This window comes from Anastrepha ludens, chromosome 3 (genome assembly GCF_028408465.1).
Source record: "Anastrepha ludens isolate Willacy chromosome 3, idAnaLude1.1, whole genome shotgun sequence".
In the NCBI taxonomy this organism is placed as follows: domain Eukaryota; kingdom Metazoa; phylum Arthropoda; class Insecta; order Diptera; family Tephritidae; genus Anastrepha; species Anastrepha ludens.
Window position 1 is genome coordinate 103320584 of NC_071499.1, and position 288358 is coordinate 103608941.

The window sequence follows — 288358 nt, forward strand, 5'->3', positions numbered from 1 at the left end:
CACAACGTAGTTGTGCCAAGATTACGCGGGACTCTCTAGGAAGCTGGAGCTCTTCGTCTGCGATAGGTGGTGGTTGGACTCCGATAACGGCATTCGGGGGTCGGGAGCTTAGGAAGGTGGTAAGGGTCTCCCGATGAATGTCGTTAATTGCCTGTCTATATACTGTCTGATCCTGGAGTGGTCTGTCCGTTTTGTCCTGGATCTCGTCCACGTAATTGAGGAAGTGTCTCCTGATGTGCCTGGGAGGTGGCTCAGGCTCGAGCAGGTGTCTGCATGGGTGAGGCCTACGGTGACACCCAAGCAGAAACTGCTTGCCGAGCATTTTGTTATGCTCCTTAACCGGGAGCATGTGCGCCTCGTCGTGCAAATGGTGGATTGGGGACATCAGGAGACATCCTGTCGCGGTCCTGATGGCAGTATTCTGGCAGGTCTGAAGCTTCGTCCACTGCGTATCACTGGTTCCAGGCGACCAGACAGGCGCGGCATAGTTCAGAACCGGTCGGCCTATTGCTTTGAAAGTCGACAGCAACATTTCTTTATCTTTGCCCCAAGTGCTGCCGGCAAGCGACTTGAGGACCTTGTTGCGATTCTGTACTCTCGTTGCAATAGCGGTTGTGTGCGCCGAGAAGGAGAGCAAGCTGTCAAAGGTGACTCCCAAAATTCTGGGGTTGTTTATCGTCGGAATTGGGGTATCGTCGACGTGTACCTGAAGTGGCAGCTTGACCTCCTTTGTCCAGGTGGTAAAAAGGGTCGCCGTGGATTTGGTGGGAGAAAGTTTTAAGTTTCTCGCAGTGAAGAAGCGAGAAAGGCGGGCAAGGTAGTCGTTTACTTTTGGGCATAGGCCATCAATGTCATTGCCCGACGCCATTATCGTGCAGTCGTCGGCATATGAGACCAGTGAGACTCCCTCTGGTGGCTGGGGGAGTTTCGAAATATAGAAATTGAAAAGCAAGGGTGAAAGGACACCACCCTGCGGTACTCCTTGCTTTATTTTTCTCTGTTTTGAGGTTTGGTCTCGAAATACTACCGACGAGTGACGACCACTCAGGTAGTTCGCGGTCCACCTCTTCAGCCCTGGCGGGAGTGTCGACTGTAAAATGACATCTAGTAGCGTGGCGTGGCTGACTGTGTCGAAAGCCTTTTGTAGGTCCAACGCTACTAGGACAGTCCTCTCGCAGGGGCGGTTTTGGTTAAGTCCGCGGTTTACCTGGGTGTTTATGACGGTGAGTGCCGTGGTGGTACTGTGCACTCTACGGAAACCATGCTGGTGTGGGGCTGGAGTCAGGTGTTCAGTGAGGAGTGGGAGTAGAAGGGCTTCAAGTGTCTTCACTACTGGGGAAAGGAGAGTTATCGGACGATAAGACTCCCCTTGGTTGGCGGGTTTCCCAGGCTTCAGCAGTGGGACCACTCTCCCTAATTTCCACTTATCAGGAATGATGAGAGTGGCCATGGACAGGTTGAAGACCTTTGTGAGATATTCTACTCCCAATGGACCCAGCTTTTTCAGCATCAGCATGTTTAGTCCGTCGGGGCCAATGGCTTTTGATGGTTTCATGTTTTTGATGTCCCCCTGAACCTCGTCGCAGGTGAAAGTAAGCGGTGCACTGTTGTAGGGCAGTTTGTGCAGCCGTCTGGTGGCACAACGTTTAGATCTGTCGACCGGAGGATGCAATATAAATTGCCGGCTAAAATAGCTCGCGCATCTCTTCGGGTCCGACGAAGTACGACCGTTGAAGGTGATATCCACCTTGTCGTTGTGCTTCGTCGGGTTCGACATGGACCTTACGGTGGACCAGAGCTTGCTCACACCAGAGGTGAAGTTACAGGACTTCAGATGCTCTACCCATTTGGTCCGCTTATGTTGGGTGACCAGTTGCCGGATCTCCAAATTGAGATCCTTTATACGAGGATCCCCGGGATCGGCCTGGCGTAGGCGGTCACGCTCGTTTGCCATAACGGCTGCTTCGGCTGGGAAATTGGGGCGTGATTCCCGGATCCGTCCAGCAGGTATGAAGCGAGCCGCGGCGGCTGTAATCGCCTTGCGGAATGCGCGTTCGCCTGCGCGCACATCGGTGGGAGTGGGTAGGGCAGCGAAGATGTTCTCAGTAAATTCCGCGAATCTGGTCCAATCAGCTTTGTTGAAGTTGATGTATGACCGGTGATCCGCGGAAACAAAATCGGCAGGTCTCTCGATCGAGATGATAATGGGCAAGTGGTCTGATGCAAGCGATAGCATAGGTCGCCAGGTTATGCTATTTATCAGACCAGCGCTGGCAATTGTTATATCAGGCGAGCTGCTACAATTGCCCACTACCCTAGTGGGGGCGTCGTCGTTTACAGTGCTGAACGTCGAATCGTCTATCTGCTCTGCCAATAGCTGTCCCCTACGATCATTTGGCAGGCTTGAATGCCAAAGATCGTGATGCGCGTTAAAGTCACCTACTACCAATCGGTTTTCTCCCCTGATGAGCGCACCAATATCGGGGAGATATCCTGCCGGGCAGCAGGTGACAGGGGGTATGTAAATATTGTAAATTTCGAGCTCGGCATCGCCTGACCGGACAGCTATACCTTGACGTTCTAAGGTGCTGTCCCTGCGGTCGATGCCTTCATCAATAAGACGATTTCGCACTGAATGGTGTACTATGAACGCTAGGCCACCACCGTTGTCTCGCGGTCCTTTCGGTGCACATTGTAGCCGTCCCTGGTAATCAGGGGGGAGCTAGTGTGCAGTTTTGTCTCCTGGACCGCAGCTATCTTGATTCCGAACCGACTCATGAAGTCGACTATCTCGTCAATCTTGCTCGTGAGTCCGTTGCAGTTCAGTTGCAGAAGCTTAAAGCTTCGCGGGAGTGTCGTCGTAATTCGGGGGGTGAGGGATGCGTGATGTTGTCTGCGTTGGTCCTGCTGTGCGTTCCGCAAAATGGGGAGTGGCCTGATGTTGTCAGATGGCCGCGCCACGGGGGGCGGTTGCGGGTGCAGAGCTCTGCAGCAGGGGGCAACGTAGTCGCGTGTCCACTCACGGGTGGTGTGCAGGCCGGAGCACCTCCGAAAGTGACACCAGCCACTGCAAGAATTGCATTGGACAGTTGTCAGGTTCCGAGGTACTACGGTCTGGCACACGGAGCAGACTGTGCGGGGGACCAAGAGCTGCTGGTTTGTCCCCGCACTGGGGTAGGAGCAGGAGGGTTGTGGGTTGGAGAGGGAGTCGTGTTGCTCTTGGGGGCTCCTGACCGTTGAGGTGTTGTTAGTGGCGGCAGTGTGATGTGCCGGCACTGAGGGCAGTGTAGCCGTAGAGGCGGTGACCGCCTGTGAGCGGGAGCAACACGTGGCCACATACCTTGTGGACCACTCCCTGTGAGTCTTAAGGCCTGAGCAGGTCTTAAGATGGCACCACCCGTTGCACTGGTTACACCTAACCGAGGTGGAGTTCGGGTGGAGCCGTTTGTGGCAAATGCAGCAGTAGAATACTTCAGGTCCGGGGTTGGGTTCGACGCTAGCCCGGAAGAGAAGTATTTGGAGCAAACTGGCTGCAATGAGTTGCTCGAAAGATTTAGGGTGAAATACGGTACACTAGACAGGGCTAGTATACTGAGGCGGCAGCCCTTGGTCGGGAATGAAAACCCGAGTCATTCCGGTAGCGTAGAACCGGCTGCCATGAGAACGGCTGCCGTCCTAACGTATGGCGTAGAAGCTTGGTCGATGACAACATCCGATGAGGCGACGCTTGGAGTGTTTGAGAGAAAGATTCTGCGTAAGATTTTTGGACCTTTGCACGTTGGCAACGACGAATATCGCAGGCGATGGAACGATGAGCTGTATTAGCTTTACGACGACATAGACATAGCCCAGCGAATAAAGATCCAGCGGCTACGTTGGCTGGGTCATGTCGTCCGAATGGAAACAAACGCTCCGGCTTTGAAAGTGTTCGATGTGGTACCAGCTGGTAATAGCAGAGGAAGAGGAAGGGCTCCTCTGCGTTGGAAAGATCAGGTGGAGAAGGACTTGGCTTCACTTGGTGTGTCCAACTGGCGCCGGTTAGCACGAGAAAGAAACGACTGGCGCGCTTTGTTAAACTCGGCCAGAATCGCGTGCCAATTAAGGAGAAGAAACCTTTCCCAATACTCACAGTTCCTGCTTTATCCGTCAGTGTAGAAAGTAATAACTTCCTTATCGGCAACCTGACCTCCTTCCATTCTGACTAGGAAATGTAAGGTACAGTGATATAAAGTACTGTTCACTATCGACCGATGTGCGGAGAACTTGTGCTTTACAATCCACTCTTTGCAACTTTTTTCAAATTATATACCAGCGGCCGCCGTAGCCGAATGAGTTGGTATGTGACTGTCATTCGGAATTAGGGGAACATGGGTCGAATCTCTAAACCTCTATTCAATTACCTTTTAGTTATTCCTGAAGATTATTTTTGTGGAATTTAATTTCAATTTCAATATACATATTTCATATTACAGGGCAATTCCAATACCCTTTGAGTAAAAAACCAAGTGGCAACGCCATTACAAAATATTTGTTTAGTTAAAAGGTTGTCAGTCATAATTTGCGTGATCCTAATACATATTTTTTCTTTCTATTATTTATCACTTGCTAATTAAGAATTAGGTGGCAACATCATACACACATTTGTTTAAAATCGTTGGTAATTTTCTAAACACATTTTGTTTAATTTCCATATTCTTACTTCTAATTAAATTTTGTTACTAATTTAAACTTTTCTTGAAAGTTAGATGGCAACACCTTTTAAAAGTTGTATTGGATTAAAGCTATATTTAACTTTTTTAAATTTAAAATTTTACAATTAATATAAATCTTTTTGTAATCAATTTATCAGTTTCCAAAAAAAGCAGGTGGTAACATTAGCCAAAACAAATTTTTTAGGAAACTCATTTAAGATTCTCATCCAACTCTTAATATTCAAGAGGGATTTGAGACAAGATGCTATTTTAGTAATACTCGTAAAATTCAGGTCGCAACGCTATTAAAAAATTGTTTTTTATTAATTTAAAAAATTTGTTTTTTAACATATTTTTCTTAAAAATATTTGCCTTAATATACCTATGCTGCAAAAGTTATGCATTTCCTTTAACAACGAACAGGTGGCAAAACCCTTTGAAAATGAGAGATGCACACAATCCATCCATCTACGAGGCAAGGGCTTTGTAACAGCGTAAAAAATGTTAAGCTCGGGGGAGTAGATTTTGAATGATGCTCTTTCTAAGAAATTGTCTACGTTTTCATACAATAAATATACATAAGAGATAACTATCGATACAGCTATATACATATATATATATATATATATGTATATATATATATATATATATATATATATATAAGAATGTGAGTAATAAAATTAATAAAAAACCTAATTTTCTAGCCAGTTAAAATATTTAAACATCAACATACTACTCTCTAAAAAAGCATTTGCACACTCCTTGTATAGATATGTATACTTGTTGGTAAATATTCCTGATAGCCTAGATCTACGTTTATGCTATCAGTGCTTGACTAATAAACAAAATATTTTCGCATTTTCTAGTATTATTCTTACTTTACATAAAACGAGCATCTCACCCACATTTTTATCCCCATCCACTAACGGAATTCAGTAAACTTACCTGCAAATAAGAGAAAAAGAAAAAAGTTAATGATATATGTATTATTGAAAAATAGCGTTCAACATAAAGTAAACAAGGTATAGCACGCTAAATTAAACTTAATTTCATTATTTCCGCCACTTGCGAAACTTTCACAAATGAAGCGCAGTGAGCGCGTGCCAAGCATCGCGGTGACCATCGTTGCCAACATCTTCAGCGTAAAATTGTTTATTCTGCGGATTAAGCGAAGTCTTCCAAACTCGCGAATGAGTTTGATAATTTTATTATACGGAGTCAAGTATTTTTGATAGCAAGCAGAAAAATAAGAGGATTTCCAAATTACTCATTTCGTAATCACAAAGCATACATACGTACATACACATACATACATACTTGCAGAGAGAGTGCGATGAATGGTAAAGGATTTTACAATTTTGCCAAGTTGTGGCAAACATTTCTCATTTGTTTTGTTTATTAAGGTGGAAATTATGACTATCATACGGAATAAAAAGGCAAAAGTAACAGGTATTGTGGATGATTTTAAACTTATGAAGACTTTAGGGGGAAAACTAATTTATGTGAATCCGTGTTTTTTGAATTTTCAGCTTATTTCTTTTTATATAAGATGGGGAGAAAAATATACCATAATAGAGCTATTCACCTCGCCCTTTTTAATTCGTTAGTCGGTAGTTTTTATAAGTATTTTTCTTTTATAAAATTAACAAGCTACCATACTAATGAGCAACAAAGTACCATTCTGGCTGGCTTGACAATTTTCTGATACTTTGATAACTCAGCGATCTGGAGTTCGAAATTTTTTTTGATTTGTAAGCTGCTCAAAGTGTTGAAGTAAGTTTGCCTAAATGAGACGCCTTCAGTGTTGCTTTGGCCTTTTTTTTTTTTAAAGAACTTATTTTCAGTGAAATCTTTAAAGAAAATGCGCCCACGCGACAGAAAACATGTAGTGAGGAAGAGCATTTTCTCTTGTTTTTTCTGGCGGCGCTTTCACTTTTCCATAAAACTCAATCAGTTGTGAAACGATTTACCAGACTACTGAGATTTAATTAAGAGTTATTTTGCAGTTAAAAGTTGTACCGAAACACCAACTAACGAATTAGCAAAGTAACAGGCCCGGTGTGAATACCACTAATGTTTTTAATGTAGAAAACAAACTTGACTTTAACAGCACAGCAACTCAAGCTGGGTTTCGTTATTAGATAATAATATCTACTATACATATATCCATTTGTTGAATTTTTATTTTGCAAACAGAAGTAATTACAGAGAAAGGAAATTTGCAGGTTCAATAGTGAAAGCAGAAGTAATGCATCAGAAGCATCAACAAGTTGTATTGTGAAGATATAAAACTAAACTGTCTACATATCCCAGTCAGCTTGCAAAATCCATTTTAAACGTATTAAATAGCACTCGACTATGAAATTAAACAAACAAAAAAACAATAAGGAAATGCTGAATAAAGAATGATTAAGATTTTAAAATTTATTATTAGCCTCCAAGTAAGAAGTTAATAGCGAAAATTCAATAAGATGATAAAGAGACTTATAAAAAGAAAAGAAAAATAAATATATAAATAATTCTTACAAGTTTAGTTGTTTTTTCATATATCTAATGCTTAAAGAAGCATAATAAAAGAGAAAAAGAAAAGATTTGGTAAGTTTATTAAATATTTTTTCATATCGCTTAAAAAAAATTAAAATTAAGAGAAGCGGCTTCAAAGTTTTCAATTTATTATGCATACCTCAGTAAAAATAAATTCTAGTAAAATCGATTTTTACTCATATCGCAATGAAAATTTGACACATCATAAAAGAAGAGTTCCTGCGCACATTTCTTTTAAATACTTTATCATATTTTTTTCAATTATTGCACACTTGCAGCAAATGAACGATATGTCTAATATTTCATCACCTCGTTATAATATTTATTCTTATTTTTCATTGCATTCTCTACGAGATCTGAGTTATTCAAAACAATTTTTAATCGAACTGACTAGTGCCCGAAAAGCTCTTTTTAAAGTACGAAATGCATATTAGCTAAAGTAAAAAGTACTGATTTTATTCCGTATTCATGACATGAAGTCCTAGTAACATATTTGATGATATAAAGTTGACATTACACTTCAAAACTGTTCTTTGCCAGGTTCGTATTACAGCAATCCATAATAAAGGTACGAAAAATCGATACATTCTTCAGTGCTACAACGTCCTAGGCGAAAAGTCAGTGTAGGTGGCTAAAAATTTGTGTTACTAATAGATCTAATACAATATTGAATGTAAAAGCAAAATGGTGATTCCAATAATTTCGAAATATTAATAAAATCAACATCAAGTAGGGCCGGCATGCGAACACTTATTCCATTGCATAGATATTGAAGATTGTTCAGAAAACTGTTCTGTTTATATATAGTAATTATATTAGCTCCATAGATAAAAATAAGATTAAAAAGAGAGTGAAGAAATGTGGAGAACTTTCTACTTCACCTAATATAATACCTGCATATTAGGTCGGGTCGATTTGTGGGGAGGCAAAAAAATTACTCATTGCTCTGTGAAAATCATATTCTGGGATCAAAATAAGAAACTTTGCCGAAGGAACCATACCTCTAAAACGAATTCTGATGGCCCCCAATTTGGGTCGAACTTTTAGAGCCTTTTGTGGGGAGGCAAAAAAATCGCCCATTGCTGTGTGAAAATCATATTCTAGGGATCAAAATAAGAAACTTTGCCGAAGGAACCATACATCTAAAACTAATTCTGATGTCCCCCGATTTGGGTCGAACTTTTTAGATTCTTTTCTCATGTAAAGGCCAAAAATGGTGATATTTTGAAATGATTGTATGGGGAACCTCCCAGGGGAGTTCCAGGGGGTGTGCCACTGGCATGGGTGGATCGGCCGTCCAAAGTTAGTGGGGGTCGGTCATACATTTGGACTCGATTGGAGCACTCTAAATGGGTCAAAGTGGGATTTTCGTTCGAAATGAATTAACAACTGATGATTTCGATTATTAAATTCAGATAATCGTGTTATTTTACCAAAAAGTTCACAAATTCGAATTTTAGTAGCAACCGTAATTCTTCCGTTTCAATCAGTGATTTGCAGTATGTATACCTAAGTAAAAATAAAATAAATAATTGGCGCGTACACTTCTGTTAGGTGTTTGGCCTAACTCCTCCTCCTATTTGTGGTGTGCGTCTTGATGTTGTTCCACAAATGGAGGGACCTACAGTTTCAAGCCGATTCCGAACGGCAATATTTTTATGAGAAGCTTTTTCTTGGCAGAAATACTCTCGGAGGTTTGCCATTGCCTGCCGAGGGGCGGCCGCTATTAGAAAAATGTTTTTATTAATTTTGCTTTCACCGAGATTCGAACCGACGACCTCTCTGTGAATTCCGAATGGTAATCACGCACCAACCCATTCGGCCACGGCGGCCGCCTAATTTTTAATTTCGACACAACTTTATTGCACGTCCAACCCCTTGCATAAATTTTAATTACTCTGCACAACTCTCTGTTGACGACGGTTCAAATAGTTTAAGACTATTTACCGTGACTATAAACATAGATTTCTGTTCGAAAATTTAGCTGAAATATTCGTTATATACTGCAACAACAATGTGAATTAATATTTTTTAAAGAGTAATTTACTTATTATTTTTCTGTTTCGAAACTTTTGTTAACGTTTAACGTTAATTTTGTTTCTACGTTGTGAGAATATGAAGTAAAATAAAATGGAAAGAAATATTATTTTGCAAAAAATATTTTTTAAAGCTAATTTTAGTGCTATTAAGTAAATGATCAATATTTTTCGGCGCTAACAATGCAAATTTATAGCACAGACCGGCAACCACCATAACCTAATCTAACTTAGATTGAAATTAAAGTATCCGCAACCGAAGTACTCGATTCTCATAGTACTCAATACTTCCCATCACTAATTTTAATATTTAAATGCGTTTTTCTCGGAACAACATTTTGTAAAACGGCGAAAACTATTCAACTATACTTATATGCATACATTCCCTCAAGGGATGAGTGGGCGGCGGCAAGGCATGGCAAACATGTTCACGGATGGCTCGAAGTTGAACGGAAGGGTTGGTGGGGGAGTATTCTGTAAGGATCCTCCCATCAAACTTAAATTTAGGCTCCCGGACCACTGTAGTGTTTTCCAAGCGGAGGTATCCGCAATTAAGGAAGCGGTGGACTGGTTGCTTAATTCGGTAATTACCGTTAAGGAAGTAAATATTTACTCCGATAGCCAATCGGCAATTAGGGCCTTGGGCTCGCTGTTTGTGCGTTCGAGATTGGTCGGGGAATGTCTGGCTTCTCTCTCGATTGCATCCGAATACTTCGTCATCAGGCTCATTTGGGTTCCCGAGCATAGCGGCATAGAGGGAAACTGCTGGGCTGATGAGCTGGCTAGACAGGGAACTTTGGAGACGGTTTCGTCGCGAAATGAGAGAATTGGGGTTCCCCTGAGAACCTGTGGTCTGCTCCTGGAAAGATGGGCCTCGAGTCAACTCCGCGAGCGCTGGGCTAGTGCGCAAACGTGCAAGGTCGCGAGATCTTTCTGGCCACGGGTAGATCGGGGACGCTCAAGGGAACTCCTAAGGCTAACAAAGTCCCAGCTCTCGAATTTGGTGGGCATCCTTACCGGGCATTGTCCGTTAGGTGTTCATGCCGTGAGACTTGGGATTGCCTCAAGTCCGTTCTGCAGAAACTGTCTGGAGGACGAGGTGGAATCATCTCAACACCTTCTTCTCAGCTGCCCTGCTCTCGTCTGGCAAAGACCTAGACATCTGTGCTCTCACTTTTTCGCTACGCCTGCGGATATAGCCGGGGTAAATATCATAAATTTGGTCAAGTTCATCAGTAGCTTGTTACGGCTAACTACGAACGCAAATCAGCCCCGTCGGCGTCGTCGTAAAATGTATGGTCATCATCGTCTCTAATCCCTAGGCTCCTTCTTCCTTCCCATCTCCTTTCTCCTCTCCCATGTATGGCACCACAACGGACGAATTTCTTAATATTTGTCCAAGTGAGCCCTTAGCTAGGGCAGCCATTTAACCTAATCTATATGCATATACAGCGGATGAACAAGGATACTACACAAAGAGTAATTAGTTGATTTTTTACACGTAAATAATTCAGAAAATATTGCAAAAAACAAAAAAAAAAAAATTAAATAAAAATTTAAAAAGCATACCAAAAATTCAATTTTAATATTTGTATATCACAAACTTAAATGTAGTTTAGTTTTTTGATTTCAGATTATATGAAGTCTTTAGTGTTTTCTGTAAGCGCAAAATCGCGTACATACATCTAAGGGCTCAATTAATTTTTATTGGTAAGAATTTTTTTTGTTGGAAAAATATAGATAAATATGATAAAATGTTTGGAGCTGAGGATCCACGTACTTTCCCAGAGGAAGTTTCAGAAAAAGCAATAAAAGCTAAACTTTCACAGTTTGACTCCCTCAAACCTACAGGCCGCGGCAATTGATAGCATATCAGCATTTTCTTCGGTTTTGTTTTTTAATGTTTATTATTTTTTATAAAATTATTACAGCTGATTGTTTAACTAAAACCATATAAATCAAAGTTTCAAACTTAATACAAAAATTAAAAAACTCCACTTCAACCATCAACGAAAAAAATTATGAAAAATCAACGAGATTTTTCAACAACTTCAAACTTGCACTTTATTTCCCTAAAATTTAATAGGCTCTAAAACTGCGTACCAAAAATTTTTATACAAATTCTAATTAAAAACCGTGGAATTGAGATGAGAGGTTTGTGCAATTTCTGATAATTTTAGTATAAAATATGAAAATGGGATTTATGGTTGTTTTTTTTAACCTATTAGCTATGATGCTTTCCATTTCAATTCAACCGGGCTATTCGGGTCATGTTCTTCGATTTCGATGTAACTGAAATATGTTGCTCTCTGGTCAAAATAATGAGACACGTATTTTTTTGTTCGCCCGAAAAAAAATTTTTTCAAGAGTTATCGCCAATTTTGTTTTTCGGCTCAAACTCGATTTTTTTTAATTATATAAGAAAAAAAGTTTTTTAAATGCCCATAACTTAGTCAAAAATGAACCGATTGTAATAATTCTGGGTTCAAAATGATCGTAATTACTTACACGATCGACTTCATGTAGAAACAATTGCAAAAAGGTAGTTGACAATTTTTTATTTAGCAAAAAAGAAAAAAAATTGAAATTTTTTCGAAATTCAATATTTCAAAAAGAGTATTTTTTTTGTTTTTTATAACTTTTTCCAAATCAAGAGGACACCTCAAACTTCAATTAAGCTGAATGCCCAGTAGCTAAAATGAGTTCTTTTTGATTAATGCATTTTTGAGTAAAAAACCTGTTTCGCACTTTTTGTTTTTTGCAAAATAAAAAATTTGCAACAACTTAATCAAAAAAAAGCTGATTTGAATGATTTTGGGTTCAAAATAATCGTAATTACTTACAAGAGCAACTTCGTGCAGAAACAATTGCAAAAAAGTAGTTGAAAATGTTTTATTTTGCAAAAAACAAAAAGTACAAAACAGGGTTTTTACTCAAAAATTCATTACTCAAAAACAACTCATTTTAGCTACTAGGCATTCAGCTCAATTAAAGTTTGAGATGTCCTTTTGATTTGGAAAAAGTTATAAAATAAAAAATACACTTTTTGAAATATTGAATTTCGAAAAAATTTCAATTTTTTTTCTTTTTTGCTAAATAAAAAATTTTCAACTACTTTTTTGCAATTGTTTCTACATGAAGTCGCTCGTGTAAGTAATTACGATCATTTTGAACCCAGAATTATTACAATCGGTTCATTTTTGACTAGGTTATGAGCATTTAAAAATTTTTTTTCTTATATAATTAAAAAAAATCGAGTTTGAGCCGAAAAACAAAATTGCCGATAACTCTTGAAAAAAATTTTTTTCGGGCGAACAAAAAAATACGTGTCTCATTATTTTGACCAGAGAGCAACATATTTCAGTTACATCGAAATCGAAGAACATGCCCCGAATAGCCCGGTTGAATTGAAATAATGGAAAGCATCCTATACTATATAATACAAAAATAGTAAATATTAAAAAAGGAAAATAGTTAAAAATTATTACTATTTTAATGTGATATCGGTTTGTCGCGAGGTGTGCGTATGTATGTATATCCGATTCAAAATGCCAATCACATCGTCTGTCATTATTATTTTATTAATTAAATTGGCAAGATATCCAAAATCCTCTTAAGTTCAACTACCACAATTCGGACCAGTCATGTGCACGCATTTGATGCTGTGCTGTAATGCTTCCTTTCCTCGAACTGTTATTTTGCACATGCGCATCTCTTCGTCTTACCCGAAATATTTTTAATATGCTAAAATGATGATATCATCTTTGCCAACTAAGTAAGTCATAGCCATTTGAATATTTTATAAATGACTCAGTTTATCGAAATGAGTTTCTTCATTGCTATTGTCATTATAATTGGTTAGATTGAATTTTCTAGTTTCCTTTTGCTTGAATGGTAGTCGTTTTAAAATAGTGGCTTTTGAATTTAAATATATATTTTTATCATTAAATAAAGCGAAAGTGTTTTTTGTTCATTGTTTATAAATTCTTATGCTATTCATCAGATCACAAGTTACTGGCGAATTGTTGTGCGCATGCCCAGCAAGCATTCTGGGGCTATTCGTACTCATTAGGTGATGCTAACAAATACTAAGGTACTCTAAAGAAATATTTTTCATAAAAAATGGGTCCGAAAGTCCTATTTATGATCCGAATTTTTTTATATTCATTATTACATAAAAAAAATTATACCAAAAAACTTACTCGCTAGATGTCGCTGGAGCTGAGATATTTATAGTTGATATTTGGAATAATCTAATTCAGCTATTTTCAGTTTTCATTTGATATTTGGAATAATCAAATTCAGATATTTTCAGTTTCAGTTTGGCAGAGTCATAAAGAGTGTTTTTTTTTGTTGTCTGAAGTTACAGTGCGTGAAAGATGTGACCTAGCACTCGGTGCTTTTTTAGAACTATAAAGGAATTTTTTCCGTATTTTCTTTCAAATCTACTTACTTTGCTCAACTCAAAATCTAATCTTGTAAAACTTAAAGAGTGAAGCCTACAAATTAAAATGCAACATTGTATATTAATGCTAATAAATAAATAATAATAACGCAATCAAGTAAAAAAAATCGCTGCGGTATTCTGGTAAAAGTATCAAATTCTAAATATTCCATTGGTCCAACTCCATTTCCGACCATAGCGCATGTGGACATCAGAGACAGTTTTAGCAAAATTTTAACATTTTGAGCTACATTTGTTCAAGCCAAAAATGGCCAAATACAAAATAAATGACAAATTATACAATTTTCATTGATAATGGAAAAATAAAAAATTCAGAAAAAATATACCTTAATATCGTTGCTGATTTGCTAATTAATCGGTCATGACAACACGGCGGTTAGCATACCAAATGTATTAACAACTGATAGATTTCGATAGCTGTCATTTTGCCAATAAGTTCACAAATTCGAATTTTAGTAGCAACCGCTGATGTAATTTTTCCTGTTCAATCACACCTTAATTTCGACACAACTTTATTGCACGTCCAGCCCCTTACCACCAATAAATAATTTATTTGTTTCTTATTTCATTTTAATAATTTTTGTATGAACATTTAGTTCATTCTCACACAAGTTTCAAACATTGTGAAAATTAAAAAAAAAAATGTTCATCAAAATGAAAATTTATTTTATCAGACTTTTTAGAATATTCTCGAGGATGCAGTTTTATAGCCCATTAAAGTTTCAAGTCACTCAAAAATCGCGTTGACTTTTACAATTTTTGTGCTGGCGGTGTTATGCATTTTTTTCTTATAACGAATGCTCGAAATTTTGTTTATGTGGCAAAAAATACCCTATGACAGAAAAAATCAATGGGCTATAAAACTGTGTTTTGTAATGGTGGTCGCCCCTCAGCAGGGAATATCAAACCTATGAGTGTATTTCTGCTACGAAAAAAAGCTCCTCATAAAACACCATTTGTTGTTCGGAGTCGGCTTAAAATCGTAAGTCCCTCCATTTGTGGAACAACATTAAGACGCACACCACAAATAGGAGGAAGAGTTCGGTCAAACACCTAGGCGTCAATTTTTTTTTTGTTTTATAAAACTGCATACCCAAAAAAATTCGAGCTAAAAAGTTGAAATTTTTAATGGAAGTTTAAAACATTTTTTACAAAGTTTGAAACTTTGCGTTATATGGTTTTGGTTGAATTATATAATATTTTTATACAAAAAAAAAATGTATTGTGTTTATAATACGAATTAATAGTAGTTAGGACAAGTCTCTCGAACCGGATAAGGCGCTGTAACCCATGCCCATAGCCACTTGTAAATTACTTATAGACAGGAAAACCATCAAAAAGGTAAATACAAGCTGACAAAACCTCATAACATGCGAACTAAGCAGACAGACATGGCCGAACTGGAACAGCGGTCGATCGAAGATCTTGCTAAGATTCAACAGAGAATCTATAAGAAAAATGATAGGTGTATTAACTGGTCATTGTTTAATAGGCAGCCACGCTAGAAGGTTAGGACTCCCGTACTTCGATTTCTGTAGAAGCAGAATACAGAAGAAGAGGAAACAGTCAGACACCTTTTATGTGAGTGTGAAAGCCTAGCTATGAGAAGGCTGCGCACTCTTGATACAGCATTTCTATCCGATGTAGCGGATATAGCCCATCTAAAACTAACGAAGCTCTGCTCGTTTATTAAAGCAACCGGATGGTTTGAAAAGGAACACGTAGAGTAAGGATAAGCTCCAGTGGTATCACAATGGACCTGCGGAAGGTCTAAGTGTGTCTTATGACAACCACCCTACCTACCTACCTACCTAGGACAAGTCTACTCTTTTTATAATCGCATAGAATTTGTATACATTTTTTTGGAGCACTCTGTACGGGTACGTATATAAGTACGTATGTATTGAACGCGTTGTTTAGTGTACACAACTGAGGCACGATTTTCAATCATTAATCAATGTTCAGTATTTAGCCATTTTCGATGTCCATTAAAACCAAGCGGATGATGATGTAGGTATTCATTCAGTTTCAACACATCCACCAAAACTAGTATTGTATGAAGCAATTTTTTAAATAATTGTATTTTCTTAAATGCTTACGATTATGTGAAAAAAGCATTTGAATGTTCACATAATTTTTAAAATGATTTACTCTGCGCATTTGGTTGAAGTAACGGTAACGGTCAGAGCCACGAATTTGGCAACATTTTATTTTTTAATTTCAAAATACCAACACAAATATTTCGGCTTAAAATAAAATCAAATGCAAAAACCAATTGAATGCCTCCAGAAAATAAAAGTACTTTCCAAAAATCGATACCAAATTTCAATTTCAATTTGAATCAAAGCTGCAATAAACAAATTTAATCTACCACAGGCGAAAGTTGTATAAAAAACTAGTGTAATGATTTCACAAACAAATGCGAATTTATGAGAAAATTAATCCAAATAGTCAAATTTCTGCAGGTGTGATGTAGGCATGCCTGCATTTGCGTGTTGTGTGTGAGTATAAATAGTCACTTGAGCATTTAAGATGAATTCGATTTATTTTAAGAGGCGTTTACATATAAACAATTATATTTATATGTATACATACAGATACGTAATAACGTTTGGGTGAACGAGATTTCTCGGAACGGTGGAGTATTTCAGCAATCTTTATGTGACAGAATTGTGTGAGTACTCGTAAATGGAGCAAAAAACGTGACCTGAAAATTCGCCTATCGAAAGTGAAACGCAATACACAGTGGAACTGACGGTTTTGAAGTAAATGGAAGTGAATTTTATGTTAAGAGCTGTATTGAATTATTCACAAATTGCAAAAAAAAAAAAAACTAAAAAAAAAAAGATTAAGCGCCAATTTATGTATATGAAACGGAGTGTAAGGCGAAGCTGGTAGATATGTGTGTACGTACAAGTACACACATAAATACTCTATAGACACTTCATATATTTATAGGATAACATAATAAGACCGTCACTGTGACTGAGTGTGATTATCGTTTCTTAATCCAAAAGTCCAGTGTTCGATCCCTATTGTGGCCATTAAATACGAATACCGAAAACTTGACCTCTAAATATGACCTTAAATGTATTCCGAAAATATAGGGTGTTGCTCGACTTGACAACACCACTTCTAATGACAATTAATTTGGCAGTTGGCAGCTGGTTTGAGTTCTGTTCGTTTTGCATTCTCTTATAAATGGACTTAGACTAGAAAACGTTTTCCAACTATGTTGTAAATTTTAGTGCGAAAATTTTATATTTTACGATTGACATAATCGCCCATCCGAGCAACTTATACGAATAACCACGGGAAAGCAGACTTAGGTAAAGGTAAGTGAAGTGCAGTATAAAGGTAGGTCAAGTTTGCTGGAAATACCTATAAAACATACAATAAACGAATAGAAAATATAGAATTTTAAGTTAGTGCAAAAAATTGTAAAGCTCAGATATTCAAATTGCCAAACTCAGTGCGTTTGTGCAAGAGATCGAAAATAAAGTCGTTAACTTTTCCCACTGGATTCTTGCTATTCACAAAGGTTCGGCTTTTATGTCCCCTAAGTTTTAAATCTGCATACGAGTACATGAAATTAAATTTCATTATCTATACAAGAACTCGAGGTAAAATTTTGACCAGGTACCTTTTTTTTTAATTTTCTAAAATAGCTTGCAAAAAAAATTGGAGCCAAAGACTTCATTAGCCCACTCAAAGATGTAGAGTTTAACGGACTGGAAATTTTTATATCTAAAATGGCACTTACTGAGTTTGGATTTAAAACTAATGAGAAGAAAGATCAGAACTATATGCATGTCAACTGCTTGTCTAAGGGTGGTTTTTATCAACGTTACTTAAACTTTTACACTTTTTTTTTTTTTTAATATTAGAGACGCGAACAATAGGTTCTTACTGACTGCAGAACAAGTGTATCTAAACTTTATTTAAAGTAGTTTAATAAGAGGAAGCTAATTTTGGTTTGGGTAGTGCCGCCGTAGCCGAATGGGTTGGTGCGTGATTACCATTCGGAACTCACAGAGAGATCGTTGGTTCGAATCTCGGTGAAAGCAAAATTAATAAAAACATTTTTCTAATAGCGGTCGCCCCTCGGCAGGCAATGGCAAACCTCCGAGTGTATTTCTGCCATGAAAAAGCTCCTCATAAAAAATATCTGCCGTTCAGAGTCGGCTTGAAACTGTAGGTCCCTCCATTTGTGGAACAACATCAAGACGCACACCACAAATAGGAGGAGAAGCTCGGCCAAACACCTAACAGAAGTGTACGCGCCAATTATTTATTTATTAAGTGTCGAATCCAAATTAGCAATAACATTTAGCTCCAAGAGGACTCTTGGCGCGCGACCAGGCGTAATTAACTTTGGAAAACTCAACGAAGAACAATGAAACACGACGTAGGTTACGAGAAGGGACATTGAAAGCTACTTTTACTATGAGGGTAGGGCAATCAACAGAGGTATTGATAAGATTAAAAAAGCAAGATATGGTACAGGAAGCAACTGAAAAAACGCACAAAAGTAGGGATTTTTAATTCAAATATAAAAACAGTTCGTCTTGGTTGTGAAACTTGGCTTGTATCAGCATCTACCACACAAAGCTTACACTCATTTATTAAGGGGGTAGTATGGTTAATTCGGTGTAAAACAAGCATATTTTTCGAAATTTTTTTTGTCGACACAGTTGATTTATTCAAAATTTTAAAATTACTTCATTATAAAGTCAAATTTAAAGAATATTGTGTGAAATGTTCATTGATTTTTATGAAGAAATGAGTTGGTGGCAGCGAATCTTCGCGGACGTCTCATAAAAAAGTTTTATTGCGGTGTCCCTCAGAACTCATTACTGGATCAACTAAAATCAAAAAACCAAATTGATTTCATCAGCTAATAAAGTTTCGCAGGTAACAACGTCGAATTTTTTTTTTTTTTTTTTTTTTTTTTTAATTTTTTAAAGCGCTTTGAAGTCAAAACACCGATTTTTCATAAAAAAACTTGAAAACTTTGTTGTTTTAAAATATGCCAAAATTTAAAAAAAAAAAAAACTCGACGTCATTACCTCGTGAATAAAGTAAAGAAACAAAAAAACCAAATTTGAAAAGAATCGGTGCAGTAGATATGAATCTACAGTGGACACCGACCGTAAAAAAGGCAAGTGTGAGAAAAACGCTTTTAAAGATTTTCGGCAGCGTGAAATCCGGTTGGAGAGGTAGATACTTAATCCTTTGTGTCTTTGTCAATTTTACTCTAATGCACTTCAAACTTTCACACAATAATCTTAAGATGTTATAGAATAATTAAAAAAAAAAAAAAAAAAATTAAAAAAAAAAAAAATACCATACTACCCCCTTAACCGTTGTCTCTGAACAATCCTGCGCATATAGCAGCGTGACAACTGGATTCGAATTCGAACGCACAACTCCTCGAAAAACCCCACTGCTATAGAAATACGGGAACGTAAATGGAGATGTATTGGGCACACCATTCGCAAACCAGCTAACGAAATAAGCAGACGGCGCTTGACTGTCACCCACAAGGACACCGCCGCAGAAGAAGTCCTAAAGGTTCATAGCGACATAGACATTTTGACGAGTTTTTAGGAGTCGACGAAAACCTAACGTGGCCCCAGATCAAGGTAAAAACGAGTATTCGACAACATTGACAATATTTTGTTGCGCCTCCAATCGGTGCAACCCGAACAAATAATAACAATAATTCATAAGATTAACAAAGAAGGAGCAAGAAGGTCATATACGTTCAGTAAAGCTCAGTGAGCGAAGAGTAAATTCGCTATAAACTTTTTGAATTCGCTCAATAAAGCTTATACGAGTACGCTAATCTATTTGGTCTCGAAATAAAGCATACTCAAGCCTAGACCTTACGAACGTAGTGTATAGCAACTTTAGAGTATACGGGTCTGAAAACGCCGAGCTAAGATTTCCATATAATACCCAAGTTTGGTGTCCAAGCATATGCCTAGGTTCTTTGCATCGGTAAAATATATGAGGTAAATGCCAGAGACATGGTAGATATATGAAGTTCGCTTTCTACTAAAATAAGAGTGAAAATATTTATTAACATTCAAGTTATAACGGTTTCGAGTGCACCAAGTGAAGAGTACAACAAGTTCCGATTTAAGGGCAAAGGTGTGTTGCAAACTTTTGATTATAGAGTATATTTTCGAAGCAGTTAAATTCCCAGTTTCTTAAAGTCAATAGAGAGGCTCTAACTAACGGCTTAAAGTTCTTGAAAAGTCTATTGTCAATTTTAAATGTTAATTGGATCAAAAAATTATAAAACGATTTTATTTGAATGCTTAAATCGACAAATTAAAGAAAAAAAAATTGTATATTGAATATAAAAAATTAGAGAATTAACGACTTAACGACTTAATGCATATATAGTGAGTATTATACGAAATATACCCCAATTTTGTTTTTTATATTTTATAAAACGTGTTTTCATTTATATTTTACTTTTTTATTCTTTTTTAACTTATATACAGACTGTATAGAGTACAAAATAACTAAAAACGTTTATAAATAGTATTAAAATTTTTTAAAAGAAGTCACAATTAAAAATAAAAATACAAGAGATTAAAAAAAATATCTTTCGTAGAGAAAAATCGACATCATTGCTTATGGCATTAATTTCTCTAACGGTACTTACAGTACCATGGAGCATGGCATATTGTGTTATCGCATCGCAATACAATAAAAGGGAAGAGAATTTCGAAGAGATCGTTTGAAGACCTTAAATGTAATCTAACAAGTAGGGACATTCAACAGCACAGTTAATAACGTCGTGAATAAAATTCTGCAGTAGTGTTGGGCCATTTGTAATAAATATTCAAAAATAGGCGATCTTTTGAAAATAAAAAATCTATCTCAACAAATTTAGAGATTTTATTAAACTCAATTAAGGCATTTTGAGCATAAAGAGGTTTTGAGAGGCCAACATAGAGAACGTCGAACTACGAAGAGCTCTGGTCGGAATATTAAAGACAATCCTCTCAAGAAGCACCGCACAGTCAACAGCACCACAGATCAAATCAAAAATGATTATTCTCTAGTTTTGGAATGATTTTAAGTTAATCAATAAGCATCGCGCTTCATTAGTAGGGATATGATACGAAAAGGGTGAATTACGCAAAGCGAAATGTAAGAATACTCTCTCGGTTCGTTCAATTTTGGCAGAAGCTTTTCAAACTTTTTCAGCCCCTTTAGGAAAGTTACACATCAATGATACATATATATATATCTATATATATAAAAATGAAATGATGTTCGTTTGTACGCATTTTTTTGGGCCGATACGAGGCCAATTTTATTCGTTCTTTTTTCATATTATAGGGATCCACTAGGGGAAGGTTTTTGGCAAAAAAAAATTTCTTTTAAATATTTTCTTCATATAAAAAAAAGAAAAAATCAAAATATTGTACAAAACAAAACTTGCTTGATTCTTAGATTAAAGTAAGTTTCGAATCGACATTCATTTTATGTGTACAACTTTTTTTGAATTTTTCGTTATTGTATACAGAAATTTCAAATGATTCGAATGAAATTTTTTTTGTTTTTTTTATTTCTTCCATAAAATATTACACCTGTCGTTAGACAATAAGTAATTTGATTTACAAAAAGATGGAATGAGAGTGATATTGAAGGGCCAATGCCCCCAAGCTCATTTAGAAGAAATATACAATATACATATTATTTAAAAACAAGTGGTTAACAAACAATGACATATACGATTAGTTGACAATTGATTACAAGGATTTTGCAAGATCTGTTGATGTTTGACGGTTAAGTCGACTTTGGGTAGATTTTTCTTTATTTGGTAGTCTTCTCATCATAGGATTTGTATGCGTTAATAGTCTATTTATGTGCCTTCTGCTAGCGCTTTGTATTGTTTCATCAATAGTATCGATGTCAAGGTCGCGATGAATATCTGCGTTAGGTATGTACCAAGGTGCATTAGTTAAGGTCCTAAGTATTTATGAAAATAATGTTTCAATTCAATTGAGCAATACTTTCTTTGACCAATTCTATATGGAAATGAATGCGTTTGCAAACGATGTTTTCGGCTATGAACAAATGTTGGAATCGAATGAAAAAGGAAAGAAACGCGAAATGATAAAAAAAATTATTGGAAAATTTAAAATGAATGGTGCTTCATTGGAAAAATTCAAAGGTAATAAGAACATACACAAGATAAAGTTAGAATTCGAATTTTTAGATTTATTTTGTTTATTTCTCATTTTTTCAGAAGTACACCACACAACAACTCATTCCAACTCTGATTTTGAAATCCTGTTGGAATTGGTGATCGATAATTTTGTCACTATAATGGTCAATGGAAATTTGCGTGTATCAGACCCTGCATATTATTTACCATATCAACTTTTTATGGAACATATGGACCAAATGAACACAAAAAAATAATTTAGTTTTGTTTTGATTTTTTGCAACATTTTGGTTTTCAGTTAATACAATAAAAACAATACTGTTTTTTCGTGAACACAAAATTCTAAATTTATTACGTTGTTTGTTTAGAATTTTTTTAGAAAAAAAGTAAATTTTTTGGTTTTGAGGAAATTTGTTTATTGTTGCTATTTGTGAAAGCGTAGATATTTGTAAGTATTTGACTGTAATCCTAAAAAATCATGGAATACCACTATGACACATAGAAAACATTTTTTCAAAGGGGTGTTTTTCGAAAATTATACAATAAAAAAATTGTTTTCAAAAATTTTGAAGAAATAAAGTAAAATAAAAAAATTTCGAAAGCATGAAATTTTTTCAAAACCAAATTTTCCTCAAATAGATAAAAGAAATTTCTTCGAAGAGGTGTTTTTCTAAAATTACAAAAAAAAAAAATTCAAAAATTTTAAACAAATAAAATAAAATAAAACTTTTTCAAGGGTATGAAATTTTTTCAAAACAAAATTTTCTGAAAACCAAACAAAATTTAAAAAAAAAAAGTGTTTTCAAAGCATTTCATATTCCACTATTAATAGAGAATACATTTTTGCGAGGGGGTGTTCAAAGCGGAAAAAAATCTTTTTTAACAAATCAATTTAAACTTTTACAAAAGTATGAAATTTTTTCAAGAACAAAATTTTCTCAAAAACGTTAAATTAAAAAAAATAGTTTTTTCAAAATATTTAATTTTCAGCAATTAACTAAGCAATTTGTTAGAGCGAAGTGTTTTTCAAAACTTCAAAAAACACTTTTTAACCAAAAAAAATAAACCTTTTTTCAAAAACAACAGGAATGATAACATTGCCTAACAATTTCTGCACTTTTGCACAGTCTAAAGAGGCATTGATACAGAGTGTATTTCCAAACATAGTTCAACATTACAAAAACCATGATTGACTCAGCGAAAGAGCAATTTTAGCTGGGAAAAATAAGGACGTCAATGATATAAATTCAGCTATTTTAGATCAAATACCTGGTGACATAGTTGCGTATAAGTCAATGGACACTATTACTGATCAAGATGAGGTCGTAAATTATCCAACTGAATTCTTAAACTCACTCGATTTGCCAGGCTTACCACCTCATAATTTACGATTAAAAATTGGAGCACCGATTATTATGCTGCGCAATAGTAATGTGCCCCGACTTTGCAACGGTACCAGACTCGCTTTGAAGAAGCTAATGGGTAACGTTATCGAAGCAACAATTTTGAAAGGGAAGTACAAAGGAGAAGACATTTTGATACCCTGAATTCCACTGATTCCGGCGGATTTACCATTCGATTTCAAACGTTTGCAGTTTCCTATTCGCCTTGCCTTCGCTACGAGAATTAATAAGGCGCAAGGACAGTTTCTACAAATGTGCGGTATTAATTTAGAATACCCAATTTTTTCTCATGGACGATTGTATGTATGTAGCTTGCTCACGAGTTGGCAAACCATCGTCATTATTCACGCGAAAGATGAAAAAACCAAAAACGTTGTCTACCAAAAAGTGTTACAATAAAGTTCGAATGAAATTGTATCAAAGAATTTGCTTTGTTTCGTATTAATTTTATTCTCTTTCAGCAAATCATTGAATTTATCGTCTAGCGAAGCGGGCGAGGGTACGCTAGTATATATATATATATAATTGCCGCGTACACTTCTGTTAGGTGCTTGGCCGAGCTCCTCCTCCTATTTGTGGTGTGCGTCTTGATGTTGTTCCACAAATGGAGGGGCCTACAGTTTCAAGCCGACTCCAAACGGCAGATATTTTTATGACGAGCTTTTTCATGGCAGAAATACACTCGGAGGTTTGCCATTGCCTGCCGAGGGGCGACCGCTATTAGAAAAAACGTTTTCTTCATTTAGGTGTTTCGCCGAGATTATATATATATAATTGCCGCGTACACTTCTGTTAGGTGCTTGGCCGAGCTCCTCCTCCTATTTGTGGTGTGCGTCTTGATGTTGTTCCACAAATGGAGGGGCCTACAGTTTCAAGCCGACTCCAAACGGCAGATATTTTTATGAGGAGCTTTTTCATGGCAGAAATACACTCGGAGGTTTGCCATTGCCTGCCGAGGGGCGACCGCTATTAGAAAAAACGTTTTCTTCATTTAGGTGTTTCGCCGAGATTCAAACTAACGTTCTCTCTGTGAATGCATATAAATATTGTATGTACCTTAACTTTGGCACAAAATAATAAAATGCCTTATTTTACGTGATTTTTTTTCTGTATACCTGGATTGTAAAACAATGGCAATCAACAAACTTACTCCCAAAAACAAACAACTAGTGAATGAAAGAAATAACTTAATCGAAATGAACTGAACCGAAATAAACTAGAAAGCACACCTCTATTCTGGAAGATACAAATATTCACGGAGGTTTGCACTCTAACAACTGCCGAGGTGTGTCAATTTTTGGAAATATTTTTTGACGCGTTGTAAGCGCAGCTGCCTCAAATCTATATAGAACCTAGTGCCTATATTTCACACACAAACACATACTGGTGAGGTTTATACAACAATTTAGTAAATTTAATGCTCTCTTCAACAATTCTATAGGAACAGTTACCTGATCTGTTCCCCAATACTTATTGTTGTTACTATACCACGACTGACTTTCTTCTCCTTGGGCCTATATGTTAGCAATTTGCTCTTATTACCAGCTCACATACACCACAGCGCCCACATGGAAGTTTTGCTCTCATTTATTTGTCCAAATCAAGATGTGTTTGTAAGTATGTGAGTATGTATGCATACACTTGCAAGTGCAATCAAAATATTTTCAATTTCATTGGAAATCTTGTTTTGCACGCTACCCTGAAATGCAGCAACAGTTTTGGCACAGTAAAAGCAGCGGATCAGTAACTAACGAGAAGCTTACACATACAAGTATACATGCACATGTGTATGTATTTACTTGTATAAGTACTTGCGTTGGCGATGATGAGTATCAACTCTCTAGCGATGCTGTTAAAGACGAATTTGATATTTGATGCTACATTTTGTTGCTTCCATTGCACTGTTTTTTTTAGGTTATTGCAGCTGCTTTTGATTTCATTGCACGAGTTTAAGTGTTGCTGCAGCATTTACTTTCTACTTTTGATAAAACCAATGGAAAATGTATAAATAAAGTATACAATGTATGTGTGTACATACAGACAACGGTATATATTATGTATTTAATGTGCATACATTTTTCCTCATGTAAAATCTTTATTTTTGTTACCGATTATATTTGATTCGTTGTAATTTTTTATGTTTGGATTTATGGAATGCTTTTGGTATGTATCGAAGTGTTTGTTTCGTCATGGAGTGAAAAAATCAGCTCAATATAAAATGTAGGTATAATACTCTAACCAACTAAAGTAGACTCGCATTTCCTATTCGTGCCGTGGAGTGTTAACTATGAGCAGCCTTTATAAAGCTGTTAATGCAATTAACCAGGGATTTGTGCGTCCCCTAGTATCTGCAAACTGTCAGATTAATTTTATACGTAATGATTTTTTATGCTCTGTGACAAATGTATGGTACATAATAATAATAACAAAAGCAAATAGGTCTAAAGTCAAATGAGCAATTCATGGTTCAACAACAGCTTTGATATACAAACAAAATAGAGCGTACTAAATGTGAATGAAGTTTAAGGTTGGTTACTTATAATGATTATAAGACCCGAAGAGACGGTATTTTACTAACCCCATTAAATATGAAGAGATAAAGTTTTATGAGATGTACAATGGATTCATGAAATTGCACTAAGTGAACTGAATGAAAAATGTATTTATAGGGTGATTCAAGCGTGCCGTAAGTCTTTGACAACAATTACTTGTGAGATGTAAATTTTTTGAGTTAATTGGTGTCACACGATTTGGCGAATTTCGTCAAGGAGCGAAACAGAGTTGTACAACGCCAGATCCAAAGTGATCCAAATGTTTTATGAAAATGGGAGTTATGCAGTGCTTTCGCCTCTTGCGCATTGAGCGAAAAGGTACATTGGTTTTGCTGCGTAGAAGGTCCGGCCATTTTTGATCTCCTCTCTGGCCCAAGCCAACCGTTCCTCCTCTTGTTGTGTCAGGTTGGACTTGCTGCCAAATCGGTCACAAACTTTGACCGCGGTCTTGTATCGAGCTTTGGCCTTCAGCTTCCCTTTATCAGGCTTGATCCTTGGCCTGTTCTTGCTACCCGAAACAGCACGATTGGACCCAGCCGGAGAACGCAGAAGAGCCTCTTCCTCAGCTGTGTTTGTGCTGCCGACGCTTTCGTAGTCCGAGTCTTCGTGGACAACGGCACCGCGATGAAGAGCCTTATGTGTGTGTTTGGCAGTAGCATTACGATCACTGTAGCCTGCTCCCGCTACAATGGAAGTTTTGTTGCTTAAATTATTATTTGTATTCATCTTTTTCGTACGACCACCTGCTCGACGAGGCAAGCGCAGTGGTATATTTATATAATGGAGAATTCAAAACGGTCCACCACGGCAGCGCCCCATGCCGTGGCAAGGCCACAGTTACTTCCTAAGGCGGCCCGGTGTTCGAAAGGCGCCGTTGAAATACAGCCGGTCTGGTGAACCCCCTGGCTGGAAAGCATCCAATGGGCTCGGTGTCGCATAACACCCTGGATTAGGGGGTGGGCAAGGTGAGGAAATAACGTGATGAAAGGGGTTTGGGGATAGCACAGGGATCTTCGTCGGTACGGTGATCTTCGCATGGTGATTGAATGGCCACCAAGTACGCCGTAAAGCGGATGGATGGCTAGCTAATCCCCATATGGAGCTTCCCTATTAGTTCGTGTTGGGTTGGTCCCCATGATATAGGGGTCAGACCACCACTTAAGCCTCATCCCCGCGGCAAGGATACCAACATGATGAGGCCTATACTACTAGAAGACGAAACTAACTAAAAAAAAGTCTCTATAAAAACCTTTTGTTATGAATATAGCCAATAACAGTTGTAGTTGATATGCAAAAAATAAATAAACAAATTTTTTTATATATAAAACAATGTCTATACCTACAAACAAATGAAAATAATAATTCATACATATTTACTATTTACTTTCATATATATCCAAGCATGAATATAATGGACTAAGATATAAAAGTATGTTTGACTTGAACATTTAAACATTTAAATTCGGCGGGTGAATGCCACATGGTTTGAATACTAAATCAATTATGACATTGTGATTGTTAATTTTATAGGCAAACTGGCAAAAGTCACACCCGTCTCACCTTCTTTTTAGTGAGTTTTTTGGTCAACATGTAATAAATCGTCAAGTCGCTGCAGGTGAAATCGAAAGTGAAATTTTTTCACAAGTTATCTAATTGCTCTGACATAATGTTTGCATTTATTTTAAAAAAGTTAAATACACATACTAACATACCTGCCTGCATGAATACTTGTGCATTGGCTAAGTTATTTTCGTAGTACAAAATGAATACTTATTCTGATGGATAAAACACTATACTACAAAATCAAACTTTTTCTAAAACAACAAAGATCCTGAAATAGATTCTGTTAGAGGGGACAAGACAACATTTAAATGTATCAACGATTTGAAAGTTCAGGTCTAAATTTATTTTAGCGGCAGTCAAAGCGTACACTGTTCTGTACAGTGTTATGGCAAGTCGGTATAGGAAACTTGGAGATCCTAGCATTTTCCGTACATATATAAATATGATGTGTTCAGCAAGTATTTTTTTTTCGTGTCAGGACAACTAGCAAGTGCAGCACTCAGACATAAAATAAGTCCATTGTATTACACTTGGATTCCCTTTTAATTTTCTTTAAATCTACCAGATCTCCGAAGAAATCTGAGTAGATCTTGTGGTGCCAAGGAACCAAGATGGTCGCTTCTTAACATATCAGGGCCAAAGACCTCAAACCTGATTCAAGCGAAGGCGGGGAAAACGCACAGGAACTGGTCCGCCGTCTCATCCTCCTCTTCACAAACTGGGCAGAGTACACTGTTTGAGATGCCCAACCTTTCCATGTTCTTCGCCCACAGAAAGTGGCCCGTCAACAGTCCAACCAGCCGTCTGCACTCCCCTCTGCTTAATGACAGAAGGGTTTGTCAGTCGATCGACCATGAAAGGTAGCATCAGTTTAGTCCATCTGCAGCCTCTCTCAGCCTGCCAAGCTCGCTTGTGGGTGGTAGTTACCCATTTGCGAACCGTGGCTGTGATGGCCGCAGAAGGGAGTGGCAAAACGGGCTCTGGGCCAAAGAAGTTGGCCCATATTTTAACCCTCTAACTCCTCAATAGAAGGGTCTTTTTTGTCTCTTTTGTGGGAATGTTCAAAATATGCTCATAATAAAGCGATACAATGGGTTAAAGTGTACCACAAAGCTATTTGTCATAAAATTCCACTTTAAGTCCCTTCATACACTAAAGCTCAAAATTCAACATAACCGCTGAAAATAAGTGAAAAAGAAAATGTATTTAAGGGTTAATTTCGTTACCGTGTATTGAAAAAATTGCTGTAATAAAATTCTAATTGGAATTATGTTTTCAAGGAAGGAAAAGAAATACGCGGTAGGAGTATAACACAGTTTTCACATGATGCTTCTAAGCGGAGTTTGTTTTCGTTTTTTATCATCCCAACATCCTGACATAAGGCGTTTTTCAATAGGTGCGCTTCAACTTTTTTCCGATAGGGAGGGCGAACGACGCAATATTTTTTATTTTTCGCTTGTCATTTGTAAACTTTATTAGTATACATTTCACCATGGAACGCTACACACTTGAGCAACGCTTGCAAATCATTGAATTTTATTATAAAAATGCGTGTTCTGTTAAGAAAGTTTAAAGTCGAAAAATCATCTTCACTGATGAAGCTCACTTTTGGCTCAATGGCTTTGTCAACAAGCAAAATATGCGTTACTGGGCAGAAAGCCATCCACACGTTATTCATGAGGCACCGTTGCATCCCGAAAAAATCACTGTTAGGTGCGGTTTACATGCCGGCGGCGTAATTGGCCCATATTTTTTCGTTGACGAGAACGATCGCCACGTTACTGTGAATGGAAATCCATACCGCGACATGATAAACGATTATTTTTGGCCGCAATTGAATGGTGTGGACTTAGACGACATGTGGTTTCAACAGGACGGGGCCACAAGCCACACAGCACACGCTACAATTGATTTGTTGAAGAGTAAGTTCGATGAGCGCATTATTTCCAGAAATGGACCGGTCGAATGGCCGCCGCGCTCGTGTCATGCCTCTAGACTATTTTCTTTGGGGTTATGTGAAGTCATTGGTCTACAGTAACAAGCCGGCGACGATTTGTGAGCTCAGACCCAATATTGAACGCGAAATTGCTGGAATTTCGGCCGATTTATGCAAAAGAGTGGTCGAAAATTGGGTTCAACGATTGGACTTCGTAAAACGTGCACGCGGTGGTCATGCAAAAGAAATCGAATTTCATACTTAAATGTTTATGTTCAAACTCGATAATAAAAAAAAAATAGTTAAAAAAGTCAAACCGTTTGTGTTTTATTCAAAAAAGTTCAAAAGTTGAAGCGCTCTTACTGAAAAACTCTTTATTATATTAGAATGATTAAAAATCATTTCTCCGCATGCACGCGCACAGGGTCCGGTTCTTGAATTGTTTCTCGCTTATTCATATAAACTCTTCTCTATCTTTGAGATGACTCCAACGAAAATATTCGGTAAATGCGTTAAATCGGGCGACTTTTATGGTCAAATTATCGCAGACTATCGCGAAATTAAAGTAAGTGCGCATATTGTGATGTTGATTTGTTTTTCGTCTTCTTCAATTTTTACTCGATTTTAATCGAACTCAGTCGATAATATTCTGCAAGTATTTGACTTACTGTATGCAACTGCAAACGACTGCAAAGCTCGTTAACCGGTCCAGTAAACTCTATCTCCAGTGAATATCGCACTAAATAATTCACAATTGCTGCTGTAAAATTGTAAGCTCAATTAGGTTCAGTTAACAGAAGATCTGCAATGGTTTTATTGCATCTTCAAATGTACTGCAGAGAGTGTGAGGAGCATCAAATGTTTTTGAGGCCAATAGAATACTCATATCTTTGCATCTAACTGGCAGTTAACTACAGTTACTAACCGGTAGAATTTTTTGTATCCTCAGCATTCCATTTTCTTATTCCGCCGCTATCGCCGCTTTTACTTATATCAGAATGATCGAACTAGCGTTTGATTGAAATAATTATAATTAAAAAAAAAAAATTTAATAAATGTGTATCTATGCTATTTACTTATCTACTGCATCAATAAAATACTTACTTACTTATTACTTTAGAACTATTAGACGGAGTTTAAAATACTTTTTTTATGGTGATAGGAATTTTCCACGGAGCAAAAGAAAAAAAGCAACTACACGACACCTTATTTCTAATACGTGAAATACTAATGGCTCGTGAGAGCAAATCAGAAAATACTTACTCAATATTTTGCGAACGCTATACTGCCTACCTGAGCAAGTCCGCTATACAACAAAAGCCGCGATTGCTCTGTTCGTAGCAGAAATTTCTTTTGCAATAAATTTATTTTTTCCGTACAACAGCGATATTTTCAACTCACCGGCCGGGATGAAAGGATATAGTTGTTGTTACGTCTTCCATCGAGCCAGGCGATTAAATTTTTCAAATAACTTTTAATTCCTGGTTCTACTAGAATTTTATAGCGACCGAAAATAATCACAATTTTTCGAAATGTAGCTTTCACAGATCCACTACTTTCGAAATGAACTCTAATTATTGGCGAAAATCGATGTCATTTTAGGGGGGATAGCTCTTCCAGACAACGAGTTTATCAATCATTTTTTGCGAAAAACTAAGAGTATCTGTTATCTTAAAATAAATTACATACTAATCATGAAAACCAAAAACCAAATGTCGGGGCTTCACCTGCTCATACGTGGCCCCTTTAATTTGCGCCGTGGAATGCACAGCCTATTGCAGTCAACTGAAATCAATCAGACAAAAATGTTTCAGTCATCATTCCGCTTTGGACTTACCTATTTTTAACAAAAAAAAAAAATTAAAATTTCAAGTGAAAAGGAAAAAAATACACTAAAAAATTTATCAAAACAATATTTTTAGTGATAATTAATATACAATTTGAGGTGCATGCAAAGGTCAATATGTTAAAGAATATTCCTATACATTTTTAAGTTGATATCTTGATTAAATACTTTTTGAGTTTCGTTCGATAGCGCGGAAAAAAACGTATTTCGAGAAAAATGCGATTAAAGTTTTCGCTCTTACTCATCTTTTGTTCGACGCACAAAACTTCACTGACTTTATAAGGACTTTTTAGACTTTCTATTAAGCTTAACACATTGAAACGTATTCTTTAGATTGTATATGAATTTTCCAAGCAAAAACAAAAAGCAAATGGAAAATTTGGAAGTGAAGGGAGCTGTCCTCCTTAAGTGAAACACTGCTAAGAAAGTAAGTCGAACTTGAAAGGCCCTGCATGAGTTCTTAAGGCTAAAGTAGCAATTTTTCACTGCTTACAACCTTCATTCTAAATTTTCAAAAACTGGAATGTTCGTTTCAATGTAAAAAGTGGTTCGCGTGAAAATGACATTAACAGTCTTCACAGTTACAGCGCTTCTCATAGATGTGAAATGGAATCAGCTGTTGAGAAATCTTGACAAATATAATGATATATGGGTTGTTAGTTCGAATGTTGTGGATATGATATGAAATTATAAGACTTGAAGCATAAAAAATGGCATTGTTTGCTTCTCGCAGCAGTCAAAGGCAAATATCTGAATGCCGATCTAAGCTTAAGTCAGCCAAGGTAAGCGTGTATGCGTAAAAATTAAATTTAACGAGCGCTGTTATCGATCAAGTTGCAGAGTAGTATTTTTGCATTAAACGTCATACCATTCTTTTGTCATTATTTTCAAACAAAAGGAGTTGAAGTAATATTTTTTCGGAATTGAAATGAATTTTTTCACCTTCGTGATATTTGCAATAGGTCAACGGATTTGCACGAGAAAGGTTAAAAAATGGGATCTTAGCTTTTATTTCAGTTAGTTTAATTTTGACCGACTACGTCTACTTATGTCTACTTGATTGAATTTTTGCACAGAGGATCCTTGCATAGCTGTATACTTATATATCAATATACATATATATTGGATTGTGGTACCAATCGCACTAAACCGACCGCTTTTAAACTTCTTTTTTCCATCAAAGCTTTTAAATGACCGCGCTATTTATAAACTCGTACACACACTCGTATAGAGATTATTAAAAATAGCTAAAAAGACGCGAAGTCATGCGAATTTTATGAGTGTGCTTATAACTGGTATAATACTCGTATAATAGAATTAAATACAAAAACAAAAGTTGTCCGGTAAGGGCGCACTGTGACAAATCACCAAAGTCACCAAGCATAAATGTAAATCTACACTGAAGTAAGTTTACAGGAGATCAGTAGAGCTGTTATGTACATACATACACAACTACAGGTACATGCCTGCATATATCCATATATGTATGTGGTTGTTGTTTTAATTTTGACAGCAAAGTAGCGAATTCACACGCGGCCAAACAAAATTATGTGATTTAAGTATTTTTCACACAAAATACTTTGATACACCCGTAAATGTATGCGTGCATGCATATTCATATGTGCGAGTATTAAGAGTATTTGCATACTCTCCGAATTCAATATTACGGCAACAAATCCATACCTGCAGGAGTAAGTATGTAGCACGTGTGAGTATATGCGCATTAAAATCAAAAACTTGAGATTAAACACATACATGCATACTCATAGTGATGTAAATATATGTAGATGTGCTCGTTTACATTTACTTCAGTGCGAAATATTTAATTGCATAGATATTACGAATACGGAAAGAAATATCAACCGTATGAGGTATGCCTCCAGTTTCTCATACATACGGGTCCATGCATACACACGTTGTACATATTGTAAGTACATATGGGCGCGCATGTATTAGGGTGGTTACATTTCCAAAGCCAAATTTGCGCAAACTATTCGACAAAAACAACAACAAAAAACAGACAAACAATTCGAAAAGTATCATCTTCCATGTTTATGATCATATCCTACCAAATTTCAACTAGGTACGTACCTCTATACAAGAATTCGCTCCACAATAGCCACTTTAAACTTACATTTTATTAAATTGAAATTTCCTGCATACTCGAAAATTTTCCAAAAATTCTGATTGAAAAATTGGAAATTTTGTTAAAAAATGTTTTAATTACTCCAAATTTCCTCAAAAATTCAGATTGAAAAGTTTGAAATTTTGAGAAAAATTTGTTGAATTTTGTTTTTAATTTGCATTTATATGGCTTTTATGGTAGAATCAACTAAATTATCATAAGAAAATTATGAAAGTTAAATAAGAAAAAAGACTAACGAGTCAAATAAGAGCATATAAGTAGGAATAGTTTTAGAAATTTAATCTAATTTTTACAGCGCTCAAAAAGTTTTTAAGAGCATTTGGTTGGTTATTATTTACAATGAAAGCTTATGGTATACTTAAGTCAAATTTAAGATTTTGCGTTTCACTAAAGTCAATTTAAAATTACAAAAATTGCAATTTAAGTTAGAATTCAGTTCTTGTGAAAGTTACTATATAAAAATGAATAAAGTAGCCATCTCTTAGATAATAATAACACTGACAATTTAACCTTGCGAGTCTGATTATTATTTAGCGTTTTTTTTTTTGAGGCCGCTCCACACCATAATGATCTCGATGTGGTAAAATGTTCAATGGTCCCGTGAATTTCAGTGCAGTTGGCAATACATTCACGTTTTACAGTTAATAGTTCAAACATGAACAGTTTAATCAAAGCAATGAAATAGTTTTGGCCTACATAGGTAATATTTCAATGAAGCTCTGCATATTAAGCTTTCGCCATTTCTTAAAAACTTCAACTGACAAAGGGCTCAAGACATGAATGACTTTGTGGTGAAAATTGTACAAACTAGCTTGAAAATTGTTTTTCAGTAAGTAATGGCAAAAATTTCAATGCAAGCAAGACGTAACAATTTTATTACTTGACTTATGCATTACGCCCAAGTGCGCAGAGGTGAAGTCGTCATGTACATATTCCCTTCGGCATGACGATGTAGATATTCCTCAGCAATGTACCATATGTACACAAGTAATTTTATTTTTTAATATTTTTGCCTTTTTTACGACAGTTCGAAATTGTACTACATTTTTCTTGTATCACTTAGAAATACTCCAATTTCTTTCTGAACTTTTACTCCGGGCAAACATCTCGAAATGGCCTAGAGTGCATATAGACAATTGAAAGACATAGTCCAAATAATCCCAATAACTATGTAAGTACTCAAGATATCCAGACCAATCCATTTTTTAAAATGTCTCTTTCTGGCCTCATTTTTGAAGAGTTATGAAATGTAAATTTATTTATTTTACACGTTCTAGTATTTTTTTGGTGTACGGCGGGATTAAATTTCCAGTCGATTCCAAAGTTTCTCAGCAAGGCTTCTGGGAAATTGGAGCGTATGTCAAAAATTATGAGCTTAAGGCGAAAATTTTCGCGGCAAGGTTTTAAGTTTAGACAAAAAACTCTACATATATCCCCAAAAGGAGCTCAACAAACTTTTTTTTTTTTTAATTCATAGTAATAATTTGAAATCTGTATCTATCTGTGAAAAAACCTAAAAATTAAAAATACAATTTTATCGACACTGTGCAAGTCCAAACTTTTGGTAAAGGTTATCTTATTGTAATTAATTGAATTTAATTCCGTTTTGTCAGATAAGCTCGGATTTTCGTATTCGAAAATTTACTTGGGGTCGCTGAGAGCGCATTTAGAGACAATCATGTGTATATCATCAATTCCGAAATGACAACTCTTTTGGAAATTCATTTTAGTGGGTTTTTAATTTTTTGTAGCAAATTTTCTTAAATCTTAACTTTTTGTAAACAACAAATTTTGATTTTTTTGCCTAAAATTTGTTTTTTTTTTAATATAACTGAGTTATTTCTGAAAATCATCAAAATCGTATAATTTTAGCATGAGACGAAATGTTAGTAAATTTTCAAATACCTTCATCTCGAAAATTAGAGCTAAAAAGTCAAAACAGAAGGCGCCATTGAATCATTTGTCCCTAAAAAAGAGCACAGAGCATAGAGTTATTTTATATATATATGATATATATATATCATATATATATATATATATATTTGAATTTAGTATAAAAAATGTAGTTTCCGATTTTCAGAAACATTATTTCATAGATCGTGTTACTTAACAAAATAAAAAATCATCAGACAATTATTTCCCATTTCGCCAATTCCTAAAAGGAATATCTTGAGACAAGCTGCATTTTCCTTAAATGTATTAGTTTTAAAACGAGATATATATGGCCTAGCCGCTAATGCTTTTTAATTAATTGTGATTGTAATTCATTACTTTTCCAATTTTTAAATAAAAAAAAAAAACGAGATATACATTTTATGATGTCGAGCCACCCTAATGCGAATTGCATCTTCCCTGGTTGTAATGCTTCAAAATGCGGCAAAACGAAATGCGCCAGTAAAAGTCATCTGCAATAATCGTACGCGCACATACACACATTCCTACAGACGTTTGTATGTGTGTTTGCTCGTGCATATATTTGTGTTTAATTTACGCTGGTTGACTGCCTGTAAAGGAGCTGAATCGAGATTACAACCTGTATCTATAGTGGCTGCTGTGGTTGGCGTTACTCTTGACGTCTCTTAAGCCCCTCGTTTCCTCAACCTCGAGTGTTACTCATTTGAAAATGAAATTAGATATTTTACTAAACTGTCGCTTTGACTGTGTTATGCATATCGCCTTCGCTTGTTTATTGCCTCTGTTTCGCCGCTGCATTTATAATATTTTGATTGCAGTTTTTCTGGGTGTTGATGTTGGTGCTACGCTTCAGTCACTGTGACTTGGTTAAGAATTTCTTGAGAGAAGGTCAACTAGTTTGAGGTCTTGTTATATTCAGTAGTAGAATTCGCATACTATTGGCATTAGGGATATGTATGTAGATGTATTTTTTTTGCGAAAGAAACTTGTTTTATATTGCTCACAAATCCAAGTTATTTAAATATTATTTTATGACATTCCATTGAGTGATGACGTCAACAATGTGCAAATCGAATCTTTTATGTGGTATATGGAATGGAAAAAAATATTAACTGTTATTGCAACTCATTTCATTTATTTAATTGGCCGTATAACCTGACCAATAACCTTAAAATTAAGAGATATTAATAGAAGAGTTGAGAGACTAGGATGAAATTAAAGGTTATTGAAAAATTGGTAAGGCTTAGGAAAAAATTATAGAGTAAGCAGCCAATTGAAGCGTTTTAGCTTTGCGTCCGGTTTTAATTTGTTAGGTAAGGAATTCCACGACTGTACAGCCCTAACGAGAAACATTTTTGACGTAGCAGAATATTTGTACTAAGCGCAGAAAGGCTTGCTAGCCGTATTGTAGACTTTAAATATTATTTTCTCAATGTAGACAGCAATTTGACACAGTGTTTCTTATTTTAATAACATTTAGAGCTTATTCGACTCAAATATGAAGCATGCAGGCACTTCGAATTTTGGCGTTTCATGCGCGCAAAGCTGTGAAAATTCGGCATCAGTAGAATTTGTGATGGCATCAGTAGAATTGCTGCTCTCTTCTTGGAAATGTTGGTGATAAACCACTTTCTTTTCCGCAGAAAGCTTTGATTACTTGATTTTGATTTGTAAATCTTTGCTATAGATTTTGATATTCTAGGCACCAAAAACAAAACAAAAATGCATTTCTCTTAGTGTGTTTGCTCTATTGTTATCACCTATTCAATGTGACTTAACCTAATTTATATTTTAGTTTACAAAATCGGACTATTTTGACACTTTTCTTAGATTTCTCACATGCCTCATCTACAAACGCGTTATGGCAATTGTACCCGCTTCTTTGACCTGCGTCATCGTGCCTAGTACTTTTGGCCGGATATTAGCCAATTACTAAATATAGTAAAGTCTTCCATCAAAAAAACAAAACAAAAAAAAAAGAGTCGTCAATCTTTCAAATTAGATACAAGAGTTTAAATTATCATAAGAAATGTACAATTTTTTAATTGTTATTTTTAGCACCATCGTGCTATGACTTTGATATTTAGTTTTTTATAAGTCAATGTGTCCTCTAAAATACAACTTTAATAACTTCTCAAAATTTCCAAGCGACTATGTATGTATGCAGATATAAAATTTCGCCACCCCTCATTTCGTTTTTCCTTTTACTATCTCACCTTAAGCCAAACGATAAAAAGATAAAGCACGTGACGTGGCAGACAAAAGCACGAACGCTTCCTCCTGAATGAGATATTGAACTTGAAATGCGAAGTTTAGATGCAATCATCCGCATAGTTCATTCATTCATTGCCTCGAAATGTATTCAAGTGGTGTTACCGTTGGATGTGACCATGCCGAATCCGGTGGTGAGCCAACTTATTCACAGCACAGACGGAAAATCGTGCAAAATCACCAATATGCAATTGTATGGCCATTTGCTGCACAAAAAAAAAAAACAATTCTTGGTGACTATGAAGATGCACAGCTGCTAGTGTATCTTCTTCTTGCTTTGACACTGTGATGACAACAATTGCATGGCGAAGGTGAACGCTGACGGGCAATGTGACTAATAATCGTGACTAAACCACAGACATAATCCAAAGTTAAATGGATTGGTAATTGTACTTCACCGTAACAAGTAGGAGCCTCTGTCTGTTGGTTGATGGAAAACCATTTATTGAGTACTAAAGCCGGAAAGCCATATGCATACATACAAGTATGTGGTATATAAATAAGTATTTAAAAAATGTGCAAGAGATGAGTAGATGAAGTCAGTATTGTGGGCGCAAATTAATTTAAGATAATAATAATTACAAAAATTACAAATGAGTACAAATAATTGTAGGCGGTACTGAGGGTCTAGTGGTTTGAAAAAATTATAAATAAATTATGTGAAACAAATTCTTCAGACCAAAACTTTCTTTCTAATTTCGAATTAAAAAAATTGTTAAAAACTTTGCTTTGAGGTAATTAAAAAATTCACTATTTGCGAGTAGAGTTCAAATGAACCAAACGTAAAAAGACTTCGACGTTGTTTTCTGTTAAATTTTGAACAGCGTTTTAATTCGAATTTAGTATATTAAGTAAATAGGTATCATATTTGAGGTAATTCTCACTATTATTAGTTTAGTAGAAATATTCGGAAAAATTCTATAAAATAAGACAGAATTGCGCAGCATTATTTTGTACAATGGTATGTACATTTTTTTCGCTTAAAGATAGTTTTCCATATAGGAGGCCGTTAAAAGAAATATAGTACTCAAGAAATCATTTTCCATTTATTTACTTATACATATAATATTTCTCTAAAAATTTTGGGCTAGTAAAACTATAATTTACTTAAACGAATACTAAAAACATTAAGCCGATAAACAATTTTTTTTTGGGGAAACATTAAAAACGACTAAAACGCTACTAAGAAGTCAAAACAAAGCAGAATGGACAAAACAGTATTACCTGCTAAAGTTTTTCTTTAGAATTCGCTCTGAAATAAAAGTAGCTTTTCCAAGAGATCATCGCGAATTTTTTAAGCAGTTCAAGATAGCCGACATTGGGTGAAAAATAGACATTTTACAATACCTTTAATTATGGCTTCATAGTTATGAACAATTTGAATATAATTTAGTAGAAAAATCATTTTTTGTCTGAATATAATTTTTTCTGCCTTTTTCAATAGTTGAAGCCGTTCGTTTGGACCCAAATAAAGGGTTTTCCAATTATAGGTGTTATTTGGATTGCGCTATCGAGAGATGATTAACGATTTTTTGTGGCCGGAATTGGATGGTATTGATCTGGAGAACGTTTATTTTCAACAAGACGGCGCTACGTGCCTCACAAGCAATGAAACCATTGTCCTTTTTTCTTTAGGGCCTCGTGAAAGAGAAGGTCTACGCCAACAGCCCAGGGTCGTTTCAAGACCTCAAAGATGGAATTCGTGAGGCTATCGAGGACATAGGGAAAATTTCATGAAAAGGATATTGTCCTGTAAGCGTGGTCGTGGTGGTCATTTGCCTGATGTTATTTTCTACTATTAACGGCATACCTTCCTCTTTATAATTAATAAACATCCGATCATTTATATTAAAAAATAGCATTTTTCTTGGAATATCAAAATAACACCTCTTATTGGAAAACCCCTTATATTTATAACCATCTTGTAGAAGAAAGCTATCACATATAAAGGGTCTATCAAAAGACACGTCTCGATGTTATTTTAAAATGAAACATGTAAAAATTTAGATCACTTCAGGTTTGGCCATTGTTATTCAAAATACAGCTCTTCACAATTATATGTCAAAAATTACATCATTTAAATGTCAAAATGCTCGTGGCACGTCTTCGGGCAAAATCCGCCAAACAGTAAATTCATGAATGTTTTGTACGTCGAGATATCGACGTTGAAAGTTTTTCAGCAATGCTACTGCAGCAATATTCTCAACAGAACCTTCACTTTTAATCTGCCAGTCCCTTTTCCATCTTCGACAGAACCGCTTGCTTGGAATTTATTAACTAACGTTTGAACTGTCGACTTATTCTAACGATTATTTCCAACAAAAAATCACGAAGTTTGGGATATGTTGTTCCTAAATATCGTTCATTTCCATACGCACGGTTCTATCGTTTAAGTGTCCATCATTTACTACTGATATCTAGGCATCACTTTTGAAACACCTTTTATTTTTTCGACTTCAGTAAATGTTACACTCTATATTAATCCGAGACAATCCCACAATGGATAGTACGGATCTAGTGATCATTTAATTATGATTATAGAGCTTTACACACCAGCTTAAAAGCAACACGACACTCCCAACTTTTTGTAAAAAATGAAACTATGAAAATAAAATTTATGCAGCGCAAGGTAATTTGTCACGCATATAAAATTTCGGTAAGTTTGAATGCAAAACTTCAATGCAATATTTGAGCCTCTCATAAATATCAAATTATATTTAAGTCTTATTAATTTGGCTTCGACTACGTAATCCGGTTTGAAACACGTCAATCGATGGATACAGGGTCACACCATGCAAATCAGTAAATAATCATAAATGACTAGAAATAAGCAAAGATAATAATAAAGTGTCAAAGCGACTTTTCTATACCCGTCGCCTGTTTTTAGTGAAATGTTAGAAGGAAAAATTTTGATAAAAATTATATGTATTTCAAGCTCATTACACATCGTTCTTGAATCTTTTCAAATTTACTGTTAAATGGAATATGAGCATGCTTATTGGCCGTTAATTTGTCGTAATGACATGGCAAAAGTATTAAGTATGCCAAGTTTTGTTAAGATATCTTTTAACATATTTTTTAATAATAATAACAATAAACCCAACTTTCGAGGATGGTATCACCCAACTGAAGTGGGATTTGGGATTTTCATCTGATCTGTGATTTAAAAAAAAAAAAAATTGTACTAGACTTCTCCATATTTGCTTATAAAGAAACTTGAGCATTACTATGCATTGCAATGACGATTAGCTCCAGTATGACTTTCTCCAAAAATGTTGTGTATACCTGTGGGCAAAAAGTACGGTGAATTTATTTGTCAAACTTCGCGGGATTCAAATTTCGCTCTAGTTATTTTTTTCATGAGTTGGCAGCACTGTTAATAACATCTGGGCCAACTTTCATGTGAATGTTATTTATATATATTTACGCTTGTGTTGACCAAACGACCAAGAGTGCATTTTTCGATTTTTACAATGTTTGATTTGATTGAGCAGAGAAGTGCCATCAAATTTTATTGCGGAATGAAATTTCGGCTGCGGAAACGTTTAGCATGTTGCAGAAGGCATTTGGTGATTCGACCATGTCGCAGAAAAATGTTTATAAGTAGTACAAAGACTTCAAAGATGATCGAGAACGTGTTGATGACTTAGAGCGCTCCGGACGACCATCGACGTCAACAGATGACCAACACGTCAATAAAGTGAAGGAGTTAGTGCTCAAAAATCGTCGGTTGACTGTTAAAGACCTTACTGATGTGATCGAAATATCAGAAAGATCTGTGAAAACCATTTTGAAAGACCATTTGGGCCTACGAAAAGTCAAATCTCGTTTGGTACCGAAAACTCTCAATTTTCTTGGAAAAAAGTCGTCGCGTTGATGCGTGTGAAACAATGCTTTCAGACTATCAGGACAAGCTCAAATGCATCATTACGGGAGATGCGACTTGGATTTATGCTTACGACCCTGAAACAACCGACCAATCAAGCGAATATCGTGCTAAAGGCGAGGCCAGACCGAAAAGAGCACGTCAAATTCGTTCAAAAATAAAGGCCATGATGACAGTTCTTTTTCGATTTTCCTGGTGTGGTGCATTATGAATTCCTTCCACCTGGCCAAACTGTTAATAAGGAATATTATTTGAGCGTTATGCGTCGTTTACGTGAAGCAATTCGTCTAAAAAGACGAGAATTATGCTCCAACAACTCTTGGTTTTTGCATCACGATTATGCACCGTCTCACACTGCACTCGTTCTTCGTGACCATTTCGCCAAAAATTCCACGCATATCGATCCGCAACCACCGTATCCGCCTGATTTGGCTCCGTGTGACTTCTGGCTATTCCCAAAACTCAAGAGACCACTTCGGGGAATGCGTTTCGAGTCGATTGAGGAGATAAAAGCTGAATCGAAGAAGGTGCTGATGGCTATAACGGAAATGGACTTTTTGGCATGTTTTGGGGATTGGAAAAATCGTTTGCATAAGTGTATTTCATCGAGGGGGGACTATTTTGAAGGGGATGAAATTGATTTACAACAATAAATAAAGATTTTTCATTTTACAACCAAATTCACCTTACTTTTTGCCCACGCGCATACCCACTTCGCTGCAAACGTAATAGTCAGAGCTTAGTACTCGTATAACTTCGACAACCGTTATTTCAGGAACATCAGTTCAGTAGGATATACGCTTGTAAATCAACACAAAAGTCTACCATCTAAAAATCTTAATCAAATTTATTACAAATAGTCATAATTTATTACAAAAATAATAGTTTAGGGTAACATGATACTTCAGCTCTCTACTGGTATGATAAAACACTATTTTTTTGTTTAAAGTTGTTTGTAGGTGCCTAAAGCTGCGCACAAGCGTTAACGCCTTAATACTCTAGTCCGCACGGAACTAAAAATTATTGAAAGCTTTTATAATTTATTATATTGCTTTGTCTATAGGTTTGCCCTTCCCAATTTAATATGATTCAAAAATAATATCATATTGTCAGTCACTACGATAAATGACAAAATCATATTCATACATACATACATACATCCATGCTCACATAAGCACATAGGTGCGAAGCCTTTGAAATGCTTGAAGCATTTCTTAAAACACTTGACACCGCTGCTGAAAGCATTTCATTTCATGAAAAATTGTTGTCAAATTACTTTTATTATATGGAGCTGTTGCTTTTGCTGATCAACGCGACGATTTGTTCGAGTTCATTGTCATTCAAGGCAACATTAACACAAAAAAGACACTCAACCAAACAGTTATATGAAAAATCACATTCTCACACTCGTTTTAACGTCTGGTGGAAGTTGGATGGCGGATGCTGTTGATGGAGCAATGTTGTTGTTTTAGTTTGCTGGCACGCTGAGTGATGACTGTTTTACATAAAATGCGGCGCAACCATTACAAAGCGATGTGTAGCAAAGAATTGCAACAAAAACAAAAAGATTTGCCGTTTCTACGCTTCCGTCCTTTACATGAGCACGCAGCCATCTCGTTTTCCGGCGCTGCAGACACGCACATACAGGGTGAACGATATGAACTGTTACCAACTTCAAACTGCTTGTATCTGTAAAGCAGCTCATGACATCAACGTCAAAATTGTTCTAATGACAGTTCAATATATTGTTTATAAGCCATCGACAGCATTTCCGTCTCAGTTTTGTTGAATTTTTTTTTTTTCTGTGATGGAATTCAAACGTATGTAATAGTGTGATTGCGTTATATTTGGGTGGAAAATCACAACCAGCCATTGTTCGTGAGCTCAGTCACCTCAAAGTGAATAAAAAGTTTGTGTATCGCACTATAAAACGTAGCATTGCAAAACGCTATAGAGGTGGACTAAAAAAAACCGCAACATGGCCAAAGAACGGAAAATATCGCAAGACAGCATTCGACGCATATTGAAAAACGAGCTCAAGGTCAAGGCTTACAAGTTCCACAAAGCACATGATCTTTCACCCCAGCAAAACAAAGTTCGATGCCAAAGAGCAAAGGAGTTGTTGCGCTTGAGCGAACGTGGCGAATTTCCAAACATTGTGTTTTCTGATGAAAAAATGTCCTAATTGAGCAGTTCATAAACGCTCAAACGATCGTGTTTACTTGACCGAACGTTCATACGAAAATTTGAGCCTACGCATGGCCACTCGAAGCAATTTCCCATCGCAAGTAATGGCTTGGGCCGCAGTGACCGCTGATGGACGCTCTCCAATCGTTTTTATCGAACCTGGTGTCAAAGTGAATGCGACTTATTATCGCTTTAGAGCCGTGGACACGCAAACATTTCGGTCGTAGACCATGGACGTTCCAACAGGACTCGGCACCGTCTCATAAGCTCGTGTGAACCAAGAATGGTTAAAAAATCATGTTCCACACTTCATTTCGTCCACACAGTGGCTTTCGAATTCGCCAGACGCAAATCCGATGGATTATTCCATCTGGTCCATTTTGAAGAGCAAGGTGAGGACAAAAAATATGCCAGTATGAATGCGCTGAAAAAAGCGATTATACGAGATTGGGCCAAAATACCTCAAGATCACATTCGTGCAGCATGCAACTCATTTCTTGACCGTTTGAAGTAAGGCAACAGGTGGTCATATCCAGCTAAGGTGAATATATGTTAAAATTGTAATCATTTTTGAACAATTTTGTCTTTGAAATCAATAAAAGCTAATTTCACACAAAAAAGTTATGGTGTTTTGAATAGGCAAAACTTCATATCGTTCACCCTGTACATACATCCATAGAGTGCACAGTGCATTGTCGATTTTTATTTTCACGTGCTTACATACATACGTATGTAGGTGGATTTGACGAACGCGCCCTGCAACAAGGAATTTATTGTTGAGTGATGATTTTGTAATGTAATGCCTAAGCATACACAAATGTCTTACGTATTTACGTATGTATGTGCGCAGTGATGAGGAGATGAATTTGAATTTGTATTGTATGTGTGTGCGTACAAATACACATTTCCGAGTACATTTTCACCATGAAGTGCAACATCATTAAAATAGCAAATTTGTTTGCCGTTTTTCGCTGAATTTCCGGTTGCATTTTTCGATAACATGGCAAGTGAGGGCCGAAAGGGATGGATTTGAAAAAGTGGTAGAGCCGGAAGGGTATTGCAAAGCATAAAAGTTACTTGCATCATGCACCACTCTGTGTCTTCATACACCACTCTGTGTGGTTGTATTGAGTTTTAGTGGATTACGCGAAACCAATTTGATTTTGAATTTATTCACGAGCCCAAATTCTTGTGCAGCTTCGAGCGAAAATATACACACACATGTGCAGTCTCATATTGCTATAACGGGTGATTTTTTAGCTATTATCTTTTTAAACAGTTGGTTTAAACAGCTGACGCACGTTTCGTGTTTTGTTTCACATTGTTTCACAAATCATTGAATTTTATTATAAAAATGCGTGTTCTGTTAAGAAAGTTTATCGCGCGCTTCTTCCATTTTATGGTCAGTTTAATCGACCCACTGAAACGGCTATTCGAGCTATTGTGACTAAATTTAGAACCAAATTTACATTATTGGACATCAAACCACCAACACGCTTACGTAGAGTGCGAACTGAAGAAAATATCGCAGCTGTATCGGTCAGTGTTAATGATGACCATCAATTATCGATTCGTCGCCGTTCGCAGCAATTGGGCCTCTGTTACCCAGATCGTACGATATAAGGCCTTTAGATTATTTTTTGTGGGACTATGTTAAAGCTCATGTCTATTCAGACAAGCCTGCTTCAATTAACGCACTGAAAGACACCGAAACATTGGAAAGAGTATGCCAAAATTGGACTAAGCGGATGGACCATTTGAAGCGCAGTCGTGGTCAATATTTGCTACGGCGGCCGCCGTAGCCGAAGGGGTTGGTGCGTGATTACCATTCGGAATTCACAGGTAGAACGTTGGTTCGAATCTCGGTGGTAGCAAAATTAATAAAAACGTTTTTCTAAAAGCGGTCGCCCCTCGGCAGGCCATGGCAAACTTCCGAGTGTATTTCTGCCATGAAAAAGCTCCTCATAAAAAATATTTTCCGTTCGGAGTCGGCTTGAAACTGTAGGTCCCTCCATTTGTGGAACGTACACCACAAATAGGAGGAGGAGCTCGGCACCAATTATATAATATATATATATAATCTTCAAACATTAAATTATGTGGGCTGTACTATCGATTTAAATAAAAATTTCATGCATTTTTCTGAATTTTGCGTGTGTTTTTTTGAAAAACTTTCCCAATCTCTTAAAAAATCACCCTTTAGTTGTTTTAATACTATATGGTATACCATATGTACACGTGTATGCCGTAACATTATTATATAGGCCCAAAATCTGCAAATTGCATTTGATATAAACCATGAAGCCTCGTATAAATCAGCTCATTTATAGTTTAGCATAATTTTAATTTGTTACAGACTCCATGGTTTTATGCAAAATTATAAGGAAGTTACGGAATTCATTATCAATAATCGCGCCTCAAATAAATTTATGATAGTTTGAGAAAAACTGACGTCACCTTAGCTTACACAGCTTCATCTTTGATGCGAGTTTTGTGTGGGCCCCAAAAATTTAGACAATTATAAAACAAGTTTTTAAAATACGTTTGGAAATTTGCATGACAAGTATGTATATATGTATACATATACCTACATATACGCACATATACGAGCATTCTTATTTTAATACAAATATGTCAAAGTATTTGTACCAAAAACACATTTTGCTGCGTTGATGATTCAAATCAATTACGAATATACCTACATATCTTTGTGTGTCTATTATAGATTGATAAATTTGCTAAAACTATTTGTGTTACTTAAGTTTATTTTCAAGCAATTTTTCATAGCAGCTGAACGATTACACTTACCAATACTCGTTCGCTATCTGGTGCCCGCGCTGCTGCGCTTACGTATAAAATTAAATAAATTTAATTAAACACTTACCCACATTACGTTTTTAAAACGGAAGAGCAAAAAATCTATGTTTTCAGTTGGCTCTTTTAAGGATGTTTGCATGTACACCTTGATCAAAAAGTTCCCTTAACAACCGTCAGGTGGGGCTCAAAGTGAAATGATTTAAGGGGGGGGGGGGGGGGGGCAGGGTTAATTCCACTAAAAATATCCACTTAGTTATGAATTTTTTTTGGAAAGATGATTCATGTTTCAAAAATATTTTCAAAAATTTTCACGAGAAAATATACAAAATTGAGCCGTTGACAGCAGATCTACGCAGACGTCTCGAAAAAAAGGCAATTTGCCGTGGACAGTTTTTCTCAGCATTGGATCATCTGAAATCCAAAAATCAAAGAGTTTTCATTAGGTAATCAATTGTCCGAGGTAACCCTGTCGAGTTTTTATTAAAAAAAAATTTTTTTCAATTTTTTTTTAACATTTGAAGTAGAAGTGCGATTTTTAGACGATAAATCGCATAATATTGTTTATTGTAAAATAAATAAAAATTGAAAAAAAAACAAAAAGCCTCCCAGGGTTACCTCGGTAATTATGTAGAGAAAGTGTGTACAAAATTTCAGGAAGATCGGTCTAGTAGATTCAGAGAAAAAGTGTCCACCGACTTGAAAAACGTCGTTTTCCAGAAAATCGATTTAAAGTTCGACCATAGCAGGTAGCCGAGTCGGAGCGACGAACGGTTATAATGCTCTAACTTTGTGAGTTTTGCGCCGATTGACTTAAAATTTGGACACAACATTTTTGAGATTATGTACATTCATTTTCTCAAATAAACCAAAATCGATTTTTTTTTACCCTAAAAAAAAAAAATCACGTCGTTTTCAGCCAAAAAAGAAAGCGATGCACACGGGTTTTGTAGGTTACAGCGGTTGTACACCACGCGTTTTCGCCAGAAAGTCAGACAGTTAATAAGGACTATTATTTGGGCGCTATGAGAGGTTTACGTGAAACACTTCGGAAGTATTTGTAGGAAACAGCTCGTGAATTTTGCACCATGATAACGCACCGTCGCACAGTGCCATAATTATCCGTGAATTTTTGACCAAGAATCAGCGAATCCACCTCATATGGCTGTGTTTTTTTTCTGCTTGATCGAGTCAAAAAACCACTACGGGGAACCACTTCGGCGTTTTAAAGGCCGAAAAAAAATAATGGAAAAATCGAAGACAGCCCTGATGGCTATAACGAAAATAGAGTTCCAGAAAATTTTTAAGAGCTGTATCAAACGCTGGCGTAAGAGGTTTTAAGTTTCTAAAAAGTAGTAATGGAACTTGTATATTTAATACCACCTGGGGCGCCACGTCGCACGAAAGCGTACGGCAAGAATTATTTCACTTCAGACCTTGTCCTGCGCTTTTGTGCGGCACTGCATGCATTTTTTTTTTATATTTTTAGAGTAGACAAAAGGATTTGATTCGATTTTCACAGTGCTATGATGATTCTATTATTCCAATTCCGTTTTACAGTCTCATATCGTACGCCATATAAAACCAGCTATAAAATCCCAAATAAACAACAAAGCAGAACTAGGATTAATCAGAAGACAATGCATACCACTTTCACACTGCGTTCTAACAAAAAACCTGTTTGACCATCCGCAAATATTTTCGTTCAATCCGCTTTGGCACTCCACGCGTTTTTTTCGAAAGTACATTTTTGGAGGCGGCCGGACAATAACCTGAACAAATCTTGACCGAACGATTTGAAATTTTCAATAACATTCTGCATAGAAATACGGATGAATTTTTTAAGTGTACGAATGGATTTAATATATATTTATATTATATAGTGTTTGCAAGATAATTTTCGGACGACTTTTTTTTGCCACTTCGATATTTCGAATCAGTCCCGGTCGCGCGTCTCCCAAAAATAATTCATCAAAGAAAAGCTGCACAGCTGCCATCTTTTTTTATTACTTGAAAAAAAATGTATTTATTCAGTTCGTAACATCCATAATAAAGTGACTTTTTCAGTGTTTTTGTTTATTTTATTGTTTCGCTGAAAAAAATTCCGAAATTGCGCTTATTTCTTCCGTCGCTACAGCAGCCTTACCCCTCAAGTGTATAACACGCAGCTCCATTAATTCTCCTAATTTTACTTTCCTACCAATAAGGTAGCTAGTGAGTGAGTCTTACATTATTGAAAGTAAAACCAACAAAATCCAGTAGAGCAGAAAGCAGCCGCTCATCAGTTCAATAAGCATACGCGACCTTCACTTCTCCTCTCATTGAAACGAGTTATAAATACTCTTCTTCTTTTTTTTATTCTTTGACGTTGTGCAACTGGAATCAAATTAAAAGTATTGAGACGAAGAACAAAAACATTCTTGGTGTAGAATTTATGCAAATTATACTTAATAAATGGTGGTTCTATGGTGGTTTTACTTCTGCAGTTCTCTTTGCTTTATAACATAAATTACAGCACATGCATATTTATAATTTTTAAACAGATTTGGCTTTGTGTGTTCTTTTTTATCGTCTAACTATTTAGAATCGTTATTAATTCACTGAACCAGTTCAACTGGTATTAGACAACGGTGACCATCTTTGGAGTGAAGATGCTCAGATTCCTGATTTATGTGCATAAATATTTTTATAAGAATTGAGTTGAATTTAATTCCATCTTAAAATGGGTAGCGTGCATTTGATAAATTATAATATGTACTCGTACTATAATTGCTTAATAAATCAAAAATATTCTTGAAGAAATACGCAAATATAATAAATGTGCACACATAAATATAAGCATTTGGACATTTCTTCCACAGCCAGTCAAGACTATTATTTTACTTCATGGTGTTACCAAATGAAATGAGTGATTTAATATCAGTTCCTCTGCATACACACATATACGAGTAGTTATAAGCACTTATGTATGTAGGTATATACATGTACCTGTGCATGCTGTGCGCTTCAGATACGTTTTGACTAAATATTTTGAAATTTCAATTATTTTTTTATAAAAATATAGTTCATGCTACAACAAAAACCATATAAAAGCAAAGTTTCGAACTTTGAATAAAATTTGCAAAAATTCGTCAAATTTGTATCAAAATTTCAACCTTTTTATTCAGAAATTGTAAAAAAATGCAGGTGTACAGTTTTATAGATCATTCAATTTGTGTGCATAAAGTGCAAAGTTGAGTTGATTTTTTGAAAATTTTTTCTGCTAACGTTGTTGCATATAAAAAAATGTGAAGTACGCTTTAAATGGAGAAAAAACACAAGACCGCGACCAAAAAAAATCTTAAAAATCAGTGTAATTTTGATCTACTGGAAACTTGCACTTTATTGAACCAAAATTCAATTACTTCATATGAATTTTTTGGCGTAGTATAAACTATATTTTTATAAAAAATTAAAACTATAAAAAATTAAAACTACAAAATACATAAATTGTCATTGTCAAAGCTTATCAATCCGTTACAATTAATCTTGATACTATTTAGTAACTCCACTTAAAATTCGCTTGAAATTAAGGGCACAGAGAAACGATTTACAGAAGCTCCGTCAGTCACCCATCGGCGCGCAGTAAGCATGTGAGGCGAAGCAAAGCGTACAAAAAATTTAAATAAAACCCTGAAGGGCTGCCGGTAGCTGAAAAACTGGAAATATACTTTAACTTACCCATTTCCGTAAATAAATTTAATTCGTACATACTATATAAATATACTATATAAACATACATGCATACTTCATGCAGCCTGCCCAGCTCACAAGGTGAATTCGAAAGAATTCGTATATTTATATTTTTCCTTTGAATACTATTTTTAGTATTGTAAAAGAACTAATTAGTTTTTATGCCGAATTTCGTAATTTTAAAGAATTTTTAATACATATAATATAACACTCGTAGAAGTGCTAGTAACCAGGGACCGTTGTGATTGTAAAATTTGTAAACAATAATAACAATAAATTATTGGGTTTTGATTAAAAATAAAACACACGACTGTTATTTTTTAGCTACGAAATAATTTTTATAGATATCGCTAAAAAGATTTTAAATCATAAAAGCATCAAAAAATATGCTCTATGCAAACTGTTCTACAATATTTTGAAACTTTGATTTTTTTCATTGAAAATTTGAAAATAATGACTAATTGATTCAGGGTTTTTTAATTAATTGGTAGCACTGAGTCAGCATTCACTCATTGAGAATTATTGGCCGCACAATGCACAGAAATTTCATAAATCCATTACCTAAATGATAAGCGTTTTAAAGAAGCCGTTCACAAATGGCGTCATCTCGCGCAGCGGGAATACCCGATTGAGAGAATGCAAAAAGTTCCACATTCGTGATCGACTCTCAGTGAATTTAATACAATCACTGGCATAATTGTTTGTCGTAAACATTTGTTGTTTGCTGTAGAGATTTGTTTACAAACACTTTTTTCGTTCTATTCTCTTTTCTATTATCTTCCTTGTTTAGATAAACCTAACCTAAATTTTCATATTTGTTTACAAATCTACGCTGGTTTGACATTCTCTCCTTAGTCCTCAACAAAGTTACACTCTTCAATGTGTATTCTTCCCAGCGATGTGAATTTTCGCTAGTATCAATCGGTTCGATAAGGTTGTATTTATTACTTTAAACTTTTCGAAAGGAAAAAAAGACCTCTCAACTGAAAGACCCAATTTGATCGAAAATTTCTTCAAACAAACCAACTGCAGATCTTTGTAATTAAACACTGTACCTCCTTTCTTTCTGAAATAGAATGTTTCCATGAAGATTAAATTGGCTATGAAGTCAAATATTTTGTTTACTTCTTAGAACTAATCCGAAATGTAATCCAAATAATAAATAAACCAGTGTTGAGATATCTGAAGTGTTACAGGACACTCTGTATAAAAATGTCGAAACGGATAGCGAAATAGGTTTCGGTCAAAGTTCACCAGAAGTCCTAAGTTCACCATTTTACCACCTCGACAACAAGTTTTGATCTTATAAGTGGCCCTCAAGCATTTCTCACAGATTAAGACAATTAATGAATAATAAGCATGCAAATGAAACAATGGTTCCATGTGTAGAAGTCCACGCAAGTGGGGAAAGAAAGACTTCGTCGCCAAGTACTGTCGTTCACTCCGGTGGACGAGCGTCTCGCAATAATCCGCATCAAAGCGCGATTTTTTAACATCTCGCTCATTTGCGCCCACGCCCCGACGGAAGAGAAGGACGATGCGACCAAAGATTCCTTCTATTAGCGCTTGGAACGTTCCTATGAGCGATACCCCCGCCACGACATAAAAATCGTGCTTGGCGACTTCAACACCAGGGTGGGCAAGGAGGGAATTTTTGGACGCACAGTCGGAAAATTCAGCCTGCACAACAAAACATCCGGTAACGGACACAGGCTGATCGACTTCGCCGGGGCCCGAAACATGGTAGTCTGCAGCACCAGATTCCAGCATAAAAAGATCCACCAAGCTACCTGGCTGTACCCTGATTGAAAACGCGAAACCAGATCACTCATGTTGTGATAGATGGAAGACACGCTTCTAGTGTATTAGATGTACGTACGATCCGAGGACCCAACATCGATTCGGATCATTACCTTGTTGCAGCCAAACTGCGCACACGCCTCTGTGCAGCAAAACACGTACATCTACTTACGGAAAGGATGTTCGACATCGAAAAGCTGCAATCACAACAGACAGTCAGAAGATTCGCCACTCGACCCTCACTCCTGCTCTCAGAGAGCACTGCCCAACAAACCGGCATGAACAAGCAATGGAGCAACATTTCTCGTTCCCTACGTACCGCCGCCGAAGAAGAAATCGGATTCCGGCGAGACCGAAAAAACAATTGGTACGACGAGGAATGTCATGCTCGGGCGCATCGCGAGCCATATGGGATCGCTACAGAGAGCTAAAAAAGGAAGAGAGATGTATTATTCGAAAGAAGAAACGAGAGGCCGAAATACGTGAGTGCGAGGAGCTTGAGATGCTGGCCAACAGGAACAACGCCCGAAAATTCTACCAGAAAGTTCGGCGGCTTACAGAAGGTTTCAAGACCGGGGCGTTTTCCTGTAAGAACAAAGACGACGAACTGGTGACTGACATCCAGAGCAATCTTAAATTATGGAGGGAACACTTCTCGAACCTGTTAAACAGTGATAGCTGCGCATGTCACAGAGAATGTGAAGATCCCGATACCCCAATCGTCGACGACGGAATTGACGTTCCGCTACCCGACCATGACGAGGTGAGAACAGCAATAACGGGACTAAAGAACAACAAAGCCGCGGGCGCAGACGGGCTGCCGGCTGAGCTATTCAAACATGGCGGCGAGGAGCTGGTAAGGTGCATGCATCAGCTCCTATGCAAAATATGGTCGGATGAAAGCATGCCTGTCGATTGGAATTTAAGGGTGCTCTGCCCAATCCATAAGAAGAGCGATCCTGCAATTTGTGCCAATTACCGCGGGATTAGTCTTCTAAATATCGCCCATAAGATTCTAGCGAGCATATTGTGTGAAAGGCTGAAGCCCACCGTCAATCAACTGATTGGACCTTATCAGTGTGGCTTTAGACCAGGAAAGTCTACCATCGACCAAATATTTACAATACGCCAAATCTTGGAAAAGACCCACGGAAGGAGAATCGACACACACCATCTCCCGTCAGCGGCAGAACTTAATCGCTCAGGCACAATATTTTTATAAGACCGTACAATTGCTGGCGTATGCCGATGATATTGACATCATCGGCCTTAACAAACGGCGCTGTTAGTTCTGCATTCTCCAAACTGGATAAGGAGGCAAAGCGAGTGGGTCTGGTGGTGAACGAGGACAAAACGAAGTACCTCCTGTCTTCAAACAAACAGTCGGCGCACTCGCGTATCGGCACCCACGACACTGTTGACAGTTATAATTTCGAGGTTGTAGAAAACTTCGTTTATTTAGGAACCAGCATTAACACCGATAACAATGTCAGCCTTGAAATCCAACGTAGAATCTCTCTTGCCAACAAGTGCTACTTTGGACTGAGTAGTAAAGTCCTCTCTCGACGAACAAAACTAACACTCTACAAGACTCTCATCATGCCCGTCCTAACGTATGGCGCAGAAGCTTGGACGATGACAACATCCGATGAAGCGATGCTTGGAGTGTTCGAGAGAAAGATTCTGCGTAAGATTTTTAGACCTTTGCGCGTTGGCAACCGCGAATATCGCAGACGATGGAACGATAAGCTGTATGAGCTTTACGACGACATATACATAGAGCAGCGAATAAAGATCCAGCGGCTACGCAAGCTAGGTCATGTCGTCCGAATGGATACAAACGCTCCGGCTTTGAAAGTATTCGATGCGGTACCAGCTGGTGGTAGTAGAGGAAGAGGAATGTCTCCTCTGCGTTGGAAAGATCAGGTGAAAAAGGACTTGGCTTCACTTAGTGTGTCCAACTGGCGCCGGTTGGCACGAGAAAGAAACGACTGGCGCGCTTTGTTAAACTCGGCCAAAATCGCGTAAGCGGTTATCGCGCGAATTAAGAAAAAGAAGAAGATGAAACAATGCATAAAAAGTAGAAACGCAGAATGCTCACTGGCATTTTCATAAGTCACTGTAGATTACGCTGCATAGACTCGGAATATGGTTCACCGACTCTGTCTTTTTTCGATCATTCTCCGCAAACTCCAACACATCTTCTGCTTGAGTATGATGCCAAAGCGGCAACAAGGAGTAAACATTTCGGCCTAGTACGGTCAGAAAAAAGATCCATACACTCAGCGCAACTCAGCTTCATTTAAAGTTTGCTAAGGGTACTTGATATGGATAAGGTATTGTAATAAGTAGAGGGCACAAAAAACCTTTAGGTGGAAGTTCAAACCTCCCTTTATTCTATTATATTCTGCATGCAAGACCTTATTCAAAGTTTTCGAGTCCATTGCATTACGAATCTAAATTTTATGGTTAAGGTATAAATTTAATCTACCGCCTCCAGTTACCCGGCTACGACAAATATATCGTAGTAATTTTTAACTATTTTGGACACAACAATTATGCCAATAATCTCAAAAAAAGCTACAAGACATCATTAAGGTAGTCGCTCAGGTACACGTATTTACTGTTATCTATCGTTACTACTGTTATCTGCTTTTCCTATTCTCCATAATCATTAATGACTTCTTCGCTTCGTCGATGGAATAATATAATGAACACATAGTTGCAGTTGTCCCCACACAAACAAATACAGGAAACATTAAAAGCATTACTATTTCCTTAATAAATTCCTAAAAACAACAACTGCATATGTAGGCAAAAAGTGCATAAACATACATGCATATTAGGGTGATAGTGCTGAATTTCATAGAACGGATTTTCATAACGTTTTTCCATCTAAGCATCAGAATAAATATATAAATACATATATTTGTACAAGATGGTGCGAAATTAATCACCCTATCGGAAGATTCATAGTACACACAGCTGCAGTATATAAACAGATAAGCAATGGAGCGCGTAAAGGTCAAAATAAAGATTTCCATCACTCCAAATCATTTTTTTATTTATTAAAATAGTTATTCAAAAACAAATTGGAATGAACGTGATTATATAAGTACTTCTCATTAAACTCTTTCCAGTTGATTATAATGGTAGCTTAAAAGGTTCGGCCACTTTAAAAACTTGTAAAAATATTTTTTTTTTGTTTTGTTTAAAATACGACATAAAATGGCATAATCAAAGAATTAAGGGGTAGGAAAAATGCCTAAATACCATAGTCTCCCAGTCGGATTCGTTATTATCCCGGCAGTCTGCCTTTTTCTCGAAATTACATTACGGGACTTATAAATCGAACAAATTTGGAACAACAACTGATCTCAAATTTTAACTGGATAGTCGTATTTACATATTCTGCTAAAACTATTGGATTTAATTGTTGAATTTTTTCGATATATAGGGTTTTTCAGTAAGAGCGCTTCAACTTTTGAACTGTTTTGAATAAAACACAAACGGTTTGACTTTTTTAACTAATTTTTTTTATTATCGAGTTTGAACATATACATTTAAGTATGAAATTCGATTTCTTTTGCATGACCACCGCGTGCACGTTTTACGAAGTCCAACCGTTGAACCCAATTTTCGACCACTCTTTTGCATAAATCGGCCGAAATTCCAGCAATTTCGCGGTCAATATTGGCTCTGAGCTCACAAATCGTCGCCGGCTTGTTACTGTAGACCAATGACTTCACATAACCCCAAAACGGGACGGCTTGTTAAATGGACCGTAAAATGGCCGTAATGCTCTTAAAGTAGCAGCAACAGAACGATTATTTTCATAAAAAATTTGCACGATTTGCAATCGTTGCTCAAGTGTGTAGCGTTCCATGATGAAACGTATACTAATGAAGTTTACAAATGACAAGCGAAAAATAAAAAATATTGCGTCGTTCGCCCTCCCTATCGGAAAAAAGTTGAAGCGCACCTATTAAAAAACCCTATATAACAAATTTTTTTACAAACAATTTTTTAATTATTTCTTTTTTATTCGAACTTTTTTAATGTGAAAATTGGTCACTCTAAATTAAAAACTGCGAAAAGCGAAAAAAGCCTGGGCGAAAAAAGCTATGCAGCTGCCAATATCTCTGACATAAAAAATAATATATAATTTTAATTTATAAAAAATAATTTAGAGAATTTATGACATATACAATAAAAGTATTTTGCATAATTTTAATTTATTTTGTTGACCCGCTGAAAAGTAAATTCCCAAAATATGCTTATCCGCAGCTAGCGTATCCTAACGCTTTGAATCCAACTTGCACAATTTTAAAAATAAAAATAATTTTGCAAAAATAAATATTTTTTCAATAACCTACTCCTGTAAAAATTAAATTACTTACCGAAACAAGTTAGCTTAGATTAGGTTTTTCTGGCAGTCAGTTTAGAATAGCCAATTTAAATATACCATGTAGGTCCGTTGTAATACCTCTGTGTAACACGGAATTCATTATGGAACCATTTAAGCACTCTTATAGGCTATAGGATAGGTTTTGTTCCAATCCCGGATGGTTCCGTAATAGAGTCAAAAAAGTAATTATTTTTGACTTTGCTCTACTCCTTGCTAAGGCTGGACAATTACAGATGGAATGCTCTTCCTCGTCTCTACAACTTCTGTAGTATTCATGAGAAAATACTTCTAGCCTAGAAGAGAGCCTGCCTAACAGCCAATGACCGACGACACAAGCCACGACCTTCAAGATGTTCCCTCTTGAGAGGTTGAGAAATTCTTCTAACCTTTTCTTATCTATCTGCGGCCAAATTAGCCGAGTTCTAACACAAGTATTTTCAACTCTCTATGATCTATTAGCCTCCTGAAGCATATTATTTTTCATCCTTAATTTGCAACTTGTCGAAATAATAACCGTATAAATTGCATAGCGCTGTCGGGTGCAGTCGACGAAAATTCAATTAGGAAGATGCAGTAATGGCAAAATGGCTTTATAAAGTATAATACTGAGCTCCATTCGAGCTCCAAATTACAAATAATTTTTTTTTTTTAAAAAGGGTTACAAAAAATATGGTTATGCTATAAATCGATAATTAGAAGATATAAAATTACTTTATAGGTATTATATTTTCAGAAAAAACCGACAGTAGAAATATGCAATGGACCGCTAGTTCTGAATGTATTTAATTTATTACATGGCAGATATTCAGTGATTAGTTTAGTGCAGTAGCATCTTTACCCTTTTGTGCCTTTTTGTTAACCCAATTTACTGCATTTTTGTTTAACAATATAATCCATTGCAGCAATTTTTTCTTTAAAAGCTATTTTTAAATAACCCGAATGCAGACTTACACAAAAATCGATTAAGCGATGACCCTAGCATACACATGCACATGTGTATGTACGAGTTGCGGCCATTAAGCAAGAGTGCCTTTAATCCATCATTAGCGGCCGCAACCGCAACGATTGCGAAAAAATTATTTTGTCCACGCAGCCAGGCACGCATGCGCACATCACACAGCGCAGTTGGTCAAGTGAGGCATTGTTTGGAATGCACGCACGTATACATTGGCACTGGTATGGGCAAGTAAGCCCACATAAACATGTACAAATGTGGTATATACAGTGACGAGAATAAAAATCACCAAAACTACAACTCTGAGGGTTAAACGGCAATGCGAGCTGAAAAAAATGCATGCATTCCACTTTATAAATATACTGCAAGCGTAATGTGTAAGTTAAATGCATTCAAACACACCAAATAGTTTGTGTGTTGTTGCACTTTTTTGCACACTACTGTATATTTATACATGCATGCACGCATTTTGCTTCAGCTCTCTTCTTTCTCCATATTTTTCATACTTTTCAATATTTCAATTTTTTATCGATGAACCGCCGATTCGTTGGCATTTGCCACAAACGCATTTATTTGACATCAAATCTGTTTGCAAATTTTACTTTGTTTCAATTTTCTTTTGTTATGTTAAATATAAGGGTATATATGTATGTGGTACTTACCGGAAGCATTTTGCCGTTTGATGTTTTGTGTGTTAATAGCCGATTTTCTGGCTCGCTTTATTAATGGCTTGGCCGCTCAGTACCTTCCAATTATTTTTTTGCACCAATTAGTTTGCAATTAACAGTATTTATTACGTTGGTTGCGTTGGTAGTTAGTAAAAGTAGTATCACCTCTGAAATTTTTTTTTTGATTATTAAGATTTTTTATAATAAAAAAAAACTATCATCAAATCACTAATTTCAGTTAATCTATGTATAACTTTAGGGTCATGAAAATAGTTTATCATAGTCTTTCTCTGCCAGCTGTCAGCTGTCCCCTGTCATTTCAATTTTAATTTGTTTTTGGGCGCTTCAACTTGTCAGATTTTATCATTAATATATGGTGAAAATGAGGTTGCAAAAATATTGAGAAGATATTGTTTTTTTATAAGAGTGCGACGCCTGCAGTCATCTACCACAAATTTAAGGCATAACATAGATTCACTGTGAGCGTATTATAATTTACATAACACATGGGCTGAAAAGTTTCGAGCCTAACACATAGATGGAACTTATTTTATTGCATTTACCTCTTTTAGTACTAGCCTCAAAATGACAGGTGTTTAAAATTTCATGATATTCTATTCATTAGTTCGTGAGTTATGGCGCTAAGAGTGACGCTACTTTTGTTATTTCATAACAGTGGAACAAAAAGAATTTCGTGTTTTAATTTTACACTGCTTCTTGATGGGAAAAAATCCCTTTGAAGCAAAGCAATGGCTTGAAAAGTGCTATGGGGACTCCGCTCAATCAGAAACAACAATAAAACCGTATTCGCCAGATTGGGCTCCCAGCGACTACTGGCTATTCGCAGACCTAAAAAAATGCTCGCCGGTAAGAAAATTCGCTCGAATAAAGAGGCTATCGCTGAATTTTTATCGTGGAAAGTTGAACACAGCCTTTCAGCTCAATAAGGAGCTTCGGTAGCGAGAATTTCAATATAAAACATTAAAATATCAACATTGAAGTGTTTTTCTCTTATACATATGAACATAAATTTTATTTCAAGATTCGAGATAAGTAATTATTTACTTACTAGAAGGAAACTCCTTCAAATTCTTTCATCAACTAAGCGAATTTAAGAATGATGAGACGAAAATATTAGTTTTTCAGACAGATAGGTATTTTTATGAGGAGCTTTTTCATGGCAGAAATACACTCGGAGGTTTGCCATTACCTGCCGAGGGGCGACCGCTATTAGAAAAACACTGTTTCTTAATTTTGGTGTAGTCACGCACCAACCCACTCAGCTTCGGCGGCCGCTGAATTTTTTAAGAATTTATAAAAACTTCCGGTGCACACAGAATATTATAGCCTTTGCAATCCCATGACCTCGGAAAAATATATTGTTTGATTCGGTTTCTAGAGTTTAGGTTTCTAGGTCATATTTCTTCAAAAGCAAAGAACATCGATCTGTCACCGACAATGGCAAACGGTGTAAGTTCAACGTTTTTGGGTTTTCAAAAGCGCATAAACAGGCACTGGGAGACTTTTAGTTTCAAAAGTACAGTACCACATGCCGAACTGCCTGCGAAACCAGCGATTTATTGAAGGAAGTGTTCGGTGATAAGATCTTCTTCCGAAATATGACTGTACATTGATGACCAAGGTTATGTGATTGAGGTGTCCGCTTATTTTTGGGAGTATAGTTAATTGAAGTGAGTGGTCAGCATAGACAGACCAACAACACTTACAGCCTTGGACACAAACTGGCGCGCACACCACGGTGATGGATCTCAGAAGCTCACGTGGTAGTCGTATTTCATTAAAATGTCTAACGGTTAAAAGTAATACTTTTGCTAACACCTTAAAGAGTTTTTATAAATAAGTTTAGTTTTCAGCTACCCTAAATCACTGCACAAAATTAATTCAATAATTTGCGATGCCAATATTTGACAGTGCCTTTGTTAAACTAACTGCGTGTGAAACTGCAAAAAAAACATATCTTTGTGAAAATTTCTTAGTGTTTTGTAGTTAATTTTTTTGGCACTAAATACATCATTTGCGGTATAAAATAAATGTTTTGATAGTTTATTTTTAATGGCACCCCATTATATTTTATGCTTATTTTTCTACTTATGTAAATATTGTTTGCATATTTTTTGTTTGAAGCGGCTGCATTAAGATTTTTAGAATTTTTCATTCACTGTTTTTTAGCCATATTCTTCATATGTTTATAATTGGTTCGCTCATTAATGCTTCGTTAAAAAATTCCAAAGCTTCACACTTTATCCAAAAACAAAATCACATCACCAAAGGAAGCGAACCAGCTAAAATGGCAATCGCGCAGGCGCAACCGCAGCCTCAGCCACAGTCGCAGCTATTTACAGCTTGCCAGCAGAGTTTACGCAATCGCTTTTCATTTCGCACCAAAAATCTGCGACTCACTGTACACTTTCAGCTGCTATGCAGATATGTATGCATGTATGTAAGTATGTGTGTACGTGTTTTGTAGCTGGCGCTTATTCGCAGCGCATATCAACAGAAAAAAAAAAAAAAAGAAATTCGAAATATGTATGTATTAAATCCGCTATGTCCACTATATTTGTTTTATAGACAGCAGCAACAACACTTAAGCACTTATATATTATACATATGTTTGTTATGCTTGTATATGTTTGCACACATCCTCCTTTGATTATTAAAAAAATTGTATTTTGAAAATAACGTTATTATATTAATAGCTTTGTATTAAAATGAGCGCTTTAGTTTTCACATTTGTTTGTAAAAATATTTTTCTAAATTGTATCCGTTTGCTATGAGTTCTCGCCTGCTACGATTAACTCATTAGTCTGTCACGATTGCAATAAACATCATTTCTTTTCACTACGTTCACTCCTGGGCTACTTACTGCTTTTCACCGCTAAGTCAACATTACCGTTCAAGAGTCACCGTTGCACTGATTTCAACTGTTGCCAACACGGTAGCTTCAAGCCATAAAACGTGCCACGAGCTATCCACTAACAGCAACAGCAAAAGTCAGTCCATACATGCAAAGTAGTCGTTGCAGAGGCAAAGTAAAGGTAGAGCGCAGAAGTAAATCCGCGCCGCCGCCGCCACCACCACAGGTGGTTTTGATGGTTCACTTTTACTGTTTTGTTGGTTTGCTATTTCGACAAGTGCCACTCAAGTTTTTCTTGTTCATCTTATTATGGTTATTTTCGCATATTTTCACTGAGGCCAACAAAAAAACAAAATACAATCCATTCGTACAGCAGAGAGGCTCATGAGCGCAGAAGAGCTGAATTACTTTGAAGTAGCAGCACAAAAGCTGGTTATGTTACCATGTCGAAGATAATACAACAGACAAGCAACACAAATAAACAGCAATTCACCACTAACCAACTCTACGAACCAGTTCGATACGTTTAGTTTGCATATTTGTTTATTGCAGTTGTTGCTCGTACGGTGTGATATGTGCAAGAGAGCCATGGCTATTCGTCTCTGCTGTTTATTGTTAACAGAATAGCACTACTTTTTGTTTGTATATATTTAACAGTTAGCTGCCCGATGATTTTAAACTAGCTGCTAAATTAGTTCTGCATACATATCAATGCTGATTTAATTATGTTTCAGTATTATTGTGTATCGCATCACTCATTCGTCTTAAGCTACAGAGAGAATATTTACGCTCATACACTGCAGAAACAAACACTGCCGAAAATAAGATTTCTCAAACCATTTAAAACTAAATGTTCATAAAAACCACTGTTTTGACTGTGCAGAATTAACTTTAAGTTCACTTTAAGTATACAATTTCTCAACTACATGGCACTGATTGTTCGACTACTTTACTACTTGCTTTTAACTGAACACTTCAAAAGTACTTTCACCAACAATACACTTAATGCAAACCTTTCCTCAACTACGCAAAAAAGTATTCAAGCAAACCAAAAACGTCATATTAGACGAAATTAAACAATACATATGGAAAAGAATTGATCCTAAGAGGTCGCCAAGACACGACCTAATAACTGGTAAAATTTTAAGGGGGTGGTAGGGTTTAGCGCTAAAAAAAAACACTTTTGTTTTGAATTTTTTACAGAAATATGGCTTAAGATACTTTAATAAAATCAGTTGCATGTTATTGTACATCTTTTCAATAAGTTTTTAAAAAATATTAATAATAAAATATTGACAAATAAGCTCATGACAGAGTTTTTTTGGAGATATGTTTTTCGAGAGGTGCTCTGCGGTGCCAATCGGCATTCGTCGTAGAATCATCTGAAACTAAAACAGTCGAATTTTTCAGTTAAAGTATGACGTAATGCTCCAAGCCCCCCCCCCCTATTAATACATTTTTTTTTTTCATTTTTGTAGTTTTGGTGGCAAAAAAACGTAAAACGAGCATTTTTGGCGAATATTTGTAAGTAAAAAACAACCTTAAAAAAAAAAAATAAAAAAAACAGTGGGGGGAGGAGGTATTTTTGATTTAGAAAACGTGTGCCAAATTTGAAAAGAATCGGTTGAATAGTTTCGGAGTTGTGATTGGCACCGACTTTTAAGAAGTCGTTTCGGGAAAAACGCGTTTGCGTTTGAAAAAATGACTCTGAAAAATTATCGATGCTCCGCATTCGAGGTAGAGTGCCTACAAAGGCTACAACTTTGAGAGTTCTGCTCCGATCCACTTAAAATTTTGACACAACATTCTTGAAATGATTTACTATAAGATGAGTGAAGAAAAAAAATTTCGATTTTGTGACCCTACCCCCCCCCCCCCCCCCCGCCCCCCCCTTAAGAGAACTCCCAGAGAAGGGGCTTATCTATATAAGGAGCTTATTCAATCAAATCTTGAACTTGAAATATTTCCCAAAAGTATGTATGTAAAATTGCTCAAATTATTGCATTACCAAAAACCTGCAAGGAGCCCACTCAAGTAACTTCGTACAGACCTATAAGTCTAATACCAGTACTGTTTAAAATCTTTGAAATGTTGCTTTTTGATAGAATCGAGGCCATTATATAGGGTGGGCCATGTAAAATTTACTTTTTGAATCGGCTATAACAAAAACTAACCAATATTTTTTTAAACTTTTTTTTTATTTTGAAGATTGAACATTGTCATTTATGAATGAAAAATAATATCGTTCAAATGACTGCCACGACTGGCTTTACATTAGGCCATTCGATCAACCCAATTTTTAAGCACATTTTCGATTGTTTGGCCTCCAATTTCATGTATGGTAACTTCGATTTCGTGTTTAAAGCATTAATCGTCTCTGGATGGTTCGCATAGCATTTGTCCTTAAAGGCTCCTCACATAAAATAGTCCAATGGGCTATCACAGCTCCAATTGATATCGGAATTTCGGCTGATTATACCGTTTTCAAGAACGGTAGCCAAAAGTTCGAGTGTAACTTGGGCAGTATGGCAAGTTGCACCGTCCTTTTGAAACCAAATGTCGTCCATGTCATCCTCTTCAATTTTTGGAAACAACTCGTTGAGCATGTCATGGTAACGCTCGCCATTTACTGTAACAGCGGCTCCTCGCTCATTTTCGAAAAAAATGACCCGATGATGCCGCCAGACCAAAAAGCGCACCAAACAGTGACTCGTTGTGGATGTATTTGCTTCTCTACAGTAACGTGTGGATTTTCTGAGCCCCAAATCCGACAATTTTGCTTATTGAGGTAGCCACCGATGTGAAAATCAGAAAAGAAGAAGAAGACTCACCACTTTGGAAATAGGTTTTCAATATTTCCCAATTTTGTTCAAGCGTACAGCGTCCCATTTCGTAAATGTCAAACCTTTAAGTAAGTTATGAACACATTTGACATGTCATTTGTGTTACCATTCTCAAAACAATATGTGGTTCAAAAAGCAAACGCTATATGGCCCACCCTGTACAAAAGATAAAATAATACCGTATCACCAATTCGGATTCAGACAAAAACATTCCACCATCCAGCTAGTGCACAGAGTTACAATGAAAATTCTTCAAGTCATCGATAAAAAGCGAACATGCGGAGCAGTATATCTCGACGTAGCCGAAGCTTTTGACACAGTGTGGCATGCAGGACTGCTACAAAAACTTTTAACTTATTTACCAAAAGACTACTAGAAATTAATGAAAATTTATATAAGTGGACGACAATTTTATTTAAAATTCGAAGACAAATATTCTAATATACTAACAACGAAAGCAGGTGTACCGCAAGGCCACTTCTTTACCGCTTTATACATCTGATATCCCTGCACCGGCAACGAACTTGCAGCTTGCAACTCTTTAATAGCAACATTTGCAGACAACACTGTCTTGCTACCATCACATAACGATGGCTGCGTATAAACTTCAGGAATTACTTACAAGAGAATTAAACAGTACAATCCAACATTCATACAGAATAAAGAAATTCACCACGATGCAAAGACAAAATAATTGGATATGATTGTAGATAATAAACTTAACTGAAAGTTACACATCGTACAAAAACGACAAGAAATAAAGACTGGGTTTAAACAACTTCTTTGGATTTCGAGAAAAAATTCAACGCTCTCACTAGAAAATAAGATACTAATACACAAAGTAATAATAACATCAATATGGAAATATGGCCCAGAGCAAGCAGTACAAATATATTAATATAAGTAAATAAAATAAAAATTGTACAACAAACGCAAAATAAGATATATACATATATAAAGGGTGATTTTTTAAGAGCTATAGAAAAGTTTTTCAAAAAAACACACGTAAAATTCAGAAAAATGCATGAAATATTTATTTAAATCGATAGTACAGTCCATATAATTTATTGTTTGCAGATTATTTCATGCAAATATTGACCGCGACTGCGCTTCAATTGGTCCATCCGCTTAGTCCAATTTTGGCATACTCTTTCCAATGTTTCGGTCGGTATCTCACATATATATAACTGCTCTTGTGGTGCGCAAGTTGATGCTGTCCCGCAAATTATAGGACCCCCAAGTTTTTATGGGAAATTCATTAATGGCAGAAATGCACTCGGAGGTTTGTCATTGGCCGCCGAGCGATGACCGCAATTAGACCCACGGCGTATACTTTACTTGTTTTAGAAGTACTTTATGTGTTCTTAAAAAGTATACTTTTTTATGATCTGCGTGACTAGCAATTAAAATTTACTATACGCAAATGAGCGCGTAAATGAAATCCAACGTAGAATCTCTCTTGCCAACAAGTGCTACTTTGGACTAAGTAGGCAACTGAGCAGCAAAGTCCTCTCACGACGAACAAAACTAACACTCTACAAGACTCTCATCATGCCCGTCCTAACGTATGGCGCAGAAGCTTGGACGATGACAAGATCCGATGAAGCGACGCTTGGAGTGTTTGAGAGAAAGATTCTGCGTAAGATTTTTGGACCTTTGCACGTTGGCAACGGCGAATATCGCAGACGATAGAACGATGAGCTGTATGAGCTTTACGACGCCATAGACATAGCCCAGCGAATAAAGATCCAGCGGCTAAGTTGGCTGGGTCATGTCATCCGAATGGATACAAACGCTCCGGGAGAGGAAGGCCTCCTCTGCGTTGGAAAGATCAGGTGGAAAAGGACTTGGCTTCACTTGGTATGTCCAATTGGCGCCAGTTCGCACGAGAAAGAAACGACTGGCGCGCTTTGTTAAATCGCGTAAGCGGTTATCGCTCCAATTAAGAAGAAGATGTCTATTTTGTTTTATACGATCTCTTATTATACATATTTAACAGACTGGAAAAAGTAAAATTTAATTTACAAATTCTTTAGGAGTAAGTATATTTTATGGCTTTTAATGGCTTTTAGGCTTTTTATTTAAATAACAAACACGTTTTATTTATGTAAGCGTATTTTTTCGAATGTACTCCATACATGTTTATATTATATATATTTCTAACCTATCAATAAAATAATACGAATGAATATGTAAGTGTATTTTTATTCTTCTAAATAATGTTCTTTCGGTAAAAAAAATTGTATCCGCAATGTTCCAACTCATTAACCCAGTCTCTGGAGTGGTTTCCCGGACCTACTAAAAATTACAAAATATAATATAATCGAATTTTTTTTCATGGGAAAAGAAGTCTAGCACCGTAAACAAAACAAATGTCAAAAACCAACTGTGTTTCGTAGTCGCTTGAAACTTGAAAGTTTTCATGAATTTCGAAAAGTTTTGCACAAAATTTGAACTATATTTTTGTAATAAACTGGTGGTGTGTTTATAATATTGCAAAGAAAAGTCGTAGGAGTACGAACTAATAGTGTCAAACTTTTTTTTGATATCCCTTTCTCGGATAAACTCTATTTTAAACCCTTAAATGCATGACATCTCCGATTTGAATTTTTTTTTTTTAACGAGAGATAACTGCTTATAAAGTCATGAAAAAATAATAAAAAAAATGTTAGTGCTCCAAATTGTCCTTTTTTCTTAAGGATAAGGGTTTGTTGCCAAATGGCTACATCATATGTTATTACAGCGATATAGTGAAAATTGTCAGGACTGAAACAAATCGAAAATGCAAGGAGAAAAAATTATTTCATTCAATTTAAATTGGTCAAAAAACATGTAAATGATATATTAATTTATATGAAAAACTTTAAAACAATTATTTTTGTTGTTAAAACACAGAGCAATGCCACATTTTTCACATTTAATGTGACTGAAGCCCTTACATTCAGGATATTTGCAGCGCATTTTAGTTTCCGTGTACTCGGGCCAGTGTCCAGTTTCATCTCTGGGAATATCCCTGGGAGCAACATGTTGAGCAGGACCTCTTTTCTTCTTCATTTGAATTGCTGGTTCTATGCTACTTGGTCTGCCACGTTTTGTTCCCACTTTCACTTGGCTGAGACAACGACCTACTTTAAGACGAAAATCAGCTTGGTTTAAAAGATCAGATTCCGTTTTGTTCTTCTGCTTCAGTACGTGTTTGTAGGTCAACCACGCATTGACCATTGTCATGTCAATCAAGTGATAAAATATTCGCAAGTACCACTTACTACTTTTAATTGCAATTTTATACCGACCCATTAAACTATCTAAGTGCAGACGGCTGGTTGGACTGATGACGGGCCACTTTCTGTGGGCAAAGCACATGGAAAGGTTGGGCATCTCAGACAGTGTACTCTGCCCAGCTTGTGCAGAGGAGGATGAGACGGCGGACCACTTCCTGTGTGTCTGCCCCGCCTTCGCTCGAATCAGGTTTGAGGTCTTTGGCACTGATGTGTTAAGAAGCGACCATCTTGGCTCCTTGGCACCACAAGATCTACTCAGATTTCTTCGGAGATCGGGTAGATTTAAAGAAAATTAAAAGGGAATCCAAGTGTAGTACAATGGACTCAATTAATGTCTGAGCGCTGCACTTGCTAGTTGTCCCGACACAAAAAAAAAAAAAAAACTATCTAAGAGGTCCACGCCTCCCATATGACGATTATATTCCTGAATAATATTGGGGCATTTTACATCAACTACTTTGCCAGCTTTCCGATCAAATCGTTTTACTAATATTTCAGGAGATGTTCCTGCAAAAGAAGATATTAGGTTAACATATTTATTATCCTTCCAAACAACTGAAGTTATATCGACTCCATCTATAGTCGTCATATATTCATGGCTTTTTCCGCGTTCTTCTTTTTTCATTGCGGCTTCTGTTGGTAATTTACAATTTGGAATTCTGTTTCTACGAACAGTTTCCAAGCGAGGTATTTTACCTTTTTTGGCTAAATACACCATCGGTGGAATGGCTGTATAAAAATTATCATGATATATGCGATAATTTTGTGGTCTTGGAATAATACGAGACAAACACAAAACAATGTTTGATGTTGCCCCAAGATCTGGTTCGTCATGCGGTCTGGGCATATTGTTTTCAGCACGAGTGTATATTTCAAAATTGTAGGCGAATCCAGAAATTCCTGCCAAAACAAACAATTCGAAACTCCGTTTAGGGGGTTTCATTGGCATATATTGCTTCATGAAGTGTTTCACTTTTGTTGAGCACATTTGTTCGTCGATGGCCAGTTGCTTTTCCAATGGTATGCTTCTAAATTTGGAAAGAAGATGATTGATTAGGGGCCTTATTTTGTATAACCGATCATTCCCTTCTTGACCACGTGGTATAAAAGAAGAATTATCATTGAAGTGTATATTCTGCCGCAATTTATCAAAGGCGTTGACTGGCATTATGTCTTTTACAAAAGAAATGCCCAGTTTATCACTCCAATAAGATCTAATACTCGGCGCATGTACAATAGACATGTACACTACAATGGCAATGTACTTTTTAATATCGGACGGAGCATATTTGTTATATTTCTCTGGACTCTTTTGTACACTGTACAAATTTGTCTGCTCCACAATGTTCATAATAAGTTCATCAGTAAAAAAGTAACAAAAAAACTGGTATGGAGTCTCTAAACTTAATAATTCACCGTCTATTTCATCGTTGCCATGAAATTGGAGTTGATCTTCATTTAATTGTAGATTTTTTTTTTTTCCTAATGATGTTTTTTTTTGGTACGTTGTCCAAAATCTTCGGTTGAGGGGCTGCAGAATTACATTCCAATGACGGACTCGGAGCTAAAGGAGGCTGCGTGATTGCATCTATTTCTGTATCATCATCAGAATGTGCCAGATCAGTCGGAGGAAAGTCTGGGTCCTCTATATCGTCGTCAAAGCCATTCTCATCTTCACTTTCGTCGCTATTATATTCCAGCAAATATTTCGTAAGCTCCTCCACTGATTTGAATGGTTTATTCATTTTGGAAACAACTGAACAAGAGAATTAATAGTGGTCACACAAGTTGAACAAATTATGATTATATGCACAATGTAGCCAAATGGTAATTTGATAACAATCAAAATTATTTTTATATATACAACTGCTGCAAATGCAAATACATACCGTTTTATGTATAAACAATAATTTTAAATAACAATTGCTGCTTTATATATTATTTTACAGCGCTTTTCAAAGTTCACACTTCACTACTTATGGACAATGTGTATACTCATGTCACAAAATTGCGCCAAAAAAAGCACGATCAATGAAAACACACGAGTCAACTTACGATTTCGTTTGAACAGTATGTAGCCGAAATTATAGAACTTTTAAACATATAAACAATTATATGTCATCCGAAAAGGTATTTTGAGGTTGAATGGAAGAAAAGTGATCAAATTTTAAACAAGTTTAATAATTAATGCATAAACCAAAAAAAATCAATTCAAAAATGCCACTAATACAAATTCAAAAACGTGTATATGTATATACCTCCTAAATGTATGCTTTAATGCTGATCCAAATTAAAGCAAAGTGCAGAAGATTAAAGAAAAAGCAGCAGTTTTAAAAGAAGACTAGTACAAGATTGAAGGCAAAGTTGAATATGTAGATGAAGTAAAGGATATTGGCAAAGATAGGAACAAAAATAAAGGTACGTAGAGTAAAGACAAAGTAGAAGGTAAATTTAAATGCTTAAAGCATATAAAGACAATTGTGAAGGATGCTAAGGATAAAGATAAAAATTAAAATTAAAATAAAGGTAAGAGTAAAATGTAAGAAAAAAATATAAAGATGAAAACCAGTATAGAACTAGAGAGAAAGATATAGATAAAGAGAGAGATGGAGATAAAGATAAGGAGCCAAAGATAACGATAAAACTGAATTTGAAAAAAAACCAACTTAACAATCGGAATAGTCATTGTCCATGCTACAATAATAAAGGCCGTTTAGCCTTAAAAACTCGTGAATTGTATGCAAAATGGAGAAGCGCCAGCACTGATTACGTTTGGTCACAATACAAGACCTTTTTTTGTTATTCTGTTAATATTAACAATAAGTAATTGGTGTTAGGGGTTGGAATTAACTCGTTCCTTCCCTTTGCAAGAAAGGATTATTGGCTTTAGTGGTATTTAGTTATAATTTGTCTGGATTTCTATAATTATATTTATATTAAAAGATCTGTGGCTGTTTTGCGCTTTAGTCTTCTCGGTTGAAGTTAGAAATAAAGCTACCGCCAATGTAAGAGGTTTAAAGCGTTTGTGCTTTATATATAAATTGGATCCTTCCACCACCTAAAGATTTATGTCGTAATTTAAAAAAATAAATGTGCGTGGAAAATTTAATTCTGAATATATATTAAAATTTACCCACAAATGCTAATTTACTAGCGCCTGCAAGGCAGCAATAATTCTCAACATTTTAGTTACAATTTTGGTTTAAATGATGAATTTAAATTTGACGGGGTATCGGAATCAGAAGTTTTGACACCTGTCATGTGCATTAAGTCGAATACCATTGGAGATTGAAATTTGTGCCACTTGTGATCCCATTTATTTTAGGCACTCGAGCTCATAATTAATAAATCAGTGTATCTCAACTTAATGTTTTCCAACAGAATGGAAAAAGGCTATCACTATTTCTGTAGCCAAAAAGAGGAATGCTACTAGCCCTTGTGATTACAGACCTGTAAGCATTTTACCAGTATTTTCAAAGGTGTACGAGTCGCTGATGGCAAGGCAAATTTCATCATTTGTTCAGGAAAATAATTTATTGTCACCACTGCAGTCTGGGCTAAGATCTGGGTTTAGCTACTCTGTGGTTATGATAAAAATACTAGATTCTACTAATTCTGCTCATACAAATACAGTTGTAAATAACACACATACTACTGTTTTATATATGTAAATTAAGAATTTCAGCTTGGTTCAAGCCATTAGAGACTAGAAAAAAGCTAGCTATTATACTCATTGTACCACACACCACGTACTCTGAGCTCGTATATACAGGGTTTGGCCATGTAAAATTTGCTTTTTGAATCGGCTTTAAAAAAAAACTAATCAATATTTTTTCAAACTTTTTTTTTTATTTTGAAGATTGAATATTGTCATTTATGAATGAAAAATAATATCGTTCAAATAACTGTCACGACTGGCTGTACAGTAGGCCATTCGATCAACCCAATTTTTAAGCACATTTTCGATTGTTTGGGCTCCAATTTCATGAATGGCAACTTCGATTTCGTGTTTAAAGCATCAATCGTTTCTGGATGGTTCGCATAGCATTTGTTCTTAACGGCTCCCCTCAAAAAATAGTCCAACGGGCTTAAATCGAGGCGGTCAATTAATATCGGAATTTCGCTGATTATTCGGTTTTCAAAAACGGTACCAAAAGTTCGAGTGTAACTTTGGCAGTGTGACAAGTTGTACCGTCCTGTTGAAACCAAATGTCGTCCATGTCATCCTCTTCAGTTTTTGGAAACAACTCATTGAGCATGTCACGGTAACGCTCGCCATTTACTGTAACCGCGGCTCCTCGCTCATTTTCGAAAAAATGGCCATCGTAGCCACCGATGTGAAAATCAGAAAAGAAGAATAAGACTCACCACTTTGGAAATAGGTTTTCAAAATTTCCCAATTTTGTTCAAGCGTATAGCGTCCCATTTCGTAAATGTCAAACCTTTAAGTAAATTATGAACGCATTTGACATGTCATTTGTGTTACCATTCTCAAAAAAATAGATGGTTCAAAAAGCAAACGCAGACATCAAACTCCGATTGTTCCCAAATATTCTTACATTTTCTCATCAAGGCTGTTTTTCATGCTGTGAGGTTCTGGAATTCAATTTCTGAATCTGTCAAGGCTGTGATCTGTAGGAGTAACTACAACGAGGTAAAAAACGATTACTTTAATTCTGTGAAATGAATGTGGTTGTGATTAAAAAGTTACCATTTCTCTGACTCTCTAACTTCTTTCTACTATTAATCCTAATCTTGTATGTTTTTATGCGTCTGTCTGTCAATTTCTATATTTATCTCTAAGTTAAATTTTTATTTTTATTTCAAAAAAGTTTTACTCACACAATGCATTGTCAATTTTACTATTTCTAAAAATAAAGACACAAATCTACTCTATACAGCTTTAGAAACAAATTTTTACAGATCCGCTTGAAATGTATGCTGTGCTCACAGTAAAGCCCGCGAATTCGTTATAGGAAAGAAAATGCATAGCACCGCCAATACAAAAAATTATCGAAAAAATTTAATAGACTAAAAAACTGCATACTCAAAATTTCTCTAAAAATTTTAATTAAAAAGTTTGACATTTTGATGAAATTTTTTAAATTTTTTTAAATTTTATACAAAGTTTGAAACTTTGAGTCATATGTTTTTATGAAAAAAAAAACTAAATAAATAATTATTATCGTGAACACAGTTGTAGATGTTCGTATAAGTACAGAGGCATATTGGTGATGGCAATTTGCAATCAATAGTGACCAGCCTCAGATTTAAAATTATTTTATTCTTATTTATAATATTGGGTATGGGAATAAGTTTCCGAATTATTTAAACAATTATGTGAAGTATGTGCTATTGTAAGCTGAAAGTTTACTCCATCTATCAGGCAGCAAACGCATTTCTCTGACGAAAACTTCGAGTTCTTTTGACTTGATCCATTCATTGAAATAGTTTTCGATGCTCTCGTAAAAAGTGAACCGCTCTCCAATAAGGTCTGACAGCATTGATCGGAACAGATGGTAATGCGAAGGTGCGATGTCTGGGCAATACGGCTTAAGGGGTAAGATTTCCCAATTCAGTCTCTCTAAATATTTCTGGACCGATTTAGCAACGTGTGACCTGGCGTTGTCGTGCATCAAAATCAGTTTGACATGCCTACCGTCCCATTTCGGCCGCTTTTCTTTGAGAGCTCGATTCAAACGCATTAGCTGCAACCGGTAACGATCGCCAGTGATGGTTTTAGATGGTTTAAGGAGTTCGTAATAGATGACACCCTTCTGATCTCCCCAGAGATGGATCCTTCAATCCCTTGTCGATGGACCTGGTTCACCTGGCAAGCTCCAACTTTTTCGACGCTTAGGGTTTCAATAATAGATCAATTTTTCATCGCCAGTGACGACGCGACCTTTTCTTTTCTGCCCTTCAAGCGGCATCTCACACGCCAACAAACGTCTCTCGATATCCCTCTCCTTCAATTGATGTGACACCCAGTTAATTGCTTTCTGGAATTTTTTCGGTGTCCCTCCGCGATCTTTATCACTCACGTCGAAATTGCCATTTTGGAAGCGTCGAAACCACTCTTGTCAAGTTGTATTTGATGGAGCGTGATTACCGTAAATGTTAATCAATATACGACACGTTTCAGCTGTACTTTTCTTTAGAAGGTAATAATGAAGCATGACTTTCCGCAAATGCTGTTTTTTCGTGACGAACGTAGACATTTTTGACGTCAGATAAAAAAGGATCTTTACGCTTCAAACAAATGTCAACTACTGGGATCGAGACCTCATGTACACTTTTAAATCACCAATATACACTCGAGCGAACACAAATTAAACTAATCCGCCAGATATGAAAAAATATTTCGTACGAACTAAGTTTGTTAGAATCGAATTGGTCTAATAGTTTTAAGTTATGGCGGTCACGCTTCTATTAGACAGACTGTATGTGTACTAAATATAAATTATTAAAATAAGTATAGACACACTAACGCGGTTAAACATTTTATTTTGATTACATGATCTCACTTATACCTTTCCAGAGAGTTTTATGGGTACGTAAACACGAAGTTTTGTGTATCGTATTCTCTTTCACAACTTGATCAGACTCACCCTTTAATCCTTTTAATGCATAAGTAGAAAACAGTGAGAAGGCGTTCAGAGCAGAATACTGGAGTGCTGTACTTGACCCGGCACATTTTTTTTATAAAGAAAGAAAAGAAGCTTTACCAACCTGTTTACGAAAGCGAGAGGTATGGTATTATAGCCGACAGAGACGGTTGATGTTTGGCACATACTTCTTCTACATATAACAGCGTCAGTCTTCGTATCGTGCGAAAGATGCGTTACCAAATTGGTTACACTGCAGTCGTCTAAGGCAATTTAGAGGATATTTCAAGTTAGGCGAGATCTTAGTTTACCTGCGAAGCAAAACAAAAAACAAAATGCAACTGCCGTGAATTGCTTTCACAAACCAGTGTTACTTCGACAAAAAATAAAATCCTTTCTGAACGAAAGAAAATTCGCTTATTAGATTTTCATCAAATGAAGCAGCTATTGAAATGTTGGAGAAAAAGTTTATGTGAAAGATTTATTTTCCTTTGTAACAAAGCAAAAAAACGGACGCTCACTTTCTAGGTCGTCCAGGTGGAAACAAATCCTCTGGACAAAAGAGAATCGGAAGTGATGTTAGAGTAAGAGTAGGACAAGGAAGAATAAGAACAAAACGAAGTACCTCATTCTTCTTGATTAGGACAATAACTGCTTAAGCGTTTTTGGCCGAGTTTAACAAAACTATCGGCGAACAAAACTAAGCCTTTATAAGGCTCTCACCTGCCCATCATATCATATGGCGATCAGGTGGAAAGGACTTGGTTTCCCTTCGTATGTTCAATTGGCGCCGGTTAGCACGAGAAAGAAACGACTGGCACGTTGTTAAACTCGGTCAAACTCGTGTAAGCGGTTACCATGCCAACCATGAAGAAAAATAAACCCTTATTATGAAAACAATGAAGTTTATACTAATTCGACACTCTCTTCACTTCAAATATTCTTCCTGGCGGTTATTACTAGTCTGCGAATATTTTTTGTAATATTCCAATTTCCAATGGAGTGCTGGCCGAAACGATTCCATAATGGTTTAACTGACTTACCATCGAACAACCTCACCCATGACCTTCTGCGAAAGCGAAAATCTGTAAATACAAATTAAACATTGCATAAGTCCAATATTTTTTATTTTTGTTCGCAAAAATTCATAGTACGTTATTTATTATTATTATTATTTTTGGTTACATACATATACCTACATACATATGGATGTATATTTATGTGGCTAAGTGGCATTTTTCACTTTCATGCTGCTTAGCTTTTATTAACATTTAGCTCAAAAAGAGTATTTGCCAATTTGTTTCGCTCTCCATTAGTCCCAATGTGGTCGCGTGCATTAGTCACACACTTAGCTTTGTACAATAATAAATACATAGCTAGAGGGTGAGCCATTTAGGGTGGCGATAGCTTTCAAATTTGACAGCTGAAATAACGTGATGTATACGTAATGTAATAACGTAATGGATTGGTGCGTGACTACCATTTGGAAGACGTAAGTTCAAAACTCCGTAAAAAACCAAAAGTGAAGAAAAAGTTTTTTCTAATAGTGGTCGCCGTTCGGCAAGCATACCTCCGAGTGTATTTCTGCCCTGAAAAAGCAGCGTATTTCTGCCAAAAAATGCGTATTTGATGAAACCCAAAATAAATTAAAGCTTACACCAACCTTAACAACATCCCAAAGGTACTTTTAGTTATAGATCAGTTTCTTTTTTTACATGATTTTTAAAATAGCCTGTATAAGGGGAAAATTAATTAAAATTCGATCTAATAACGTTTTTTTTTTAGAATTCTTCCAGAAAGTTGTAGTCTCTGGATATTTTTGGGGATTCAGAATTCATTTTTCATGTTTACTTTTACTTGAAACTTAAGCTAGGTAGCGCTGTCGAACATTTTGTCCAATTATGTATAGTTTTTCATTGAACAAATTGTAGTTTTACTGTTTGTAAGAGTGAAAAATAGGTTTTATTACACTGGGGAACAGTCATTTTGCGGCAGGGTTGGTTTAAGTCAATTCTGTCTGAGACTAGTGTGCTGAATACTAGAAAAATTTTAGATTTCTCAAATTGACTCTAGTTTTTGAGATAAAGACTATTATCTATTTCACTGAAAAAAACAGTATTAAAATACCAATATGCACTAAAAAATATTTTTATTAATATATTTCATTAAAAATTATACAAAAAAAAAAAATTTATATTTGCAGTTAACTTAAATAATTTAAAAACATTACAAAAAAGTTTTTCTGTTGGCTTTTCTGTTATGGTTTTGCTTAGGACAATCCCTTAATAAGGTCCAGCAGTAGTCTGCCATCATGTGGCAGTCCCATCGACCTTGGTACCTTTCTTCCATTATTTTTATATCCTGGTGGAACCGTTCTCCCTGTTCCTCACTATAATCGCCCAAGTTTTTCAGGAATTTGTCCAAATGGCTATGAAGGAAATGCAATTTAATGCTCATATTAGCTCCTAAACTGCAGAAATTTCGAAGCATTTCATCAACTAGTTTTTGGTAATCTGGTGCCTTATGATTCCCCAAAAAATGTTTGACTACTAAGACAAAGCTTAGCCATGCTTTAGATTCAATTTGTGACATATGGTTTATAAATTCAATGTCTTTTATAAGAGTACGGATCTGCGGCCCATCAAAGACACCTGCTTTTAATTTTTCCATACTTAAAGACGGAAATTTTTGACACACATATTTAAAACAGTCACCGGTCTTATCAAGGGCTTTGATAAACTGTTTCGTTAGCCCAAGCTTGATGTGAAGTGGTGGAAGAAGAATATTTTCTCGGCTTATCAGTGGTTCATGAACCACATTTGCTTTTCCTACTTCCATATTTTCTCTCAAAGGCCAAACCTTTCTAGTCCAATGCCCCATACAATTTAACAGACCAGAAACATTGTTACAAAATACAAGCTTGTATTCTTGAAAGAAAGGAAGAAGTTCTTGCTCTCTGGTCCTAAAGAATGTGATGGTAACGCCAGTTTGAAGACATTGTTTTTCTTTTAGTCTTGAAGCAAGAATTTCGGCAGATTTTTTTGATAAATTTAAATCACGAACCAAGTCGCTAAGCTCTGCTTGCAAAAATCCTTGTTTCATACAACTACTTTCTTCGAACTCGCTTTCACTGCTGCTTGCTTGATTGTCAGAATTCTCTAACATTTCAATGTCATTTCAGTTAGCAGAAGATGGTCCTGTAAACACAGGAATTGGTAAATTGTCACTGTGCAATACTGGGGGTCTAACTGATTTAATATTAGGATAAACCCAATTCCGTTTCTTAAAACGGTTTGTACCTTTCACTTTTACTGCACAGAAATAACAGTCATTAAAATAATTCGTTGGCTCATTCCACATCTTCGGTACTCCGAATTGAAGCCCTTTACGTCCTCCTTGGCTCCAGTATCGCAAAGATTCTACACAAGACTTACACACAATATTGGGCACCCAATACTTATTCTTTTGTACATACTTTATCCCAAAGTATGCTTGGTAGGTTGTTTTCACAAACTCTGTGATCTGTTTTCTTTGCTTTTGCGAACAAAATTTGCCACATATATAACAAAAAGTGTTGCAATCGTTAACACAAGGTTTTCGTGACGAACTCATATTTTCGAGACAACAATTTCTTTAAAACTGAAAAATAACACTAACTGATAACTTTTGAGTCTAACAGCAAATAAGTGAAAGTGTTGTACCTAAATATGGAAACAGATAACGAAACCGTAGTTAGGTTTAATCAAATTAGTGCAACTGTAGGAGGGCACTTTAAATTTTTTTAGTAATTTTTAATTTTGCGTTTATCTCAAGAACCAGAGTCAATTCAAAAAATGTAATTTCATACTCAATATATATAATACAAGTGCTAATGAAAACCATTAACAAAATTATTGCCGCAGATTTTGTTTTTTTTTTTTTGTTGCCCTGTGTTATCTATTACAAAATATTTCATTATTTTTGTTAGACAAAATAGAGTTTTCAAGAGAAATTAATTAAAATAATCATATTTTTATTACAAATTTATTAATATATATTATATAAAAAGGAAAGAAACCAGATTCGCTGTGAGGAGATTTAAGCTGATGGCTGAAGTGAAGCACCGATGATGAAGAGAATACTGATGATGATGAACAAAAACCAGAAATATCTACAGATCCACAAACTGGCACGCCATATGTGGAAATAGTGACGATGATAGCAGGTGGTGCAAATTTACATCACTTAAGGCCAAGTAGTAGGTTTCAAAGGATAGGGAGGAACAGGTGGGGTGAGAATTCATTACTCCCCTGAAAATTTCCAAGTTTCTTTAAGAATCTTAATAATTTGTCAGAGGAAAAAGAATGGAGCTCGTCACTGTACCACCTGAGTTCAGCGAAACCAGGGCAGAGAAAACGCTCTGTACTATCCTCACCTCCAAACATCGACAATCTTTTGAACAACTTCCTGTGCCCGGAACTCCGAGCGCCGTGCCACATGTCATTGCCCCTTTTTGAGTAAGTTTTACTCATAGCGCCCATAGTGCCGCCTAGACACACATTCCTTTCTAGCTCGTTTAATACAGAAACCGCGGCTTTGTTCAGCGTTTGGTGCCACCATACGCAGCGGAATGCGTGACGATTGATCGGACTAAAGCAATATGTATCCCGAATACTCTAGCCGTTCTCAGACCCCAGCGAAGGCGAGATTTGCTATTTCCAATAAAAACAGTGTATTGACAAATATTCAAACGTATTTCGTAGACGAATTAATTAATTAAAATGCGAATTAAATTTAATTTCAAGCTCTAGATGGATCACCCTATATTTTAAAAAGCTCTATTGAATTTGACGAGATAGTTGGTCAGCAAATTTAAGGTGATGGCATCTTATAAATTATGAACATTTATTTAATTGCATATCTTCCACTTTGTATTGTCGTTTCTTTTTTAGTTACTTCATTCATCTTTACCTTTTATGCCAATATTTGTTTCTGCCGCGAAATATATGATTTTTGCCATTTAATTCAACACCATAGGATAGTCGTTAGGCGATATTGTGTTGTTTCGAGATTTTAGACGGCGCTTTATTCACACTTTAGGCATACATTCACGCACACAAATACCTGTCTCCGCAGACATATTGCTCGTACCCCTTTCAGTTGTATATTGTAAGCTGGTATGTGTCCAAGTGCATATTTATGGTGGTGACTGAATTTCTATTATGACACTAACATTTGCCTAATTACATAACAAGTATGCACAATACTTTTGATGTCCAATAGTTTTTTTTTTTGTTTTTGGTGTACGAGAGTTTTCTTCTCTTCTTTCTTTCTTAAATATTATTAACACATACACACATATGTACGTATTTATGGATGCCTGTGCAAATGACTTTGGGTATTCATTGCTCGTCTCGTTTCGAATGTCGCCTTACATCTCTCGTAAAATTTAAAAATTCCTTCCATTCATATAATAACTTTTACGTGCCCTCATCTATCACAAAATCATCAACCAACAAAGCGAACCAATATGCAAATGCATATGAATAAATTTGGGGGGAAAACTCCTAGTAGGAAAAACATCCGTTCCAAACTTGCTTTAAATAAATGTAATTTGAAATAAGTTAAAAGCAAATTGCTATGGAAATGCGTAGGATTTTGAAGTTCTCGACTGTATCCAAACATTTTTTGCATCACCAAGGAAAAGATTTTTCCAATAAAAGATTTATTTCGCCCACAGATCAGCAGTTCTAGAATACTATATCGCGGCGTGCTCAGCGGGGTTGCATATATACTAATTTTTCCAAAGTATTCATTAAAATATTGCACAAAATTATACTAGTTACATTTTTCTAGGTTTTCATTCAATGTATCTACTTTTGCTGTGATTCTACTTAAATAATAGACATTATCCAGTTTCCATTATGAATAACAATAAGCTTTAAAAATTGTTCTGTATTTTGCTCTGCTGCACTCGACTTCAGTTTTGGACATAGATATTTGTAGATGTATATGAATATTTTCATGTTTTATGCTGGGCGGTTTCATCTTCCGAGCTGCCTCATCGCCTTGAGCTCGCTGTGAACGTCACCAATTCCGTCACTTTCGTGAGATAGCAGCGAGGTATCTACGGTGAACTCGCTTTTGGCCAGTTCTTCTTCTTTGCCGCTACGTCATCTGGTATTTTGATCGCAGTGTTGACGTCAGCTTGATTGATGCCTGCTTCTTTGGTTGAAACTTCCGAAAATTGTACGGGATTTTTTACCCCGATTTTGCTTCAGTCCCAGCTGCTTGCTTCTATAGCATCCTTTGTGTAAGTGGACGAAGAGCGTGCCGGAGCTGAAAGATATCCTCCTCGCTCTGGATGCTTTTATTGACTGGTCTGCAATGCCTATTTTTAATAGTTTCCCAACCTATTATTAATAGTTTTCCCCGAGAATTTTTGCTTTTATGAAATAATTGACCACCCAATCGAAGACGATCTCCATGCAGGGTATCTAGAAACATGCATGTGTTAGAATAAATTAAAATTAAACTACCTAGGAATGTAGGTACATATATCTATGAGGTACAAATTCACACATTTTGCTAAATTACGTACAAACAATTGCAGACAGATTGTAAGCCCACATTTAGAGAGACACGTCCTCACAAGAGTAGTAGTCCCACCTTAGGCCTGTGGGGAACCGTTGGCTCATTATAACAAACAAGGTAGCCCAAAACTTTAAATGAGTTATATTAGAATTGTGGAACGGACTTGGAAAAGGAATACTTCAAAATTTCAATGACTCAATACCAGAGCGCATAAAAGGTAAATAAAGCTCGTCAATATACGAATAGAAATATGTCATATGTAATTTAAATAAAAAATATTCACAGTCCAACAATTTTACAAAAATTTTCCACTGTGCGAACACACGCTAATAATTATAAAAGATCTTTTTCGAAGGCAGTACTAGCTCAGAGGATCAGAATTTTTTTTTACGGAGGATGAAAGTTTTAAAATTTTGAGCAAACGTGGGAATATGTTATCAAAAATTGTATGTATAACATAAAACGACTTTAGCCATCTAACTTCCTTTTTAAATGAATATTCACTGTGTGTATTTGTTTTATAAAGTATCGAAATGCTTATTCAGCTAGAAGGTAGAGGGTTAAAATGCGCAATACTATAAAAAATACCTCGCTAAATTTTACTATAACATCTGAGTCCTTCGAAATGGTAGATGAACTACCCGTAGCATTTGGAAAAGGATTTGATTTGATTTTAGCAGCTAAGAAATGTGTCTAATATGTCAGATTTTCAGTTCATAGTTAGACATTTAACAAATAGTTCTTTTATTACTTGAGCAAAGTTAACAAATTTTAAACACATATTTCCGAAATATTTTCCTTATATGAAAAAGGCCATCAACGCAAGCTTTACGACATCAAAAATCATATTTTCAGTTGAAGTTCTTTTTCAACTCGGTTACTAAGTTAAAACTGAAAAACTTAAATAATTGGCGTCTGCCCTTCTGTTTGGTGCATATTTTGGTCGAGCGGCTTCATTCTACGTACCGACGCAAGAAAGCGTCGTTACAGACAGCTAGTGAGCCTTATTGAGGGAGCCGGGAGATAGGGCTTATATATTAAAGGTAATGACTAGATGACATTTGATGTCAATAGGATGGGCTATTCCACACAGCTAAACTTAGGTTCGATATTTTGGGTACTATCTTCGAAAATCGAATAACCAAATGAAAATCGAATGTCAATAGGCCGCCTAGAAGCAACGTGTTGTCACCAGTCGATTATTTTTGTAGTTGAATCATGAACTCGAAGTTGCTATTAATGGGATACGAGTAAGTAGCCAATCTACTATACGAAAATCAGAATTCGAACGTTTTACATTTGCGAGGTTTCGAAAGAACCAATATTCAAAATACAAATATATTTAAAATATTAATAGCATCTATTCAATGCCGCCCTGGGTGCTTAATTGGTCACACCGACAGCAGTTATGGCATTGAATACGGGTACAAAATTCGACGGCTTGCAATGTGGCTATCATGCAGTCTAGTCACGTTCTGTAGCTCATCATCGCCGTTATCATCATCCACAGCACGTCAATACACGTCCATCCGCTTATTTCTCATTAACATATGCTGTTTGTTGTCTGCAAATCGTCCTCTTCCAAGCGGATATAGCCGCTTCTTTACTTTCGCTGTTGTTTTTTATGATTAGCTCTTTTTGACACGTCATTCTGCGCTATTTTGATATTAATGTCCATGCACTTCTACCAACAGCTTAACACTAAAACTGCATACTTTTATTAAAATAGTTTTACGATCACGGCTTTGACTGTAGTAGCCGTCAATTAAGTTGAAACGTATTGAAGAATGCAAAGTGTTATCCCAAGAAGGTCGTAACTCAAGTAATGGGGGTAATAGAACATAAGAGCCTTAATAGAACTTAAAGGTCTACATTATTATGGATAGAAAAGTTCACAGTATAGTTCCAGTCACCTGCGATATTTCATTGAATTTAATAATCTTACCCATAAAATCATTACATCATTGTTTAGCAGCTGGTCTTTACTGCTTCTGTTACACTTATCAAACAAAGATACAGAACAGAAAAAAATAAGAAAGCTAGAGAGAGGGGTGGTACTCACTTAAAGATCTACCCAGAGATTTATTGCAGTAATATGTTCCTAAGCCTGACACCTCAAAATACCCCCAAACATTCTTGTGAAGGCTCGAGGGTAGAATTCTGACACAGGTTCTGAACTGTTTTAATCTTTGTCTGGCCAAGATTGAACAATCATAAAAAATGTGTACAGATAGCTTGGGCAGTAATTGGTGGCGCTTACATCTTTTATTTTGTATTGACCAGGCTCCTCCTCCTATTTGTGGTGTGCGTGTTGATGTCGCTCCACAAATGAATATATTAAACCAATCCGCGCCTCATTGGTTCTTTTAAAGCTTGTGGATGGTTTCGTAGGCTCAAAGTTACACTTGTTTACCCTGAGATGAATCAGCTGAAATAACCTTTCCAGGCACAGTGCTTTCTGGCGGTGTATAGGGTCGCCGTAGATTTTGTGGGGGAAATTTGGATATTCCTCGCAGTGAAGAAGAGAGAAAAGCTGGAGAGATTGTCGTTCACTTTTGAATACTAGCTATCGATGTCATTGCGGACGCCATTATCGAGGAATCGCCTGCGTATGAGATCAATGAAACTCCATCTGGTGGTTGAGGAAGCTTAGAGATATAGAAGTTGAAAAGCAAGTGTCAGAGAATACCACCATGCGGCACTCCTCGCTTTATCCTCCCTTATTTTTAGTTTTGATCTCGAAATATTACTGGCGAATGTCGACCATTTCACAGATCAGTCAGAAAAGTAAGAAGTTTGTTACTTCTTATATTTAACTACCCAACATATAACTAGGGATTTTCAATAGGAGCATAGGCCGCGTGATTCCGAATAGAAACTTCCCGATAATTTTCTCTCGGTCTCCTTTCCTCCCATCACAAACTAAGAAAAGCGAAAATAATTTTGGGGGAAAAAGTAGGTATCCGAATGTCAAAAATTAATATTATTTTAAGAGATATTTCGCCAGACTTTGTAAAGCAGCTGGTTTAAAAACGTTAGTTATTTTACTTAAAACTAGAACTGTTTAAAAGAGAGCATTTATTTTCTGTTTTTAGGTCAAAAACTACAAATAAAAAGGAATTATGCTCCAAATTAAACAATTCACTTAGTAATTCTTCCCAAAAAGGATTTTCGGCACTTAAAATCGAACAAAGGCACAGGTGGTCCAAACTCTGAACAACAATTTTATCTAACTGAAGATGAAATATACGAATATACTCTGAAATGGCGAAATCATTGTCGCGCAAATGTTTGGGCTCGAAGTATCTAATACGGAAGGATCAGAAGAATCTGCACTTGTTGAAGTTCACCCTGTACAGTATTTAGAATAAATGCTTAGGAAGAAAAACATTGAGGAGCTAGCGCGGCCACCAACTATCATATAGTACTTCCCAGGGTCACAAGCGGCTAAGCCACCTGCGAAAGTTAGCAGCCAAGCTTCAAAGAAAATATCAACAAAAACTACCGCAGATACTTTTCAAACTGAGCTTATAATACAAAGGGAGCTTCTTAAAACTGTTTCAGTGGCAGTGACTAATATGATTGAGCATAATGAAGCAGAAAATAAGGGATCGAAAGTCCCAAAAGGGAAGAGCACATACTGCAGTAATCGAGAAGTTGGAGCTTGTTCAAGTTGCAATCACGACCACAGTGTTGCAGGATTTTCGAAAGTATGACGTCCGATGTGAAATTCTAGCAACTTTGGCGCGTTCGGCCATTGATGCTGCGCGCAAAATCTTAGGTTAGGTTACGTTGAAGCGGTTGTCTTAGCTCATAGAAAATTTGTCCTCATCTCTCCTAAAACCAGTGTGTACTCTTCAAAAACTTTACAAAATCCTCGATTTCGACAGAACTAAGATCTTCCAATTCATTAAAGGATTGTATACCTAGAATAGTAAACCTACGTCTGGATAGAGCAGGGCAAGCTGCGAGATTGTCACTTCCTCCTCCTCATCTGGACAACGTCTACACAAGTCATATGTTTGCACACCCATCCTTTGGGCGTGTCCACCTATTAGGCAGTGCCCCGTTAAGACTGAAATCAGTGTGCTAAGACTGTGGTTATTTTTTGGCATATTTCACGAAGCTGCTTTTAGTTTAATCGAAGAGCTTATTTAGTTGGTGTAAAGGTCTATCAAGTCCTGTTCAACGCGGTGAAGTTATCTGGCCAGGAAACATGCTGTTTCGACAGGGTTGTTTCAGTGAGAGAGGAGTATTAGATGAGTGGATTTAAGGAGACACATGAATCGGTGATTAGTATCGATTTATAGTCGACAATCTCAGTTCATCAAATTTGTACCTCTATACGTCTGGCGGCTGACATAGGTGAATGAGTTGCTGCGTAACTACCAGTCGGAGAACGTAGTTTCGAATCTCCGTGAAACACCAAAATGAAGAACGAGTGTTTTCTAATAGAGGTTGCCCCTCGACAGGTAATGGCAAAATAATTAGTGCTGTCATAAATTCTGTTACAAGTTAATTTCGTTATAGATATGAAATTATACAACTTTTTGTAATGATGTTAGTTTTATTTATGGTAATCATGTAAATATTAAAACAAAATTATTTTCATTCGAAATGGTCACCATTTGCTTTTGCACAAGCCTTCAAACGATTAGGCCATTCAAATATTGCAGTACGCACGGTTTCCATGGATATTCTGTGAAGTCTTCGACAAGCCATTTTCTCCAATTCTAACCTGATCCAATGGATCCAGATCTGTGCTTCCAGACGGCCACTCTTCTACAGCTATGAACCCAGGAATATTGTGTTTTAGCCATTGCTGGGTAGTTTTTGCCTGATGAGCTGGAGCGGAATCTAGCTGAAAGATCCAACGCTCTCCATTGAAGAGAGTACTGTTCAACTGCCTCATCACGCCTTCTAAGATATCCTCCTGGTACACTTTTGCCCCGGAATTAACTCCTTTTTCGTAGAAATGAAGAAATGTAACGTCTTTACAAGACACCCCCCACCAAACCATTACGGAGGCTCGATGGCGACCACACTGAAACTTTGGATCAACATTTTTTGTCTTTAGAAGGCATAGCTTATTGAAAAATTTCTCATCAGTGCAAATTATTTTTTCATGGCCGTTGACAGCGTGACACCAAAGAAGCTAATTGCTGCTTGTATCTGTCGAGCCTAATTTTCTTCAAGCGCATTGTCAAAAGAAAACCAGTTGAGCGACGGAAGGCTTTCATGTGTAGATCATCTTGGTTTAGTCTTGGCATGGATCTGGTCGATACATTAATTTCCCTGGACACTCTGCTTTCTAAGGGGATTTCTGGCAATTCTTTCTCGAACCACGCGAGGATGACCACTTCTTTTGCTATCTGTCACTTCAGATGTTTGGGAAAAACGATTGATCGTGCGGTAAACAAACATTCTTCAAATATTAAGTCTTTTCAGCAATTCGTAAATCTCACTTGCACCTTTACCACAGTACGAGTATGCAATGCAATCTCTGCAATGCGATTTTCCTTAACCCCTCACTTCATTGGTAACAAACGAAATTTGATACGAGCAAAATCAAAATTAAGGGAACTTTTGTCTGGGAATTTATTCTCGCCGTATGCATTGCAAAATTTGTCACAAAATTTATGGCTAGACTAAGTATATAAATAAATAAATATCTCTTTTTGAACAAATTCACCACAATTTGCATTTCCGTACATCTGTGGCCTTTATGTTAATTGTTTTTATGTAAAAATGTTGTAATAATCCTAATTTCTTTATATGGGGTGGGCCATGTAAAATTTGCTTTTTGAATCGGCTATAAAGAAAACAAAAAAACTAATAAATTTTTTCAAACTTTTTTTTTTATTTTGAAGATTGAACATTGTTATCTATGAATGAAAAATAATATCGTTCAAATGACTGCCACGACTGGCTTTACAGTAGGCCATTCGATCAACCCAATTTTTAAGCACATTTTCGATTGTTTGGGCTCCAATTTCATGAATGGCAACTTCGATTTCGTGTTTTAAAGCAACAATCGTCTCTGGATAGTTCGCATAGCATTTGTCCTTAAAGGCTCCTCACAAAAAATAGTCCAACGGGCTTAAATCACAGCTCCGAGGCGGCCAATTGATATCGGAATTTCGGCTGACTTTGTAATTTCGGCTGTAACTTTGGCAGTGTGACAAGTTGCACCGTCCAGTTGAAACCAAATGTCGTCCATGTCATCCTCTTCAATTTTTGGAAACAACTCGTTGAGCATGTCACGGTAACGCTCGCCATTTACTGTAACCGCGGATCCTCGCTCATTTTCGAAAAAAAATGGCCCGATGATGCCGCCAGACCAAAAACCGTACCAAACAGTGACGCGTTGTGGATGCATTTGCTTCTCTACAGTAACGTGTGGATTTTCTGAGCCCCGAATCCGACAATTTTGCTTATTGACATAGCCGCCGATGTGAAAATCAGAAAAGAAGAAGAAGACTCACCACTTTGGAAATAGGTTTTCAATATTTCCCAATTTTGTTCAAGCGTACAGCGTCCCATTTCGTAAATGTCAAACCTTTAAGTAAATTATAAACACATTTGACATGTCATTTGTGTTAACATTCTCAAAAAAATGAGTGGTTCAAAAAGCAAACGCTATATGGCCCACACTGTACATTTTTTTAAACATCATGAGGGACAGCTTTTATTTCGAATTTAGTTTAATAAATTCTAATATATGAAATTCTTCCTTAGTGTTAACGTATGACTTCTTATTTAATTTCTTTTGCATTTCATACCATTCTTGGACATTTTCTATTAGTATGAAATAATAGCGAAAATCTGGCCTACCACTGTAGCCTTTTTCTTTGACTTAAACTTTTTTATAATTTTTTCTTCATAAATGCCTCGCTTCAACTATTAGATGGTAAAGGCCAGTTATACTTATTATTTTAATTGGTAATAAATAAAACAAATCAATTTTTCCTACAAATCTTCTTTGTGTTCAAAAAATGGGCTGCATCGTGGATGCCTTATGCGGTAGAGGTGGCAATGACGTAAGACAAAAATGTCTATAGAATTTTCATTATAATTTTTAAAATAATTAAATTTAGAACGTCTGAGTTTTGGCCGGAACGATTTTCTAGAAATATACTTTTTTTGTTTACTTACAGTTGCATTCACCAACATCTAAATTTCATCTTAACATCTGCGAATCATCAAACCTTTTCAATCAAGTTAATCATCAGTTTGTGTCAAGCATCATTCAACATTGTGCTAATCTGTTGACATTTTCAGTAATCTCATATTTGAAATAATTTATTTTGAATTACAATGTGAAGGGAATTATAAATAAGTCGGAGTTAAATTACGTACTATTGTTTAATAAATTCAAGCAAAATAAGCTAATCCTTAATATTAGCTAGGACATTTAAAAGTGACTGCCATTCGAAACCTAGTTTGCCATCTTCCAACTCCAATTTACAGTAACTTGGTATGTGTCCGAGAAGTGTGTGGAAAGGAGTGTATTTATCCAAGCAAGCAGCGTCGCCCACTAATATTAGTTTGCGTTTGGCACGTGTTATAGCAACCGTAAGCCGTCTTTTGTCCTCTAGAATTTCACCATCGCGCGCACATTCATTTTCTTTCACAGCGCCAGTTTTGGTACCCGATAAAAATATAATATCCTTATCTCGTCCTTGGTATTGATCAACTGTGTTAACCTCTACAGCGGCAAAATTTGTATGGGGCTGATCTCTGTGGAGACCATCAAATTGTGAAACCAGTTTACGCAGATACTCAACTTGTGCTCGATAAGGTGCAATTACACCAATGTTTTCGGGCGCATACCCCGTCTTAAGTAGTAGTTCTACCATATTCATAACAATGGCAGCTTCACAGTAATTTGTGTACTTTGAAATGCGTTTGCTTTTACCAATTTTTTGTCCGCTTAAGGCAGGTGACTTGGTGCATTCTTTCTCTACATCATTTTCAGTAATGTTGTCCGAAATGGCAGCAAGAGAGCCTTTCTGCCTACCCTTTGCGTACTCGAGCAAACGCTCACTGCAGTCTTTCGTATCCAACAGAAATACGGATTGATCGATGTGTGTTTGCAAGGCTCGCATCACCCATTTTTCTACTTTGAAGGCATTCGGCAAATTCAATTGGAAATTATTAAGCTCCACCTCTTTAGAAGCACATTGTAACGCACCATTGTAGGTAAGTTCATTCGCCAAACGAGTTATAGCTTTATTCATACGATATTGCAGTGTTAGTATTGATGTTGCTGCTGCTGTGTCAAGTCGTTCAAAAAGTGATTCATCAGCACCAAGTCGGCACGCTTCCTTTGACCGTATCAAGGGCGGCAATTGATCTGGGTCGCCTACTAATATGAATTTATCGGAATAAAAGACCGGGCGCAGTGTTGTTGGTTGCATTATTTGCGTTGCTTCATCAACTATACAAAAATCAAATTTTCGATGTAGGAATAGTGGATGTGATGAACCAAGGCAAGTGACGCCAACAATACTAAACGAGTTATACTTTTCTGTTATTGTCTCAACGGTATTACAGCCTGTAAGAAGAATTCTCTCCCCAAACTCCTGTAATTCTGCATTGATACGGGCGCCTGAACCCAAACGCAGCATTGGAATCTTATGCGGCTTTAAGCGCACTAATAAATTGTCTACTGCTGAATGTGTATGACTGGTCACAAGAACCGATTTACCCATTAAATGCAATAGTCGCACAATAGCCACTAACGTTTGCGTTTTACCTATGCAAGAAAAACAAAAAAATGTTAGTTTACGTCACGCAAATTGGCAATAAATGTTAATTTAAAATATTTGTATTATCGCAAAACAGTTATTTTCTTTTATATAACCAAATATTCTGTCAGCAACGACGAGGTAAACACGTGTTTTCGGCTACTTAGTGTTTTTTATTATAAATAATTAATAAATTGTGCAGTATTTTCTGCAATTCTGTGCCTGTACCGTGCTACCTGTCGTAACTAACACCTGTATCTATTTTTCTAGACTCTGTTCCAGTAATTATGGGACTAAAAAAGTTAATCGTAGAAGTGGCATACTGTGGCAATGTGGCAAGTGCTCTGCAATTGTCCGCGAGGGAACATCTAGTATTCAATGCACAGGTTGTCGTCTCTGGTTTCACCATAAATGTACCAATCTCTCAACCGCTGATTTTAAGAATCTGGCAAACCTATTAAGAAAGGTGGAGCAGCCTGGCATTGCTACCCGTGCGAAAGTGAGGTTGGCGTCCGCACGTTCGACGATTTATTAGAGGAGGACGACAAACGGGGTCCGATGGACAATCTGGATAGTCTGTTCTGCTTTGTGCGTTTCACCAAGCAATATGAGCAAAATTTGATTTATATCCGGCCAAGGATTGCCACTCCACCAGCATTCCCCGTATGTAAGTATGGGAAATGTTTATGCTGCTATAACAACAACAAGCAAAAATTTAAGGCTTTAAGGTCCGAAATTACAAACAATCTGGCAGACACTAGAGCAGAAGTTAGTAAGCTGTCCCAACAAAATGTTAACCTCTCCAATAAATGTTCTAAAATTGATGACAGGTTAACGTTAGTCGAGAATAAGATTAACTCCCATGTAATCTCACCGGCATCCAATGAAGCAGTCTTCGTAGAGCTGAGCGAACGTAAACGCCGCGAGGCTAATGTCATTGCGTTCAACGTCCCTGAATCATCTAAAGCAACTGGAAAAGATCGGCTAGAGGATGATAGGTCAAGTCTGTCATCTATTCTGCCACCAGAGTTATCTTGTGACTCAACTAGCCTAAAACTTCGTAGACTGGGACGACACACACCAAGTCGTTCCCGTCCACTACTTGTAGTGATCCCAACTGCAACGGATGCAATCACCTTACTCAAAAGTAAGCCAGCTGATGGTAACACCACGATAACTTTCAAACCGGATCTCACTCCAACACAGCAGGAATATCTGAAGAGCTTACGCTCTAAACTTGCCTCTCTTGAGAAGAATGGTGATTTGAGCAAGACAATAAAATATGTGAATGGCATACCGAAAATAGTAACAAAGGAGAAAAGTGACAAATCTCACCGTCTACTACCAGAATGTCCGCGATCTACGCACAAAACTCTGCGAATTTCTCAGAGACACGTCAATTAGTCACTACGATATCATCTGCATCACCGAAACCTGGCTCCACCCCGCTATACATGATGGTGAGGTGCTGGACCCCACTTACAACATTTATAGCAGAGATCGTAACCAGGCAACGAGTGGTTGTTAGCGTGGTGGAGGTGTGCTCATAGCTACAAAACGGCACATTCAAGTAGAATCGATTCAAATCAAGGAGAACAATATTGAGGAACTCTTTATTAAAATTAAGATTAACAATGACAACCTTATTTTAGGCTGTGTATATATACCGCCACATACCAAATACGAAGCCTATCACACCCACTTATCTGCTATCTATTTTCTTTCCGATAGCTTCCAGAATGCCAGTCTATTGGTCCTTGGGCACTTCAACATGTCAAGTAGCTTACCCAGAAATGAATGCACGAGACAGCTATTCTACATCCGGATGCAAGCAATGCAATCATGTATTCAATGAACAGGGAAATTTACTCGACCTTTGCTTCAGCAACACCGACACAATCCCGTATGGTATTGTTGCTCTGGTTCCTGAGGATAAGTATCACCCGGCCCTAGCCTGTCAGCTCAACTTCCAGCCTAGCTTAACACCGGTCGGTATCCCTAACTATGCTTTCAAGAATGTCGGTATCCCTAACTATGCCTGCTTGAATGTCTTTTTTATAAGAACCAATTGGGCAGATTTACACCAGCAAGAATCTCTTGATGATAAACTGCGTTGGCACTACAACATTATTCAGGAAGGTGTTACCCAATTCGTGCCGGTTTACTTCAGCAAACCCAGTAGATTTCCACATTGGTTTTCTGGGGAATTTACTGAGAAAATCATCCTGAAAAAAGCAGCGCACACACAGTATAAAAATCAGAAAACCAGGCGAAACTACACACTCTTCAGTAACCTGAGACAAGAGTGCAAAAATCTCTGCAACAAGTGTTATAATGTGTATATTGATAAGGTAGAAAGGTCACTGAAAGATGAAACCAAAGCCTTCTGAAATTATATCAAGGATAAGAAGCGAGGAAACAGTGACATTCCATCATCCATGGTCTGGGATAATCAATCAGCATCAAGTGGCGTGGGGGTCAGTAACTTATTTGCATAGTTCTTTAAGAGCATATATGCACCGGTGTCTGACCATAGCGTAACCCTGGCACACTCACAGCCTTACACGCAATCGGTAAACTTAAATGACTTTGAGGTTACGTTTGATAGTGTCTTCAAGCAACTGAACTCCTTAGATCCTAGTAAAGGTGCGGGACCTGGCGTGGTGTTTTTCCTACAGACTGGAAACTCTCCTACGTCAGCCCCATTCATAAAGAAGATCCAAAGAATACAGTCACGAATTATAGGCCAATCTGCACTCAGTCGGCCTTGGCTAAACTTTTTGAAAAGCTGATCTTACCGCAACTCTGCTGCTTTTGGTCCAATCATCACCACAAGACAGCATGGTTTTATTGGTAGCCGTTCAACGTCAACTAAGCTTTTAGCCTACACCAAATATCTACTGAACTCACTGAATACGAACACCTGTGTTCATAGCATCTATACTGACTTCAGTAAAGCGTTCGATCGAGTTGACCATGACATTTTGCTAAGCAAGCTCAGGAAATATGGCGTCTGCGACAAAGCTTTAGACTGGCTTAGGTCATATCTAGCTGGTAGACACCTGCAGGTCAAAGTGGATGGCCACCTATCCAATGAATATGCGGCTAACTCTGGTGTTCCGCAAGGTTCTCACCTCCGTCCGATTCTTTTCAGCATATTCGTGAATGATATTGGTAACGACTTCAACTCGGAATACCTACTCTTTGCGGACGATCTTAAAGTTTATCGATCTATCACTAGTGTGCTGGATAGTCATCTACTACAACAGGACGTCGATAATCTCTCTGACTGGTGCACAAGGAACAAACTGGATCTCAACAGTGCAGTGTACACACTCAATGGTGATAAAATAAGGGAGGTGGATGACATCAAAGACCTCGGTGTCACGATTGACACCAAACTAACTTTCCACAAGCACATAGACGGAATAACTCAGAGAGCTTTTAAGATACTCGGATTTATAACTAGGAATAGTAAGGACTTCAAGAACCCCTACTCCCTGATTTGTCTTTTTAAAACTCTAGTTCTTCCAATAGTGGAGTACGGATCCATAATCTGGTCTTCATACACTGAAGTAATGAAAGAGTGCAGCGTAAGCTCTGTAAGACCTTAGTATTCCGGCATTCATCATCAACCGTTTCAGCTACAGAAGATATCTACATTCGGTACAACATCAAGAGTCTGCGGTCTCGCCAACGCATAACTGATCTGGCGTTCTTCTATAAAGTGGTAAATGGTATTATTGATGCCCCGGAAGTACGCAGCTCGTTCGAGCTTGCCCCGGCTGGTCTCACTCTTAGGAATAGTCGTCTACTGAAAACAGTCGCTACCTACAAAAGCTACGACTATCACGACCCGTGCAATAGAATAGCCATCAGCGTCAACTCACTTCATGGTGTTCTTGTTGTTGTTGTTGTTGTTTTAACAGCATAGGTAGCCCTGTCAGTGTAGGCATATCACCGGTCATCTTCGTCTAGTTCATCTGGGGGTAGGCTCAGGAAACATGGTGTTTCGACAGGTTGGGTCCAGAGGGAGAGGGGGGTGTTTCATGGTGTTCTCTTGTTGTTGTTGTTGTTAACAGCATAGGTAGCCCTGTCAGTGTAGGCATATCATCGTTCGTTTTCGTCTAGCTCATCTAAGGGTAGGCCCAGGAAACATGCTGTTTCGACGGGTTGGGTCCAGAGGGAGAGGGGGGTTAGATGGGTCGGTTTAAGGGGGCATGTGAAGAGGTGGTTAGTGTCGTGCGGGGTACCTTCACATGCCGGATATGTGTTTGGTATGTCGGGGTCGATTCTGGATATGTAGGAGTTTAACCTGCTACAGTATCCAGAACGTAGTTGTGCCAGTGTTACACGGGTCTCACGGGGAAGCTGGAGCTCTTCGTCTGCAATAGGTGGTGGTTGGACTCCGATTACGGCATTCACAGGACGGGAGTTCAAGAAGGTGGTAACGGTCTCCCGGTGAATGTCGTTTATTGACTGTCTAAATACTGTCCGGTCCAGTAGGTTACGGTCAGTTTTGTCCTGGAGTTCGTCAGCGTAGTCAAGGAGGTGTCTCCTGACGTGCCTGGGAGGCGGCTCGGGCCCAAGCAGGTGTCTGCAGGGATGAGACCTGCGGTAACATCCAAGCAGGAACTGCTTGCTGAGCAATTTGTTGTGCGCCACAACTGGGAGCATTTGTGCCTCGTTACGAAGGTGTTGGATGGGTGACATCAGGAGGCACCCGGTCGCTGTCCGAATGGCGGTATTTTGACAAGTCTGTAGCTTTGTCCACTGCGAATCACTAGTTCCAGGCGACCAGACAGGCGCAGCATAGTTTAGAACCTGTCGGCCAATTGCCTTAAATGTCGAAAGCAACAGTTATTTGTCTTTGCCCCAAGTGCTGCCGGCCAGCGATTTGGGGACCTTGTTGCGATTTTGGACTTTTGTGGCAATTGCGGTTGTATGCGCAGAGAAGGAGAGCAAGCTGTCAAAGGTTACACCCAAAATTTTGGGGTTATTTACCGTCGGAATTGGTGTATCATCGACTTTTACCTTAAGGGACAGCTTGACCTCCTTTGTCCAGGTGGTAAAGAGGGTCGCCGTGGACTTGGTGGGGGAAAGTTGGAGATTCCTCGCAGTGAAAAAGCGAGAAAGGTCGGTGAGGTAGTTGTTCACTTTGGAACACAGGCCATCGATGTCATTGCCCGATGCCATTATCGAGCAGTCGTCAGCGTATGAGATCAGGGAATCATGATCATGGTGTTCTCGACTTCTATGGTGGAACCTACGATATTTTTCTGCCAGAAGCCAAAAATATCATCCTATAGTAATACCCTGATTTTTCACAAGAACCTTATGAGACAGATCTTTATCATTGTATTTCTTATCAGCCCCCTATAAATTCTGATTCTGTACTCTCTTTTTTATTTGTATGCAGGTATATTGCCGATTGGCGTTTGTTTAATAATAAATATATAAATTTCAAATCAGCATACCAGGTTTTAATTGAAAAATTAAAAGGACTACGTTAATGGATTTCAGAAGTCACTAAATTTGTGATTGCTTACCGGTTCCGGGCAGTCCTTTGATTAGCATGTAGCTTTCTGCAGTTAGCGCCTTAAGAACTGCAGATCGTTGCACCTTATTCAATTCTTTAAGTATAGATGCACCCTTAGTTGCAACGATCTTTGGTAGATTTTTCTGGAAAGTAGGTGGCATGCGATGTACTACGATTTCCCGCAATATTTTCGCACGATCTCTATTATCCAAAAGCAAGCTAACATTCGTAAAATTGAATGCGTTGCCGGATTGGGACTCATGCTTATCAATTATAAATGTTTCGTTGGCATAGTTTTTGCTTAAATTAAGATCCAGACTTATAGTAACATGAGTACTTGATATGTCGACAATGGAGCCGGCTCCGACTGCCAACCGCCTGCTCGTGCTGATAATCACATATTCGCCAATAGAGAACTAAAATAAATATATGTACATTACCGAACTTTGCCGAAACAGTGATTATTAGTGTAATTACTCCGCTCAAAAGCAAATCTAATTGGTTATTTTCATCAGCCAACCGAAAAATTAACTTATGCAGATATAAAGATCCCTCGTTAGAAACCGCACTCAATCGCATTGCTATAATTGCGATACCCTTTTCCTGACGTTGTTCTGGCGTATTTGTCCACAATGTACGGAAATTGCTTGATTTCCTCATTTCTTGTTCCTCCAATGCAAGCAAACTACACCAGTGCATAAAGTATTTGTAATCTTCCGCTTGTAAATGGTCCGTTACTGTCTGCATAACACCTTTCAATGGATGTCCACTCCTCAATTGAAGCTCAGGATCAGTTTTTGCGAAGGTGCAGCAAATTGTTGCATATTCACAATTACCACAGGCGCTGTGATGTGAAATAGGATCGGGTAATTTTAGTGGCTGAACAAATTTTCCATCTTTAGGCATCGCTAGAGGTGTACCAGCAGCAGCCATAGGACTTGAGCACAAAATATAGTGTGCGAAGTCATTACGCAACATTATAAGATCCCGTTGTTCGTTTCGTGTGCCACGCAATTCACGCATTATACATTCTCTCAAATAAAGTAGAAGGCTGGAATTCGTTTCACGCCCAATAGCTGAGAGCATCATTTGATATAATATAACCTGCCCCTTGTGCTCCATGGAAAAACTGGCTCGACCAGTTTTTAATTCCAACGGTACGACATTTGAAACCATTTCATGTTTCCGCTGTTTAACGCGTACCGTTACATCTACTCTACCTTTCAAACCCAGTTGGGGTGCCCAAACATTTTCTTCAATATCTTGTATTTCGTCAATAGTTCCTTGAAAATTCTCCTTAAGACACTGTAAACAAAAGATGCTCATGTATTGTTTTTATTATTTTAATAAATTCTTATACCGCTGTTGTGGCATTTCCTTCAATATATTGTTCTACGAAGCTTATTACTTTTGGCACAAACTTTTCTAACTCGAAGCCTAATTCATCACGAGTCATTGAGTTACTATAAAGTTCGTACGCCGTATCAGGGGAGTTTAATAGCATTCCTGCAGCAAGTTCAATGTCTTTAGAGCTCTTTAACCCTTTTTGAAGCACTAGTTGCAACATTTCATGCACAATCGATCCTATGACCATCTGAAAATAAAATCGCAGAAATTATATGTATTACAATAAATAAATGGCAAATTAATATGCATACCACTTTGCTATTGGCATCGATCCCCTTAAACCTATCTTGCAAAACGGCTTTTCGTCGACAGAAGAGGGAGCCTACTACGCTTGTACTAGATATTAGAATATCGGGGTTAACGACAATGTATCCATACTCATTGTTTACTATGTAGGATTTTAGTTCATCGTTCCAAGCAGCAAGTAACGAAACAATATCGCCTGCATTTACTTTTGTTTGGCTCCACTGCTGTTGAAGACGGCACTTCGTCAACCCCACACTGTTCTCCTTCTCATATTCCTCCTCTTGATCCAGAGCTATGCAGACTTGTAGCACTATGTCGAATGTAAGGGGTATACGTCCCGCTTCCACTACAACGCAACGCTGCCATTTACTAAGGTCTAAAGGATTATTTTGCTTCGCGGACAATTGTTTGGCATTTATTATTTCTTCGAAGTCATCATCAGCACCAAAGATTTCTGAAAGATTTGTGTGGTTCGCCTCAAACTCATTAACACCAATTTTCACCTTTTTTGTAGGTGTCGTAATTTGTTCTTTCATTGGCGAAACAATCCTTTTCAATTTACTCATAACTTTCTTTTAGGCAACCGACCAAATTTTATAATTATAAACATAAGTGTTTTTTAGTGTTTCCCGCCACTTTTCAACATCCGCTGTTTTTAGAGCTCACGCACACTGCAGCTTTATCGGTCGATTATTTAGTCGGTCTCTATTGAATTACATGAAGAGATATGAAAGTGCGCACTCTACACCAACTTAATTGCCCCCGACGCTATCAATTTGTGGTCAAACTAAAAATTCTGTTAATTATTAGCCGACTGCCAAGGCCAATTGAATACCTTTGCTGGGCAAAGGCACTGTGGATTGCGTAGCCGGAGCCTTCATTTAGAAAAGCTGAAAAGCCTTCATTTAGAAAAGCTACACAACTAAAGGCCAACCCAATCAAATAATTCGCAAACTAAAAAGTCTGTAAACTGCGATTGTTCTTAATTAAATCAATTTCACAACAAAGTTATGCTGACCATATACGATACAACCTGGAAATAAATGTCGTAGTAATCGATATGACTCAAGATTCTTGGATTTAGCTACCTTACTACTTCCACTCAAATTCGGTATCTAAATCATAAACTGAAGCAAAAAAATATCAGGAATGTGAACCAAAAAGTTAAGAAAATTTCAATTAAAAATGTATGTGCTGATTATTACTGTTTTGTTAATTTTAATTATTGAACTAACCCTATAAAAATTAAAAAAAAAAAAAAACGCTATTAAGCATTTTAAAACTGGAGTTTATTTAGACTCTTTCACAATTTTGTTCGGATTGCTTTCATTTTCCTCTTACTGATTGCAGAATAAACATTTGAAGCAATTTTTTATCATGCAACTTTTAATTTAGCATTTATTTTTTACTCGAATAATTCAACATTTTCTTTAAATGCGGCATACATCCTCAACAAATTCGAATACTCATATCTGGGCATTTCTTAAAAATCAGAAAATCAGCAGTTTAAAACTTCCGACATCATGGTGAATACATATCGGGTACGACAGCTTCAAACAATTCTCTCTTGCTCAGGAATCCAACTAAAACAACGACATTTTTTACATCTTAAAATGTAGATGAAATTCACATGCTATTTGTTAACTTAAATATAGTGAAAATTTATTATCTATGGAAAATTTGGCTTCTGGTGTCCGTCTCCGTCTCCGTCTAGATATAAAACCGGAATTTTACAACCCTACTACACTGCAGGGCTCTATTGTAATTTTTGTTACTGCACAGCTAAGAAGAAGCATACAACTGACACTTGTCGGAAACGTTTGTAGTTGTTGTGAAAGTTGTTCGTGTATTCATGTTGATTGAATTATTTATTAGCGGGCGCGATTATTTTCATCTAGATTATTTGAATTATTTATTAGTTTTTATAAATAATGGTTATTTCCTACTTCCAGCAATCATAAGAAAGTTCACTGACTGCTAAAAAATTTAGGTTCGTTTTCTTTCATTCACGAGCGGTAGTCATAGGAACGTAAAACGATTAGGTGAAAACAAAAAGTCAATAAATTTGAAATGTTCTTGCTTCATTTTTTATTTTACTTTTAGTACTTTTAGAGATAAAGTGCCAGAACACATTTTCGGAATGATTCAAAATTTAATAGAATGAATTGCGTATAATATCACAGCTAATTTTCTCTAGTACAATATCCTTTTTGTTAATTAAATTAACGACCAAGAAACGGTATTCTCAGTGTATATGTACCTAATTTTTATAATGCAAAAACTGCAAGCAGAGGTAATAAATGCAGCTTCGGCTGGATGCATAAATAAGAGATTATCACCAGTTGCAACGCCACAGAAGTACGTGTCAATGTTCCGCATCGATGGAGTTCCTATTTTACCGCCATTGGTATGTATGTATGATCTAGATCGGCAAGCGTTCGGACGGTAGGAGTATCTTTAGCCCAATATTCCAATTCACGCGCTATTAATCTTATAACAAAAATTAATATTTTTCGATTCATTGTCAGATAGTCATTGTACATATGTTTTTCCTAGATGACACAAGAAAAACGGCGGCAAATGGAAAAATTCAAAGAGAGAGCACTAAAACTAGAACAACGACTGGAAAAAACTCGACGCAGGGGACAAAATTGCAATTTAGAATACGGCACAATGGTTCAGGAGATGAACCAGGAACCAGAAGCAATGGATAATACCCACCAGAGCAGCAGCAGTAGTAGTAGCGCATCTGATCACATAATAGAAGTAGATGTTCAACGTGAAGAAGTTGATACTTCTTATATGTTGCTCTCAGATCTTCTGATTCAAAGCGAAAACGAAAAAAAATCGATTGTGCCTTGTCGGGATTTGTTTAAATTAAATCGTCCAATTCCAAGTGCAGATACCGATCCTGATTTAGAAATGTTAGAACCACATTCATCGGAATCGAATCTTTATCAACGTATGCAAAAGTTGCAAAAATCTGAAACATTGATCTATGATCATCGTTCAAATACAATTTTAACACCTTTGTCAGAGGATGAAATTCAAACGTTCCAACAGCAACAACAGCAAATAAATTTAGATCATTCAGAAGAAAAACAAATTGGATGTAAAGTTGAACGAAATGAGATTGAAGAAAGCGCTAATCTAAATTATCTAACATGTCAGAAGTCGATGGGAAAATGTTCGGATAAAGCATTAAAGAAAATACCATCGATATGCATTGATCCGCCAACTCCAATCTCAAGTTCACGAACTTTTTTTGATGGCATTAATCCACAAAGTAGCATTGATACCATAAATGTAAACAATTACGAAAACTCGAAGAAAGAATTAAACAAATCGTTGATCGAAGAGCTTAGCTCAGATGAAAGTTTTAACTCTATGGGGCTCCCAAAAAATCTTGATCGAGATCTTAAAACTCATCGAAAATTAACTAATATTACCAGCAAAATTCTCAAGTTTGAAAACTTTTCGGCATCGGAAACAAAAGAGGACACACCAAGATGCTCTAATATAAGGCCACCACAGCGATCGGCTACAAGTCCAGCTTTGAAAGCAGCAACTTCGGAGAGATCACAGACAACAACTGTATCGCTGGATGTTGGCCATGTGCCACAAAACGAAAACTGTTTAGTCCGTTCTAATTCGTTTACGTTAGACGGTCCTTCGAAAGCATTGATCGATCATATCCGTCAGCAAAAAGTTACTCCTAAGGATAACTATCCTACTAAACGCTCAAACCTGTTCTCCATGAGTGCTACACGTGATACTGTCGAATCAAAAGCGAAGCGCGTACAAAAATTAGATCTGAAAACACGCTCGATACCAACGCGACTGCAGCTAAAGCCTTCAACTACAAATATTACCTCCCCATCATCTTTGCCTTTCCATTCAGCTAGCAATAAAAATAAACGCTCGCCCTATGAACAAAAAGTCATTAAACCTAAAATTAGTCGCCAACTGAAAAAATCTGTTTCCGGCACAGCCACTATCAAACAAATGAAGCCCAGACCTTCAATGCCAAGCATACAATCGGCCAAAACAGCAACAGAAACTGCGCAAGATAGAACACTGGGCAATCAACATTTTGACGGCATCGAGACTGAACACCGTCAAAAATTTCTCGACTTATTGGCGCATCAAAGACGAGAACAGCAACGCATGCAACAAGTATTCGAGGAGCAACAACGATATTTGCTAGAGCAGCTTGCTGCCAAAATGGGTACCACGCATATTAGTCAAAATATAGTTGGTGGTAGTGGTAACAGGTCGATGGATTATTCGCCGATAGAAAAGTCGGTCTATGTAGAATCTCCGACACTGTCATCGCCAACAATAACTGCCAACAGTTCAATTGTTTCTAATTCAGTGGGTACCATGGATATGATGACGGGCGCATGCGAGCCAACATCTTTAGACCTATCGGCCTGTACATCCGCCACGCCGACGACGTCGCAAAATAGCAATCGATGCACTCCCCGACGGCGCCTTTTTTCATGTGACATCTCTCCCTCTGCATCGATATGCAGCAACAACATAAGTCGCTCGAACGGAGAAATGCCCGGGCCATCAAACAGCCACGTAAGTTTTTCTTAAACAGTGTAGAAAACTAATTGAAACTAACACTATTGCTGCGTATTCGGCGTATTCAAAATAACGGAATATGGTATAGACCAATGTGAATCTATTCAAGGTGGAAGCATTCGAGCAACCACAACATTTTTGAAATTAGAATTATCAGAGGAAAGGAATGAATGACAAATAGATAAAATTAGTTTATCACGCGTTTACATCACAACAACAACTTCCCGTCATTGAATTTTCTATACATTACATTTCTAAATTAAAGGCGACTGGAAGAAGAGGAAATCAACTACTCTAATTACGCCACCTTTTACAGATACGCCTTGGCATAGTCGTATTCATTAGAAGCACATAAACCAGTTGGCAAATTCAAATTTGATGAGTGAAGTTATCACCAGAAAAAATATTATAATCCGTTATTTTGAATACTCCATTTTATTAAGTTAGATAAGTTTCATCGTATTAAATATTAATACTGCATTAGATTATTATGATATGTATTTTACCTCTTCTTCTCTTTAAAAACTTTACACTAATAGTTGATTGCATTTCAGTAAAGTGAAAGCCTTTCAGAAAGATATTCCAGCCTATCGAATAGTCATCAGTTACTTATTTCATAACGGCGATGATCTGTTACTGTGCCTTATCTATTAACCAATCAAGTAACCAACTAAGTCTAGTCATACACTGTATATACATATTTAATATGTGATGAACTGTTAAAAACAAGAAACTTATAAAATTAGCCAAACAATAGCTACCTTTTGGAACTATATCAACAATCATTTTCTCTTTATTCTTTCATAAATTAATTTTGCCTACATTTACGTATTAACTAATGCATTTACAGGCGTACATTTTTTTATAGATTTCAGATTATTTCCTTTTTTCATTTTTAATATCAACTTGCTTACCGTACGTTAAGGCGTAATCAAATGAAATGGATAAATTTAATTAGTATTGTCTTACTGCAATTCAAGATGTTCTTATACATCTTTGAACGGGCAGATATTATACATACATATAATATATATATATATGTTCATAATATATACATATATAACACAGCTACAACGAGTTTTGTAACTGCCTCTAAGTGCCTAAATATCTTTGAAAAACGTTTGAAAATGTTATATAATCAAAAAAAGTTATGGAATAAAACTTTGAATTATACTATTTTCACATTTTTATTGATTGACTTCCGACTCGGAAACTAACCAAAAAAACATAATAGCAAAACGCAGAGAATATTGATGCCTTTGAAGAGTCAAACCGACGAGAGAAAGCAGTGACTATAATTAATGCGCATGTGCGTGGTTATCTGGTGCGACGTCTACTTCAAACTGAGCACATTCAACGTATTGTCCAGACAATTAAAGATACGCTGATATTCGTTTGGAGTCTGCATAGGGAAACCTTGCAGGATCCAATAGAGGCAAACGCTCCTGCTAATATCAAGCTGAAGGCACAACTTTTCAAGCAGGTAAGCTAGTTAATGATTTTTAGACTTGATTCTCTTTTATAGTATAGTATACGGAACTCTGGCGGCCGCCGTAGCCGAATGGGTTGGTGCGTGACTACCATTCGGAATTCACAGAGAGAACGTTGGTTCGAATCTCGGTGAAACACCAAAATTAAAACATTTTTCTAATAGCGGTCGCCCCTCGGCAGGCAATGGCAAACCTCCGATTGTATTTCTGCCATGAAAAAGCTCCTCATAAAAATATCTACCGTTCGGAGTCAGCTTGAAGCTGTAGGTCCCTCCATTTGTGGAGCAACATCAAGACGCACTCCACAAATAGGAGGAGGAGCTCGGCCAAACACCCAAAAAGGATGTACGCGCCAATTATATATATATATACGGAACTCTGGAACACCTACTCTGCCGCTGCCCTGCCCGTAGCAAAACACGAATAAACCGCTTAGGTTCTGCATAATTTTCAAGCTTAGAAAGCGTGGCAGATCAAAAAATTAGCAGCCTACTTAAATTATCTGAATTGTGTATTAAAGACAAAATGTAAAGTTCTTGAACTCTCCATACAAACACTTGGTATTGCTATGGATCAATTTCTGTTCTATGTGCGATCGACAGGGTCAGCCAAGTCCAACCTAACATAACTTATGATGCAATTTTTGATGCAAAATAAATTTTTTTATGAAGTATTTTATCGATTTAGCTTATATTCCAAACGTGCCTCGTGAAGGTCATACGTAGTAGACATATTTGGAAAAAAATTTGCACTTTGCCTGATTCGAGGGCAGATCCGGCAGATGCACAGAAAGTATTCCGTCGTCTCATCCTTCTCTCCACATGCTGGGCAGAGTGCCCTATCTGAGATGCCTACCTTTTTCATGTGCTTCGCCTATAGAAGCTGCCTGCAGTCCCTTTTGCTCTGCGACAGTCGGTCGGACATGGCAGGTAACATTAGTTTTGTCCATGTACAGCCTCTCTCAGTCTGCCCAGCTCGCTTGTGGGTTGAAGTAACCCGTTTGCTAACCGTGGCTTTGATGGTTGTAGAAGGGAGTGATAGAACGGGTTCCGGGCCCTATGTACAAGTACACACATACTTATGTACATGGGCTTAGTAAAACGCGGTAGGAAAGGAGCCTATCATTAGTACACCCTTTAAATTTTTTTAAGGGGGACAGCTCCTCCAGACAACAAGTTTTTCAATAATTTTTTGCGAAAAACTGAGAGTATTTATTATCATAAAATAAATTGCATATTAATATTCATGCTTAAATGGATATAGGTACAACATTTTTTTGAAATAAAAAATTCAAAATTGCGACGCTACAACTCCTCAAACGTGTCTCCTTTAATTTGCGCCGTGGTATTTACAGCCTCTGGTAATCAACTGAAATCAACCAGATAAAAATGTTTCATTAAAATAAGTTATTCCGCTTTGCACTTACCTATTTTTAATAAAAAAATGAAAAATTTGAAGTGATAAAAATTACTCTTTTTTATAGAAATAAAGTGATAATTAATAATACAATATAATTTAACTAATATAAAATCTGAGGTACACGTAAAGGCCAATATGTTAAAGAAAAAATATCCCTGCAAAATTTTAAGTTGATATTTTGATTATTTTTTGAGTTATATTCGACAGCGCGGAGAGAAACGTATTTCGAGAAAAACACGAAAAAAAATTTCGTTCTTACTCGTCCTTCGTTCGACTGACTTCATGGGGACTGTTTAGACTTTCTATTGAGCTTAAATCATTGAAAAGATATTCTTTAGATTGTAAATGAATTTAAAAAAATGGAAAATTGGAAAGTGCTGGAGGAGCTGCCTCCTAATAGTTTTCTTCCGATCGTGACGGCATTTTGAACACTTTATCTTTAATATAAAAAACACTTATCGCACCCTGTAGTACTACAGTGGAGTTAGAAGGGAGCGTTAACCATCGTCCCTTATCTGCTAAGGAGTTCAAACAATCTTATGTACTGCAATGTGCTTTAATTTTGACAGCGAACTTTCATTCGACGAAGATCACTCAGCGATTTAATTCTACTTATGTATAGTGTAATTTGAAACCTAATGAAATTTGATCAAGGCGTATCTATACATAGAAGGTGATATCAGTAGAACAGCTGATTAATTCGCCATGGGCACTTCTGTCAAAAAATTGTGCTTTGTTTACATATTTCGTTGTTTAGATTGATATTATATTCATAATAATCGTGGCGGTTAAATTAAATCCTAACAAATAAAAAACAAACAAAAAAATAATTATTTGGATATTTTGAATTGATATTGAATTATTATTTTATTATAATGTGGATAACTTAACATAAGTAAAGAAATGGTTAAATGTGTGTTGGCGCGAAAAGAATGGAAGGCAAAATGGGTGTTTTTTTTTTTTCAAGTACTCATGTTGGTAAAAACACGATTGGTGTGGAGCAGAACTTGGTGCATGAAATTCGCAGCAAAAGAAAGGATACATATAAGCGGCTCAATTCAGGCCTTATAACTATTATAACCTGTGGGGGAAGGAAGCATTTGTTGCCAGATGCTGTTCGAATAATTTAACGCGACACTCGAAAGACTTTGTTTACGTTTATTCATATTACCCCATTCGTCTTGGAGCCCAAAAAGCAAAAACAAAATAAATTTTATTTTGTTTTTGTACTACTGCTGTCACCTTGAATAAATACGCCTTGCATTTAATCTTTATTTTGTAATTGTACGTCAAAAGAACCATGGCACACGTACAAAGAATGGCCAGTCTTTGCATCTGCGGGGCCCTCAGAACCACACCCACAGATGCACTAAATATTATGCTTAACATTTTACCAATAGAGCAGTACGGTAAGCAAACAGCTGCCAAAGCAACTCTCAGACTAAGAGAAATCGGCCTACTCAGAACGTACCAAAGAGGGCACTCCTCAATTTTAGAACAATTCCCCTGCATTCCCAGCACAACGGATTTCTGTAGGACCAAGGACATCAATTTCGATAAATCCTTTGTCACAGTATTTCCTTCCAAAGAGGAATGGGATAACGGGCTCATTGTCAAGATAAATGACTTAAACATCTACACAGATGGCTCAAAACTGGACAACCAAGTAGGTGGAGGGGTCTACTCCGACAAACTCGGAGTATGCCAATCATTTCGCTTGCCTGATCATTGCAGTGTATTTCAGGCGGAAGTCACTGCCATAAAAGAGGGACTTAAAGAAATAAAAACGAGAGTATTATCCGCAAATGAAGTCTTCATTTACTCGGACAGTCAAGCAGCAATAAAAGCGCTGGAATCAAAAACACACTCGTCAAAAACAGTTCTAGAATGTTTTAAACTACTAGATGACGTATCTAAGTGCTACAAGGTACACCTTATCTGGGTACCAGGCCACAGAAACATTGCAGGAAATTGTAAGGCGGATGAACTTGCAAGAACCGGTACAACGCTCGGTCTCGAACCGGATAAGGCGCTGATACCCATGCCCATAGCCACTTGTAAATTACTTATAGACAGGGAAACCATCAAAAAGGTAAATACAATCTGGCAAAACCTCACAACATGCGAACTAAGCAGACAGACATGGCCGAACTGGAACAGCGGTCGATCGAAGATCTTGCTAAGATTCAACAGAGAATCTATAAGAAAAATGATAGGTGTTTTAACTGGTCATTGTTTAATAGGCAGCCACGCTAGAAGGTTAGGACTCCCGTACTTCGATTTCTGTAGAAGCTGTCTTAATACAGAAGAAGAGGAAACACCTTTTATGTGAGTGTGAAAGCCTAGCTATGAGAAGGCTGCGCACTCTCGATACAGCATTTCTAACCGATGTAGCGGACATAGCCCATCTAAAACTAACGAAGCTCTGCTCGTTTATTAAAGCAACCGGATGGTTTGAAAAGGAACACGTAGAGTAAGGATAAGCTCCAGTGGTATCACAATGGACCTGCCGAAGGTCTAATAAGTGTGTCTTCCGACAACCACCCTACCTACCTACCTAATCTTTATTTAAAAAAGCTGAATACGAAATATGGTAATTCTGGTAGAGGAGTGTAATGAATCTCGACCGTTCGACCGACTTGAAATTGTGTGTAGGCACTTCTTCTTCTTCTTCTTGATTGGCGCTACAACCGCTTATCCGATTTTGGCCGAGTTTAACAAAGCGCGCCAGTCGTTTCTTTCTCGTGCTAACCGGCGTCAGTTGGATCTTCTCCACCTGATCTTTCCAACGCAGAGGCCTTCCTTTTCCTCTGCCACTACCAGCTGGTACCGCATACTTTCAGAGCCGGAACATTTGTTTCCATTCGGACGACATGGTCCAGCCAACGTAGCCGCTGAATCTTTATTCAGACTAAGTACTGTCACTTCAGCAGTATACCTCAAAAATTTTGCGATAATGTTTTAAGCCGTTACAAAAAACAGAGACTGTGTTGTTGTTGTAAAAGCATAGAACGCTACCTACAATCTGTCGTCGTATATATGTGTTTGAAAATTCCAATAATTTCCTGTACTGGAATAAAATATGTATAACCGTTAAATTTGAATTTCCCATATTTGTGTATATGTTTGAATGAGTAAAAACTGAAAAATTGCAGCTGTTATTTTAATTTTTTTCGCTTCTTTTAGTTGACTTCCGCGATACACACACTCCATTTGATTCTCTTTCAAACTTCGGTGACGGAACGCATGGGAATAATTAGTCGTGATCGCAAAAGGATCAAAACCAAAATGCTCACGATGATTATGAAAAGGTGAACAGTCTACGCATTTGAATTAATATTTCATGCCGTTGGCTATTTAAGTTTTTATTATTTATTTGTAGGTCACCCAGAATCCGAAGCTAATATGTGGAAATCCAGTGCATTCGCAAAAGCAAACGGTTTATGTAAACTATCAAATGGCTATATGAATCAGATGTTCAGTCGAGGAGCCAAGCTCCATGTCAAATAAAGACACAAATAACTAACAAAATATTATATGCAAGAAATCATTTGTTGGAAATTGAAAATGCCTGCGGCCCACAAAAAATAATTGAATTTGTACGAAATAAGTTTCACCAATCCAAATCCGACGCAGCTCCCAAAGCAGGCACTTTGTCATGGCATACGCTTCGTCTATTGTTCTTTCGTCGATGGAAATTGATTCATTTTCTTCAGTTCGCCCAGGGAATAGCGCACTTTGCCGGAATTGAGCAATGATTCGCAATCGTCGTCCTTCTTCAATTGAGCCATACGATTACTTGGTTTCAAGCAATCCACTAACCGATTGTCGCATTTTTCTTTGTCATCGTTGCCAGTCTTCTTCGCATCAGCTGCAATTAATTCGGAGATCTTAAGGCAGTTTTCCAGTATGCTGTCCTTAGCACTTCTTTCCATTTTTCCCATTGCCAACGTTTCTTTGCCTATTGGAACAGATTTACTGATGTGCATTGCTTCTGTTGAGCTGTCATGGGCTGCCTTCAATTGCGTCGGTTTCGGTTTGTTTACCAATGTGGCGGATAAGTGATCGACATTCGTCTTACATTCGATTGGCGGGCGTGTGCCAATGTTCACCTGCGTCACCAGATGCCTTGGGGTTTTGCGTTCACAATCGATGCCACGCTCACGTTTATACTGTTGTACCACCTTGACGAAGGGATATAATGGTCGATCCTTTTTGTGTGCATCCTCCATGAGATTGCGTGCATATTCAAAGAAGTACTTATCCTCTCGCTCTTCTTTGTTGTCCTCACAGGTGGGGCGCATTAGTTCCTTATCTTCGTTTTCAACGCGTTTCTTGAGTTCAAGCTGTTCCTTTAATGAGGCACGCGTTTCTTTTATTTGAGTAAGACGCTTTTGCTGTTGTGCCTCCTCAAACAGACGATTTACTTCACAGTTCTTAAAGCGGGTGGCCATATCGTAACGCTTTTCTTCCTCGGCGCGACGTTTAACTTCCTTTTGCTGCTGCAGTTCGCGCATATATGCTTCTATACGTGCCTGTTTTGCCGCCTTGTCCTTACGTATTTTTTCTTGCTCCTCAGCCGTGAATTTCAGTTGCATGCGACTAATATCACGACGCACGCGCTCATCCTCCGCTGCGTCTGTCTTAGCCTGAATACAGCGGAAGAACTGAGCCTGCATCTCTTGTTTCTTCTCTTCACCGTAGATTAGTTTCTTCGCTTCTTCCTCCTTTTTGACGACATCCATGTCCAATTTGCCCAGATTATAAACACAACACAAGCGATCCTCAATCTCTTCGGTCATACGTTCCCCTGAAATGTGAGAGAAGGTTAAAAAGCACAATTTAAACTAGCTACGATAACGTACTTAATCTACGTTGCTCTACCATTTTCATGGCTTCTAGTGCATTTTTGCGCAGTGAAGCTCTTTTTTTCTCCATAATAGCTTTCTCTCTTTCGATTTGTGCCTTGATTTCCTGATCCATTGCCTCTCGTATGGCCTGTTGCTCCTTGATGAGCTGCTTTTTGTGCTCCACGCGCTGTTTGTAGGACTCGTTGATTGTTTGAAGCATCTCCTTCTTGTACGTGTTCATGTTCTGTTCGCGTTCCAATTGTCGCAGTTGGTCCTCTTGCATGAACGCAAACGCTTGATGCTCACAGGCTAACTTATCCATGCATTCCTGCCGTTTAATAGCCTTTTCGAACTCTTTATTTATATTGCGTTGAACGTTTCGCGCACGAAGTACTTCGCTTTGCATGGCCGCTGAGTGTAGATCCTTGGGTCCGGGCTTTAGTTGTTCCATTAAATTTTGCGCCTTAGCCAGTCGCTCGCTTCTTTCTCGTTCCTCGTTTTCCTTCGACTGATGGATGTCCTCCTGCACTAAATAGATGAATAATACACGATAAAGGAGTTAGAATTTACTTTTTAGCTTACACTGGAAACTAACAAGGAATTCAAAAAATTTCAATTTAGAAAATTTCGTGTATTGTATATGTATTGAATTTTTTAGCATACTTTCAGCATATTTTATTGAAATTGGGAATTGGGTTTGTCGTATGTTTGTAATCAATGTATTAACTGAGATTTTCGTATAAATATTGCATCTGGGAGTCGTGTATTGAACAGTATAGGCAACTTTTTTTGGATTTGGTGCTTGCTGGCATTTTTTGGCATTGATTTTACGTGATTCGTTCTATACATTAATGATGATGCCTTACTTTTTGTAATTTTTTGTTCCATATTCGCCTTGATCTCAGCCAGCTTCTCATCTTGAGTCCTTTGTATGTTGCCCTTAAAATGTGCTACCAATTGATCCGATCCCTCCTTCAAATATTCCTTATATTTCTGTTCTTCTTCGATTTCTTTCTGAGCTTGCAACTTTTCCACCTGATTGGCATTGTTTAGCAACTTATTGAAGCGCTGTGACGAGAGCACTATAGGCTTTTTATTGCCAATTTTCGGTAATTCGATCGGGGCTTCTTTACCGCGCGACACGCAATTTATCATTGTGAAATACGTTCAAAAAAGCTTAGTCTTGCAAAACGATTTCAATCGTTATTTTTCGTAAAAACTCAGAACGCGATTTTCTCTTCCTTGGCTTCCAAAAATTAATTTTTGACTATGAGAAAATTCCAAAGTTTCTAATGAATTCTAACGAAAAGGTTGCTACGGTTGCCGTAGTGATACGGCGAGGTAACAAGTGCTGGATGGGTAGGTTAAATGGTTGACTGGGATAATTTAAAAATTATTAAATTGTTTCGTGAAAAAAGCAACTGTTGGTGCTTGATTATATGAATAATTCTAGGCAAAATATTTTAGGTGTGGAGCTATGAAAAAAAAACGTTTAGTTAAGCTAATACCTTACTCATAAATTTAAAAAACTATGAAAGCTTCAGTTTGCTTTTTTTTATATGGCTATGAACTCCCACTTATTCCAAATAGACGCCGATATACACAATAATTGCCTGGCACGTGAAGGTACCACTCACGACACCAACTACCTCTTCACCTGTTTAAACTTACTCATCTATCACTCCTCGCCCTGTGGCCCACCCCGGCGAAACAGCTGGTTTCCGAGATTTTCCATTCCATTGATGACAGCGACTGATGATTTCAATATTCTAAGCAAGGATTTGTAAGCTACTACAACAACAACAGCCCAAATTTGGGTCGCTCGTTTGCTCCAATTTCAATTTATTATTGCCTCTCTAAGTAAAGGAAAGAAAATAGAATGAGATATTGTTAATTGTTATCACCAAAAAAAGAAAAGCTTGTGGTATTTTCCGAATTTAATTTAATTTATTTTCGTATTTTAAATCGAAATAAAAGAACGAAAATTCAAATTGATTGGGCAATTTTTATTATTTACATGGCAGCTGTAGTAGACGTCGCAAGGTCTTATGGTTTTCTTGCCTTGCCCCGTCCATCGCATCTCTTGGATGGCAGTGATGTCAGCCTTTACTCTCACGAGGACATCAACCAGCCGGGCAGAGGCACCTTCCCCATTAAGGGACCGGACATTCCAGGTGCATGCCCTCAAATCGTATTCCTTGTTTCGTTTGCAGGGGTCGTCATCAGTGTTGGAAGTTCTCAAATAACTCAAAAATACAATTAACATAGTTCCGTAGAGCAGATAGAATCAACAACTTCCGACTGAGTTTCAATGCAATGTTCTGGCAATTGCATTGAAATTCACTCGTAAGTGAATTACCGAAACTGCCTGATTATATGAAAAATACTCATAAATGCCAACTTTCGAACCTTAAAAAAATTATGTACAATGATGAAGCTCATTTTGAATAATTCATATGGAAACCTCGGCCATTTCCGTTGTATACCATGCGTCAGTGGTTCTTTGAAGCTGTTAAGTATTGTCACAACCGATTCGGTGTGAAATAGTATACATTTTTAATTGTATTGAGGTCGAAACTTTCAACCATTCTAGCATTATGTTTGAGTATAAATTCTTCTTCAAAATATTTACAAATACCAATCTATAAAGTAGGGGACTGAGTGCAGAAAGCCCTCTCTTCTAATTATTGATATTTTCCAGGGGCCCGATTTGCACAATAACGGGTCATAGAGTGAATAACTACTAATGCTAATATGCAAATAAAGATATATTTCTTTGTTACAGTGTAAGTGCGCTGCTATTAATTTTTTTCTTTTTTCTTTTGAACTTAATTTAATTTAGATACTAAACAGCTGCCTTGAGAATAGAACAGGGAATACAGGGCAAAACTTAATATGTGACATGTTTTGTTTTTGCTATTCATATATATCTGGAGGTCCACGCCGTGAGTAGAAGCTTTTACTCCGTGTTGTATACCTATATAGCTTTTGCTCACGATGTACATTCTTGGCTTTTGCTGACGTCAAATGTTGGTAAACAAAAAGCAGCTGACTGCATCATACAAAACAAAAACTTGAAATTTGTTTGGAAGAATTTTAATACAGCTGATTTCTGCAAAGAGCTGCACATTTAATGTCAACATAAACTTGCACAGAAATGTCAAACAGTCGCTCTGCAAAGCAAAGCAAAAAAAATCAACATGTGTACATTTTGACAGCCAACCAATTTTTTTGGACAACGATTTTGCGAGTTTCGTCGGCTAGTCTATTTGATTACATTTGGCTAGACGAAAAGTTTATGTTAAAGTGAGAGGATATTTATTTGTGAAAATTTTCTACGATACGATTTGGATGAAAAGTATTGGAAACTTATGTAATTGGCGTTAGATATATTAATGGAGAGTTTGAAATGTTGCTAAACGCAAAAGAGTGGTATCAAGCTTGCTAATGATAAAAAATCAATAGCTATGCAAAGTGAAAAAAGATGCAAGAAGAAGGCTGTAAAGTGATTTTTCGTAGAAAATATTTGTGTGACGAAGCGTTATATCCCATGTACTACAGTATTTATAATACAATTAACCGACAAATTGGAACTACGTGGGCATTAAAATCCAATTTATTAATATATTAAAGAACTCCTCAATGTCAAATACGCATATACATATGTATGTATGTGCTGTGAACGACCAGTCTTCGCACTAACCTCGTAATTCACCCTTTCCATCCTTTGCATGTGAATGCCTTTGACATACATAACTATAAAACACGTAGAGCATTAAATAGGAAATTAACACGCTTTAAGCTTACTAAAAACAACATCGAAGGGCACAGAAAGGGTGAACATCGGCAGAAGCATCATGTCCTACACAGAATTGGAATCAGGTTACCAGGACTTACGGCAATCGTCGCAGCACGCACAATCTCAAACGCAGTCCTTTTCAAGCGAACGCAGTAGCCGTTCTGGATTTTTTGTTGGCAGTGATGGCAATGTAAAAATTCCCAATTCTATATAGTACCTATTAATTCTAAAACATATTTTTATAAGTACATGTGCACATATACATTACATGTGTTTGCCAAATGAAAACATTGGTAAAAAGTATACATACATACATAAGTGGGAGTTTTTAAATTACTATACTCAATTTCAATTATGTATCACTTCAAAATCGATATTTTAATATTATTGGCCTCTGCGTTATATGCGCAATATTAACACTACGTTCTGCCTGGCTAGCTTCTACTCCATTCGGTCATCCTGCGTCAGATAAAATTGGAAGAACAGTGCCATATTGCTGATTGGTCTAGCTAATAACGCATTGGATGTTGTTTTAGTCACAGATTTATTTATAATCTACATCCGTAACCAATTGCATCATTTGCACCTAATTTTACGTTTCTTTGCAGCATAAATTGGTACTATTCTCCGAATGGCTCGTTTAATATAAACTATCACTGATTTCTTGAATATTTTACGAAGTGGACGGCACTGACTTTCGCGATATAAGGACGCATAGACGGATGGAAAAAGCAAAGCCTTTTTCACTCTAGTTTTAAGTCAATGTCATATTTCGTGCTTAATAGTAGAGAACATCCACTATATTGGTAGTTTTTAATGTCCTAATACCCGAGCACTACTTAGTAAGTAATTTTGAAGGTAGAGTTTGCGGTTAAACTGAAAAATCCTTTTTTTTTATTAATTTTTTACGTCCTTCCGTGTGGGTGGGAGTAATTTAAAGTATGTATTTTTGTAGCGAATATTGCATTTCTGCCTTTGACTTATGCACATATGTACATACATATATACTAAATGGGGCCATTCCGGTAAAGTAAACTCGATTGTTATGAATGCGTAGGTCAGGGGCACTTTGTACTAATTAGCAACTTTCGGATTACAATTCATGTGAAACGTGCTTTAATTTTAAAGAACTATATTTAAAACTTGTCATTGGCACTGTGCTAATCGCATTGGCTCAGATAGAATGTTTTTTACGTGAGTACCTGCTGGCGAGAGCTCTAACTCACGGCACCCAAAGGCACACGGATCCAAATCAATAACACAGGCCGACAAAATTTAACCAACATTCAGACCCAGAAACCAGACTATATATTTCCGAAGGTTTATGATGCGCTGAATCCAAATCTGGCCTCAGAATTGCTCTATCAGCTCTGGTTTTCGAGATATCCTAACCTAAAAGTGCAAAAAACCCCATTTTTGCCCATATTTGAGGTTATGTAGCCTTGCAGATGTTTTCTTTCACCAAAATTAAAGGATGGCATCTTTAAATACAATCCTTCTTTTTTCAAATGGCGTTTTGTTTGCTCAAATATCATTTTTTTTCGCAGAGATATCGCATTTTGAAATTTTCATGTTTCGAAATTTTCCTACACCTGAAAATCGATTAAGATAACATAGACATGATATATTCGATTACTAATTTTCTTGAATTGAGTCTTATTTTTCTTAAAATTTTGTCTCACACCATAAGTGTGCTGACTCACCACATCCCTACACTATCTAACCTTTGGGTACCGAGTCACACACAGCCCTAACCCCTAGAAACCACCCCTATCATACCGCGAGCAGGCTAACCCACATAACCGCAAGCAGGCTTTCCCACAAACTCCAAATTTACATACTATTAATCCATATATTTCAGGCCCTCAAACCCAAGAAAATTAGTAAGCGACTATATCATGTCTATGTTATCTTAATCGATTTTCAGGTGTAGGAAAATTTCGAAACATGAAAATTTCAAAATGCGTTATCTCTGCGAAAAAAAATGATATTTGAGCAAACAAAACGCCATTTGAAAAAAGAAGGATAATATTTAAAGATGCCATCCTTTAATTTTGGTGAAAGAAAACATCTGCAAGGCTACATAACCTCAAATATGGGCAAAAATGGTGTTTTTTGCACTTTTAGGTTAGGATATCTCGAAAACCAGAGCTGATAGAGCAATTCTGAGGCCAGATTTGGATTCAGCGCATCATAAACCTTCGGAAATATATAGTCTGGTTTCTGGGTCTGAATGTTGGTTAAATTTTGTCGGCCTAGTTCCATTAAACACGAAAGATACGATTATCGTAAAAACTCAAACTAATAAATTAATTTTAGTTATCAATCCGAATTTTGCATGGACAGAGAAGCAGATATTAGTTTAAATTATTTCGGATACTTTTCCTTGTAGACTAGTGTAATCAATGGTCAGGACCCCAACAAAATTTGTTACCAATTGGCAGTGTGGCATGGACACTGCCGTTCTATGGGTCCCGGCACCCGGTTGCAATGCAACTCCACATTGGCCTAAAACCTACCCGCGCTTTAGGTCTTAACCACAGCCACCACGAAAACCTCCCCAAACAACAGGTCAGAGCGAACTCTGAGGGCTCCTGTTCCCCGTGGTACCGAGTTATGGTTTTCGGTGAGACAACGTACCCGAAGACACTGGTGGACCTAGATTTTAGTCGCCTACGGCAGCCATACCTTACCTCGGGCATATTCTAACCCCTGCACCGCTGGGGGAGATTGACCTCTACAGTAGGCGTTTGCATTTCTGTTTAAAAGAATATAAATATCAGTTGCTGTCGCTGTTGGTGTTGTTCTGGCATCTTGGGAATTAGCCGATTTTTGTTGCTATCGAATTGCTACCATCTATTGAGCTGGTAACAAAAATCACAATTGCAGAGAATACGGAAATATGCTGGTGTTTTTATTTGCCGACACAAACTTTTTGCAGTATAGACCGAATGACCTAATCTAATCACGCGTATTTAATCAATGAAAATAATATTTGTTTTATTTTTTAGTGGTTTGGGTGAAAATGCTAGTGTAAAAGTATATTGCTAGAAAAGTGCACATTAATTTTCGCATTGAAAGGCTGCTTAGGGTAGCCTTGACCGCTTTTGTCTTCGAGCCGACGTCTCATTATTAATCTTATAAATTATTGCAATTTTTATCAACAACACTAACAAATGATGACAACTTGTGTTTCATATAATATAATATATATAAATCCGATTTTATTACAGCCGTTGAAAAATACTTAAGAACGAAACCCAGTTTTCTCTATTTAAAATTTGTTTAATAAAAAATCACTTTAGTATTTTGCTTATTAGGTTTTATTTGATAAAATGAGAATGTTTTAAATCTTTATCAGTATTTTTATCTAAGATAATATTGTACATTTTTTACTTCATGTGCAAAAGTTAATACAAATCGAAAATTCTTCGAGAAAAATACTTAAGGAGGAATTAAAATAATAGTCAAATCATAAAAAATGCAGGCGAAAGGGAAAAGTATACATTATAATTTTGTTGAAAATCCCTTTTGCTTTATTACTAATGCACTGGACCTTTGCATAGATATTATTAAATCTCTACAACATTCAACAGAAATGGAATCCCTTGCTTTTTGGCCTTTTCAAATAACTGATCCAAATTTATGATATTATGTGTACTGAATGTATGTTTTACGTCATTTCAACGATGTTCTATTGGATTTAAGTCGGCACGCGAAGATGCCCAGTCCAGAACAGTGATCAGATTGTCTTCGAAAAAAATGTTTGCCCCACCAGAAGTGTGCTTCGACATTAACAAATCATTTTAACTCCAAATACTTTATTCTTTACATATTTACCAGTTACAATATAAAACAAGAACCAATGCACAAAATTTTGGATAAAGACCGTTCTTAACTATATTTCTCACAAAAATATCAGTCCTACTAAAACTACGAAAAATTAATGGGACCTCTCCAAGAGAAATAGAGAAATAAATGCATTTCAATAAATGTGATGACGCAAATATATTCAAGCGCAAAAAGTACCGGTACGGCACCGTACTCGATAAAACATGCGCATATAAGTTTGCCAACGCATCGTTCTTAAGTATTTCTCACCAGCTGTATATAATAAAACTTATGAGTAGGTAATAACAAGGACTAATACAAAAACCTGAACAGCGAAAAATAAATCAATATGCGTTAATGCAAAAATACGAAAACTTAACTCATCGCTATGGGCAACAGTTTGGACAAATTCGTCTTTAATGGCGGCTACCCCGGTAATAGTTGGGAACGTCGCCACCAGAGTGCACGGTCACCACAACATCAACATAAGCAGTGTTTGGAAGAGCTTCATTACTTCCGCCAACAACAATCGAACGCACCGAATGCACAAATGGTGGGCGATTGTAATATGAAGTCATTGATACACGTCAATTCAACGCCAAATCTTGGGGGTTCGTATCGTTCGCTAGCTGTGACTAAATCCAAAACACGAGACAATTAAATACGATATTCGTATTTATTTACATACATACGTACGTATAGCATTGTGCAAAACCTAATATTATGTGCTGCCCTTCTTTTAGTCTGCTTATTTCGATTATTATTTGAATAACTAATATTCAATAAGTTGGTATAACGGAGTTGCTACAAGTGATAAAATTAACTAATTATTGAGTTAAGTTCTAAGGAAATTCGATCAAAACAGGTATTGTATGGAAATCGAAACCAATTTTTCATGTTTGCTGTAACGTTTCTTTTGAGTTCAGAGTAGTTTGCGCTGGATGTATTTAGTGAGCCATATCTCATGGTATAAGATACATACGTACAAATATATAGCATCAAGTCATATTAAAATATTTCTTTGCCAGTTTTGTTTTTCATGAAGCCACATCGAAATTGGAGGCAAAATGCGAAAAATTCGATATTTTTTCAGTACCACTAGACCGAGCTGAAAAGTCGAAGCCGGTGACCAAAAAAATGTCTGCTGTTTATGGATCCAAGATATGTAGTATCGAATGTAATCCGTTTGGTAGGCCAATCGCTGAAAATGTTGACAAAATCGTGGAAATATGGAAAGCCAAAAAAAAAAATATTTGGGGAATGCTGCTGTCGTGACAGTCCTTGGCCGGATAAAAGCCCGTGTTGTTTCGGCAACAGAACCGACCGTCGTGGAGTCTGTTCGACTTGCTAACACTTTCAATTGCCAAGAAACTAAAGATAAGCACGAAAACCATTTGGAACTATTTGCATACGGTTGGTTTCAAGAATAAACTGATTTTATGAAAAAAATCTTTTAGATCGAAGCCTGTGATTCTTTGCAGAAACTTTACAATAAAGTCGTTTTTTTTTGAGGGGTGGTAACTGGCAGTGAAAACAGACCACATACAAAAAACAGCCAAAAGAGATTTTGGCAAAATAGCAGTGAGCCGTCTCTAACGGGACTCTCTTCCTTTGGATCCAACCTGTCGAAATGGCAGATGCGTTAGAGGAAGACGACCGGTAACTACTTCCCACATGGTTCAGTAAGCTGCTACAACAACAACAACATCTAGAAGATTTTGGTGTGTGTTTGGTGAGACAATCAATTCAACTGAATATATTGAAGCAGACTACTGGCCAAAATTGGTAATATATATAAAATGATATTTATGCGAATCAAAACAACGCCATGCCGCACAGATCTTTAACGACGCGCTAGAAGCTGCACATCCACCATTTACTCTAAAAGTGACGATTATCACCTAATTAAGCATTTGCAAAATAGAATGGTCAAAAACTGGCCTCAAAAAAGATTCCACAGGCATCATCATGAGCTGATTAAGTTTTTTACCAATATAGACAGGGTCCACCCGTTGAAACAGCTTGTTTCCTCGTTAGATGGTATAGACAATAAAGGAATGATGACTGCACTACACTAAGCATGGCTTTATGAACTTCTACAACAACAGGACCCATATTGAGTCCAATTATATTATGTTAATTCTTATCCTCGTAATAAGCAAAACTGATTTCAAAACTTTTTAATTGATCTAATATGTATTGTTTGGTAGAAAGTAGGGAGGGTGGTACCATTGATGATACCCGTGATACCCGCTAGCATAGGTGGTCTAATCACCCGATATTTTTACTTTCCCTCTTAGTGAAGACTTCCACCAAGTGTATTCGTGCAGTACCGCCACAGTCCTTAACACCATAGCACTCATATAAATTGTGCCCTTATCCAGAAACGCGGGAAACAATTCGCTATAGATTAGTGGGGAGTGCTGTTAAAGTAGCAGTTATTGACCGGATATAAATTCGGATCGTATCGTGAGAACGCTGTAAAGTTTTCAAATCGCTAGCTTGTGGCAATAACAAAGAAACGTTAATCGCAGCATACAAAGCAATTGGTCGACCGATGTTTAACTATGCAATTCCAATTTTGTAGCCAGGAACGAACACCAGCGAGACCCTTATGCTCCTCGTTTAAGGAGAATAAAAAATGTTCCTCACTTTAGCCCCACCCTGTCGAAACAGTCCGTTTCTTGGACCTACCGCTAAATGAGATTGACAATGATGACGATTAATGTTTTCACCGCTCTAAGCAGGACTCCGCAAGCTGCTACAAGAGCAAGGAAAACCTTGTTCAACTCCCCCTCTAACAGAACTCTAAAAGTACGTTTACACATGCAGTAATTGAATCAGCAGATTAGCTGTTTGAAAAGGTATTTCTTCAAATAAATTGGTTTGGTGGAATATTTTATTGTTTTTGGTTTGTTTAATTATTACTAACGATATGAAGAACAGACAAAGAGAAGCAATAGTTAATTTAATTGCGCAATTTGCTGCTAGTAACAGACAGTTGAAGGAAATTCGTAAACGACGTCTACTGAGGTTGAAAAAAATCATGGCAGCAATGCGCACACGAAATTGGAAACTACATTTTATACAATAACAGGCCAAAGCGGCCGGAGTGCATAATTATTAATAATATCCAACCAAACTTTTATTAGAGTTACGTCTACAAACGTCTTTTCTTTGTTTTTTTTATATAGTTTTTACATTGACGTTTCTCCTTACTCATCGTTACTTAATAATAATTATAGACAAAAAAAGTATTTTATAATCTAAGATTATTTTATAATCTCGGATTTCGGGAAAGAAATTTTATATGGCTAAACTCGTTTTCGGATTGGGAGTTAAGCTCGAAAATGTAGATAATCTTGTTATATGTGAACTTATAACTAACAGAAATTGTTATCCAGTTGCCTCGTGATACCCGCCTGACGCTGGCGGTGACTGCTTTCCTAAAAAAAAAATAAAAATTGCTCACCTCTATGTATAGAATTTATATGTGCAAACCGACACATTTTTTCGGGTGAATCCCCATTAAAATTTCATGTAAAATATTAGGTTGGGAAAAAAGAAATACATTATTTTCTCATCAGATGGCTGTAGTGATCGATACAGAATAGATCCAACAATTTTTATGCTCGTATGCTCAAGGTGATATTTCTCATTAAAAAGATTCTTTTGCTATTTTTTGTTTGCTCTATTTAGTTGTGAGTTACAGGGTGTTAACGATGGAAGTCAACAAAGAGAAAACTCGGTACATTTTAAAGTTTTTCTATGGTTAGTCGTCGTAGCATCACCCAGGAGTTAAAGATCAACCGTGAAACAGTTTTAAGGGGTTATATACACGTGTAAGGCTGAAAAATCATGTTTTTTTGAGAATTTTTTAAAAAGAACGATTTTATTAAACAAATACAATTTTTAATTATTCAAATAATGTCTACTTTAAAGTTAATTATAGCACGTAAAGTTAGTGATAATATTGAAGTGCACGGCTCCTGCAGATGATCTCCCAAGCGTCATCCGACAAAATATCTCCGGTTTGGATTATCTGAAATCGAAAAACCAATTAGATTCTTTTTGTGGATAAATAAAGATAAAGTAGTAATCGAAGGAAAAAAAAATCGAATTTTCTACAAAAATTTTCGCGAAAAATTGCCTAAAAAAATAGAAAAAATCATCAGAATTCTCTTATTCCTTCGACTAATACCTGGAGAATATATCTGAGAAGGTTGTGTTAAAATTTCAAGACGATCGGTTCAGCCGTTTTTGAAAAATCGTGTCCACCGGCTTCGAAAACACGGTTTTGAGAAAAATGCGTTTAAAGTTTGAAAAGCACTTTACATAGGGTCGAAATTCTCTGAAACGCCTTTTCAAATTTGCGTGTAACTTCGAAAATATTCACCGGAACGATATTAAATTTTTTGTGTGCATTCTTAAATATATGTACATTAAAAAAATAAAATAAAAACAAAATCGATTTTTTGAAAATTCTAACTGTATATAAAACCTTAAACCATTTGCGCAAAGCTGGATTCAAAAAGCAGCTCGATGTATGCCATACTGTGACATACCAATAACACCAAAAAACATGATGGATTGTATTTTCATCTGTAAAGCCTTGGCCAAACGGAATGAAATCGAGCCATTTCTTAAACCAATGGTAACTGGTGATGATTAATGGGTCATATACGACAATATTGTGCGAAAACGACCGTGCTCAAAGCGTGATGGAGCAGCACAAACGGTAGCCAAACTCGGGCTAACGGCCAGGATGGTTCCACTGTGTATTTAATGGGGCTTGAAAGGAATAATTTATTATGAGTTGCTTCCGTATGGCCAAACACTAAATTTAGATATCTATGGCATTGTCAAAAACTGGACCGTTTGAAGCTAGCGATCGGCCAGAATTGGCCCACAAGGTGTGTTGTGTTCCATCAGGCCAACGCAAGGCCAAACACGTTTGTAGTGATTCGCCAAAAACTCCTGGAGCTTAGTTGGGAAGTTTTAATGCATTCAAAATGAAGTCCGGACCTGCACCAAGCGATCACCATCTTTTTCTCTCATTGCAAAGCTTTCTGAGTGATAAGAAATCGGTACCAAGAGAAGATTGTGAAAATTGATTACAATACTTTCATAAGAGAGGTACGAGTATTATGAAGCTACTTTTAAAATGGCAACAAATTATACAACAAAAAGGTGCATATTTGACCCAAATCGGACAATCCGAAATATCTTAATCCTCCGTTGGACACCTTTTTCAAAACCTTCGTTTGGGCACCGGGTCTGGTCTTTTTTCGACCTGTTCGAAGATCTTTTTTAAAAGTTTATGTCCATAAATCGATACAAAATTAAATTTAAGTTGTTAGTTATAATAGAAATATGTTAAATTCACGTCCAAAGTCGAAAAAGCCACTCCGGCCATGCCCGGGTGCCCTACGGAGAATTAAATAAAGTTTTGAATTTCACGCAAAAAACATGTATTTCGTTTTCCCCAAACTAATAAGTGAGAATTTCGTTTACAGGTAAGAATGCATTTTTAATTTCTGGAATTAAGAGAACCAATAGCCTCAAATATGTTATTGGGTTTTGCACAATACTAGTTGTATGTATGTAAATGCGTCTCTAAGGGAAAAATAAAAAAAGTAGAAAAAAAACCTGTGCATGGTATTAATGATAAAAAGTTTACAATATTATATTTTTTTTATTACTTTTCCTTTTTTCATTCAATAAATTTTCCAATTTACTTTTTAACTAATCAGTCTATTTTGTCATTTTCTGTTTGTTTCTTACTTTTCATCTCTATCAACTATAGACATTGCCTCCACTGTACAACCATTGGATTTTCGTTCCTCCTCCTACACTTACGGGGTGAATCTTTGGTCTTACATAAGTTTCTTTCCAATTATTTTACGTAATTTTGTTCACTTTTTGTTCTGGTTTCTTCAATAATTTTATACTACTTAAGTATGAATAAACGTGTGTTCAGGTGCACATACATGCATATGTATGTACATCTATGGCTGAATGCTTTTGCATGCGTTTTTTCTATGCATTGCGCATTGCATATTACTCATACGCCATGCCTTCCGCAGTACGGTGCATGTCGTGGCAGGTGTATTTATTTTCGTAAATCCGATTTCCTGTTTATGTTTGCATTTTTTTCGGCACTTTCAATACTTACAAATATTTTCTTTGCCTTAACAAATATTTGCTTACTTATTTATTTTAATAAACCACAAAATAATATACATCTGTGCTTGTTGGTCATCTAACGGTAGATGCAGTAGCTTGCAGCTATTTAAAAATAAAATGGCTTATATGATAAAGATATGAACATGTATTGTATGAAAAAATAAACTTAAAGAACGTTAGTTTTTACTTCAGCAGTTATACGGCGGCCGCCACCAATGAGTTGGTGCGTGACTATCATTCGGAATTCACAGAGAGAACGTCAGTTCGAATCTCGGTGAAAACACCAAAATTAATAAAAACATTTTTCTAATAGCGGCCGCAATGGCAAACCTCCAAGAGTATTCTGTCATGAAAAAGCTCCTCATAAAAATATCTGCCGTTCGGAGTCGGCTTGAAACTGTAGGTCAAGACGCACACCACAAATAGGAGGAGGAGCTCGGTCAAACAGCCAAAAAGGGTGCACGCGCCAATTATGTATATATATATATATATATATATATATTATTACTTTTATTCATACGCCTGTTGTGAGAATTGGAACCCCAAGTGTTGCTACGTACGAGTACTAACTGAGTTTTATATTGGAAAGTTTGACTTTTTCGACTATAAACTTATCATTTTACCACAATTTGTGTTGGTTGCTGTTGTTCGAAAATTGTGGGTCAGCAAAAATTTAATTGATTTGTGTAAATTTTCATGCTATGATTTAAGATTATGACGTTCGAAGTGCATTATTATGACAAGAATGCAACGATAAGCTAATTTCCATTTTAAATGAAATTAATCCTCATATATTTCCACTGCAAAATGCTAATAAGACGGGTTTAATCTGTCGTTGTACCAGAAAATATTGACAGAGTTCAAAAATTCATTTCATATTAATGCGGAACACTTTTTTCTCCACATAACTTGATAAATATTCAAAAGGATCCTTGCATTCAAAGTGCGAATATCTTATATGTATAACGAATGCACATCTCAAAATCAATTCGATTTTCGAAATACGCAAACTGAGCTATAAAATTGCGTATTCAAAAGCCTTCTGCATACTCTGATTAAAAAGTTGGAAATTTTTATGAATTTTTCTGAAATTTGTACAAAGTTTGGAACTTTGATTCATATGGCCTTTCCTAAGGAATGAGCTATAACACATGGGCTGAAAAGTCCCGGAACTAACAAAGAAAACACGTTTTTTTGTTAAAATTTAGCTTTACTCATCAACGTAATTTCCATCAAGAACAACGCAATCATTCCAGCGCCGTTCCAATATTTCAATACCACATTCGTAGAACGATTTATCTTTTGCTTCCAAATAGGCCTCAGTTTCAGCGATAACCTCTTCATTCGACTGAAATTGCTTACCAGCGAGCAGTTTTTTAGATCTGCGAGTAGCCAGTAGTCGCTGGTAGCCATATCTGGCGAATACGGTGGATGTAGGAGCAGTTCGAAGTTCAATTCATCCGTTGTTTTCCTTGTATGCGCTGGTGCAGACCTAGCACCAGTGGTGCGCTCATCGATTTTCAGCTGCATTGCTACCTCTGTGTGTGCTTGTTTTATAAAGCTACACATTTTTCTGATGTCGCCATGTACATTTCGATGGGATTCAACGTACTGTAAAATACCGTCGATATCCTTTCCCATGCGCTCTATCAACTCCGCTAACACCCCTGTTTTGGGCTCAGGGTTACTAATTGTCAGAGTTCGCTGTCCATTGCTCACCTTTGGGGTGAACACTAGCTGCTGCTGGTGGCTTGCCGGAGTACCTGCCGATCCACCGAGGGCAATTGTATGGTAGGTATGTGCAGCCATTGTGTTTGCCCGTCGTTGGCTGGCCGCCAGGTTTGCTGCTTTCCGCTGTTACTACCACCGGTGTATTACTTGTGGTTGCTGCTTTTTCTGGAGGTGTCCTGCTTATGACAGAGCTCCTCCTGAAGGGCGGTGCAACTTCGACCTTGTCCTTGTAATTTATATTACTGGTGTTTTTTCAATAAGTTTTTTATTATTTTCCATGCTATAGGGCCCAAGCTTACAGCCGCTATCGCCGCGCGTGTATGTAGTAGGTACCCGTAAGTCCTATGGATATCTATGAAAAGAGGGAGGCCATACTAGGGTTAACACAGGTCCTTATAGGTACCTGTGATCAGAGCCAGACTTCGATCCGGGACTAATGGGGAGTTATCTCAACCCAACCTACATAGTCAATTAAGATTACGCGCCTTGAGCGCTCTGTAAGACCTGTCAGTTTTTAATAGGGCGGAGAAGCAGAGAACCCCTCTGTAAGTCGTTTCAGCAAGATTCTGCTTCCACTCCAGTATGCCATAATCAGGATCTTACTGGAATCGGTCCTGATGGCCCTCAGGCCACGCCATTGTTTTGTAATCAGCCGCTCCTAACTTGGAGAACAGACGCCGACCAGGATAACCGCTCATTCTGAGTCCGACACTCCTGGATTTTTTTATTATTTTTTTGTTTTCTTTTTCATATCGACTGTGCGCAATGAAAAATGTTTAAATGTTTTGCTTGTTTTGGTCCGCGAGTGGTATTTTATTTCCCACCTACCCCGCATATCTGCCGAGCATTCCCCGATCGGCCATCTGGGGACGCGTCCGATGGGAGACAAGCAGCTCCACACAGAGATATTCCTTTGTGACCTGGTATCCACTAAGTACTGACCTGCCCATTTCCGCAGAGTTCGTCCATTTTGGATCGCATTGTTAAACACATTCCGAAGCTGCCGTAATTGCGTTAATAGCAACTTGGCTATCAATGAAAATGTTTGTAGAAAAAAAAACAATTCGCACATACACTTCTATTTGTAGCGTTGCCAAATTAAGCTTGTGGAATTGCGTTGTCTGACATTCCGTTTGAATCCAGAATGTTGCTGTGATCAGAAATCCTCTGTGAGAATTGTCCTGACATCTTCACTCTTAGGCAGATCTTTTAGCTGAGTTTCTTACTACGAGTTTGATTGTATGCCAGCTGAGAATTCTTTCTATTCACGCTATTGGAGTTGTGTTCATAGCACCAGTTACACATATTCCTGCAATCCTTTGCACGTTTTCCAATCCTTCAACATAAGCCACTTTATCGCGCGCCGTCCACCATACTAGTGAACCATCGAGTATTATTCGTCTTAGGATCGCCTTGTATCAGGTCAGTCCATAAGTTCGTGCGCTTTTTAAAGGTGGTTTTAAAATTAATAAAAAAGATGTTTAAAGTATTTATTAATCAATAATATATTTTCCTTCATTATTTACAATGTCTTCCCAACGTTTAGGCAAATTTTTAATTCACTGCTCAAAAAATTGTTTGTCCTTGGAGCCAAAATACGCTTCGATATCCCTTTTTATAGCTTCTTTTGAGGAGTAGTTCTTGTTACTCATATGGAATTGAAGTCCACGGAAAAGGTGATAATCACAAGGTGCAATATCCGGAGAGTATGGTGGATGCGGCATTAGCTCCCATCCGAGCTCGTTCAGCTTGCCTTGCGGTATGAGGTCTTGCGTTGTCGTGGTTAAACAAAACTTTGCGTCTATTCACTAAAGAAGTCGATTTTGTTAAGTGCCTCATTGAGGTTTGATAGCTGATGGGAATAATAATCAGCAGTTATCGTCTAGTTTGGTTCCAGAAGTTCATAATAAACAATACCGGCTATATCCCACCAAATAGACAGGAGAATCTTCTTGGGGTGAAGGCCATCTCTAGGGTCGGTTCTAGTGTTTCATCTTTATCTAACCATTGGTGTTTGCGAACAGGATTATTGTAAAGGACATATTTTTCATCACCAGTAACGATACGGTTCAAAAAACTTTCATTTTTCAGCTGAGGACACACATTCACTCTCTGCTGAAGGTTGGCGACGGAAAGTCTATGCGGAACCCATTTTCCCAGCTTTGAAGCCTTTCCCAACTGAACCAAGTGCCTGTGAACTGTTCCATGTGATGAATTTAACATCTCAGCTATCATATCGAATGTGAAATTTGGCTCAGCTTCCACGAGTTCGAGCAAGGCGTCGGAGTTAAAGACTTCAGGACGACCAGCGCGCGGGGCATCCTCCACGTCGCAGTTACCACGGAATTTTGAAAACCGTGTTTCTATCCGCGATTAAAATCACTTGTTGCATGCACAATATATCAAAGAAAATATAAATAGTTCCGTTATAATTCCGCGAATAATTTTTTGTATGCAAAAATCATACAAAAGTGAAATTATGGGTAAAATACGCACGAACTTATGGACTGACCTGATGTATCAAATCTGTGAATCAAAAAAATAAGCCCATAGACCTACCGAGCATTCGTCTGCATGCGTATAAGGTATTGGAGACTCTTTTACTATTTCTTCCACATTTAATCTACATGACAGTTTGCTAACCACAACAATACCTAGGTATTTAGTCGCTGTTTTTGGTGTCGATAAAACAACGCGTTAAAATTATTGAAACTTATTATGAAAATGGTCGATCTTTAAGAACAACATATCACAAAATTCGTGATGTTTTTGGTGGAAACAATTGTCCCAATGAATCGACAATTAAAATGTTGTTGGAAAGCCGATTCTGGATAAAAAAAGAATTGGAAGACGAAAAACTGGACGTTCTTTTGGGAATATTGCTGCTGTAGCGCAAGCGTTGCTGATATCTCGACGTTCCCAACAATTGGGCATTCATGAATCGACTATTTTACGGATTTCGCTTGTAGACGTGCTCATGGAGTGCATTTTAATTATGCCATTTTTCACATATAATTCTAAAGAGCCGCATTTTGATTAAAAATAGTGAAACCTGAAAGAATCTAAATTTGCATTTGAGTGCATTTTTCGAAAGACCCTTTAGATTCATTCGAAAATATTTCACTTCCACACTTTCTCTTTGGAATCATCCGACATTACTTGATTCTAGACGTTTAAACCAGAGCAAAGTGCATTAATACAAGGTGACATCGATTTTACAAATACAAAAATTTGGTGGGCTATTGTCAAATTTCAGCTAAAGGAAGGATAGGGAAAGAAAATACAAATACTCTACAAGATAAGGGAATACAAGATTTGGTTATCTGAAACAAAATTGCGAAAGTACTAACTTTGGCTGCTATGTCAAAGGGAACTATAACTAAGTCCCTACAAAGGAATATCTGACAAGCTTCTCTCACTAAGCAGAGTAGATCTGCGTCTTTTAACAGGATATCTTACAGGTCACTGCAGTCTGAGGTACCATCTAAATAATATTGGTCTATCTGAAACCAATGTCTGCCGCTTTTGCGAAATGGACATAGAAAGCTCAGAACATGTGCTTTGTGAATGTCCTGCGTTGGGCAGACAGAGACTTCATCACCTTGGTGGTATCGTAGTATCTCCATGCAATCTATGGAACAACAAACCCAAAATTGTGCTAACATTTTTAAAAAGCCTAAAACTCTAGGGTTACAAAAAAAGGCCTTTCACAATAGATCAGCTCTGGTCGCAGTGCATAATGGCCTTCTAATAATAATAATAATGTCAAAGGGGACTTGACAACAGAATTGTGACCGCTCATTTCACTCGTATTCTTACGCTCTTCCCATCAGTCGTTGTTCAGATGGCAGCAAAGAAACTTGGGCAAACTCTGCATTGAATAACACAATCTCAGTTTTTGCCCACTTCTTTTGTAAACAAGCCGCTGATGCCCTTATTACGTCAGCAAATCAGCTGATTACCCGCATTCGGTTTGATGCACACCTTTGTATTCTGCACAGCGTGCAAAGCAGGACTGCTAGGTTAGTAAAGTAAAACAGGCTTAAACAGCCGTTTTTCCAATAAACTCACAAAGACATCTCGTGTTTTGTCAAGCAATTATGGTAAACAAATTTATAAAACATTGTAAAAAAAACACTGATCACAGAATTTTCCTGCCTAGTGTAAGTAGATCACAATCTATGTATGTCTATTTGTCTAGTCATATCGCATTTTTATAACTTCGTTATAACATATTTACTTTTCTTAATTAATGCACTTGTAATCTCGCATTGCAAGACACGTGCTTCGAACCATTCTTTTTTTCATTTTGGGCATTTATTTGCGCTCCACAGCTGATAACAGCCATTGAGCAGCAAACCTCTTGCGAATTGGTATGAACTTCTCTACTACCGATTTGCTTGCTAATTAGCATTTCAACCCATTTTTTTTTTCTTCGGCGTTCGTGAAGTTATCTTGGTAAACATGGTCAGATTTCTATAAGTATTCGTTAAGTGAAATTCAAATTGTACTGCCGTATTTCTATGAGGCACTCGCATTACGAAGTAGCTTGAATGGTCGTTTAGTGAGTGTTTAGCTTTGCTCATTGGCAACTTATTGGTGCGCTTAGCGAGAGATGGTGGATTGTATGAATAAATAGTGTTTTCTATTAAAATATATGATTTGCTGTTGAAAATATGATTTACAATGTAAGTACGAAATGATGTACAGAGGTTTCCTGAAATTTCCCAATTTATATCTTTTAAGTATTTTGCCAATACTATGTTAGCAATAAACTCTTTTTTTTATCAAATAGTATAACGGAAAATAATTAAAAATTTACCAATCAAAATATTATTGTGCTCGTACAAGAAAATTAAACAAAAAGCAGTACGAATTGTACTTCAATAGGTAAACAACAATTTACACAAAGCATGAATTTTAAATTTGCACCCTTGTTGAAACTTATTCCGTCAGTTTAAATTTCAGATTGAGTGTGCGTCGGCAGAATGTGTTCGCGGGTAAAAAATGGGTTAGAAAGAAAAAAGAAACAACTAAGATGAAGGAAAAATATTCTACATCTGCATAATGAAGGTAAATAATGACCAATAGAAGGCTTACACTACCATTTTTAGTGTAATGACGAGTTTTAATACATTGAGTGCCAATCCGGTTTGACGAAAATCTTCACTGAAGGCCAAACATATTTTTTTGTTAAAAAGCGGGTGAACTATATGAAACAACAACTTTCGTGCGATTTTCTTGGGCCCCCAAGAAGTATTAGTCAATGGATAGTATAAAGAAAAGGAAAACCAAAAAAATTAAATCATGAAAGTGGCAACAGAAGTTCCCAACGAAAAATCCACATGCCTTTCGGAGGTGCAATATTTTAATGAATTTTCGTTATATCTGTTTTAGGAAAGAGTTAAGAATTCCCTTTTAGGTAGGAAGTTACATTACAAACCAGTTACTATCATAGTTAAACTCTGCTATAGAAGTCTAGGGACAGAAATAATTTTGAAGTCGTTTTATACATAATATTTTTGATAAACTTGTCGCACTTTCGCCCAAAATTGAAAACTTTAAAGTTGGTTACCGTGTGATCGTGTTGAGTAAGCAGTGTTGGACAGTTTTATTTAGCCATTGTAACAAAAACCGTGATAGAACCATGTGCTTGAAACAAGACTTCACGTCCATTTGAAATGCGACTTATATTCTTTAAAAAAATAATCGGGAATTGTTCATTTAAAAAGTGCGCGTTGCACATATGATTTACCCCGATCTGGTCGTCCCATCAACGTCTTCAACGGATGAAAACGTCGACAAAGTCAAGGAAATGGTGCTGGAAAACTATCATTTAAGTTTGAGGGAGGTAGTTCGTGTCCTTGGCGTGTCTTACGAATCAATTCGCAACATTTTACACCATCAATTGGGCATGAGACCCGTGGCTGCTCGACTCGTTCCAAGAGAGTTGAAATTTTTTCAAAAAATTCATCGGAAGAAGGAGGCTGAAGACATGCTTGAGCAAGTGAATTTGAACCCAATGTTTATCCACCGCATGTTGTTGTTGTAGCAGCATAGACATTCCCCATACTTACATACGGGGAATGCTGCTAGAGTGGCAATCCTTGGCCGGATATAAATCCGGGTCGTTTCGGTAACGTAGAACCGACTGCCGTGGAAACGCTTTATCCAGAGCGTCATAACAGGTGATGAGACGTAGGTATATGAGTTTGACATGTAAACAAGTCAACAGGCGGCTGAATGGTGCTATCCACATGAGCCGAAACCCAAAAAAAAAACCACGTCCAAGTCGGTCAAAAGTGAAAGTCATGCTATTCGTTTTGTTTGATTATCATGGTATTGCGCACTCGGAATTCATTCCAAATGGTTCTACGGTAAATAAAGAATATTATTTGGAAGTTATGTGACGTTTGAGAGAGAATGTGCGTGGGAAACGACCCAATTTGTGGAAAGAAAACTCAGAAATCTTGCGCCATGATAACGAACCGTCTCACAAGGCTCATATTGTGAACACTTTTTTGACCAAAAACTCGACAAATATCATCGAACAAATCCTTCGCTGAAGAAGCTGAAGAACGCGTTTAAAAGGTGCTTTGATGATTGGACTAATCGTTGTCATATGTGTATTGCTTCTATTGCTAAATTTTGATGATTCAACTATTATTTTGCGTTTTATTGAATAATTCCCGGTACTTTTTTGACAGAATGTATATGGAAATGTTATCAAAAATATAAGAACGTGGCGAAAGTAATGGAACTTTTGAGTTATTTTAGAGGCAGACTGAAGAATGCTCTGCAACATTTTAAGAAATGCAAGACATTTAACAATTTGCCCCGTAAAACGTCGACACGTAAGAACGGTAATTGGTGCGTGTTTGGGTGTTTGGCCGGGCTCCTCCTCCTATCCGTAGCGTGCGTCTTGATGTTGTTCCACAAATGGAGGGACCTACAGTTCGCCGAGATTCGAACCTACGTTATCTCCGAATTCCGAATGATAGCCACGCACCAACTCATTCGGCTACGGCGGCCGAATTGGACCATAATATCCTGCGACTTCAGACGTAGTCTAACGGGATTGACCGCAAGCTTATAATTGGTGGCTTTACAAGAAAATTCTTTAAATGACTTAATTGCACAACGTAAACTAAATGTTTCAAAGAAGATCAGTGTTTGTCACCAGGGAGAAGAATCAAAATTCTGAGATTTAGTAATATGAAGTGAAAAATTCTTGCCAATGCCTTATTAAATGTAGGGAGGATCTATGTCAGGTATGCAAAAAATCTGGAGCACCTGGTGAATTTTCATTATTGCTGTATGGGTGCCTCATTGCGTCCGGAGTAATACTAATTGGGCGAATTGAGGCAAAAATTACAGGCATAATTACATACTTTCCAGCTATATCTAATTCTTAACGATGATTGCGGGAAGAAAATAAGAAAATAAGAAAAATATGAAAATAAGAAAATTCTCATTGATATTATATGCAAATAAAATGATGGTTTTAAGGTAGTACATTTTAAAGCACGTAGCCTAAATCAAGAAAAACTCGATTTTACTAGGGGCACTTTTGAAGATTCTGCAGTCGATGTAATTTGCGTTTCAGAGACCTGGTTTCATAATGACCTCCCTGATTTCAACCTCTCCTTAAATGGGTACAATTTATTCAGAAACGATCGTAATCCTAATAGAAAAGGGGGGGGAGTTGCAGTGTACTGCAAAGAAGTTTGAAATTTAAACTGATAGCAAAGTCAAATAACTGTGAAAATGAATACTTATTTACTGAAGTATCTGATGGAATGAATAAAATTTTAATTGCATGTGTTTACAATCCTAACAAAAGTATTGCTCTTTATACACTATTTGTTGACCTGTCTGAATCTGTCTTAAATTACGAACGCATCCTATTGTGTGGTGATTTTAATGTTAACCTTTTAAAAAATGAGCCTAGTTGTAGTAAACTATTCGACCAGTTGGCAACAGCAGGACTTTGTGTTGTTAACGGAATTACACCAACGAGATATTCAAATAACTCACAACCTAGTCTTCTTGATAATTTTATAACATGTGACTTGTCACATATTGTTAAATTCGACCAAGTTGACTTTATCTCTGACCATGACTTAATATTTTGTACTTTAGATGTTGTGATGAATCGTCCAAATTTAGGTGCCACCTACGATTCGTAGGTGATTTTAAATCGTTGAATGTTAATTCAAATAAATGGGAATGACTGTTGGTTTCTTAGTAGTGTTGATAATAAACTTGACTTCCTCAACCGTAACCTATCCTCGTTATTTAACATGCATGTTCCGCTTCGTTCTGTAAATGTTTAAAATAGTTCATGTCCTTGGTACAACTCGAAAGTTCGAGCTGCCATTAGAAAGCGCAACAAGTGTTGTGCTAAGTGGAGAAAAAACTTAACGGATACTTTTTGGCGCCGGTACAAGGTAATCCGAAATGAAACCACTGCAATAATATGACAAGCGCAACGTTGGTACAGTTACTCAAAACTTGATCCGTCACTTCCAACAAGAGAACTGTGGCGCAACCTAAAAAAATTTAAAATTCATGGCAAGGAAAGTCCCGAATGTGAGATCGACCTTGATGAACTTAATAACTACTTTATTAGTGTTGGTAAGAAAACAAATTGTGCTCCTATTTTAAAAGAGTCCTCACCTTGTGCTACTGTAAAAGAACAGTTTCAATTTATGACAGTTAGTGAGGTAGATGTCCTGAAAGCTTTATCCAAAATAAAGTCTAATGCTGTAGGCGATGATGGCATCTCGCTAAAATTCGTCCGTATAGTCATCCAATATATAATAGGACCCCTTACCCATATAATAAAACATTGCTTGACTAGTTCATGTTTCCCCGCAGTATGGAAAAAGGCTATAGTTTTCCCTGTCGTAAAAAAGACAAATGCTATTTATACTGGTGACTATAGACCTATCAGCATACTGTCCACATTTTCCAAAGTTTGCGAAAACTTGATGGTCACGCAAATTTCATCATTTGTACAGAACAATCGTCTACTCTCTCCACTACAATCTGGCTTCAAACAAAGTCACAGTTGCTGTTGTTGTTTTTAACAGCATAGGTCACAGTTGCTCGACTTCAATGGTTAAAATACTGGACGACATTAGAATTAGTTTTGACAACGGAGACTTGACTCTACTTTGTTTACTTGACTTTTCTAAAGCATTTGACTCAGTGAATCACAAATTATTATGTTTGAAGCTTAAACACTATTTCGGCTTCAAAGACAGTGCGGTGAAGCTCATGGCCAGCTACCTTGGTGACAGAACGCAGAAGGTCAAGACCAGTAAATTAACATCTCAGTCTAGACACGTACAAACTGGTGTTCCGCAAGGGTCTATCCTTGGTCCACTTTTATTCAGTCTCTTTGTCAATGATGTTTTTACCGTTTGTCAGTGTGTGAATGTCCATGCGTATGCTGTTGATATACAATTGCACTTGCCCAGTCGTATTGGTCTCGTTGAAGATTTCTGTTTCAAAATAAACAGTGATTTGTCTGCTATTTCTGTATGAGCTAATGAAAACTCTTTATGTCTGAAGGCGTCAAAGTCATATGTCTTACCTATATGTAATAGTGTTGTGCATGTTGACAATATCCCTAAATTGTGGCTAGGTACAAGTTCCCTTACCTTTATGGATAAGGTAAAAAATTTGGGGTTTATTCTTAACACAAAACTTACCTGTGCTGACCATATAAATAGGGTTGTGGGGAATATTTATGCTACATTGCGTAAGCTGAGAGTCTCTGCAACATCCACGCCAGAGAAAACGAGGCGCAAATTAGTTCTCCAGCTAATTATGCCTCGCATTACCTACTCTGAGGTGGTATACAGCAAACTCCACATCTTGCCATAAACTTAATGTGGCATTTAATAACTCCACGCGGTATGTATATGGGATTGGCAGATATGACCATATCTCTGGCTTCCGATCAAGGTTACTGGGCTGTTGCCTTAATAGTTATTTGTCTGCTAGGAATTGCATATTTTTGTGTAAACTTACATTATTCAAGTCTTTGCCCTATCTGTCAGTGAAGTTGATACCAGTAAGGTCTCGCAGACAGAACAAATTCATTGTTCCAAAATTTAATTTCCTAGCATCATCTAGATTATTTTCCATTAACGCTGTTAAAGTGTGGAACTCATTACCCGACACTGTGAAGGCTGGACTTAACAGATTTAACTTCAGGGCACAAGTCTATAATTATTTTAAAAGAGTTTGATTGCATTGGATTGGCGCATTAAATTTCTCTCTACATTCTCTAATTACTACTTTTGTTTTTTCTTTTCTAAATCCTTCTTTTCTTTTCCTACTGCTTCTTTTCTTCTTATTATTATAGTTAAGTTAAATATATTGGATTGATTTGTAAATGAACTGGTGTAAAATTTAGATTAAGAAACTTGTATGTTAAAAATATTCCAGTTGTTTATAATATTGTTGAAGTACTATTAAAAGACCTTAGTCTTACTATGTACTATTTATATAAACAATTAAATAAATGTAATGAGCTGGATTCAAGAGAAACCCTGGAGCATCTTCTATGCTACTGTCCGGTTCTCTCGAAAACTAGACAAAAGCTACCTGGGTGCTTTCCCTGAAGTAGAAATTGAGCGACTCCTAAAATTCGCAAACAGTACGCACAACTTCAGATATGTATATTTTCGCTGAAAAAAGGACTGATCTGGTATATTTATGGACCAAAATGGTCTCTGCGTGGCTTCGACTAGCCTGTATAACTTAACCTAAGCAACAGGCATTATGTACAGAGTTATTTTAGCAGAGAATTTCAATGGATAAGCTTAGATTTTACAGTAGAATAAAGACTCAAATTTCAGCTTCAGAGTCATTAAGAAATGATGTACAATATAAGCAACCGTATCACATGTCCGGTGTCAAAGCTCGGATTTAAACCACATAAAGAACCTATGAGGAACCATTAAGAAGGCAGTTTCGGCAAGAAAACCGGCTATAAGGTTTCATAAATAGCAATTATTAAAAATGAATAGAGCAAAATTACTCCTGATGAGCGTTAAGCACTACACTGTACGTACCATGGTCGAGTGCTGTAGAAGAGTAGTTTTACAAAAAGGATTCTCAACAAAGCACTAATACGAGTATAAATAAACAAGGTTTTATAGGGAAACATTCATTTCTTTGAACGGACAAATTTTTTCGCGAGTGGTTTAATAATATGTGCACAAAATCAATCGATGTGAAGAAATGTTTCGTTATTTCTATAATGTTTCTATATGGAAATTTAACTTAAAAAATAATAAAAATATCGAACTTGCAGTCAAATTCTTTAATTTTGTGAAACATTTTATTTGAATTTGCCATTAAAAAGCCAACTTCTATGATTTGTCATACCGTAAAGTTTTTTCTAATAGCGGTTGGCTCTCGGCAAGCAGTTGCAAATCTCCGAGTGTATTATTTCATCATAAAAAATATCTGCCACTCACTGTCAGTTTAAAACTTGAAAAAATATTATAACTGTGGAAGAAATATTTCTCCATTTGTGGGAAAAATATTAAGACACACACCATAAATTGAAGGAAGAGCTCGGCCAAACATCCAACAACAAGGTATAAACGCCATATATTATATTAGGTATGGGAATGAGTTTCCGTCCTTTCTTTGCCAAATTTACGAATTATTTAAACAATTAAATAATACATGATATTATGTGAAGCTTCCAATGGCACATCTACAACTTTACTCTATCTGTCAGGCAGCATACGGATTCCTCTAACGAAAAAATTGAGTTCTTTCATTGAGCCAGTTTGCGATGCTCTCGTAAGAAGTGAACCGCTCTCCAATAAGGGCTGACTGCATTGATCGGAGGAGATGGTAATCCAAAGGTGCAATGTCTGGGGGATACGGCGGGTGGGGCAAGATTTTCCAATTCAGTCCCTCTAAATATTTCTGGACCGATTTAGTAACGTGTGGCCTGACGTTGTCATGCAGCAAAATCAGTTTGTCATGTTTACCGTTCCATTCCGGCCGCTTTTCTTTAGGAGCTCGATTTAAACACATTAGCTGCAGTTGGTAACGATGTTGTTGTTGTTTTAACAGTAATACAAGCCCCGTCAGTGCTCATCTAAAGGTAGGCCCAGGAAACATGCTGTTTCGACAGGTTGGGTTCAGAGGGAGAGGGGTGTTAGATCTTTTAGGTTTGAGGGGACATGTGAAGAGGTTGTCGTGCGGAGTACCTTCACATGCCGGACATATGTTTGGTATGTCGGGGTCAATTCTGGATAAGTAGAGTTTAACCTGCTACAGTATCCAGAACGTCGTTGTGCCAGTGTTACGCTTGTCTCACGGGGAACCTGGAGCTCTTCATCTGCAATAGGTGGTGGTTGGTCTCCGATTACGGCATTCACAGGGCGGGAGCTTAAGAAAGTGGTGACAGTCTCCAAGTGAATGTCGTTTATTGACTGTCTAAATACTGTCTGGTCCAGTAGATTTCTGTCAGTTTTGTCCTGGATCTCGTCGGTATAGTTTAAAAGGTGTCTCCTGACGCGCCTAGGAGGCGGCTCTGCAAGGTTGAAACCTGTGGTAGCACCCCAGCAGGAACTGCTTGCTGAGTAGTTTATTGTGCTCCATTACAGGGAGCATCTGTGCATCGTTGTGAAGGTGTTGAGTAGGGGACATCAGGAAGCAACCGGTCGCCGTCCGAATGGCAGTATTTTGGCCCTGTCTAGTGAACAGTATATCACCCTACCCCTTGCATCGGTAACGATGGCCAGTGATGGTTTACGGAGTTCATAATAGATGACATCCTTCTGATCCCACCAAATGCACAGCATAAACTTTGAAGCATGAATATTTTTTTTCGCTGTCGATGGACCTGGATTACTTGGCATGCTCCAACATTTTCGATGCTTAGGGTTATCATAATAGAAAAATTTTTAACCGCCAGTGACGATGCGATGTAGAAAACTTTTTCTTTTCTGCCGTTCAAGAAACATCTCACACGTCACCAAACGTCTCTCGATATCCTTCTCTTTCAATTGATGTGGCTCTCAGTTACCTGCTTTCTAAACCATTTCCTGCGGGGCGAACATTGGCATTTTTGACGTTAGATAAAAATGGATCTTTACGCTTAAAAACGAATGGCAATTACAGAGATCGAGACCTCACATATACACCTTCAAATGACCAGTATATCACTAGAGCGAACACAAAAATAGTATCAGCAGCGAATTCTCTTTTACGAGGTCGGAAACTTATTCCCTTACCCAATATCTTATATATGTGAGCACAATTGTGAGGTTGGCCATTTAAAGTGAAACACGGGATAAACCTATAAATTTAGACAGCGCTCACAGATCGATTAATGTCATACCGCGTTGGAAACGTCAGTCAAAGGAGATTTATACTATGGAAAAACATACTCCAAAAGAAGAAGAACATGTTTTGCTTTTAGTATATATATCAATATACAAAAAAATAATTAAATAAAAACACTGGTTCGAAGCCATCTGCTGGAGCTCTAAAATAACCAAAGGAAATTTTTCAGCTGTACATTTAGAATAACTTTTAAATTATAAATATTATTAATTTAATGTATGTTATTTGTTTCTCACACAATAGCATCGCGGCCGTAGCCGAATTGGTTTGTGTGTGACTATCTTTCGGTATAGCATGAACTCCAAAACCACATGAAGTAGAACAGCAGATTTAATTTTTTATTTGTCTTGGCTTAGGGATTGTCAAATGATTTACTAGCCGGAATATTTTTATGAAAATTAATTTTCGATAAAAAGAAAAAAAATATCGTTTAAGCGCGGACAAGTGTGTTTTGGAGCTGGGAATCATTTTTCGTAGTCCCGAATGATTCCCTTGGCCCGTGTGGATACTTTTCCATCGAGCTATAAAAATTACTCATGTATCTCGTAAAATACCCCTGCCTAAAAATGCCTTATCGAAGTCCTCACTCGTTTTGCGCATAGCTGCGGTAAAATCTATTGGATGCGGCTTATCTTCAGATATTTGCATCCACTTAAATTTATAAAGAAATTGCATTATAGCAATTAAAGTAAAATCATGTATTGTTCGTATTTTTCAATCCAATCATAAACATTGCTCTGAAAATAAATTATTCCTCCCAAAGCGAATTCATTCACAATGGGAATAATTAGCTTGCTTTAACAATCTGAAAGCCAAAAGCAAAAAAAAAATACATATAAGTCTTGTTTTTGTGCTGCCTCTTGGCAGGTAATGTCAAATCTTCAAGTATATTTTTGCCATTAAAAAGCTCCTCACAAAAAACTGTAGAACACTCCATTTGGGGAACGCCATCAATACGCAATCCATTATTTGGGGTAGGAGCGCGGCCAAATACCCAACAAAGGATGTACGCTATATAACTTGTACGCAAAGTATCAACTTCTGTTGTAAGAAGTAATCTCAAAAATTACTGAAAGGATCTGGATGTAGTTTTTTGTAATGCAATCTATATTATGGGAGTATCATCATTAGTACTTAGGTAAGTAGGGATGTAGCAGTGACAGTCGGTCTCTAAACCATCGTTAAACCTTTTTGTTTTATGTGCACACCCATTGATTGAACGGTGGGCCAAAGTATCTAAACCTGGAGACATGCCACGCGAGACAGTCACAAAGAAGATGTCTGACAGATTCTTCCTCTTTCTCATTCTGGGAGCTTCTGCAATAATTGAAATGAGGTATGTTCAGTGGCCTGTGATCAAAGCAACTAACATACAGACGTTTTTCGGTCACCGATTAAGTAGTGCCTTTGAGCGCCTTACGTCCCATTTTGGCCAAATTATTTTTGTAGTATTACATGTCAGACTATGGGGAGGATGGTTCCATAGGTAGAAGTCTACGCAAGTGGGGAAAGTTACTGATCGCCATTCACTTGGGAGTGGCCAGGTCGATTCTTTTGCATATGGTTCAAGCAGCTCTCAATTCCCGGGGTTAGCTAACTATCCTCTGGGTAGCTTCCGAACACCCGTTTGGGAGTGAGCTAAAGTGAGAAGGCGAAACATTCCAGGATAGCTGGTTGTGCGCTGGGTTTGAGACCCGCCACTGAATTCAAGTGTAACAAAACGTACGTTTGAAATTGCTAAAAATTCTCATAGACTTTCAATATTTTTCCTGCTGACGATCTCTGCATTTTCTTCGCTTCAAGCGTTCAAGCATTATATGGAAGAATATGTACAAAATTAAAAAAATTACAAAAAATAATTAGCATGAAAATCATTGTGAATATTGTAAAAAAACTTACCTCGGTCAAAAATTTTTTCACTCACTATAACCCTAAAAAACGAAAATGCTTCTCTGTATAATCATATTTATCAGCAGAACATAGGAAAGAATCGTTTTTGGGGCGATCTTGATTGAGAAAATTTGTTAGACTTTTTAAATAAAAATATGTGGCCAAACAAGTCGATATTTTTGCATTTTTTTATTGGCGACCAATTTTCTAAATCTTTAACGTAAGTTAAAAGTTATACCGACATACTTGAACTCGTTAGCAATCTAACGCGTTTTACTAAGATCTTAAAGGTGTGCAGCAGAGACTCCTTGAATATCCTAATGTTATACTTGATAAGGTTGACTTTTGTGCCTCAAATCTGTGTTCTTTGTTTTGGCGATACAGTTATGTAGTGTTAGTTCATTCAGTCGATTTGAATATAATAATGAAACATTTGAACAATGTTTTCTTAAATTTTCATTGAAATCGCAACGGAATCATCTGAAACGAAAACAAATCAAGCGTGCGTGTTTGTCGATGCATACCTGGGCGGATTTCTTTAGTTTTTTTCTCAATTTCTCGTAACACATTGAAGTTAAAAAAGTCGGCAAATTTGTTGTTGTAAGACGAATACTGTGGAGTAAGTAGGCAATTGAATAGTGATAGTTTCGAGAAACAAAACTAACACATCATGCCCGTCCTATAGTATGACGCAGAAGCTTGGACGATTACGACATCCAATGAGGATTCTCTTGGAGTATTTGGGAGAATGAATCCTCGAAAAGAAGGTCTCCTCTCCATTGGAAAGATGAGGTGGAGAAGGACTTGATTTCACTTGGTATTTCCGACTGGCGCCGGTTAGCTAAAGAAAGAAACGTCTTGCGCGCTTTGTTAAACTCGGCCAAAACCGCTTAAGGGGTTATCGCTCCAATCAAGAAGAAGAAAAAGATTATCAATTATACAAAAAAGCCGTACACGGATTTCAAAAATAAGAAACAAATTCTCAATCGCAATTGTTTCGATCGACTTGATTTGATACAATATTCTTGCAATATTATGCACTCATTTAACGCTTCGTTGGGCAAACGGGTCTGGCCAGAGTGGCTTTTTCATTTTTAACATATTTCTGAATTGAATTTCATATTTCTAAAATTTAATTTTCTACCGATCTGTGGGCAAAAAGAAAGGTGAATTTTATTGTGAATTGAAAAATCTTTATTTATTCTTGTAAATCAATTTCATCCCCTTCAAAATAATCCCCTCACGATGAAATACACTTATGCCAACGATTTTTCCAATCCCCGAAACATGCCAAATAGTCCATTTCCGGTATAGCCATCAGCACCTTCTTCGATTCAGCTTTTATCTCCTCAATCGACTCGAAACGCGTTCCCCGGAGTGGTCTCTTGAGTTTTAGGAATAGCCAGAAGTCACATGGAGCCAAATGGCGAAATGGTCACGAAGAACGAGTGCAGTGTGAGACGGTGCATTATCGTGATGCAAAAAACAAGAGTTGTTGGCCCATAAATCTGGTCTTTTTAGACGAATTGCTTCACGTAAACGACGCATAACGCTCAAATATTATTCCTTATTAACAGTTTGGCCAGGTGGAAGGAATTCGTAGTGCACCACACCACGAAAATCGAAAAAAACTGTCATTATGACTTTTATTTTTGAACGACTTTGACGTGCTCTTTTCGGTCTGGCCTCGCCTTTAGCACGATATTCGCTTGATTGGTCGGTTGTTTCAGGGTCGTAAGCATAAATCCAAGTCTCATCTCCCGTAATGATGCATTTGAGCTTGTCCTGATAGTCTGAAAGCATTGTTTCACACACATCAACGCGACGACTTTTTTCCAAGAAATTGAGAGTTTTCGGTACCAAACGAGATTTGACTTTTCGTAGGCCCAAATGGTCTTTCAAAGTGGTTTTCACAGATCCTTCTGATATTCCGATCATATCAGTAAGGTCTTTAACAGTCAACCGACGATTTTTGAGCACTAACTCCTTCACTTTATTGACGTGTTGGTCATCTGTTGACGCCGATGGTCGTCCGGAGCGCTCCAAGTCATCAACACGCTCTCGACCCTCTTTGAAGTCTTTGTACCACTTATAAACATTTTTCTGCGACATACCTTCTGCATGCTAAACGTTTCCGCAGCTGAAATTTCATTCCGTAAACAAAATTTGATGGCACTTCTCTGCTCAATCAAATCAGACATTGTAAAAATCGAAAAATGCACTCTTGGTCGTTTGGTAAACACAAGCGTAAATGTATTACTGATAATGGCATTCACATGAAAGTTGGCACGGATGTTATTAACAGTGCTGCCAACTCATGAAAAAAATAACTAGAGCGAAATTTTAATCCCGCGAAGTTTGACAAATAAATTAAAAAAGAATCTTGGAAGAGGACGGAAAAAGACCAGACCCGGGTGCCCAACCGAAGTTTTTAAAAAAGATGTCCAACGGAGGGTTAAAAAAGTAAACAAAAATCAAAAAAATGTATTTTCCAGTAATACCTGCAGTAACTTTTGCGACCTACCTTTTAAATATATAGTATGTGTATATATATACATTATATGATTGGCGCTTACATCCTCTGCTGAGTGTTTGGCCGAGCTCCTCCTTTAATTTGTGTTGTGCGTCCTGATAGTTTCCAGAAATGGAAGGGCATACAGTTTTACGCTACCTCCGAACGGTAGATGGTTTTTTATGTGACGCTTTTTCATGGCAATAATACTCAGAGGTTTGCCATGTATAACTAAATATAATTTACTAGTTTGGCTTTCAGTATTGTTTTTTTATAATTGAATTTCATTATCACTAATTTATGTATGTACGTATGTGATTTTTAACTCAAGTTAATGATAGGCGTATGCTTGTACTTTTTGTATTAGTAGAAACGGAAGTATGTACTCGTATGTAGGTATGTACTCGTACACTATAATGTTTTATTTGCCGCCGTCTCGTCATCTTTTCCCTCTCTTTGTATTTAACGTTTATGTGTGTGTAAATATGTAAGTACAGTCGAACTTCCATATAGTGAATTCGCACGGGACCTGAAAATCACTTCACTATATAGAAACTTCATTATAAAGAAACATTGATTTTTTATGTAATTTTATTTAAAATAATCAGTGAGTTTGGTTTGAATTACAGTCTTCCATTTTTCATTTTCAATAAAAGCTTCCAAATCATGTAGAGAGTTGAAAACATTAATCGGCACGTCACTCCTCATTTCCACAAAGGTTCTAATTACGCTAATGGATGAAGGAGCTTGTATCAACGTAGGTAATGCCTCCTCAGTTTCTGCCAATTCTTCAACGGTCAAATCGTGTGCATCGTTATCTGAAATAATATTTACATATTAAATTTTTGTTTGACTATAAAAAGATAAATGCTTACCAGGTTCAGCTGGAACTCCGCGACTTTCAAAAATGCTGTTGAGAATATCTTCTTCGGGTGGGTTGTCCGAAGTCTGCACACCATTATCAACATTTACGTAGTCATCAAACGATGCTTCGATATTTGCTACTTTTTTAAATGAAGACTGTAAAGCAGCCAAATCCGATATTGAAAGAAGGTCCTCTTCATCCCAATGCTCAAATGGAATCTGCATAGCATCTTTTGAAAATCCAGCCTTTTTAAAACAGTTGGCAATTGTTTCTGGTTTAACATAGACATTCCATACATTGCTAAGATTTCGAACTGTTTGCAGCAAGTCTATAGCCATAACAGAATTTCCCTCATCCACTTGAGTCAATATATTCGTTAAAATTTCTTTTTCTGTAATGTTGTTTCATGTTGTAATTAATGCCTTGGTCCATTGGTTGCAGTAACGAAGTCATGTTGGGAGGAAATTAAGCGAGATGAATGTTTCTCAACTTGTCTCTTACATCTTTAGGGTGGGCAGTGCAGTTATCAACAAAAAACAACACCTTTCTGTTTTGATCACAAAATTTTTTGTCGAGTTTTACAATCCATTTCGTAAAAATCTCACTGGTCATCCATGCTTTTTTGTTAAACTCATAATCGACACCTAAAGATTTTATTCCCTTGAAGCACCTCGGATTTTTGGCCTTTCCGATTACCAGCAATTTTAGCTTTTCTGATCCAGTCATATTGCTTCCCACCAGGACAGTTATTCTCTCCTTGCTTTGCTTCCCACCAAAGCATTTTTCATTTTTGAATGCCAGTGTTTTAGTTGGCAAGCATTTGAAAAACAAAGCAGTCTCGTCGGCATTAAAAATGTCGTTAATGTTGTAATTTTCAATTAATTTCGGTAAGACGTTCGTTACCCATTCATCACGGTTTTCTATGTTGGCGTCAGCACTTTCCCCACATAATGTCTTCTGAATAACGCCATGCCGACTTTTGAACTTGTCTAACCAACCTGTACTTGCCTCAAATTCGTGGTGTCCTAGTGCTTCCGCAAAATCTTTGGCCTTTTGCTTCAATAATGGTCCAGATAAAGGGAGATTCTTACCACGTGCAACGAGTAACCATTTCAGCATGCTTCGTCAATATCCTCAAAATGACAAGGTCGAAGTCTTATGCGTTTGGTATTTACTGCCAAATCCTCCGCTTTTTTTAAAATCACTTCCTTATTTTTTAAAATATTTGATAAAGTGCTGGGAAGAACTCCGAATTCATTGGCAATATCTTTTTTTTTCTTTCCTTCATTAACTTTGTTAATCATTAATAACTTTTTTTGAAGCAAAATGCTGCTTCGATGCGTCATTTTAACTTCAATCACTGAATAAAACTGTAATAGCTCAGCTCTTTCTGTTTTAATTTTGGGATTCCCCTCATTACAGTTTGTCCACATCTAACTGTAATTTTTTGCAACAGAAAACTTTTGAAAAAATTCACTATATGGAGACAAAAACTTAGGACGCTTGAATTTCCAGCTGTAAAATTTGTTCATTATATAGAAAACTTCACTATATAGAAATTCATTATAAGGAGACAAAAATACACCGAAAGTAGAACGAAAAAGCAGTGTCTTCGAAACCAGTTCATTATAAGGAGAGCTTCATTATATGGAAGTTCACTGTAGAGAAGTTCGACTGTATATGTATAATATATTAGCTGCTCATGTGTATCATATTTGTTACAAACGAATGTGCCTACCGCTCGGTAATTTCTTTATTAGTATATTTTATTTACGAAAATTATTGCTCAGTTTGTTTTCGAAACAATGCGGAGAGCAAGTGCGCGATAAGTGCTTGAATGTGACTGATCGAGCGTTAAAAACATCTGGTTGTTTTCAGTTTGAAAGCGGCGCCATTACCGTTGAGAGTATTCATATTTTGTGGTTGCGCGCACATTTAAGTAATAAATAATGTATTTGCATTTGGTTAAGTACTCGCATAAGTAGAACTGTGTGATATTGATAGCACGCGTGTTTACTTGTGAGCGGTAATAAATCGCGATTGACCTCAAATTGTAGCAATCAATTTGAATATACGAGTATGAAATATATTGGATTCTCTTAGAATACCTTAAAGAATTCGTGTCAGCATCATGTCCAATATCGATTGGGTGTGGTGGAAGGATTGGTGGCGTGTTAAACGACTACGCAAACGTTTGCGAAATACTTTTGATGACTGTGAACAGCAGCAGTTAGCTGAAAGTGCTGAAGGTACTCCCGCATCAAAGCATTGCCGTGTGTGTAATAAGGCATTGCTGGATATTGGTGCACAAAGTGCTGCAGAAGCGGCACGACCATGTCGCCGTTGTCATCGTAGACATATCGCCGCCAATGCTGTTGCGACTTGTGACAATGACGTTGAACGAACGGACACGACAGCCAATAAACCAGATGATTATGAAAATAATGGGTATTATTTCGAAGATCATCCTGAAGAAGAAGATGATGAGGGTCGTGGGAACAATGACGTTCCACATAGTAGTGGTGGCATCGATGATGTAAATTATTATTACGGCGGTGACGACCACTTCGGCTACGATGATACCGAGGACGATGACTTTTGCTATTGCGATGAGTGTTGGTATGTACGTATCGTATCAATGTATGAGAGGAAGTTTTACTCTTGCATTTGAATTCTTATCTACTCAGATCTCTGCATTGGTGTATAATCTATTTGAAAATACATTCAAATATACATATGTATGTATTTGTAGACAATTTAATTATGTTTGCATTGAAAAGGCAAACAATAAACTTTATATCAGTTACGTTTTATACTTATTAGGGTGCACTCTCCCTAAAAAAAAATCAGAACTTTTCCATCGGGATTATAAAATCTATTATGTTTTAAGAGTGCTACCAAAATATTTCTGAGCAAGACCGATTTGAAAGTACTGCAAAAAATCTCACTATTTTGATATCATTGATAAAATTTTTGTATAGATATTTTAAGTATAAACTCTACTATTATTTTTAAATATTAATTCTATTAATAAAAAGTTGAATAAAATTTTTGAACTCTTTAAATATAAAAATTGTGTGGAACTCTGGAAATATAAACATTTTTATATTACCGTAACTTTGTTTAGTGAATCACCCTAATCATATCTATAAAGCTTATTAAATATTTTTTTTGCCTGAAGTATGCATAAAGATCTGATAAAAACTTTGCTCAGCATATCGTTCCAAACTAAAGCACTTGTTTCCAATTTGAAAGAATTTTTGTTATACGTGCAGTAAAAGTTAAATTCGTTCGTTACATAGCTACTACATACCTATGTATGCTGTTATGGACGCTTGCGAAGTTAAATTTTGTGGCTGTAACAATTTACGTGTTAAGCAACTAATACAAAGGTACAAAATTAAATTCGTTCGGGTGGTCAAACAAGTTACTCTCAGTGCGTGGTTAGTCTATGTAGGCTAGTACTTGTAGAATTGTTTCTAATGTACTTATACATACATACATACATATGTAAGTGTATTGTATTTGTCTATTTACATACACTGATTATGAACACAATTGATTATTTTTGGATATGAAGATTTAAAACTAAAAAAATTGCATACTGGCCGAGGAACGATTTCAACCCAGAAATCTTGGGGAGCCTCCCTTCGTTGGATGCGTTACGTGGCGTATTATTTATATGTATAGGTTAGGTTAGGTTGTAGCATGGATAGCTTGTCGATAACTCTCCTAAAAGCAATAAGAACTTTTCAAAATCTGATTTCTACAGTGCTGAGATCTTCCAATTCATGGAAAAATTGTCTACCGAAAATGGATAAAGCAGGGCAGTGTCACAGAAGTTGTAAAATCATCTATTCCTCGTGTAGATAGTTGCTGCAGTATTCCCTTATAATGGAAAATAATGTAGGCTACTTATTTTTAAGTAAAAGTATGCCCGCGTCACTGCCTGTTTACTCATCACTCTTATGGCCAGGAACCCATATTACTTTCGGTTGAAATGACTCAGCTATCTCGTTGAGAGATGAACGGCACTTCATAACTACCTTAGAGGTTGCCAACTGCTTTGTGAGGGATTTTATCGCCACCTAGCTATCAACGAAAATGTAGATAACATCGCAGTGTCATGGTCTTAATTATTGTTGTATGTAAAGGGTGTCCGGTGCACAGTGCGGCCGATTCCCGAAAAGCTGGCCAAAACTCAAAAAATTAAGTAATTGATTCAAAATTTCTTACTCGGGGGTTGTCGGGGTCGCTGATTACGAATTTGATCTTAAAATTTTGAAAATCCACCCCCTTCCACCCCTACGTGAAATAGCGTATATTCTATATTAGAACATAATCAAGATGCATGTAATATATATTTATATATATATATATATATATAAGCAGCTGAATCTTGTTTTATTCAGTAACCATTACTTTTTTGAGTAACCTTTAATAGGTTTCAAAGCAGCATATGACGGCGTTGTGTTACTATACAGTTTGAAAACTCAAATTTTATAAAAAAAATTGCAAAAAATGTATCTACGTATTGCTGCAGCTAAAAATTTTGTGTCGAGGTATTGATATGTACTACAGAATTCTCGTATTTTACTAACCTTCCGAAGATGATTCCATTTGGTTTTGTTCAATTTACTCCATTACAAAATCTTTCAAATGCGTACAACTTTCACTATTCATCGACAGTAATACGATGCTCAAACGAAGGCCACGTTGCGACTGAAAATACAGAGGATACTTAGGGTACAGGACGTTGCTATGAACGGTTTTCACTACTCAAGGCATTACTGTAGCCAACCCAAAGACAAAAAAACTCTATGTAGAAACTTTTTTTTCGACTTTTGGCCAGCTTTTTGGGAATCGGCCGCACTGTGCGGTGGCAAAAGTAAGCATTAAGAGTTAAATTAAAAAGGCATTAAATACTAGTGATAAAATTTTAATTTAATAACTATTAAAATGAATGCAAGTGCCGATTTTATTTTTTGTACTTATTTTCTCTAAATGTTGATCGTTACGTCGGAAGCACTTTTGGAATCTAGTCACCGTACTCCGTGCCACTCGCTCCAGAAGTGCTGTCGGGTTTCCATCAACGATTTTCAAAAAAAAATATGATCCAATTATTCTATTGGGTTCTGTCCTTTAGGTGTCTAACAATGGCTTTTTTTTTTTATTTACACTTCCATGTAAATGAAAATGGGCTTTATTTCTCAAAAAGATAGTCCTTACCGTACGAAATCGCTCCAACTTTTTCTCGCAGAAAATTTTTCGCAAATTGTAATCGTTAGCTTTTAGCGCTTTCACAATTTGAATTTTGAAGGGATAAAGTATGATTCTTCCTCAGTAGTTTTTGGAAGCCCCAGGACAGCCGCACAGACTGACGCAGATTGTAGTGAAAATTTGTAGCGACGAGTTCAATATTTTCATTGGTTCTCGATGTCCGGCTGGGCCCGGACCCTTCGCACCCAATTCTGCCACCAGACACCTTTTACATGCAGCGTGTGTATCACAGCAGAGGTTTCGAAAAACTCTTTACAAAAATAGCGTAATCTACTTTTTAGTTAGTAATCTAATGTTTAGCTGGTATTACCATTGCTCACCTTAAGCCGTACAAGTTTTTCCTCTCAGTAAAATCGATTGCTTAAGATTTCTGTGGAACAATTTATCTAACCCTCTAACTGCCTTTTTTAATAAACTTTCATTCTACCTGTTTTAAAAAAGGTACAGAAATTTGCAATTAGGTAGGAGATAGAGAGTTAAAAAGAAATTCATTATTTTCTCTGTAGTGATCGATATCTCGTAAAGTATGGATCAAAAAATTAAAAGTTAATGCTCATTGTCAAAGTGACATTTCACACTAAAAAAATGCTTTTGCTGTTTTTTGTTTATTCCATTTAGTTGTGAGTTACAGGGTTTTAACGACTGAAGTGAACAAAGAGAAAATTCGGTGCGTTTTACAGTTTTTCTTTGATAAAGGCGAAATGCAAGCCAGGCAAATTGTGAATGGTGTTTATAGTGCCGTACTGTAACAGCTAATTACATGCAATTTTGGTTTCGTCGATTCCGTCCGTCATCTTTAATGTTAAAAAAATAATCGAAGTTGACCGGCATGTAAGTAGTCGTAGCATCGCTCAGGAGCTAATGATCGACCGTGAAACAGTTTTAAATCAAATGCGTAAAAACTTTCATAAAAAAAATTTCTTTTTTCCAAACTAATATTTTTGTTTTGTGCAATGTTAGAATAAATTTCATTAAAGATATTTATATGTTTTGTCAAACAGTTGATTATAATGACTTCTAATTAGCTTTTTGTTACAATATATGAAATAACCTGCCCGAGTTTTCTTAGATGAACGGAATGGTGGCAACGTCTGTTTTAAGACGTTCTCTATGGATACATTCGATTTATATTCGATTCCTGAACGCTCGAAATATGAAATATATGCCTATACACAAATACAATAACTCATTATTGTTGTAATAGGAGTTTAAAAAATGTTTTTTCTTTTTATTTTCCATCATGATTCAATTATACAAGGTTAAGTAAAGTTTGACAACTGATTTCGGATGCTACTTAATCCATTGATGCAATTTAGAAGCAAGGGAAAAAAGGGCATAAGTTTATCCCCTTTCTGAAAATGTAGTAAAAAATTGAAAAAGGTCGTTGTAAGCCATAGAATAATTTTATGTTATTTTATAAGTGGTACTTAATTATTTATATTTTTAACTTAACTATTCCCATGGATTTGTGTCATATATATATTATATGTATTTTGACCATGCATCGGATTGGAATCTATATGTGCCACTTGTAAATCTACACTGAAGTAATAAATAAAACAACTTGAGAATAGTGGAAACTCTTAACGAGGAAAAACCACTTTTATTTCGTTACGTCCGCTAATCATACATTTGATTTTTTAACGAGATTGCCTGCAAAGTTACAAGTATAAAATCTTTGTTAAAAAAAGATAAATGTATATATACGCAGAAACACAAGTAGACGCCCAAAGCATTGCATACTTTACTTACAATTATCTTATCGAATGCTCATTGTTCTCTTCTTTTGTTTATTGCACCGGTTAAGATGCTTTATTCGAAAGTGCATTCGGCATTTAAAAAAAATCGTTTAACATCATCGCGTAAACTCACGTTTTCACTTAATGTGAACAATTTTTGTAAAAATGATATCCCACCGTAAAACTCCTCGCCGTTGAACTGGTTAAACGCTGATTCCATCATTTTAATTTTGTCCAAGAACTCGGTGCTTGGTTTAACTAATCCGCCCTTAGATAAAGTGTCAACCCAAGTAAATGTAGGCTCAATGCATGAGCAATCGGTCAACTTTAATTTGCGTATTATGTAACCGGCAATATATTCAAGAGCATCTTCGTGTAAGCTATCAAAGTCAGCGTCCTCATTTAATGAGCCCCAACGCATAACACCTTCGGATTGCACGCAGAAATATGTGATTTTACTTATGTATGTGTTTTAAGTTAGTTCGCAGTTGTAAAACAAATATTAGTTAGATGGGAAACGAGACAAAAGTAAAAAAATGGAGTCTCTAAAGGAGTATTTTCATTACATTAAAATGGAAATGCAGCTAGTAAACAAAAATATTTTCGAAAATTATTTCACTCTTATGCATATAAAGCCATGTTTAGTAACCTTTGCATTACGACGTGTTGCAAATTTCCTCATTTCAGTACCGTACGAACGTAAATGTACGTTTCATAACTGTTTTTACAAACTTTTATTCCTGAAATAAATGCTGACTTTTAGCATCCTTCATATGCATTAAGAGAGTAACTTGTTAAACCATTGAATTTAATATAGATTTGGCTGCCATGATATGTTAACGACAGGAATGAGATAAAACAGAAAATTTAATTCAATTATGTGTCCATTTGTTACCGTAAAGACATTGCGAAAGCAGAAGTTCAGTCGATCATTCCTCCACGTAAGAAAAACATTGGAGTTAGAAGAGTTAAAATTGACAAAATGACAAATTTATTAGTTTATTGTTTAAAATCTGTCTACCTTAATATACTTGGCGTCCCTAATATTAGTATAGTTAGGAAAATATATTCATATAGTCTAAAACTAATACATCGAAAAATTTCTATATTGATAATATTATATAATCCACTTTTAGTAATTGCGATGATTCGGGCAGAAATCAAAAACCTGTAAACCAAAAATCTTAAAAATTGTTAATTCATAAATATACCACTACAACTTACGTGTAAATGTAGACGTAAAGCGCGAGGACTTGCTCGTGTAGGTGTTGCGCATGCATTTACGTACAGCATATTGTTCTAGACCGGGTAGCGTGAAGAGCCAGTTCGGAAGCCAAATTGATTTCAGTGGTAGCAGAACTATGCACATAATGACCGTCACATGTCAAACACTTACTAGGTATTTGCACCATCATACACAGCACGATCAATGCCATCTATGAAATGGTAGAAATACGCGCATACTTGCCTTCGTTTCTAAAAACCAGCTCTTCAACACACATCTTCCGCTGCACTTGCTCGTCTGTGAAGTCCTACAAATAAAAACTTTTAAAACCAATTTATTAGCAAATATTCTAACAGAACTTACTAACTGTTTATGTATTGTATGTAAGGTGGTCACTTTTATATTTGCAAAAACGCTGTTCTAAAAACCTATGAATGAAAAAGTTTAATAAGAATTTATACAAATGTCTGATCTGGACTTACGTGTATGAAAATTCACCAACCGGTAGTTTTCGGCAGCAGAAAGGCGACTCCAAATAATCGACTACCACCATATGTAAGACATAATCGACCTAAATAGTGAAAAATGCCATTAATTTACAAAATAATTAGCTTTTATTATTATACTTACTTGAACGTTTACAAGCAGATAAATGATTTTCAACGAATAATAACAAGGCAAAGCGTCAAAGTGAAAACGATGTTGCCGACCACATAATTTGCACCAAAAGTTTAATTTTTACTACAATTTAAAAGTTTTTTCGTAAAATATGTAGGAATATTTGTAAAGAAGCAACATGTTTTCAAATAAAGGAGCCGATTTGTCAAGAGGGAGCGAGAAAGCTGCTTACTTACCTAACCTTCTATAATTGAATCATGATTTTCCATATGAGTACAAATAAAATACGTATGTATGCAAATAAAAAAAAAAGCAGCCAAAAGTCACAAAAAACCTGATCGTACTAATATATAGGGACTTCCAATAAGGGCACAACCTAACTGTTACTGAGCGCAATCGACGTAAATTCGACGCTTGATATGCGGAAAAGGCTTCACTTCTTAAGTTAATTTGATCTTGAGAGGTTGTAGGGCAAATTATTTGTGCAAAAGTTGAGAGATTTCCAATTGCTGTAAACCTGAGTTGCTTATTTTAAATGAAAACACTACAGCTGCGACTAGAATATATTCACTCAAACACTCACAATCTAACTGGTGTGATTAGTATTACGACCGATGTAAAGTTGTGACCACCGACTTAGAGTATCGGTGATAATTTTCAAACGTTTCGCGTTCGTTAGACGTTACCAGGTGAGAAAAAAGTATATATAAATATGCCCTATACCTATATGCCTTGGCCCTCATTAGTTAATATTTTTAATTTCTACTTTGCGGTTTAATTTTGTCAGTAATAAAGGGGTCTCTAGTATGGAATTTAGTAATTAATTCACATCGTCAAAGCTCTAATCGTGGTCGTAGAATACAAAGGGAGTTGTTTTGATTTGCAGTACGGATTTTCTCAATTCAAAAGCCAGACAGAGAAAGCATATCTCTACCCACAAAAATGTATTGCTGACGAACTTTTCCCGCGTACTTTTCCAGTAATGATTAGAGTTTCTGCAGTCTCGTGCCGCATTGACAAAGGATGCGTAGCCGCAATGGACGCAAAGGCAACTCTCAACTTCTGTCACACGGCCAGCATAGATAACAGGTTAAGTCCGGAGCAGATGCCAGAAACACGCTGAATATGAATAGGCATGTTTCTTAACGCTTCTAACCGATCAAGGTTACGCATGCCGGAGGCCCGACATATTGGTTATGACGTCACACCTGAGTGTATTTACTTATTTAAATAACTAATCTTATCTCTTATCTGAACTCTTTTTTTCTAACTTTTTACATTTTCTATTTTGAGTATTTGCAATGGTACTATATGTTAAAGTGATGAGCTTTTTTCACTAAAAAATAATTAGCAACGATTAAGGCATTAAAAGGGCATGAGGCAAGGTTTGTGTTTCTCCAACGGCTTATCAAAATTTTCATTTAATGTATTTGCTTTTCGCGAAAGATAGAATGACAAGAAGCCAATAATTTTTTTTATTTTATTTCTTTAATTTTCTTTGTTTATTGAATCTTTCTTGTAAAGGGTGTTTTTTTTAGAGGTTAGGTTTTCAAGATGAAATAAAACGTATATAATTTAATGTTATGGCCAAGAATTTAGCTTTATTATAAAGATAAGGGTTTGCCATTATGTTTTAAAAATGATTTCGGGCAAGTAGCCGCCGCGGCTGGCTCGAATAAATTCCAGCCGAGAGGCCCAATTTTCGACCACTTTTTACAGCAATTGGGGCCGTATGTCAGCAATAACGCGCCGAATATTCTCTTCCAAGACGTCAATCGTTTCGGGCTTATCTGCGTAGACAAGCGACTTCACATAGCCCCACAAGAAATAGTCCAGCGGTGTTATATCGCACGATCTTGGAGGCCACGCCACAGGTCCACGGCGCGAGATAATGCGCTCACCAAAAGTTTCCTTCAATAAATCGATTGTTGCGTTGGCTGTATGGCATGTAGCGCCGTCTTGTTGGAACCAAAGGTCGTCCACATCAACATCATCCAATTCAGGCACGAAAAAGTCATTAATCATGCCTCTATAGCGCTCTCCATTGACTGTAACATTATGGCCGGCTTCATTTTTAAAGAAATATGGACCAATGATTCCCTCTGCCTATAGAGCACACCAAACAGTGACTTTTTGAAGATGTAATGGCGTCTCAGCAATGGCTTGTGGATTATGTTCACTCCAAATGCGACAATTTTGCTTATTGACATACCCATTCAACCAAAAGTGAGCTTCATTGCTGAACAAAATTTTCTTGTGAAAATCGGGATCGGTAGCCATCTCGTTTTGGGCCCATTCACCGAACGTGCGACGCGCTTGATGGTCGTTCGGCTTCAATTCTTGCACGAGTTGGATTTTGTAAGCCCGCAAACCAAGATCCTTCCGCAAAATCTTCCATAAAGTGGATGGGCACATCTCCAATTGCTGCGCGCGATTGCGGATGGACTCATTCGGGTCTTCTTCGATACTCTGCTCCACAGCAGCAATAGCGTCTTCGGTGCGCACTGTACGACGTCTCTGAGGATGCGTATTATCCACTAGAACAAACGTGGTGCGAAACCGATCCATGGTTAATCGAATTAGTGACTCTGATGGACGATTATGTCGACCGAATATTGGACGCAGCGCGCGATGCGTCGCGCGAATCGAACCATTATTTTCGTAATAACTTTGCACGATTTGCAAACGTTGTTCAGGTGTAAGTCTATTCATTATGAAATGGCAAACCAAACTGAGCATAAATCAAGTGACAGCTGTCAAAAATACCATCTACGAAAAAAGTAGTGCCAACTTGAAAACCTAGCCTCTAAAAAAACACCCTTTATAAGAAGCTAACAATAAGTTTACAAATCTTATGTGCTAGAGTATTATGTTTCCTTGCCAGTGCACTATAGGTCAAATGTCTACTTTTTCTGTGCAAAATTAATTACAGCTAGAAAATAATGATATTCAAACTAATTCAGAAATTCACAAGTAAGAAAAAATCTTAAAAAAAAAATGGCATTTAACCCATTAACGACCACAAATTAAAATTAACCCTTTTGCAACAATAAATGTAAACGTGACAATTCATTTTTTTTTTTAATTATAGAAAACAATATTAATTACTTAAATCTAATTCATTTTGTAGATTTAATTTAAATATAATATAACATCTTCACTTTGATTAATTTCATTGTCTTGGTTGTTCTGATTAAATTCTATACTAGTTCAATTACTTCTAAAGGAAGTGTGGAAGGTTAGCGCTTTTGTTAGCATCTATTTAAGAATAGTGTGGAAATGAATGGATTTGAAGTATCGGCAACCCTATTAAATACGTCTAACAGACTCCGAATTCTCTTCTTCCATTACTGCTTGAAAAACTTCTTTTTGCATCTCAACAATTCTTTCAGTCGTATGCTCTAAAATAGACTGCAACGAAACTTTTACAAGGGTATCTTTTGCTTCTATACCATGAGGTGCACATTTGAATTTAATGGCTGTAATTTTAGAATAGTCTGGATAAATGTCGCAGTTTCTTAACTTATTTTTGTAATGTATTGCGTTGTACTGCTCTTTTGAAAAATTATTTTCAAGAAGGAAAGCTAAAATCTTATCTGCAGAAAGTTGAATTGACGATTTGGTAGCTTGAATACACATCTTGGAGAGCTTGTTGGACGTTCCTTACTTTCTTTCAGGATTGCAGCCAAATCGGTATCTTCTTGATTAGGAGCCGATGTTGCTGCTGCACGTACAAGAAAATTAGTATTAGCTTTCTCAGTTGAAAGGTCTGCGACTTCTTTTCTTTTGTCAAATTCTGATTTTTCGCTGAATGGCATACGCGGACGATCAACAATGGTACTAGTTGCTTTTTTGGGAATGCTATTTACCATCTACTTTAACTCCGAATTTAGCCACACATGATTTTAATCCTTAAAGGCGTTTATCTCTCTGTAGCATTTTTTCCACTTTTGCGTTAATTTTACAGTAAAAAAATCTTATTTTTTTGCATTAAATCCTTCTTCATCATTAAATCCTTCAATCAAAAATATTAATGTCCTTAATTTTTCCAAGAACATGATTAAAAACGGCATCAAGTTGTTTTTTTTTGGAACGTTTTTTCGCCATATTTCAAATATATCGTTTTTTTTTTATACCAAGGATGCCTAAAAAAAATGGAGTTACTCTTAAAACGCAAAAAATCGCAGTTCATAACATAATATTCCATCTATTTTTTCTAATTTGAAAAAGGTCAAATGGGGTCAAAATTTTATAGGGCTTCCAGAAAGTCAATGTGGAAGATAACTTGGATCACTTCAAGGTTGTGTAGGCTAATAAGTTATTTACAAATATAGGAACATAAATGTAAAGCGTTTTATTTAAATACATATACATACATATATACTTACATGTCTCTTTATTTTCTATTTTACACTAATGAATTATTTCCAACACAAATCGAGAAACGCGGACTCAAAGCTCACCAAGCACTGCTGAACTCGCAAACAAATTTATACGATGCGTGCCTGTGTAACGGTGTTTTTTTATTAAGTGAAAATAAAATCCACGCACCTTTGTTTTGAAGTATTTCTAATCACAAAACAACAACAACAAAACTAAAACGGCACTTTCATTCTTATCACATTTGCAGAGCAAAAACGGTCATTTGTGCTAAGAAACTAATTATTTGTTCAATGAGATACGTGCGTACATATATGACTAAATCGCATGTGAATGCGATCAAAGTGAATGAATGGAGGGAGCCAGAAAGGACAGCTTTCCAGTCTCCGATTCTTCGTAGCTGGGAGCCGGAAACCTCGTTCCCAGTCTCCCTTATACCTTCCGTTTTCCCTCACGACGATTGTGTGCTATTTTTTGTTTTTTTATGTGATGCAATTGGATGGAGGGAGCCGGAGAGGCCCAGTGTCCAGTCTCTCTTAAAACTGCGTTTATCTCTCATGACGATGAGGCCGTATTGAAAGCCGGACGGTGCGAGATGAGATAATTAAGATAGTGCAGACTTGAAGATGCATTTTTTTCTCAATCGTGTATGACCTTCATTTAGAAGTACATAGATTTCGGACTACTTTCTTGGGATGGTATTTAAGCTAATGGGTTGACTTCGTAATAAACTTGTACGTCGATAGCCAAGCGGCTATAAAAGCGATAAAATCATATTATCATCCAAAAACTAAAAGCAGGTTTTATGTATATTGGATTCCGGGGCACAAAGGCATAGAGGGAAATGAGACAGTGGACGGAATAGCTAAAGAAGGCGCGAGACTTGCAAGGGATCAAATAATTCAAGTACTTAAACTCCTGCGCACAAATCAAAAATAACTAGAAGAGCACTTGTTAAGAAAGGGGAAAGGCAGAAGGCTTAGCTTAACCAACCGCAATGTTGCCAGGATCATGTCATGTGCGATATAATGATAAGTAAACAAAATTGGTTATATTGTTTGATAGAACGAACTATATAACTTTAGTTGGTGTACTAACAGGGCACTGCCTAGTTACAGCGCAGGATTACAAGCTAATTCCTAACGATGCTTGCAGGAAATGAGCATCTTCTATGCTACTGTCCGTGCTCTCAGTTTTGAAAGACTACAATCCATCCCGGCAGGGGAGCTTGAGCGACTCCTAAAATTCGCAACAGTGCGCGCATCTTGAGTGATGCATATTTTCGCTAAAACAAAAAAAATTGATCTGGTATCGCTGTGGACCAAACTGATCTCTGCTTGCTTTCGGCCAGCCAGTATAACCTAATGCATTGATAGATTAACCTAGAATACTATGCGTGCAAAGATATTTTTTATATCAGAAGCCGGACATTCTAATTTTCATATAGCAATAAACCTTCAAACTTGATTTCCCACATTTGCACATTCGTGCTTCTTGCAGAAGGAGGACGATAGGCATGAAGAGGAATGAAGAAAAATGTGTGTGGAATTTAATATATGTATAATAACAAAAAAATGATAGAACAAGTTTTTTCTAATAGCGGTCGCTGTCACTCCTCGGCAGGCAATGGTAGATCTTCGAGTGTATTTCTGCCATGAAAAACAGCTCCTCTTAAAAAACCATTTGCCTTCTGTAGGTCTCTCAAAAACACACCGTAATTTACTCTTCTCTTTTACCTAAGGCGCTATTTTGAAACTATTTATTGACGCATTTTTTTTTTGATAATTGCCTTTTGCATCCAAAAAAAAAAGTTGATTGTGAATACCAAGATTGTTATAAGGAATAATCGAAATGGTCATGGATGATAATCCAGTCATATCAGCAATTTGTTCCTTTTTGATCTTCCGGAATAGGTTTTCGACGGTTTCAACAGGGTTGGGCATTTTGAACTACCATGAAATTGTGCTACTCAAAATTGTTTAGTGGTAGTTAAAATAAGAGTTTCATTACTAACAAATCTTCAAATCACTAAATCCGCGGCCGCCGTAGCCGAATGGGTTGGTGCGTGATTACCATTCGGAATTCACAGAGAGATCGTTGGTTCGAATCTCGGTGAAAGCAAAATTAAGAAAAACATTTTTCTAATAGCGGTCGCCCCTCGGCAGGCAATGGCAAACCTCCGAGTGTATTTCTGCCATGAAAAAGCTCCTCATAAAAATATCTGTCGTTCGGAGTCGGCTTGAAACTGTAGGTCCCTTCATTTGTGGAACAACATCAAGACGCATACCACAAATAGGAGGAGGAGCTCGGCCAAACACCTAACAGAAGTGTACGCGCCAATTATTTATTTATTTAACTATGCTCAACCCTGGCCTTCAATAATGTCTGAAGACGTCGTCAAACTGAGCGCGCGTCGTCTTCAATTAACTACGCCACTTATAATAAAGGAATGGCCCTCCTAAACATATGAACCTTCTCTACTACGAGTATTATAAGTGGTGGTTTTTGTTTTTTCTTTGCTTAGTAAGGAACTCAACTTCCCCACAAATTTATGTTTTCTTTCTTGTTTAGCCGGCGATAGCTTAAAATTGATTTTGATTTGCACTACTCCATTCCATGTACTTTTTGATCTTTCCTATTAGAGCAATTTTGCTTGGAACAAAGGCGTGGATTTTGTTAATAAATAAATTGGGTGTTTTGTGTTTGTTCACCTCTGTAACTTGACTCATAACGGCAAATATCTTAATTTAACGCAGACGTAATGAATTTTATTTTGCAATAACAGAGGGAGATTTCAAACTGGTGGAGATAAGGTTTGTTATACTATTTATTTTCACGGCAAAGTTTAATGAAATTGGAACTAATCAGATATTCGTTGGCGAATCGAACCTTTATTTTAGCGCTTTTGTGCATATGCCGAAATTAAACAAAATTCCCGCTATACATACTACATACATACATATACACAATTACCTACATACATTTATTTGGCAATCATTTTTCGATTAACTTTAAAATGGAAGCGTTTTTGACATATTTGAAAATATTTTATAATAAAATACGTTATACCATTCACAAACAGGGGGACGGTGAGAGCAATGACGGTATGGACTCAGATTGCAGCACCTGTTCGAATCCAGGGAAACAAGTCGTTGTTGGCATTTGCGCCATGGCCAAGAAAACACAATCCAAACCGATGAAGGAAATCTTAACACGTCTGCAAGAATTTGAATTTATTAAAATGCTTATATTTTCGGAAGATGTAATTTTAAAGGTAAATAATCCGTGATGCAGTTTCACGTTTCTTCAAAGATGATAATAAAATTTGCATTTATTTCTTAGGAGACAGTAGAAAATTGGCCACTATGCGATTGCCTTATATCATTTCATTCGAAAGGTTTCCCGCTAGAAAAGGCCATTCAATACGCACAACTACGCAAACCTTACGTGCTTAACAATTTACATATGCAATACGATATACAAGATCGCCGCCGAGTTTATGCCATACTGCAGAAGGAAGGCATTGAAATACCGCGTTATGCTGTATTAGACCGCGATTCGCCCGATCCAAAACGTAAATTAAAACAATTACTGCAGCGTATTTACCGTTAATGTTAAATTCGTTTTCAATAGAACATGAACTAATCGAATCTGAAGATCACGTCGAGGTGAACGGCATTATTTTCAATAAACCATTTGTGGAGAAACCTGTATCGGCTGAAGACCACAATATTTATATTTACTATCCTACATCGGCTGGTGGCGGCAGTCAACGATTATTCAGAAAGGTTCTACACTTTCTTGGCACGCCTAATGTAAAACGAGTCTATAATATGTTGACTTTCACCTTTTTACAGATCGGCAGTCGCAGTAGCGTTTATTCACCAGAGTCGCGTGTACGCAAAACTGGTTCCTTCATCTATGAAGATTTTATGCCTACTGACGGTATGTATTAGCACTCCTATTTGATATTTTTGTAGCGAAATTTGTCCCTTGTGCCAAAAGCAAAAAATGCACTAATTTTCTCTTAAGACGTTTAGCCCATCGATCGCATTTGATTTTATTGCGAATAGTACCACAAATTCAACTGAATTGATTTTGATTTTTTGCGATTTATATCAACGCATTTAAATTTGGTTTTTGTGAAATTACATTTGGTATACCTTCACAGGCATTCGTAAGTGGTTTGATTGCATACTTTTTTTGAATACGCTTATTTTAAAAATATAAAGTTTCTACATTATAACAAATGTGTTGATCGTTTTAATCATTCATTGTATCAGGTAGTCTTTAACGAATCATACATTTGTTTTTCATCTTCAATGAAAGTGAAATTGGTGAGTTAAATTTATGGTGGAACTATTCCGCTGTGAGTTAAGTTATAAATGTAATCATCTGCATGCAGCTAGAAACCAATCTCTTGATGTCAACTATATCCATGTTCGTATGTTTTTGTATTTCTTGTATATTATAATACATAAGGCAATACAAATTATAAAAATGCATATGTGTATGTACACGCAATATTTGTACAAGCAATTTTTTCAAAAAAGGTGCCTAAAGTTTTCTCGAGAAATGTTTGAGAAATGTCTGTTTATTCATCAATATCTAGGTATTTCTGCACCTTCAAAGTAATTATCCATCCACTTATAATGCTATTTTGATGCGTTTGCCAATCCCCGAAACACTTCCGATATGCGCTTTTTTTGTGTGGCCTTGAGCTCTTCCTGCGCTGGGACCTTTATGTCATCCGTTGTGGCAAACCTTCATACTTTCATTGAATTTTTAAGTTTTGGAGAAAAGATGTAATGATCTTCAAATATTTAGTTTCCGTATTTTTAATTTGTGAATTTGGCCAAAAATGCCAATTCTCAGGCAGGTTTTGGAGCCCGGGTGAAAGTACATATAAAATGAAAAGAAACCTTAAAACCAGTGAAATTAGTTTTGGTGTTCTGTAAAACGAATTATTTGTTCATGCTTTAATTCGTTTTTGGTGCGCCTGAAAATGAACTTTACAGCTGAGAGCTTAAAAAACACAAACACGCAATTTTTAAAGAAAAATTTAAACGTTTTTTCTAATAGCGGTCACGCCACGGCAGTCAATGGCATACTTCCGAGTGTATTTCTGCCATGAAAAGGCTCCTCATAAAAAATATCTGTCGTTCGGAGTCGGCTTGAAACTGTAGATCCCCAATGCATATCTATTACAAGGGAAGCAACCAAGCCTGTGTCCATTTTGTAATGCTCGTGTCAGTATCCTGCACTTATTAGCCTTTTGCCCTGGACTAGATAGATAAAGACATCAGAATTTTGACGGTCATGATGCACTATAGCTACTAATTAACCCATTCGATTCCAACATGTCCAAGATCTATAAATTTCTGAAGGACTCTGTTCTTCTACGACATACATATATAAACCAGCAATTCTTCAGCAGCCAACTGAAAGTCTCCGTTGCTAGCGCTGAGTTATCTTTTTGTTTATTTGACAATTCTATTGTTATTTAAACTTAAAAAAAATAGAAATAAAATTAAATAAATTTGAAGTAAATATTAGCTCACAGTTTTTTGTGAATTCGTTTCTCAAAACATCCAGTATCACGCGGAATTCTTTTAGTGACAGTGAAAAATTTAACACCTAACATCGGACGGAGTGAAATTCACGCGGAAGTGAATTACAAAATCTGCCAGTCTTTCTTCAATTTATTCGATAGCCAATAACTTTCAAGCACATCAAAAATGACCAACCTTTATACTTGTCGAAAGCAAACTTAAATATCAAAATGGCGGATAATGTTTCGTGTGTACCAACGTATCAAAAAAGCCTACGGAATTTGAAATGCACCTTTCTTTGAATAAATCTTGTATCTGCCTCTTGTATTCATTCTTTGACATAAATTCATGTGTTCATATGTTTATTAAAACATAGACCTTCTCACCAATTTTCGTCACAAATAATATATGTATGTATGTACACATGTTTTGTAAAAATGGAACGACAAAATTTAACTGAACTAGAAATGTTTCTTGTAGATATCTCTTAAGCCAAGTCGTGATTTAAAGGGTATTTCAGTGCGCTCATTAACGAGGCCCAAAATACGTACATCAACTTTGGGCGCACTATTCGACGAACTACCTATTGGTCTTGAAACGACCATAATTTCTTCAACGATGAAAATATTCCATCATATTGCCAATCAACTTGGCTTTTTCAGCACCAACTATGGGGTGAATGCTCCTGTTTCTAGGGCATGCGCGGATTTAAATTTGTTTTTCAGTTCTTCTGGTGCTGATTTTACATGACCGTATGTTATCTTAATCAACCATTTTAAAATGTTGTTGTTTTTTCTTAGCAATTATTATACTATTGTACTTCAACTTAATATTATCTGTAAGATTCTCTCCATTCAAAGACTTTATGTTGAAAATAAACAAACAAATAAACTCTTCATATGCGGATTTCAACCAATTCGAAATAACTCCTCTCTCTTCGCTCTAACCTTGTCAAAATAGCAGGCTTTTTGGATCTTCTCCTATGACGGTTTCAACGACCTTAGTGCGGTTTGAGTAATGACGTTGTGAAACCTTCCATCAGCTCATTTTCCTTTTGCACGTTCCATCCTACATACCAATATATACCAATGTATTCATATTCATCAGCCATATTCACACTAGTGATTTGTTTTGACAATTGTAAAAATATGTTAATTTAAAATTGGCGTAACTTATTTCAGTTGCTATTTATTGCTCATCAAACCTCAGGCGTCTTCTTTACTCTTTTTAGCACCTTTAAGAACTACTAAGAATCCAGCATTACTTTTAAAACTTAGTATACTTTTCAGGTACGGACGTTAAGGTGTACACAGTTGGTCCGGATTATGCGCATGCCGAAGCTCGAAAGTCTCCAGCGTTGGATGGCAAAGTGGAGCGCGATAGCGAAGGCAAAGAGATTCGGTACCCAGTAATATTAAACAATGCTGAGAAGCTCATCTCACGCAAAGTTTGTTTGGCTTTTAAGCAAACTGTCTGCGGCTTTGATTTGCTACGGTGGGTATATTGAGATTTGTTACATACTTCTTTTTTTTTGGTAATACCTGAAATCGTTTATTTGTTCTGCATTTCACAGAGCCAATGGTAAGTCGTATGTATGTGATGTGAATGGCTTCAGCTTCGTTAAGAATTCAAATAAGTATTACGACGATTGTGCTAAAATATTGGGTAACATGATATTGCGTGAGCTCACGCCGACTCTACATATACCATGGCTTGTACCTTTCCAACTGGATGACCCGCCCATTGTGCCTACAACATTTGGCAAAATGATGGAACTACGTTGTGTAGTTGCTGTAATTAGACACGGCGATCGGACACCTAAACAAAAAATGAAGCTTGAAGTGCGGCATCCCAAGTAATAATGAATGGAATGAAACATTTTGTAAAACTCCATAAAATAGTAAACTTGTATTCATATCCTTCTTCGTTTTGTGCATAGGTTTTTCGAGATATTCGAGAAATATGATGGCTATAAGGATGGCCATGTTAAATTGAAACGTCCTAAGCAACTGCAGGAGATTTTAGACATTGCGAGATATTTGCTATCGGAAATACAAAACAAGTCCGCGGATGCTGAGATTCAAGAAAAGGAAAGCAAGCTGGAACAGTTGAAAAATGTATTAGAAATGTAAGTGTGTGTGTGTGTTTCTTCAACTTTCTAACTTTTAATACTTATTTAAAAATCCAGGTACGGCCACTTTTCTGGCATAAATCGCAAAGTGCAAATGAAATACCAACCAAAAGGTCGCCCTCGTGGCTCAAGCTCCGATGACGGTAATACCAATGTGCCTATTCGATTGACACTAAATTGCTTTGACTATTTCTTAAAACATAATCATATTGCGAAATCAATGAAGATATTATTTATATTTTAAATTATCGTCTAAGATTTGCTATGTAAAATTTCCTTATTATTCGAAATAAGGAGTTTGTAATCATGCACTTTCCATATTTCTCGATACTGGTCCCTGCCAACGAATATGCATCTACCAATATTTTTGTAATATTCTTTGTTTTGGTTATCTTTTTTGTTTATTTTTGGTTTAATTATTTATGATTTAAAGTAGATGCGCCGAAGGAACCGTCACTTGTTTTAATCCTTAAATGGGGCGGCGAGTTAACGCCTGCAGGTCGCATTCAAGCTGAAGAATTGGGACGTATATTCCGTTGCATGTACCCGGGGGGTCAGGGTCGGCAGGACTATTCTGGCACACAGGGACTGGGTTTGTTGAGGTAAATTAAAATTTGCACATTTTATTTGTAACTAACAAAATTTTTTTTCTATAGATTACACTCAACTTTCCGACATGATCTGAAAATATACGCTTCTGACGAAGGTCGCGTGCAGATGACTGCAGCTGCATTCGCCAAAGGGCTATTAGCATTGGAGGGAGAGCTTACACCGATTTTGGTCCAGATGGTGAAGAGTGCTAACACAAACGGTTTGCTAGATAATGATTGTGATTCTAGTAAATATCAAACCATGTAAGTCGGTTGTATATATACTAACTGTATTTAGACTAACAGAACATCGTAGATCACTAAAGCAGAATTGCGTGTGCCGACACAAATTTTGAACCAAGAACCAGATATACATTTTCAAAGATTGTGACGTGCTGAATCCGATTCTGAGTTCGCACGCCAGGCTTTCGAAATATTCCGGCTTAAAGGCGCCAATACTAAATACTATTTCTGGTCATATTTGAGGTTAAACTTACGACATCATTAGATATTTTGTTTATAGTGTCAGATTCGTATAATTAGCTTTGCGCCAAGCTTCTGCGCCTGCGCTACCAGATCTTTGAATATTAATCTCGGTAGCTCCTCATGGTCATGTGCGAGGTAACAGGAAGATAGCTACATCCGTTCATTTCCCGACTTCAGGCTTATGGTCAATTGATCGGTGTGGCTGTAATTAGAGAGCATGAAAGCATTTATCCCTTTTCTTATTAGTACGCACGCTCTAGGATTACCTTTGTTGCGAGCATACATCAGTTTAAATTTTTGAGTCCTTAGTCCGCAAACAAGTCCATGTGATACTTTAAATTAGACGTTTTGCCCTTATTATAGACCCTCAGTGTTATGGATGAAAACCCATAGCTTACTACACCGTCAGATCGCGCCATTGCGTCCACCGAGTCCTTGCAGACTACGAAAGTAGCCCTTCGGTTCTCGCCCTTGGCATCGTCCAGCTTTGTGACCTTCCAAGACGATGAAGGAAGCTCCGGATTACATACGCGAAGCATTTCAAGGATCTTTTGAGGGTCTGATGACTCTGCTGGTAACCAGGCCGTAGCTCTTGGTAAACTGGGGATGTCATCCCTTGAAATTACCTCGAGTTTAGACCCAGGCCATACTTCATCCTTGAAATGGCTATTTTGTAAAGATCAGTTGATCTCTGATCGGCAAAGACGATAAGCTTCACGTGGCTCTGATGCCATCCACTATGGCGACAGAAAGGAGCTGGACCAGGATTCTCCTTCAGAATTTGGAAGAAAACGCCTGAGAGCCTGGCTTCCACTTTCTTCCAATTGTCAGGCGAAATAGTGCCGTCAGGTTGCTTTTATCAACCACCGCCCATAGCTGTTGGCCTCTGACATCTTCGCTCTATGTAGCTGGAGAAGCCTTGGTGTTTCGGGGCTTCTTCAACGTGCTGGGATTGCTGTGTGAGTTGTCCGACAACTGACGAGGGGACTCCCCTTTACCCTTGTCGCCCAGCTAAAAGAGTGCTTCTGTTTAACAGACCACTCCCCCTCTGGAATCGTTTTATAGATTCGTATAAAGTGGACCACAAAAAATCCAAGTAGCAGTAAGTAAACAAACACTGTAAATTCAACAGAAGATATCTTAGAATAAGTATTTTTTTGCGTATGAAAATGGGTTTAAAAAGGAAAAAGTTGTATTTTGATGTTACATAACCTCAAACATAGCCAAAAATTGTGTTTTTTTTTTGTTCTTATAAGCTGGTATATCTCAAAAATGTGATGGAACTATTCTGCGGTCAGCGTCAGCACGCCAGTAATCGTTGAACAATTTTGCTATAGTTCTTGGAACTTAAAGTCAATTGAATAAAGTCATGTGCTATTCATCTTAACCCTCCGTTGGGCACCCGGTTCTGGCCAGACTGGCTTTTTCGTCTTTGGACGTGAATTTAACATATTTCTATTATAGCTAACGACTTGAGCTTCCAGGTAGCTCCCCAAAATTTAATTTTCTATCGATTAATGAACATAACCTTTTAAAAAGGATACTCAAACAGGACGGAAAAATGTCAGCCCCGGGTGTCCAACGGAGGGTTAAGAATAGTGCGTATGCCTATTGTGCAAAAAACTCGGCAGCTAACTAAAGTGATAGATGTTTTTTTGTTTTGTTTATACATCTAAAATATTTTTGGTCTATATTAATATTTAGAAGTACTTCCACTTTTAAATGCACAATCTTACTAACGTCAATAATATATTGCAGAGCAAAGCAACGCCTACATGATTTAATGCGCGTTGACCGAGATTTCACCCCCGAAGACCGTGAAGCCATTAATCCTTGCAATAGTATTTCAATTAATCAGGCCTTGGACTTCGTGAAGAATCCAGTAGAATGCTGTAATCACGTCCACAAACTAATTAAAGAGCTATTAACAATCATAAGCGTAAAAAAGGAAGATCCCAAAACTAAAGATGCTATATTATATCACGGCGAAACTTGGGATTTGATGGCACGTCGTTGGGAAAAAATTGAAAAAGATTTTAGCACAAAATCAAAACAATATGACATTTCAAAAGTTCCAGACATTTACGATTGTATCAAATACGACCTGCAACACAATCAGCATACGCTGCAATACGATCAGGCCGAAGAGTTGTACATCTATGCTAAGTACTTAGCTGATATCGTAATACCGCAAGAGTATGGCTCAACTGTGCAAGAGAAATTGGCCATTGGCCAAGGTATCTGCACGCCGCTGCTTAAAAAGATTAAAGCAGATTTGCAACGGAACATCGAAGAAGTGGGCGATGAGTCGGTGAACAGGCTGAATCCGCATTACAGCCATGGTGTTGCCAGTCCGGGTCGTCATGTGCGCACGCGTTTGTATTTCACCAGTGAAAGTCATGTGCATTCATTGCTGACCGTTTTGCGCTATGGTGGGTTGCTGAATGTGCTTAATGATGAACAATGGCGTCGTGCCATGGATTATATTTCGATGGTATCGGAATTAAATTACATGTCACAAGTTGTCATAATGCTGTACGAGGATCCCACCAAGGATCCCACGTCAGAAGAGCGCTTTCATGTGGAGCTACATTTTAGTCCAGGTGTTAACTGTTGTGTGCAAAAGAACTTGCCGCCCGGACCGGGCTTTCGTCCACACTCGCGCAACGATTCTGGTAATCCTAAGCAAATGGTAAGAGCAGCATTCGACTAGTGAAGATTATAACCCACATACATAACTATATATATATGTATTATTTTATAATTTTTTTATTTCGCATTTATCCTCTTTGAACAGGGTTCAACCACTGGTGCTTTCAAAACTAGTGCTACCGGTGACGAGGCTAATCCACCGCGCATAGAAGAAGAGAATGACCCTGAGGATAGCCCTGTAAAAAGTCAATCAGATGTGAGCACTTTATCAACTTTTTCGAAAATTATCACTTAATTACCCCTTTCCTTTGTTCGCAATTAGGCTTACGAAAAGAATTCTCCGCCGCACAATAAACACCTAAAATCCAAACCTATACCCATTGGCGCGCACCACACAGTGAGTGGCCATGAAGCCGCGCACTTAGCAAAGCGTTTGAACGAAGAATTGGCCTCACAACAGCAAACCAAACAACAGATCGGCTCTTTCGAATCGCAACGCCCCATCAGTCCAGATGCCGAACCACGTTCGCGCAGCTATGAACAACGTGATCAAAAGCGCGCTAAAGGTATGTGTCGCCGTAGTTTTAACGAATTTTACGTTGTTGCTGCTGCGTTTGAGTACGTCTCTTGTTTTGCTTATCAAAACTGTTTCTTTATTTCTAAAACTTAACATATTATTACCAACCAACGACCACTTTGGTCGGTATACGTTTACACCACACAATGTATTTCCTTATTTTGCGCTCAAATGAGCCGATCTATGGGCGCTCCATTGGCTGTAAAATGCATATTAACTATTGTATGATTTACATAACTGCGTTTATTAAAGGCATTTTGGTGCATTTGGAGCGGCTTTTCAGTGGCCATAATCAGTATTATTTTTTTATCTAATTCAACTCAACTAAATCAAATATTAGACTTTGATTTTAATTTTTTATTCAAGAATAATGTTAATTTTCTATGATAATTTTTGTTGTTGTTATTACTTTTGAGAAAGAGTACTATATAAATCGAAATTACAAAACAAATTTATACTTTTGACGATATAGATAACCGTCCCTCTGATAGTCGGTTATTCGTTAGCCGAGCGGCCCGGATTTAAAACCGGCTGAGGATTGCTGTTGTTGTTCTAACAGCATAAACAATTTCCCATAAATTTTCGGGGAACGCTGCTGAAGTGGCAATAAATAATCATAGAATAATGAGTATTTTTTTTTTTTTTAACTTTTAAAATTGTTATTCCTGCTCCAAATGCATGCAATTAAAAAATTAACCTGCTGCAATATTTAGTCTTTGTAACGAGCGTTTTTTAAACGTATAGAACTTTCGATAGTGGCATCATTTCTGTTCAGTACAGTCGCGCAAACTACCATGCAAAGGCTTACATGGTTTAGAAATTGTGAACAATAATTTCAAAACGCGTTTGCGGTAAACAAAATTCAAGGAGCACTGCGGCTAATTCTAGTTTTCGAGTTCTTTTGAGCTTTGAACTTTCAGCCATCGATACGCCTAAAAAAATTCACTGCATACTGAGGTTTTCATGTGTGAAGCGAGTGCAAAAAATGCTAGTTTTGGTTATTCACGGCAGCAGAGGATCCAGCAAGACGTTGCAATACGCCAGAAAAATGATTGCAACCATTGCAATTGACGATTTGAAAATCAACATCGGCGCATTAATATAGATTTGTGATGCTGGGAAAAACTGTTTTTTTAACACTAAATGAAATTGCCGTTATTTTTTTTATGTTTTATATGAAAAAAGTTCTATACCTTAAAAAGCACCCATTACATATAAATGTATAGTTATGTTTAGACTTGCGCAGCTTTTGTTCAAAAATTCTAAATTGGTTTTACTTTAGTAAATGCGATTCAAGTTGTTTATAGGCTCGATACACATTCCTGCTTATTAATATTATTTTACGTTGACTTTTTATGCGCATTATTCATATTTTTTAAATTTAACTAAATTATTTCTAATTAACATAAACAATTCTACACATTTGTTTAAACTTTTTAACACAATGACAAAATTTTCGTATAAGCATCTGGCTGGGAATTTCCGTGTATTTGGCTGAAATTCGGTGTCGTCTTTTGCTGTCGTCTTTGAATACTGCTGTAATAAGTACATACATATGCATATATATATCCTCCTAGGGAGCATTTCAATGAGCAGTTCCAAAAGCTAGGCGCTGGAAAATGTTACTAAGCTTTCGCAAATGGAAAGCATTTTTTTTTTATAATTTCTGTTTGATTATCAGAAATTATAGAAAAATGTATGTAATGACTGCATTTTGCTAACTGTGTTCCATTGCGTTAAATTTTGCAGCCATTACAGGCATTGCCAGCGGCTGGGTTTTGGCTTTAGATACATGTGTCGGATCTTCTCTTTGTGTTCTGTGTACTCATTGTCTAAGATAGTTTTTTTATTTTGGATGAAGGCGTGCCAATGCACACGTTTAACTTCTGCTGGTTTTTTCTCAAATATAAATACATATTAGTGAGCTCAAAGTGCATATAAGAAATCTATACTCAGTTACTTTCTTCAACTGATCGTTAGCTGTATTTGATGTACATAAAGTATGTATGTATAGTGTATTTCAAGAAAAAATCAAACCAGAAACTCAGAGATTCGACAAGGGATCTCAGAGTCTGGATTCAATGAGTTAGTGTCTGAAACTAATATCCTTTAGAACCTTAACCAAAAAATTATTTCCCCGAATCTTCAAAATTTCTCAGAAATTTCATTGTACTTCATCACCACCACACCCTGGCACTTTTGCTATCAAGAATATAATATTAATGTACTTATGTAAGTAGATTGTGTTTTGTGCCACATTTCTCTGCAAATTGAGTTTCCTAATTCTACTTACAAATAACTTTTGTGCGATTCACTAATACTCGTATATCTTCGTTTGCATGCTTATTGTAATCGATACGATTTTCTAATGCTTAACAGATAAAATGTAAACACACACTTACATATGTATGTATGTAACTATTATATCTGCAAATATCTTCTGTTCGACATCTGCTTGCTGCATTGGCTTAATATCGTATTCAATGTGACTTGTCCACGCTATACGTATCTATATCTATTTTTAAAACGATTTTCAATTATTTTACAAAAATATACACATGAATGACAAAATTTTTAATGCATTTACCCATTAAATCTGTCATTTTACTCCACATGGCGTCTTCGCTCCCCATGTCTACTTTGGTCTCTTGTAACAAACAAATCAAAATTTCATGCGCTCTTTCTTATCGCTTCTTTAACACTTCTACTTAAAAAAAATATATACAACGTATTTTGAAAAACTCGTCTAACTATTACTTACATTCATAAATCAATTAAATCAATCGCGTAGCTGAAGCTTCGCCTACGTCCACGCCCCTGTGCACGGCCACACCTACTACTAATACGCATGAATTCAAAGAAATACCCAACACTCGCTCTACTCCTAATTTCGCTACAAATACTGGCGGCTCATCTCACATACGCATTACCGAGAGTTTGACTTTCTTTAAAATTGACTCTTCCACCAACGAGTTGCCACTCTCCGACATTGATTTCTCTCTCAATCCTATCACGCCGGAGATATCCAACTCCGAATACAAATCGAATTCGCCAAAGGCATTGAGACATAAACGGCATACCCAATTATTGACTATGGGCGCTATAGCAAGTATTGATGATCCTGATTCGGATTTGCCGAAAATATCACCATTAGCCACCAATGAGCGTCCGCTATCCTGCAATTGCCTTAGTGGTTGCGGTGCTTTCGATGAAAACTTTCCCCACTCACATTCAAAAAGTATGGCCGAAATCAGTCCAATCAATGATAGTGAAGTAATGCACTTTGTCTTGGGCAGCTCGCCGTTGTCAGCCTCGCGTGTTGGCTCTATTGATGACTTTCAGTTATCTTCTTCGGCACCAGGCGTCATACTAAGTAGTGAATTCAAATTACGCTTTAAAAATGAGCAGAAAAACAACGATCTATTGTGCGTTGTTTCGCCAACTAATTCGCCGACCGCTTCCACTTTGAAATTGTGTAAGGAGTCCGATGAGCGACAGCTGCAGCAGCAAGCGAAATCGCAACAGAAATACGCCAGTGAACTGTGTGGTGCTGCTGACGATGAATGTGTACCATCGGTAAAAATAGGTGCACCAACTGCTGGGTTTCCGACCGTGCAGTCAGCACCAGTCATGGCAAATGTTGAAAGTCCTTTCAAGTTTACGCAGCAAGCTCAACAACCCTTTGTAAATAAATTTACTACCATCGATGAATTTGCTATTGCACATGCTACTAACAATGCTCTCTCTTCTTCCGGCCACTCCTCGTCTGTCTGCGACTTTGACACGTTAATCCAACACAAACACATGCCATCACACGCCCACGAACATACTCACAAAATTGTAATGCGAACCAATTATCATCATAACTCACTTAAACCGCATTCTAATCAACGTGTACGCCGACATCAACAACACCACAATCAACACAAACAATTTAACCGACAACAACACGAACACGCTGCGCACATACCCGACGTTATTGTCACTTTGAGCTCATCCTCAACTGATTTGTCTACTATGCCTGATACTAACCAATTAAATTCCAAACTCACTCCTACCGAACCTACTACTTACAACTTACCAAATACCACTACCACAACAACAAATACGAACATACCATCATCGCCCAATGTCAATGCAAATATGTCCACGTCCATGTGTACGTCCACATCCACACCCATGACCTCGTCCGTGATCGCCACCTGCACCTCTACTACTACTTCCGCCGCAGATGGTAATGCGACACCAGTGTCGTCCTCATCGTCAGTATCGTCTCGACGTCAAAGACACAGTATTGCCGGCCAGATGTCATATATGAAAATGTTGGGATTCGGTGGTTTTAGCAAAAAGATGGCCACCAGCTCTAGTAGTCTTTTTAGTACGGCAGTTATAAGCGGCAGCTCATCTGCACCTAATCTAAGGGATATGATACCGTGTGCAGTTTCATCATCAGGTAAGCAGTGCATAAGTATCTACATATGTAAATTTTAATTTTATGCGAATGCAAGTAGAAAGATATTTTTGGATAGTCAAGTATTTTATTTTATTCTTGTAGCTTCATTTATATTAAGTAAAAACAATTAAATTACTCACTAAAATCTGAAATAGTATTATTTGATGAAAAACTAATGTATACTATATATAAACAAAATCATATTAACGAGTGATTCTGAAAGTAGGTACACATATCGGCTGTGTTCCTATGGTTGCACAATTGTTGGCAAAATGTCACCTTTTAAAATTTCTATATAGCGGGTGTTTTTTTAGAGGTTAGGTTTTCAAGTTGGCACTACTTTTTCGTAGATGGTCTTTTTGACAGCTGTCACTTGATTTATGCTCAGTTTGGTTTGCCATTTCATAGTGAATAGACTTACACCTGAACAACGTTTGCAAATCGTGCAAATTTGGGCCCAAAACGAGATGGCCACCGATCCCGATTTTCACAAGAAAATTTTGTTCAGCGATGAAGCTCACTTTTGGTTGAATGGGTATGTCAATAAGCAAAATTGTCGCATTTGGAGTGAACATAATCCACAAGCCATTGCTGAGACGCCGTTACATCCTCAAAAAGTCACTGATTCGTGTGCTCTATGGGCAGAGGGAATCATTGGTCCATATTTCTTTAAAAATGAAGCCGGCCATAATGTTACAGTCAATGGAGAGCGCTATAGAGCCATGATTAATGACTTTTTCGTGCCTGAATTGGACGATGTTGATGTGGACGACCTTTGGTTCCAACAAGACGGCGCTACATGCCATACAGCCAACGCAACAATCGATTTATTGAAGGAAACTTTTGGTGAGCGCATTATCTCGCGCCGTGGACCTGTGGCGTGGCCTCCAAGATCGTGCGATATAACACCGCTGGACTATTTCTTGTGGGGCTATGTGAAGTCGCTTGTCTACGCAGATAAGCCCGAGACGATTGACGTCTTGGAAGAGAATATTCGGCGCGTTATTGCTGACATACGGCCCCAATTGCTACAAAAAGTGGTTGAAAATTGGGCCTCTCGGCTGGAATTTATTCGAGCCAGCCGCGGCGGCCACTTGCCCGAAATCATTTTTAAAACATAATGGCAAACCCTTATCTTTATAATAAAGCCAAATTCTTGGCCATAACATTAAATTATATACGTTTTATTTCATCTTGAAAACCTAACCTCTAAAAAAAACACCCTTTATTAGTCTGGGGAACAGGAAACCCATTATTTTTGCGTAAAATTTTTGTGCAAATGGTTTAAAACTGTTTTATGGTCAATCTTTAGCTCCTGGGCGATGCTATGACTACTAAATTGTCGGTCAACTTCACTTATTCCGCTATTTTATCGACATTTTGTTTAACATCAAAAATAATTACCTGAATGGAATCGACGAAACTAAAACCTCACGTTGTTACAGTATCGACACCATAAACACCATTCACAATTTCAGCGGCCTGGCTTACATTTTCGCCTTTATCAAAGAAAAATTGGATTTTGTTTGTTGACTTCCATTGTTAAAGCCTATAATGTAATGTAAAAACCGAATGGAATAAACACAAAGCAGCAGAAGCATTTTTTTCAGTGTAAAATGTCTCTTTGATAACGAGCATAAACTTTAAATTTTTTGATCGATACTTTACGAGATATCGATCACTACCATCTACCGAGAAAATAATGTATTTCTTTTTCCCTAAGCTAATATTTTTCCCTGTTAGCAGTTTCCTCGAGAATAATTAAACGCCCAGCACCGTTCGCGGTCGAAAATCGCTCCTCTTTTCGTCGGCAAATATTACATTTTCCCATTGCGAGTTTGATCTCGATTTGACTCGTGATTGAATAATAGAAGGTTGTGTAAAATTTGGCAACTGATTGCTGAAGATACTTAATCCATTAATGCAATTTAGAAATAAGGGAAAAAGGGGCATAAATTTATCCACTTCCTAAAAAGATAGTAAAAAATTGAAAAAAGGTCGAATGAATCATTATCTTATTTGTTATGTCATATAATTGTTGGATTTTTCTGCAACTTTCGATACGTTTCGCAAAAGCTTTGACAACCTATATCTCAAAGACTATACGTTTCCCACAAAAAATATACCATATTTTTCTTATTCTCAGAAGACCTATGTTAAGCCATGTACGAATTTTTGATATTCCCTGTGCCACATCGTCCCAAGCCCAATGATTTGTTTTGGTTGGGTCTTCCAACTTTTTAATCTGTTTTCAGAAAGTATTTGACTGACTTAGGATTTGCATTTATCCAGTTTCACAAGTCGTTACTTAAGAAGAGCCAATTATTTTTGGAGGTGAAACACATGACAATCAATGTATGATCTAAATCAAAATTCGTTGAAATAAAAAGGGATTTACTCTGTTTGCGTAGAAATGCAAAATTTGGATAGGCATCGGAAGAGTATCACTAGATGCCAGATCTTCCAATCTGGGCCAATTCCGAAATCCGTTGCCTTAAAGTGATACACGCAAACTTTTTCGCCTGGTTTCAATGAAGTGCCTTGTCATGAATGGTTCTACCAAAAATAATAAATATTGCCCAATCAATTTGAATTTTCGTTGTTTAATTGCAATTTAAAATCCGACACCAGAGATATGCAAATGCTTCTGGTTAAGCTCGTTTATGTATATACAGGGTGGGCCATATAGCGTTTGCTTCCTGAACTACCTATTTTTTTGAGAATGGTAACACAAATGACATGCCAAATGTGTTCATAATTTACTTAAAGGTTTGACATTTACGAAATGGGATGCTATACGCTTGAACAAAATTGGGAAATATTGAAAACCTATTTCCAAAGTGGTGAGTCTTCTTCTTCTTCCACGGTTACAATAAATGGCGAGCGTTACCGTGACATGCTCAACAAGTTTTTGTTTGCAAAAATTGAAGAGGATGACATGGACGACATTTGGTTTCAACAGGACGGTGCAACTTGTCACACTGCCAAAGTTACACTCGATCTTTTGGCTACCAATTTTGAAAACGGTATAATCAGCCAAAATTCCGATATCAATTGGCCGCCTCGGAGCTGTGATTTAAGCCCGTTGGGCTATTTTTTGTGGGGAGCCGTTAAGGACAAATGCTATGCGAACCATCCACAGACGATTGATGCTTTAAAACACGAAATCGAATTGCCGTTCATGAAATTGGAGCCCAAACAATCGAAAATGTTCTTAAAAATTGGGTTGATCGAATGGCCTCCTGTAAAGCCAGTCGTGGCAGTCATTTGAACGATATTATTTTTCATTCATAAATGACCATGTTCAATCTTCAAAATAAAAAAAAAAGTTTGAAAAAATATTGATTAGTTTTTTTTTTTTTTTATAGCCGATTCAAAAAGCAAATTTTACATGGCCCGCCCTATATATATAATTGGCGCGTACACCCTTTTTGTGTGTTTGGCCGAGCTCCTCCTCCTATTTGTGGTGTGCGTCTTGATGTTGTTCACAAATGGAGGGGCCTACAGTTTCAAGCCGACTCCGAACGGCAGCTATTTTTATGAGGAGCTTTTTCATGGCAGAAATACACTCGGAGATTTGCCATTGACTGCCGAGGGGCGACCGCTATTAGAAAAATGTTTTTCTTTAATTTTGGTGTTTCACCGAGATTTGAACCTCCGTTCTCTCTGTGAATTCCGAATGGTAGTGACGCACCAACCCATTCGGCTACGGCGGCCGCTTAAGCTCGTTTAGGGGTTTATTTATTGATAGCTCATAAGGTGTTTGTGCTAAACACCTTTTTATTAATTTGTTGAGCCTTGTGACTGTGGAACGCTTAGAAAGATTTGCTCTTATTGGGAAGAACTTCTTGATGCGACAATTCGACAGCATTGCATGACTCATGACTCAATTTACCATTTCATTAGCCTTTTGAAAGATGCAGCAATCGGCTCGGCAAATCAAATGATAAACAGCAGGCCAACTTTCTGTATATTTACAGGCGGGAAGCTTAACTCACTTAAACACACTTAACCGTTAATAAGTTAGAACAGTGATTGCCAATCTGTTTTGTACTGCGACTACCTGTAAATTATTACTTGCATAACGAGTTTGTCATGTTTATTCCTGATGTTGGGATGACTTTATTTGTTATTTAAACTTAACTCTTTAGGGTTGAAGTTTTTAGAAATAACCTCTCATATTTTTCTCTTACTTTGATTTGGGACCTGTATTTCAACTTGATTTCAACAACTGCAAGCAAACCAGATGAATGCAATTATGACGTAGCAAAGCGTAAAGGAATGCTCAGAGCTTTACTACAGAGATTACGTTAGCCTTGGTATCGCGACGCAAATTTAGATAATTCTTCAGCAAGGGGATATTTTTCAACAACAAATAATCATTGGCTTAGTTCAAATATGCTCCGTTTTGTTCGAAAACTTTTGTCCATTTTGAAAACGATTTCATAGTTTCGCTAATGAAGAACTACTCGCTTCTATTGGTAAAGAGTTTTACAAGCTCATTTTCACAAGCCTCTATCTTATTTTCATTTATACGAAAAACTGATGCCCTTCCACGACGTACAAATTGTACATTGTTGCACTCGATCTTGTAAAAAGTACGGTTTTTGCCCAAGGCGAGTCTATTAAAGGTGATATCGGTAGACCAGCTGATTTGCTTTTTTTCTTTCGCCGTGTTCATCCCGATGTTAGCATAAAATGAAATGGCAAAAAGCCGTTACAGTAGTCAGCTGATTTTCGGGGCAACTAACTCTCTGACAAGGGAGAAAATTTGCCTTCGTTGGGTGTAACACTTTTAGAATCGGACACAGAATTTTCTTGCCTGACTACACTTAATTTAGAATTAAACACGAAAAATGTAGCGGGCAATGAAAATGCAATATTTTTTTTGGAGGAAACGAAATCGCCATCAGAAAGTTATGCAAATGGTTGCAAATGTGATAATCGATTGATGTCAGGTGTAGACTGTACGGCGGATGCGATAGAACTAGAACATGCCACCAAGCTCGGTAAAACTGTGCGCGTCCTGGCGTTATCTTAATACAACATGACACCCTTCCTGTTTGCCAATTATGACCACTTCTGGTCGATGCCTACTTGAATCTGTTTTGATGCGTTGGCATCAGCAGATTGTGAATCATTTCCATTCAATCCCGCCAAACGTACAGCAAAACCTTTCTTTACGATCGTTTCGGCCAGTCCTGCCTTAAGAACGATTCCGAATGATTTTTTGGCTACAGTATTTCTGCGCAAGTTGTGGAAGTAATCAGCTCCAAATCAGCCGAATTAGTCTTGCTAAGGCGAATGCTATTGTAATATTTCAATCCCATTTTGCTGTTCCCACTCTACACACCTTCGGCTTCGACGTTTGGGATGGTTGTCTTCTTGTAAAATCCAAGGTTGGTTCTTCCAAACATCTTCGCAGCTGAAAGTAATAATGCTTTTTGGCAAATTTGATTCATCAAAACTGCATTCAAATTGGAGGTAAACAACACATAGAAACGGTCAAATCCTTTTTCGGAGAAGCAGCCCCAAACATGAAACTTAACTGGATGCTTAGCAGTTCGTTGAAGTTGTCGATTATCAGCACTACACCAGGATCGACGTATGCAACTATTCTCCCAAGAAAATTCATACGTGAATATTACGTTTGTCCAATTTCGTTCTGAATTTGTTTTAGCACATGCACGTCTTTTTCCAGTGTGTGATAATAAGAGCAGCGTTTTTTTTTCAATTTGCTCCGGAATTTGAGATCTTCTGCACGTAAACGTCCTCGAATCGTGTCTTTGGATACATCAAGACCACTTTTCCTTAAAACTGCTTCAGTTCCACGCAACGATAATTTCGGCTTTGTCACAAACAAATCAATGATCTTCTGATCTTGCTTTGTGAGGTATTGTTTTGGGCCTCGTCCGGGGAAGCCGCCAACTTTTTAACATCGGTATACCGTTGCACCCATTTATTTATAAACGTCTTCAACTTCTTTAAGGGAGGGGTCTAGGGTTTGAGCATTTTTTTTAATGAATTTTTGAGACTTTGCTTTAGAGATATGAATAGTGAAAATGTATTTAAACTTTTTGTACATTATAAAGCATCATTTCAACAATATTATACTAAATTTTTGTAAGAAAATATCGGGAAATAAGCCGGTGAGGTAACTTTTCCGAAAACGCCTTTTCCAAAAGGTGATTTGCGGTGACTATCGTATCTAGTTGTAGAATCACCTGAAATAAAAAAAACAGAATTATTTGGTTAAATTATCACCAAAACCTCCCCCCCACTGGCTCCGATTTTTTTTTTTTCATTTTTACGTTGCCAACGCGTTTTTGAAGCAAAAAGTGCGATTTTCACTGATTTTTTCGCTGTACAAGTGGAAACCGCCCTTAATGTAAAACAAAAAAGTGAAAAATCTCTCCGTGGGGGGGAGGTATTTTATATATAGAAGTTGTATACCAAATTTGAAAAGGATCGGTTAAATATTGTTGAAGTTCTAATAGTCACGGACTTTGAAAAAGTGGTTTCGAGAAAAACGCGTTTGAAAAAAAAGTTTAGTTTTACACTTCGCTCCAAACGCTCGCAGTTGTCGCAGAGGAGTGGGGACAAAAACGTCTATAACTCCAAAAGCTTTGCTCCGATTGAGCTGAAATTTTGGGACAATATTTTTGAGATGATTTACTATAAGAAAAAGCTATTTCCAAAAAATCGATTTTTTGAAAGTCAAACCCTAGACCCCTCCCTTAAATATTTTGCTACAGATGCACGTGAAATTTTTAGACCTTTATGGCGCGCACATAGGAACACTGCCTCAAGCCGTTTTTCATAAGATGAATTTAAATTTTTCTCGAAAAATATTTATTTATTCATCAATTTTTATTTTATCTCCTTCAAAGTAATCCCCCTCAGATATAATACGCTTGTGCCAGCGTTTTTTGCAATCCTCGAAGCAGTTCTGATATGCACTTTTTGGTATGTCCTTGAGCTCTCAGCGATTCGGTTTTTATCTCCCCAATCGTCGCGAAACGCCGTCCTTTCATGGGTCTCCTCAATCTTGGGAACAGGAAAAGGTCGCAGGGGGCCAAATCTGGTGAATACGGTACGATAACGGTATTATTTTTGGTTAAATAATCTCTCACAAGCAAAGATGAGTGAGTAGGTGCATTTCATGATGCAAAATCCATGCATTTTTTCCACAATTCCGGCCGTTTTTTCGTATTGCTTCACGCAAATGGCGCATAACTTCAAGGTAATACTCCTTATTTACCGTACGAACTTGTGGTAAGGCCTACTGGTGCACTACGCCATGGTAATCGAAGAAAACAGTGAGCAAAACTTAGACATTTGATCGAACTTGGTGTGCCTTTTTTTGGCCTTGGCTCTCCTGGACTCTTCCATTGGGACGATTGAGCTTTGGTTTCAATGTTATAACCATATACCCATAATTCGTCAGTAGTTATGAGCCTCAGATCATCGTTGACGTCATTCAACAATTCCTGAGCGATGTTGGAACGCTTTAAGCCCAAAATTTCTATTTGTGATTCGTCGATTCTCCATAACAATTTTCTTCACTTTCTCGACATTTTCATAGGTTGTTGATGTGCTAGGGCGTCTAGAGCGAGCATCGTCATTCACATCTTCTCAATCTTCTATGAAAAGCTTGTACCACTTGTAAACAGTTTTTTTGACATTTCATTTCCAGTGTTTTTGAGCACTTAATTCCATTTTTCTTCTTGGATCCATTTTTTTCGATAGCAGAAAATTGCCGAACACGCAAAGCACTTGTCTTATTTATGCATCTCGCAAACAAACTAAACATGCAATATTGCTAAAACCGTGTATACTCGTATATCTTCGGGACGAGTGTACCAACATAAAAAAAAAAAATAATCGAAAGTCGATTGTACGTAGCGTGCGAAATTCGAAAATGCACCTTATTCTTTGAACACACCTCGTATGCGTCACTTATCTAATGTACACTATTTCTCATACTAGATTACTAAAGTATAAATTTAATATTTTTAACTATTTTGAATATAAAATAAATCTAATAATTTTCAATTTTGATGCTTTTGTATTAAGTTTTTAACCCAATTTTCATTTTAATCCGTTTCTTCAATCAATTCACCACAAACCTTCGTCATAGTACTTGAAGGTTTTGGCGGTGTGCCACCAATTCGACCATTGGAGACGCTACACAATGCACTTTCGCTGAAGCAACTTGATCAATTTCTACATAAAATGACCACTTCTCCACTCTTCAAGACGCCGGCATCATCGCCACCAAAGCACCCTTCAACTCCACAACAGAACTTACAAGGCGCATTGCAGTCGATGTACTCGTTGGATGCTATTACAAGCTATGTATCCGGTGACAGCGTGTGTCATTGCCAGGACCTTACACCCGGACAACTAGAACCGATACAGGAGCCAATGTTGAGAAATGTAATATGTTTGCACCCAGCAGCAGCAACAGCAACAACCAGATATGCACCACACGAGGCGATGGAAGCAGATCAGCTGGCAGTTTTAACGGGTGCAGCAGCATCGTCGAACGCCAGTTGCGGAGCAACTGAGGCGAACGCGCCACTGACTGCTCAACCAAATGTTGGAAGTAAGTCCGACGACTTATAGTAAATTAAACTTTGTTCAACCTTTCAAATTGCGTATGCAGTAGTGCGTTCATTTTTTCGGTGTGGCTGATAATTCTTTACACACTTTTGCTTTTCGCAAAACACCACATACAAAAAAATAGAAAATCAAATTTTATAAAAAATCTTATTTTTGCAAGCATTCAACTGAAACTATCGCTATCTATCTTTTTTATAGCATTAAGTAATTTTTCAATATACATATTTATATATTCATGTACATAGATATATATTGAGTGTATTTTTTGAGTCTGTGCGAAATAATGCGAACACGAGAATTTCTATTAAAGCACATGCAAATTACGTTTTTATAATATAGGGTATATTCAGAAACGCATTATAAATGCGCAGTAATTGCAGCGCTGGCAACACTGCCAATGTGACAAGTGATGCAATTGATAGATTTGTTGACGATTTGCAAAAAGATTTGTTGCATTTATGAACGCGTTTTACACTAAAATGGAAGTATTATTGAGTTTAGTTGTTGACGATATATTTGAAGTAAAAAGTGATAGTTTTTTGCTAAATTTAAGAAAAAAAAGACGTGTAAAGCTAAAAAGAAGATCGCATATAGGAAGATGTTCATTAAAACGAAAAATTCCCAAAAATAAATCTTTTTTTCCTAGTCGCTAATGCTTTTTAATTTATTGTGATTGTAATTCATTACCTTTCCAATTTTCACAAAAAAAAAAAAAAAAAAAAAAATCTTTTTTTGAAACAATTAGAAAATTTTCGCTGCGCGATTTGCCCGTTTATTTTCAAATCTTTATTCACTTTTTTTATTTCTTCCGCCACCTTATTCCACAAAACACTCTTTTTCCTCCTCCCTGAAGCAAATTCACTTTCCATGCTCAGTCGGACTCTGAGAAGCAACTTTACTTCCGATGTACTTATGTAGATAATCGCTAAAATCAAGAAAAATGTAATAAAATATTGTTTTAATAACGTATATTTAATATATCTTTGCATTAAAAGCTAAAAAAATTAGTTTTATACTCACTTTTCATCAGACATCATATTAGCGTAATCAGCGGCAGTATTAAAATTTTTCCTGCAAATAATGCGTGACGTTTGATACAAAAATGGCGTTTTGGAACGCGATGCATTTGCAGTACTGCCATATTTGCATTTCTGAACGCATTGCCAACACTGCAAAAGCACGTTGCGCATTATAATGCGTTTCTGAATATACCCATACCTTTTATTTTTTGCCTGAATGTAATTATATACACAAACAACAATTAAATCTTCCTCTAAGCGTGATTCGGAAAAATTTTAGACAAAAACTGATAAGGTAAAGAAGGGTTCTACATGGATTGTCCATAGGTCAAATACAATGATTTTTTGTGTATACGCAGATGTTGCATATAAAAAAATATAAACCGTCACATACATACTTATGCAGATATGTAGGTAGGTACTTATATAAGTATACACTGGCGGCCACGGAATTAGCATTCTATGCCAAGGCAACATTGTCCCTGTAGTTTTTCTGCTTAGCAAACTGAATGATTACCAAGATTTTTCTTGGAAAGTTATTTAGTAAGTAGGGAACAAGTACCGCTATAATCGGTATTGAAGCTTCGTTTGAAATTGATGACGTGATATTTATAAATTATGAAAGGAAAACGATTTTTCATTTTGACTGCAAGCGGGGGAGCCTGGTTTATAAGGTCAAAAAAATCAATTTTTTTCCGTTTTAAGCGATTCCTAATATATTTCAGAATATTCACACAAAGTTACAGAGCCTAATTCTCAATATTTCCGTAGATACAAAACCAAAGCGAGCGTTAGGTAGTTAGCGAGCGTTAGGTAGTTACGCTGTGACCGGACAGCTATAGTACAAACTTTATCTTCTTTTCTCGACTTTTCATTTTTATGATTTCTTTGAATTGGCGTAAATGAATGAAAAAAAACGAATGAACCTTTCGAAATGAATCATAGCTTGTTCCCTTCAGTATTAAATTCTCTTCAATTTAAACTAACAAAATAGATAAAAAAATTTTCAAGATTTTTATACCAAGTTGAAGGGAATTTTTTTTTATAGAAAGGCATTTTTTTCTTTAAAACCTCCAAAAAGTTGAAATTTTGGAATTTCTCTCAGTTTTCTTAGTTCATCTATAATAAAAAATCATGATAATTGGAAATCCATTTGAATTTTTTGCTTTAGATAATAATTACGAGCTGTATCTTGTACGCCAGTTGGAAACTCCAGCGTTGCAGCGCTCTACTAATTTCTATGTTAAACATTTTTTTCAACTTATTTTAACCAGTACAAAAATTGTTTATACTTTTTAAATGTTCATTAAAAGAAAAATCGCAGAGAGATGCGATTTTTAGACCTCATAAACCAGGCCCTTATTTGATTTTAGTTCAATATTTTTTTTCGGTTATCAATTACAAATTCACTTTTATTTTTTAATTTTAGTCCGACATCTTGGATCCGGCCTCACTCATAAACAAGCACTAATTTTTTTTAAGTTTTGCGACATCTTGGATCCGTAATTTTTTTTTAAAAAAACACCATCGTATTCATAAACAGCCATCCAGGAAATGCCCCGAATGGTATTTTTAGGATCTCTGCTAAATCTTTTGAAAATCACATCAGATTCAAACAACCCATCCAAAAACCTTAAAAGCTCAATTTGATGATCTTAGTTCACTTTTTTGATCTTGCATCGGCCATGTCGAATTTTGCAAAACAAAGCATTCCATCGGTTGTGTAGTAAGTGACCCTGAAATCCACAGAGTAGTCATTTTTATGCGCTTAGCTCAATGTAATTTTTAATTTTTAAGGGGTTCACCCCGCTTTATGTTTTGAGTTACGAATGTATCCAAGAATTCTGTTGAAACAAAATCGTTTTTTTTTTTTTGTTTCAATTTAAAAATGATATGGACATTATTTGTAATTTTTTGTAAGGGGTTAGGGTTGTTTGCAAAAATTCGTTCTTCCAATAGTTGCATCAATATTTCAGCAGTGGTTTTATTTATTTTTTTATAAACGCGGAACAAAAAAAAAACTTATTCCCGTTAACCCAATAAAAGAGTGAAACAAGAAATGTGTTGTGTTGTGTAAGATCTTTCAACGTTTTTTAATAACAACGCACTGGCTAATGAATTTGTACGATGAATTGTGACTGGATCCAACGGATACTCCTATAATTTATATGCTGACCCCGTACACAAAATTTAATTCGCTGTTAAGCACGTTTTTTTATTATTTTTATGGAATGCTTTCTCTCTATTTTTACCAAAATTACTCGAATGCATTTTCAGTTGCAAATATAAAAACAAAAACAGTTAATAGCAAACTTAAGTTGATCTGTAAAATAAATGTGTTGTAAACCCTAAATAATCATTACAAGTCTGGAGCCAGCAATCGAGCGTCGCTAGCAGCACCGAACCCTCGTCCCCAGCCATTTCGGAGAGTTATTCACATGAAACGCCCAGTGGCGAAATGTCGATTAGTGTAACCAGCGCTGAAGGGTCAGTACGCAATTAATTACATACATATGTACATATGTAAATATATTTAAGTTTAAATGTTGAGACTTTTAATTTACTATTATATCATACTCTATAATTTTTTTCTTCACAATCTTTTTTTTTAATATTTTTAATAAAAAAAAACATTCTCACTGGCTGAATTGTAAAAAAACTTAATTGCATATTTTATAAAAAATATATAAAACACTCAATTGTTCGTAAATAAAAAAACCAAAAAGTAGAGTTAACATCCTGCCCGTAGCCGAGGAGCTTGCCAAATTCTTTCCACAACTCGAGGACGAATATTTAAATGCGGTGTCGGTGTACACACCTTTGAACACAGATACCTTGGATGTAGATGCTGATGGCGTGTTCACATTCGGAGGTGGCAGTAGTCGTGGCGATGTGAGCGCTTGCCTAACTCCAGTTAGCTTTGGGATGGATATAAGCATGATCGCGAATAAAGGATCGATGACGCTTTCAGTTGATGTGAGTAAACAAAAACTTTCATAAGTAAAATATGCCAGGGGAATTTTTTCAAACATTACCAAAAAAAATTGGTTTCTCAACAAGTTTTTGAGAACACAGCAGTTAAAGTTTAAACTTTTCAGTCTTTTTCGTATTTGTACTTTTCTTTTTTTTTACTTTTAACAAACTGTTAAACAAATTATGACTTTCCGGTTTTCACCATTTTAAAGAGCCTTTCACACACTATTCGAATCAACAAAAAAGTGAAAAATGATTTTTTGACACGTAGCTGGTCTATGAAAAGGTACCCTACGTGTCACATATATTGTAATTTTTTCTCAAATAATTTTTAAGTATATTTTATCCCAAACATTAAAAAAAATTAAGAGATTTCCAACATTGAAAAAGTCTGAAAGTTATTAAATTATTTCAAAACTATTAAATTATCTCAAAATTATTAATTGTCTTAAAATTGTTTAGGTTTACTTCTTATTATATTCAAGTCCACAAATAAACCAATTCTTACAAGAATTGACGACAATATCGAAAATATGTGGATCACTTGACGTGGAATCGCTCTATAATAAATTGCAAAAATCCCGTTGATTTTTTTTAATCTTTTTAGCTGACGATGAAAAACTTGTGGAATTTTCCAAATTCTTTTATTTAGTTTGAAAAAGATTTATATGGCGTTTGTTAGACAATGAACTATAGTTTTACCAGAACAAAAACAATTAAATAAAAAGAAAAATATTTAGATGATACGTTTTGTCGCGCTTGTAAATTACAAATACTTCATATGTACGAGGGGTGCCTTTTATATGTCGGGATTTGACAACCCTGGTGTTGCAATCTGGCAACTGACAGCTGTATCGCAAAGTTTGACATTTTTTGGCTTTTACGTACTCAGAACGTTTTGAAATACCAGCACTATTTGTGTTGTTTACAGTAACTTAAAAGATTCATCTCGGTCCAAAAATCGAATTAAATCGTGAACATTTTCGTGCGATTATTTTTTACAACTTTCGACGTGGATTAACTCAGCAACATTGCTTGGATGAACTTAATTCATTTTTTGGCGATGAAGCTCTATCAAGGACCAGTGTTTATCGATGGTATGGTGAATTCAATCGTGGTCGTAGTTCACTCCAAGACGAATTTCGTGAAGGTCGTCAAAAATCAGTTGTTCTTCCGAAAACCATTGATGCTGTGCGCGAACTGTTATTGCAAGATCGTCATGTGACCTATCGTGAGATTGAAACAATCTTAGGCATTAGTGGGACCAGCATACATTCAATATTGCATAAACATTTGACTGTCAAAAAAATTTGTTCGCGTTGGATCCCACACAATTTGTCAATCGCTCAAAAAAAGGCTCGTGTCGATTGGTCGAAGGAAATGCTCAAAAAATACGATCGCGGGCTTCGAAACACGTCTATGACATCGTGACAGCTGATGAATCATGGATTTACGCGTATGAGCCCGAAAGTAAACAGCAGTCGACTGTATGGGTGTTTCAAGATGAGCCAAATCCAACAAAAGTTGTTCGCGCACGAAGCACTTCCAAGCAAATGGTCGCCTGTTTTTTCGGAAAAACTGAACATGTCGCAACCGTACCACTAGAACAACGCAGAACAGTAAATTCTGAGTGGTACACAACCATCTGTTTGCCAGTTGTCTTCCAAGAAATTAGGAAAACCAATCGCCAAAGACGGATCAGCATTGTGGCATTCAGAATGCATGTTTTGGAGGTACCTCATTCAGAGTGGCAAAAGTGCTTCGACAATTGGTTCAAAAGCATGCAAAAGTGTATAGATCTTCATGGAGAATATTTTGAAACACAATAAAGTGGTTTTCGATTATTAAAGTTTGTTTCTGTTCTCTAATCCCTCGTATATATAAATATTTAACTTAGAATTAACTTGAGTATCTAGAAATGGAAAACAAATTAGAACTCAATATAAACATGGGACATGTTTTTTAAATCATACCTGCTTTACTAGCCAAAATCATCCTGCATTTCCCAAGCAGCGTTCTCATGTTTGTCATTGTTGATTTTTTCCGTTTGATTGGAAACCAACACAGAACTCAGAACTCTCTCCCACAAAAGAAGAAAACGAATGAAGCAACTGTTAAAAATTGTTTTGCAGCCAGCTTCAAGATTGAAAATACGAATAAGAAGCACAAAGTGTGTCGCCAGTACGGGAGGCAAAATCCCCTATCTCTTCCCCGTTCGTCCTTCTCCCACGAGCAAAATGTTTCCCTGTGTAATTGGGGACTTCTTTACCCTACTTCATTCTGTAAGTTTCTTCTGTTTTTAAGTTGCAAATAAATGACATTAAAAGGTCTGTTCTTATTCACCTCAGTGTGTATGAGGTATTTGTGAACATTGACTCTGGTCTTTGTATGAGATACTTGAAAACCAAGAGTAGGTACACTTCACGGTTACCAAGAACGAGTAAAACATCTGACGTAACCTGAAATGATGTGTTCATAATAAACCCGAACGTAGTTCATATTTACCCCGAGATTCACCCGATTTGAGGTTAAAGGTTTCAGAAAATCATGTTTTTTATTAGGCTAATACAAAAAAATCCGCAGCGATGAGTTTATTGGTTTTTTATTGAGCATTAACTCATGTAATGAAGAAAACTGCTGTTACTTATCAGTCGAGTGATGGATAATCACATTTTAATACCGTTTGGTTTCTACACTGCTCATAGGAAGGTTAACGGCGTTTGTTCGAAATTACCCCATGCTTATACTTACCCCAGCTTACCCTACATATACACACTTATCTTGAAATTTTATTCAAACAGAGTATTATGTCACTCCCATCATTAACTTCATTCTAAAATGCAGGGCTTCGAAGACGAGGACGAAACCACGCTATCAGCCGCCACAACACCTTCTCTACCTGTAGATGATCCCAAGCTTGAAACGTGCTATTGTTGCCCCACTCACGCTGAAATGGCTGAGCCGCCCGATGTTGAGGATACGATTGCTGTTCTTCCCGAACCACTTAAAATACCAGAAACGAATATAATAAGTTCTTCCCCAGAATCAAATTTATTTGGTGAACCAATATCATTGCCACCGCTTCTGCTCTATGGCGATTCAGCTCAACGTCGTGGTGCACGCAAAACAACAGATCCCATATCACCAAAAATTAAAAAACAAATAAGTCTCTTCGAGGGTGGTGAATACGAACACCAAAAGGAGTACTCCAATCTACATGCGTCCATCAACATACCGTCTGCTTCCACCCTGAAACAGGATGCTCGCCTACGCAAATTTGAGACTCTTACACAATCCACATCCAATTCGAATTTCCCATTTGCAAGTAATACATTGAAGCGAATGCCACATAACGCCTCCGAATTAGACGAAGTCGGCCATACACAGTCGTGTATCAATCTGAAAAGTTCACTGTGTGGGTCGCCTTCTACGTCCATATCGGGATCGCCGCAACATAAAGCAACACCGATTGCAATTGTTAGGCAGCCTGGCTCCAGTGTGACAACAACGCCAGCGATAACGACAGACAGCAATGACAGCGGTTTACCTCGTCCTGGCGCTTTGATCGTCAAAGAACGTTTCATAGAGCCGCCAAAACGGCTTCCGCATAACTTTCATAGCAAAACTCAATCTATGGATGCTGACTTTTTGTTCAACGAATTCTTGTTAGTTCCAGCGCGTTCACCAACTCATGTACCTCTTTCACCCGATGGAGGTCATACAAGTAGCGCAAGCACGTCTCCTTCAACACGCCCAAGCTCACGTTTTATGACGACAAAAATATTAGATGACATGGCCACTTTGGAGCGTAAATGAAGGAGTTACTTAATTGTTACTTTATGTGTGACTTGGAAGGAAAGAAGTTATTCATAGTTCAAAAATGAGTAAATACAAATAAAACAATTCCGATTTATTAAAAAATATGTACCTACCTACTCTCATTCCAGATAAAATATTTATTTTTTCTTATATGTACATACAAATATACTACAATAAATTACTTAAATATTAATAAATATTAACAAATTCTTTTTGTGAACTTAATAAATGGAAATTTAAATGTGGGTGAATGAAAAGAAGAATTCGGTAAGTACGTACAATAAGTGGAAAGTGGAGCGATTTTATCACTGACTTCAAAAGCAATGCCTAGATGAAAGGATTGAAAGAGTTTCATTCGCATAGTCGTTTTAAAATACATTCAGTAGATAAAGGAGCAGCTAGCACGTTGAGACTACAACACCCCCTGATGCTCTGAATACTCTTTTTTCTTTACCTCCCCTAGATTTAGTTGGTAAGCAGAACGCAGCTAGACCTACTGCTCGGCTATTTTTCAAGCAAAAGCCTAAGTATATAATGTATGGCAGGGGGTGCCAGTAAGCTCGACGAAACTCGGGTCCAAGTGTTACGCGTCAACGCGTGGTAAACAAATCAGACTGATGCGCGAGATGATGTAACAGCAATTATGAGACTCGTAACTAACTCTGGTGGCGTACAGATAGAAACTAACATTCTTGGAGTAACAGTGTTTTAAGGCTGTTCCTTGACGTAGTTTCGTGTTTCTGAATGGCACGCTCCAAATCTGCCTGCAAGTGCTGGATCGGATTTAGATCCAGCGACCGAGGAGGTGTTTCCAAAACATTCGGGGAGTTGTATAACAACTAAAGCTTCGTATTGTGAGCTGTATGCTTTGGGTCGTTATCTTGCTGGAAGATATGATAACCACAAAGCATAAGTTTATTGGCGCTGGCGCTCACCGTTTGCGCTCATGCATCCCCACAACATTACATTGCCAGCCCCGTAGCATATTGTACGAGTATTATTAGGGCGAATTGCGAAATTTTCTTTTCGCCACGCTTTATTACCACAATCTGGCCCAAAAATCTTAAATTTAGTCTCATCACTAAATTTACTTTTGACCAAAACTCGTTGTTACGATCAATTTACTTGTTTGCGAGTTCCAAACTCTTTTTTTTTCGGGTTCTCTTCACTTTCGGTTTCTCACGCTTAATGCGTGCTGTTCGCCTATTATACCCACCTGCACAACGTTTACTCCGCTCATCTTAGCAAGATTCTTATTAATTTTTGGGGAAAGATCTCTTCAAACGCGTTTAAAAGGTGCCTTGGTGACTGGACTAATCGTTGGCATATGTGTATTGCTTCGAATGGAGCCTATTTTGAAAGCGACAAAATAAATGTTGATGATTAAACAATTATTTTGCGTTTTATTGAACATTTCCCGGTACATTCTTGACAGAATGTAAATATTATTTTGTTTTCCTCCAAGTAGTTTCTTCTGACTTTCTATCCATATTTCACACAATTTTTCAACAACTACCAACTGTGACGCGCTATGTGGATAACGGTGCCTTTGCAAGTCTTATTACGATCTAAGATTCCGAATGTTTATGTGATGTAAATACGAGTCAGTTCATATTTATAACATAGCGGTTTATAGTCATCATTTTTTTTAGATGATGAATTATTTCTTTCAAGAAAAAGTTAAGTGTTTATATGTATTAAAAAATGAGTTTTTGAATGTGAACCCGAGATAAAATAATCGATTCTTTTGGACTTTCTACTAGGATTAAATTATTAAAATTAAATTTCCGAATACTTTTGTGAGACAATGCAGACTAATAATACGTTCACGTATAAGTAGATGATCTATTTTTTCGTGCTTAACTCCCAATCTGTAATTAAAAAGCGAGATTTCCCATACAAAATTTCTCTCCCAAAATCTGAGATTACAAAATAATCCGAGATAATAATCATACTTTTTGACATACAACCCTGTGTTTTCTGTGCAATAGATCATTATTTTTACGCGTATAAAGAAAAACATCAAATTAAAAACTAAATAAAATGGATGCCGGCAAAGAAAACAGGTTTGTAGACATAATTCTAGTAAAATGTTTCTTAGGTATTATTAACTATGCATTGATATAACAGAAAAAAGCGTGTGCCCGCTTATTACTTATTATAAAATGTAATATCGAATTTCGAATGCGTATTGCTGCCATATTTTTTGAAACCTCAGTAAACGTCGTTTACGGATTTCCTCCAACGGTTTATTTCTAGCAGCCAATTGCGCAGTTAAATTAATTATTCCTTCTCCTTATATTTTTTTCATAACGTTAAAAATAATTAAATAAACTAAAAACACCGAAATAATCTACCAAAATAATTTCTATGAAGAAAAACCTCTCACAACAGTATTTACAGCTGATTGTCAATTTTGCAGGTAATCTGCCACATGTGGACAGTTAGATTCATTTTGTGGATTTATTGTTAATTAATGCATATGTGAACGTGCTTTAAGACTAAGATTCAGACCAATTTTCAGTCTTTCTAGTGTTAATCGATTACAGGACGGTTAATGATCCTTTTGCCGATCAACTATTGAAAGCAATTTTCGCTTTTCCAGACGAAACTTATAGGTCACAAATATTTGATGAGGTAGTGAGGCCGTCGTTGCTGGAATAACTTTATCCGTTTGATTCATCCGCTTCACTTGACGTTTACCTGCGGTTATCCACAATTTCAGTTAATACTTCTAAGTATTTTGTTATTTTCTAATATGAAAAAAAAAATAATTTTCTTTTATTAATAAATTAGTTTTTCAAACACCAAGGCGAGTTAAATACAGAAAGTGGCATCTTCCCAAAACCGTTACTTAATTTTTCCCGATTTTGATAAGTGTGACGTCAGGCACCTTCCCAATACAAAACTAATGAACTTTGCAAACAAAAGGAAGAGAAATTACGTGTTTGTAAAAACCCAGTAAATGAAGTACCGCGTCTTAAGTTTTGAAGCACGAATTATAAAAAACAATACCTCCAAATGCAGTCTTATGCGGTTGACGCCGTGGCAAATAAGTGTGTGTGTTTGTGTATAGTATCACAATATTGTGTTTGGTAGTTTGTATTGTTCATTCTTCATAAAGAAGTAATTGCCCTTTCTTTTGTTTGTATACTCTCGGAGCCTGACAACACGGTGAATTCTTAAGACGCAATCTCTTATTCTATCATTCTTGGCTAAATGCACTACAGCTGATCATTTGACACATTTTCAGAATTTACCAGCAAAAATTTCTCGGACTAAAATCAGAAGTATCTGACAAACAGAAGACCTTGCTTACACAGTTTACTCTCAGCCACGCTCTATTTACTTGTTTTTCGGGTACGGTATCAAGTTCCAGTAAATTCTGCTAAAAAATGGTAAATTCGAACTAATACGGGATTGCAACTAATGAAACAGACTATCAGTTGTTCCTGAAACTTTCAAGTTTGTATCAACTCCATTTGCGTGTACTATTTACTGCCAGCATAGCCTAACCTGCTTTTCAAGAAGTGTTGTAAATAAATCAACAAGTCCAAGGTGATAATTTTCAAATTATAATTTTATTATAATAGCATCATCACATAGTTTCGTTTTTTAGTTTGTGTAAACCTTGTTTGCAAATCACTTAAAAATAAATTTGATTGTTAAATAGATTGTAAAAATACTATACAAAGTAGTTAATGTTTGTGTTAAATCATAGTTTTTATGTTATACATTTAAAGCTATACGCATTTGCTACTAATGAACATTCCACATCCTTCATTAATAAACTTTAGATAAATCAACTGTCAATGGTACAATTATAAAATACATTTGGTGAGTAGCTATACCAAAAATTTAATACTTTTCATAATTAACGCTAAAATCGTTCGGATTCCAATATAAATTCATAAATTAATTCCAAAATTAAATACTCATTCCAAGAGTTTAAAAATAGTTCATCTTTTAGAAGTAGGGATTTAAAATTAATATTTATTATTAACTAGTAGTTATTTCACGCAAGTTGCAAACTTTTCAACCAAGTTAAACTCGCCTCTGTTTACAATTATTTACGCACGTAAATATAAATAAATGTAGCATCTACATATATATACATACAGGTAGGTAATACACACATATAAGCGAATGTTTGTCAAAAAGACATGTTTAAGAGTTTTCGCTCTTAAGAGCAAGCAAAAATTTAAGTAAATACGTATTTTAAGAGAAGTACAATTCAACTTGTAAGTATGTGTATATAGGTATGCATGTATGTATGTATGAATTTAGGCACGTTTAGTTTCACATTTACTTGCTAAATTATAAGTGTATGCATGTGCACACACTTGTATATGCGTACTTATATATGTATGTATGTACGAATGAATGCATGTGTAAATGTGTAAAGTATATATACTTATAGAATAGCACCTCTTCGAAATATGCAATCGGTTCAGCTATAGATGTAGTAAAACTTCCTAGCCCATCCGTCCAGAGAGCGTCTGATGTGTGCTTTTGTGCTTCAAGCCGTCCACTGCATGCTACCTTATCGCCGGACATTTTCCATATACATATTTCATTTACTTAAATAAATAAAATAACTTTTCATTTGCTCGTACATATTGCAAATTTTTGTGCAAATGCGGACAATTACGCATACATATACATGTATGTATGTATGCAGGTGCATCATTTTATAATTAGACTGTAACTCCTTTGGTTTTCGTTTGCGGGGTCGTTATTTCATGTAGCTCTTGGTCCAACGATTGCTGTTGGTATTGTTGTTGGTGTTGTTTTGATCCTGACATGCAATCCTGCATTAATTGTCATTTCGGACAGCAATTGCAGCGCTTTTTCTTAATTCTTTTTTTAATTGATTTTTGAGAAGAACAAAATTTCTTATTACCAACATTGACTCATATACACGAACGGCATGCAAGAATATATGTACGAATATGTATGATTATATAGAATACAAACGTGTATATGCATATGCCAAATATTTACAGGAGCGTATGTATGTATGTACATGCAGTCATGCTAACAAAATCAGCCAATTGGAGGGTGGTTGTTAGTATTTTTTACAAGGGTAATCCCAAGGAATTGTTTTTTCCAATTAGTACAAATGTATATACAAATAATAGTAGGTTAGCAATCTAGTGTCACTGTAAGTATTCATGAACTACAGCAGGGAATTGCGTTAATTAAAAGAAATAATTTGTGTGGGGAATGATGTGTCGAGTTTCACTACGTATCGCACACAAATATGTACATGCACTTCAACTACAAGATTAGAAAGTGGGTAGCTCACTTAAGCGTGCGTGGATCTTCACGCTGGTACTTTGCAAACTCCAAGAATATTTCCTCCAACGTTGTCTGACTAATGGAGTAATCTTCGATATTAAGATTATCACGATTCTTCTCCATTAATCCAAATATACTAGACCACTTAATACTCGAGAGTGGAATGTAGAATGTGAGAATGCCCTGGTATTCCTCTCTGCAAAGCAAAACCTTTTGTAAGTACGAGTATATGTATGTGTGATATATTGCTCATTTGCTGCGGGAGTGCCATTAAAAAAATGTACATACGTATACTAAAACTATTTTTTTTTAGCTTCAGTCAATTTTTTGTCATGAATAGGTTGTTGCCGTGTCAATTTGACACAGCACATTTGCAACAACACTTTTGAACTTTCTTTTCGATATCAAATAATTTGTTATTGGAATGTGCTGTTTATAATATAATAGGTTTATTTGTAAAATGCAAAATTAAAAACATTTCTTCATCGCGTTGAATCAAAACTCTAAGTTAATTGAAATACAAATAGTGAAAGCACTTCTATTTGAAAAGTGTGCCAAATCAACACAAAAAATTAGTATGCGCCATCTACTAACACTAGGCCTCTTCTATTCGCCACTTCTATACTCGCTATTTCCCCGCTCGGCTCATTTGTCGAAAAATTTGCATGTTATCGAGTTATCGAGCAAGATTCGCCGCTAGCGAGTATGGTTATGCCTCATAAAACTGCTATAACTCACTATTTTACATACCAATGTAATTTAAGGCAGCTCTATTCCAGCGCTCCCAAGACATGTTCATTTATACCAGTTGCTTTATCTCTTTGTCACTTGCTGACATTCTACAAAAATTCAAGTAAAAACACTTTTCTTCATCTAATTTTGGTGTGACTTTGACAGGCAGTCAAGTGTGTGATGGTGTGAGTGTTTGGCCTTTTTGCTCGAGTGTATTGCCGAGTTTCTATGCAAAATTATAATTTTTATGGTACCATTAAAAAAAACTAAATTTGACAAAAAAAAATAGATAATAATATCTTTTACTTGGAAAATTTACAATAACAAATATTTTTGATATATTTCTTAGCTATAATGTTTTCTATTGAGAAATGTCTGAGTTTTACGCCATTTTTTACACTTTTTGATACGATTTCCTATGAAATTTTATCATTTTTTATGCAACATAAAAGCGTGTTTTGAAATCAGCTGAGAGTGTCTTTACTTATGGCTCTGTACAATGCTTGCTGGGGCTTGACGAAGAGAAGAGGCCTATTATCTCATTGGAAGAAAATGTGCATTTACTTTTACTTAAGGAAAACTGCTCAGGTTCTGCAACATTTTCAACATTAGAAAGTGTGGCAGATCAAAAAATTATCAGCCCACCATAATTATCCAAACTGTGTATTAAAGAAAGAATATAGAATAAACTCTTCATACTAACGCATCACTATGGATCAATTTCTGGTTTAAATGCGATCCAAAGTTTCAACTAATTCTAACCTAACATAACCTTCACTTAGGGAAGCGTAGTGAATTGAAAACTTTGAAGCCGTTTTTCTTGAATTTTAGATTTTTTTGCCGCCTTTATGACGCTCTTCCAGCAAATGAGCGATGTGCAAAAGAGGTTTACTACAAATTAATTATCTAAATAAAATACATACTGCAGTATTGCATGTGGGAACTTTTGCTCAACAAACTCCTTCACCGCAGCAATGTCCTGCTGCATCTTCATGCTCGCATCAGACAATTCAGAGCGACCGCTTCTTGAACTGGTTATGTAATAAATTATTAGACCAATAATCAAAATTATTTAATTGTATTAAACAAAGGCATACATGATTTCTTCATACCTTCTTGCTGATGGTCTCAATGGGTCTGGCGCACGTCTCACTTTCATCTTCAAGATCAGTCCTTTCGAAAACTTATTCTTCAAATGCTGCGTAGAGCCGATACACTTGAATTCACCATTTACCATAATGGCCAGACGTGTGCATAACGCCTCACATTCCTCCATACTATGCGATGTTAGTACTATGGATTTTCCCGAATCGCGTATGCGACAGACCATATTCCAGAGTTGACGTCTCGCAGCTGGATCCATGCCTGTTGTCGGTTCGTCGAGGTATATTACACTGGGGCTGCCGATTACAGCAATTGCTGTACTTAATTTACGCTTGTTTCCACCACTATAGGTCATTGTTGGCTTATCCAAATGTTTTGTGAAACCGAACGACTTTGCCAAATCATCAATGATGCGATTAATTCTCTTACGGCGCACGCCACGTAAAAGGCAGAAGATTTGTAATGTCTCACGTCCTGTTAAGTCATCTAGCAATGCGTCGAATTGTGGACAGTAGCCGATGTCCTGGTAAATCTGACTCATTTCAGATTCCAGAGACATGCCCTTAATATACGCCGAGCCATAAGTAATGCGTTCATCACCAGTCATCATTTTAAATGTAGTCGTTTTGCCGGCACCGTTTACACCCAAGAGGCCGAAACACTCGTTTCTAAAATTTTAAAAATTTGTGGATATCTTCTAATTTCTTTTATTAAGAAAGCTTGTTTGACACATACTCTTTGACACACAGCGAGACCTGGTTAACTGCTAGGAATTTGCCATAATACTTGGTAACGCCATTAAGCACCAAATTCTGATTAGCCAATTGATCATTGGTCATTTTTAATATGCGATTCTTTTCGTTATCAACGTCATCATCAAAGTAGCCGTCCTCAGGAGGTGGTGGTGGCTTACTAAAAATTTGTATAACATTGCATATATGTAAGTGATACACGAACTTCAAGCATTTTTTCAGATTCCTACTTACAATGCCCTCTTTCTGATCATGTAAACAATTTCGTCAATTATGCCATATTCACGCGAAATGATAATAAGGAAGAATATTATGCCAGTTCCGACCATATACAAAGTTTCTAGTAGAATGCCCGGTTCCTCGTAAGCAAAATATGGCGTTGTAGCTAAAAAAAATTTTTTAATCAAATAAATTTTGCAGGCTTATCCTAGTATATATACAACATACTGCAACACTGTGGTAGAAGAGCGCAACGCAACGCATCAGGTAGAACTTGGAGAACTTCACTGCCGCAGGTATTTCGCGTAGCCCAATTAACATAGAGCTTATTCCAGCTGATTGAAAGCGAAAAGTGTGGGAATATTCTGAAAGCCCACTGTAAGCCGTCCGCCACATCCTTGGTATCGAAGGCTTCAAAGGACATGACGACGATAACTACGAAAAGCGCTACACCTGTAAATAAAAAAAATATTATGTAACGGGTATATTTATTACATATGAAACATAAAAATTATAGAAACATTCGAATGTGAAAAATTGCAGAAAAAGAAATTCTCCAGGCATTAGCCTATAATTAGGTACCACTAAAAAATTTATAATCTGTAGCAAAAAGAATCGGAAGGACAGACAAATGTTCTCTATATGGTATTTCCAACGAGCCTTTAATGCAGTTACACTAGAGAAATTGTTAGTTCTCTAAAAATTTATCGAAAATATTTAATTTTTTTAAATTTGCATAAAGGCAAGTTTCAGAAAACAGTAATGGCTACTGCCTTTGTATGTAAAGGGTGTCTTTTTAAGAGTTAGAGAACTTAAAATAACAATACAAAACAGAAACATTGTTGAAATTAATTTTTTATTATAATCTAGTATATAATTTCATAACATTTATTTTTTAAATATGATATCGGTCATATTTCCGAGTTACATGGTCCATTCCATAAGTCAAATAAATCGATTGTTAAGGGCGCTGTATGTCAAGTTATGTCAAGTTGCGTCATCTCATTGGAGCCAAATGTCGTCGATGTTTAACTGGTTAATTTTTTTAAACAAAAATTCAGTCAACATGGCACGACTGCGCTCGCCACTCACCGTAATGGCTGTTTCTTCCCCATTTCGGAAGAAATAAGGAGCGATGATGTCGCCGGTGCTCTATGAACTTCGCGAACAGATTTATTTTTTTTTTAAGGATATTTCTATAATTTGGAAGCGTTGTTTTGGCATTAAACGATTCATGGCGACTTGCCAAACCTTACTGAACAAAAATGTTAATACAGTTTGCTATTATCAGGTGTCAAACCATAGTTACGCTATCGATATTTCATATGCAACTAAAAAAACAACCGATACCTTTCACCACCGATTTATTTTCGTATATATATTTATCTAAGACGTGTGTATGTATTTGTACATGTGTATATCTGCTTCAAATTCTTTATGTTTAAGGGGTAAGACATTAATATTTAAAAATTTATTAATTTTATAGAACATTTTCTTAGGAATGTCTGAAATCGAAATTTTTTTTCTTCACTCATCTTATAGTAAATCATTTCAAGAATGTTGTGTCAAAATTTTAAGTGGATCGGAGCAGAACTCTCAAAGTTATAGCCTTTGTAGGCACTCTACCTCGAATGCGAAGCATCGATAATTTCTCAGTCATTTTTTCAAACGCGTTTTTCCCGAAACGACTTCTTAAAAGTCGGTGCCAATCACAACTCCGAAACTATTCAACCGATTCTTTTCAAATTTGGCACACGTTTTCTAAATCAAAAATACCTCCCCCCCACACTGTTTTTTTTTTATTTTTTTTTTTTAAGGTTGTTTTTCACTTACAAATATGGCGAAATTTTTCGCCAAAAATGCTCGTTTTACGTTTTTTTGCCACCAAAACTACAAAAATGAAAAAAAAAAAAATTTATTAATGTGGGGGGGAGCATTACGTCATACTTTAACTGAAAAATTCGACTTTTTTAGTTTCAGATGATTCTACGACGAATGCCGATTGGCACCGCAGAGCACCTCTCGAAAAACATATCTCCAAAAAAACTCTGTCATGGGCTTATTTGTCAATATTTTATTATTAATATTTTTTAAAAACTTATTGAAAAGATGTACAATAACATGCAACTGATTTTATTAAAGTATCTTAAGCCATATTTCTGTAAAAAATTCAAAAAAAAAGTGTTTTTTTTTTAGCGCTAAACCCTACCACCCCCTTAAACACATTATACACAGGTGGTGTACATTTTTTTTATCAATTAATTCAAATTTTTTTAAAAGTGATATGATAATCTTTTTGAAAGTGATATGATATGGGAAAACTGTTTAATGTGCTGCTGCTTGTATACAATTCTTTTTTAAACGGTTACGCCACCCTGTGGTTAATTTATCAAACTGAAAAGAGAACTTTATTTACTTATATACATATATATAATTGGCGCGTACACCCTTTTTGGGTGTTTGGCCGAGCTCCTCCTCCTATTTGTGGTGTGCGTCTTGATGTTGTTCCACAAATGAACCGACCTACAGTTTCAAGCCGACTCCGAACGGCAAATATTTTTTGTGAGGAGCATTTTCATGGCTGAAATACACTCAGAGGTTTGCCATTGCCTGCCTAGGGGCGACCGCTATTAAAAAAAAGTTTTTTCTCAATTTTGGTATTTCACCGAGATTGGAACCTATGTTCTCTCTGTGAATTCCGAATGGTAGTCACGCACCAACCCATTCGGCTACGACGGCCGTCCGGTTGTAAGATCCAATTAATAGGTGCAAAGTTTCATGAATCTCGGGTAAAGATGATTCTAACAGAGCTTTATAGCTAATTCCCGTTATTTTGTAGTCTACCACATACCTATCACGTAGTCTATACCCATACCACCCATAATACCACCTTCACCACTCAAGTACCTTTCCTCCTTTCTTAAGTCAGGGAAATAGTAATTGTTGCCATCCTCCATCCAAATTGAACTTCTTTTCGTAACTAAATAATACTTTTGTAATTTTATATGCTTCAGATGTGGCGCTTTTAAAATAACCCTTCGAACAGTGGGTTTTCTGGCTGCAACATTTGTCATTTCTTGAATTTTTGTCGAAAGGGTGGAATTTGATGCGATTCTAAGGATTTTGGGGGTTTCCTTCCATGTTAAAGTCATCGCAGTTCTGCCTTAGTAGCTCATACCATAGGAGGCACCTTGTTTCACGTAAATATCCACAACATTTGGACTTCAATCAGTCTTTTGACAATTTGAAAGTCCTTCTGAGGTCAAGATATCGATTTGTTCTTTTTCACGAGCTGTTAAACCTTTCTGATTTCCATTTTATTACATATAAATAAGACGTTTTCGACCAAACACAATAAGTGCTTAAAAATTATCTGTGAAAAGCACAGATTTGGTGCGCAAATAGCGTAGGACAACTGAGTGCATCTATTCAAGAGAACCAATAAATCAAGCACAATATTACACCCCATACATAACGAGTAACATAAAGTTGCAAATTTAGCTACTTTGACACTGGCATAAATAAAAAAATAAATAATTTAATTATATAATAGTCCAATTAATAATCTAATTATTTTTTTACAATTTCTAAATAATCATATTTGTATTGTTTAATTCGATTTTTATTATTTTTTTTAATTCGCTTTGTTTTTTTTTTATTGTTTTTTGTTTTGTTAGTGATAAAAAATCATGTGTTTGGATTATTTCTAATTTACTCAATTACTAATTCCTGGTGTATGAAAATGAATTAGTTCAATCAATATTTAGTCGTTTCGATTACTAATCGTCATCTAAGCTCAACGGCTCTAATTAAATGTAAATAAATGTGAAAAAGTTCTATCCAAGGCGGTGGTGTGATTAGAGTAGTTAATTTCCTTTTCATCCATTCACCTTTATTTCAGAAATGTCAGTAAAAAAGAATGATGGAAAGTCTTTGATGTTGTAAATGCGCAACAAATTAATTTTATCTATTGGTCATTCATTTTTATTATATTCTCTTTCCCTTGGCAGCTCTAATTTAAAAACTGTTGTTGCTCCAATGCCACCACCTTGAATAGATTCGCCTTACTCTATCCCTAATAATTTTGTCAGAAAGAAAAAAATGTTGTACTGTTTCAATTTCATGCCACCAGGGCAGTCTTATCTTTTGGTAAACTATAATTTTGCTTTACGTTTTATTTATAATACATACCCGTAAAAATATTTATAGTCGAAGTTTGAGCAAAACCTGTAGCTGGCTCTTTGAATAAAAACGACAGCAAATAGGTGAACGGCAGAACAGCAAACCCGAACAGAAACAGTATTAGGAAATAGCGAACTGAAATACAAAATTCAAATATTAATATCTCGGTTTCCATTCGTTTTCAGAATGTTTTTGTTAGTTATATTTACTCAAGTCTGAGAAGTTTGCATATCCCTCTTCCTGGAAGCAAGCGATGGTTATTATCACTATCAGAGCAGTTATAGTATAGGTAGTCAAGTCCCACAGCAGTTGCGTCAGCCAGAAAGTCCATACACGTACGCCACCCACGAATTGCAACAATTTTGAACGCGTTTCGCGCTCCTTAATCAGGAATAGTATATAGAAGGCACTTACGAAGCACATGCAGAAGCCAACGTTGGTAGCCAGCTGTGTGCCCACATTTGTGCCAACGTTCAGTTGTGCCAGCTTAGTTTCAAAGGAGTAGGGTAATGGAGCATTAGTAACGCTTATAGATGCTTCCTCACCGATAAGTGCCCTAAAAAAATACGAAATTATAAAATATTTTATAATACGGAAGCTGGTTGCATTCTAAACAGGTGTTCTTACCTTGCCATGGCATTGTGCACAAGATTCACTGTCAGTGGTGCTGTGTGCAAGGGTTGATTGTTCAACCAAGCCGTGATTTTTCCAGATTCCACCGTAGCTGCTGCCACGTAACGGGCATTGATACGCACTTGTTCAGTTTTACCCAGATCTAAAATATATTCAGTGAAATTGCGTTGGCCCGTAGTTTGCAGCTGGTGATTGGTGGAATAAGAACCAAAAATACTTTTGTATTCAGCAACAATGCGTTCTTCCAGCGAGCCCGGTGCTATATTACTAGCCGCTTCAAGAATTGTGTACGTTTTGGGGTATTGAGTCACACTCATTGTTATAGCTGGTAATGGGCGGAAAGTGCTTTGATTGCGTGAGATCAAAACGGTTATGACTACAAAGAAGATGGGCAAGAAATTTTGTATGACGAACAAAATTTTTTTGCGAAGAGTATAAAGAAACTTTTTAAGTATCATTGCGTGCCATTGATTGCAGTAGAGATCCTTGCCTCTAAGTAACCGTGTGTTCTCCGAAAACATGCTATCGGCTATTGAAGAAATGATAAAGTACATATTTTTGGTTTTTGTTTGTGTATGTATGCATGTACAGTGGAATATCGATAACTCATATGGGCCAACGACAAATTACGAGTTATTGCAATTTTTAATTTAGATGGAGGAAAATAAAGAATACGATTTATAGAGATTTTTTAATCTGAAATTTTACAATCTATACTATAAAGGTGAATGTCTGTTCGTTGTCCGCGCATCACTACGAAACCACAACACCAAATGACGTAAAAATTTTTATACATTCATATTTTCACCCAATGAAGGTTATAGGCATGGTTTTATGATGGAACTCCGTTCCCGCAGCCCCCAGGCCGCGACACCACTCTCATTCGTCACTAATAATCGAATATTTGCTTAAATTTAATCTAAAAAATCTTAGTTTTTCCTATTTCCCACTATTTATAGCACACTCTAGACTTCATAATCCGCATAAGCTGTTCAACTATGACCCAAATGCAAAGTTCAAAAACGGTTTGAGATAGAAAATTAATAAAAAAAATTTTGCTTGATATTTTTCTGATTGGTTGTTTTGATTTTATTCAACGAGGCATAGCAACGGATGCCGGGTGTTGTAATATTATGGTTATTAATAAAAAAATATTTTCTATGAAATTATTGTTTGTAATTATTTTATATACATATCCCAAATCCCTCAAAACTACTTCTACGCGAGCGGGGCCGCGGGTTAAAGCTAGTTTTATATCCCTAAAAAATAGTAATTTTTGTCTTTGCTTGGCTCTTGTTTTAAACAATATTTTCTAGTTTTAAAATGGCGTTGAATTTCACAAACTCGTTAGGTTGATTTTCTTTTTACATTTCTATGCCATATGATCCCATAATTCCTTCAGTTTAAATCCCTATTGTCGCCTATTCAACATAAAAATTAGTGAATTACTTCAGTGTTGAGCGAACGATTTTTCATTGCCCCAACTACGAGCAGTTCGACAATTGTGAACGGCAAAAAAAGAATACGAAATATGGAGCAAGCCAAATATCATATAGATTTTTTCCAAGAAACCGACCTTGGCACGAGTCACTGCGAATTTGGTTTATCGAGATTACGTATTATCGAGCTTCCACTGTTATAATTTATGCATGTATTTTTAGGTATATACTTGTATACTTACAATTCATCGATTCAATATCTTCGTCATTGTAACCGTTTCCTCCATTCATGATGACCATTTGCTCCTTCTTTGTGCCATTGCCTGCGTTCTCAGCACCCACTTTCATGAATACCTCCTCCATCGAGGTAATACCTACACCATAACCGCCCAGCATCAAATTCGTTGAATTTGTTTCCAAATCGCTAAACATCTCTTCGAATTTTGCTGAGTAACTATCGGGCAGCTGATAAGATAATTCAGCACCAATATCAGCTTCAGGTCTAATACCCGGTATGTATTTATTCAATAATGCAGTTATTTCATCCGCGTTACAACCTTCCTGCTTTACACAAATCAGGTGATAACCGGAGCCATATTTCTTCTTCAGGAAGAATGACGTACCGTGGCATTTCAGCTCACCGTCACACATTATAGCAATGCGATCGCCCAGTATGTCCGCTTCATCCATAAAGTGTGTCGTCAATAGTAGAGTACGTCCGATTTTCTCTGCCTGCAACAAGTCCCATAATTGGCGTCTTGCTGCTGGATCCATTCCAGAGCTAGGCTCATCGCAAAGCACCACTTTTGTGCCACCGCAAAGTGCACAGCAAACCGATAGTTTGCGCTTCATGCCACCGGATAATTTCGAGGATGCTACATTTATTTTATCCTCTAGCTCGATCATTTTCAGGTACTTATCTACTTCAACTTTAATTTCATTACCTTTCAAACCTCTCAAACGGCTGAAAAAGACTATGTGATTGCCAACGCTCATGTCGTCGAATAGCACATTATGCTGTGGACAAATGCCGAGCGAGGTGCGTGCGCCCTCAATATTGGTGCGTATGTCACTACCATTAACTATTGCCGTACCAGCGGTGGGTGGGAACATTCCAGTTAGCATTGAAATTGTAGTCGTTTTACCAGCGCCATTATGTCCGAGCAACACTGTTATTTCGTCTTCATACATATTCACTGATAAACCTTTTACTGCATATTTATCTCCAAAGCGTTTCTTCAAATTTTTAACCTGTAAGCCAACGTGCTTTCCTGCAGGTTCCATCTCAAAAGCACTTGGTGTTTGGCGTTCAATCGACTTATTCGACATATCTTCAATGCCGGCATATTCCTTATGGCCGCACCAAAAACTGGGAGTAAAAGGAAAATTCCACTTCTTTGGCACACCAAAGCCTCCAGGCATAATTTGCTCGACATACAAACAGATAAGCATATAGAGTGCAGAAGCGACTAGCATCATCACCATAATTAAGCCGACTGTAAGATTAGAATCCACGGAAACTGGTGTGAACAGATTGCTCCATTGCAAACCCTCGCCATTGCCTTCAAAACCGAGTATTTCTTTGAAGCCAAATCCCATGGCTGTATTAGAGAATAAACACCAACCTAACTTCGATCGCAGTGACATCTGTTCATAGCCTTTATCGGTAAATGACAGTGGAAGGTAGGAGATGAACCAGACCAGACCAGTGACAGCGGCTGCAGTGCTAGCACTTGTGAAGAACGTGGCCATCATGAAACAGAAGCAGATGCTGGCTGTTGCGTATACAAGCATAAATACGAGGAGAATGGACCAGTTGCTGTAGGAGAGCACAGCGACACCCTCTAACCATTTGATCTACAAGAACCGGGGCATACATATACAGTTGAAAAGAATTATCAATTTTGAGTGGATCTCAAAAATTACCTTAACCAGGATTATAATCAGCGCAGAGGAAATGCCCAACATTATAAATGATTTTACAAACCATGCAGTCCAGTGCAACCAGTTGTCAAGGCCCATGATCTTCATGACTTCTTTCAACTGTTTCTCCTTTTCGACGGTAATACTCTATAAAATTTGAGTTTGTGATTAGATTTTTAGAAATATTTTCTAATACCAATAAAATAATACATATTTTGATTTATATGTAAAGCGAGCGCAGTACCTCTCGGCAGAACTGTAAGGCCTACAAATATGAAATTGCCCTTCAAGGACCAAACTATATGGAATATTTGGGTTAACCAAATAAAAGAATTTTGAGCTAAGAGATCGTAAATATATGAATTTATTTTAAATTTGGTTGAAGAGTTCTCAAATGAGCCTCCGAGAAAGTGGCACTATAATCGATTTGTAAATAAGGGTGTAAAAAAGGAGCGCAAGTTGACTGACATTTGTACTATTGAGCACAAAAAAGAAATAATCGGGGCTGTTGAAGTTGCAGCATTGAGCTCTAAAATATGTATGCCTACCTTGAGATACCGCAAACTGCGCTTTTTTTTAATATTTCACCAATTCATCTAATAAAAAAAAGAGGCTGCCTGTAAAGACGGACCTCATACAGGAGGTTTGGTTTCGACATGTTGCACAGCCTTCATGATTGCTGCTGTATGTCTAGATCTAGACGCAAAGATAAGAACTCAGCCCACACTTCTTGTCAAGGACTCTAGTTCAGCGTTCTATCTAGAACAATGCCCAGCGTTCCTACTCGAGAGTGCTTTTTTGCTAGTCTAAGATAGAAACCACTGCCACAACGATTGGATTAACTCGCACCGCCTCTTGTATCAGATCACAAATCATTTGTGGAAACTTGGCATAGTCGGCTACTTTGACTCCTCCTTAATCCATTCCTAGTAGCAACCAATTTATAGTGCGGTTCTACAAGAGTAAACTAAGAAATCGCACTGTGAGTCCCTCTCTTGGCATGCCTCGAACCTTCTTATTCAACCACTCTGGCTTTTACTACCCCAGTGGAGTCGTCCACACATTCAATACCCAGCCCTTCTCAATCAAAAATTCAAAAATCTTTTGCACTGAAGGATTTCTCGATGAGTGAAACCAGGCTGTGAAACGAGTTCTGCGTGGACTTACCATTTTGTTCATCCATATGATAATAGCCTGCTATTAATAATATGAGGGAAACTATTTACTCTCGTTTCGAGTGTTTAAGTGCGAAGGAGAAAAGACTAATGAGTATGTAATCCGTCGCACTGATACTCGTATGTGAGACTTTGCTAGATTTAGAAATAAGTACAACTGAAACTTTTTTGTTACAGAATATTATTAAACATGAAATGAACGCTGAAAATAGGATGGATTCCTCCAGCGCATATACAAAAAGTTGCGCGGTTTCAGCCTAGAATGGAAACTGGACTGCACAATACTCTGACGTTGGCATTTATTACCAAGTTCTCTCTGCAAAAATATAATCGAAGATAAAATCAAATCGGTTTGCCACTTACTGTATTTAAGAAGATAGCTGTAGCCGTACCGACTCAAATATTTGAAGTTATGCTTTCTCGCTAGCCTACAGTGATAACAGTGGTTCATTGCTCATTTAACTTAGAAAGAAAGAGGTTTAATGCAGACGACATGAAAGGTATATGGAGTACATAATTCAACCTATACGCACGTCCAACCTTACCTTATCAACCTGTCTACCCTAATCTATTATTAAACTAATGCCAATGTTTGAGGTGGTTTGAAAAGGAAAGGCGAACCATCCCAATATCACAAAATAATAAATATTGTATATACATATAAACATAGATAAGGTTTGATTATACCTATTATCTTTATTTTATTGGTTGATTCGAAAAGTATTATTTATGTTAATTACCACAGCAATTAAATTACATTTGTCGTTTAAAATTTCTTCATACATAAATGACACTTTTCGTGTGTAAAAATGAGGAAATGCTTCTTGCCAGATATATCTACTTACTACTCACCTTTGTTATTGACGTACACGGATAAATAAAACTTAGCACCACAATTAGAGATAATATCGTTTCTAATGCTTCTATAAGAGGGTCACTTATATATTCTGGATAAGGATAACGCTGCATTTCGACGTATGGTAAATTTTCTTGATTACCAGCCAATTTCAAGTAGGCCATCGAGAGTGCCTGTTGTACGGGCAAGAAAGCCTCTCTCAAATATCCCACCGGTAGACCCCCGTCATTTTGTTCAGGATTTCTAGGACCAGGAAAATCGATAAGCGGAAACAATTTCGAAGTTAGCCATGTCCAACCCAAAGATCGTGTCGCTGTACGAAGTTCGCTCGGAAAGCGCAACGAAAACGCAAACTTGCGCGGATAATCGGTGATGTTGTATAGCGAATCGTCAAATTGAACGCCCGTCAAGTAGTTACTGGTGACTAACTCGCTTTCCAAAGCGCTGGCATTCGGATAGCTTTCGTAACCTTTCATATTTAAACTTTCTGCAGCTTCGCTAACTATCGCTTCCAAAAATTTGTTGGTGGGCGAGTAGAGTAATTTGTAAACGGGAACATTGGCTCGACTCTTAGTACTCAATGCCTCACTGACATATTTAATGCACGTTTTTTGTTTTTATAAAAATAAAAAAATAAAAATAATAAAATATAATTATTGACTTTTTTTGATTGAGAGATTATATTGGTAACAATTGCGTGCAAACAAATTCTATATAGCGACTTAGAATACACGTACGGACAATACAAGTTATGAGAATTTGTTATGTGATGTGTGTGTGGTTTATGTAGTTGTTGTACACATAAGTCCCTGCCAGAAAATTTTATGAGACATACTTGTGCCTACAACATATGCCGAATTTGGTGTTATAAGCATTTTATTTTTTTTCCGAAGGTCTGGAATAGCAAGTACTAGGTTTACAAACCGTTCACAGCAAATATTCGAGTAAGTAAAACCGGGGAATATATTAACAAATATTTACACTGTACAAGACAAAAAAATTAAAAGGTTCCGAAAATAGATTCTGGTACAGCCGACTCCGAACAGCAGATATTTTTATGAGGAGCTTTTTCATGGCAGAAATACACTCGGAGGTTTGCCATTGCCTGCCGGGGGGCGACCGCTATTAGAAAAATGTTTTTTTTTTTTAATTTTTGTACTTAATACACCAAAGCTCAAAACTCAACTTAAATGCCAGAAATAAGTCAAAATGGAAAATATGTAATAACGACTTAATTCGGAATTGTCTCAAGAATTAAGTGCAACTAATGAGAATTGGCAACTAGACTTAATCCTCATAATTTAAGCGAATTAGGGAACTTTCCGATGGCAACATTGCCGAAAAATGACAATTAATATCTATTGTGAATGAAAAATAATGAAATTTTTAAAGAGAAAAACAAGAAAGGCTGAAAACAATCATTGCAGCATTAAAGCTCTGGAACAATATGATGAGCACAACTGGAGTAAGTATTTTATATGATTTTCGTTTTATTTCTAAGTTTAAAAATACCTGACAAACAGAAAAAAACGTTCATCCTGCGATTCATCTTTTACTGACAAAACTATCCAACAAACAAATCAGCTGTTCACGAATTCGCGTAACAAGCGTTTGTCACACTGGATTTTTAATCAGAATTAGCTGCGCCGGTAGTCCCGATTAACGCTGTCGCCTGTCTAGCTTATATGGCCTCTGGTGACGCTCCAGCATGCTTGTCCAGCAGGCTTATATGTGTGCGTGTCGGGTGCTTGACGCTAATATCTAAAATTTTTGATTTTCATCATTCAAAAGCCGACAACAAGTATGTGTGACACGAAGCAAGTACGAGTGTCACCCGACACGCACACATATAAGCCTGCTGGACAAGCATGCTGGAGCGTCACCAGAGGCCAATAGGAATCAATTTCGTTAGCTTAATTTGAAAAAAACTGTTTTTAACTTCAAACTTGTAAGGGCAAAGACCAAAAAGAAGGGAGTTTCGGAGAGGTAATCTTACAATACTCACCATTACTCGCAACGGAGGTAAGTTTGAAAAAGACGAGACTATTTAAAATGTTCGCACAACGTCCTGGAAAGCCACAGACATGGACATGTATCGCAAGAGAAGAGGAACTACTGAAAGCTCATAGCGAAAAGTCAAGAAAATCTGTTCGAGAAGCGACACGTGAGATAGGCTTTTCAAAATGAATCAAAATGTGCCTCCACTCCAGAACATTTGCGCTGTCTAAATGCATTTTACATCTGTTTTTTTTAATTTGTAATCCATTTGTAGATGTTTGTGAACGATTGAAACCCGTTATAAATACCTTCAACAAGTTTTGCATTTAATGGATTAGCCAATGGATAACGGGACACGGCATGACATGTTAGATACACAACTAAGTTTTCGAGTTTGACGGATAGTTGTTACTAGCGACTCGCACGTATATTTAATTACATACCAAAGATTATGGGTGGTTTTTATTAAGGTTGTACACCTGTCAACATTAACCCATTGTGATATTAGTACATTTCAAATAAGTGAAATTGTTTGTAGAACAGCATTTGAGGGGAGTTCTGCTTAACTAACATATTACCTTTTGAAAACAAGAAAATGCAGCTGAATTACAACGTTTACTTGAGGAGGTTAAGCGTAGACATGCGCCATCGAAAACTACGTTCAAAGATTGGTTTCAAGGTGGATTTATTAATAATAAATTCGCCTAGATTGGTTTAAATGGTCAAAGGCGGTGACTTCGAAGTTGAAATTAAACCACGCTCTGGAAGGCCAAATTTGTTTTACGACACCGAGGTGCAAGCATTACCGGACAAAGACGATACCAGAAAGCATGAACAGCTAGCAGAGACATTAAACATAACACGTCAAGATGTTCCTAAACATTTTTCGCAATATTATATATTTATTTTTTTTTTAATAAAAAAACTTAGCTTCGCACCTAATACGATTCTGAATTTTATTTTATGTGGAATGTAATATCAAAGTTTTCGTACTCATATTGACATAATCTTTAATAATCTGCTCAAATTTTATTTTCGAGTCTAAAAAGACGCTATGATGGAAGACTGATATATTCTAAAAAAATAACATATTGAGCACTGATTTTAAGGTACTCATTTTGCTATTGCTCCCTAAGTAAAAATAAAAAAGGCATTTCCTTCAAATAAAATACTGTTCGGGCGAATGCATACAGTATGGGGGAGTTCGCAAATCACCAGGCGCATTAAACTACGAATATTTGGCTCATGCGTGAAGTCCGTATTGTTGTTGTACGGAAGCGAAATATGGCTGGTCTCTAACACCATCACACAAAGGCTACAATCTTTCGTCAACAAATGCCTCCGTATCGTATGCAGAATATTCTGGCCAAACACCATCAGTATCGACGCACTGTGTAGATTAACGAATAAGAAACCCTTCATTAGGCAAATCAAACGCAGAAAGTGGCAAGGAATAGCTCACACGTTGAGAAAACCACCAGATAGGATCACGAGAATGGTACTGAATAAGGCTGTTCGAAAATCATCAAGTACAGTTAAAAGCTGTCATAATCCGATTATTTATTGTAGATTAATAGATTCATAATTAATTTCTCATCTTTAAGAAGGAAGTATTTGGGTACTTCTGAGAGTAGTAAACTCATTGAGGTGTAGTCCCAGCGTGTTGGTAACACTATACTCTTACATATGGTATTCCTACGCATATTGAATTAAACGAAGTATTAAAAAAAATGTGTATACCACACATCCGTTAAAAAAAAAATATATATAATTGGCGACTACACCCTTTTTGGATGTTTGGCCAAGCTCTTCCTCCTATTAGTGGTGTGCGTCTTGATGTCGTTCCACAAATGGAGGGACCTACAGTTTCAAGCCGACTCCGAACGGCAGATATTTTTATGAGGAGCTTTTTCATGGCAGAAATACACTCGGAGGTTTGCCATTGACTACCGAGGGGCGACCGCTATTAGAAAATTGTTTTTATTAATTTTGGTTTCACCTAGATTCGAACCGACGTTCTCTCTGTGAGTTCCGAATGGTAGTCACGCACCAACCCATTCGGCTACGGCGGCCGACGTAGGCATACACACATTTACAACTGGAAGAATGCTGTGTGCTACATATTTGTAAGCCATCTGACGTTGATCGAGCAACAATTTCTTTTGCTAAATTTGTATTACAGACGCTAGAATTTTCAGATGAAGATCTTTTCCCTGGCAGAAAACCTCAAGATTTTGTACCCAAATTTGTTATTTTTATTTTGTGTGAAAATTATTTTAAGAGTAACTGTAACATATACGGTATATACGTCTATATAAAGTGTCTTAGTTTTGAGTATAGGTTAGAATGGAATTACTGCAATAATCAAATAATGTTAGTTTTGGTGCAAACTTAAGAGTTTGTTCTAATTTACATCATTTACTCAGTGTAGTTAGTGCATTTTTGCCAATTGGGAATGAAAAATCATATTTTTTTACTCTGTATTTCATCATTTACCTGTCCCCCTTGAATAAACCGATCATTTGTTTCACTCTTCTAGCTGTTGCTAGCTCCTCTCTGTAGAAATTATGGAAACAGTGAAATATATAAAAATAAATCGAAACAATGAAATATAATCAATAAAAATATAAGCATAAAGAAAACGGATTCCTAAATACGAGTTTGGTTAGTCACTGGCCTAAAATTCGTTAGTGGTATGCAACCTTAGTTCACGAAAAAAGGCGTACCAGATGTACTGTACTATTCAACACTTCACTAGAAATTTTGTAACCGTCAAATGGAACTCAGCTTACTTTCTTTGTCAGGGCAAAGTATGACGTCAAAAGTATGACGACATGGCCAGAAAATTATCTTTTATCTTTCTCTTCGTATCACATAATCTTCTATAGTTGATTCATGATTGCTCATTTTAAATGGCATCTTGACACTTTCAATTTATGCGATAAGACCTGTAAAGTTTGAAATTCCGATTACGATCCAGGACAACATAAAAATAATGGGAGTCCACTACCAAAACGGTGGGTCTGTGAAAACCACATATTAAATATAATATTTTCGGTTGTTATAATATGAAGCTCGGAATAAAAAAGCTAAAAAAATCGAAAATCAAATTTTGAATCTAATGGCCCGGTGCAAGACGTAAAATCACCAGCGCACTTTCGTGCCGGTTGTTCAATTAAAAATGTCGCCGCGGTAAGATAAAGTATTGAGTATCAATATTTGGAATTACCGTCAACGAATTTCCAAATGAAGGTATGTTAAGAGCGTTTTTGGCCAATTTTGGTGTACTGTTTAACATGATGTAACGTGACACGGAACCAACGAAACAATTAATTTATTGTAAACGGGAAGAAAATGTTCGCGATAGTCGATTAATTTAACGCTCTTGAACTAATTTGTCTGAGGGCATCTCGTAGTTCGTATTTTATGTAAATTAAAGGTTCAATTAGTATAGACGAAACTTAACTTAACTTAAAAAAATGGCAACAACGTAACAACACGTAAAATTAATTTTTGACGCTTAAGTTTCCTCGGATATTCCTCTTTGAACATCTTTATCGCTATTAAAACGTTCTTGAGTGTTTATATAAATTTGAGTTTTATTTTTTAATAAAAATTTGAAGAAAAAGTTAATTGTGTCGAATATTTTAAAGTTTTGTACAAATTTACATAATATGCACGGTGCGTTTACTTCACCGGAGGACCATACAGTGGCATATCTACCGGATAAATAGAGATTGGAAGGAAGCCAAATGAAAGAAATTATTTTCAAAAATAAACAAACAAATGAAAAAATATTTTTTATATATATTTGTCTTTAAAAATTATAAGTCTGCAGATTTTTGAGTTTCTTAAATTAAACTAAGTTTTAGCTAACCACCTAAACCACCTACATATGTACGGTGTATAAGCTTAAATCCGCTGTTTTTTAGTAAAAAAAACCCCATTTTTTTTTTATAGAAAGCAAAAAAATAATTTATTCAAAGTATTTGCCCTCGCTAGCTATACATTTTTCCCATCTCTCGGGGAATTTGTGTATACCACGCCAAAAGAATTCTTCATCTTTCGAGGCGAACCACTCGTCAAGCCATTTCCGGACGTCTTCGTACGAATCGAAGTGCTGTTCGGCGAGCGCGTGACCCATCGATGAAAACAGATGATAGTCCGAAGGGGCCAGGTCTGGTGAATAAGCGGGATGAGGTAGCACCTCCCAATTGATTGTCTCCAAGTAGTTTTGGACCATTCTTGACGTGTGCGATGGGGCGTTGTCGTGGAGGAAAATCAGCTTCTCATGTCTTTGTTCATAACGAGGCCTTTTTTCACGCAAAGCACGGCGCAATTTGATGAGTTGTTGGTGGTAGCGATGAGAATTAACAGTTTCACCAGGTTTCAACAGCTCATAGTAAACGACACCCTGCTGATCCCACCAAACGCACAGCATCGTCTTGCGTCCAAAAAGATTAGGTCTTGATGAAGAAGTTGATGGTTGGCCGGGATCGACCCATGATTTTTTTCGTTTAGGATTCTCAAAGTATATCCACTTTTCATCGCTAGTCACCACAAGATGCAGGAACGACTTTCTTTTATGCCTAGCCAGCAAGATTTCGCATGTGTTTTGGCGTCGCTCCATCTGTCTATCGTTCAACTCATGGGGTACCCATTTTCCGACTTTTTGGACCTTTTCCATGGCACGTAAACGCATGGAAATGGCTGGTTGAGTGACACCTAACTGCTCGGCAAGCATTTTTTGCGATTGGGTATCGTCCTCATCCAAAAGAGCCTGCAATTCATGGTCCTCAACTTTTCTGGGCCGATTTTCACGCTTCTTGTCACTCAAGTCAAAATGGCCGTCTTTGAACCGACGAAACCAGTCTCTGCAAGTTGTTTCCGATAATGCACTGTCACCATAGACCTCCACAAGCATTCGATGCGATTCGGCAGCCGATTTCTTCAAAATAAAGCAAAAAAGTAGAGCTTCCCGCATATGCTCTTTTTTTGGCACACAATTAGACATGATTACGCAAGGAAAAAAGTGTGTTGCTGTATGAAATCACTGATGATGTGCAGTGATTGATGTAAACAGGTGTCGAACCCATGCAAAAAAAAATATGGCATTTCTATGGTAACTTGATATGCTCACTAACGCCATCTACGAGCAATCAGCGGATTTAAGCTTATACACCGGTATATGGACTAGGCAAAATATTAAATTAAGTTAAGTTAAGTTATGTAAATTCAGTCTAGAGTAAATAAATTTAAACAAGTCCAGAAGCAGTTAAAGCTTACATTCGGCGCAAAATTATCGAAAGGGAGCCGCAATTACATTTGTCATCGAAAATTGCACCAAAAGAATTGGCACCTGTGAGCGTACACCCGGTGGGCATTTTGAAAATATTATTAATTATTCATAAATTTAAAACCTTCTACTATAGATGCAGATATGTTTTTAATAAACAGATAATGAGTTTCCATTCAAAATATGTATTTAACCTGAATTTAGAAAATACCTTAGTAACTATTTAAAAGCCACTTTCTTTGCAAAAAGCTTTTACCTATCATATCTCAAGCTTTATTCTTATGAAATTTTAAAATCTACTTAAGTTCACGATTTTAACCGGTTTTTTGGTACTCGTAGTATCAATATATAATATATTTTTAACCATAGAAATACATTTTTCATATATCTATTCATTTTCGCCTGCATTCTACCGATTAGCAATAATCCCTTGAGTACGATTTACGTCGAAGGGCGCCCAAAAATTTTGATATTTTTGAGTGCCGATGAAAGACAAGACAATAGAAAAAGCACTTGTAATTGTATATTAAGCCAATACTCGTACACAAAGCAAATTATTATAAAAGTACTATTTCAAAACCACGTAAGATCGAAATACTACACTAGCAGTGCGTACTGTGATAAAAAACAAAAAAAAGCATACATAGATTTACAATAGATAAATTTCAAAGCTCACTTGAATATATCCAAATTAGAAATATTTAATGGCGGGTAGGTTGTTACACCCATCGTCTCCACCTCCACCAGGATTCGCACCAATACAAGCAGTAAAGAGAAAACGGCGGGCAACACCAACTCTACGCTCAGTTCCAGCTTGTGATTCCATTGTAGAATCCAGTTTTTCCACAACAATAATTTGAATTTTTCCCAATTACTAACTTTCACATTGCTACCGGAAGCATCCATTGTGTACAGTTATTTCGAAGCGGTTGCTGGCGTGTGACTTCTGTTTGTGACACTTGAAGTTAGAACCGAGGCAATAAATGCAGTAATGCGCGATGAGTCCTTTGAATATTTCGAAGAAATGTTCGCTTCAAATATTTAATCTGAAAATAAATAAAAAAAATTTGCAAAAAAAATGGTTAGAAAATTTTACACACACTAATGCATATATTTATAAAGATATTTATCTTTATAAAATTAGAAATAAGTTCGGATTTCGAAAAATTGTCAAATTTGTATTATTTATTAATATCGGCCGTTGAAAAAAGTTGTTACACTTCACAAATTTCGACTCATATAAAGATATTTACGGTTTAATACAAATTTCAAAAAAAAGAAAAATATAAGTGCCATCCCAGTAGGCACGGTGGCGATTGACGTTTTGTAAATAGAATTTAGTTAGTGCTGGGGTCAATCACCATCGTAGTGTGACATTATAGATTGCAAAATACGAGCTAGGAATCTGTTCTGTCACAATCAATTTTTGTTTCTTTCCGTGCGAAAAGCTGTAGAACGATATCATGATAAGTGATCCAAGTATTTTGAGCATTGTCATTAATTCGTCTAAAGAAATTTGTTTTTTTGTAGTATAATGCAAAAATGAGAGCAGTTTCTTTTAATTATTTAAGAACGGAAGCTGTATCTGTATGACCATTTAAAATAAAAATAAATAAATAATTGACGCGTACACTTCTGTTAGGTGTTTGACCGAGCTCTTCCTCCTCTTTGAGAAGCGCGACTAGATGTTGTTCTATAAATGGAGAGGCCTACGGTTTTAAGCCGACTCCGAACGGCAGATATTTTTTATCTGGAGCTTTTTCATAGCAGAATTAGAAGAAACTTTTCCTTCATTTTGGTGTTTGAGGCGCAGAGATTCGAACCTATGTACTCCGAATGGTAGTCACGTACTAACCAATCCGGCTACGGTGGCCGCCAAATAAGATCGTTCATTCTTTTGTAACACATCACTGTTGAATTTGGAAAACCATAACAGTAAATTTAACTATATATAAGAAATTGCCAACATCACAGGAAATAGTATCCAAATTTCAAACTTTTGTAAATCGATATCCCCGCACAATAATACGCTTTTGGTGGCCAGAAAATTAGATATCAAACATTGGTTTACACAGACGATACAATCAGATCGCAATCAATATTAAAATACATAAGAGGAAGTGAACCTGGTCGGACAAACTCTGAAAAAGCCAACGCAAGAAATACCAACGATGGCCTTGGAACAGAACCCTTATAGGCGAAGATTACGACCCAAAGGATCCTGGCGACGCAGCCTTCACGAGGAATTATCTAGCAACAATCTCACCTAGATGCAATCTAAACAAACAGCTAATGATAAAACCAAAAGGAAATCGTTAACTTCGGCGCTTAAGCAAACAAGAATATACTACTTATAACGGGTGATTTTTTTAGCTATTATCTTTTTAAACAGTTGGTTTAAACAGCTGACGCACGTTTCGTGTTTTGTTTCACTGTCAAAAATCTTCAGTTTGGTCTATAATTTAACCATGAATCGTCTTACAAACGAACAACGCTTGCAAGTCATTGAATTTTATTATAAAAATGCGTGTTCTGTTAAGAAAGTTTATTGCGCGCTTTTCCATTTTATGGTTAGTTTAATCGACCCACTGAAGCGGCTATTCGAGCTATTGTGACTAAATTTAGAACCAAATTTACATTATTGGACATCACCCCACAAACACGCTTACGTAGAGTGCGAACTGAAGAAAATATCGCAGCTGTATCGGGCAGTGTTAATGATGACCATCAGTTATCGATTCGTCGCCGTTCGCAGCAATTCGGTCTCTGTTACTCAACAACGTGGACAATTTTGCGAAAGGATTTAGGTGTGAAGCCTTTCAAAATACAGCTGGTGCAAGAATTGAAGCCGAACGACCTACTCATTTTTGGATCAATGGGTACGTAAATAAGCAGAATTGTCGATTTTGAAGTGAAGATCAGCCGGAAAAATTCTCAGAGCTACCAATGTATCCAGAAAAGGTCACAGTTTGGTGCGGTTTATGGGCTGGAGGTATCATTGGACCATACTTCTTCAAAGATCCTGCGAATCGTAACGTAACTGTGAATGGTGAAATGATATCCAACTTTTTTTTGATGTGACATGTGGTTTCAGCAAGACGGCGCCACATGCCACGCAGCACGCGTAACAATGGACTTGTTGAGAGGCGAGTTCGGTGAACATTTTATTTCACGTTCGGAACCTGTCAATTGGCCACCCAGATCGTGCGATATAACGCCTTTAGATTATTTTTTGTGGGGCTATGTTAAAGCTCATTTCTATTCAGACAAGATTGCTTCAATTAATGGAAAACACCATTAAAGCATTTATATGTGAGATAAATATATAAAAAATCACCCTTTTATAAATAAACTGTATGCCAATTTTGAAAAAAAATATATTGACTTCTTCATTTTAAATAATTTTAATGAAAATCAGGGAAAATATGGCCGTTTACAGGTATCGGTCCCCTTAATGGCTACGCAGAAATGCCGTATTTGGGCTGAAAAGCAATCCGAAGCCATTAAAAAAAGAGGATTTGAAATGAAACAAGAATTGATCACCCTTTACTCATGACATTTAGCTAGGCTCTAATCTCTCCATACTAACAAAACTTGGTCAAGCATAAGTGAAGGTTTGCGAAAGTTTGTGACCGAGCGCACATCAATCATGCACATGTGGATCGTACTCGTATCGGTAGTACTTTCCGTTTAATGAGTAGTGATGTATAACATATAAGATTATGAAGGATAAACAAGATTTATTAATTCAATAAAGATTCTATTAATCTTAATTCTATTAAGATTAGGCTAAACTAATTTCTGTTCTTTTCAGGTTGAATAGCGAGTAGTAATACATATAAACCACACAACATATTCTAGCGCTAACTGGATCCATAAAACACTCGCCACCATATTTTCATAAAATGTGTCAAGTCACACAACTCAAGCAATTTCACGTGAGATACCGATGGTAAGACTGAATACAGTGCTACATATTTACAATCACATGTACGCACATACATACGTCAACATGCATAACCAGTGAAGCAAAAGGAAACGCTATACAACTTTGAACTTGTCGAATACTCGTAAATTATTTATGGCTAACGACTTTTATCAAGTTTATCACAAATGTAGGTGCATTTTCTGCAGGTGCAAGTTCACAAATAAACACCATTTCATTGGACTAGTATTTTTGTAGTATATTCGGGTGGGCCAATATATTTTCGAGATAAAAATTTTTTTATTAACAAATAGGTTATATCAATTTAATAAAAAATAGGAAAGCCTCGTAACAGGTAAGCAGTAAGTACAGGGTGCTCTATATAGTGTTTTTTTAGCATACGTTATATCGACAGTGATAGCTCTTTCCCTTTGGAAATCTTGACTGAAAGTTAGTCTCGTATCTGCGCGGAACGAATCGCTTTGCGCTTGAACAGTATTGGAAAACTTTGCAAACCTATCTCCAAAGTCGAAGCCAATGCATCCTCTGAAAGTTCGGTGCGGATTTTGAAGTGGTGGCACCATTGGTTAATTTTTCTTTTTTAATGTTACCATGAGAAGCGATTTTTTGTGGGAAAAAATTGAAGACATGAATTTAAACTATCTGCCCCAGAGCCCATGCCACAATCGATATTTTACCCGCCACGTTCGGTAATTGTGTTACCACGTGACTTGTCGCTGTTAATTCTTTAGTGGGTCTCCGTGGAGGACCGATGTTATGCGAACAATACCTTAACTAATCCGGCCCTAATCAGGCAAATATCGAGCGACCCATTCTTGAGCCAATGTAGAAATAAGCTTAATTCTGTTGGAAGACGGATAAGCTTGTACTTATATGAGTTCCAGGGCACCGCGTTCTTCAAGGACATGATGCCGATTGCCGATGAATTGGCCAGCTGCCATCAGCGGTTACCACAAAGGATCGGAGCCAATAATCGAAATGAATTCGACAGGAATAATGAATTGGATCAGCGATTATATATGCAATTTATATAAAGAGCGATGGTCCGGTCAAAAACGCTGCAGGACTACAAAGTGTTTTGTGACAAGCCGAACAGAAAACTGTCGAACTTTCTTCTAAAACTTGGTACAAAAGACGTTCGGTTGATGGTCGTTATTATTACAGGACACAACCCATGGGGTCAGCATATGACCGCCATTGGAATCATTGAGGACCCGATTTGCCTGTCTTGCTTGGAGGAGCCGGATAGTACTGAGCATTTTCTCTGTGAGTGTCCTGCCTTGTTAGAGCAAGACTACGAATTTTGGTCTCCGGTGTGATGTGAATGAGTAAAATTCGTTCTCTCAAACCGTAGTATATTTTCAGATTTGCCAAAGAATCTGGAAAACTCTCATAGGACTAGCTATCTCTGTCACTGCCTGTATTCTATCCTATCTCTTTCTCTCTGGCACTTCTCTTCTCTCCTCATTGACTATCAACCCTTTTACTTTGCGGAGCTTCGAATACAATAGCTTTTTAGACTGTTGAGATTTTTCAATATCATCGCATGATTATAAATAATTGGAATAATTGAATGAATATACCTACGAGTACATACATAATTGGCGCTTACACTCTTTTTGTGTGTTTGGCCGAGCCCCTTCTTCTATTTCTGGCGTGCGTCTTGAAGTTGTTTCACAAATGGAGGGACCTACAGTTTTAAGCCGACTCCGAACGGCAGATATTTTTTATGAGGAGCTTGTCGCCTGTCGAGGGGCGACCGATATTAGAAAAAACTGTTTCTATCATTCGATGTTTCATGCACGGAGATTCGAATTCCTCCGAATTCCGAATGGTAGTCACGCACCAATCCATTCGGCTACGGCGGCCGAATGAATATGCTCATATGTGTTTATGTAGAACAAAAATTTATGTAAACATTATTTAGAAGCCGATAAAATAATACAAATAAAAAATATAAAATAACTTAGTGAAGCTTACAAATTAATCGCCAATCGATGTGCGTAAAGAAATATTTTTTTCCGTTTAGTTTTTAAGAACTCTTTTTGTATATTTTCCGACGATTACATCCGCTCGGTACTATTAACAAATACACGACATGGCTATTAAACAGAAACTGCTTTGTTAGTTATCGGAAAGTGCAAAACTAGCGAATAAGCATACAAATATAAGTATAACATATGTACACAGGTGTATGTTATATTACTTATATACATATATTATAGTATGTACTCGTATGTTAATCGTTTTCGCCACATTGACCCTACACTTGATTCTATTAAATGTAATCGTCTAATACTCTGATAACGATTATGGCCATTGATAAACCAGGACGATAAGATACATACATATATGTATATTCTCGTATATTGTGCTTAATTGTGGATAAGCACGACTAGACCATATTTATTGCATCCTATCCCACCACGCACTTGTTCCCAAAGATATTATAATTTTTTAACCTAGCGGTTGTATGTAACAGCTTAAAAAAATCGAGATACGTAGAAATAGACATTTATATACAAAAATGCTTAGATTGATAAAAGGAGTTGATTTAGCCAATATCAGTGTGTCCGCCCGAAAGTGTGTCCGCAAAAGTTAGTTTATTGCTTAATTTTCCAAAACAAACAAAAACGTGATATCTCTGTTATAACTGATGCGAAATTACTAAAATTTGGACAAATAAAAGAAATATGACGCAAGTATAACTTTGGAAAATTTGTGGTACAATGCTGACTTTTTGGTAAATGCGTGTATCCGACTTCATAAAGCTCGCTCAAACTTGGCAGGCATATTATACCCCACCCCATTTAGCCACGACTTAATTATTATTGAGATCGGATAAAAGCGAAGCTCACTTTTTGTATGCTAAAATTAAATTTTCGCCCGTCCGCCATCTATCTATCTCAGCCAGCCCAAATAAACTTTTACTAAAATGCGGGCGGGTATATAAAGTTCGGTCCGGATCGAATTTATCCTTTCGCTTTTCTATACGAATATCAATTCACAGATTTGTCTTTATTTGGAAGTTATGAGTTTTAAATTTGAAGTCAGCATATAAAAATACCCGGTTACCGTGAAGCTAATCGTTCTATTAATGAATAATGCACAATACCGGAACGCTCAGGTTTGTATACGGCCAAGAACTGTCACTTCGGTAGCAATCTTTATAAATTTATGGAAAACGTTTTATGCTGTTAAAATAACTAACTTGGATTGCTATTGGCCCCTTTCGCCGTTAAATAAAAAAAATTCTGTTTTTGTTCTCATTTTATGAATTGAAAACTACAAATAATCGCATTCTGGGAGCACTTAAGTTTGAGGGGCAGGTTAAATAAATATAAATAATTGGCGCGTGCACTTTTGTTAGGTATTTAGCCGAACTCCTCCTGCTATTTGGGGCGTGCGTCTTGATGTTGTTCCACAAATGGAGAGACCTGCAGTTTTAAGCCGACTCCGAACGGCAGATATTTTCATGAGGAGCTTGAGGCAGAAATACACTCGGAGGTTTGCCATTGCCTGTCGAGGGGCAATCGCTATTAGAAAAAACTCTTTATATTTTTGGGAAAATACCCATTTGGTCCCCCGCCTCTTTTAAAAAAAGGGGTACGAGGGGGGGTATGAGGGGGGGTAGAGGGGGTATTCTACTATCTAAAAGTGGAAACCTCACTGGCCGGAGGCTTATAGTTTTTAAGTTATTTGAGTTTAAAAATTGTAAAATTGACCAAGAATCCTCCTATTTTGGTTACTACAACCGGCCGAAGTGCTGCCAGACATCGTATAAATAAACAATTTTAGAAGATAATAAATGAATAGAAATACAAAATTTTACAAATTATTTCTATATTATATACGTCTATTCATATATATATATATATATATACATATATGGGTATATATTTATGGATATATGTATATATTTATATACATATATATATTAATGCTTGATTTTCAGTAAAGTATGTTTGATTGTATGCATTTTGAATATATGATATATATATATGATATATATATATACATATATATATTTAAAAAAAAAGAAAAAAAAGCGCCGCAGGCGAAAATTTGGAATAAAAAATCGCGCGATTTTTAATTCCAAATTTTCACTATATTATACATATATATATTTAAAAAAAAGAAAAAAAAAGCGCCGGAGGCGAAAATTTGGAATAAAAAATCGCGCGATTTTTAATTCCAAATTTTCACTATATTATACATATATATATTTAAAAAAAAAGAAAAAAAAAGCGCCGCAGGCGAAAATTTGGAATAAAAAATCGCGCGAAAGAATTAACAGCGACAAGTCACGTGATAACACAATTACCGAACGTGGCGGGTAAAAGATCGATTGTGGCATGGGCTCTGGGACAGATAGTTTAAATTCATGTCTTCAATTTTTTCCCACAAAAAAACACAAAACGCTTCTCACAGTAACATTAAAAAAGAAAAATTAACCAATGGTGCCACCGGTTCAAAATCCGCACCAAACTTTCTGAGGATGCATTGGCTTCGACTTTGGAAATAGGTTTGCAATATGTTCTAATACTGTTCAAGCGCAAAGCGATTCGTTCCGCGCAGATACGAGACTAACTTTCAGTCAAGATTTCCAACGGGAAAGAGCCATCACTGTCGATATAACGTATGCTAAAAAACATTATATAGATCACCCTGTACTTACTTCTTACCTGTTACGAGACTTTCCTATTTTTTATTTAATTGATATAACCTATTTGTTAATAAAAAAATGTGTATCTCTAAAATACATTGACCCACCCGAATATACTACAAAAATACTAGTCCAATGAAATGGTGTTTATTTGTGAACTTGCACCTGCAGAAAATGCACCTACATTTGCGATGGACTTGATAAAAGTCGTTGCGATGGACTTGATAAAAAATCGCGCGATTTTTAATTCCAAATTTTCACTATATTATGAATATATGATATATATATATACATATATATATTTAAAAAAAAAAGAAAAAAAAAGCGCCGCAGGTCCATCAGTCCAACTCCGGCTACGCAATCCACAGTATTTTTGCGTAGAACTCTTTTTCGCGTGGGCGGCCTTCGGCCGCGCTTCAAAAAAATAACCCTCATCAGTCCAACTCCGGCTAGGCAATCCACAGTATTTTTGCGTAGTACTCCTTTTCGCGTGGGCGGCCTTCGGCCGCGCTTCAAAAAAATAACCCTCATCAGTCCAACTCCGGCTACGCAATCCACAGTATTTTTGCGTAGTACTCCTTTTCGCGTAGGAATTTTACGTGAAGCTGAACTGTATTTCGAAAATCACATCGATATTGTATTTATATATATTTATGAACTCAATATATACACCTTAGAGGTTGTAAACCCCCATTCCCTCATTATTCTAACAAAAAAGAGTGTGTGGAAATTATGTTCCTATGTTGCTTCGTTTTCAATCGCATTCTATTTTTTTATTATTTTTTGCTTCTGGCAGCACTCCATTCAGCCATACTTTTCAGTTATTGTAAATTTAGCTGGCGCGTCAAGTGTTTGCAAGTTATAAATGCAATTTAAATTGTTAATTTATGGTATATACATATCAATAAAAGGAGTTAAAAACGTGTGTGTATGTTAATGTATATTAGTTTGAATATTTATTAAAATAAATGTGATAAGTGCACTTATTGTATCAAAATTTGGTGAAGGTAAAAGACAAATTTTATCAACAAATAACTTAAAAACTATTATTAACTGAATAGTGTTGGTGCTAGTTTTAGCAAAATAAGCACGAAATCAACATCTCCTGTGAATTTCATTGGAAAATTCGTAATATTTCTCTCAAAACAAGTGATGGGATACTGCATGGAGTCGGAGCCATATTTTTTAAAGTTCATGCACGGAGATTCGAACCAATGCACTCCCGAATGGGTTGTTGTTATTTGTTTTATATATGCAATAAAATTCTTTATTTGTATTTCATTGTCAAACTAATGAAAATTCGTGATTTGATCTAATATATTATTGTATATTTACAAACTGTATTCAAAATTGTACGAAATTAATTAAAATGGAATCCCGAAATTAATACTGAAATTTTTGGCCTAATTTAAAATATCCTGAAATTCCAGTATACATACAGAAAACTCTCAATTACATGAGTAGAAGTTATCGATTATGACAAATTCCGAAAACCCGGTACTACATGAAATATAAAAAAATGCCGCTGCTGACAATTTAGGGATACGGCAGATTGTATAATTTACTTTCGAGTGAGTTTTATTGAAATTTCATGGCAATTATATTGAAATTCACTCAAAAGCCAATTACACAACCTGCTCGTTAGTCAAATAGAGTCAAAATAAAGACTTGAATCTTGATTCTTCATGCATTTTTTCCTAATAAAGAAAGGAAGATATACATACATCTTTATTTGTATCCTATTTTTCTAAGAATTAGAAATTTAAGCGAATAAACTAGTTCGAAAACAGAAAGCGTAGTCGTGTCCACATAGCGATATGCGATATGTGAAATGGCGCCACGATTATCATAATAATTATTTACTTATTACCTTTTTTCTTCTCTCCTTCCAGGACTGTGCTTCTATCTTTGCCAGATGATTTTAGTACTATGTATAAGCAGGATTCAATGTATACTCGTAAGCAAATCAATAAACACAATATGCAATTAAATCGGTGAACAATTTACGATCACTGGAACGGTAAACATCCACTAGTTAAATTATATTTTTGAAGCTCGAATTGCCTCCTATTTATTTATAATTTAACCCAATTCAGCAATATTTGTACGCAACTGACACTTTTGTGTTTGTTTTCCTTTTTATTTTCTTTTCTTGTTTTCGTTTTAGTAACAAAAATAAATACGACAGTCTGGCAAATAAAAAATAAATATCAACGTACTCAAAAAAAGAACGATGAAAAAAGAACGGTGCTTATGATAAACAAAAATCCGACCACAAAACTAGTGTTACCGTAGTATGTATAACACTATGAACTGGTTATTTAATAGCGTAAATCTATTAATTTAAATATATATATGTATATACATACATATATCCCTTTTTAATATTTTATTGAACACTTGTACTTGTTGTTATTACTCAGTTATATTTATAAAATTATATTTGTGGCATAAAGCCAGAAAATTACACGACCGGTCATCACCACACTCGGAAGCGTACTGAAATATTTTCCAAGCACAAGTTCCAACCAAAGCGGTCATCAAAGTGAAGGAAATCTGATGTCATTCAGAAAATCATATACTTAGCTACGTTTATATATATCATATATATACACCATATGCACAAGAATGATAGATATTCTCTTCATCATATGCATTTATGTTGGTAAAATGGAGAGAAATCAAATCTAGAACGTTAGGAAGAGAGATATTCAGGGTCGGCTAAGAGAGAAACAGTGGTAAATGAGAAGATACCCACATATCGTCTTTGCACACATGTTAATACACGTAAACATCTGTATGTACGAAAAACAGCTGATTACTCTACTGAATGTACTCGTATCGGCCCTATATTGCAAATAAAGCTTTGGGGCTTTCAGAGAACCATACATACATATGTTACTCGCGATGCTTTTGGGGCTCTCTAAATATGCAATTCTAAATAATTTCATATGAAAGCATGCATATACATATACATACATATACGCGTATGTAACATACATGATTCAACCCGGTATGCATACATATGCATGTATAGAAATAGCCTTGAATGCACTTTTGCGCAGCGACTCTCAATTTGTTTACGTATGAAGTAATGCTAGGAAATTGGTTGGGTGCGCCTTTTGGTATTTTTTCGTTTACATACATATGTAAATATATAGTATGCGCATACATACATATGTACATATGTACATTTTTATTTTCACATTTTAAGAATTTCATAATAAACTTTTGAAATTCTACTTAGGTATGACTGAATATGAAATAATATAAACTAAATAAACTAAACAGAAATGCATATCATAATTTTATTTATTATATTACTTTTTTATGTGCTGTATAATTTTAGAACTTGTTAATGTTTTTACTTTTTTGTTTGTTTGTTCATTTAATTTTTTTTTATTTATTGGACTTACACATTTTTTCACAAACTATCAACTCAGCTAAGCTCAATTTCTTAATTGGCGTGATAACCGGTTACGCGATTTTGGCCGAGTTTAACAAAGCGCTCCAGTCGTTTCTTTCTCGTGCTAACCGGCGCCAATTGGGCACACCAAGTGAAGCCAAGTCCTTCTCCACCTGATCTTTCCCACGCAGAGGAGGCCTTCCTCTTCCTCTGCTACCACCAGCTGGTACCGCATCGAATACTTTCAAAGCCGGAGCGTTTTTATTTTTGCAGTGAACGGCAAAACTAAAAATATTTAGTGTCACGCAACATTTGAATAATATTGATTTATTTACTCTTGCAGTTCTCACTTAACCAAATTGTTTTCGAGGGGGGATAGCAATTAAAGCGGTGCACGGCAGCTACAATCTTTTTAAGAAAAATCTAACAGCACATGTTTACCACATAGTTTATGTGCCTAGATATGTAGGTATTATCGGTGCTTTATGAATGGAATTTTTAATATCAGGAATTGCAATTCATCTAATTTTATTAATGCGGATAAAGGTCAAACCAGTATGTCGCAGTTAATGACTGCTTTAATCTCAGCGGCCGCCGTCGCTGATGGTTGTTGGTGGTGCAGGGGTTCAATACTCGATGTGGGCATGAAACACCAAAATAAAATAAGAAAGGGTTTTTAATAATAGCGGTCGCCCCTCGGTAGGCAAAGGCAAACCTCCGAGTGTATTTCAGCACTCGTGAAAAATCAGTTGTCATTCGCAAGCGCCTTACAACTGTAGGTCCCCTATTTGTGGTAAAACATCAAACTCGCACAACAATTATGCCCTCATTTACACAGGAAAACATTTGGAAGCGAAATATTTTGTTCGTGGGAGAGGGGGCTTTGTTTCCCGTACTGGCGACACGCTTTTTCTTCTTATTCGTATTGCCTAACTTAAAGAAGTAAACGTCAAAATCAACGAATGTTGCCGAAAACAAGTTTGCCCTTGTGACCACGAATGAAGCATCAAAAGAGAATTTCCAGTATTTCCCTTCCAGATGCCTCTGTGTGTAAATCGGGACTATAAGACAAACCACCAGCAAAAGATGTAAGCATCAAGTGATTAGTTTGTGAACGATTTATTTACTTTGCATAGCAGAAACCGTAGGAAAAACTTTCGCACCTCCTATCAAGCAAATATTGTGAACAAATTTAATATAAAGCCTAAATAAAAGTCTAATACGAGAATCTCCAATTTTTCCTAAAACTTAAATTACCGCATTGAGATTCGCGTTTGTCTATTGAAGCCATAAAAACAAATTCACTGTCTGCATTGATTCCGAAAAGTTCATATAAAAAATGTGGCAAAAACTGAAAAAAATCTGGAAAATGGTGAGCTTTGGGGGCGCCAAAATTAAATACCGAGTAGAAGTTTAACGAGTAGGTAGCTCAATAAAAGTTAAAGCGCTGACTCATTCATTGCAATTTTTATAACGCACTCAAATTCCAATCAATCCAATTAACGAGTTAGCAATGCACGTACATAGTCCAGTATATATTTTATATACTTACATAAGTATGCACATATATATGTATGTATAATGGTTGTTTTTTAGTGCGCCGCCATCTACATCATAAAATTGTAAAAGTTTACGTAGACGATAATGAATATTAAATAAGCAGCAATATGTAATAATGATTATACAATTTGTATATATGGTACTCACGTACTCCCTCACATATGTATATAAACTTCTAATGTGGCGCTTAGCGAAATGTAAAATCTCTGCACTCGTACGACGGTCTCTAATTCTTGTTGTGTGGGGTTGGTCAATGTTTACTGGTTTTTAACCCTCATGCTTAGGACAAGGACAAATTCTTGGACGAAAACAGCAAAAGGAAAAGCAAAAATACTCGCTGATCATTAAAAAAAAAAAAAACATTTACAAATCAACATAATAACCAAGACATTGACAACTCTGATTTTCATATACCAATTAAGAAAATAACTTCGAAAGAAATACGAACACCAATTGAGACAAAAATTGACGTAAATAAATCCCCAGGATATGACGGAATCACAGGAACGATTCCAAAGGAGTTACCTGGCAAAGACACTCTCTATTTAAGAAATATATTTGACTCAGTATTTTCAAGTATTTTCCACTGCCTTGGAAAGTTGCTGAAATCATTGTAATACCCAAACCTAATAAAGACGCCTCTGATGCTTATTCATACAAACCAATTAGTTTATTACCATCATTATCCAAACTTTTTGAGAAGCTTATACTTGACCGCCTTGACCCCATACTACAGACGCGAAACTTATTTCCTTCACCCCAATTCGGATTTCGTAGAAAGCATTCCACAATAGAACTGGTACATACTCGTAGAGAAACAAATAAAATATTGTCAGAAGTCGATGAAAGAAATACATGCATTGCTGTATATCTTGATGTAGCGAAAGCTTTCGACATTGTGTGGCACGCACAAGGGTTTAACATTTAAACTTAAACAGTATCTTCCACTTGACTACTATTGGTTAATGAAAAGCTATTTAGCAAACAGATACTCTATGTGAAATATAGAGATAAATACTCTAACATTCAACTCATGGAAGCCGGTGTACCTCAGGGCAGTGTACTAGGGCCCGTATTATATATGCTGTATACAGCTGATATTTCCTTGGCTGCAAGTATCGACATGATAGCAACTTTTGCAGATGACACCGTCCTATTGGCAACTCATAAAACCTTAGAAGCAGCAACAAACAAGTTACAGCAGATTTTGAACAAAACACTAACATGGTTTAATGCTTGGGGTATACAAATCAATAGTGGCAAAACAATTCATGTAGTTTATTCTAACCCAAAAAGGGTGTAGGCGCCAATTATATATATATATATTTATTCTAACTAGAAAGTAGGGCATAGGAATCTGACAAAAAACAATTCACAAATCCCGATAGACACCAAAGCAAGATACCTTAGAATGACTATTGACTCCAAACTTCTCTGAAAAGAACATATCACGTTGAAGAGAAATGCGATAAAAAACAGATTTCGACAACTATGATATATTAGCTACTTGGCCGGCGCTCGAAACTGTCATTGCTGAATAAAACACTTATATACAAAACTGTGATTGTGCCAATCTGCGCATACGGTATAGAAATCTTGGGAACTGCAAGTATAAGTAACATTAACATTATTCAACGACTATAATCGAAAATACTCAGAACTATAACCAATGAACCTAGGTGCGTCCCAAACGAAGATATTCATCGCGATCTCAACATCGATACAGTAGCAGAAATCATCCGCAAACGCAGCACAAATCATATTGACCGTTTAATGAACCATACGAGTACTGACATGCGACAACTCCCATCAGCAGAAAGGGCAAACTCCAGGCGGCTCAAACGACCAACCTCAACTCAGCTGATAACTAGAATCATTTAAACCTGTATGTACATACACATGTAAACTCACACAAAAACTTTACCGAAATGTAATATAAAATCCAAGCTTTAGAAAGAATTACTTAGTGTCATACGACAGGTGTAATTAATAAGGAGGCAAAAAAAAACAAATGCTTAGAGGAATTTAAAAAGTTTCAATGCAGTAGTTGATGTACTGGATGGTGTCTACTGAATTGCCGCAAGCAACTGGTTTAAGTTATCTAAACAGTAGAAAAAGTGTGCTCTAACCCTCAACAAACAGCTCTGGAAATTAAAAAAACAGGCTTTATCATTGAGTCTTTATTATCCTCTGAGATAAAATCTGCAATAATTCTAGAGTACATAGAGAGAGTAAACTCACTATGGGCACGCAATTGCATATCACACCCGGGCATCCAGGGCACAGGAACGCATCAACTGAAATAACCAGGGAGACTGTGGCTTCCAAACTTATAGGATGTGAACCTTACCTGAAGGTTCGCAGCACAGCATCAAGGATGAGACCATATGAAATAGCAAAAGCTCACTAATCACTCTTGCCGGTTTTGCCACTCGTCGCAAACTCTCACTGCACCGCGCTCGAATTGATGCCACCTCTATCTGGGATACATAGGTGAAAGGGAAGCAAATACGCTTAACCCAGACCTGTATCATCTTAGATCATCGTGATGCAGAAGAAGTTCATGTGAGGAGTTAGGGGATACAATAGACTTAACGTGCAAAACAATAGACGACGTGCAAACCTTTCTTTCATATTTATATATCTATATGCCAAGGTGACATGTGTACTACAAAGGAGGACTAACTTTACTCAGCTCAGATCTGATTCGTTTGGGAAACCGCACATCGATTCATTTGCGAAGCTGTCTAAATGAACTATATGGTGACATATATGGCACCCGCCGTAGGGAAATGGGTAGGTGTGTGAGTACCATTCGTTAATGCCCGAGTTCGAACCTCCGGGCATAAAACACCAATGGTCGCTCTTCGATAGGCGTGTTCTTCTGCCATGAAATAGATTCTCTTAAAAAAAACCATCTGCCGTTAGGTCCGTCAGTCATAGTTCGTAATCCACCAATACTTAACCCTCTCACTCCCCCACCCCCTCCTCTCTCTCCTTTCGCCCTATCGGTTTCCTTAACCTTACTTCCTCTGCAACGGTATCCCAAAGGATGAATTTGATTTCCTCGTCCAAGTGTGCATACTCTTTTGGCAACCATTTTTAACCTAACCTAACCTAGAAGGCGGCATACAACTGTAGGTCCCTCCATTTGTGGAAAACTTCAAGACTAACGCCGCAAATAGGAGGAGGAGCTTGGCCAAATCAAATATTCGGCGCTTACATTCCTCCATATCGCGTCATATCATACACGTGTAATGTCGAGAGATGGTCGGAGTCAGGAAAAATATTTTATCTCTGCGATTCACTATACGGAGCGTTTACAGAACTGTTTGACCGTTTTAGGAGCAGTTCAAAGCTCAAATAATATCCGTTTGAAATATTTTGAAGTTAACATGCGCTGAGCTGAATCATTTGCCTGTATTGCTTCAATAAAATGAGTGGCCTGAAGATGGCACCCGTGATGGGCTTCGAAATGGATTTTGAAGTCTGCACATTTGGAATGCCTGCCTCAGATTTCCTCCATTCCTTTCAGCCTTTGACGTTTATAACTCGCCTTCAAGGAATTTACTCCCACCTAATTAGCTTCGCCAGAGAAACGCGAACTCCTCAAGAGTTTTAGATTCTCTGTATATTTGTGTCGAAAATAAAAACTAAAAAGTAAAATTATAACCTCATTTTAAAAACTAATGTGGAAGGGAGCTAATATGTGAGCGATACGTAATATATATTCTTACCTACCTATACAATTTGATCTTATGATTTCCACCGCTTCTCAACCAACGAAGCTCTGTTCATCGAATTTAGCGTATGGACTCCCAACGCACAGATGAAGTTCCGCTGTCCCTCGGGTCTACCATATATCAGCAGTACAAATCTCTGGCTTCTATCGAATATAAAGTGTCATACTCTGTATGTTCGGAACCACTAAATATCTATCTTGCAGGCGTTGTCAATATAGGCATAACATAAGATTTGTCTAGTTCAATAGAAGAAGTTTCTGGCGCTTCAAATAACAAAAGGCTTCACTTCTTGAATTTATTTGATACAATAAACGTGCGAGTTAAGATCTTTAGGCAAATTTCGTCACAATTCAGGCTGAGAGACTCTTAATTTATGTGAATAATATGGAATCGATTGTATTGGCTTATTTGGAATAAAGTTGCGATATTTTTTGTACATCGATCGGCTCGTTGTCACACAGGCACAGGAATATATTGATTCGACTTTATCCGCTATAAAATGCAGAGTGTGTTTGGGGAGACAGGAGACTCAAAATTTCGGTAATCGTTTTCCCAAACGTTACTCGTTCATGAATTTCAAAATAATAAAAATGTCAAATGACGGTTTGATTTTGCCAGATTATAAAAAAATTGAAGAGTGCATTTGTGTTTAAGTACAAAATTGCTATGGCCCTATTTAAACACCTTATTGGCGATGCACTATTGCCCCATTGAGGCGCTCATCGAACGCCCAACTCATGTTCGTCTGAAAGTGATTCTATGTGCAACTGAAACCACAATGACGCACAACAGCCTGTTACGAAGTGATAACTAATTTCCTATGAAACAAATGTGTCTCATCAGCGATTGGAATATCCCTATGAATTGAATCTAGTCATTAGCTTATTTCATCTGAAAATTTAATCTGTTGGATTCTGGTATAGACTTTACATCAAACGACGAAGCCGCAATTTTTTAATTTTGAGTTACTAGATTGTCCTAAGATTTTAACTGGCGTCTCCGTTAATTGTGCTCTTCCTGATTAAATAAAATTGAAACTCATCATTCATCGACGAAATATGAGTCTCCAATCGTGCCTGAATGCTCGGGTGTTCTGGGTGCTAAAGAAACCAAACAATATGCATGCAAATGAGCTGTAGTGGATATATGCAAACGCATAAATGCAAGCATTTTCGCTATTAACGGTTCGTTGCATTAGAATGCATTATAGGAGATGTGCATATACATATAGACATACATATATACGTATAACTAATTGAAAATGCAGACACACGTAGTTCATTTCACGTGAATTATTTTTAATTGTTGGCTTTTTTCCGCTGTTTTTGTTATGATGATTGGCATTTGCTGTAAAAATAAAACAATAGTCACTTTTTAGCGAGAGAATACAAATAATTAAAATACCATTTGTTGTCCACTATCAGCACTTTAAGAAAAAATGTAAATAATTTTCTTTTGAATTGAATAGAATGAAGATTAAGTAAAACTAGGATGAATCATAGAATATTTTCTTAGCGACCGCAAATTACACCAAAAACAGTGAGTAATCATTCATTACTTTTACATCGCTAAGCAAAATTTCATCATGAATGTAATACAACAACAAAAGCAGCAACAATGAAATAAATATGTATTAATCTCTTTTTCTTCTCGATTGGCGCGATAACCGCTTACGCGATTTTGGCCGAGTTTAACAAAGCGCGCCAGTCATATCTTTCTTCTACTAACCGGCGCCAGTTGAACACATCAAGTGAAGTCAAGTCCTTCTCCATCTGATCTTTCGTTGAGGAGGTTTTTCTCTTCCTCTGCTAGCACCGGTGGTACCGCATCGAATACTTTCGGATACGCGAGTACGCCGACTGTCTGTTTGATAACAGGAGGTACTTCATTTCACCACCAGACCCATTCGCGTTGCTTCTTTATTAAATTTGGAAAAGGCAGAACTAACAACACGGTTGTTAAGTCCGATGACATCAATTTATAAAAATTGTGCCTGAGTGATTAAGTTCTGCGGCTCGCACGATCCTTTCCATGAACAGGTTAAAGAAGTCACACGTCAGCGCGACCGGCTCGGAGAGGTTCTTCCCAATTCTGACGGCGCTGCTCGTATTGAGCAACATCATTCTGCATAGCCGTATTAGTTTTGCGGGGATACCAAATTCAGCCAATGTGGCATGCAGATAACTCTTTTTCGTACTGTCGATGCAACTTTGAAGTCGGCGAAAAGATAGTGTGTATCGATTCTCCTTTCATGCGTATTTTCAAAGACTGGGCGTATTGTGAATATCTGGATTTTCTTGGTCTAAGGCCATACTGATCAGGTCCAATCAGTTGGTTGGTGGAGGACTTCAGCCTTTCACACAATATCTTAAATTCGATCCAGTGTACTAGCTACGATTTAAGGGTATTCTACATTTTTTTCCTAGAGCGAATTTTTAGGGTAGTGAAAAGCTTTCGGTACCATTCATCGTTGATGAATTTGGAGTCGAGATTTCTATCTAAAATTAGCTGAGTACCTGAAGAGAGTACAAATTGTATTTTCCTCAACATGGATATTTTTCACTGCTCAATGGAATATACAAAAAAAAATTGAATTGAATATATTTATTAAATATAGGTTAGATTAAATGCTAAACGGAGAAATTTAGTCCCATCAAAATGTAGTGAAGGCAAACGTTTAGTAAGCAATTCGGGACACAAAAAAGGAAATTAATATATTTCGGGTATTCACAGTCCCAGTTTAATGTGTGATAAAGAACATGAGCTGAAGGCCTGTTTTGCCATTGCTCCTATGAACTCAATTAGCTTGTATATATATATATATATATATATATATATAATTGGCACGTACACTCTTTTTGGGTGTTTGGCCGAGCTCCTCCTCATATTTTCGGTGTGCGTTTTGATGTTCTTCCACAAATGGAGGGACCTACAGTTTCAAGCCGACTCCGAACAGCAGATATTTTTTATGAGGAGCTTTTTCATGGCAGAAATACACTCGGAGGTTTACCATTGCCTGTCGAGGGGCGGCCGCTATTAGAAAAAACTTTTTCTTAATTTTGATCTTTCACCGAAATTCGAACCGACGTTCTCTCTCTGAATTCCGAATGATAGTCACGCACCAACTCATTCGGCCACGGCAACCGCCAATGTTAATTATAAGTTAATCATTAAATAAATAAATAAATAACTTTAGAAAGATACTCCAGTTGAAGTGTGTAATTTTTTTACAATAATTATAAATTCACCATTTTCGCATTCTAAAATTTGTAGGAAATTAAAACTAAGAAATGCACTGCCTGAAAATACTCAAACATTCTTATTATAATATTTTGTCATAAAAACTTAATTTTCCTATGGCCGCCGTTGTTTCCATGTTTCACCGCCAAGTAAAAAACGGGTGTTTGATAATGCCAATTTATCACAAAAGATAAAATTGCTCCAAGGTTTTAGCCAAAATTGGTATATCTGATTTGTATGCAAAACAAACAATGATACCAGATGGCAAAATATTTTAAAGTTAGCAGACGGCAAAACTAAAACATCAGATAATACGAAACTGTGAGTGCCCTAACGGCATTTAAAACCGGCAAAGTTCAATTGAGTAAAATTATCAAGCAACTAGGATTTGTTGCACTTTAAAAAGTACTTCCCTCTAGAAGAAACTACACACATCTCTCCGATGCCATTCTGCTCATACTTTTGTTAATTTCGGTATTTCACTTCTCATTAAAAATCTTGAAATTCCAAAAATGTTGTTACTAAAACCCGTCACCGTGGAATTGGCGTCTATAAGTACTTATTTATATAGGGTGGGACATGTAAAATTTGTTTTTTGAATCGGCTATAAAAAAAACTAATCAATATTTTTTCAAACTTTTTTTTTATTTTGAAGATTGAACATTGTCATTTATGAATGAAAAATAATATCGTTCAAATGACTGCCACGACTGGCTTTACAGTAGGCCATTCGATCAACCCAATTTTTAAGCACATTTTCTATTGTTTGGGCTCCAATTTCATAAATGACAACTTCGATTTCGTGTTTTAAAGCAACAATCGTCTCTGGATGGTTCGCTTAGCATTTGTCCTTAACGGCTCCCCACAAAAAATAGTCCAACGGGCTTAAATCACAGCTCCGAGGCGGCCAATTGATATCGGAATTTCGGCTGATTATTCGGTTTTCAAAAACGGTAGCCAAAAGTTCGAGTGTAACTTTGGCAGTGTGACAAGTTGCACCGTCCTGTTGAAACCAAATGTTGTCCATGTCATCCTCTTCAATTTTTGGAAACAAAAAATCGTTGAGCATGTCACGGTAACGCTCGCCATTTACTGTCACCGCGGAAGAAGAAGAAGACTCACCACTTTGGAAATAGGTTTTCAATATTTCCCAATTTTGTTCAAGCGTACAGTAAATTATGAACACATTTGACATGTCATTTGTGTTACCATTCTCAAAAAATAGGTGGTTCAAAAAGCAAACGCTATATGGCCCACCCTGTATTATTCAATAGGAGAATAGAGAAAATTTAGCACTCATTCTAGTTATAACTTACCAAATTTACCCATCGAAATAGTAGTAGGATTTCTTTATTTAATTTATAAAAATTATGGTTAACAATTGATTTGATTCATACATTAATTCATTTAGTATATAAAGTAAATAAAGAAATAAATAAAAATGTTTGTGACAATAACGATGTTGTCTGTCACAACTCTTTAATTAATTAACAATTGAACTCTGCTATAAGAAAATCTCTATAGCGCCAGGCTGAGTATATGACCAGTTGGAGTTCTCCAATTTTGGCAATTTAGTATGATACAAAGGGTGGTTCAGTTTCAAGGGCCGGTGTTGATTTAGAATAAATACAATTTTTTTAGGAAATTATTGTAATTTCTCTTTATTATGATAATATTGGTATGGCTCAATTACGCATGGAACAAAATATCTGCCAAATGGCCGCCGCTGCCTCGGCGGCACACCTCCATTCGATGGTCCAAATTTTCGATGACGCTGAGGCATAATTGAACTCATATGCCGTTAATGTGCCGAATTATCTCATCCTTTAGCTCTTGAATTGTTGCTGGCTTATCGACGTACACCTTTCCTTTCAAATAACCCCAAAGAGAGATGTCCAACGGTGTCGTTGACGTTTAGATGTGGTTCACATTCAACATCGGCCCTTGAAATTTAACCACCCTTTATATATTACATTACTACTTTTACAAATCGAAATGTAAAGTATAGGTTTTAGCAAAAACCAGGAGGCAAACCAAAAATCTTAAAATCCACCTCAAATTTACGTTTGGCAATTAAGACTTTAGTCGCTTATAATTCAGTCACTTCGTTATACGGCATTCAGTTCCTATGAAGTGGTTTATAAATCAATTCAAAAGAGTACGACTCTTGGTGCTCGAGAAATAATTTCATAAACAGTTTAATCTAATATGTGCTAAGAAGCTATTTGCAAACTACAAATATGTAACTCCAAGTATGTAGTTGTAGATGCCCAAACGTTTGTAAACATTAAAACAAAATTCTCAAGAAAATAATAATACTTGGTAGACTTCCGCGTTGCAGCGAAACGTAGCAGCTGCAATTCTATGGAAATTCGCCATAAAAAGCGCGCCAAGTTTATATGAAAACAAAGTGATTACACACATATTTGAGCCAACTCACTCACACACACACCCTAACTATAAGACTTGTAAATATATGTACATACATATGCACTCGTATTTACATACGTGTGTGTGGCTACTCAATTGAAAAAGCTATCGACTGCCTGAATGTAGCGAACTTTTAGAATTTTTCAAAATATTTGTGTTTGTTATTGGATTAATATCTCACCTCATATATATGTATTTGAACTGCAAAAGTACACAAACAACATATTCACATACAAATTTGCAGAAGCTTTGGCGCCCCACTAGGAACACAATCTCATCATCATTTGAGCATTAAAGATTACAATTAATGTAAATGTTAACTCTCAAAAAAATGTTAAAGAGGTGCATTGTATATAAGAAGTCAGTTAGCATGGACGAACAGAACGACATAAGCATGAAGGAAGCCTTGAAAGCCACTGAATGGCCTAAAATTGCAAAATCTGACACCACTAGTAACACATGGTGTGGACTTAATATTATACAATATATAATATATTTGTTCAAAGACGAAGCTGGCGCCAATGTAACAGTGAATGACGAACACTATCGCGCCATAATAAACGAGTTTTTAGTGTCGGAAACTGAAGCTCGTGATCTCCACAACATATGCTTTGTGAATAAACCAGCTAAAATTCTTCATGAGATGCCGCACGAAGTCCTCCAGCGAGTTATTCAAAATTTGTATTTACGGATGGCCGAATTACGGTTCTACACAAAAATAACAAAGATTACCCAATTTCGTTGTTTCATTTCAATTTAAAATCCTAAACCTCTAAATTGATCACCCTTGTTATATAACAGTATCATAAGCCAAACCCATATTTCACAGCGTGTTTATATTAGGTTTCCGTGCATTTTATTATTGAATGGTGGCAATAATGTTTATTTACACGAATTTATTCTCTTTTGTTATTGCCTATCGAAACACGGCATTGATATTTTGCAATATCGCGGTATTTTAATTGGCTGCCGACGTCTAAAATTTAGATATACATACCTACACATACATAGAGATACGTTAACAAACGAATTACTGTTTAAATACAATTTCCATCAAACACTCTGTGGAATCAGTTGAAGATTCTGTCAGACCCAAAACTTGCACATCCAGGGGTATCATTACCCAAATAAGATCACAAACTGGATATTACAAAATGTATTATTTTTTACTACAGAGTGTAAAAATTCTTTTGCAAATAAAATTTATACTGCAACACAAACAAATGGGCCGACAACACTTCCAAACACCTTTAAAAAATGCTCGACAGTCATTTCTGCGGCCACCATTTATATCAGGCAAAAGCCTGTTACTTCAGATGCATTTCCCAAAAATGGGCAATACTGCTGTTTCCATGGCGCCGCAATGTAATGGCGGATTCTTATAGAACTCGACAAAAGAAATGAACGAATAAAATTTTTTGATATCTCGCTTAGTTTTCGAGATATTAAATAAAAAATAACAATAATAATAATAAGAATTTTTTCTTCAGTTTCGATAGAATTCGGCGAGATAAAACAAAATATAGGAGTAAAATTTTTCGATATCTCGTTTAGTTTTAGAGCTATGTTTTATCATCGATTGATGTGTTTTATCATCGATCGATGTGTTTTATCATTTTTGCGTAGAACTCCTTATCGCGTCGGCGGCCTTCGGCCGTGCTTCAAAAAAATAACCCTCATCAGTCCGACTCCGGCTACGCAATTTTTGCGTAGAACTCCTTTTCGCGTGGGTTGGCGAAAGTTCCAAAGTTTCTTTGTGTGAAGTTCCAAAGGGCATTTTGTAGGCAAATAATTATGAAATTATTATTTCCCGAATAGTTTGGAGTTATAAGCAGTGTTCCTTAACACCTCACTAACATCTCCACCAAGTTTCATTAATAAAGACATAATAGTTTGCCAAAAATTGCCCAATATACATTATTCAAATTCTAGCCTTATTTTTATTCAATATCTCGAAAACTAAGCGAGATATCAAAAAATTTTACTCCTTCATTTCGTTTTCTTTTGTCAAGTTCTATAAGAATCCGCCATAAGATTGCGGCGCCACGGAAACAGCAGAATCCCCCAAAAATGTATGAGAAATATTTTATACGTGAAAACAAAAATAAATTATTAAGAGGGCAGACACCTGTAAAATTTCGAAAAAAAAATTTATATTATTTTAATGTATAAATAAACTGTATGCCAATTTTGAAAAAAATATATTAAATGTTTTTCTTAATTTTGGTGTTTTCACCGAGATTCGAACCGACGTTCCCTCTGTGAATTCCGAATGGTAGTGACGCACCAACCCATTCGGCTACGGCGGCCGCTGTACAATACATATACATAAATATGCATTCATAAAATATAGACGCCGAGAAGACGCGATTGCATCATTTAAATATTTATGTATTTTTATTTTCAAAACTTTTCACTATTTAGAAAACTGTACAAAAACGCCGATGAAAGTATGCACATTTTTTAGCCAGAGTACAGGGCGTATGATAAACTTACGCATATGTGAAAATCATTTCAAATTATGTACTTAACAATGCTTGTACACACATTTATTATTATTTTTATTTTTTATTCTTAATTTTTTGTAATATTTACCCAATATCTTTGGTTTTGGTTAAATTGTTAAATTGACACTTTCCACTTAGTTTGATTGTGGCAGGCAATTGGAACTATTCCACGAAAAATATTACACATATATCATAAAACTGTAACAAAAATGGTAAACAAGTGAATATGCATACGATTGTGCATATGCGAACATTTGACGAGTAGTCGCACTAAACCGCGTTCTCTGCAAGACAAAAACGTTTTCTGGCCGCCAAAGCGGCACTAAACACTGAAAATACGTCGCAGGGCAATTCTAGGAATTCGCTATTCTTCGAACTTTCATTTACGTACATTCTCAAACACTATTGCATCTAACCATGTGTGTGTATGTAAATACTTAAAATGCTCTGTATAATTTCACTTACATATTAATACGTATGTTTACTCTCTTTTCTATTTTATAGTTCTCCGTTACTGTCTATAGGTAAGCACGTGTGATATGTAGTTCTGGGAAACTCAGAACACGCACATATGCATTTCATATTTCTATATGTAAAAAGCGTGCATTCATTACATACATATGTACCTATTTATGTATATGTGTGAGATTAAGTTTAGTGAGAATATTGCAAATACGCAAGCCGCCTGTTGCAATTTGCAAAGTTTTGTTAAAAGTTTCTGCCTATGAGCTCTCTTTTGCCAATGCAACTGTATTGATGCATTTATGTATACATAGGTGTATATACATATGTACATATTTTTTGGTTTTCATAGCCAAAGTAAAAATTCTCTCTCTCTAAAGCTCCAAACTTCTTCAAAACATAACAAATCTTAACCCTATAGTTTTATGCTGAAAACAGTGAACGACGCACGCAGTCCCTTACCGCAGAACGAGCACAAAAACTCATCCCGTGAGAACAACTGCGTTCTTTTAATTATTGTTGTAATTCGGTTTGTGTATGTATGTGTTTGGTTGTATCTACACTATGTTGCCATTGATATTTTTGCTTACACATTTTTTCACACATCCGCGTTATCAGTTACAATTTTTCATTGTTCAATAAACCAAAGCCAAAACCCAACAAATGCAAATACAGTACTATCTCGATAATCCGGACACCCTTAATGTTAGGGGTCGTCCGGATTATGGGGGTGCCCGGATTATAGATGATTTTTGTTTTTCAACTAAACGTTGTTTTTTTGAAATGAACATAACGTAATTCAGATATATGTATGTACATAAATAGTTTTATTAAATACAGTACAATCATACTTACATACATAATAATATGTACATCTGTACATAATCAAACATTTTTTTTATTTAGTATGTACTATTTCATTTCACATTTAGTCGCGAATTTTCTAATGGCATCACGTTTTTTTGTTGTCAAAAACAGTAGATTTGTTGACACCAAATTCTGTTTCAAACCATCTTAATGATTTTCCTTTATCAAGGAGATCTAAAATTTCACATTTTTTCTGAAGAGTAAGGGTTTTATAAGCCCTTTTATTAAATTTTCCACTGCTCATAATAATAATGTCCACTCAATTCAGTTTGTCACAAAGAATAAACACAACGCGTGATTCATGCTGTTGCATTTCGTATACATATATTGTTGTTAAAGTACCGCTATTTTACGAAAACTCACAAAGCAAACTAAAAATTAAAATACATATGTATGTACATATTGCGAAGCAAATTTGAAAAATGTCCGGATTATAGAGTAAAAAATTTTAAACTGTCCGAATTATGCAGTTGTCCGGATTATAGATGTGACCGGACTACCGCGTGTCCGGATTATCGAGATAGTACTGTAGTTCATTTATCTGTAATTAACATTATTCAACAGTATTTTTAAGTTATTTTAATAAAAATTATAAATTTTCTAAGTTTATTTTGTAAATGATTTCGAAATGTACTGCTTGGCAACACTGTGTGGTGAGAGCGCAATCAGCTGACAGGGTTTTACGGGTATTTTCAAATATCGCGAAATAAAATCTACGATACTACGATACGGAAGAAGGAATTTTTAATTAACATGGGGTTCTCATTAGTTTGATCGTAACAGCTGACAGGGGACTGCGTTTACGTCGTTCACTGTTTTCAGCATTAATCTGTGTTTATTTAAAACTATGATATGAATATTACAAAATATACATACATACACATTTCTGCTAATTATGATGTTGTTACCTCTGTCGACTTGATGTACACTTACATATATGTATATACTTCGGCACATACCGTTGCTTCTAAACATAAGAGTATTTATGCTGGTATTGATTCCGCTCTATCCAATAAAATACACACTCGCTCTGTTATAATCCATAAAAACAATAATGGTTGGAATAAATTTACTACTGTTGTTGGATCCAATATTAATACTGAGCTGAACGTTGTTGTACGTTTGAAGTAGTAGCATTTGACATCGTTTAAACCTTTGGTTACAGAAGAGAATATCGCGAGTTATAGGACTAAACATGCTAAGATAGATGGTCAAAGCGAATAAATATAAAGATCAATAAAAAAAGAGTAAATTTTAAGCTCGGAGTACTCTACTACCACTTAGAGAAATTACTATGTTCAGATATATGACGAGTTGATGTAATAGCTCCTGGTGACGCTCAAGCATGCATGTCCAGCAGACTTACATGTGTGTGTGTCGGGTGACACTCGTACTTGCTTCGTGTCACACATACTTGTTGTCGGCTTTTGAATGATGAAAATCAAAAATTTTAGATATTAGCGTCAAGCACCCGACACGCACACATATACGCTGCAGAACATGCATGCTTGAGCGTCACCAGGAGCTATAAGAGCTCGGCTTTTTCGCGAAGTAGGAGTTGCCCTATACTACGAAAATGTGAGTGATATGCGAACAAAAACCGCTCAATTTTATCGCGAAACAGCATTACATGAGTAATGTTATAAGTTCTGTACATGTAAAAATTATGCAGTAACTTGCCAGCAACTTAATTTCCGTAAATTCGCTCCCAAAGAGAAAAATATCAAAAAAAGTGCATGAACTAAGAACCAGTAACAATTTGCAAGTTTTACGAACAGCTGATTCAATTGTTAACGGGAAAATCACTAAAAATAAAAAAAATTCAGTTGAGCTACCTTGTGTTAAATTATACAAAAAATAATAATAAATAGTCCAGTCAAAAGAAGATTTTACTTAGTAATTTTAGGAGTATGCGAGTTTATGGTTTTATTATGTAAAACCCATCACTGTGAACTTAAGTTTGAGTTTTCGGGGTCGGGGGTTGTGTCCCGCGGCCGCCATCTTGGAAATAAGGGTGCAACTGGTTTTTGCGATTATCTCGTGAATTTCGAAAGTTACGAAAATTTTGTAAAATACTTTTTTGTAGATAATAATATTATCTACAACTTTCATTCAAAACTTTTTATTGTAAAATTAATAATAAAAAAGTTATAAACAAAATTACGCAAAAAATTAAGGGATGAATTGTTTTAAAGCGTAATAACTTTTTTTTTATTGATTTTATGGAAAATATACATCAGAGCTTTTTTATACAGCATTCTTTTGTGAACATTTTTGTCTATAAGTTTTTCCGCTATCTTTATTCAGTCGTATGATTTTGAGCTGCTAAGCGGAGCAACCAATACATTAGCGAAGCGCGTACATGATTACACAGGCCGACAAAATTTAACCAACATTCAGACCCAGAAACCAGACTATATATTTTTTTTCGCAGAGATATCGCATTTTGAAATTTTTATGTTTCGAAATTTTCCTACACCTGAAAATCGATTAAGATAACATAGACATGACTATAGTCGATTACTAATTTTCTTGGGTTTGAGGGCCTTAAATATATGGATTAATAGTACATATGTAAATTTGGAGTTTGTGGGTTAGCCTGCTCGCGGTATGAAAGGGGTGGTTTCTAGGGGTTAGGGCTGTGTGTGACTCGGTACCCAAAGGTTAGATAGTGTAGGGGTGTGGTGAGTCAGCACACTTATGGTGTGAGACAAAATTTTAAGAAAAATAAGACTGAATTCAAATTACATAGTAATCGACTATATCATGTCTATGTAATCTTAATCGATTTTCAGGTGTAGGAAAATTTCGAAACATGAAAATTTCAAAATGCGATATCTCTGCGAAAAAAAAATTATATTTGAGCAAACAAAACGCCATTTGAAAAACGAAGGCTTGTATTTAAAGATGCCATCCTTTAATTTTAGTGAAAGAAAACATCTGCAAGACTACATAACCTCAAATATGGGCGAAAATGGTGTTTTTTGCACTTTTAGGTTAGGATATCTCGAAAACCAGAGCTGATAGAGCAATTCTGAGGCCAGATTTGGATTCAGCGCATCATAAACCTTCGGAAATATATAGTCTGGTTTCTGGGTCTGAATGTTGGTTAAATTTTGTCGGCCTGTGTAATCATGTACGCGCTTCGCTAATGTATTGGTTGCTCCGCTTAGCAGCTCAAAATCATACGACTGAATAAAGATAGCGGAAAAAACTTATAGACAAAAATGTTCACAAAAGAATGCTGTATAAAAAAGCTCTGATGTATATTTTCCATAAAATCAATAAAAAAAAGTTATTTCGCTTTAAAACAATTCATCCCTTAATTTTTCGCGTAATTTTGTTTATAACTTTTTTATTATTAATTTTACAATAAAAAGTTTTGAATGAAAGTTGTAGATAATATTATTATCTACAAAAAAGTATTTTACAAAATTTTCGTAACTTTCGAAATTCACGAGATAATCGCAAAAACCAGTTGCACCCTTATTTCCAAGATGGCGGCCGCGGGACACAACCCCCGACCCCGAAAACTCAAATTTAAGTTCACAGTGATGGGTTTTACATAATAAAACCATAAACTCGCATACTCCTAAAATTACTTAGTTGGCTTTTTTTTTTGTCTCTTTTGACTGGACTAAAAGCAAATAATCTACAAAATAACGAGCTTAGCATCACATGTTTTTATTTTTTCCACAATAATTCTCCATTTAAATCACAATTTTTATTTAAATTTAGAACTTTGACTAAATTCGCAAATTTGAATTCGTGTTTTTTTTTTTTTTTTTTTTTGTTTGTTTTACGCAATCAGCTGGCGGCCACCGTAGACAAATTAGTTGGTACGTTGGTGCGCGGAATTCAGAGAGAACGTAGCTTCGAATCTTGGTGAAACACCAAAATGGAGAAAAAGTATTTTCTAATAGCGGTCGCCCCTCGGCAGGCAATGGAAAACCTCCGAGTGTGCCATAAAAAAGCTCCTCATAAAAAATATCTGCCGTTCGGAGTCGGCTTGAAACTGTAGGTCCCTCCATTTGTGAAAAAAGATCAAGACGCACGCCACAAATAGGAGGAGGAGCTCGGCCAAACACCCAAAAAGGGTGTACCCGCCAATTATATAAATATACACTCTTTTTATATATAATCAGCTGTTTTTCTCACTTGTAAACTCTTACAAGAAAAACTTTATCCAGCAAAAACTTGCAACTGTCCCTCAAAATTATATGTCATTGATGAACACCAAAACTTGATAATTTGTAACAACTGTTATCAATTATTTGCTTTATGAACAGACCTATAATAACAATCACAGAAACATGGCTTAATGACAGCTTGTTCTTCCGATTTTTTTACCTTATTGTATCGGCAATAGATATAGACATATATATATTATATCGTCGGTGCGCACGGTAACTCGAGCAAAAAAAACTTTCTCTTCCGAAATCTAAGATTATAAAATACCCGGCATTCGTTGCTATGCCTCGTTGAATAAAATCAAAACAACCAATCAGAAAAATATCAAGCAAAACTATTTTTATTAATTTTCTATCTCAAACCGTTTTTGAACTTTGCATTTGGGGCATAGTTGAACAGCTTATGCGGATTATGAAGTCTAGAGTGTGCTATAAATAGTGGGAAATAGGAAAAACTAAGATTTTTTAGATTAAATTTAAGCAAATATTCGATTATTAGTGACGAATGAGAGTGCTGGCGCGGGGTGAGTAATCTCTGGTCCACCGTTAGGTTCCTGTCGAACCCGACGAAGCACAACGACAAGGTGGCTATCACCTTCAACGGTTGCACTTCGTCGGACCCGAAGAGATGCGCGAGCTATTTTAGCCGGCTTTACTGCATCCTCCGGCCGACAGAACTAAACGTCGTGCTACCAGAAGGCTGCACAAACTGACGAACGACAGTGCGCCACTTGCTTTCTCCGGTGATGAGGTTCAGGGGCCCATCAACAAATCAAAAACATCAAAAGCCATTGGCCCTGACGGACTAAACGCGCTGATGCTGAAGCATCTGGGACCTTTGGGAGTAGGATTTCTCACAAGGGTCTTCAGGTGGAAAGCAGGGAGAGTGGTCCCACTACTGAAACCTGGGAAACCCGCCAACCAAGGGGAATCTTATCGGCCGATAACTCTCCTTTCCGCAGTAAGGAAGACTCTTGAAGCCCTCCTACTCCCACTTTTCACGAAACACGGCTTCCGACGAGTGCATAGCACCACCAATGCACTCACCGCCATAAACGCCCAGATAAACCGCGGGCTTAACCAAAACCGCCCCTGCGAGAGGACTGTCCTAGTAGCGTTGGACCTGAAGAAGGCTTTCGACACAGTCAGCCATTCCACGCTACTAGATGATATTTATCAGTCAACACTCCTGCCAGGGCTGAAGAGGTGGTCCGCGAACTACCTGAGCGGTCGGACTCGTCAGTGATTTTTCGAAATCAAACATCAAAGCAGAGGAAGATTAAGCAAGGTGTAGCGCAGGGTGGTGTCCTTTCTCCCTTGCTGTTCAACTTCTATATCTCGAAGCTCCCCCAACCACCAGCGGGAGTTTCCCTGATCTCATACGCTGACGACTGTACGATAATGGCGTCGGACAATGACATCGATGGCCTGTGTTCCAAAGTGAACAACTACCTCACCGACCTTTCTCGCTTTTTCACTGCGAGGAATCTCCAACTTTCCCCCACCAAGTCCACGGTGACCCTCTTTACCACCTGGACAAAGGAGGTCAAGCTGTCCCTTAAGGTAAAAGTCGACGACACACTAATTCCGACGGTAAACAACCCCAAAATTTTGGGTGTAACCTTCGACAGCTTGCTCTCCTTCTCTGCGCACACAACCGCAAATGCCACTAAAGTCCAAAATCGCAACAAGGTCCTCAAATCTCTTGCCGGCAGCACTTGGGGCAAAGACAAAGAACTGTTGCTTTCAACATTTAAGGCAATTGGTCCGCCGGTTCTGAACTATGCTGCGCCTGTCTGGTCGCCTGGAACTAGTGACAAGCAATGGATAAAGCTACAGACATGTCAAAATACTGCCATTCGGACAGCGACCGGTCGCCTCCTGATGTCCCCCATTCAAACCTTCATAACGAGGCACAAATGCTCCCAGTAGTGGAGCATAACAAACTGCTCAGCAAGCAGTTCCTGCTTGGATGTTACCGCAGGTTTCACCCCTGCAGACACCTGCTTGAGCCTGAGCCGCCTCCCAGGCACGTCAGGAACACCTTTTAGACTACGCTGACGAAATCCAGGACAAAACTGACCGCAATCTACTGGACCGGACAGTATTTAGACAGTCTATAAACGACATCCACCGGGAGACCGTCACCACCTTCATGAACTCCCGTCCTGTGAATGACGTAATCGGAGTCCAACCACCACCTATTGCAGACGAAGAGCTTCAGCTTCCCCGTGAGACTCGTGTAACACAAGCACAATTACGTTCTGGATATTTGTAGCAGGTTAAACTCCTACTTATCCAGAATTGACCCCGACATTCCAAACACATGTCCGGCATGTGAAGGTACCACGCACGACACTAACCACCTCTTCACATGCCCCCTAAAACCGACTCATCTAACATCTCTCTCCCTCTGGACCCAACCTGTCGAAACAGCATGTTTCCTGGGCCTACCCCTAGATGAGCTAGACGAAGACGACCGGTGATATGCCCTACACTGACGGGGCTACCATTACTGTTAAAACAACAACAACAGTTGTGGCGCGGCCTGGGGGTTGTGGGAAGGGAGTTCCATCATAAAAACATGCCTATAACCTTCATTGGGTGAAAATATAAATGTATAAAAATTTTTACGTCATTTGGTGTTGTCGTTTCGTAGTGATGCGCGGACAACGTACAGACATTCACCTTTATAGTATAGATAATTAAGAATTTCGCATGCGTATTGCTGCCATCCTTTTTTGAAACCTCAGTAAACTTCGTTTATGGATTTCCTCCAACGTCTATTACTAGCAGCCAATTGCGCAATCAAATTAACTACTTCTCCTTCAACAAAGTTATCGAGTAAGGTTCGCCGCTAGCGAGTATGGCTATAGCTCATTAGACTAGCATAACTCACTGCCTTACAAACAAATGTAATTTTAGGCAGCTCTATTCCAGCGTTGGCAATGTATATTCATTTATATCAGTTGCCAGTTGTCTATTCGCCACTTGCTAACGCTTGGTGAAAAGAAGAGGCCTAAGAAACCGAAAATTCCGTAACGTTCGCTTTACCCCTCCGTATAAAAATTTAAATAAAAATCCATCAAGATTATATGTACACTTTAGTGCACTTATAATGTGATTTTTGACGCATATAATGTATAAAAATATTTACATATCTCTTATGGCAATATTAGAAAAATTTTATATTGATGGAACACGTTTTGAACAAAAGAGTTATAAGTGGGGTTGAGGGGTCTCCCAGATTCTAAAAGTGAAAACTCCATCCTTAGAAAAATTATAAGTATATATATTATTTTAAGTTATTTGATTTCAAAGTTTGTAAAATTTACCAACAATTATCTTATAGTGGTTATTTCAACAAGAAGTGCTGCCATATCCCTTGAAAAAATAAAAGAAAAATAGAAAACGCCATAGGAGATAATAAATATATAAATATGTACATATATATTATATAAATTTTGGTGCTTCAAAAAATAGCCCTCATCAGTCCAGCACCTGCTAGGCTGCCAATAATATTTCTACGTGAAGTTGAAGTCTTTTTACACGAATTGTTTTATTTTAACACGATTTTCCATAATTTAATTAATTTTTCTTGGATCTAAATGAACAAATAGAGTGAGATTTTTCGACGCATGTACGAAGCGTTTAAATTAGTCTCAGGAAAAGTCTCTGAGACGCGGTAGATTTAGCTCTCGCCGTTTAATAATTTAATTCTTATAATACATTTAATGAATTAAAATGTGTAAGCACGAAATAAATTAGTAAGTGAACTCTAAAAAGAAATTGTTAATATTGTTTTCGTCTAATTATCTTTTTACAGGAATTTTTTGGGAACGTATCTATCGTGTAAAAAGAGAATTAGGCGTATTGTATTTATTGTACTGTATTTATTCGCATTAAATTTGTTTTTTTTGGTCTGGCAACACCTATATCAGCCATGCTTTTTAATTATTATTTTTCTGATGTCCCCCAATTTAAAAATATCACCATTTTTGGCCTTTACATGAAAAAATAAGCTAAATGGCCATGATTCAATTATTAAAGGTTTGCTCACTAGTGACATTCGAATTTTGACACTCCCTTACAAAAGGTTGTATTTAAGGGGTAACACCACTGTAGAAATTTCAAAAAATTGATTTTTTTTTTATAAGCTTAAAAAATTCTTTGAACCTTTTAAAATACAGAACAAAAAGTTTTATACGTTACCGAAGTTTATTTCATAAATATTTGAAGCTTTTAACCAAGCGTTTTTAATCAGGGTTTTCACTACGTCTGTATAATAGCCTTCTTAAGAGAATAGCGTAGGGGATTTTCGATAGATTAATTTAAACGATTGTTATAATTATTTAAGTGCCGTTTTTTAGTCCAAAATAGAGTTTTTTCCTTCAAATGCTTGCTAATTCCACAAAAATAAATATTTTTTAAATCCCCTACGTGTTTCTCTAGCTATTCTTATCTAGATTAAGAAAAAAAATGTTTCTTTGTTCCAGATTAAAATTTGCACCCTCTGTGCTGCGTGCCGCGGAGCTCCTTCAAGAGAAACCACATTACAAAAATGTCTCCAATGCCGCCATTTTGTAAAATTTTTCGATCAAACTTTGTAGTTTTGTATTTTAGTATATAAATAATAACTTCCCAAATCAGAGTGATTGTTTTCCCTTTCCTTCTATACAAAAAAAATCTTTAAAAATCGTGTTTATTTTACGCGTGTACAGTGGTGTTACCCCTTAAGAAGGTGCATAAAAAGGAAAAAATCAAATCCTTTTTGGTAAAAATGGTAGCAAAATAGTATTTTGTTACTTAAATGGAAACAAACTGCGAACGGTTTAAAAAATAAATTTTAATTAATATTTGAATGTAAATAATAGTATAGATAGAAGTGATTAGCGGAAATTGCCAAGTCTAATATTAAAACAAGAAATTATTTCACATAATCCAAGATTTTATTTTGTGAATTAATTTTTAAATTTAAAACCAATCGCAACGTTTCGCCAATATGAAACTATTTTGTTAAGAATAAATAAATAATTGGCACGTACAATTCTGTTAGGTGTTTCGCCGAGATCCTCCTTCTATTTGTAGCGCGCGTTCCACAATTGGAAGCCGATTCCGGTAGATGCTTTTTATGAGAAGCTCTTTCATACTGGTACTGTGCTTTTCTAAACCTCCTCTGGACACTTCATCCATCCATAGGAAGGTGGGCTCATTGGAAACAAGTTCTGCCAACATTTTTATAATGAGATCTGCAATGTAATCGATTGCGTCGGGACTATCCAATTATTCTCACTGTCTTAACTCTTTGGGAAATGCTAGCTCTTTGCAAAACATGAATTCCTTCTAAATCAACACATCACAAGAAATAAAGCTTTGTAAATTCTCCACTCATCGATCTTGGATTACGTCGAATACTCTATCATGTCCTGACTAAAGCGATATGTATTCCATGTCATACTACCATAGTCCTGAACATACCGATGAAAACTCTTGAGCGAGTTGTTGCTCGTAAGGAGTCCATTTTGAAAAAGAAATGTTTTTTCTACAAATTTTACTTTTCCTCCACTTTTAGTCAAAATTTCTAGAGCTAGCAACCCAGTGTCTTGCTGTCTTGAAAGCTGCTTACTGAGCAAACCTTTTATTATTGAATCATGCTAAATGGCTATGTTTTTTCTTTATTTCTATTTATTTATAATAATATTTATTATTTACTTATAATAACATCTATTTTTTCTCTTAAGAAAATTATTTAGTCAGAACATATCGTCACATGAAATCAAAAAAGCCCTAAGTTACATTTTAAAAATTTTACAGGAGAAGCGAAAAACTTTTAAAATGAAAATGTTTTATTCACCGTCACCGTCACCGTCACCGTCACCGGCTTTTCGAATTTTGTTTATACCAACGTCATTATTGGTTGTTGGATTATAAAATTTTAAAGGAACATGTATAATGATACGGTGCATAATAATCAACTAAAAAGTCGATTTTGAATTTTTTGTAACTTAGGGCTTTTTTGAATTCATATGACGATATGTAAATGAAAAAATTAATTTAAGTGAGTTATAGAAAAGAAACTAAAAAGTTGGACCCAAATTGGGGGGCATCAGAATTCGTTTTAGAGGTATGGTTCCTTCGGCAAAGTTTCTTATTTTGATCCCTAGAATATGATTTTCACAGAGCAATGAGCGATTTTTTTGCCTCCCCACAAATCGACCCGGCCTAGGCAACACCTATATCAGCCATGCTTTTTAATTATTGTTAAAGCTCAAACTGGAGGTGCCATAACCATAACCACATAAATCTGCTAATCGAACCAACCCATGGGCAACACTGCATTCGATTGAAGGTGGCATACCATAATGCCGTAGTCATAAGCGTAACCAATTGAATTTTGGCCGTTATCTTTTCTTTAGTTTCTGCACTTTGAAATGCACAATTAAATGATAATATACTCGTATGTTAATATCAGCTGCACATGGCTATGGCACCAGTATATATGTATATATAATTGGCGCGTACACACTTTTTGGGTGTTTGGCCGAGCTCCTTCTCCTATTTGTGATGTGCGCGTCTTGATGTTGTTCCACAAATGGAGGGACCTACAGTTTTAAGCCGACTTCGAACGACAAATATTTTTATGAGGAGCTTTTTCATAACAGAAATACACTCGGAGGTTTGCCTTTGCCTGCCGAGGGGCGACCGCTATTAGAAAAATGTTTTTCTTAATTTTGGTGTTTCACCTCTCTCTGTGAATTGCGAATGGTAGTCGTGCACCGACCCATTTGGCTACGGCGGCAGCCAGTAATAGATGACAATAAATATCGTTATGGTTAATACTACGGTTAAGGTTATGGCGTTATGGTATAGCACTTTGAGCTTAATTCGGCTGGCACGCCAGGAGTTTTGCAATTTATAAATGCAATTTAAATTGTTAATCCATTGTACATATAACGTGCACTTATTATATCAAAATTTGGTGAAGATAAAAGACAAATTTTACAAACAAATAACTTAAAAACTATTATTAACTGAATAGTGTTGGTGCTAGTTTTAACAAATTAAAAATTAAAGCAACGTTTCCTGTGCGCTTCATTAGAAAATTTCTAATATTTTTCACAAAAAAGCGTGCAAAAACCTAGCCGGAATGTTGTTAATGTGCAATACGCTATTAAATAATTTTTTTCAGGTTTGTCAAGTTTTTTAAAGAGACTAAAATTATTATTTTAAATATAATTATTGAAATTATTTTATGTAAGCGAGTTTTTTAAGGCTACTAAAATTATTATTTCAAATATAATTAGTGAAACTATTTTTATTTAAGCGCGTTACAATTCTCGTATTAACTTTTAAAATAAAATATTTTTTGCAAATTCTTGTCAACTGGTCTTCTCTGTTAGATTAAATTTTCGTAAGTACATTCATTACCAAATCTAATTTCAGCTATTGAGAAATTCAGTTTGAATGGCAATATGAAATTTGTATGATACAATAGCATACTGCATATCGGAAATATATTACAATCTGAAATTTTGCCATTTTATAAAACTATTTCTGTTAAAATATTTACTTTTGTTTTTAATTTACAATTAACTTATAGCTTAAATGTTTAAAAATAACACACTGTAAGTGCTTAGTCTATAATCATACGAGTATACATTTTACTGCTTTCCTCAAGTGCTACTTCTCCGCTTCTCCTCATTTCTCACAATGCTATCTAAAACATTTTCCAAATTTTGTGTTGCTGCTGCTAGTTCTGTATTATCACTGAAGGAGTCCTCGACAATCTCCTTAACTTTATTTAATAATGCCTTGAAATTCATCATATCGGTGTCACGTAAATCGACAATTTCGAAACCATCATAAATTTTTGGTAGTATTTCCCAGCCACCATCTATATTACGACTTGGCATTGGAACTGAAGCAGAAGCTCTCCGCTGATTAAACCACGCACTCAAGTCATTAATTGAAGCATCCGATTTGTTCGCATCCAAATAACTCCGATTTAAATCCGCACCATTGACTGGAAAAGAAAATTCCTTCGTTATTGAAATATTCGGCGACAATTTATCATCTCCTAACGAAATTACTTACTCGAACGCGCCAAAGTACTTCCCATGACACTTGAGTTATCTGTAGCGACTGCTGTAGCTCCTGTTGTCTGGGTTTTTCCCGAAATGGAATTTTTCGGCGTACTTGATGTTGGATATAAGCTCAAAGATTTGGATATTTGCTAAGGATTAGATGAAAGAAGCTTGATTGTGTGTGGAAACAATCGAATTTTGTATTTTTTTACATACCGAAAACCTCCGCATTTCATTTATGATGCCTATTAAGAACTGCTGGTGTGATTCTAGAAAATTAGAAATTTCCTCATTGGTGGCAGTCGTTACGAATTTGATTTGTTTTTCAAGTTTACTGAAATTGAAAGAAAGACAATTTTTATAAACTAAATATATCGATTTTTTTATTAAAAAAAAAAAGCTGGTTGTTGGAGTTATCGCGTGTCTTCTCAAAGTATGTGGCTGTCTCACCAGTTTCAAGTTGCCCTGGCTAAATTCTTTCCGTCCAGCATGTGGCGGCTGCGGTGGCCAAATGGGTTGGTGTATGGGGCTAACGTTCGGAAGTGCACAGGTTTCAAATCTCGGACGCGAAACACCAATTGATGGAACACATTTTTCTTTAATAGCGACGGCTCCTCGGCAGACTATGGCACACCTTCGACTATATTTTTGTACTGAAAAAGCTTCTCATAAAAAAATCCAGCTGCCGTTCGAAGGCGACGTGAAACTTTGGTTAGATTCAGCGCACTAAAGAGGGCTAATTCACTGGGACGGCAGGCTTGATTCAGAATTGACTACTGTTGACAATTCTTGCTGCGCTATTAACGCAGGAACCACCCTTGAAGGCACTTTCTGGAGGTCGTAAGTGGAACTACCCCGATTTATATCCGGCCAAGGACTGTTACTTCAGCATAAGGTCTTAAACGGCATTCTTCGGGGGTCTCTTACCATCTTTTTAAACTCCCGTCCCCGAATACCGTCATATAAGTCCAACCACTATCCATCGCAGACGAAAGGTTCAGCTGCCTCGTGAACCCGCGTCATCTTGCACAATTGCGTTCTAGATGTTGTACTAGGTTAACGTCTCACCTATCCAGAGTCAACCCCGCCATATTCAGCATGTATTCGGCATGGAAAGGTACTCCGCACGACTACCACATAGCGACCTATCCACGTGCCCCCCTAACCCATTCACCCAACACCCCTCTCCCTGTGGACCCACCGTGCAGAAACGCATTTTTCTTGAGCGTACTAAAGATAGATGGCAGGACTTGATGAACTGCTACAACAACAACAACAATAAAAATTCTTCAGTCACTCGCATGGACCCCGTGAAAAGTTTATATACTACTTACGAGTTCTGTTGTAATAGCCTATCGATGATAGATTGCAAATGTTCAGACACGTTTGAAGCAGTTGAGGCGCTAGTAGAGAGTCCAGCAATTGAAGCTGCAAATAAGAAACAATTATAACGTTATGTAATAGTGTACTTAAGTATTTTCCACGCAAATAAAATAAAATATATGTCAAATATCAAATATAAATATAAAATTAAATTATGACCCAGGTTCATGCTAAGGAGTAACACCACCGTGAATTAAAACAAAAACTTTTTTAAAAACTTAACTGTATGTAACACAGCATAATGCTTCATAAATGCTTTTCTTGAAAATTTTTCACCCTATATCACTAAACATTCGTCTAATAGACTACGCACGCCTGCAGTTTTGCGAATTTGACATATTTCCGTTACGCCACCTCACTAACAGAACTTTCATAAATAGGTAAATAGTTCACTCATTTAAGATAGGAATATAAAAATATACTCGTTTTTAATTTGTAATCTGTGAGTCGAATGATTAGTGTCTGAGTAACACTGATTTAAGTTTAGTGATCTAGGGTTTATTCTATTTTTCGTTTCGAAACAATTTTTTTCTTAATTAAAATTTTAATATTATTATTTACTCTCCAACCAAAAAATTAAAAAATAAATTTGAATGGATTCGTTTTTGTGTTGTTATAGTGGTATTACTTTCGGGGGTAGATTAGATTAATTAGATTTGTGCGGTGTTGGGCAGGTGCAAGCACTCAGTCAGGAGGACCATTGTACTTAACCCGGATAGATTACAGTGAAAGGAATAGATAGACAGGATCGATATTATATGGATGGTAAGACTGAAAAATTGGTTTGAGGTCACTCTTCCATAAAGCTTTCGAATTTAAAGATCTAGAGGTTGCAAGTTTAGGATGGCATTAGGGGCATCGCCAAATGTTTTACTCATTGGGCCTGTGATACCCAAGCTCCCACAACCTGTAGTCTGGTGGTTAGGGGTTTTACTCTGGAATTAACAATAGTACTCTTCCACCAGACTACTGAGGTGTTTGTAATAATGGGGTAAGTAACAAAAATGGAGAGAGAACGGAGCTATAGGTCTGTTATATAAATAATATACTTTTAATAATTACTTTCAATTCCATCAGTTTTGGCTTCTATAACTGTGGTCATCGCGAAGCTGGTTGTAGTGGTATCAGTATTTATCATTTCCTCTTCCGTGTCATCAACACTAGTAGATTCATTTGTATTACAAAAGCCTCTTGCATCCTCATGCCTTTGGTTTTTCATTTTGAAAATATTACACATTTTAGCAAAGAAATGTGATATCCGTTTTTGTGGTTCATCCTAAAAATAATAATATTTAATAATTGTAATATAAACAATTTTAGCAAAATAAATATCAAATAATACCTCACTGAACATTTCACACATCCGATGCCTTGCGTCGTGTTTGCTTGTAGTGTATCCAGTTGCGAAACAGGGAAAGCAAAGCGACAAATTGTGACAAGTCTTGCATTTAAAACGAATTCCTATAATGCCTACACCGCAAGCGGCACAGTTGGTGCTATGTATTAGTTTCTCGGTGTCTTGAATGCGTTTTATTAACTTGATCAGATTGGCGAAAATTGTGAAACGCGTGTGTTTATCACTCCATAAGTTTTTGAATTGCAATTCAGTTAGGCCATATGAGTTATGAGACTGAAATATTAAGACATTTACTAACATCAATTATTGTAACATCACTATAAAACCAAAGAAGTCATATCAACACTATATCTGGCGATGCCAAATATTGAATAACTTCTAGAGAAATTTGTTAAACAACACCTTCGGTTCGAAAAGGACATGCCAAAAAGCCACCCATTTAAAAATATATATATATATTACGGAAATTTAATAAAAGGTCTCTGAAGACTTTGCAGCAGAATAATCAAGATCACTTTGAAGAAGCTTTATAGACTGGTTAGAAACTTTATGGAGGGATGTTATTGTAAAACAAATCATCAGTTTATTGCAGTTCTTAATCACATTAAAAATTTGCATTACTTAATTGAAAGGTAGTGATTTAGAAATAAAGAAAGACTAGCAAACTGAATTTAAATATATATGGATATATTATATATGTATATATGGATATATATGTATATATATATATGGATATATATATGTATGTATATATTATATATTATTATATTTATATATATATATATCTATATACGTATATATACTTTTTTCGAGTTCTTTTAATTAATATTTGCGCCAATGGAAATTAAAACTAACGATTTTTTCATTATATTCATTGTTTAGCAAACTCAATCACATTACAAAGATGGCGTGCATATAAAAAGTAATAGTTTAAATTGCAATTATACAAACGTTACCTTTGCAAAGCATTCCTCCATTATAGGAGTTTTATTTTGTGCTCCATATCCGTTCTCTTCCCCTATGTAGCTAAAAACTTTTGTCAAAATATTCACTAAATATTCAAAGTTTTTCTTTGAAACACATTTCGTTTTTGGGTCATGCAGCAAATTATAAAATTCCACACTCAAATCCAGTGTAAGGTAATGTTTGCAAAGCAACATAAACGATACTTTGATTTCCAATGCCGAAATAGAATGACGCCGATTTCTGGAACAATATCAATAGCACGAATTCGACTAACCTATTTAAAGAGCAAGTTAAACAACTTACGGATCAAATATATTCCAAAAGAATGTCGCTAACACGCTTGTGGCCGTTTCAATTCGATATGTTGTTGATTTGCTGAAATGTCCCAAAGTCTCACAAGCATAATAAAGGTCGTGTATAAATGTTGTCAGTTGAAATGGTGGTACCATGAAATTGGCATCTACGTCAATTATTTTATATCGATCCATAAGAACTTGTACTAGCTTGTATGGAATATTCGCAGCTGGAATATTTGAGTTTTTAAATTTTCTAAAACTTTTTATGACAAAACTTACTAAATAAAAGCTTTTGTATGCTCAAAATTTTGGAGGCGCATCGATAGACGGTGAATTTGTAAGCGGCATGTTCATCTTGTATAAACGATACAATGCTTGATATTTTGGTGCAATCACAAGTACGCATTTGCTGCGAGTTTATGCAACGCGCAACTGGTAATTCATTCACAGAAGGCGGCTGTACAAATAAGGATGCGGCATTCATTTTGAAAAGCTCAATTTACTACTGCGATAATTATAATATGTTTCAACAATTTGCAATTTAATCCAAATAAACTGTTCGCGGCTACCTGTCGGTTTTAATCCAAATGTCATATTTAAAATTGGTGTTATGGTCAAGTTGGTAGCAATACAACAGGTTTGCGATGAACGCTGCCACCATTGAAAGATGCAGTTTCTTTAGGCTGCGTTCATACGGGCGATTTTTGCGAATTTTCATTAATGTTGTTCAAGACATTCGCACATCAGGTCAAGGCTACTCAATTTCAATATATTTCATTTATTTATTCATATTGCTGGCTGAACATAAGACATGATCCAACCCATTCGGTTACAGCGGTCGGTCCCCCATACACGGACACAGTATACCTAATATATTTTAGTCATAGTAGTTTGCGGTCCATCTGACGAAATAGTAGGTAATCAAGCGTGAAAGCAGGGCGCGTGTTCTTAGTGTAAATGTCATCTGTTTTTCAGAAGTCTGCATTGAGAGTTCTTGTGACGACCGATGCGCATTCGCATCGCAAAATTGCTCTGGCTAACCAGACTTTGAACTTCGTCTGAGGCGTAGCCAACTATTAATCGGTTAAGAAATCAGCTGATTGGCTGACGTAGCCGGATTTTTGACAGGGGTTTCTTTACAAAAAAACTGAGTTTGTGCTGGTGCCCACATTACTTTGTTGCCATCTAAACAACGATTGATAGGTCGAGTGTGCGAATACGTTTGAAAGAAGGGGACAGAATTCTGCTACCGTTTCCATGAAGACGTGGCAACCTAAGTTACTCTCACTAAGCCGCCATTAATACAATGTCTCTTATCGCTCCAACATTTTGGAAAATTATGTATTTCTGTTGTGCCAATTCGGAACTTTTTACGATGAAATAAATCGAGAACGTATACCCCAAGTCAACTGACACGATCTATTTAAACAGAGCACCATATAAATGAAACCCAACAAAGCAGAATTTGTATGTAGTTCTGTGGAATTTAGATGCTTTCCATGTCAGCTGATTTTTCCCTTCAACAGAGGATTTCTATATCTTATCCACCAAATTGCCAAAAACAAAAATACAGGTACATTTTATCTTGACTAAATTCGCCTGGAGCATTACATTTTGTAAAAATGTTATACAAAAATCTCCTCGCCCCTTTTCTCTTAGTATTGCTAAGCCAGTGGGTGTGAATGGATTGGGATCACGTGCAATGACACAACGTATATTTTTAGATTCTGAATTGTAGTATGACAAAAGAAACCCTCGCTCTACGAATTGTTTTTTGTTATTCATTCATTGTAAATTTGCATTGTAGTATGCAATGTGAATAATAGGTACTCTTGTACTTTTGCATATTTCAGTATAGGCTTTTTGCAATTAATTTCATTTTGAAATAGTGCTAGACATAGAGAATCCCCTTAACGTAGGATGCTTCATTTCGCCTTGGCGCAAGCAGACAACTTTTGCATAATTCCAAAAAATACCAAAAAAAACTCAAATGAGCCAGATATCGGACGTTGAAATGAAATGATTATAAAATTTACTTTCTTGAAAAAATTTTAGATTACTACAATGTTTACGTTATTCGTTTAACAAACTTACTAATAATATTTTTCCGATAGCTACAGTTTCCGGTCAAATCAAATTTCGATGCCAACAAAAAATTAATTTCGTTCTCCGAGCGATTTCGTACTATAAAAAATAATCTTAATTGAGGGAATAGTTCTTTAGAATACAAATTCCATAGTCTGAAATCCCTTAAAGCAATAATTAAAAGCAAATACTTGGCGCATACAAGTACGGTTTCACATACACATCCTTCCGGATATTCATTTTATTAATACAATATATGCATATGAATTTTAAATTCTAGTAAAAAATAATGTTTATTTTTAAATTAAGACCGACTAGAGTACCTTGTATCTGCCTTTATTGAAGACGTGATGGGCTGAGCTTAACTTTAATAATTCCTCTTTAATAAGACGTGTTATTTCGCGCTTCGCCTTCTGTACAGCCAATTCGCTGCAGCTTTCGATAGCCAAGTATAGTTTACGTTCACCTTCAGGTGGATTTTTGCCGGTTGGTACATATGTACCGCGCACAGTCAGACCTGCTTCAGAATATTCCGATATTTGAGCCAACGCTTCCTTAGATGTTACCTTCCAGCGGGCCTGCTGAGGGAAGTCATTGATTTCCAGCTCTTCTTCATATTTTGTAAATGAATTTGGTTGATTGGGTAACAAGGGATTAGCTCCATCTTCATCATCTTTAGGTTGGTAATTTAATTTGTTATTTAGTTTAGCTGCCAGTTGTTCTACTACGGAACGAGCAGTTATTATAGGTTGACCTGTACTACCACCCTTGAGTATTGTTTCAGCAGAAACTTGGGTGTTCACTTTACCATCAGCCCCCAAATTCTTTGTCGTACTTATCTTCGAGGCAAGGCGTTTTGCCAATTCTAGCTTGTCTGAGCCGGAAGCGGCGACCGTCACGCTGGTGACACCAGTTGTATTTGTACCGGCTGTTGCTGTGACTGTCACAGCAGGCGTGGGAACCGAGGTATCTTTTACCGTTCGTTTAGCTGCAAATATCTGCTCAATTTGTTGATCTATGTCTTGTTCAATATCCTCCTCATCATCCGAATCGGCCAGTCCAAGAGCAGCTTTCTGCAGTTTTTTGCTTTCCTTTGCAGCATTGGCTTCTTGTTCGTCAAACTTGAATCCTTTGCCACTAAACCCACCACCGCTATGAACTTTTTTGCCTTCAGCTTCTTGTGCAGTTTTATACTCAGTCCAGAGCTTTTGAAGTTCTTCAGGAACTTTAGTTTCGGATAATTCAAGAGCACGAACAATATCGCCAGCATATCGGGCTTGTTCTGCTGTGAGGAACGTCCAAGCACAACCCTTCTTGCCAGCACGTCCAGTTCGACCACATCTGTTTTTATTTGTAATACATTTAATCAAAATCACATGATAATTAAAATAAGCCTTTTACCTGTGGACGTAGTCTTCGTAGTGATTTGGTACGTCATAGTTTACTACCAATATCAAATCCTTAACATCTAAGCCACGGGCAGCTACAGACGTTGCAATCAATAGACGCACTTTTCCCGATTTGAAATCAAGTATAGTGGAATCTCGATCAAACTGGTCAATACCACCGTGCAAGCTCATGCAGGGATATGAAGCCTTCATAAGATCCCTGAGTAAAATGTCGGCATTCTCCTGCTTATCCACGAAAACTATTATACTTCCATGCTCCTGATAAACCCCTAGAAGCTCAAGAAGTTTAAAGAATTTCGCCTCATCCTCCAAAATGGCCACATTTTGCTCGACATCCTTGCACACCACAGACCGTCCGCCGACAATTACCTCAATTGGCTTTTTAAGTATTCGACGGGCCAACGCCTCCATTTGACGAGGAAATGTAGCACTAAACATCACCGTCTGTCTATCTGGACGCACATTGTCGATAATGCGCATCACTTGTGGTTCAAAGCCCATATCAAACATACGATCAGCTTCGTCCAGCACGATATACGTCACACGACGCAAATTTGTGACGCGTCCAGAGTTGGCTGCTAACATGTCGATCATGCGTCCGGGCGTACACACAATGATCTCCGCGCCACGTTTCAACTCAGCTATTTGTTCAGAAATACCAGTGCCCCCATAGACGCATACAGGACGCAGGCCTATACTTTTTGAGAATTTGCGTATGTCCTTGCCGATTTGCATACAAAGTTCGCGCGTTGGTGCCATTATTATGGCAATTGCACCATCACCATCCTCTAGTGGCGGCTGATCCAGTATGTGCCTAAACATTGGTAAAATGAATGCGAGCGTTTTGCCACTGCCAGTTTTAGCAATACCTATCAAATCTCGTCCAGACATAATGGCCGGAATCGCCTGACACTGGATGGGAGTCGGTTTCTCGAACCCTAGCTTGCGCAAAATATCCATTTCTTTCTTGCTCACACCACACTGTGCCCAAGTCTACATATTGAAAAAACAAATGAAGATATATGTTTGGACAATGGTATAAAAGTCATATTAAAATTTGTTTGTAAGCATACTTATGCATTTAACTTAGAGAATAATCTATACAGAAAAGGTTGGTTAAAAAAAAGGAGGGTATAAGAAATCAAATAATATTTATTTGACGTATTGAATTTATTATACAATTTACCTTAATAGGTTTAGGACACCCCTTTCCTTTAACTTGAATACCTTCCAGTTCAGAGCGATATTTATCCACATCTTGCTGCTTCATTCGCGCCAACTCTGGCACTTCGACATAAAAATTTTTGCGAAATGGCGCATAATTTACCCCAGAGTGATCAATTTTGGCCAGTTCTTTACGATGTTTGTTGGCCAAATTTGCGGCAGTGTCTTTTATGTCTTCTAATTCTTCTTCACTTGAATATTCAAGGCTATCCATATTTTGTTCGAGTAGTTCGCCTTTATTCGACTTTTCCGTATTCTTTTTGGCCACTCCAGTGAGAATGACAACACCCTGTTGCTTTTTTGGTTGTGTTACAATGTGATTTACCTTCCGCACTTCCTTATCTACTTCTTGCATATAAGCATCTAACGGATCTATATCATCATTTTCTTCAATTTGGCTTGATGTAGGCTTTTCGTCAACATTGTCCTCGTCGTCAAGTTTTGATAATTTTTTTATTTTTGGCTTTTCATCATTTTCATCATCGTTTTCATCTTGCAATTTTTTCAAACGTTGGAATTTTGGCGGTGGCGAGTCCGGCTCTTTTTTAATATCAGTTGTGGGTACTATTGGATTAACATTATTGTCTTCCTCCTCAGACTCGTCTTCTAAGCTCCACTTCTTTGACGTGCTAATTGGCAATTGTACTGTCAAAGATTTTAGATCCTTTTTATTACCTTCCAGTTCTTTTAGTTTACGCTCTGCTCGCCAGCGTTCAATGCGTTCTCGTCTTTTTATCATCTCTTGTTCAAGTCGACGTTGCTCTTCTTCTTTGTCAATTTCTTCTTCCGAGGAGCTGCTTGGTTCTTCTGGGACTATCTTTGCCACTGGCTGTATAACATTCCGCCTATTTTCGTTTTCTGTTTCACGAACGCGATCCCTATCACGGTCCCGATCCCGCTCTCGATCACGCTCACGGTCACGATCACGTTCCCGTTCTCGTTCCCGGTCTCTGTCCCTTTCTCTATCACGGTCACGTTGTTCTCGTTCACGTTCACGATCCCTTTCCCGTTCTCGTTCCCTTTCACGCTCCCGCTCACGTTCTCTATCCTTTTCTCTTTCACGATCTAAAAATCTCCTAAAAAAATTTTTAATAAAAATATACTTTTTTTATTACTAGAGCAACTTACGATTTTTCCCGGTCGTAATCTTTAGGAATGGATTTTGATCTTGACCGCTTCCGACGTTTATCTTCCCGCCTATTGCGGTCAATTTCTCGCTGCTCCCTATCTCTGTCTTTTTTTCGATCATCACGATTTCGGCTATTTCCATTGTCATTTCGAAATGGCTTGGCCTCTTTCGGTGTTCTCGACCGGCTTCTGGAATATCGCCGCTTCTCGCGCTCCCGATCCCGCTCTCGTTCACGATCCCGGTCTCGGTCCCTCCTAGAAAACACTTTAGGGATTTTCATTAACAAATTATCATGGCTACTTACCCCGAATACGATTTCGACATTTTGTTAGAAACTATCTATCACCCCCTATTGTTTCAGCACTTCCCGGCAAATAGCAAAACCTTGTACCAAACTTGTAGTTTTGTCCAAACAAATGTGAGCTCTTATTATATTTCTTAAAAACACATTTGCGTAATCTCACAATTAACAATTCTCCTATTTTAATATTTCAAAGATAAAAAAATCTTTATAAACCAACTAAATCAGAAAACCACGATACGCTTCTGCAAATTTGTCAGTTCATTGTGAACTGAATAGATAATAATAGGACAAAGTCAGAGATGTAATTTAAAAATAAATTCATATAATTCGACGTGTCTATTTGTTGTTTATTAAAACTATGTATTGACCATTTTGATTATAAATATTTATAGATGTCATAACACGTTTTATTTATTTATTACAGTTTTAGTAAACGGTTCTTACTGAGATAAATATTCTATACATATACATTTTATATTTGTTTTGACATGTCCACGTCGTTCCATCAGCTTCAAATGCCAATGATTCTATCAATACTTGAAACAATTATTCTAGTGATGTTCGGTCCCATACCTTAATATTGTCGAAACTATGTCCCCGAAGAATCGTCGAAGAAGATATTTGTTGAATTGTAAGCTGGGGCGTTAGGTGTTTTTTCACAAAACGAAAGTTAACTTTGATTAAGATGAAATGTTACAGTTTCAACGAGGTCTCAATTGTCAAATCCTTCTCTTCTATTGCTCATTAACCTTAAATCGCTTAAGAATCGTAAGTACATGTACAAAGCCTTCCTTTTAAATAAAAAGTCACCTGCAGTGCAACTGATTGCCCGTATTTTTAGAATGATTTAATGATTTAACGATTTTGCTTGCTATATTTGTGAAGCGTCAAAAAGAACGCAAACAAAGAAAATTAATTAAAAATAAGTAAACAACGGGCAATACAGGGTAAACAAAGCTACTAAAAGAGTTCGAATACATGTATGTGCGTATGTATTTCGTAACGAATTCAAAAAATATGTTCGTATGAATACGACCGTATTTGGCACATTGTTTGTGTAAGTTGCACACAACAAAAAAGCAAATATATATGATCTACATACAAGCATGATAGAATGCCGTATTCGACTCACCTTGATCTATGTTATATATTGCTATGAATTCTTGTAGAAAAATTACTTAATTATTTTCATACATATATTTTTTTGCAATTTGGTAATTTGAATGTCAACATTTCAATCAGAATATAAACAAACAATGCAAAACAAAAAACCAGATCACTTAGACCATTAAACCGTCAAATTGCGAGAAAAAAAATCAAAAATCAAGCAAATCGCTTGCTTTAGTAATAACATTCTGCAAATTAGCCTAAAATAATACATCCAAGTTTGTGATGCAGATTAAAGGCCACTCACAGTAGAAGTAGAAAACTGCAATAAATTTAAATATGATAAAATTTTATTTTGTAGTTTATTTTGGGATTCTCTGTCGTTCGGTCCAGTACTGATGTGTTATAGCCTATACAGACGGTGGCGTTAATCCTGTTTAAAATTGTAGTGTGACAGACGGTAGTTACGCTGAATAAATAATGAATAGCTGAATTGCTTATTTTTAGTTTTGTCTGTAAAAGATGCACTGCAGGCAATAAATACGCGCATTAGCTGCTCTGATACTAGGAAGTAATTATTTATTTAAAATATCTTACAATGCAATTTCTCAAACTGCTTCGATATATCAAAACAATTAATTTAATTTCGAACGTGTTAGTGCAAACTAGCATTGCATCCAGTTCTCTTTAAAAGATTCATTCAAGTTGCCATCGAAAATTCCCCTAATCCGCTTAAATTATTAGAATTGAGTCTGGTTGTCAATCCGCATTCGTTGCACTTAATCCCAGAGATAACTTTGAATTAATTTGTTAATCCCAATTAACGCCAGCATTTGTCCCTCTCACATGGGAATGTAGAGAATGTTGATTTCCTCTTTTCATAATTTATTCCTCGGATCACTGAAATGGTCCGGCGCCACCGAAAACCGAACAAGTGACGAGCAGGTCAAATCACGGAATTGGTGGTGGAGGGAAAAATTTGTTCATCTTCGTTGAGATTTATTGCACAAGAGTTTTTGGACTAATCGCTAAACAAAATACTATCTGATTTCAAACAGTTCCGGTTTTGGCTTTGATTACTTTTTGACTATTTTTCATAACAACACGAATTTACTTAGCGCGGATAGAATTATTCTGATAAAGTATGGCATCACAATGTTTTCATTAGGTTTTGGCAACACTGTCTGTCAATTATGGGCACCTACAACACTGGAAATCAGCTTTGGTGTTGCTGTCAGTGTGTGTGTGTCAAAAAACCAAAAACCAAAAACCCGACCGACAAATTCCGGAAAGAAAACACATAAATAAAGCGAAATACTTAAAACTTTAAATTTAGCAGCAGCAGCCTTGGCTTGTAAGTTAAATGTGTGCTTATATCTATTGGCATGGACTTTTTAGTTGCATTGTCGGCAGTGTGCAATGATAGATATTGACCGAGTGAGTGACGTCGAAGTGATAGATTGCGAATGGACGGGTAGTACAAAGAAGGAAAGAATTAAAGGGAATTGGGAGGGGGCGCAGTGACGATTATAGTTGAAAGCGAACATAAATGAGGAGCAAGTTGAAGCAATCATAAAAAAGTGAAAACATAATCTTCATTTAATTGAGAATATATTCTACAAGCAGTGCATTTTGTTCTTCCGGTTTTCGGGTTCATATGTCGGCATTCGAAAGTCCTATGGGAGCTTAACGTAGTCACTCAAAGAAAAGGTGTTGGCCACCACCTTAGTAGGCGATGTTCTGCTCGTTAATCTCGTTTAATTTTTCTTTGTTGGAGAAAAGCTAGTTAATGATATAACATTGTGTCCATCTGTACGCTTTTACTTAAACTACTATTTTCCAAAATTAAGAAAGAAAAAAATATGTGCATATATTTAAATCTTCGACATATTATTTCTCCCAAAGGACTTCATAAGCCGCCTTATATGAACATGCGTATGTATGTATATACTTGCGTTTATATAGAGAATTTTACTAAAACACCCTGATTGACCAGCTTATATCCTTGAGTCTCGTGTTTAGTTAACTTGTAAATGTATGGCGGGCGCCGTATCCGAATGGGTTGGTACGCGACTCTCACAGAGAGAACGTTGGTTCGAATCTCGGCGAAACTCCAAAATTAAGAAAAACATTTTTCTATTGGCGGTCGCCCCTCGGCAGTCAATGGCACACCTCCGGGTGTATTTCTGTCATGAAAAAGCTCCTCATAAAAATATCTGCCGTTCGGAGTCGGCTTGAAACTGTAGGTCCCTCCATTTGTGGAATAACATCAAGACGCACAACACAAATAGGAGGAGGAGCTCGGCCAAACACCCAAAAAGGGTATACGCGCTAATTATATATATATATATATATATATATATATATATGTAAATGTATGCCAATACAGGTATGGACGTTGCTAAAAATGTCACAAATGTCGTTGTCAGTGCACTTGGTCACATTGAAACCCATAAAAAGCTTCAAAATAGACTACACTCTGATCAGCTAATTGTTGCAAATTTGACTGTTTTCAATACAATTTCCAATTCAATTAACCACATTGCGTTGCTTAAATTAACTTTACTATTGCCAATAACTCTTCTTGCTATATAAATGCCTTAAAAGTATGTATGTATATACCTACACACGTATGTTTATCACGAAATATATTTATTATTATTATTATATATAAGAAAAGTAGAGGAGATCCATATAATATACATATAAAATAAAATATTTTTTTAGGTTAACTCCTTTACTGGTATAACAGTAAAATACCAGGGTTTTGAGATTATGGACAGCAGTGGAGCTGTTGGTCGTCGTCGATGCAATTCTCGCATAAATGCTGAAGATCAGGCGTTGGACCAAATCGCAAAAGAGGTAAGTAAATTAAATAAATCTTATCAGCGCCAGATGGTCGCATCCACAAGGCTCGTTTAAGCCGGTGCTCCGATTACGAAACAAATAATGAAATGAGCAAATTGCAAATGCATCATGTATATGAATAATATATAAAAATTAATGCAAGTTTGTTCCATATATGTACGTTCCAGTATAGTTTATCCCATGGCTATGAAGAGTGAAGAGTTATAAAATTGTTGATTTGCTTGGAATGTTGGTAAAGTCGTATGATATAAATATGGGATGTGCCGGTGGCACGAATACGTGTGTTGTGAGCACCCTTAGTGCAGTGTTCGAGACACTCAACTGAATTTCCGGAACGAATACTATTTTTACACAAGAGTCCGTTAAGCGAACCATTCTGTATAAAACATTGGTATAGTATATTCTGGGATATATTATATTAAATTTAAAATAAAAAATGTGCTTTATTTGCACAGAAACTCACACCCTATTTTGCGCACGCACACATTGCCAGTAAAAACTTGAGTGTGAATGATAGGAAAATTCGAAGGAAAGTCCTTAAAACAATTTAAGGAGCAATATGCCAGCGGAAAACCTTGCCTGCAAAGAAACGCTGAGTACTGCCAACAATTTATTTGCCATGAATTGATTATTTTAGCAAAATTTTGGTATTTAGTCGCACTTTAACTCAAATACAATGAGCTTGTGAGCCGTAGAGAAATGGCAAAAGAGTTTTTCTTAATAAAGGCTCGAAATTTTACAGAATGTGCACGATGAATGCAAATACATGCACCCACCTTCAAGTTAGATAGTTACATATTAAGCATTGAATAGGTGGAACTATGGCGTGATCCTCTGTTTCTGGTACTGCAGTCATATCTTTTATAAAATAGAGATTATAATAATCCTCTTCTTCTTAATTGGGGCGATAACCCTTTACACGATTTTGGTCGAGTATAACAAAGCGCGCCAGTAGTTTCTTTCTGGTGATATACGATACACTAGACAGGGCTAGTGTACTGGGGCGGCAGCCCTTGGTCGGGAAAAACCCGAGTCATTCCAGTAACGTAGAAGTGATAATCGGTGCCAGTTGGAAACACCTAGTGAAGCCAAGTCTCCACCTGATATTTTTAACGTAGAGAAGGCCTTCCTCTTCCTCTGCTACTACCAAGTGGTACCGCATCCAATACTTTCAGAGCCGGAGCGTTTGTATCCATTCGGACGATTCTTTCTCTCAAACACTCCAAGAGACACCTCATCGGATGTTGTCATCGTCCAAGCTTCTACGCTATACAATAGGACGGGAATGATGATCGCCTTATAATTATTTAATTGCCGACTTTGTCCGAAGTAGCACTTGTTGGCAAGAAAGATTCTTCGTTGGATTTCAAGCTGGTTCCCAAATAACCACCAGCGTTCGGTTCCCCGGACCGGATTGTCGAAGGTTATAAGGATCAAGATTTTATCAAAACAGAAGAGTGGAATACGCCTCTCCTTTATGTGTTTATTCATATGACCGCTTAAACCCTCTTTGCTAACACCTCTCTCCCTTTTTTTGTTTTGCTATTCTGGGCCTACCGTTAGATGACATCGACGAAAACAATTAATAACTAGTTACTAACAACATTTAGCCATTTCACTAGATGATTTAGCTACTACAGGGTGGGCCATATGGCGTTTGCTTTTTGAACCACCTATTTTTTGAGAATGGTAACACAAATGACATGTCAAATGTGTTCATAATTTACTGTACGCTTGAACGAAATTGGGAAATATTGAAAACCTATTTCCAAAGTGGTGAGTCTTCTTCTTCTTCCGCGGTGACAGTAAATGGCGAGCGTTACCGTAACATGCTCAACGAGTTGTTTCCAAAAATTGAAGAGGATGACATGGACGACATTTGGTTTCAACAGGACGGTGCAACTTGTCACACTGCCAAAGTTACACTCGAACTATTGGCTACCGTTTTTGAAAACCGAATAATCAGCCAAAATTCCGATATCAATTGGCCGCCTCGGAGCTGTGATTTAAGCCCGTTGGACTATTTTTTGTGGGGAGCCGTTAAGGACAAATGCTATGCGAACCATCCAGAGACGATTGATACTTTAAAACACGAAATCGAAGTTGCCATTCATGAAATTGGAGCCCAAACAATCGATAATGTGCTTAAAAATTGGGTTGATCGAATGGCCTCCTGTAAAGCCAGTCGTGGCAGTCATTTGAACGATATTATTTTTCATTAATAGATGACTAATCGGGACTAAAGAGGTGGTCTGCAAATTACATGTGTGGTCGCCACTCGTCGGTCGAAATTCTTAACAGAGGAGGATAAAGCATTGTTGTTACAACAACAGCATCAATGATGATTAACCGCTCTAAACAGGCCTTAGTAAGCTCGCGTAACAACAACAATCAAATATTAAAGAAAATAATTATTCCAAAAGTTAAAATTGTAAAGGAAGACTGTCTTTAAATATACGAGGGCTAATTAATCGTAAAGTATTCGCGGTATTTTGTGAAAAGTGAGTGATCGCGTGCAAAGCAATTTGCCCCACATATTTAAAACGATTTTGTTTTGTTTTTTGCCATGAAGAGTTGTCTCAACTTTAAATTATTTTATAAGAACAAAAAGGGAGGTACACTATGAGAAAAGTGACATTGAAATTGAGAGAAATTTTGCAGTTCTAGGCAAAAATAATACTTGAATAAACTTAGGCAATCATTTTCAGGCGAAAAAACATTCATAGGGCGAGCCCTCTAGGGTTAAATATCATCTCACTGCTTTTCAAAATATCCCGGTTGAAAGTGTGCAAAATGTAATAAAAATATATCCCTACACTGGGAAGCACTGACTGCTGTTGTTCTAGCAGTTCACTAGGTCCTGTCAATTTGGTGTAGTCACAGAACGTCATCGTCTAACTCATCTAACGGTATACCCAGAAAGTGCGCTGTTTCGTGGGGTTAGGTCTAGAGGGAGAAGTGAGTGAGTTTGAGAGGTTATATAAATACGGGGTTAGTATCATGCAAGGTACCTTCACATGCCGGACATATTTTGAGTATTTCGGGGTCCATTCTGGATAAGTAGGAGTTTAACCTACTACAATATTCTACAGTTGAAACTCTTCGTCTGCTATGGGTGGTGGTTGGACTCCGAAAACTGCATTGGGATGCTGGGAGTTTAGAAAGACGGTAAAAGACTCCCAATGAATATCGTTTAATGTCTAATATATGTACTGCCCGTATCTGAACAAAAAAATAATAATTTCGACTTAGGTTTACAAGCTCAACCTTGAATGGTAAAATAAGGCACAAATTCACATCAGATACGTAATAAATGAATATATTTAGAGAATACTGTTTTTTATTTTTTTATACTTTCATTAGAAAAAAAGTTATAGCAATGTGCCAATACTTTTTTGCCTAAATCCATTATTTTTTCAATTTAAGTTTATGTTTATTGTTCCATTCAATTGTGAGTTACAGGGTGTTAACAATGGAAGTAAAAAAAGAGAACATTCGGTATATTTTAAAGTTTTACTGTGATAAAGACGAAAATACTAAAATAGTGAATGATGTTTATGGTGCCGATACGATTCCGTTCAGACGTTTATCGATAATGTCCATAGAAATAATCGAAGTTGAACGGCATGTTAGTAGTCGTAACATCGCTCTGGTGCTAAAGATCGACCATAAAACAGTTTTAAACTATTTGCGCAAAAATAATGAATAGCTTTATCCTCAAACCTTATTTTGATTGAAAAATATAGACTAAATCCAAATTGGTCACATTGGATTATTTAGCACTATTTGAAATTCTATATAAGGTGGGTGCTTTAGTTTTGACCAATACTGTATATACTTAATTATATATGGATATGTATGTACGTAAATAAGGGTTGGAGTGTTTGACATGGATCTAATGCCAGAATATCCACTCAGTGCGTTAAAAAGGTGACCGTATTAACTTGTGTGCGATCTTGTAGGATCGTTCCATACTTTAAGGGAAAGAGTAGAAATAAACATTAGCAATTGGCCGCCATAGCCGAATGGCTTGGTGCGTGACTACCATTCGGAATTCACAGAGAGAACGTAGGTTCGAATCTCAGTGAAACACCAAAATTAAGAAAAACATTTTTCTAATAGCGGTCGCCCCTCGGCAGGCAACGGCAAACCTCCGAGTGTATTTCTGCCATGAAAAAGCTCCTCATAAAAATATCTGCCGTTCGGAGTCGGTTTGAAACTCGGGCACCTCCATTTGTGGAATAACATCAAGACGCACACCACAAATAAGAGGAGGAGCTCGGCCAAACACCCAAAAAGGGTGTACGCGCCAATTATATATATATATATATATATATATATATGTATATATATTCAGTATTCAAAAATGTATTCGAAATGTTTGCTACTGTGGCGACAATTCATGGCCGGATATGATTTGAGGTCATGCCGGTAGTGCAGACAAGTTCTTGTTGTAAAGATAGGCTTGTTGATTATATAAGCATTTTTATTTTTATTAAATATAGGTATATGTATATGTATGTTTCTTTTATATAAAAACTAAGTAGAATGTACCTAAATATTTGATTTGATGAAAAACTGAAAATATATCTTAAAGTTGCTGCTTAGTTATTTGCTGTGAAAGTGATAATTCGACAACATTCATTGTGCAAATATTGCCAGAAATAGATAAGATTATAATCAATATAAAAAAAGGTAACATTAAAATATCTTAGTTATTCTTTTGCGTTTTTCTCTCTTTTCAGTATGAATACTCTTCCAATAAATACCGTTATGATTACCCATAAGTACATATTTTGTAAGAAAACATCACAACATGCAGAATAGGCGGTTTTTTCTCGGTTTCTACAAATTTATTTACTAATTTTTTGTAGAATATTAAAGAAAAGACAAATAGCAATATTAGTAAAACAAAGGTTATTTAGCGTCAAGCTGTTAACTTATGAGCAACATTCATACCTGCCTACCTACCTACATATGTAGATACATATAAGTGCATATATACATACATACGTAGTATATACGCAAGAGATTCAGGTACACTAGCTGCATTCAGCTGGGTATGTACACGTACACTAGGGTAGTTCAAAATTATATTACAATAGATTAATTAATTTGTCTTATCTTGAGGGTTCAGATATTTGTATGCGAAGAGCTTCAGGAAACTGTAAACAAAAATTATTATTAGAGTAGAAACAAGTAAAGAACTGGGTTAGTACGAACAGATGATATAGTAAAAAGTGAATAGGGTAGAATCATGCATTTAAGATCAAATTTCATTGAGTGACCATTTACTCCAACATACTTTCTAGCTATATATAATATTTGAAGTTCATAAATACTATATTCTAAATTTGAGTAATTTTTCTCTATTAGTTATTAATTATATGTGATTTGTAAGGTTTTGGTTTTCTTGGTGTTTTAATTACAGTTATATAACCAGGGATATTGAAATTTTTTGTTCCTACGTTTACGTTACCAAAGCGATTCGAATTCATATTTGGCCAAGCACTGTCACTCCAGCATCATTCTCCAAATATATATGGGGTATGCTTATGTGGTTGCAACAACAACAACCTTTTTTGCAAATTGTAAATAATAAGTTTTTGATAGCGGTCTTGCGCATTTCCTCCATAACACCCAACACCAAAAAACTTGCCAAAAATCAACGTGGTCTGTGAGCCACTTAAAACCTGCACTTCATTATATAAAAATTTACTGAGCAATAAAACTGTAAACACGAATTTTACCTAAAGATTCTGAGTAAAAATTTTGATGAAAATTTTATAAATTTTGTACAAAGTTTGATACTATTATAGTTTAGTAGTTGAACTATATATTTGTAAAAACAATAATTAAAATGAACTCTACAGCTGCCAGTAGAATAGCTCAAGCAAAAACTTTTTGTTTTGTTGATCCTAAAAAATAATTATTTAAACTTTATTGTAGAGAATATGTTTTTTTATATTTTTATTTTTTGGTTTTTTATTTTTATTTCTTAATTTTTTAGGGTTCTCAGGGTCCCTATAAAAATAGTTTAAATTATTTCAAAATAACATGGTTTATCATTCTGACATTTGTGCATGAAAATAAAAGGGGGAGATAAAATAATATCGATCTGTAAATATTTTATACTAAATTTACGGAAAAGTGAATTCAATAGTAATTTTCAAAATAGGTGTCTAATTTTTTTGGCTCTAGAAATTTGGAATTACCTACAGAGATTCGATTCTTAGTCCATAGTGGGAATCGTTTTCCGGATAAAATATGATTAAAAAAATGTAACAAAACTTTTATGACCTATGCATTCTAAATGGTTTTTAGTGAGAAAATGCAATGTTTTACTCTATATTAACGCACAAGTGGCTCAATATTGTTATGCCGTATATCTATGCCCACAATCATTTCGGTAACTAATTTAACTGAATCAATTTTGTTTGGTTATTTTCATGGGCTCTGCGCATGTTTTATTGTTCACATTTTTTGTTGTTTTATAGTGGATTCCATTGATTTTCAAGTCGACTTTTCATCGTTTTTTAAATGTTTTTCTAAACGTAATTTAGCTTAGCACCAATAATGATCGTACACATAATAATTTATGTTTGGATCACCTTAACGCTCGTACTCGTACACACATACATACATAGGTAGGTACGCACGGTTACCGACTGAAGTTGCCCAATACCTCACTACTTGCCACTTTAGCCTCGTCACTCTCTTTTCTCTGCGTCCATCGCTAACAAAATCGGTAAGTCAACTTCTCAAGCAATCGATCAGTAAACGAACACGCGGCTCTCTCCTCAAACGATAATTGTTTTTTATTCAAATATTGTATATTTTTTACCCCAGTTTGTCATCGTCAACTTCATATCCCCATTTTTATTTGCCATTTTGGATAATATTGCTGTCACCGTTGTTGTTTGGTTTAGATTGAGCTTTAGCTTCTGCTAATCGCCATCGACACAACGCGTCTTCGTGCTGAGAGCTCGCACATTTTAGAGCCAATGAAGCGAGTCTTCAGTATATTGCCAGCCGTTGGTAAAGTGAGTAACGCGCTTGTATTTTCTTGCCCGTGTGCTTTCGTGTAGACAACCAAAGACCACACAATTTCTTATCGCATTCCAAGAGACGAAAAATAACAAACAAACAAAAATTAACAAATAAAGGATTTGGGAAGAAATTTACAAATGGCTTTGTAGTTTTCGCAATCGGTGTTAAATATTATATAAGTCAAAGCGATTTTTTGAAGATTTGTAAATAAGCTAACCAAGCCAGTTCGTCGCGCAAGCTGGCACGACATAACAAATACACGAAAAACATACAAAATTTAGCTCAAGGGCCAACCAGTTTCAATGTGTTAAGAAGCCTATTAAAAACAAAATTATAATAAACGCGATAAAACAAAATTAAAAAAAAAAAAACTTACCGGAGCTCCAACAAAATGTCAGATACTCAGAACAGCAATGTCGTCCTGTGTAGTGTTGGCACAGAACTAATTCATAATAGCACAGAAATTAATGATAATTGCGTGGCTTCAGACTCATTCAATAAGGAAAAACACCATAACAACAACGTTCATAGCTTAAACAAAAATTCTACAAGTATTAGCAGTAATGATGAAGTCATCGAGGAGGGATTCGACTATAGCGAAACCGACCTGTTAGACGAGTTGAATGCCAGCGATGAAAACGACGACACCAACAGCAATGTTACAAATGAGAACTGTCAAAAAAATTGCAATCAACGTCTTCCAATCATACGCGACTCTCACAATGAGAAGGGAGAAGAAACAAGTAATATCAGCGCAACTCCTCTTATTGATATTACAGACGATACACATTCTCATAACATCGTAACTTCGCCAACCACCATTGCGTGCGTCGACAGTGATTGTGTGCCAATTGCAAGTGCTGATAATGCGACTACCGCTGCAAGTGATAAGCACAAATTCACACCGCCTAACTTGGATCTGCGGCTCACTGACGAAGCGAAAACAACAATAAGTGCTGTTGACTCATACTGTCCTATAACACCACGGCAAATAGTTGATGTTGATGCTGAGCCTAACCAATTGTTGAGACGTAATTCGACAACACAGACAGAAGTTAGCAATGATGTTGCTGGTGTTGGTGTTGGCAACAACAACTCTCGTAATGATGAAGGTTATTATTATGCTGATGAGCCTGAAGATGAATTGATTGTTCAGTTCCTGGGAGAAGCCAATCGTATTGTAAGCATTTGCATTGATTAGTGCACATAAACGTGTGAATACTCATTTAGGGTAAGACTTCATGATGCGAAGCCCAAAATTATGTAGTTAACTTGTTTTAAAAACTTCTCAAAATTTCGGTACACTCTTAGTCTAACGTAAAACTTAAAGTTACGCAAAACTATAAATAGAATTGGTCAAATACTTGAGAAGGATGCCTAAAACTCGCTGCTCATCCTCTTTTGCAATCAAATCACAAAAAAAATGAGAAAATTCTTACATATTATGCAAAATTTCTTTTAATTTTTTTCTCGTAACATAAAAACTTTTACTTCAATCTCAAAATTTTAACACGGAAAAAATGAAAGAGCTTTTGAAAAAACGCTTGAAAACAAGTAAAGAAGTGCTAAATTCGGTCTGTCCCAAACTTAATTTTATTCGCGCAGTCCAAATCACATTTTACTGGAAAAAAGCAACATAAAAAATAAACAACTTATTTACCTCCAGTTTAAAACAAAAAAATGGTCAAAAAGAATTTCAGTTCTGATTTAATTTACGAACGTTGAAATCTCCTGGGCACATAAATAGCACATCCTAAAAAATTCCAAATAAAAGCAGAAATAGTAAACAAATCAGATAGTTAAGTAATAATATTGTTTTACCAGATTAGTACTTTGTACTATATCCACCGTTTTTGATTACTTCTTCAAGCCGTCGCTCCATGCTTTCTACAAGCTGGTGGCATCTTTCCATCGAGTACCAAGCCTCCTCAACTGCGGCCCACATATCATCAAAATGATCATCGGTGAACAAAACAGAACTCACTAACGACATATAAGGAAAAACATTCAGAACTTTTTACTTTCCCTACAAAACTAAATATGTATTTATTTTAGACGGATCTAATGGATTCGACTTTAAAAATTATTAGTTACAATTAATCACTCTTTTGCATTATTTTCAACAAGTATCCGCATGCAATTAAAACAGCTTTTCGGCAGTAGTAACTGTAAATTTGGAAATGGAAGCTTAACAGTGCTCGCCTAGCAGATTCACAGAGTTTTTTCAATTATGTTTTTGGTGCATAGTTGCCATTCAAATTTCATCCAAATCCCCGCAAGCGAAGGATGGGCGGGTTAGAACCATTGGACGCAGGCCTTATTGAACCTGTTCATAAATGGCTCGAAATTGGATGGAAAGCAATTGATTCGCTGCTCACTTGAATAACAACTGTCAAGAACTTCGCGGAAACTCAGTGGGCGCTTCTGGCTATGCGTAGATAGGAGAGATTCGAGGAAATTTCTAAAGCTAACAAAGCGTCTGCTCTCGAATATTGTAGGTAAGACTTGGCAGTAGTATGAAGCGGTTAACACAATCACAAATGGTCATCGTCTTTCACACTCCTCACCTATTCCTATTTCCCCGCTTTCCCTTCTCTTCGCGATGGTACCACGAAGGACGAATTTGAATGAATTTGATTTTCCCGTTGATGAAGTGTTGGGAACATGAAAATCGAATAGTTAGCGAATTTTGGGCAATCACCTTTTCTTCAACAAACGTGAATCAGAAATGTTTATATGTAATTACTATATACGGATTCCTATTAATGCCAACTGACAAACGTTACGCAAAAATATTCAAAACGACGCTTAGATTCGTTTTTTCGGAGCTTTTTTTTTTTGACGCAGTTGTTTACTTACATATGTATGTACATATCTAATGATGACGCAATTTTCAAGTGAGTGAGTTTGCTTAACGTGTCACTGGCGTCACGTACATATGTGCATATGGTGGCTTAATAAAATAAACGTCAATATGCTTACTACTTATACTATATGCAAAAACGAAATAAAACTTTTAAAAGCATACGAGACCCGTATTCTAGAATACACAGTATTTTCTGATGAATCATAAATGTTGTTATTAATTAAAAATAACTCATTTTACATCTCAAGCCCTTCTGAGTTACTAAATAGGAATTTCTTAACGTGATTTATGTATGTATTTAATATTTACGTCGATATTTTTTTAGTTAACATTCTATAGGAAGCTTCAGTATTCCGACAATTTCAGCTATTTGTATATTACTGGACTTTTGTTCTTTCAATAATACATATAAACCATTAAACATTTTTTAAAAGCTCATATTTTATATTTAAATGACACGCATTTTATGAAAGTAATTTTGTTTTGTGCATATATTTAATCAGTATCCGTAGGCGAATGGGTAGTAGCTGGGTGCGAACACCCGGGCCCGAAACACCAAATGATCGAAAAAAGTTTTTTCTAATAGCAGTCACCCCTTGGCAGTCAATGACAAACCTCTGAGTGTACTTCTGCCATGGAAAAAATATCCTCGAAAAAACCATCTGCCGTTCAGAGTAGGGGTGGGATTATTTTCGAATAATATTCGAATAAACATTATTCGAATAAAACGAATAATACTATTCGTTTCAAATAATTCGAATAGTTAATTGTTCGAATACCTTACTATTCGAATACCTCACTATTCGAATAGTTTACTATTCGAATACCTCACTATTCGAATACCTTACTATTCGAATACCTCACTATATATTCATTTACATCAGGGAGAAAATGCTTTTAAAAATATAAAAATTACATTGGCCCTTCTCATTGTGCATGCACTTGTACATAAACCGATTAGTAGTCCGCTAATCTAAATAAATATTTACCAAAAATATTCGAATAGTGAAGTATTCGAATAGTGATGTATTCGAATAGTAAGGTATTCGAATAGTAAGGTATTCGAATAGTGAGGTATTCGAATAGTGAGGTATTCGAATAGCATTATTCGAATAAACGAATAAATATTATTCGAATTACGAATACCTCTCGAATAAAAGATTTTATTATTCGAATAATTTTTATTCGAATAGTCCCACCCCTAGTTCAGAGGCGTCATAAAACTGTAAGTTTCTTCATTGGTAGAAAAACATCAAGCCGGACACCATAAATAGGGTGTAAGCGCCAATTATATATACAAGTAAAGGGTTTTCCAATAACAGGTGTTATTTTGGAATGGATTGTGTTATCGAGAATTGATTAACGATTTTTTATGGCTGGAATTGGATGGTATTGATCTGAACAATGTTTATTTTCAACAAGACGGCGCTACGTGCCACACAAGCAACGAAACCATTGATCTTTTACGGGAAAAGTTTTCGGATCGTGTTATCTCTCGAAGTCGTGATTACAATTCGCCACCGAGATCTTTTAATTTACCACCCTGTGCCTTTTTTCTTTGGGGCCACGTGGCAGAGAAGGTCTACACCGACAGCCCAGGGTCGATTCAAGACCTCAAAGATGGAATTCGTGAGGCTATCGAGGACATAGGGCAGCCTTTTTGCAATTCGGTTATGGAAAATTTCATAAAAAGGATATTGTCCTGTAAGCGTGGTCGTGGTGGTCATTTGCCTGATGTTATTTTCCACTATTAACGGCATACCTTCCTCTTTAAAATGAAATAAACATCGATCATTTATTTTAAAACAAAGCATTTTTCTTTGAATATCAAAGTAACACCTCTTATTGGAAACCCCTACAATTTCTACTGATGCACTTCTTAGACCTTTAAAGAGATACTTTTTTATTTTAGTAAACCACCTAAAATGTGCAATTACAGAGAAACGTTTTTTTTGTTTTTTCTATATGCAACTTAGGTAGTTATAGATTTTTGCTGACATAGGGACGGTGATCGTCCCTTTTTTGCGCCAGCTTTACGTACCGAGCAAATATCAATCAATAAAATTTTAACCCTCTTAGGCACTTAACACATCGGTCAATATGTCCCGGGCCTGACCTCAAGATGGCGCCACTAAAAGCATATCGATTTTGTTATTTAATAGTGCTAAGTTCTAAAGGTATACTGTCAAAATTTCAAGACATTCGGTTTATTATTTACCAAGTTACAGTGCTTTAAGTGACGCTACTTTTGCTATTTTTAAAAACAATGCATTCAAAGCAATATTGTGTATTGATTTATCATTGTTTTCTTATGAAAAAAATACCGTTGAAGTAAAGCAATGGCTCAAACGATGGTATGCTGACTTTAAACGTGGCCGTACAGACACCGATGATGCTGAACGTCCTGGTCGTCCAAATGAGGCAGTTACTCCAGAAAATATTGAAAAAAGGCTTAAGATCATCATGGGCAATCGCAAAGTGAAGTTGCCAGAGATAGCTGGCATCCTAAAAATATCAAAAGGCAGTGCGTTCACTGTTTTGCACGAACATTTGGGTATGGAAAAGCTGTTGTCGAAATGGGTGCCGCGTTTGCTCACGCCGGAAGAAAAACAACAACAAATTGATTATTCAATTCGCTGTTTGGACATTATTAAGCTTGAGTTTTTGCGTCGATATGTGACAATGGATGAAATATGGATCCACCACTACACACCAGAGTCGAAACGGCAGTCATCTGAGTGGACTGGACCCTGTGAAAGCTTTCCAAAGCGACCAAAGGCACAACAGTCAGCTGGAAAGGTTATGGCGTCGGTATTTTGGGATGGTATAATTTTCAATAATTATTTGGAAAATGGAAACAATTAATTCTGATTATTACTCTGAATATTAAAACAATTGAAGGAGAAAATCGCAGAAAAACGGTCCCATATGAAGAATAAAAAAATCCTCTTTCGCCAAGACAATGCACCGTGTCACAAATCGTTGAAAACGATGGTCAAATTGACGAATTACGTTTCGAATTTTTTTTCCCACCCGCCGTATAGTTCAGATCTGGCCCCCAGCGACTACTGGCTGTTTTCAGACCGCAAAAAATCAAATGAAATCAATCAAATGAGAAAGTTATCGCTAGAACTGAAGCGTAAGATAAATCGTTCTACAAAACAAGCAGAGAAAAGCTACAAACTCGTTGGAATGATTGTATCATCGTCAAAAGGGATGATGATGAATAAAGAAGAATTTTGAAAAAAAAAAAAAATATTTTCTATCCAGGCCCGGGACTTATTGACCGATGTGTTAAAAGTGTGTTTAGAATCTAAACTTTAGATACTCCACAGAAAATAAAGAATCATGGGTCATATTCAGTAACTCCGATATTTAGATGTTATGTAATCTGTGATGAGTTTTTGCTTAGCTGGTTTAGAATCTTGTTTATATGTACAATTCCCGATAGGTCGACATGCATTTTATAATTAAAAAAAAAAAACCGCATAAAAACAGAACCTACTGTATCTGAAAAAAATTGGCCTAATATGTAGTCTGGCACATTAGGAATTATGCAAATTATTGTGTATAATTTAGCTATTCTATTCTGTTCTATTCAATTTATAAATAAATTCATTTACCGAGCGAGACGGATTTGACTTTCTAATAGCTTCGCTTGGCTCCGCCACTGTAGTACGGTGCACATTTACTCGAGGACCTGGATTTATAATCGGCCAAGCACTGTCGTTTCAGTATATATATATTATTGGCGCGTACACCCTTTTTGGGTGTTTGGCCGAGCTCCTCCTCCTATTTGTGGTGTGCGCGTCTTGATGTTGTTCCACAAATGGAGGGACCTACAGTTTCAAGCCGACTCCGAACGGCAGATATTTTTTATGAGCAGCTTTTCCATGGCAAAAATACACTCGGAGGTTTGTCATTGTCTGCCGAAGGGCGACCGCTATTAGAAACAACTTTTTCTTAATTTTTGATCTTTCACCGAGATTCGAACCGACGTTCTCTCTCTGAACTCCGAATGATAGTCACGCACCAACCCATTCGGCCACGGCACGGCATTCCCTAAAAATTGATTGAGAATGTTCTATGCTGTTACAACAAGAACTACAAATTATAACAGGCTTTCCTTAAATGTTTACGTTCGCTTTTCAAAACTATTTGTATAAGCTATTGAAAGTATTTACCTACTTATTTGTAAGAGTTACATATTATTAATTCCAATTATAGGCTGAGGCCCGTTTGGCTGCCCGCCGGCAAGCACGCGCTGAGGCACGTGAAATACGAATGCGAGAATTAGAACGCCAACAAAAGGAACAGGAACAAAATGCAGATCGCGTTTTTGACATGCACAATGTATCCGGCATTGATCCACTATCGCGATCGCGACTTGCAACAGGTGTGGGAAGTTCGCCATTGGGTGCGGTGCTTAACAGCACACGCGTTAGCTCAATGTCATCACGACGCAGTAGTGAAGATTCACTGGAAGAGGAAGGACGCAGCCTGCGAGATATACGACATGAGCTTAAGGTAGGATTATTACAAAAATTGAATTGTATCTTTTATTTAATACCTAAAATGAATTGCAGGATGTTGAGGAGAGATTTCGGAAGGCAATGATAGCCAATGCGCAATTGGATAATGAACGTGCCTCACAAACGTATCAAATACAACTGTTGAAGGACAAACTGGAAGAAGTGGAAGAATCATATGCGCAACTTCAGCGAGAATTCAAAGAGAAATCACGTGATTGCAATGCGTTGAAAAGAAATTTAGATAAATTAAGTGAAGAACTTAAACTGGTGCAAGGTCAACTCACTGAACGCGATAAACTTATCGCCGATCAGGGTTTAGTTATTGTGGCCATAGAGAATGAAGAGGGTACCGATGCAAAACGTGCTCTAGTCAGTGTAGAGAATGCTCAGCTGTTAGGTTCAGTGCAAGGTTCTTTGGGTGAGTATTAATATTGGTAAAGACCTTATTTCTTTGTACTACGGCGGCCGCCGTAGCCGAATGGGTTGGTGCGTGATTACCATTCGGAATTCACAGAGAGGTCGTTGGTTCGAATCTCGGTGAAAGCAAAATTAATAAAAACATTTTTCTAATAGCGGTCGCCCCTCGGCAGGCAATGGCAAACCTCCGAGTGTATTTCTGCCATGAAAAAGCTCCTCATAAAAATATCTGCCGTTCGGAGTCGGCTTGAAACTGTAGGTCCCTCCATTTGTGGAACAACATCAAGGCGCACACCACAAATAGGAGGAGGAGCTCGGCCAAACACCTAACAGAAGTGTACGCGCCAATTAATTATTATTATTAATTTTATATTTTCCCAAGATGTGCGACTGAAAAAATTCAGTGAGGAAAAGCAACAGCTTTTGGCAGAAGTGCAGAAACTACAGGAAGCATTAGAGAACTACAAGAGTCAAGGCAAAGGGCGATCGAATTCGCTTAACGGACCATCAGGGTCTGATGAGGACTACGAGGCACAAAGTATTTATTGTGTGACATTGTCAATGCGATGGTCAATAGTACATTTTTATTTATTTATATTCGGGTAATAGGAGAGGCGAACAAAATAATATCAGACTACAAGTATAAACTGCAGAAGGCTGAACAAGAGATCGCCAGCTTGCAAGCCAGTTTGGCACGTTCAGAAACGCAAGTCATACGTTATAAAAGCACAGCTGAGGCGGCTGAAAAGGCAGAAGCGGAACTTAAAATTGAGCGGAGAAAATTGCAAAGAGAGGTAAGAAGACAAGTACATAATTTAATGTGTTTAAATAGTTTTATATTATTTTAATTGATATAAATACAAATTTCTCCAATTTAATTTAGGAATTATTAGTTATACATTTTTGGGATGAATGTCATTGCCAATAAATATGAGTAAATGGTTTTGTTAGTTGCCAAAGGCAAACCCTTAAATGCACTGCTACTAAAATGAGAACATATGATTTCATAAAAAACTTTATGGCTTGACGGTACAGATATGCATTTATAATATATATGTACATGTGCTTTGTTCTCTAAACTATTTATTTACTGATTTATGAAAGTCCTAACTGTTGTGAAGAGTGTACGCCGAAAGAGTATGAATCAAAGCGCTTCAAAATAACGTTGAACATCTTTTTGAATGGCCTGAAGCGTTGATCAATATTTCAATTGCTTCGTTACAAATACGCAAGATGACACTAAAAGAAAATAGTCACAAGTTCAATTCACAGCAAAAGTTACTGCTTTCTCTTTTTATTTTTGTAAACAAAAATGTTCAGCTCCCCGGAAGTCCGTTTAGTATTTTTTTAGGTTCAATTTTCAATGAGTTTACATTCACAAATAAGAGAAGCAGCTCGCCCAAACACCCAATAAAGGGTGTAGGCGCCAATTATGTATATATTTACATACATATATACATTTTATGCGGACGTCATGCCTGTTTGTAAATATTTTGCTCTACTTTTATTGCAGTGCACATTGTATTATTTACATATGTATGTATGGCACAGAAAACAAATCTCAAAAGAGATTGATTTTTTCTTTGAATTAAATTTTTTGTTTTTTTTTCAGTCATAATTTCTGAAGACTTTGAGACTCCCTCTTGGAAAATATCTTATTTTTAATGATTACCTATATGTAGTTTAGACAAAAACGTTTTTTTTTTCAGATAAAGACCGAAATTTAGAAACGTAACAGTTAGAGCCTTTTAAAAAAATGTTTGTGAAAAAAATTATGGAGATAATAAAACTGAGATACTATCTGACTTGTTATAACCCCATTTATGCAAATCAGAGCGAAAAATATTGACTCAAATTTGAAAAGAGATTAATTTTCTCTTTGAATTGGATAATTTTTTGTTGAACGCTTAACCTTTTCTCATATGGATATTTTCTCCACCTTACTGTGACGTATTGTATACAAATTTTTGTCATAATTTTATCTCTGTACTGTATGGTATACTTGTAGATATGCCTGGAATGAATGACAGGGTGCTTCTCATATGTTTATTTTACTCAGTCAATATCAAGGAAGTATCAACATAGAGAAATAATCAAGACGTATAAGAATGTATGGTTTTATTATTATTTATTCTAATATTATTTCTGGAAGATATCGAGAAATTCATTACTGCTTTGGCTTACACTCTACACCATCAAGTTCCAAAACAGGTTCCGTTAATTTAACTTGTATTACTAAGACAATTTACAACTTGTATTATTAAGACAATTGTTTGGCATTGCATTGCATTTTCTTAAGTTACTCCCTGACTAACCGAAAAATGTTGAATTTTTAATTAACTTTACTTTTACTTTCGTCTGTATGTATTTTTTTTTATTTGTTTTTGTAAAAAATGATTTTAATGATAACAACTAAATTATGGTTTTCTTTAGAATCGTGAGGCCATGGAACGTCTGGAAGAGTTGGAAACTTCAAATAATCACCTGCTAAAGCGACTGGACAAACTAAAGAATGCTAAAAGCGCATTACTGAAGGACCTTTGACCGAAATCTATACATGCAACCTCGATCAGAAACAATTATAGCATAGATAAATGCAAACATAATGGCGAAACTTTAGTTGGATGCGAAAACTGTGAGCAATGAAATGGCATAAAAATGTTCACAAAGTGACGGCAGAACAAAGACATCAAATCATAGGAGCTTCTTCAGAAGAAAAGCAAGTCTGAGTAATGAAGTGAGAGTGCTAATGGCACGATGTTAGCAAAATTGTTGCCATTTGACATTCCAACATGAATAGTCAGAAATCATATGTCGCCTAAAATTACCAACATAATCAATTTAATATTTATTAACATACATAAATAATAGTTAAGGGCATAAAGCGTAAAACATATACGCAATATGTACTATGTATATGTACATACATATATTAGGCGCATACTGTCAGTAGTTAATAATAAATAACCCAACTAAAATGTCAAAAGTTTTAAGTTTGCAAAAATAATAATAATACTAATTTATATCGCAAATTTCAATTCAATATATGAATAGAAAATATGGAAAGAAAAATATGGTATTCCATTATGACAACATAAACATGACAACTAAATTCGGTAATTTGAAATGCCGGCGCATGGATATTCTCGGAGAATATACTCTAATATAGTACATACATTGGCAAACATACCTATTGCAATCACATGGAACTTCAAACACATGCTGAAAAATATTAAACCATGCATGTATATAGGCGAACAATCATGACACTGAGATATCCCCTATTTATGATCTTTTAATCTTCATAACGACCAAAAAGTTAAAAAAAGATACTAAACCACAAATGCGAGAAGTTTGGATGCGAGTGCATTATGTTCAAAAGTAAGCTTGTACAATAGAATCATGCATATATATATGTGTATTCATATGGTTAAATCACTTCGCTTTTCTTGTTTTTGTTAATATGCATAAGTGCAAGCTTGAATCATTAATTCGTCGTATAGTCGGATACAAAAGTTTTCAAAATGATTTAGATTGTTAGTTATTTTTGTAAAATAACTTATATATACATACATAATAAAAATAACAGTGGACTTTTGACAGCACAATTTATTTTCACTTAGCATTAGTGCCTACAGGGCACTGCATACATTACTGAGTTGTAGGCAGTATTTAAAATTGTTAACTCATCAAATGTTAAATAAAAAATATTATTATGCCCATTATTTATTGCTTAAAATAGAAGAGCTCCTGAAGTCAATGGATTGTTTTGGTAAATATTCCACAATTATGTATATGTATGGGATATGTAAATATCTACATACATATTGTACATATTCGCATACATATGTACCCAGCAAATGTTAAAAATCATAATTGAATATCATCATTTGCAATCTCATAAACGATGCTCTCACTAATATTTTTCATTAGTAAGTGAAAGGCGTTAAAGCAAAAATGATTTTAAATTACGTATATCAAATGCGTTTGTTTTAACTATTTATTTGTATCTGCCTACAAAAATATATAGAAAAAAAACCATGTTAACACCATATGAAGACTAAAAAATTAAATGTTTAGAGTACTTAAAATTCAAGTATTGCAAAAAGTAATAGGAAATTTAGTTTTTGAAAAGTAATTTAATGACAGAAGTGAATAGAAATAAATGTGGGTTGAATCTTGCCAAGACTCATCATGAGTGGGTAGAATTAATGTAACACACAAGAGCCCGGGCAAATGCATATTCTTTTTATTACAATATATTGCACTTTGTTGACAGATATTCTTGGCTTTGCCTCATCCATGCTTAGAGTTATGTGCAAAAAGGCGTAAAGAGATTAATTAATATGGTTCTACTTAATTTAATTCGAAAAGTTGTAAAAAAATTATTAAAACAATATTTAATTGACAAATAAAACTAATTTCAATACACATCTTAAAAATATACTGCAAACCCAACTTTCACTTTACGATCTACGTTAAAGCAATTGCCGTTGACGGTAGGTATTGGTCATTTTAATATTCTAAACTGTTAAAACTTTGTAAGTATATACAGTAGCTTCTGTTTTTATGCGGTAGATACGTTCCGCAAGAAACAGCATAAAAAAAGCTACCAGTTCTATAGTAAAACTATAGTTACGTTTCAAAAGTGCTAAGAACCGCATAAATCGGAAATAATGTAATAAAATCGCATACAAATTATCCCATATTATTACTATAGATACGTTCCATAGACCGCATGATTCTGAAATAATAAATAAATCGCACAAACAAAATATTGTATTTTTGAAAATTATATCTTTATTTAAGAAACGTCAGAATCGAAAAATAAATTTAAGTCAGAAATAGAATCAGACAATACCCACATGTTGCGCATTCGTTTAGAATTTGGCGTAAAATCCCTTTCGTCACTTGAGGAAATGTACACGTCTGATCTAGATGGTTATGCAGGCGGTTCCATACTTGTAGGGTTAGCATTTCTGATGTAATCTGTGATGAGTTTTTGCTTAGCTGGTTTAGAATCTTGTTCATATGTACAATTCCCGATAGGTCGACATGCATTTTTTAATTAAAAAAAACCCGCATAAAAACAGAACCTACTGTATTTACTTGTTTTCTGTGTTTTATATTTCTAAGTCGCACTGCATAATCAACTACATATAATAGATGAAAAACTTGTGAAAAATTATACGACGAGCCAAGCCTATGTACCAAATAAAAATTTTACAGCTAATACACAAAAGTTAAAACAGCAATGCTTTTATTAAGGTTTATGGGAGCATTTTATATTCCACGGGATCAAATAGTTCGCAATTTTGAAGAGCGCATTTAAAAAAAAAAAGCGAAAACGAAAATGATCTCGCACAAGGCAAAATAAGTTTGTACCGTGGAATTATTCAAAAAATCTGTTATTTTTTTCTCAAATATTCTTACATTTGTAAAGAGGGCAATAGAAATGTTTCGCTTTTACGGAACGGTTCTAGTCTACCATCATCTTTAGTTACTGTTGGTTATGTAAATAATTTTTAGGTCAATTGGTTGAAAACTGTAATAATGAAAACATGTTAAAAAGAGAAAAATAAGATAAAAGCCCCCTTTGATCTGTCTTACAGAATTATCTTCAGATATATATTTTAAAAAACATTTCATCGAAAATACAGGGGGTTGGTATGAAATCATTGAATAACTTGGAAAAAAAACAAATGATTTGTATAAGTGAGGTATTTTTGTTTGGTTTGTATGTTGAAGTCGATCGGTTGGTAAATGACAAAGTTATTCAGCGTTTACATACCGACATATGGCATTTCACACGAATTTTTGGTTGAACAGGGCATTGGTATTTAGTGGCCC

General features: G+C 36.5%; 9 protein-coding genes and 1 long non-coding RNA gene across 28 annotated transcripts; 4 read left to right on the forward strand and 6 right to left on the reverse strand.

Moving 5' to 3' along the window:
- Positions 1-87452: 87452 nt before the first annotated feature.
- Positions 87453-96879, reverse strand: LOC128858639 (DNA replication ATP-dependent helicase/nuclease DNA2). The gene is made up of 5 exons (XM_054095063.1): positions 96139-96879; positions 95841-96074; positions 94958-95785; positions 94491-94896; positions 87453-88949 (listed from the first exon to the last, which is right to left on the reverse strand). The coding sequence occupies exons 1-5, from the start codon at positions 96697-96699 to the stop codon at positions 87580-87582; spliced, it is 3399 nt and encodes a 1132-aa protein (XP_053951038.1). The 5' UTR covers positions 96700-96879; the 3' UTR covers positions 87453-87579.
- Positions 96880-97948: 1069 nt separating this feature from the next.
- LOC128858640 (uncharacterized) lies at positions 97949-107424 on the forward strand. Of its 5 annotated transcripts, none has more exons than XM_054095064.1 (6): positions 97949-98175; positions 98237-98540; positions 98690-100720; positions 101958-102206; positions 106819-106943; positions 106995-107424. In XM_054095064.1, exons 2-6 carry the CDS (start codon positions 98388-98390, stop codon positions 107140-107142), a joined length of 2706 nt encoding a protein of 901 aa, XP_053951039.1. In that variant the 5' UTR covers positions 97949-98175; positions 98237-98387; the 3' UTR covers positions 107143-107424. The 5 variants fall into 5 exon arrangements, with proteins under 5 accessions (XP_053951039.1, XP_053951040.1, XP_053951042.1 ...); XM_054095065.1 differs by having other exon boundaries at positions 97949-98123; XM_054095066.1 differs by having other exon boundaries at positions 97950-98175; positions 107015-107136.
- On the reverse strand, positions 107307-109715 carry LOC128857628 (calponin homology domain-containing protein DDB_G0272472-like). Its single transcript, XM_054093377.1, has 3 exons — positions 109349-109715; positions 108498-109010; positions 107307-108442 (listed from the first exon to the last, which is right to left on the reverse strand). The coding sequence occupies exons 1-3, from the start codon at positions 109635-109637 to the stop codon at positions 107307-107309; spliced, it is 1938 nt and encodes a 645-aa protein (XP_053949352.1). The 5' UTR covers positions 109638-109715.
- A 1978-nt stretch (positions 109716-111693) lies between these two features.
- On the forward strand, positions 111694-181316 carry LOC128858642 (inositol hexakisphosphate and diphosphoinositol-pentakisphosphate kinase). 12 transcript variants are annotated; one of them, XM_054095077.1, is made up of 16 exons: positions 111694-112471; positions 159010-159201; positions 159270-159501; positions 159561-159715; positions 159785-159872; positions 162757-162973; positions 163053-163334; positions 163419-163607; positions 163668-163753; positions 164044-164212; positions 164267-164464; positions 166445-167378; positions 167484-167594; positions 167661-167904; positions 170707-172368; positions 180509-181316. In XM_054095077.1, the coding sequence occupies exons 1-16, from the start codon at positions 112340-112342 to the stop codon at positions 180994-180996; spliced, it is 5379 nt and encodes a 1792-aa protein (XP_053951052.1). In that variant the 5' UTR covers positions 111694-112339; the 3' UTR covers positions 180997-181316. The 12 variants fall into 12 exon arrangements, with proteins under 12 accessions (XP_053951052.1, XP_053951051.1, XP_053951053.1 ...); XM_054095078.1 differs by having other exon boundaries at positions 111695-112471; positions 162769-162973; XM_054095075.1 differs by lacking the exon at positions 111694-112471 and adding exons at positions 116118-116723; positions 121919-121974 and having other exon boundaries at positions 159561-159872; positions 162769-162973.
- On the reverse strand, positions 151147-151822 carry LOC128858645 (uncharacterized). The gene is made up of 4 exons (XR_008454042.1): positions 151560-151822; positions 151412-151500; positions 151293-151357; positions 151147-151236 (listed from the first exon to the last, which is right to left on the reverse strand). It is a non-coding gene; the product is annotated as an uncharacterized LOC128858645 (long non-coding RNA).
- Positions 181317-181418: 102 nt separating the features above from the next.
- On the forward strand, positions 181419-188969 carry LOC128858644 (inositol hexakisphosphate and diphosphoinositol-pentakisphosphate kinase-like). The gene is made up of 3 exons (XM_054095082.1): positions 181419-184499; positions 184742-184988; positions 187830-188969. The coding sequence occupies exons 1-3, from the start codon at positions 184471-184473 to the stop codon at positions 188799-188801; spliced, it is 1248 nt and encodes a 415-aa protein (XP_053951057.1). The 5' UTR covers positions 181419-184470; the 3' UTR covers positions 188802-188969.
- A 3397-nt stretch (positions 188970-192366) lies between these two features.
- Positions 192367-225531, reverse strand: LOC128858646 (phospholipid-transporting ATPase ABCA3). Its single transcript, XM_054095083.1, has 16 exons — positions 224897-225531; positions 215091-215460; positions 211615-211674; positions 207117-207708; positions 205093-205236; positions 203409-205023; positions 201722-202256; positions 201304-201650; positions 201104-201229; positions 197141-197365; positions 196928-197078; positions 196677-196853; positions 195950-196609; positions 195761-195868; positions 194113-194301; positions 192367-193664 (listed from the first exon to the last, which is right to left on the reverse strand). The coding sequence occupies exons 2-16, from the start codon at positions 215318-215320 to the stop codon at positions 193628-193630; spliced, it is 5196 nt and encodes a 1731-aa protein (XP_053951058.1). The 5' UTR covers positions 215321-215460; positions 224897-225531; the 3' UTR covers positions 192367-193627.
- A 26941-nt stretch (positions 225532-252472) lies between these two features.
- LOC128858648 (dystrophin-1) lies at positions 252473-258119 on the reverse strand. Its single transcript, XM_054095086.1, has 9 exons — positions 257797-258119; positions 257525-257744; positions 257212-257461; positions 256241-256528; positions 255961-256174; positions 254850-254943; positions 253732-253849; positions 253526-253664; positions 252473-253454 (listed from the first exon to the last, which is right to left on the reverse strand). The coding sequence occupies exons 1-9, from the start codon at positions 257999-258001 to the stop codon at positions 253105-253107; spliced, it is 1878 nt and encodes a 625-aa protein (XP_053951061.1). The 5' UTR covers positions 258002-258119; the 3' UTR covers positions 252473-253104.
- A 1688-nt stretch (positions 258120-259807) lies between these two features.
- Positions 259808-263940, reverse strand: LOC128858647 (probable ATP-dependent RNA helicase DDX46). Its single transcript, XM_054095085.1, has 5 exons — positions 263669-263940; positions 263364-263618; positions 262198-263311; positions 261004-262004; positions 259808-260943 (listed from the first exon to the last, which is right to left on the reverse strand). Exons 1-5 carry the CDS (start codon positions 263686-263688, stop codon positions 259917-259919), a joined length of 3417 nt encoding a protein of 1138 aa, XP_053951060.1. The 5' UTR covers positions 263689-263940; the 3' UTR covers positions 259808-259916.
- A 2049-nt stretch (positions 263941-265989) lies between these two features.
- Positions 265990-286950, forward strand: LOC128858649 (leucine-rich repeat flightless-interacting protein 2). Of its 4 annotated transcripts, none has more exons than XM_054095088.1 (7): positions 265990-266129; positions 267503-267637; positions 281787-282086; positions 282146-282509; positions 282891-283046; positions 283118-283302; positions 284942-286950. In XM_054095088.1, the coding sequence occupies exons 2-7, from the start codon at positions 267551-267553 to the stop codon at positions 285050-285052; spliced, it is 1203 nt and encodes a 400-aa protein (XP_053951063.1). In that variant the 5' UTR covers positions 265990-266129; positions 267503-267550; the 3' UTR covers positions 285053-286950. The 4 variants fall into 4 exon arrangements, 3 of the variants coding, with proteins under 3 accessions (XP_053951063.1, XP_053951064.1, XP_053951062.1); XM_054095089.1 differs by lacking the exon at positions 265990-266129 and adding an exon at positions 266270-266355; XR_008454043.1 differs by lacking the exons at positions 265990-266129; positions 267503-267637 and adding exons at positions 275005-275873; positions 283392-283537 and having other exon boundaries at positions 284942-285032.
- The last annotated feature ends 1408 nt before the right edge of the window (positions 286951-288358 follow it).

Bases quoted from the DNA above. Each gene is read 5' to 3' on its own strand.
- LOC128858639 (XM_054095063.1), bottom strand. From the start codon at position 96,699: ATGAGTAAATTGAAAAGGATTGTTTCGCCAATGAAAGAACAAATTACG. The intron at 96,075-96,138 runs GTATGCATATTA...TTTTATTTTCAG, and splicing joins TCGATGCCAATAGCAAAGTG to ATGGTCATAGGATCGATTGT. The intron at 95,786-95,840 runs GTATAAGAATTT...TTTTGTTTACAG, and splicing joins AAGGAAATGCCACAACAGCG to TGTCTTAAGGAGAATTTTCA.
- LOC128858642 (XM_054095069.1), top strand. From the start codon at position 144,817: ATGTCCAATATCGATTGGGTGTGGTGGAAGGATTGGTGGCGTGTTAAA. The intron at 159,502-159,560 runs GTAAATTAAAAC...CGTTTTCAATAG, and splicing joins CGATTCGCCCGATCCAAAAC to AACATGAACTAATCGAATCT. The intron at 167,379-167,483 runs GTAAGAGCAGCA...CTCTTTGAACAG, and splicing joins CTGGTAATCCTAAGCAAATG to GGTTCAACCACTGGTGCTTT.
- LOC128858644 (XM_054095082.1), top strand. From the start codon at position 184,471: ATGTCGATTAGTGTAACCAGCGCTGAAGG. The intron at 184,500-184,741 runs GTCAGTACGCAA...ACCAAAAAGTAG, and splicing joins AGTGTAACCAGCGCTGAAGG to AGTTAACATCCTGCCCGTAG. The intron at 184,989-187,829 runs GTGAGTAAACAA...TCTAAAATGCAG, and splicing joins CGATGACGCTTTCAGTTGAT to GGCTTCGAAGACGAGGACGA.
- LOC128858640 (XM_054095064.1), top strand. From the start codon at position 98,388: ATGTACCTAATTTTTATAATGCAAAAACTGCAAGCAGAGGTAATAAAT. The intron at 98,541-98,689 runs GTATGTATGTAT...TGTTTTTCCTAG, and splicing joins TTCCTATTTTACCGCCATTG to ATGACACAAGAAAAACGGCG. The intron at 100,721-101,957 runs GTAAGTTTTTCT...AAAACATAATAG, and splicing joins CCGGGCCATCAAACAGCCAC to CAAAACGCAGAGAATATTGA.
- LOC128858649 (XM_054095087.1), top strand. From the start codon at position 275,085: ATGTCAGATACTCAGAACAGCAATGTCGTCCTGTGTAGTGTTGGCACA. The intron at 282,510-282,890 runs GTGAGTATTAAT...TATTTTCCCAAG, and splicing joins TTCAGTGCAAGGTTCTTTGG to ATGTGCGACTGAAAAAATTC. The intron at 283,047-283,117 runs GTATTTATTGTG...TTCGGGTAATAG, and splicing joins TGAGGACTACGAGGCACAAA to GAGAGGCGAACAAAATAATA.
- LOC128858646 (XM_054095083.1), bottom strand. From the start codon at position 215,320: ATGGATGCTTCCGGTAGCAATGTGAAAGTTAGTAATTGGGAAAAATTC. The intron at 205,237-207,116 runs GTGAGTAGTAAG...CAAATTTTATAG, and splicing joins CGTGTACGTCAATAACAAAG to AGTATTACCGTCGAAAAGGA. The intron at 193,665-194,112 runs GTGAGCTACCCA...AATTAAAAAAAG, and splicing joins GAAGATCCACGCACGCTTAA to AATTAAGAAAAAGCGCTGCA.
- LOC128857628 (XM_054093377.1), bottom strand. From the start codon at position 109,637: ATGATAAATTGCGTGTCGCGCGGTAAAGAAGCCCCGATCGAATTACCG. The intron at 109,011-109,348 runs GTAAGGCATCAT...TCATCTATTTAG, and splicing joins GGAACAAAAAATTACAAAAA to TGCAGGAGGACATCCATCAG. The intron at 108,443-108,497 runs GTACGTTATCGT...CTCACATTTCAG, and splicing joins GGTAGAGCAACGTAGATTAA to GGGAACGTATGACCGAAGAG.
- LOC128858647 (XM_054095085.1), bottom strand. From the start codon at position 263,688: ATGTCGAAATCGTATTCGGG. The intron at 263,619-263,668 runs GTAAGTAGCCAT...AGTGTTTTCTAG, and splicing joins ATGTCGAAATCGTATTCGGG to GAGGGACCGAGACCGGGATC. The intron at 262,005-262,197 runs GTAAATTGTATA...TTCAATATGTAG, and splicing joins GGTGTCCTAAACCTATTAAG to ACTTGGGCACAGTGTGGTGT.
- LOC128858648 (XM_054095086.1), bottom strand. From the start codon at position 258,001: ATGAATGCCGCATCCTTATTTGTACAGCCGCCTTCTGTGAATGAATTA. The intron at 257,745-257,796 runs GTAAGTTTTGTC...CAAATATTCCAG, and splicing joins CATACAAAAGCTTTTATTTA to CTGCGAATATTCCATACAAG. The intron at 257,462-257,524 runs GTAAGTTGTTTA...ATATTGTTCCAG, and splicing joins TTTTGGAATATATTTGATCC to AAATCGGCGTCATTCTATTT.